The 288,358-nt window shown below is 49.0% G+C and overlaps 1 protein-coding gene across 1 annotated transcript; it reads right to left on the reverse strand.

The window, feature by feature from the left end:
- Window positions 1-35,046: 35,046 nt before the first annotated feature.
- LOC142255018 (SITS-binding protein-like) lies at window positions 35,047-163,016 on the reverse strand. The gene is made up of 10 exons (XM_075326444.1): window positions 162,416-163,016; window positions 80,642-80,813; window positions 73,221-73,428; window positions 67,763-67,913; window positions 67,446-67,640; window positions 57,695-57,966; window positions 50,425-50,561; window positions 44,413-44,534; window positions 40,820-40,999; window positions 35,047-35,442 (listed from the first exon to the last, which is right to left on the reverse strand). Exons 1-10 carry the CDS (start codon window positions 162,878-162,880, stop codon window positions 35,266-35,268), a joined length of 2,079 nt encoding a protein of 692 aa, XP_075182559.1. The 5' UTR covers window positions 162,881-163,016; the 3' UTR covers window positions 35,047-35,265.
- Between the last annotated feature and the right edge of the window lie 125,342 nt (window positions 163,017-288,358).

The following is a 288,358-nucleotide window of genomic DNA, read 5'->3' on the forward strand; positions in this document are numbered from 1 at the left end:
GTGTTATTGCTACAGTATGCTAATAACTAGACATGGGAGAATAGTAACTATTTGTGTTTGGATTATTCATAATGAATCCCAAACTACTATTCCGGTATTTGTCACAAATGACAGTCTTAATGCAAGTCAGTGAGGAATCAGAGCATTCTTGTTGCCGTGATATATACTGGAATACAATAGACTTCAGTAATTGGTAAGCATTATCTGAACACGAAAAGTTACTATTCGCCCATCACTATAAATAACATTTTAGACTTAACCCATTAAGGTCAGTGAAGGGTAATGTTAATGCTACTCCAATTGTAAGCAATTACACGTTTCCCACTTTGAGGAAGGTCCTTTCCCATTTCTTAGAGCAAAACATGGTTCATAAAGTCATAGTTGGAAAGTTTAGTGTGGAGGATCTTGAGTGAAAAACGCAGAGTATACAAAGGTTGTTTACCTTCTTGTGGTGTAAGGAAGGATTGCCATTTTATAAAATATGATGTTGGTGTATTCCCCATATAAGACTACAAAACACATTTACCCTAGGTGACAAAGTGGTGTCACACTAACGGAGGGTGTAGGGAATACAAAAGTACATAGATATCAGTTCAATGGAGGAATAACAACAAACTTAAATGCGTTGTCTAGTCTAGAACGACAAGTGTGCAGTCACTCTATGTGACTACAGACTTGTGAATCGTCAAATCACACCCGCTGGAAATATTTGGACAGTACCTGAAGCTTGGTGATTTGGGTTGTGTGCCACTATTTTTTTTTTTTTCTTTGAAATGAAACAACTGAGATGCAATTAAATGCGGACTTTCAGACTAAAGCCCGCTTTACACTCTACAATATATCTTACGATGTGTCGGCGGGGTCACGTCGTAAGTGACGCACATCCGGCATCGTAAGGTACATTGTAGTGTGTGACAGGTACGTGCGATTGCGATTCAATCGCGATTCAATTTAAAACATTCATCGCATACACGTCGTTGAATCCTGACGAATTGCACGTCGGGCTGTTCAATGTTCCCGAGGTAGCACACATCGCAGTGTGTGACATCCCGGGAACATTGAACAGATCTGTCTCCCGCGGCTCCAGCCGGCAATGTGGAAGGAAAGAGGTGGACGGTATGTTTACGTACCGCTCATCTCCGCCCCTCCGTTTCTATTGGCCGGCTGCCGCGTGACATCGATGTGACACCGAACGTCCCTCCCACTCCAGGAAGTGGACGTTCGCCGCCCACATCGAGGTCGTATGGACGGGTAAGTATGTGTGACGGGGGTTAATCGTTTGTGCGGCACGTTCAACAAATTGAATATGCCACACATACGATGGGGGCGTTGCAAATCGTATGCGAAATTGCAACGTTGAAAGCAGGCTTTAATCAAAGGAATTGAACAAAAATATCCTCTGAAACATTTAGGAGTTGCAGCCATTTTTCCTACAACTTATCCTAATTTTTTGGGACTCAAAATTAATAGGACAAATTTACTCTACCATAAATAAAATGTTCATATTTAATACTTTGTAGAGAATCCTTTGCATACAATGACTGGCTGAAGTCTGGAAGCCATGGACATTACCAAACGTTGGGTTTCCTCCTTTGTAATGCTTTGCCGGACTTTACTGCAGCTGACTTCAGTTGTTTGTGGGGTTTTTTGCCTTACGTTTTGTCTTAATCATGCGAAATGTAGCTAGATTGGATTGAGATCTGGTGATGACTCGGCTCTTGTAGACTAGTTCACTTCCTTGCCTTAAAAATCTCCTGATTTACTTTAGTACCATGTTTTGGGTCACTGTCCGTCTGTATTATGAAACGCCATCCAATCAACCTTGCTGCATTTGGTTGAATCTGAGCAGAAAGTATCACCTTGTACACTTCAGAATTCATCCAGCTGCTTCTGTCTTCAGTTACATCATCAATAACCACTAGTGACCCAGAGTCATTGGGGGCCATCCATGCCCGGCCGTCACACTGCCTGCACCATGTTTTACAGAGGATGTGCTTTGCTTTGAATTATGAGCAGTTCCATACATGAACCATCTCCATACTTTCTGCTTCCCATCATTCTGGTACAAGTTGATCTTAGTTTCATCTGTTCATACAATTTTTTTCCAGAACTGGGTGGCTTCTTTGGCTTTTCTTTGTTAAAGTCTAATTTGACTTTTCTATTTTTAAGGCTGATTAATGGTTTGTACCTTTTGATGAATGCAGTGTATTTGCTCTCATTAAGTCGTTCTCTTTATGGTAGACTTAGATACTGAAACACCTACTTCTTGCAGTGTGTTCTTCCCTTGGGGAGATGTTATGAAGAGGTTTTTCTTCACCTTGGAAAGGATTCTGCAATCAACCACCACTCCTGTCTTCCATGGATGTCCAGGACTTTTTCAGTCTCTAAGCTTGCCAGTGCGCTCTTGTTTTATGCAGAATGTACAAAACTGTTAATTTGACCACTTCTAACATTTATGCTCTTTCTTCTTTGGATTTCTTCTTTTTTTCAGCCTAATGATGATCTGTTTCTCTTCCATTGACAGTTCCTCTGACATCATGGTGTCGGTTCACTGGAGAAGCTTCTAAATGCAATAGCCTCACCTGGTATCAGCTCCAGACCTTTTACTTTGCTAATTATGGATTAATAAGGGTATAACCCATGCAGCCAATTCAAGAACTTTTGAGGTAATTGTCTAATTCATTTTCATCCCTTGAAATAATGGCAGCTACTGTATATATTAAAGAGCTGTAATTCCTAAACCTTTACTCCAATTAGGATGTAAATACCCTTAAATTAAACCCGAGAGTCTGCACTTTAAGCACATATTTATGTTTTGGTAAACAGCTAAATGCCAAAACTTGCGTCACTGGCCAAATATTTCTGAATTTAACTGTATAACATATGACACATACTATGGCATGTAAAGGCACAATATGATATTTGCATAAGAACCAGGCCACTTGCTTAAACAGGTAGAATTTCCATCACAACAGTGTCAATGGTAACAAAACGTAGCCAGCAAAAAATATCACTGTCCAAGGCATATAAACTTATTAGTAGGATTTAGGTGTGAACCGTCCATAATTTATCTATGAATATGGCTAACTACTTTTTATCCATTTTTTTTTTTGAACCATAAATTTTATTGATTTTTAACAATAAAAATTGAACATACATGTAATGAGTTATTGTGTCCAGTCAGTTATCCTTAATAGTAAAGATTATCCATTCCCAGTCATTCGTTGCTAACAATTGAACTGTCAACATATAATATCAAACCCCAATGATTATACCGCCACTTCAGCACCAGATGGACGTGAGCACCAGCATTCCCCTTCTCCTATTCTCACCTGGAATCGGAGTAATCTAGCCACTTCCCCCATGTTACTTCGAACTTGAACCCTCTATTATTTTTAATTGCAATCATCCGCTCCATGTTACAATTGTGTTGCATCTTGGCCCTTATTTCTTGAGCAGTCGGAACCTGCGGTGTTTTCCATTTACTCGCAATGCACACTCTTACCACTGTCAAAAATTGTACGGTTATTATTACATCATTGTAATCCATGTCTTCCAGGCCTATAGACAACAGAGCTTTTTCGGGGCCCAGCTCCATATTTTATCCCAGTATTGAACTTAAGCACTGTTGTGTTTCTGTCCAAACTGGTTGTATCATCCCACACTCCCACCAGATGTGAAGCAATGAACCCGGCTGGTTGTTACACCTCCAACATTTATCTGAGTTCCGAGGATATATTTTCTTTATCCTTACTGGCGTGTAATACCACCTATATAGGAGTTTCCTTGATATCTCTAAATGGTTGATACAATGGGACATTTTTTTGTGAATTTGAAACGAATACCCCCATTGTTCTTCCAGGAATTGAGTTTGCAAATCTTTTTCCTATTTCTTCACATATGGTAAGGAGTGCGGGTTTTGTGTGTCATTCAGGGCTTCATACGCCCTTGAAATCCCCCCCTTTGTGTCTTTGTTAACCTCAAAGAAATTTTCATATGATGATACCAACTCCTGTTGTTTTGTTTTCATATTTGACAATAAGTGTCTAATTTGGGGGTATTTGTAAAAGTCCCTCTTATTTACCCCAAATGTGCTAACAAGGTCACCAAACGGTCTAAGCTCCAAGTTACTCATGATGTCTCCTACCTTGGTTATCCCTTTTGAAATCCACTCCCCCAGATTCATATTTTGGATCATTTTACCAATAATGGTTATCGAGAGCTTATGTGTTCTTGTGGGGAGTAGTCTCTGCCCCACCTTCTGTGATAACCAAATGTTTGCTCCCGCTCGTATTGTGGGGTAACCTGGTGATTGCTCTTTTTTGGCTAAACGGAGATACCACATATATGAGGCCATAGAGGAATGTCCCACCAGTTGTGCTTCCAATTTTACCCAGACTTTTGGGGAGTTCCCATCCCACCAGTATCTCAGTTGATCTAGCATAGTAACTCGGTAGTATGCTCGTACACACGGGCATCCTAGCCCCCCTGAACTCATTGGCATGAACAGGAATTTTGCCGATACTCTCGCTTTTTGTCGGTTCCATATGAAACTCATTAGAGCTGACTGGAGCTTATTGAGGGTGTGCAGTGGTATTTGAATAGGTAGGTTGTGAAAGTAATATAGGATTTGGGGTAATAACATCATTTTTACTACTGATATCCAGCCTAACCAGGATATCATTGCCTTGGGATATGCTTGTATTTCCTTATTTATATTTTGCAATAGATTTGCATAGTTTATTTTTCCCAGGTTTTTGATCGGATAAGTTAATTGAATTCCTAGGCATGGGATTTTGTCTGCCTTCCAAGTCAGTGGATACTGTTCCATTAGTTTCTGTTTTGTGGCCTGTGGGATACCCATATCAAGGATTAAGCATTTACTCAGATTAACTTGCCCAAATTGGGTAATTATGCTAAATATGTGAGGTAGGGAGACCTCAGGGTTCGTGACACATAGAACGAAGGAAGGAGGGATCCAGCACAAATGATTAAGGACTCTGTTGTTTTTACCCCCCCAGTCCGAAACGCGTAAAGTTTGCCTATGCGCCCACTGTAAATATGTTCCCTATTTCGGGTCTCTGATGATCTCTTAAATTTTTGAAATAAAGGATGTTTTTTTACTTTTAACCACGAGGATTTGTGCTGGATCCCTCCTTCCTTCGTTCTATTTTCCCATTACCTTGGCTGGCCTGGACCTTCCAGCGGATCAGTGCACCCAGGAGATCACAGCAGTGGAGTCGGCAGGTGAGCTGAAATACCTTTATTTCGTGACACATAGTATGACGTCATCTGAAAATAGGCCTATCTTGCTCTCCAAGGCTCCCACATTGATTCCGGAGATTTCTCTCTCCTTCCTTATGGCCTGAGCAAATCGTTTCATCAATAGAACGAATATCAGGGGGGAGAGAGGGCACCCCTGCCTCGTTCCATTTGTTATATTAAATAATGAGGACAAATACCCATTTGAATACACCTGGGCCGAGGGCTTAGAGTATAGTGCCATGATGGATGATAGGATCGATCCCTCAAAACCAAAGCCTCGAAGAGTCCTTTCCATGAATCCCCAGTGGATTCTGTCAAACACCTTCGCCGCATCCAAAGATAGGAGCAGAGAAGGCGTTCGACTCACCTCCACCTCAGCGATCAGGTCAATAAGGCATCGGGTTCCGTCACTGGTCTGTTTATTTTTGACAAATCCAACTTGGTCCCAGTGAATTAGCTCAGGGAGGATGTGCAGGAGCCTTAGAGACAATGCTTTAGCATAAAATTTGACGTTCGTATTTAATAACGAGATTGGCCGAAAATTTGCTGAAATGTCTGGGTCCTTTCCAGGTTTGGGCAGGGTAATAATAGGAGCATTCCGCATTTCTACAGGAAAGGAACTGTTCTTGGTGGCCTCATTGACCACTCACCAAGTATGGTGAGACTGAGTTTTTATACTTTTTATAGTAATCATTTGGAATGCCATCTGGTCCCGGGGCCTTGTGTAATTTCAGGGTATCTATAGCTCTAGGAATTTCCAATGTTGTAAGTGTTTGGGAGAGCAATTCCTTCTGTGTAATTGATAGTTTTGGTAGATTTACTGATTCTAAGAATGTCATTATTTCTGCGTCATTTGGTTGGTGGGTCCGTTTGTTTTAAGTTGTATAGGGTTTCGTATTATTTAGCGAATTCGTTTGCAATTTGTTGAGGGTCCATTATTTTTTCCTTGTTGGGGCCGATTAAATATGGGATACGGGATTTTGCTGCGCGTATTTTCACCTGTTTAGTCAACAATTCCCCCGATTTATTTCCTTGCCAATAATACTTCATTTTGAGTTTTTTGAGGGCATGCTCGTATGTGTGTAGATTAAGCTCATGTAGCTGTTTATGAAGATCTGAGATCTCCGCCGCTCTAGTAGGTGAGTAGGATTGTTTATGCAATCTATGTAAATTCCCCAGCTTGGTTTGGATATTAGTTACTGCCATTTGCGTAGTTTTTGTTTTGTAATGTGAGGCCTGTTTTATAAAATGGCCTTGTGTGCACACCATAGGGTTGTGTCCGATACTTCTCTATTGTCATTTTGTGCAAAATAATCTTGGATGGTTTGCTGCGTTTGTGGTGCGTAAGTAGGGTGGTTCAAGATATAAGTATTGAGCCTCCATATTGGAGATTTATCTATTTCATGCTTCTCCTCTATTTCCAGTGTGATGAGAGTGTGGTCACTACAAGTGATATTTCCTATTTTTGTGGCTAACACTCATGAAATTACTGTTTTATCAACTAGAAAGAAATCAATTCTTGTGTAGGTATTGTGCGGGTGTGAAAGAAACGTGTAATTGTAAGGGGTAGTCGGACTCCTGGTAGTGAAGGAGCGGTTTTTCCCCCCCTGAAGACGCCACAGTAGTATGGTGGCAAATTGTAAATGTTGATGGTAAAATGTTACCTGTCATAAACTGCTTCCCCACTAGGTGCCAGTGTAGAGCAGTGGTTCCCCTGGTAACAGTGGCAGGGAAGGAGGGGAGGGCAGCCTAGGTGGGGAAGGAAGGAAGGGAGGTCTCTGAATGCAGAGCAGTGTGTGCAGGACAGTGTAGTAGTCGGATGTGACTGAAGAGAGGAGTCTGAGGTGCCGGGGCAGAGTGTGGAAGTGGTGCAGTGGCAGAAGAAGTGGAAGAGTCAAGACTAGTCCCAAAGCCGGTGGTGTGTACTAGAGTGGAGTGCAGCTATCAGGGGGATAACAAGTGGCCCCTGCAGGCGAAGGTTAGTGCCCTGACAAAGAAGTGGAGAGGTGAGAACTTATCCAGAGCCGGTAGTCTGTGCTAGATCTGCCCTATAGATCCGGGTTCAGTGTGCAGCTACTAGAGGGTTAACGCATGTCCCCTGCAGGCGAGGGAAAGTTACCGGGGAAAGAGGAAACCGTCAGCAAGAAGTGTAACCTGTAAACCGATGTGACTTGATGCTGAAAGGTGTAAAGAGGAGTGGGAACTCATCCGGAACCGGTAGTGTGTGCTAGATCTGCCCTGCAGTAATTCAGGGTTCAGAGTACAGCTACTAGGGGGTTAACAAGTGTCCCCTGCAGGTGAAGGAGAGTGACCGTCAGCAAAAAGGGGAAACCGTCAGGAAGGAACGTAATCTGTAACGTTAAAGTGAAGTACTGAAGTAACTTGCTGCTGAGAAGTGTAACAGAAAATGGAAGCCTCGTTCAATAAAATGTTTCTTAGTTTACCAGCTGCCTGTCAGTGGCTCTTTTCTGTAACTGATGAAGGGGCTGGCGAGCCGAGGGAAAACGGCGTAACGGAGAACTCAGGTACCGGCACGAACGCCTCCCTGCCACCCACACTCTGCCCCACAAACAACACCCCTGTTTTAACAGTGACGGCCGGGCCGGGGGTCAGCCTGCCGCCCCCTGGGCGGGAGACCGCGACTACAACCCCTGAGGCGCCCCCTGCCCCCGTTACAAACTGGCGTAGTCGGCAGGATCAAGCCTGCATGCAAGAAACCCCGACCAGAGACTGTGAGGAAGATCAAGTGGTGCCTGACGTGCTGAACAGGCCACAAGATGGCGGCAAGATGGCGGCCGTCCTCATGGACTCAGCAGAGGCGCGAAAAGTTGGCGCCAAACGAAAAACGCTGGGCTGGCCTGGGAGGAAGAAGCCCAGAGTGCACCGCCCAAAGAGGGGAGGTACCTGCCCCAAGAAGCTGCAGAGGTCTAGAGACGTGGGCGGCGCCGCAAGAAAGAAAAGGCGTCATCAACGCTATGCAGACCTGGTGGGTGAAGCCGGGGGCGGAGTGTGTGCTAAAGCGGGAAAAGAAGAACCGCCTCCACCTTCCCCGGCGCCATTGCAATCCCAGCAGCAGAAGCAACAGTTCCAGTTACCTGCGCTAAACAGAATGGAGGCCAGGACAGACAAGCAAGCTGTAGCGGGCGCGCTGGTGCCCGTAGGACGCAGAAGAGAACGTCCGATGGAGAGCTCGGTGGGAGAGTTACCCACCATCACGTTGCCGGCAAGCATGATACCGGCCGTGACTGGAGTCTCGGAGAAACCAGCAAAGGTCACGTTTTTTACCTCATGGGATGCCGTTACCGTGGAAACGACGACGGAAGTCTGGGCCACCTACAAGTCCCGGCTGACTCTGGGGAGCGGGCCACCAGGAGCATCCGTACAGATTCCGGAGGCGCCCGCGTCTGTTAAGGTAGGCCCTCTGCCCCCCTCAGGAGTTAAGGCCCCGTACTGGCAAGATATCCCAGAACCAGAGGTAATCGTCCGGAAGAGAGTGATTTGTTTGCCGTTGAAAACCAGTACTGTTGAAAGCCGGTGAATGTTTCCAGTTACAGTAACGTTAAAAGTACTGAACCCGGGAGGAGCTTAATGCAGAGCTGTGCGTGGACTCCTTCCGTGACTGTTAAGAAGGAATCTTGTTGTCTTGTTATTTTCTGCCCACCCAAAGACCGGGAGCGCTTGGAAATAGCCTCCGGGCAGAAGGTCAGCTAAGACCGGGAGCGCCTGAGGAGGGCCTCCGGGCAGATGTGCGACTAAGACCAGGAGCTTCCCTGGAGGGACTCCGGGCACCAAACTTGTGTGCCAGTCTGTGTGTTTTAAGTATTGTGTTTTCCTACATGTATTGTTTTGCAGGTACGAACCTCGCCAGGAGGCTGAGGTTAAAGAGGGGAGGAATGTAAGGGGTAGTCGGACTCCTGGTAGTGAAGGAGCGGTTTTTCCCCCCCTGAAGACGCCACAGTAGTATGGTGGCAAATTGTAAATGTTGATGGTAAAATGTTACCTGTCATAAACTGCTTCCCCACTAGGTGCCAGTGTAGAGCAGTGGTTCCCCTGGTAACAGTGGCAGGGAAGGAGGGGAGGGCAGCCTAGGTGGGGAAGGAAGGAAGGGAGGTCTCTGAATGCAGAGCAGTGTGTGCAGGACAGTGTAGTAGTCGGATGTGACTGAAGAGAGGAGTCTGAGGTGCCGGGGCAGAGTGTGGAAGTGGTGCAGTGGCAGAAGAAGTGGAAGAGTCAAGACTAGTCCCAAAGCCGGTGGTGTGTACTAGAGTGGAGTGCAGCTATCAGGGGGATAACAAGTGGCCCCTGCAGGCGAAGGTTAGTGCCCTGACAAAGAAGTGGAGAGGTGAGAACTTATCCAGAGCCGGTAGTCTGTGCTAGATCTGCCCTATAGATCCGGGTTCAGTGTGCAGCTACTAGAGGGTTAACGCATGTCCCCTGCAGGCGAGGGAAAGTTACCGGGGAAAGAGGAAACCGTCAGCAAGAAGTGTAACCTGTAAACCGATGTGACTTGATGCTGAAAGGTGTAAAGAGGAGTGGGAACTCATCCGGAACCGGTAGTGTGTGCTAGATCTGCCCTGCAGTAATTCAGGGTTCAGAGTACAGCTACTAGGGGGTTAACAAGTGTCCCCTGCAGGTGAAGGAGAGTGACCGTCAGCAAAAAGGGGAAACCGTCAGGAAGGAACGTAATCTGTAACGTTAAAGTGAAGTACTGAAGTAACTTGCTGCTGAGAAGTGTAACAGAAAATGGAAGCCTCGTTCAATAAAATGTTTCTTAGTTTACCAGCTGCCTGTCAGTGGCTCTTTTCTGTAACTGATGAAGGGGCTGGCGAGCCGAGGGAAAACGGCGTAACGGAGAACTCAGGTACCGGCACGAACGCGTCCCTGCCACCCACACTCTGCCCCACAAACAACACCCCTGTTTTAACAGTGACGGCCGGGCCAGGGGTCAGCCTGCCGCCCCCTGGGCGGGAGACCGCGACTACAACCCCTGAGGCGCCCCCTGCCCCCGTTACATAATCTCTTGTGGATGGATTCTTTAATCTCCAAACGTCATATAATTCATGTGTGTGAAACAGTTTTGTAAGTGGGCTAGGGTTAAGTTTTTTTTATCTAGATGTGGATTCCATGTTTGGCCACAGTGCTACATTGAAATCCCCTACTAGTATTAGAGGGCCCTTTTTAACTTTGTTGGCTTTTATTATTGTTTTCCTAATGTGTGTATATTGTCCTTTATTAGGGGCATATACAGTTACTAGTGTGTATGGGATATTGTTAATTAAACATTGTAATATAATATATTGTCCATGAGGATCTATAATTTGGTATGTTTGAGAAAAAGCAACCGAATCCCTTATTGCAATTGCCACCCCTCCTTTCTTCCGATCAGCTGGCGCCAGGATCACATTCGGGAATCTTTTATGTTTTAATCTACTCGTATCTCCACTGTTTAAGTGAGTCTCCTGTACACACAATATGTCTGCATTGTTCTTCAATGCTTCTTTCCATAATGTTGACCTCTTGTATGGGGAATTTAGACCTTTGACGTTAATAGATATGAATTTAACTCCCATCTAAATGTTTTGTCTTGTTTGCTAAATGTCTCTTCTGTGTATATTTTGTCCCTTTTCTCTTATGTGAACTGATGGGGCACACTGTTACACTCTCAATTTCCTACTCATCTACATTACTGATGCCCACGTCCATCGTATGACCACGTCGCTTCATACCCCCCTCTTTCTTTCCCGCAATTCCGACTGGAAGTTTCTTCAGCTGTAAATTAAAAAAAAAACACAAACACAAGTAACTGTTGCACAAGTAACCTTGCTCTCAAGAGCGAAAACATAGGGTGCCCTTATGGGCTTCCCATATCGGGTATCAGGAGCCAAACTTAGGCCTATCAAATAAAATTTGGCCTCGGTTCTCACATATTCCCTAGGAGTAGACCAGGAAAAAAAAAATATCTGTTCAAAAGAGAAAAAGAAAAATAAAACAAAGAGAATAAAAAAGGAAAAAATTTAGGAAAAAATTCAGGTAAATTCTCAGTGTAGAGAAAAGAAAAAAAAAGGAGAAAAAACAGAAAACCAAGATCTCCAAGAAATCCAGGAAAAGGGTCCATGTTCAAGTCCCGATATCGTATGGGGTCCATGCCATAAGTGACCCCCGGTTTCTTCAGACCCAAATTTTCTTCCCAAAGAGGGGCCTTACTGATCTCAGTCTGTTTATCCAAATGGCGAATCCCAAAGAACTCTTCTGTAAAGGATCAATTAGCAGAGTTCAATTCCGTTTTTTCAATCTCTATTCCTGGCGGTTTAAACACTTTCACTACATGCAGAATTCATGCTTTGGACCATTCCTCCGCGATTTGTCATGGTAATGGGTTTCTTTCCAGGCCTTCCCTGGCTGTAGAGGGTAGATTCCACTCCTTGCAGAGTCATAAGGCTTGTTCCGTGCTGCTTGCCACATGCTTGTGCCCATCTTTAGTTATTATGAGCTTTACTGGGAAACCCCATTTGTATGGGATGTTGTGTTCCCTTAGTATCCCTGTGCATGATGAGAATGCCTTTCTGCGTGTTAAAGTGAATGCCGATAAGTCTGCATATATGGATATATCTTTAAAACGATCAGGCAGAGATGGCGGGTTTCGAGCTGCCTCCATCACTTTTTCTTTAATGTGGAAGAAATGTATTCTAACTATTACATCTCTTGGTTTTGAGGCCGGGAGATGCTTAGGCTTAGGAAGCCTGTGGGCTCTGTCCAGAACCAGAGCCATCTGCGTAGAGTCCGGCATCAGGCATGAGAAATAATCAGTGAGAAATTCTTTGAGAGTATCTATTTTAACAGTCTCTGAAATACCTCTCAGTCTCACGTTATTGCGGCGTGATCTGTCCTCCATATCCGCTATTTTAAGCTTTAGTGCGTCTACCTCTTCATCTATAGACACAACTGAATCCACCACCTCATTGTGCGTCGTTGTTAGCTCCGCCATCTTATCTTCTATAGAAAAATAGAGGCCTGTGGAGAGAAAGCGCAATAGGGTCTTACCCCGGTAGACTAGGGGCGATTTCAGGGCAATGCTACTCACCAAGTAGGGTTGTGGCAGTCACAACACCTGTAACAGCATGTAATAGGATCACGGCAGCAGTACCCCAGGCGGTAGCGGGACCCGACCATACCTGAACTTTTGTTTACCAGTGACTCTGAGTGTGAATTAATAGTGAGTACACCAGTGCCATCTGGGCACGACATCGCACCGCAGCACGGCACCTTGCACCCCGACATCACCGTCGCCCGTCCCGCCGGGCCCCAGGACACACCGCCCCTACCCACGGAGGGGCTAACCTCCAGGCTGTGCCCTCAACACCAATCTCGGGAGCCCCCTTCACTCCAGCCGCAGCGGTGGTGCATCCCTTCACCACGACCCGTGGGTGGTGTCATGACCCGTACAACGACAACGCGGCCCCCGGCTGCGAACCTCATCTCACACCACCACCCCATTGCCTCCCCTTAACACAGCGACGTGGCCCCCAGTCCGGAGGCGCTCAAGCCACCGACAACCCGAGCCCGGACCTCGAGCGGCTCGGCCCGGCAAAGGGAGGGGCCGGGCCCCTCTCAGGGCAGTACAATAGCAAAAGAAGATACACTCACCTTTCATTCCGATATTGCCTGAATCCCCCTACTTACTTGTCTAGTGACATCCCAACCTGGACATTTGACCACTGCAGCCAATATCTAGTTGTCGAAGGTCACTGCTGCAGCCAGTGAATGAGATTACTGTATAAAGTCTTCATTCAGAAGTACCATAAAACATGGAAATATTTGATTTAATCTCCTAGTCAGGTTTTGCCAGAAGCAGAAACCTGACCTCAGACATATCGATGGGTGGCTGCTCTGTTTTTGGACATGGTGATATTTAAGAGCACATATGTGTTGGCATAATAAATATTTTAGCGCATTTCCTGGTGCAGATGGTATTACAGTAACATTTTACTAGCTCTTAGGAACCTTACTTATGTGATAGTAAAAGTTGGCACAGATTTATACATCTAATCCTTACTCAGTAGTGCTAAGGATAAATCTACTAAACAGAGGGCAGAGTGGAGAAGATTTAGGACCTTAAATGAACTGCATCCACATTCTACAAAGAAAAAAAAAGCCGTCATATCCCCAATATGTTAGTTTATTGTTAGTAGAACTGAGGAACATGTGAACAGAGTAGTTATATAAGAGTCGTTTTATAAGACTCATCGGATTATAAGACACAACCCAAATTTAGAGGAGGAAAATAGGAAAAAATAGTTTTTAATGTTAAAATGAGGGTCCATCTTACAATCTGAATGCGTCTAATAATATCTCACCAGGGGGGAGTAGCGGTGGTGGTGCAGCTCAGGAGGGTCACAGGAGGTAGGGTCGGCGATGCTGCAGGCTCAGGAGGGTCAGTGGACAGAGGGTTGGCGATACTGTGGGCTTGGGGTGTTGCGGCAATAGGCACCATTGATCTGACAGCGGACTGCGGGCTCCATTGAATTGCCTGTGGTTGACAAGATTGACTTCAAGCAAATGGCTGTGGAGACGGCGCATGCGCAGATAGGACTCCACAGCCATTTTCTTGAAGTCCATCTTGTCAATCTGCATACATGCCGCGTATGTGGCAACTTTCCTGAAGTCTATCGCGTCAACCGCGGGCGATTCAATGGAGCCTGTAGCCCGCTTTTGTGATGCTCTGGCCTATCAGGTCGTCACAGGGTATTGTGCAACCTGCCCTTTAGCACAGTATCCAATCCTCCTTGGTTACTTATCCCTGTTCTTTGATGTTGCTAAAATCTGAGCCAGTCAAAACCCTAGGAACACTTTACACCACACCCACCAGACATATCATTGGGGGGCCTGAAGGGAATAGGGCCACCCACTTGGGGGTTTGTAGGGGAAAGTGAAAAAGTGCAAGGAGAAGTGAGAGAGAAGTGAAAAGGAGTGGAAGGAGTAGGAGGTAGAGCGTGACTCTCTGAGAGGGAGAGGTCACTGGTGAGAAGCAGGACTCCTGAAGTCTCCTAGGTGGCAGACGTTGGTCTGGGCCTGGTAGGAGCTGGAACCCCGGTCGCAGGGGATCGTGTAAAGGGGCACGTATTGTTGAGGAGGGCAGCCGACGGCCTTGAGACATCTCCGGGCAGGGTCCAGGGCATGACGGGGTGCGCAGACCCTAGGCCGGGAAGTAGCTTCAAGTGTCCTGGTAATTTAGCCAACGGGGGTGAAGTCTTCAACGCTCATCCCTCACCCGCTCCAAAATCGGGGAACTAGCACACCAATGGGATAGGCCTTTTCCCAAAGACACAGTCCATCAAATCCCAAGCGTGAACCCTGAGAGCAAGCTCACTCTGTTAGCCATATAGATGAGCGGGACCCGATTAGTTCCACACCATAGGGTACAAACAGTGAACAAGGTGCCACGGAAGAGGTCACAGGCTAACAAGCAACACCAAGGGCACGGATCCAAGTGTGCTCCCTCCTTGCTGCAGCGGTGCTAAGAATTACGGTTTACAAGCTGTCGGTGTCAGTATTCTTGGATTGAGTGAGTACGCAGAGACCCTTTACGTTGCCCTTCCCAACGGCACCCCTCACTGCCATCACCGGGCCCCGAGGCACAACCCCCTACCCACAGAGGGGTTAAACACCTTGCTGCCATACCACCGCCACCAGGCTCCCCAACAGCAGCGGTGGTACTCCACCTTACCACGCATGGTGGGTGGCATCACAAACTTTCTAATCCCCTGTGTATAGCCCCCCTTTTTAAATTCGAGTGTCCGCACAAACCCCCAGATCCGGAGACTCCTCGAGCCACTGTGGTTCCGGATCCGAGCGTCTCGGCCGCTGACATGGGGGCTGTACACTTTCAGATCATTGGGGCCCGCTGCATCTCCAGCTCTCCGTTCTGTCACCCTCCTGAGCTGCTTCACTGCAGTTACACCCCCTTTTCCAAGCTCTCAGTATCACCTACCCTGCCTCCTGTGACCCCGCTCCACCACTGCCGCCCTGGTAAGCCATATCCGGATTAAAAAAATGCACCCCATTTTACCCCCAGTTTTAGGGGGGGAAAGTACGTCTTATAAAAACATACCAAGAATCATTTAAGAACTTTTCTACCTTTAGCTATCTCAGAATCTGTACAAATCCATTCAGAAAAAAAAAATCATTTTCAGGTGGGAAATAAAAATAGCAAAGCTAAAATAATGTGGTTGCATAACTGAACACCCTCTTGGAATTGGCAGTGTGGTTGTGGTCAGAATTAGCCAGCACATTTACACTCATGTTAGATAGTAGTCAGTACACAACTGCCATCATTTACAGTGATTTTGCTTAACCCCATATAAAGTTATCTATTCTAGATGCAGTTTCCTGATGATATTTTCTTAGCTGCATTTTACAGCAAAAGTCATGGTCTGTAAACAGCTTGCAACACAGCAAAGGTATCTCATTTTTGAACATTATCAGTTAGGAGAAGGGTACAAATAAATGTCTAAGGCAATAAATATACCATGGAACATTGAAAAGACGATCATCAACAAGTGACTTACATTTGCCACATTAGTGACATTACCTGGACTTGGAAGACCCGCTAAGATTGATGAAAACACAAGAAGAAAATTGGTCCAGGAACTTGCAAAGAGACCTACAGCAACAGTAAAGGAGCTGCAGTAATTCATTTGGAGTGATTTTAGAATGCATTTAGTTTTAAAACTTCGCTTTTAATTAAAAATGTATGTTAAAATACCACCTTATAGATTGGGATGTGAAGACTAACAAACAACAGTTAATAAACATGAACTATTTGTTCTTACTAGAGGCCTTGTACCTGCAGGTAATTTTACTGCAAATCTACCACTGGTTTTTAGTATCTTTCCTGATTTACCTAATTCTACTTTTTGATGTTAAGTTATACCTTTTAATATATACCTACATGCGTTTCACTAAGGAGTGCGAGTTTAGCAATATCTTTTTTAGAGAATTTTTAAGCTACATCCTATTATATGCTGATATGCTGGACGGACTGACTGGGTACCTGGAAGAAATAAGCTGACTCGACTGTACTATCAGATTGAAACGAGCTTTGGAAATTGTTAAAGCAGGTTGTTTTTTTTGTTGCAGAAGGGTCAAAATTTGGTCTCTTACAAACCATGCAGCATCAGCGGATGCTGACTATTAAAGCAATGTTGCATTTATTTGATGACTAGCTGTAGTACCCGGTGTTGCGATAGTAACTAAGTCTCTCTCTCTGTCTCTCTCCCACTCTCCCTGTCTCCCTCTCTCTCTCTCCCACTCCCCTCCCTACAACTCTCTCTCTCCCACTATCCCTCTCTCCCACTCTCTCTCTCTCCCACTTTCCCACTCTCCCTGTGTCCCTCTGTCTCTCTCCCACTATCCCTCTCTCCCACTCTCTCTCTCTCCCACTTTCCCACTCTCCCTGTGTCCCTCTGTCTCTCTCCCACTATCCCTCTCTCCCACTCTCTCTCTCTCCCACTTTCCCACTCTCCCTGTGTCCCTCTGTCTCTCTCCCACTATCCCTCTCTCCCACTCTCTCTCTCTCCCACTTTCCCACTCTCCCTGTGTCCCTCTGTCTCTCTCCCACTATCCCTCTCTCCCACTCTCTCTCTCTCCCACTTTCCCACTCTCCCTGTGTCCCTCTGTCTCTCTCCCACTATCCCTCTCTCCCACTCTCTCTCTCTCCCACTTTCCCACTCTCCCTGTGTCCCTCTGTCTCTCTCCCACTATCCCTCTCTCCCACTCTCTCTCTCTCCCACTTTCCCACTCTCCCTGTGTCCCTCTGTCTCTCTCCCACTATCCCTCTCTCCCACTCTCTCTCTCTCCCACTTTCCCACTCTCCCTCTCTCTCTCTCTCCCACTATCCCTCTCTCCCACTCTCTCTCTCTCCCACTTTCCCACTCTCCCTGTGTCCCTCTGTCTCTCTCCCACTATCCCTCTCTCCCACTCTCTCTCTCTCCCACTTTCCCACTCTCCCTGTGTCCCTCTGTCTCTCTCCCACTATCCCTCTCTCCCACTCTCTCTCTCTCCCACTTTCCCACTCTCCCTGTGTCCCTCTGTCTCTCTCCCACTATCCCTCTCTCCCACTCTCTCTCTCTCTCCCACTTTCCCACTCTCCCTCTCTCTGTCTCTCCCACTTTCCCAAATTCAATTTAGATTTCTGCATTGATTAAATGTAATCTAAAACTTCACTTTTGTCTAAAACATAAATATACAGTATACAATTAAATGAAAGTTAATTGGTGGAAGAATAAATAATATAATAAAATTTGTCTAAAATCACAAAGCCAACACTTCACTTTCTGATTTAGGCACATGAAAGCTTTCACACAACACAATGGAAACTTGTTTTCCTCAAATTATTCTGCTTTGCTGTCCCATCTGTTTCAACTTATTATCCACACTTTACCAAATTCCAGGATCATATTCTTTTCATTTTGCTGTGCTGTTATAAAGAGAAGTCATGAAAAGTGGACTGCTTTCAATTTTTCACTATAATGTTGTATATCTTATTCTCAGAACACTTAAAGGTTCACAAACACAACACTAATAAAACATTTTTATGTATGACTGAGGGTACTATAGATCATGAATGGGATTGCATAAGATCAGAAGAAAACATGGCTGCTTTTTTTCAGAAATAGCGCCACTTTTGGCCAAAAGGTTTATCTGGTATTGCAGCTTAGTTCCATTCAAGCTTATAGATACAGTTGTCAATAATGCTGCTCCAACCCACATAGAAGAGGAAAGGAGATGTTTTGGAGACATGTTAGAAATTTTTCCATAAGGGATTATATAGGTATGTACAATTAGTAGGACAGGCTTAGGGGCAGGTTAAAGGGGCAGTCAAACATTCTTTAATGGGCAAAATTGCAACGTAAAATGGGTCAAGTTGCAAACAATTCTAGCTGGCCATATTCACTTCCGGACAGTGAAAGTAACTCTTTAGATTGGTTCATCACATGTTGAGGACATCTCTTTATTTACTTTTGTCACTTTCTGATGCATCGGTGCTTTTGAAATTTACAAGACCACCACTATACGCTTCGTTCATTGACTGGTCGTCTTACCAGACCGCCAAGTGGGGATCATCTTGTTTTAATAACGGCTTCAAATTCCACCTAGCCACCTTTTCAGATACTCTGCTCTGCATCCACTGCTTCTAATATTCCCACCCTCTATCAGGACTTTGCAGTTACTTTCTCCATGCACGGGGCCAAAGAGAATAGTAGGAAAGGCCTTGCTTGCTGTGCTCATCTATCAGCTCCTGGTGTTCATCTACCTTAAGACCCTACATGCCTGTTGCCTTCATTGTGACTTTCCTGTTTTCTCTCAGCATTTGTTCTCCTGGGGTCTCCAGTGATCCTGCCTCGGATTCGGTACTTGTCCCAGTAACCTTGTGCTGCATGGTCAGTTTCATTCCCTGCTAAGCCACAGCCTGGTCACTCCTTGTCCAAATGCTGATGCTCTTTTACCTTTCTTTTGGTTTGCGGTTATCGGGTGTTCTCATTTTCTTATTTTTTTTGTCCTAGCACATCCCGGATGGAGCTGTTTATATTCTCCTGATACTAGTCTTCTCTGGTGGTTATGTTCATATGTGGATTACTGCTAAGGAGTTCCAGCCTTGCAGCTAAGTGATTAGGGGAGAGACCAGTGCTGTTTTCTCTGTGTTTTCTCATTTGCCTTTCCTACACCAATCTTTTATTTTCTGTTAGTTTGTTAGCAATTTACCCTTGCTTGCATTTATTTCTCCTTTGACCACTTGTGCACATGTTTTATGGTTTCACACCTTGGGTCCTTGTCTATTTCTGCATGTTTACTCTATTTTGATTTATAGTGTAAGCAACCTTCCCTCTGGTTCCTCAGAGGATACAATAAACAACTCAAGAGCCTTTCAGGCAGACATGTTCAAATTGAGGATTTCTAGTTGTGTGGCTAGGTATATTCCAGTCTATGCAAGTACCATTACGGTATTGTGCAGCTAGAGATTCTAGTCTGTTCAGGAAGCAGTAGGGTGCAGATATTACTGCAGTAAGATAAGCTATATTACCACTTTACTCATGTTGGAATACTTATGTGAATAACAGATCCAAGTGTTCACTTCACATGTGCCTTCCTGCCTGCTACACCAACACCCAGGGTCTGTGTGCCCACCCGGATTTGTGTCTTAGAAGATCCACCATACCTGGTGAACCTAACAGCAGTAGTGGAGAATACACAGTTCTCGTATCTTCATATGGTGTATAATTGCCCCTCGACAAGTAGGAAGCAGGGGAGCAGTGCACCAGTGAAATAAGAACATGGGAAAAACCCTTTAATAAAGGGAGAAGAGGGAACATATGTGGATAAAAAACAGATTTGAGAGCTCTGTCTAGGTTGGGTGTAAAATACACTGTGTGCAGAATTATTAGGCAAATGAGTATTTTGATCACATGATACTTTTTATACATGTTGTCCTACTCCAAGCTGTATAGGCTGAGAGCCAAATACCAATTAAGTAAATCAGGTGATGTGCATCTCTGTAATGAGGAGGGGTGTGGTGTAATGACATCAACGCCCTATATAAGGTGTGCATAATTATTAGGCAACTTTCTTTCCTTTGGCAAAATGGGTCAGAAGAGAGATTTGACAGGCTCTGAAAGTCCAAAATTGTGATATGTCTTGCAGAAGGATGCAGCAGTCTTGAAATTGCCAAAGTTTTGAAGCGTGATCACCGAACAATCACGCGTTTCATGGCAAATAGCCAACAGGGTCGCAAGAAGCGTGTTGGGCAAAAAAGGCGCAAAATAACTACCCATAAATTGAGGAAAATCAAGGGTGAAGCTGCCAAGATGCCATTTGCCACCAGTTTGGCCATATTTCAGAGCTGCAACGTTACTGGAGTATCAAAAAGCACAAGGTGTGCCATACTCAGGGACATGGCCATGGTAAGGAAGGCTGAAAAACCACCACCTTTGAACAAGCAACATAAGATAAAATGTCAAGACTGGGCCAAGAAATATCTTAAGACTGATTTTTCAAAGGTTTTATGGACTGATGAAATGAGAGTGACTCTTGATGGGCCAGATGGATGGGCCAGAGGCTGGATCAGTAAAGGGCAGAGAGCTCCACTCCAACTCAGATGCCAGCAAGGTGGAGGTGGGGTACTGGTATGGGCTGGTATCATCAAAGATGAACTTGTGGGACCTTTTCGGGTTGAGGATGGAGTGAAGCTCAACTCCCAGGCCTACTGCCAGTTTCTGGAAGACAACTTCTTCAAGTAGTGGTACAGGAAGAAGTCAGTATCGTTCAAGAAAAACATGATTTTCATGCAGGACAATGCTCCATCACATGCATCCAACTACTACACAGCGAGGCTGGTCAGTAAAGGTCTAAAAGATGAAAAAATAATGGCATGGCCCCCTTGTTCACCTGATCTGAACCCCATAGAGAACCTGTGATCCCTCATAAAATGTAAGATCTACAGGGAGGGAAAACAGTACACCTCTCGGAACAGTGTCTGGAGGCTGTGGTGGCTGCTGCACGCAATATTGACCGTAAACAGATCAAGCAACTGACAGAATCTATGGATGGTAGGCTGTTGAGTGTCATCATAAAGAAAGGTGGCTATATTGGTCACTAATTTTTGGGGGTTTTGTTTTTGCATGTCAGAAATATTTCTAAATTTTGTGCAGTTATATTGGTTTACCTGGTGAAAATAAACAAGTGAGATGGGAATATATTTGGTTTTTATTAAGTTGCCTAATAATTCTGCACAGTTATAGTTACCTGCACAAACAGATATCCTCCTAAGATAGCCAAATCTAAAAAAACGCACTCAAACTGACAAACATATTAAGCTTTGATATTTATATTACCCCACAGTGAACAAACAGTATATATTATATTAAATTCAGCTCTACCACCCAGTATATAATGCATAATTCACTTTATTATCAGACTGGAGCACTTGTCCATATTAATAGTGACAAAAGAGGAGCTATTGATTGTCACCTAATGGGATTAATATAGCTTTAGTAATAACGTAAAAGCATTGCTAAAGTATGTACTTAGTAAATATGGAAAATATTTCCTCCGATGGCCCAAAAATCTTGCACAATCAACAGTCTGATACTGACAGCAATATCTGTTAAGTACAGGGTGCGCCAAGACATGCCGATAACAGATGTTGAATGATAGCAAAATCTGCACATGAGAAATAGAAGTGTAAAAATATTATAAAGGAAATAGACTTGAAGTTGAGTTACATTTATTAAGGGCCATTTGGGGTAAACATTTCTGTAAGTCAGTGCATGGAGGAATTTGCTGGATATAAAATAGAAAAAATAGAGGCATCTTAATTCCTGTGGTTTAAAGAGTTATCCGTAATAAAGACAAGATGGCCAGAAGGCAAATATGTCAGGTCAGGTCAGGTCCCCTATGACCTGTCAGGTCCCCTATGCCCTCCAACCTAGCAGCATTGTAACCTGTTCGCCCAAATTCCCTCCCTAACCAGCTTCCACATTAGGTACGGAGAAGTACCAAAGGCACTACGAAAGGGAAGGGAAACCCTGTGTCTAGAGAAAGAGAAGATGGTGACCCCTGACTGATCCTACAGCTAGTCCCTGGGCTACCTCACCATCCTAGATAGGTTCTGCGTTCTGCACCTATGCGCCAAGCAGGATACCTGAACCTAGGTATCCCTAAATATGAAACGGATGGAATGAGCTCTTTGTCAACCCCACTAAACAACTATAGAAGACACAAGGGGGACACACAGGGGGAAAATGCATAAACTACTTATCTACAGATGACATAGGTAGAAGTTCAGCAGAGTTTTCAGCAACGACACCACAGAGGAGTACAAGCCACCTGCTTGCAACCTAGGCTTGCATGAACTGAAATATATCACCAGCACCAATCTAAAGGAAGGAAGTAGTTTTTAAACACCAAGGGAATAATGATGATCAACAGCCGGGTAGAAGTCACGCTTCTGCTGGATTCAAAAGGGAGAGAGATGAATCCTGCAGGAAAGCATTAGTTTCCCTGACTAGTCAACACTCTTTCCATGATCGCACGTTTTCCATGAGCTGGCATCACCACTACCTCCTGGAAAGCTTGCGCATGCGCGCGGCTCATTTCGGTTGCGTCAGTGTGCCTCTGAAGCAGGGTGGACACTTCCCAGCTTTATTAGGCACACTGTGCATGACCGGGAGTTCAGAAGATGTCTCATGTACACATCTTCTGAACTTCCTGTCTTGTGCAGTGTGCCTAATGAAGCCGAGAAACATTCACCCTGTTTCAAAGACACATTGATGTGATGGAAATGAGTTCTCACCTGTTTCTGCAATGGATTCATTGTTAAACTATTTTTCAGTTATCTTAGTTATTGTTGAATCTTATTATTTCTACTATACCAATTCATTATTATATTATTACATTATTTTTTATTTTATTAAAATGTATTTATTTATTAATCATGTTATTTATATGTTTTGTATTTTCTTTGTGTTTATGCTACAAGGTGAATTTATTTTTTGATCTGTTTCATTTATTCTAAATTTGTTAATTTCATGTTCACTGGAGTACCATGTCATTCTTAATTATCTCATGGGTTACGTAGGTGTGCTTCATCTCCACACCCTGTTTTTTTAGTTTCCTTCTGGGGTTTAATTTCCTGCTATGCTACATGCTATTCAACTAACATATTGTCAGCATTAAGAGCGTCTGCTCGAAATGCGTAGGCCGGTTAATCATTTTTCTTATCCATCATGATGAACTTTTAAACTTCCCTTGTTTCTGCATTTTTTTAAATACATGTGATGTTTTCATATGGATATTTTTTCTTTGGTTGCTTTGCATGATTCCATGTAGTTTGGTACCCCTAAATAAAATCCTGAGTGACCAGTTGCATTTAGAAGTCACCTAATTACTAAATTGAGTCCATCTGTGTAATTTAGTCTATAATTTACTTCTAACTACAGCTGCTTTATGAAGACCTCAGAGGTTTGGTTGAGAACATTAGCGACCAAACAGCATCATGGAAATCAAGGAACACACCAGACAGGTCTGGGATAAAGACATGTCCGTCCACCGAAACTGACATCCCAAGCAAGGAAAGCACTAAATAGCGAAGCAGCCAAGAGGCCCATGGTCACTCTGGAGGACCTGCAGAGATCTACAGCTCAGGTGGGAGAATCTGTCCACGGGACAACTTTTAGGACGCTTTCACACTTGCGTTGTGCAGCATCCGTTACAATGCGTTGTGTGACGCATGTGATGGATGCCTTGTAAGTAGTGTGATAATAAAGGCAATGGATTCCTGTGAAATAACACGTTGCGTTAAATTTTCTAGCTGTGAGAGAGAGAGAGAGCCCCCATCATCACCGCACACGCAGGCACTACCGCCTCCATCATCACCGCACACCCCGGCACTACCGCCCCCATCATCACCGCACACGCAGGCACTACCACCCCCATCATCACCGCACACCCCGACACTACCGCCCCCATCATCACCGCACACGCAGGCACAACTGCACTCATCATCATCACACACATCCCGGCACTACTGCACCCATCATCACCGCACACACCCTGGCACTACAGACCCCATCATCACCGCACACATGCAGACACTACAGCCCCCATCATCACCGCACACGCAGGCACTACCGCACTCATCAACATCGCACACCCCCCGGCACAACTGCACCTATCATTACCGCACACGCAGGCACTACCTGAGTGACGTCACCGCTGATCGCGCGACTCCCTTCAGTTTCTGCATGGAGCTCACAGGAGTGGCAGTGTTCTACTGCCGATCCTGTCAGCTTCATGTAGCAGAGCTGGATGCATCGCGAGATCTCGTGTGGATTACGCCGGACCGGGAGGGCGATTTGGGGATTTTAATAAAGTGGTGAAAGAGGGTGTTTTATTGTCTTTTATTTCAAATAAAGTTTTTTTTCGGGTGTATGTGTTTATTTACTTTCACTTACAGGTTAATCGTGGAATGTGTCTCATAGACACCTGCCATAATTAACCTAGGACTTAGTGGCAGCTATGGGCTGCTGCCATTAACTCCTTATTACCTCGATTGGCACCGCACCAGGACAATTCGGGATGAGCCAGGTAGAGTCCCGGGACTGTTGCATCTATTGCATGCGGCAATTCGGGGCGGCTGCTGACTAATATTTTTAGGCTGGTAGGCTCCCCATAACGTGGGGCTCCCCATCCTGAGAATACCAGCCTTCAGCCATGTGGCTTTACCTTGGCTGGTATCAAAAATGGGGGGGACCGCACGTCGTTTTTTTAAATTATTTATTTATTGTACTGCACGATATAGACCCACCCACCGGCGGCTGTAATTGGTTGCCGTGAGACAGCTGCCACTCAGCGTGGGGGCGTGTCTGACTGCAACCAATCATAGGCGCCGGTGGGCAGGGAAAGCAGTGAATACTAGATGGAATAATGAGCGGCCGGTATTTTCAAAAGCAGGAGAAGCCGCCAGAGGAGTGTGACAGCCGTGCAGCGCCACGCCGGTGAACGGTGAGTATGGGAGAGGGGGTGAGAGGGGGAAGAGAGACCAGGAGTGATTTTAAATGATTTAGATCGTTCTGTTGGACATGCTGAGCATGCGTAGTAGAACATGATGAAATCCGTCAGCGGATTCACCCGCTTAGTGCATTGTGGCGGAATCCGCCCCCATAGACAATCATTAGACATCTTGGCAGATTCTAACGGAATCCGTCAAAGTGCGTTATTTTAACGACCCAAGAAACGCTACATGTAGCGTTCCCTCCACCCGACGCTGCGTCAAAATAACGATGCAGCGTCGTCCAGCGGATGCAACGCCGACACTTGCATTACAGTGCGTTGTCAATACAAGTCTATGGAGAATAGCGCTGTGCGTTAATGGACTGCGCTATTCTCCATAGCTGTGGATTGCGTTGAACACAAGTGTGAAAGCAGCCTTAATCATATACTCCACAAAGCTCGCCTTTATGGAAGAGTCACAGGAACAAAGCCTTTTCTGAAAGTAATAATAAGAAGTCCAGATTGCCGTTTGCAGAAAGCCATGTAGGGGACACAGTGAGCATGTGGAAGAAGGTGCTCTAATTAGATGAGACCAAACTAGAAGTCTATGCATTAAATGGAAAACTCAGAATGTGGCAGAAAATTAACACTGTATATCACTATGAAAACACCATTCCACAGTCACACATGATGGTGGCAGCATCATGCTGCGGGGATGCATTTCTTCAGCATTGACAGAAGGACAACCTCAAAAGTACTGCTAGAGCTACAATGGAATGGGTTATGTCAAGGATGACAGCCTGGGAGATCGCGCACATGTCCCACCACTGCCACCAATCATCACAAATCGAGAGATGATTGATGGACGAAGCAACGGCTGCTTTTACTACTAAGCTGATTTCACAGTAAAGGTATAGTATATATACACCCGATAATAATGCATAGAATATATATGCTTCGATATGGTCACTGCCGTACCCCACAATAACCCAAGAAACCAATCGCTTATACAGGCCAATTAGACACTCGTTATTAGTAAATTTGGCATCACAATACTTCAGGGATATGGTTCATGGTGGACAAGGAACTAAGCTATTATATTTTATATATTTTTAATACAAAAAGTAGGCAGTAGGGATGATTGTACGCAAACTGTAGAGCATTAGCATGTGCACAGATGTAAAAAAAAGTGCACGCGCTGCCAACATAATCATGGGCGGCATGATATTCACATAAAGAAAAGGGGGCAAGCCAGGAGGACGCCGGGGAAGGAATAAACGCCGAGGACCCGACTCACAAAGACCCGTCCATGTTGCACCAATCAAAGTGCAGGGCTTTTTTTGTAACTTTGATTAGATATTTAATCAACCAAGCATTGCATCTTTCTATAACAGGTATGCCTGGATTCAGCATCTTACTGCCATTATAGCACTGCCTTTACCTCATATAGCCAAATCCTGCTAGTTAGCCCTCATTAAAGAGGCATTCCCATCTCTAAAATCCTATCCCAATATGTAGTAGGTGTAATAATAATAATAATAATAATAATAATAATAATAATAATAATATTAGCAAATACCTCCAATTAAAAAAAATGTAGTATAGTTCTCCTGATTCACAATGTCTCTTATCTCATGTTAAGGACATTGCAGGACCTTAGGTATCCATGGTTACAAACACACATATAGTCACAATTAGTTAGTTGCTAGTGGTCATAACCATGGATACCTAAGGTCCTGCAAGATCTAGTGTCAAATCCTAAATGTCCTACGAGCTTAGAGCTGGACTGAATATTGTTTGATGCTGGCCAGTAAAAGTCTAAAAGATGAAAAAATAATGATATGGCCCCCTTGTTCACCTGATCTGAACCCCATAGAGAACCTGTGGTCCCTCATAAAATGTAAGATCTACAGGGAGGGAAAACAGTACACCTCTCAGAACAGTGTCTGGGAGGCTGTGGTGGCTGCTGCACGCAATGTCGATCATAAACAGATCAAGCAACTGACAGAATCTATGAATGATAGACTGCTGAGTGTCATCATAAAGAAAGGTGGCTATATTGGTCACTAGTTTTTTGGGGCTTTGTTTTTGCATGTCAGAAATGTTTATTTCTAAATTTTGTGCAGTTATATTGGTTTAACTGGTGAAAATAAACAAGTGAGATGGGAATATATTTGGTTTTTATTAAGTTGCCTAATAATTCTCCACAGTAATAATTATCTGCACAAACAGATATCCTCCTAAGATAGCCTTTTGGGTTGATTGAGAACATAGTTGTTGTTGATCAATAATAAAAAAAATCCTCTAAAATACAACTTGCCTAATTCTGCACACAGTGTACTGAATCAGAAGAACTATAATACATTTCTAATTGGAGGCATTTGCTATTTATGATGTTATAATTTAATTATTATTATTATTATTATTTTTACATGTACTACATATTGGGATAGGCTCTTGGAGATGGGAATACCCTAATGTCACTACTGTAGACCAGCCAAGACAATCAAAGCTGAAAGGGGACATTGCCCTATATTGGGGGAACCATGCCCCGGTATTGCCTAATTCCTTAAGTCATGTCAAACCCCTTTAAGAAGAACAGAAAAGGAAAAGTGAAGTAATTGAAAAGAAAAAAAACAACAAAGGTAAGAAAATAAGATAAATTTATTTCAACTTTAACCAAGCAGCCGTGATTTAGAGTAGATTGGATTCAGCAGGAGCAGCATTAGGTAATTTTGTTAATACTTAGAGGTAGATATTGAAGTTTATTTGCGAAGACTGACAATAAATATTCTATGGTTTACATAATTTCAAAATGACAACACACAAGAATTTCAATGGAAGAATGCGTGCCACGGGCTAATCACAGACTAACAAAGATTTTGTTAGATGAGGACTGTTGGTTTTTATTAAAGGGAATCTGTCTGCAGGTTTTTGCTATGTAATCTGAAGCCAGCATGCAGCAAGGGTGAACACAGAGAATTCAGGGATGCCTGTCCTGTCACAGTCCGATCTGTTGTTTTTTTGCTATGTTTGTTTAGACATTAGACCTTTATTGCAAGGACTACAATGTCGCATGCATGGCAGTCAGGCACGCCCCCTCCTCTCATTGACACCTCACTATAGATGTACAATATTTATAGTGAGCCTGGTGTGGGCGGGGGCAGCTCTCTCGGCTCTGCTACATGACTAAATCTAAATCTGATTGTGATGAGCTGCAGCCAGTAATCTAAGTAACACATTGGAGGATTCAGAATCTCCTTGCCAATGTGGCGCCCCTGACCTGGTCAGGCACCACTGAGTACTGCACCCATGCTGGGTCAGTAGAAACAGGTAATCCCAAACGCTGAGTAGGGTGTGTACACACAGGCACCCTTTGACCAGGACACACACACACACATTAGAGGGAACCCCTGGGCAGACCCAGGAGGGGGAGGAGCCTCCACATCTCAGTTAGTGTGGTACTGTAGTGAATCTGGGAGGGGAGTTGTGCAGTGGCAGTCAGAGGAGGAGTGGAGTAGCCATGTCTGAAGTGTAGGGCTGAAGAGCAGAACACTGTCAGACCCTGCACGTGCAGTGGCTGCTGGTGGGGAGAACATTACTAGCAAGTCAGACTGAAAGACACCTGAAGAAAGAGAGCAGTAAGGAGTTTAGTATGAGGACTCCTGGTAATGAATGCACACACGGGGGACAGGCCCCTAGAGCCAGACATCCATTTAGTGGTCTGCTGAATCCTGCAGGCGGTGGGACTACAGATTCCACGCCAACCAACACAGAACCCGCAGCATCAACAGCAACGAGGGGGCCCATAAGGAGGATCGAGCATGGAGCCATCTTATCCTTGGCCCACGCTGTCAGCAAACGGGTCAGAAAGGGGAGAAAGGTAGCAGCGACTTCCCTGGATGCATCCCACAGTACCTTATGTCCGGGGTGGTCCGAAACAAAGGTGCTAGGAAGGCGAGTCAGCAGTCACCCCTATATCAGCCTGAAGGATACCTGGTTCCACTTGGTTCATTATAGCATCGCCCGGGTTGCCTCACTCTACCAGCAAAAAAGTGAGTAAAAACCCTGAAAGACATTTCTGGACTGTGTGTGAGTTCTTCTGTGGCCTGTGGTACTATACACATACACCAGAGCCCCTGGGGCCAGCCTCACTCTCGGGAGGCCACACCATCTAACTGTAATTACCATCAGCCTCAGATGCTCGCTAAACTGCAGTGGCGGTCACCCATCACCCTGACGGCAATACCGAGAGTGGAGTCACGACTCCTATAGAAGTGAACCTACAGAGAAGTCCCCGCAGTGTCACGCAGACGAACGCTGCAGCACTATGGTGGGAGACTCACCTACATCATTCTGCTCTCAGATAGGGTAGCAAAAACCTGCTGACAGATTCCTTTTAAAGCATTTCTGTGTTCTGATTCCAACTCTGCAACCAGAAATTTGCTATCGAGCACCAATTTTCCATAATTTTCTTTTTTTACAAAAAATTATATTGCCCCTTCATAAATTATTTTATATTTTTAGATGCTGAGATTGTTATAACTTTCCACTGTTCCTATGAAGTAAAGCTTTGTTTTCATACTAATACTAACTAATACTAATTACTAACGTAATAAACAGAGCTCTGGATTTTTTCCAAGGTTGACTAATCTTAAGGATTTGCACGCTTTGGGGTTTCACGGGTTAGATACCGAAATTTTCATTACATCACTGTCCATTTTGAATATCAATTGGTTTTTAATGCTGTTTTCTTTTACTTTAAACTCTTATAAAAAAAAAATATTTTAATGCTTAGACACCAAGTCTAAAAGAAACGTATGAAAATATGTCAACATCCTATACAAAAACTATGAGTAGATTTTTTTGGGTTGAGCTGAAGGTATTAGCCTTGGTGTTTGGGTTGTGCATCTCTGCTATACAAAGTTTTGTTGTTTTCTCGGTCAATGGGAGACAGCAAAAACCATTTCAGAAAAAGCGATGGACACAAAGAAACAGTTTGACTCCTGGAAGAAATAATGTCCTGCATAAGCCTCTGGTAGCTCCAGAAAAACGTTTCCTTCCAACACTCCACATAAAACCTGGCCTGATGAAGAACTTTGTGAAGTTGATGGATCATGATGGTGAGGGTTTTGCATACCTTACACATAAGTAGGCACAAATTAGCGATGCCAATATCAAGGAAGCAATTTTTGTGGCGTCACAAATAAGGGAAATTATGAAAAACAGGGATTTTGACACAAAATTAAGCGAGACTGATTCACGACAGTCCTTAGAAAATGTAGTGGTGAACTTCCTTGGCCACCACAAAGCACCAAACTATAGAGATCTGGTGACTGAGTTATTACAAGGCTACAAAAAATTGGGATTTAATATGTCTCTCAAGATAAATTTCCTGCACTCCTATTTAGATGTTTTCCCCAATAACATTGGAAATGTCAGTGACGAGCACGAGGTGCGGTTTCATCAGGACATTGCGCTACTTGAAGGCCGTTACAGTTAGGTCCAGAAATATTTGGACAGTGACACAATTTTCGCGAGTTGGGCTCTGCATGCCACCACATTGGATTTGAAATGAAACCTCTACAACAGAATTCAAGTGCAGATTGTAACGTTTAATTTGAAGGTTTGAACAAAAATATCTGATAGAAATTGTAGGAATTGTACACATTTCTTTACAAACACTCCACATTTTAGGAGGTCAAAAGTAATTGGACAAATAAACCAAACCCAAACAAAATATTTTTATTTTCAATATTTTGTTGCGAATCCTTTGGAGGCAATCACTGCCTTAAGTCTGGAACCCATGGACATTACCAAACGCTGGGTTTCCTCCTTCTTAATGCTTTGCCAGGCCTTTACAGCCGCAGCCTTCAGGTCTTGCTTGTTTGTGGGTCTTTCCGTCTTAAGTCTGGATTTGAGCAAGTGAAATGCATGCTCAATTGGGTTAAGATCTGGTGATTGACTTGGCCATTGCAGAATGTTCCACTTTTTTGCACTCATGAACTCCTGGGTAGCTTTGGCTGTATGCTTGGGGTCATTGTCCATCTGTACTATGAAGCGCCGTCCGATCAACTTTGCGGCATTTGGCTGAATCTGGGCTGAAAGTATATCCCTGTACACTTCAGAATTCATCCAGCTACTCTTGTCTGCTGTTATGTCATCAATAAACACAAGTGACCCAGTGCCATTGAAAGCCATGCATGCCCTTGCCATCACGTTGCCTCCACCATGTTTTACAGAGGATGTGGTGTGCCTTGGATCATGTGCCGTTCCCTTTCTTCTCCAAACTTTTTTCTTCCCATCATTCTGGTACAGGTTGATCTTTGTCTCATCTGTCCATAGAATACTTTTCCAGAACTGAGCTGGCTTCATGAGGTGTTTTTCAGCAAATTTAACTCTGGCCTGTCTATTTTTGGAATTGATGAATGGTTTGCATCTAGATGTGAACCCTTTGTATTTACTTTCATGGAGTCTTCTCTTTACTGTTGACTTAGAGACAGATACACCTACTTCACTGAGAGTGTTCTGGACTTCAGTTGATGTTGTGAATGGGTTCTTCTTCACCAAAGAAAGTATGCGGCGATCATCCACCACTGTTGTCATCCGTGGACGCCCAGGCCTTTTTGAGTTCCCAAGCTCACCAGTCAATTCCTTTTTTCTCAGAATGTACCCGACTGTTGATTTTGCTACTCCAAGCATGTCTGCTATCTCTCTGATGGATTTTTTCTTTTTTTTCAGCCTCAGGATGTTCTGCTTCACCTCAATTGAGAGTTCCTTAGACCGCATGTTGTCTGGTCACAGCAACAGCTTCCAAATGCAAAACCACACACCTGTAATCAACCCTAGACCTTTTAACTACTTCATTGATTACAGGTTAACGAGGGAGACGCCTTCAGAGTTAATTGCAGCCCTTAGAGTCCCTTGTCCAATTACTTTTGGTCCCTTTAAAAAGAGGAGGCTATGCATTACAGAGCTATGATTCCTAAACCCTTTCTCCGATTTCGATGTGAAAACTCTCATATTGCAGCTGGGAGTGTGCACTTTCAGCCCATATTATATATATAATTGTATTTCTGAACATGTTTTTGTAAACAGCTAAAATAACAAAACTTGTGTCACTGTCCAAATATTTCTGGACCTAACTGTATATGCGAAAATGGAGCTCCAAAATGCCCACAGACTATTATTTGGCACTAAAAAGGAACGCACCTACAATATTCAAGAAAATATAACAATTACTTTTCAATAATTAGAAAAAAATTAAATTTGTGACAAGTAATTTCTGTTAAAAGCAAAAATGTTAAAAAATTTAAACACGTTACTCAAAATCCCTGCCCGATAGAAAAAATGTAAAAGCAGATTTGGAATCAGGGGACAAATTACCATAACAAACAGTCTATTTCATCCATTTAATACAAAAAAGTAACATTTTGTAGGCCAGTAGATTATTTTGGGAAAAAATTGACACAAATGATTCCTAGTGGGAGAGTGACCCTACATAGTCTGAAACAGTCCAACCAGCGATACAGCGGATATGGTCACACGTCATACCCATGTGACTAGGAAAATAGTAATGCTCCATTATCAGTTTATTCATATATTTCCAGGCGGAATAACCACAGAATTGTTATTTAATGAAGAATTTAAACCATGTAGGAATTTTAGAAGTCAACAAGGAGGTCACAAAACTACGATGGGACTTATAATTAGAAGTTTGGTTCGGTGGATTCATCCGGATTTAGTTCGGTTTGGTATCCGTATTTGACCTGACCTCCGATAGAAGTCACTAATTGGGCAGTTTGGGTCTCTGTCCACATATCACCAGCCATAAATAGAACACTTGCGTGGAAAGGTAGGCGCAGTTTTTCGTTTTTTTTTTTGTTTGGTGCACGCTACATCTGATCATGCTGTTGTTACCCGCAGTGTGAGCCGATCAAACACTGCTAGTGGCTCACACTGGGCTGAGCACCGAGCGTACCTGAGCACAGCGATGCTCGTGGGATTGTTTTGCATACGTAAAGCTCCCGAACTCCGAACTTGAACACAGACTTTATAAAAAATCAGAGTTCAGTTTTGCAGATCGGGTGCTTTATGTATGCTGAACACTTGTGCAAGCATCACTGTGCTCGGATATGCTCGGTCCTCAGCCCAGCTTGCAGTGTTTGATCGGCTCACACTGGGGTTAACAACAACATGATCAGATGTAGTGTGCAGCAAAAATAAATTAAAAAATGGAAAAAACTCCATCCACCCTCCCCCGGAAGTGATCTTTTTATGGCTGTGGGCGGAGACCCAAACTGCCCAATTAGTGACTTCCATTGGGATTAGGTCATCCGTGTCCCAAATCGAACTTTATCTAAAGTCCAGCTGAACGTGCCAAACCGAACTTCCACGGGTCCGCACATCTTCACTCATGAATGATTAAGAATAATATACCTACCCCGTCCTGAAAATAATCAAGGTTATTAGATGTCACACCACAGTTTCTTGATTCCTTGTAATATTCTTAGAATATAAAGTAGGGGCTACATCATGTTGAAGAGCCATCACTGCTCGCTTGGATTCTTCATTGAGTATCAAGAACTTCCATCCACCATTTATATGAATTTCCTTCATCCTCTTCAAAGAAAAAAAGGTCTTCAGCAGCTGAGGTGTGTTATGCTGTATGAACTGCAGCTGGTGTATACCCTTTTTTTAAAAGGGAATCTGTCAGCAGGATTTTGCTACTTAATCTAAGAGCAGCATAATATAGGGAACGAGAACCTGGTTCCAGTGATGTGTCACTTATTAGGCTATGTGTTGTAATTTCAATGCAATCAATGTTTTTTCAAGAGGATGTTATCACTGTAGGACTATATCTCACATGCAGACCAGTCCAGCTAATCTCAGCAACCCCACCCCCACTACTGATTGGGAGCTTGCTCACTATGTACACAGGAAACTGTCAATCAGGGGGTGTGGGCAGGGTTATACAGAGATCTGCAGTCTGAGTACTGCTATATCTACAATAGGGAAAATAAGGAATCTAACAAAATTGCAAGAAGCAATCCAATAAGTGACATCAGTGGCGTAGCTACTGCTTTTGCCCCCCCGGGGCGGTCGTCAAATTTGCCGCCCCCCTCCGTTGGCCATCGATAATCCAGAATATATATAACTTGGGTATTTTGGGTATTGGTTGATGAATGGAGGGGAGCAGCGGCTGATGGGGAGAGCGGTGGCATATGAAGGGGGGCAGCGGCTGATGGGGAGAGCAGTGGCGTATGAAGGGTGCAGCGGCTGATGGGGAGGGCGGTGGTGGATGCAGGGGGGCAGCGGCTGATGGGGAGAGCGGTGGCGGATGCAGGGGGAGCAGCAAATGGAGGAGGGCGGTGGCAGATCGGAGGCAGTAGCGGCGGTGGATTGGGGGCGGTGACTACTGCTGCTGTGGTGGCGCGGCTGAAAGGGTGCAGTGTCGGGGGCTGATTGGGGCAGCGGTGGATCGGGGGCACTTACCAAATGGCACTTGCAGGGATCACTCTCCTCAGCTTTCACGGATGATGTGAAGCTGAGGGGAGTGGTCACCTGCAGGTCACCGGCCCCAGATCCAAGGTGATTGGAGAGATCGGTCACAAGGCCGATCTCTCCAATCAGAGCTGGGGGCGGGTGAAACAAAGTTCACCTAGCTCCAGCCAGTGATCAGTGTTATAGCTGCACTGATCATGGCTGGATTTCAATGTTTCAGCTATTTTCAATGGCTGAAATATCACAGTGGCTGTGATTGGCTGAGAGGCATTCGTCAGCCAATCAAAGCCTCCGTAGGTCCGGGGGGAGACACCACCCCTCCTGAGGTCAGGCATTGGTCCCCTCCTCCCCGAATCTAAGGTTTTTTCACACCGATCGTAGCCACCGAGGCTCCGGGGCTGTGATTTCGCTATGACGTACTGGGTATGTCATGGGTCGTTAAGTACCAGGTCACCATGACGTACCCAGTATGTCATGGGTCGTTAAGAGGTTAATCAACAATTATTATTTCTTCTGTTTTTCTATTTTTTATTATTTACCCCCAAAATGCCGCCCCCCTGACACGTGCCGCCTGGGGCAGACCGCCCCTCCGCCCCCCCCTTTGCTACGCCACTGAGTGACATATTGCTGGAATCAGGTTCTTTGTCCCTACTTATGCTGCTCTCAAAATTACATAGCAAAAATCTGCTGACAGATTCCCTTTAAATGGAGGGAACACCCATGACTTTTCCAGGAAAAGATGAGCAGTGGTGCCACTCATATTGTGCATCTCATCTATGTATAACAAGAATGTGCTTAGACAATTATTATTTACAGAACTATTAGTAGAATGTGTCCATTACAAATATTTAATTCTTGGAGTGCCTTAAAAATGCACTTATCTTCTAATAAGAGTCACGTCTACTTAGTCTTCTTAGAAGGGATACACAGATTTGTAATAACTACATTATTCTATGGTGTTTTCTTCATAAAAACAGGAATTTCGCGCAGAGTGCAGTTATAGTTGTGTAGTACTGTGCCTCCATCAAACACCTGGGATGTGCTCATGTCCATCCATTTATAATCTTTTCCAGGCAGGAAAATGTCTCTCTGAATCTTGCCTTTCTCAGTAATAGGAGCGATTAACATCTGTGAATAGAGAATGATACAAAGACACATTAAGTCCCTTTGGTGCTTATTAGGGCTCATTCAGATGTCCATTGAAATGATTAGTTAAAATGTTCTTTAGGATTGTTTTTTTAGTTTTAATCCCTTTATGACCAATGAAGGACATATCACGTCATAAGCAGGTGTCAGTTCACGCATAATAACATGGATTGAAAACGCACAGTGACAGCTCCATGCCGACAGCAGTTACTGACAGCTGACCGGCACAGACAGAGATGTGGGGACCACTTTTTGGGTATTTTCTGTCACCTAGGCCTCTCAAAGTCACTTCAAATGTGATGTGGTCCTCCAAAAAATTGTTTTTGTAAAGTTTGTTGGAAAAAATGAGAAATTGCTGATAAACGTTGAAACCTTCTAAGTTCCTGACAAAAAAAAATATGTTTCGAAAATGATGCTTATGTAAAGTAGACATGAGAAATGTTATTTATTAACTATTTAGTGTGACAACTCTCTCTGGTTTTAAGGCATAACAATTCAAAGATTGAAGATTGGGCATTTTTCAGATTTGTTGCCACATTTTTAATATTTTCATAATCATTCCCCTCTAAGGTGGGCTTTGCACACTACGACATCACAGGTGCGATGTCGGTGGGGTCAAATTGAAAATGACGTACTTCCGGCATCGCAGGCGACATCGTAGTGTGTAAAGGCTCGATGATACGATTAACGAGCGCAAAAGCGTCGTAATCGTATCATCGGTGCAGCGTCGGCGTAATCCATGATTACGCTGACACGACGGTCCGATGTTGTTCCTCGTTCCTGCGGCAGCACACATCGCTGTGTATGAAGCCGCAGGAGCGAGGAACATCTCCTACCGGCGTCACTGCGGCTTCCGTAGGATATGCGGAAGGAAGGAGGTGGGTGGGATGTTTACATCCCACTCATCTCCGCCCCTCCGCTCCTATTGGCCGCCTGCCGTGTGACGTCGCAGTGACGCCATACGGCCCGCCCCCTTAATAAGGAGGCGGGTTGCCGGCCAGAGCGACGGTCGCAGGACAGGTGAGTCCATGTGAATCTGCCGTAGCGATAATGTTCGCTACGGCAGTTATCACAAGGATATCGCCGCTGCGACGGGGGCGGGGACTATCTCGCTCGGCATCGCAGCATCGGCCTGCGATGTCGCAGCGTGCAAAGCCCGCCTAAGTCCTGACTAAGCTGCTACTCTTCCCTGCCATTGACCTTTGCAATTGTGACTCATGCAGGGAAAAGAGACTTCCTTTTTCTACATAGAGCTTAGAAGGATTCCGCAAGTCTGTTTTTAATCATGTGATTTCATATACTTACTGGAAAAGAGTAGAATTTACTGGGTAGAAAGGCAAAATTAACAATTGTATGTACACAGTGTTATATTACATGACAACTGCAATATATTAAGAGAATACAAACTTTGATGTGTTTGTTTATTACAATGAATGGGCAACAACTCTGATATTTCTGCAGTCAGCATGACTCCAAATTACAACATCTGTGGCACTGTGCTGTATTATAAAACTGCACATATTAGAGTGGCCTTTTATTGTGTCCAGCCTAAAGCCCCCATCACATTTAACGACTTACCAGCGATCCCGAAAACAATGCGACCTGATAAGGATCGCAGGTAAGGGTACCTTCACACTTTAGCGATGCAGCAGCGATCCGACCAGCGATCTGACCAGGTCAGGATCGCTGCTGCATCGCTACATGGTCACTGGTGAGCTGTCAAACAGGCAGATCTCACCAGCGACCAGTGACCAGCCCCCAGCCAGCAGCGACGTGCAAGCGACGCTGCGCTTGCACGGAGCCGGCGTCTGGAAGCTGCGGACACTGGTAACTAAGGTAAACATCGGGTATGGTTACCCGATGTTTACCTTAGTTACCAGCTCACACCGCTTAGCTTAGCGTGTGCAGGGAGCAGGAGCCGGCACTGGCAGCGTGAGAGCTGCGGAGGCTGGTAACGAAGGTAAATATCGGGTAACCACCTTGGTTACCCGATGTTTACCTTGGTTACAGCTTACCGCAGGCTGTCAGATGCCGGCTACTGCTCCCTTCACATTCAGGATTGTTGCTCTCTCGCTGTCACACACAGCGATGTGTGCTTATCAGCGGGAGAGCAACAATAAAAAAACGAACCAGGGCTGTGTGTAACGAGCAGCGATCTCACAGCAGGGGCCAGATCGCTGCTCAGTGTCACACACAGCGAGATCGCTAATGAGGTCACAAAAAACGTGACTCAGCAGCGATCTCAGTAGCGATCTCGCTGTGTGTGAAGTACCCCTAAGTCGTTGGGAGGTCACTGGTGAGATGTCACACAGTCAGACCTTACCAATGATGCAGTAACGATGAGCGACCTGTATAACGATGAGCGACCTGTATAGGAGGTCATTGTTAGGTGTCAAACACAGCGATGTGTCCTGCCCAGCAGGACATCCCCTTTGAAGAAAATGGTCTGGACCCTTCGGCAACGACTAGCGATCTCACAGCAGGGGCTTGATCACACAGGTGATGATCAAATAGGTATCACACATAACAAGTCACTGGCAAAATCGTTACTGCGTCACAGAAACGGTGACGCAGCAACAATCTCGTTAGCGATCTCGTTGTGTGTGATGGGACCTTAAGGTACCGTCACACTAAGCAACATCGCTAGCAACATCGCTGCTGAGGCACAACATGCTAGCGATGTTGCTTAGTGTGACATCCAGCAACAACCTGGTCCCTGCTGTGAGGTCATTGGTTGTTGCTGAATGTCCTGGGCCATTTTTTAGTTGTTGCTCTCCCGCTGTGAAGCACAGATCGCTGTGTGTGACAGCGACAGAGCAACAACTAAATGTGCAGGCAGCAGGGAGCCGTCTTCTGCGGACGCTGGTAACCACGGTAAACAGCGGGTAACCAAGAAGCCCTTACCTTAGTTACCCGATATTTACCTTTGTTACCAGCGTCCGCCGCTCTCAGCTGTCAGTGCCGGCTTCCTGCTCTCTGCACACGTAGCCGGAGTACACATCGGGTAATTAACCCGATGTGTACTGTGGCTATGTGTGCAGGGAACAGGGAGCCGGCACTGGCAGTGTGAGAGTGGCAGACGCTGGTAACGAAGGTAAATATCGGGTAACCAAGGTAAGGGCTTCTTGGTTACCTGCTGTTTACCATGGTTACCAGCGTCCACAGAAGCTGGCTCCCTGCTGCCTGTACACGTAGCAGAGTACACATCGGGTAATTAACCCAATGTGTACTGTGGCTAGGTGTGCAGGGAGCCAGCGCTAAGTGGTGTGCGCTGGTAACCAAGGTAAATATCGGGTTGGTTACCCGATATTTACCTTAGTTACCAAGCGCAGCATGCTTCCACGTGTTCGACGCTCCAGTGATCCCTGCCAGGTCAGGTTGCTGGTGGGATCGCTGGAGCGTCGCTTAGTGTGACATCTCACCAGCGACCTCCTAGCAACTTACCAGCGATCCCTATCAGGTTGTATCGTTGTTGGGATCGCTGGTAAGTTGTTTAGTGTGACTGGGCCTTTAAGGCACATCTGTCTAATCAGCATCTTGATATGCCACATCTGTGAGCTCTAAGTAGGGAATGAATGGGATGTGCACTTAGGGTACCTTCACACTTTAGCGATGCAGCAACGATCCGACCAGCGATCTGACCTGGTCAGGATCGCTGCTGCATCGCTACATGGTCGCTGGTGAGCTGTCAAACAGGCAGATCTCACCAGTGACCAGTGACCAGCCCCCAGCCAGCAGCGACGTGCAAGCGACGCTGCGCTTGCACGGAGCCGGCGTCTGGAAGCTGCGGACACTGGTAACTAAGGTAAACATCGGGTCTGGTTACCCGATGTTTACCTTAGTTACCAGCTCACACCGCTTAACTTAGGGTACTTCACACACAGCGAGATCGCTACTGAGATCGCTGCTGAGTCACGTTTTTTGTGACCTCACTAGCGATCTTGCTGTGTGTGACACTGAGCAGCGATCTGGCCCCTGCTGTGAGATCGCTGCTCGTTACACACAGCCCTGGTTCGTTTTTTTATTGTTGCTCTCCCACTGATAAGCACACATCGCTGTGTGAGACAGCGAGAGAGCAACAATCCTGAATGTGCAGGGAGCAGGAGCCGGCGTCTGACAGCCTGCGGTAAGCTGTAACCAAGGTAAACATCGGGTAACCAAGGTGGTTACCCGATATTTACCTTCGTTACCAGCCTCCTCAGCTCTCACGCTGCCAGTGCCGGCTCCTGCTCCCTGCACACGCTAAGTTAAGCGGTGTGCGCTGGTAACTAAGGTAAACATCGGGTAACCATACCCGATGTTTACCTTAGTTACCAGTGTCCGCAGCTTCCAGACGCCGGCTCCGTGCAAGCGCAGCGTCGCTTGCACGTCGCTGCTGGCTGGGGGCTGGTCACTGGTCGCTGGTGAGATCTGCCTGTTTGACAGCTCACCAGCGACCATGTAGCAATGCAGCAGCGATCCTGACCTGTTCAGATCGCTGGTGGGATCGCTGCTGCATCGCTAAAGTGTGAAGGTACCCTTAGTCAACCTTACCAAGCTCTAAAGAAGACACAGGTAATGACACTCAGGAGAAAGTAAACAAATGACTTATCTCCAGGATGACTCAGGTACTTAGGTAGAGGAACTGCAACAACAAAGTTTCTCCAGAAGAATACAAGCAGACTGCTTGCACTGATGACTTGTTGAGGGTATTAGATCTACCACCAGCACAGGGTAAGGGGAAATTAAGGTATTTAAAGACACAAATGAAAGTGCTGAAGATTAACAGCTGAAAAGGTCAGGAAATCTGCAGGGTCCTAAAGACAAAAGGATGAAAACCAAGCAGGGAAAATGGGAAAATCAGAGAGCAGCTTGTGTAGCCAAACGCTGCAACTTTCTACATCTGAAAACTACAGGACTGTCTGTCAAGCGTGACACACCAATGACATCACATCCATTTTCTTCTAGGCCATGCCTCTTGTTGGATAAGTTGTATAGACATAACACAGCACCCATATTTTATGGGCACGATCTGCATGTCCATATGTTTCTGATTTGTATACATAGACAAAGGAACATGCCATCCTCAGTTGGCAGATCTCTGAAGCACCATGTGGTGGCACACTTTGTCTCTACAGCTCCTTGTGACAGAGGAACAGACTCTTTTTGCCTATATACAGCCATCGGACAATACTCGTGTGAATATGGACTTCATAGAAAACATTTTAGTACACTCTTTTTGGGACCACTTAGGATTCGAGCTGTCTGACATACAGCAATAAATAAGTTGTCCTCTCTCCTGTGGATAAAGAATAACTTTCAATCTTCAGAAAACCCCTTTAAAACCAGCCAATATTTATACTAATTTATTAACCATCACCTCATCTCCAATCAGAAACTCATTATCTACTGTGAAGGCTACTGGGTCATCTGGACTCAGCCACCAGACAGGTCTAAAGATGGGGATCCCTGTGTTCAGCCAGTCTTCTGCATATTTTAGTAAGAGTGGGGAAACCAAATCTTGATGCTTTTGTACGTATCGCCTTGTTAGGTTCAGTACCTGAAAATAACCATATGATTGATCAATAGTTTTAGTAGTTAAACCACAATATAAAACATTCAAAATCTAACAGTCTAGCTACATGATATGTTATTTTGTATATAGGGTAAAAACTTTTTAAGGGAATGTGTGCACACACAACTTTATTTCCAGAAGGGCAAAGTCAACAATTTTTTCAAGCGGAAGACACTTTACAAAGTGTAAGACCTGTTAATATTTACATATATAGGTTAGAAGACTGTTTGTGGACTTTTCCTTGTGCTATGCTGCCACCTGCTGTCAAAACAGAGAACAGCGGGCACAAAGCCCCTGCTGCTCCGACTGACTTGGTACAGTCCTGGAGCAGGATGTGACGAAAGGAGGAGGAGGAGCGTGTCTACGTGGTGGCTGTTTGCAGAAAGGAGGATGCTCGGCTGTGCTATAAAATAGATGGCCGCAGTCTGCCCTGCTTAACGAGGTCCAAGTACCTCGTTAAGTGTTGCGTGGCGTCTCCCCAAGACACAGATCCAAAGAGGCTGGATGTGGAGCGAGGAGCCAGACAGCACGGGCATGTTACAGATCCAAAGAGGCTGGATGTGGAGCGAGGAGCCAGACAGCACGGGCATGTTACAGATCCAAAGAGGCTGGATGTGGAGCGAGGAGCCAGGCAGCATGGGCAAGTTACAGATCCGGGGCAAAGACTGAACTTTAGAGGTGTCTGCCGGCGGAATACGGGCCCCAACGGTGACGAGGTATCCCAGGCTAAAACCGGCAGTTAAGTGTGCACACTACTTTTAGTTAGGGACAGATAGGGAAAGATTCTGCACTGTGTTATAAGAGTAAAGTAACAAGGACTCTGCTTTTTTTGCTTAATAAGGATTTTTGTGTTTTGCTTTTGGAGGACAATCTGTGGCTTCGCACCCTTGACAAACTAGTCAAAGTAGTTGTATGTATATTACATTATATTTACTGCTGTGCACCTTCCCGCTTCTCTCCCCCTCCTTTCCCGCGCTTTTCCCCCACTTGCGTTGAGCAATACGTTATTAAATTTGCATTGGTTAATCCCCGTGGTTCCGTGCAGTCCTTGCGTATCCCGTCACCTGCTGGTTATTACACAAAGCACAGGGATTTTCTTTCTTGTAGCATCGTTTTAGCATTTATTGGTTATTTAATGAGCACTGTTTTTGAACATGGTGACTTCCAGTAGTTTTTTAAAGTGTTTTTTCAATGTTTTCATAGCGTCTTTTATACTAAGCTTTTCTGGATGTTTTTTTAAACCCCATTCAACAATGAAGAAACTGACAGTAATTTTTGAAGCAAAAACACTGACTGACACCCGGGCATCATCCAAGCATCCCTTACGATTGACTTGTATCAGGTTTACCCAAAAATAAGGCAGTGTTTTATATTATTTTTGGCACCAGAAGATGCCCTAGGCCCTAGGGCTTATTTTTGGGGGATGCCTTAACACACGTTCTAATCACTGACTCTGGCAGAGGTATAGGCTGGATTATGGGCGGGAAGAGGAGTGAATATTCATTCCATTAATTAGCTGGCAAGTGACTATAAACTACCGGGGCTTACAGCAACGTACACCAATAAAAGACACCTATACTGAAAGGACTGCTCAAGGCCTACCTTAGGATACTATTAGTATGATGATCTGCAACAAGGGCTTATTTTTGGAGTAGATCTACTATTTTACGCATACTCCAAAAAGGCCAAAGAATCCTGCTAGGGCTTATTTTTTGGTGGGTCTTATTTCAGGGAAACATGTTATTGTAAGTATGGAGCGTCTTCCAAGCAGAAAGAGCCTGAGGATTGATCAGGTTACGTCATTTAACTGTTTGGCATTTTTGTAAACCTGAACCAGTTAAAAGACACTGAAAAGCCTGAACATATAAACAGCAAGGTTTTTTTTTTACATACAAAGTAATATGCTTATTATTTTGAACCTTTTCTGGACACATTTTCATATGGTTTCAAAGTGGACTCACTCCATATCTGAATAAAAAAATGTCAGGTGAATAAACACTAAAGCTTACATTTTAGTATTAGGAGACAGAATATCTATTTATGTATAACTTTAGGTAAGAAGCTTATAGAAGAGGATTAATATTACCCAACCTGAGGTAGTCTCTGGCTGCTGCTGTCACTTGCTTCTGGGGCCTCTCATTATGCTCATGAATATTCACTGCACCGCAGACCCGGAAGCAGCAGTGCCATAGACAGCCCCAGGGTCAGGTTAGTAAAAAGGTCCTGTTCTCTATGGATAGCACACGGAGAACACAAGTGTGCCAAAATCACGGCACACGGAGAGCCATACGCACCTTCAACACGGTCTTTGCAAAACGTCTGTGTTTTGCACGGACGTGTAAAAGAGGCCTTTTTTGAAGTATTTGGATGTCTTAAGGCTGCTTTACACGCAGTGACATCCCGATGTCGCTCGTGAAAGCACCTGCCCCGTCGTTTGTGCGTCACAGGCAAATCGCTGCCCGTGGCGCACAATATCGCTAACGAGATGTCATTGGGGTCACGGAATTCGTGACGCACATCCGGCCTCGTTAGCGACGTCGTTGCGTGTGACATATACGAGCGACCGCTAATGATCAAAAATGCTCACCTAATCGTTGATTGTTGACACATCGTTCAAATCCCAAATATCGTTGCTGTTGCAGGACGCAGGTTGTTCGTTGTTCCTGAGGCAGCACACATCACTACGTGTGACACCCCAGGAATGACGAACAACACCGTACCTGCATCCTCCGGCAATGAGGTGGGCGTGACTTTCCTGTGGCTGCTCTCCGCCCCTCCGCTTCTATTGGACGCCTGCCGTGTGACGTCGCTGTGACGCCGCACGAACCGCCCCCTTAGAAAAGAGGCAGTTCGCCGGCCACAGTGACGTCTTTAGGCAGGTAAGTATGTGTCACGGGTACTAGCGATATTGTACGCCACGGGCTGCGATTCTCCCGTGACGCACAAACGCTGCGTGTAAAGCCCCCTTTTGTGTGCTGCTACACAAGAGTCCTGCAAGAACCACAACCTAAGTGTTTAATCACAAGGTTTCACAACTCTGAGAGTAAATTATCTTTATAAGGTTGGAGCTTAACTTTCAATTACAAAGACACAAATAGCTGCTCTTTCACATAAAGATAATATAGAAATATTTTAAGAGTTTTATAAATGTGTATGCAATGAGCCTCTGAATAGGTTTATGACCAACAAAGGTCTAAAATGAGCCCCTTCCAATGATCTTTTGAGAAACATGCGGTCCGTAGGGTTTTGATTTTTGCACATGACATCTCCTAGGCTGCCCTTGCTAACCGAAGCTGCCCTCACACCATATAATTCAAGTGCTATTTATGACACCAGTATGCTGTAAATGCAGAAATCAGAGGACAGAATATAATCCCGATAATCCCTGGATACATTACCCAGTTATCACAGCAAACCCATGGAGGAGTATTAAATGACATAACAGGTAGAAAGGTAACAATTTGCAGCCATCGGATAAAAAGTTCCACATCTGTTATGAACTCATCAGATAGTGTCCCACCTGGAATACAAGGGAAGAAATTACGGGTATTGTACTTGGAATACATACTATGCAGAAAACACATATTGCTAATGGGTGCATTACATTTTTGAGCATTAACCAGAAGCTGAGATGCTAGTGTTTCCAAAATTATTCCTACCGTGTTTTTCCAAAAATAAGACCTCCCCAAAATAAGCCCTTGCAGGAATTTTCAGCATTTTCGGAGCAAGACTTAAATACTGTATAAGCCCTACCTCGAAAGTAAGCCTGAGTCGCGGTTCAATAATGAAGTGTCCGTGCAGCTAAAAATGTTATTAAAGATACTGCAGGACACTTCATTATATACAGCGGGCATCCCACAATCATTATCACCAGACGCCGAGCTGGAGGACCTGCAGCGATCGCACACCCACACACATCCGATCTCACACATGCAAACATCGGATCACACACACAAACATCGGATCGCACACACATCAGATCGCACACACTCACTATATCCAGCGACACTGATTTCTTCTCGCTAGCAGAATCCTGAGAGGCTGTGCAGTGGAGCGCAAGGACCCACTGCAATGCTTGCTTACAGGACCTGCAGACACGTGACTTCCATCATTCCCTGCGGTCGAAAGAATTCTGTAACGCTGGATGTAATGAGTGAGTCTATGAGTCTGTGTGTGATCTGCTATTTGTGAGTGTGTCTTTTTGTGTGTCTATTTGTGAGTGTGTGATTTGTGAGAAGCAGTTGAGGACGGCGAGCAGCATACCCACCGGAGATCACAGGGAGGACCTGGGAGCCACGCAGACGTCCTCCGGGTTTGGTAAGTATGAGTCTCTTTTTTTGGGGGGGGGGGGGTAAACTTACCCCCAATCATGTTTCTCCAAGAATAAAACCTCCTCCAAAAATGAGCCCTAGTGCTTTTTTTGGGGGGGCGTTTAAGTGGTTTCAAACGCTAAAAATGATCTCACGTGCCTCTGCCCACCCATAACAGGTGTGAAGAATGGGAGGGTATTACCGAGAGTAAAAGGCAGTCAGTTGACCAGGAGCACGTATTGGCTTCCATTCACATTTAGAGGTTGCCAAGAAGCTCGAAAACAACACCAACATCTCAAAGAAAACTGCAGCAGCAAACTTGCGTTGTTGGATATTTTTCAGCAGACTAATATTAGTGCCACTGTGTGATTTTCCACGATCTGACAATGCATTGCAATGAACGTCATCATCATAGAGCTCTGAGCTAAAAATATGGCATATTGTTAACCAGAAGCAACTTCTGTGATTACCTGTTCTTTTCCACTTGGTTAGATAATAAAATATAACTACATAGAGCTCATGTCACGATTCTCTGTTCAGAGGATCTCACAGACCTGGAGATGCTCGGCGGCACTTACAGATCGGGCAGTGTGTCTAGTCCTTTGTGCAGAGCATCTTGCCCTTGAAGATGCTCTGAGGCGCCGTCCTTGTTAATGAACTAGCAACTTGGACACTATACTGGAGTCCCGGTTGGCTTTGGGAGGTGCCGTTTCATCTTCCGGGTAATTGCTCAGGCTTCTTTACTGAGCATGCTCCTCCAGTACTCTTCCAGTTGTATTCTCTGGCTCTGCTGTGTTGCCATAGTTTGCGTGTCTGCTAGCATTCTGACCTTGGTACTCTGACCCCGGACTGTTGTTGGTCTTCCCTCTGCCTGCACCCTATTTCTGTTGTGCTTCCTGTCTTGGACCCTGGACCATTATCTGATTACGTCTTTGCTTGCTAGTACTACTACATGCTCTCCTGGTATTGTGACCCTCAAATTGTGCCCTGACTACATCTCTGTTTACCCCTTATGATTATATGTGACCTCCTGTTACCAGACCCCGGCTCTCCTGATTACCCTTCCGTTCATGCGACCCCGTAAGGAAGTGACAAGCGTTACAGCTCGACTTGTCATCTATAAAAGTGTTTAAATATAATTTCTACTTTACTTTTTATTGAACCGGGAGAGACAATGAACTTGTCAAGTTTCTTTTAACCGCTAGGGTCCTATATAAACACTGGATAACATATAGCTGGGATGATGTAGGAAAACCTGCACTCACAGGGAGTTGGATCCGATGAACCTTGAGGTCCCTTCCAACTCTACCATTCTATGATTCTATATGTTTACCTAGGACCTTGAGTCCTGACTAAAACTAGCTATATAATGAGGGAAAAGGCGTGCACTCTGAAAGATACGAGGTGCAAGTAGTTGGGTAAACACCCTAGTAATATATTTAGTAACACTGCACACTCTAAATTGCGTATGAGTGAACAAAAATGTTTTTTATTTTTTAAAAAAACAAAAGCCAAGCAAAGGAAGTGAACTTATTATGACAGATAATTTTCTCTGACGTTTCGGCCTACGGCCTTGTTCACAGAATTTTACCCGCACCTTGACTCAGTGTGAGTCTTCACATGGAGCCAAGGTGCGGGTGCGCCGGCAATTACATGACTCAGCTCGCACATCCTATACATCTGGGACAGACTACCCCTGCTCTAATCACTTTACTACTACTATGACATTTAGCCTTCTCTAAGGACATTGAACCACCTTGACAGTAAAATTCTGTGAACCGTAGGCCGAAACGTCACAGAAAATTATCTGTCATAATAAGTTCACGTCCTTTGCTTGGCTTTTGTTTTTTAAAAAAATAAAAAATATTTTCGTTCAATTAAACGCAATTTAGAGTGTGCAGTGTTACTAAATATTAAACTGGCCATATACATTACATGAATGTTGATGAACCCAATGGGCAGTCCGGTGACTCAGTGGTCGTCACTGTTGCTTTGCAGTGCTGAGGTCCTGGGTTCAAATCCCACCAAGGACAAGATCTGTAAGGAATTTGTATGTTCTCCTCATGTTTGCATGGATTTTCTCTGGGCTGTTTAGTTTCCCCGCACACTCCAAAAACCATACTGATAGGGGATATACAGTTAGGTCCAGAAATATTTGGACAGTGACACAATTTTCGCGAGTTGGGCTCTGCATGCCACCACATTGGATTTGAAATGAAACCTCTACAACAGAATTCAAGTGCAGATTGTAACGTTTAATTTGAAGGTTTGAATAAAAATATCTGATAGAAATTGTAGGAATTGTACACATTTCTTTACAAACACTCCACATTTTAGGAGGTCAAAAGTAATTGGACAAATAAACCAAACCCAAAGAAAAATTTTTATTTTCAATATTTTGTTGCGAATCCTTTGGAGGCAATCACTGCCTTAAGTCTGGAACCCATGGACATCACCAAACGCTGGGTTTCCTCCTTCTTAATGCTTTGCCAGGCCTTTACAGCCGCAGCCTTCAGGTCTTGCTTGTTTGTGGGTCTTTCCGTCTTAAGTCTGGATTTGAGTAAGTGAAATGCATGCTCAATTGGGTTAAGATCTGGTGATTGACTTGGCCATTGCAGAATGTTCCACTTTTTTGCACTCATGAACTCCTGGGTAGCTTTGGCTGTATGCTTGGGGTCATTGTCCATCTGTACTATGAAGCGCTGTCTGATCAACTTTGCGGCATTTGGCTGAATCTGGGCTGAAAGTATATCCCGGTACACTTCAGAATTCATCCGTCTACTCTTGTCTGCTGTTATGTCATCAATAAACACAAGTGACCCAGTGCCATTGAAAGCCATGCATGCCCATGCCATCACGTTGCCTCCACCATGTTTTACAGAGGATGTGGTGTGCCTTGGATCATGTGCCGTTCCCTTTCTTCTCCAAACTTTTTTCTTCCCATCATTCTGGTACAGGTTGATCTTGGTCTCATCTGTCCATAGAATACTTTTCCAGAACTGAGCTGGCTTCATGAGGTGTTTTTCAGCAAATTTAACTCTGACCTGTCTACTTTTGGAATTGATGAATGGTTTGCATCTAGATGTAAACCCTTTGTATTTACTTTCATGGAGTCTTCTCTTTACTGTTGACTTAGAGACAGATACACCTACTTCACTGAGAGTGTCCTGGACTTCAGTTGATGTTGTGAACGGGTTCTTCTTCACCAAAGAAAGTATGCGGCGATCATCCACCACTGTTGTCATCCGTGGACGCCCAGGCCTTTTTGAGTTCCCAAGCTCACCAGTCAATTCCTTTTTTCTCAGAATGTACCCGACTGTTGATTTTGCTACTCCAAGCATGCCTGCTATCTCTCTGATGGATTTTTTCTTTTTTTTCAGCCTCAGGATGTTCTGCTTCACCTCAATTGAGAGTTCCTTAGACCGCATGTTGTCTGGTCACAGCAACAGCTTCCAAATGCAAAACCACACACCTGTAATCAACCCCAGACCTTTTAACTACTTCATTGATTACAGGTTAACGAGGGAGACGCCTTCAGAGTTAATTGCAGCCCTTAAAGTCCCTTGTCCAATTACTTTTGGTCCCTTGAAAAAGAGGAGGCTATGCATTACAGAGCTATGATTCCTAAACCCTTTCTCCGATTTGGATGTGAAAACTCTCATATTGAAGCTGGGAGTGTGCACTTTCAGCCCATATTATATATATAATTGTATTTCTGAACATGTTTTTGTAAACAGCTAAAATAACAAAACTTGTGTCACTATCCAAATATTTCTGGACCTAACTGTAGATTGTAAGCCCCAATTGGGACAGTGATGGTAATGTATGTAAAGTGCTGCCTAATACGATGTCGCTATATAAGCAATGCATAATAAATATTAAAGCTGTTAATTTCAGAAGGATTGACCCACCATTTAATAGGCATGAGACCTTCCCTACTTTCCACTGATGGCAGATGGCAGGATAGAAAATGTTTGAGGGGTTGTATTTCATTTAACCTTTCATTTCTGCATGAGATAAGCCACCACCAGAGATTTTTGGCAGGGGTTACTCCCTTTCCCCATACAGAACTTATACACATCCAATATTCATGCAGACAATCAGGAGATTGGAAAAGAGTGGTGTTGGCCAAACAAACATTCGATCATTGTGTTTTTGATGTCTCTTCTACAGTCTTCTACTGTGTTAGGCCTCTTTCACACGTACATGCCTCCGGTTGGCAGTTTTCTCACGTACCGGATACACGTACACACGTACACCAATGTTACCCTATGGTAACAGGCATATTAACGTAAATCCACACGGAACATGTGTCCGTGTGCATTGTACGTTTGTGCGTGTTAAAAAATGGCCGACATGTCCACGTTTCCTCTGGCATCACGGGTGTCACACGGCCCGCACCCGTACCACACGGATGTAGTATGGATGTGGTCCCGTGTGACACGCACCGGAGAAACACGTGTCATTATTTTAAAATAAAAAAAAACACATACTCACCTCCACCAGCCCTGCAAAATCTTCCGCTGCAAACAGTTGCTGCCAACCGCTGCACATTATGAGCGTGTTAAGGAGGTGGGCGTGATGTCACGGGCGCTGATCTCCGCCCCTCCACTCGGCCGGAAGCAGCATCAGCGGGGAGTGGGCGGGGCTGGAGCCGAAGATCAGCACCCTGGACAGCAGCATCTACCACGTGAGTATTCAAATTACCCGTTCTCCGTGTGTTATCGCGGGTAGCACATGTAGAACAGACATGGCCCGCACGTACCGGAGACACGTACTTACCAAACGCAACACGCAAGGAAAATAGTATCTCGCGGCACGTGCATGATTTTCACGTGAGTGTGAGAGAGGCCTAAGAATGTTTTCAGTTCTAGGTATCATCTTGTATAGACTGTGATCAAATAAAGGTTCCTGAAATCAAAAATTTTGGGGGGCAGATTTGAGTCATACACATTACAATTTTAGTAGAATCAGTGGACTATGGTGGACATGTTAGTAAAAGCAGGAACAGATTGTCGAGCAAGGTTTGAGGAATAAAAAAAGTGGAAACAAACAATCATTTGTAAATAAACTCAACTTAAGGAAAAAAGCAGCCTTTACCTATTGCATCTGGAATGAAAAAATTGTATCCTAACAAACTGTAGTGTAGGACAGACGGGATGATTCCTTTCAGTCCATGGTAACTCCAATCTGAACGAAGTGGATGCATCTGAACAAAGAGTGGCAAATGATTTGATCTGATGGTGAAGAACAGATTGTTGGTATGACATTTTCCAAAACCTGAACATGCAGTGAATGACCTCTATATTACAGACACCTGTCCTTTCACTACTGGAGCTTCCCTATGGAAATTAATAAGAATTATAAGCTGGATACTAATAAATTGTAGACCCACACTCGATAATTAATAAGTAGCAAAAGGGTCAAGGAGATATACACAATCCAACCATCAGTTGGAACAGAAGGACTCCTAAAACTTAACTTTTAATAGCGTGAAATATTGTGAATACTGCGATTCCCAGGGATTGTTTGTTTGTCTTCTGTGCTGTACATGTATGCTGGGCCTTGTTGTCCTTTTATGTAACCCAACATACATGTTCATTTTTATGTTCACCTTTTATGTGACACTGTCACTTTTAACTTTCACGCTATTAAAAGTTAAGTTTTAGGAGTCCTTCTGTTCCAACTGATGGTTGGATTATGTATATCTCCTTGACCCTTTTGCTACCTATTTGGAAATTAGCATCAAATTCACTGAATACGCATGTGTCAATCAGTTTCTGTGGAGTTCCACTTTACAGTGAAGAAATTGGCAAAACTAAACAACGGAACAGAACAACTTTTAGGGGAATCCAGGTGGGGTTTTTTTGAGCAACGGTGTCAAAAGTACACCGAAAATAAAGAAAAAACCTCCATGAATGAGGACTCTGTGACTACTAATGTCTAGAGATGAAAGGACCAGTGGAATTTTGGGTTCGCTGAGTTCAGCCGGACTTTGGTAAAAATTCAGTTCAAGAACCAGACTTGATTAAGACCCCAATGGAAATCAATGACTGAGCAGTTCGACTCTGCGACCACATACATCCAGCCATAAACTGAGCACTTTCAGGGGAGAGAGGGTGTAGCTTTTTGGGGGAGAACACTACATCCGAAAAAGTTGTTTTTAACCCCAGTGAAAACTATTCAGAGACTGTATATGACTCGCAATGGGCTGAGCATCAAGCGTACCTGAGCATCTGTCACGCTCCCCGGGTCCCCTGCTCCGTTCCCCGGGTCCTCTGCTCCACTCCCCGGCTCACCTGCCACGCTCCCCGCTCTCCAGCCTCCGGTGCCCGTACTTCCCAGGCCCCCTGGTCGCCGCTCCTGGCGCCCGACGGCTTCCCAGTCCCTGGCCGGCTCCCCTGCGTCCTCCTCTCAGCTTCCTGCCCTGGCTTCTGGCACCCGGGCCGTGCGCATGCGCATTAGGGCGCGCGCGCGGTCACTGACCCTTTCTTAAAGGGCCAGTGTCAACTAACAGGAAATGATGCACACAGGTACAGGGTATATAGGGGGTTAATGTCCAAGGGAGCGGGGCCTGTTCTTCGTGTTTTCCCAAGCTAGGAGTCAGGTCTCCTTGTGTTTTGTGAGATACTTACCTCTCTGTCTTTTAGAGCCGATCCTGCATCGCCATCCGGTCCTGCTGTACCTCGAACCCCGAACGCTGCCCATCTGCCATCCTGACAGTCCGTACCATCTCGGATCCCTGCGGTGACCCGTCATCTCGCTCCAACGGTTCCGGACCCCGCCTGACACCATCACGGCTTCCGAACCTGAGCTCCGTCACCCGGACCACCATCAGTGACCTCGTGGTCCCAGGGACTTCTCCATTTTCTCCCAGTGCACGGACTGTCCTGCTACCTAAAGTGCTCCGGCTACCGGACTCCTTTCCCTCATCCGGGAGTTCGGCCCAGTGGATCCACCTCCAGGGTCTACCCGTCCATCTGGCCCTAACAGTAAGAACAGGCCATGGATCCCGCCGAAGCACTAGCGGCCTTGCATGAGGAACTCCAACGCCAGCGTGAAGTCCAGACCCGCATGCTGAATTTTATGACCTCCGTGGACGCCCGCTTGAACATGCTACAAGCCTCGGTCACATCTGCAGCGCCCCGGGCCTCCACTAGTCAAGCCACGACCCCCGCTCCCGTGGCTGCCTCTTCGGATGCTTCCAGACTGCGTTTGGCCTCACCACCCCGGTACGCCGGAGATCCCAAGACCTGCAGGGGGTTTATAAACCAATGCTCCCTCCATTTCACGCAGCTGCCACATCTGTTTGCCTCCGACCAAGCCAAGGTTGCCTTCATCATGTCTCACCTAGAGGGCGAGGCACTGGCGTGGATGAACCCCTTGTGGGAGAAGGAGGAACCTATGACCAAGAACCTCCAGGAGTTCCTGCAGGCCTTTCGCAGCACCTTTGACGAACCCGGACGCGCCTCCGCGTCTGCGTCATCACTTCTCCGGTTACGTCAGGGAACACTGACGGTGGGTCAATACGCCATCCGTTTCCGCACCTTGGCTTCAGAACTCGGGTGGAATAACGAGGCCCTAACCGCCGCCTTCTGGGAAGGATTATCGGGTCGAATCAAAGATGAGCTGGCTGGACGTGACGTACCGTCCACCCTGGACGCCCTGATTACCCTAGCGACTCGAGTGGACATACGCTTTCAGGAGCGGTCCAAAGAGGTATCCCGTGAGAGACGTCCGGTACGGCATTCCTCTCCTCCACAGAAGCCCGCCGTACTCCAGTCCACGGCCTCTGGTGTCTCCGTCCATGAGCCCATGCAGATCGACCGTGTGCGACAGTCTGAACAACGTCGAGCAGAGCGCCTCGCCAAGGGTCTCTGCTTTTACTGCGGAGAGGGCACACACCTGCTACGCGCCTGTCCAGAGAGGCCGGGAAACTCCAAAGCCTAGGGTTGGTAGGAGAGGCCACCCTAGGTGCTGGGACTCTCTCAGACCCAGTTACATGGACTGTGCAAGTGACAACGGGAGAGACGCGGTTTACGGCTGAGGCATACCTCGATTCTGGGGCAGCAGGCAATTTCATCCAGCAGGCCACGGTGGACAAGTACCAGGTGCCTGTTACTCCACTCGCCAAACCTCTTGTGATTGCCTCTGTGGATGGGAGGCCTCTCTCTGACACCATCTCCTGGATCACCAAGCCGCTTGAACTGCGTATCGGTGCTCTGCACACCGAGAACATCGCTCTCTACGTCCTCCCACATATGTCACATCACATCCTGCTGGGCCTTCCCTGGTTGCGGACACACGAGCCTTCAGTCAGCTGGGGCACTGGCGATATCACTCGATGGGGGTCTTCTTGCCATGAGAGGTGTCTGAAGTCCATACAACCTATCCGGCGACCTCCGGTTCCCGAGTCCCTACCGGGACTGCCCTCAGCCTATTGGTCCTTCGTGGACGTCTTTGATAAGAAGGAGTCCGAAGTACTTCCGCCACATCGTCCTTACGATTGTGCCATTGACCTGCTTCCGGGAACTACACCACCTCGAGGACGGATATATCCACTGTCTCCAGCCGAAACAAGGGCCATGTCTACGAACATCACAGAGAGCCTGGCTAAGGGATTCATCCGGAGATCCTCCTCTCCTGCTGGAGCAGGCTTCTTCTTCGTAAAGAAGAAAGAGGGTGACCTACGCCCATGTATAGACTACCGGGGATTGAACCTAATCACCGTGAAAAACAAGTACCCCCTGCCGCTCATCCCCGAATTGTTTGATCGGCTCAGAGGAGCTCGTGTGTTCACCAAGTTGGATCTTCGGGGTGCCTACAACCTGGTCCGTATCCGCTCAGGGGATGAATGGAAGACCGCGTTCAACACTCGCGATGGGCACTATGAATACTGCGTGATGCCCTTCGGCCTGTGTAACGCACCAGCAGTCTTCCAAGAATTAGTGAACGATGTCTTTCGGGACCTTCTCTACGTCTGTGTGGTGGTATATCTGGATGACATCCTTGTCTTCTCTCCGGACCTCCAGACCCACCGAGAGAACGTGCAACTGGTTCTACAAAGACTGAGAGAGAATCGTCTGTACGCCAAGTACGAGAAGTGCGTCTTCGAACAGTCTTCTCTCCCCTTCCTGGGGTACCTCATCACCGATACCGGACTGCAGATGGATCCAAAGAAGGTCTCCTCCATTCTCAACTGGCCTCCTCCTTCTGGACTGAAGGCAATCCAACGCTTTCTGGGATTCGCCAACTATTACCGCCAGTTCATTCCTCACTTCTCGGCTCTGACTGCTCCTCTCTCCGCCTTGACCAAGAAGGGGGCTAATCCAAAGGACTGGTCACCTGCGGCCGACGCCGCGTTTGGCTCTCTAAAGCGAGCCTTTGCCTCCTCTCCTGTACTCCACCGTCCAGAGTTAAACCGCCAGTTCACCTTGGAGGTGGATGCCTCCTCCTCGGGAGCCGGAGCAGTGCTCATGCAGAAGTCCTCCTCCGGGAAGATGGTGACGTGCGGTTTCTTCTCCAAGAGCTTCTCCGCGCCTGAACGCAATTACACCATCGGTGACCGAGAGCTATTGGCGGTCAAACTGGCTCTGGAGGAATGGCGCTATCTTCTGGAAGGAGCAGTGTACCCTGTCATTGTTTACACGGACCACAAAAACCTGGAATACCTGCGGACTGCTCAGCGACTGAACCCACGGCAAGCCAGGTGGTCCTTGTTCTTTGCCCGGTTGGACTTCCAGCTTCATTTCCGACCCGCGAACAAGAATGTACACGCTGATGCCTTGTCTAGGTCTTTCGTGCCCGTGGAACAGGAGGAAGAGACATCTCAACCCATCATCTGTCCAAGTAAGATTATTCCGGTGGCTCCTGTCACCCTGGCCCAGATACCGCCCGGGAAGACCTATGTCTCTGAGACTGACAGGCAAAAAGTGTTACACTGGGGCCATGCCTCGAAAACAGCCGGTCATGCAGGTCAGAAGAAAACATGGAGTGCTATTATACGTCATTACTGGTGGCCATCCCTTCGCACGGACGTCGCCTCTTTTGTCTCTGCCTGCTCCTCCTGTGCCAGGAACAAGACTCCCAAACACCTGCCATATGGCCGTCTTCTGCCTCTGCCCATACCCTCAGTTCCCTGGCAACACATAGTGATGGACTTTATTACGGACTTGCCATTGTCCTCCGGACACACAGTCATATGGGTCGTGGTGGATCGGTTCTCTAAAATGGCCCATTTCGTTCCTATGGCTGGACTGCCCTCTGCCCAGGAACTCGCGGACGCCTATATACATCACATCTTCCGCTTGCATGGCTTTCCATCATACATAGTGTCCGACAGAGGAACTCAGTTCACCTCCCGCTTCTGGAGGGCTCTCTGTAAACAACTGGGAGTGACTCTGGACTTTTCTTCGGCCTACCATCCTCAGTCGAACGGCCAAGTGGAACGGGTCAATCAGATCTTGACCTCCTTCTTACGTCACTACGTCAACGCCCATCATGACGACTGGTCCACGCTTCTTCCTTGGGCTGAATTCTCCCATAACCACCACGTCAGTGAGTCCTCCTCCAGCTCTCCCTTCCATGTCGTTTACGGACTTCAGCCTACCGTCCCATTGCCTGTATCCTCTTCCTCGGATGTCCCTGCTGCTGATGCTGTAGCCCGTGACTTTACAACCATTTGGGACTCAGTTAAGGCCTCCCTTGCACGTGCATCCCTGCGGATGAAGAGACACGCGGACAAGAGACGTCTGGATCCTCCGTGTTTCTCTCCGGGAGATCTCGTCTGGCTTGCTTCCAAATACATCCGACTGAAGATACCATCCTACAAGCTGGGACCTCGCTACATCGGACCGTTTAAAGTCCTCGGCAAGATCAATGAGGTCTCCTACAAACTACAGCTCCCGGCCACGATGAGGATACCCAACTCCTTCCACGTGTCTCTGCTCAAGCCGGTTGTCCTTGGTCCCTTCTCCGCTGCCGCCAGTCCGGCTCCTCCTCCTATTGCTGAGGACGACATCTATGCGGTAAGGGATATCGTGGCCATGAAGACCGTACGAGGTCGACAGTTCTTCCTGGTGGACTGGGAAGGGTATGGTCCTGAGGATAGGTCCTGGGAGCCCAGGGAGAACGTGGGCACTCCTCTGATCCGTGCCTTCCTGTCCCGGTTGCGGGGAGGGGGGCGTGGGGGGGGGGTACTGTCACGCTCCCCGGGTCCTCTGCTCCGCTCCCCGGGTCCCCTGCTCCGTTCCCCGGGTCCTCTGCTCCACTCCCCGGCTCACCTGCCACGCTCCCCGCTCTCCAGCCTCCGGTGCCCGTACTTCCCAGGCCCCCTGGTCGCCGCTCCCGGCGCCCGACGGCTTCCCAGTCCCTGGCCGGCTCCCCTGCGTCCTCCTCTCAGCTTCCTGCCCTGGCTTCTGGCACCCGGGCCGTGCGCATGCGCATTAGGGCGCGCGCGCGGTCACTGACCCTTTCTTAAAGGGCCAGTGTCAACTAACAGGAAATGATGCACACAGGTACAGGGTATATAGGGGGTTAATGTCCAAGGGAGCGGGGCCTGTTCTTCGTGTTTTACCAAGCTAGGAGTCAGGTCTCCTTGTGTTTTGTGAGATACTTACCTCTCTGTCTTTTAGAGCCGATCCTGCATCGCCATCCGGTCCTGCTGTACCTCGAACCCCGAACGCTGCCCATCTGCCATCCTGACAGTCCGTACCATCTCGGAACCCTGCGGTGACCCGTCATCTCGCTCCAACGGTTCCGGACCCCGCCTGACACCATCACGGCTTCCGAACCTGAGCTCCGTCACCCGGACCACCATCAGTGACCTCGTGGTCCCAGGGACTTCTCCATTTTCTCCCAGTGCACGGACTGTCCTGCTACCTAAAGTGCTCCGGCTACCGGACTCCTTTCCCTCATCCGGGAGTTCGGCCCAGTGGATCCACCTCCAGGGTCTACCCGTCCATCTGGCCCTAACAGCATCCTGATGCTCGATAGATGGGTTAGCATTCATACAGAACTCGGACACTGATTTTTTTTAAGTGTGTTTGGTGAAGGCGGAGAGAAGGAAGTCGGTGCTAATTGGATGCAGGGCTCTTGTGATATCACAACCCCATGGGAGCCTCTGCACCGCTAGCTGCAGCACCACAGGAACAGCGCCGTTATGGGAGCCCATGAACTTGAGAGCTGCAGCACCACAGGAACAGCGCTGTTATTGGAGGTGAGTATAGTCTTTATTATTTGACCTGGGGCAAACATGTTGAATCAGAAGCGATTGCCCTTGTAGGGAATTAACTTTACTTATCTTTTGCACAAAATGAGATTCAATGGAATTGGCCAATTTCATTGGATAGTTACAAATCAATTGTCTTACCGAGTTCTTGCAGTAATAATTGCAGAATTTCCAAGCTTTGCAGCTGCTGCTACTGCCACATATTCAGTGTAAGAGTCCCCCTCCAATCCTTTGGGAGCTTGTATTGAATGCTCTAGAAATGTATTTCCTTCTGCCCCTTCAAAGATGACATATTCGGCTCCAAGCTTCTTTATTAAGTTATTCACATTTGTAAAGTACCAATGACTCGCAGCTTCATTGGTGATATTTATTCTCACAGCAAACTGGTCCTTCCATTTTGTCAGGATTGGCGTCTGTAGAGAGAGAAACATGAAAAAACCTGGATCTTCTAAGTTGTGTGTATTAGGGTATGAGATGGGCAATGAGCCCCATAGGGGTGAATGAGCCCATGACTATCGGGAGGGTATAGGGTAGGAAGGGGTTAATGTTGAGGGAATAGGGCTGTGTAAGGGATTAAGGGATTGGTGGTTTGGTGAGCGGCGAGGATTGGGCCAGAGGTCATGAGGGGTAGGGAGAAAAGGGGGGGGGTTTATAAGGGGCAGTTAGTTGCAGTACCTCCTCTTTTGCCGTTGGTGCCAGTCGTGTTTGGCCCGCCCACCCGCCCTTAATATAAAAAAAAAAAAAAAACAAAAAAAAAAAAAACAAAAAACAAAACGTAAAATTATAAAAAAAAAAAAATAACAAAGGTTTATATGGTGGTTTTCTTTGTTTGTCGCAGCGGGGGGATAGGTCCGTTCCTAGAGGCTGGGAGCACCGATAGTCGGTGGGGAGTATGAAGTCACTCAGGGGTAGTGGCTTCAGACAGGATTGGGAACTTGTGGGCGTAGGTCCTGCAGGTTCTGGGAAGGGGTATTTTAACGATGGAACGTTAGTACCCCACACCTTGGGTTGGTTGGACACAGCCGAGGTGGTCCTCTGGGCCAGTGGTATGTTACGGCCAGGGGATAAGGATGATTAGTGGCTTCTTGGACGGACCTATCGGTTGTTTGCCAGTTGGGAGGGTATACATGTATCGGTTTATGTTTAAAGAGGGTGGCATGCTGAGCCACAAGTTTTGATACATGTATACTGTTAAATAAAAGCTGTGGCCATTCGCCCAAAAAAGTTGTTATGTCTTTATTTCAAGTAGAGTGGTTAAGAGGTGTTTTGGTACATGGGAGACCCAATTATCCCTTTTAGATACGTCATGCCCAAGATCAGGCTTCCTCACATTCTGCATGCAGCTTGTTTTCTCTTCCGGAGATGCTAGTGATCTGTGCGCAAGAACGCGATGGCCATGCCCACGATCTGGATTCTGGGAGCAGTGTATTTTCACTGTGTTCTCCAACTCAGAACCCTAGTATCTCTGTAAGAATAAATTGACACACTTTACCTTGGAAAGCCGCGCTGCTAGTCAGTTTTTAAAGTGTTAAAACAAAAATCTCAGTGGGCATGGGATTTCTATAATTCCCATCTACTGTGTTTATACTGTACAACGAGGCATTTTGGACACAGCAAAAACACTCTGGGTCCAAAATGCTGCTAACACTATTTGTGGGTACATAGTCTTAAACTACGCTGCCACGACGAATACCGTATTTTACGGTTTATAAAACGCACAGGATTATAAGATGCACTCTAAATTCAGGACAAAAAGGGTGAAAAAAAAATGGGGTCCATCTTATAATCTGGTGGTGTCTTACCGGAGGGGACAGCAGCAGTGGTGGAGCAGAGTCACAGGAGGCAGGGGCGGTGAGTGTCCCAGATACTGTCGGCTGTGCTGGTGCAGCTGTGCTGGGGCAGCTGTGCTGGGGCTGCGGCCCCGGCTGGGGCAGCGGTGCTGGGGCAGCTGTGCTGGGGCTGCGGCCCCGGCTGGGGCAGCGGTGCTGGAGCAGCTGTGTTGGGGCTCAGGCTGCGGCGGCTGGCGCAGATGTGGTGGTGCTGGGGTAGGTGTACTGGGGCTTGGGCTGCGGTGGCTGAGACAGCTGTGCTGGTGTTGGAGCTCAAACTGCGGTGGTGGCAGCTGCAAACGGTGAGGGCTTCAAAGAAATGGTGCCTGGAGTTGAGCTCTAGACTCAATGGCAAGTCAAGATCTTATCTGCACAAGCACCACCACCGGGCACCATTTTCCTTAAGTCCATTGCTGGGAGATAAATGGGTTAGAAGTGGTGCATGTGCAAATGAGATTTTGAGCCAAGAGCTCCATCTACGCACGTGCAGACTCCGGACGCCATTATTTGAAGTCCTCACCACCCACCCCGCAGCTCTTGCCCAGCCACCACAGCACCAGCAGCAGCCATTGCAGCACCCGCACCTCCGCCGCTGCAGCAGTCCAAATACCACAGTCCCTACACAGCCGCAGCAAACCACACACAACTGCCACAACACCAGCTCAGCCACCGCAGCCCCTGCAGAGTGGCTGCAGCATTTCCCCTGCGACCCCTCTCCACAACCGCCGGTAAGCTACATTTAGATTATAAGACGCACCCATCACTTTCCTCCCAATTTTTTCGTAGGAAAAATGTGGTATATGGTGAGTTTTTGATGTTTCACATTTTCTGCATCATTTCTGTATTATGCAAATTAAGTTACTTTGACAACTGCATTTTTTTTTTTTTTAGTATGTCATGGTTTAACTATACTAAAAGAAAGGTATCTAATTAAAGACTTTTCCACCCATGACACTTCCTTTGTGGTATACTCAAATGCCCCTGTAGACTGATTTACGTAGGGGAAACTACGCAACCGATCAAAGATAGAATTTCTAAACACAAATCCACTATTCGATGCAAAAACACACTCTTACCGGTTCCCCATCATTTTGTCATAGAAGGCCACACTGTTGGGCAATTAAGGTGCCATGTTATTGTAGTGCCCCTGAGATCTTCACGGCACTACAAGGAACTGCATCCTCTTGGGGATGCAGGACCTACCCCCTGGGATCTGGTGCACCAGTGCCTTTTCCACCAAAACACAATCTAAATCCTCTCCACACTGGGCATAGAGGGTTAACCATGTAAGGGGATGGTCGCCATGGGAACAAGTCCCTGGGATTAACCAGCCTGGTGGGAGGGATCAGTCAGAGAGTTGTCGAGAGTCGGGAGCACACAGGAGAGGTGTGCGGACGTGCCTGAGCTGGGTCTGTGTAACGGTGACCCCGGGGGCACAGGAGAGAGGTCACCAGGACAGGTACCGAGTTACCGCTGGGACTGGAGCACACACGGGGCACAGGGCCCTAAGTCAAGCGCAAGTTTTAGACTGTTTGGCAAATACCTGCCCGCTGAGGACACCTTCACGGACTTCACCGAACCAAATAATCCGGGGGCATCAGCAGTAAACTAGGATCGGGGTTCGGACACTTACCTCCCCACAGGGTCCGCACTGCCCGCCATACGGAGAAGGAAACTGTACTCCAAAGGGGACAGTTGGGGTCCCCAAATGCTCCACGCTACAGGGACTCAATCTACAGAGAGTGCTGGGGACAGAGCAACCTGGGTCACTACATTGGCACTGGTCCTCCTGGGATCTGAACCAGCAACCTCTGGGTCTACAGTGAGTAGAAACTGTTAAAGACAACCTGGTGTGGTCTCCATTATTGCCCCACTACAACTCCCAGGCACAGCCCTACCTGCAGAGGGCCTACCATCACAGCTGCCACTACCACACGCCCTGGGAGTACGAACATTGAGCAGCGGCGGTTCTCCATCATTAACTGAAACCAGTGGGTGACGTCACATGACTACAACTCTTATCTCCCCTGTAAATACCCCCATTAACAAAAGGGGCCCAGAGCACGGGACCGGGCAATGGCCACCAGAGTGACATTCCCATTTGTTACTGCTCGGGACCGAGTACACCCTTCTCTGGGCACTACATTATAGAGCAGGTACTACAACCCCGCAGAGGTGGGTGTCCAACTATTAAAACGAAGGGAGGCCTATTGGATACACGAATTACATTCTCTGGCCCGCAAAGATCTAAACAGAGAATATGACTCCAAGGATCTTTTATGGATATGTTACCGTTTCAGGTTTTCTACGTTATCTTTTTTGTAGCATTTCCGTTCTTCTTAATCCATTTTTATTTCAGGCATATCGGGATGGCTTATACACATACAGTATATATCTAGGTACTATCGATATCCATGGTTGATAAACAATGTATTAACCTCCAAACGGGCGGGTTTGTTATACTGCTTCAGGTTCTCATACTCGTTCTTTATTACAGCCACTTCATTTTGTCTTTTATTACCTGGTGTTTGTTAGATCATACTCTTGTCTGCTTATATACTTACTGCCAGTTACTAATTGTGTTTTTTCCCTATCACTTCAACCTCTACTTATCTCTTACAGCACACTGACCTATTGTCTTTTGCACTCCGGTGTTCTGACATTCCACCTGTCTGCTATACTCAACGTGGTTATCGGGCTACCTAGACGACCACAGGACGTGTTACTGGCACCTTCTCCGCCAGTCACTGGCCACCTGAACACAACTGGGCATAACAGTCAAGCCTCAATCACTGACGTCACGGACCAGCCTCCTACTATGCCACCTTTCCTCCTGATTGGACACCGTCACTGACAGTCACCACTGGTATTGTTGCTATTTATTTTTCTACCCTATAGAACGCATGTTTTATAACACACTTAGGCTCTTGTTTTTGATCACTTGTCTCCCCTTTGCTACCATGTTTCAACAAAAATAATAAACCCTGGCAGGAGTTTTCAGGAAGGCTTAAATATAAGACCTATCCTGAAAAAAGGACCTAGTTGTGGTTCAATAATGAAGTATCTTGCAGATAAAAAAGTTAAAGATACTGCAGGACACTTCATTATAGAAAGCAGACACCCCCAAAAGAAAGAATAGAGAAGGCCCCGCGATCATATTCACCAGATGCCAACCGGGAGCAGTGGAACGCATCAAGGATCTGCGGCAGAACACACTCCCACACACACCTGATAGCCCACACACATGAGATCGCACACACACACAGAATCACACATCAGATTGCTTACACACTCACCACAGCCAGCGATATCAATTGCTTCTGGGTAGCATACGGTAAGGACCTGGGACGCTGTGCAGTGGAGCACCAGGACCTGCGGGTGAAATGCATGGAGGGGACCCAGCGGTGAAACGCATCATAGAGAAAAAAAAGCAGAGAGGCCCCTACTGGCTGGAAGCAAGTGGTATCAAGGGATGTGGTGAGTGTGTGCATGCGCGGTTGTATGTGCAATCTCATGTGTGTGTGTGTGTGTGTGTGTGTGTGTGTGTGTATGTATATGAGTGTGTGCGATCTGATGAGTGAGTGTTGGCCAGATGGAGGGGAGGACAGTGTGCAGCATACCTGCTGGGAGCGCTCACCGGAGATCACAGGAGAACCTGGGAGCAGTCTGATAAGTAGGACAATCCTGGGAAGGGGGATCTGCATTTTTGGGAGGGGTAAACTTTCCCCCAACTATGTTTCCCTGAGAATAAACCCTCCCCCGAAAATAAGCCCTAGCGCTTTTTTCGTGTCAAAAAAAATATAAGACAGTGTCTTATTTTTGAGGAAACACGGTATTATCACTTCTCCTAGGACTCTTAAGAGTGTTCTTGTTTCCTATGTCTTTTTTACCCTAGCAGGGACCCTTATTACTTACTAGAAGGTGGCCCGATTCTACGCATGGGGTATTCTAGAATTTACGTATTGTGTAGTTAATGTATGATTTTTGTTTTATATATATATATATATATATATATATATATATATAGATGTTGTTGTGTGTAGTTGCCAAGTGTTTGTGTAGGGGCTGTACATGTTCTGGGTGTTGTCTGGGTGTGGCGGGGGGTGAGAGCGGTGTTGTTTGTGTGTTGCGTGTGTTGCGTTATTTGTGGAGCGCTGTGTGTCTGTAGCGTTGTGTGTGTGTGTTGCGCGGTTTGTGTGGGTGTGGCGTGTGTGTGTTTTGGGGTGAGGTATGTTTTGTGCAATGTGTGTGTTGTGCGGTATGTATGTATATTTGTGTGTGCCGCGGTGTTTGTGTGTTGGGTGTTGTGTGTGTGCGGCGTTGTCTGTGTGTGTGGGTGTCTGTGTAGGGCAGTGTTTGTGGTTCCCAGTGTGTGTGTGGTGTGTTGTGCAGTGCGTGTGTGGCAGTGTGTGTGTGTGTTTTGGGGTGAGGTGTGCACCCCCGATCGTGCTCCATCCCCCATGCTGCGCACCCCCCATCATGCTCCATCCCCACTCCCCATCGTGCTCCATCCCCCATGCTGCGCACTCCCCATCGTGCTCCATCCCCCATGCTGCGCACCCCCCATCGTGCTCCATCCGCCATGCTGCGCACCCCCCATCGTGCTCCATCCACCATGCTGCGCACCCACCATCGTGCTCCATCCGCCATGCTGCGCACCCCCCATCGTGCTCCATCCCCCATGTTGCGCACCCCCATCGTGCTCCATCCCCCATGCTGCGCACTCCCCATCGTGCTCCGTCCCCCATGCTGCGCACTCCCCATCGTGCTCCATCCCCCATGCTGCGCACTCCCCATCGTGCTCCATCCCCCATGCTGCGCGCACTCCCCATCGTGCTCCATCCCCCATGCTGCGCGCACTCCCCATCATGCTCCATACCCCATGCTGCGCGCACTCCCCATCGTGCTCCATCCCCCATGCTGCGCAGTCCCCATTGTGCTCCATCCCCCATGCTACGCACTCCCCATCGTGCTCCATCCCCCATGCTACGCACTCCCCATCGTGCTCCATCCCCCATGCTGCGCACTCCCCATCGTGCTCCATCCCCCATGCTGCGCACTCCCCATCGTGCCCCGTCCCCCATACTGCGCACTCCCCATCGTGCTCCGTCCCCCATGCTGCGCACTCCCCATGGTGCTCCGTCCCCCATGCTGCACACTCCCCATCGTGCTCCGTCCCCCATGCTGCGCACTCCCCATCGTGCTCCATCTCCCATGCTGCACACTCCCCATCGTGCTCAATCCCCCATGCTGCGCATTCCCCATCGTGCTCCGTCCACCATGCTGCGCACTCCCAAACGTGCTCCATCACCCATGCTGCGCACTCCCCATCGTGCTCCATCCCCCATGCTGCGCACTCCCCATCGCACACATCTGATCGCATGCACACTCCCCATCGCACACATCTGATCGCATACACTCACACACCCCACTTCTCCCTGTGCCCACCGGTGGGCGGTCCCACGCCGTGCTCCTCTGCCGACACTCACAGATCCGATCGCATACACACACATACACACACACACACACTCACACATCAGAACACACTCACACACATCCGATTGCATACACTCACACACACACTTACACACTGAAGATATCGCACATACGCGCTAACACAATCACAACATCTGGAGATACCACAGGCTTCCAGCCATGTGATCCTCCGGCAGGTCCTGGAAGGTCACTGCACAGTATCGCCGCCGAGAAGCAAGCGATATCACGGGATGTTGTGAGTATGTGGATGCGATCTGATGTGTGTGTGAGGTGTGTGTGTGAGGTGTGTGTGTGAGGTGTGTGTGTGAGAGTGAGTGTGATCTGATGTGTGTGTGTGTGTGTCTGTTCTCACCTGGGAGTCGGGTCTCTGTCTGTATCGGTTCGGGGAATGCGTGCGGGGGGCGGGGCCAGAGTGAGCGTGCAATGCGTGAGGGAGGCGGGGCGTGGCCAAGTTGCCAATCCGTGGGGGGGGCGGAGCCTGGGCGAGCGGCCAATCTGTGCGGGGGGCGGAGCCGAGGTGAGGCGAACGGCCAATCCGTGCGGGGGGCGGAGCTGAGGCGAGCGGCCAATCCGCTGTTTGTCACCGTAAGGACACAATTTTGGAGCAAGACAGACACACAGACAGACAGAATAAGGCAATTATATATATAGATTGGTGTTACTACTAACCCTGTTTCCATTTTTCACATCACATTCCTTTGTGCACGTTCTGGGCCAATTTCTTCACTATACTTTGTTCTTTTATTATTTTTTGAGTTTTCTGTATGTTCAGTTGTATTTACACATGCATGTTCTTGTCACTGTATATACTTCAGCACACTAAGGAAGGTCAGGTTAGGACCGAAATGTTTATGCTGGTTCTACTTTGAAACTCAGAATAATAAATTCACAATTATCTCCTTACCTATTTGAGTGCCAAGTTTTCTTCTACATGGTTAAGCTAAACTGACTTTGCTTTTAAAACTTATTATTTGGCCTTGACAAAATTATATTGATACAGTCATGTGTAGGTTACATGTGTTTTTAGTATATTTAGTGCTGTACCGCAGCAGAAAAACAGTAAAGATACTATACATGTGCGTTTTTATCTATCATTTTTCTGCATTTAATGCAAATCTATTGGAAAATCTGAACATAAAACTCGCCGTGCCCGCAAGTTAAATTGACGTTGCGAATTTGAAACACTGCATGTCAGTTTACGCAGCATCATGAGATTTCGATAAATCCCATCCACATTGCTGGAACTGTAAGAAGCTGCATTTTGAATGCATTTAAAATACATAGCATCCAAAACTCATCAAAAACTCATTCTGGGATGACAAATAGAGATGAGTGCAACCATGGAAGTTCGGTTCGGTGGGTTCAGCCAGACTTTAGATAAAGTTTGGTTTGGAACCCAAACTTGACCTGAACACACTAATTGGTCACTAATTGGGCAGTTTGAGTCTCCACCCACATGCAGCCAGTCATATGCAGCCATAAACAGCCATAAACAGATCACTTCCTTGTCTAGGAGTCTACTGGATATTTACAGAGTACAACACTAGACTATCTCAAGCAGTTCTATGGACAATAAAGGTCCAGTCACACATAACGAGATTGTTAATGAGATCGTTACTACGTCAGTTTCCGGATCGTTGTTAAATTGTTGGTGAGATCGTTGGTGAGATGTCACACAGTCATTTTCCCAACGACTTTAGTAACAATGCAGCGACCTGTATAACAATCTCGTTGGTCGTTGGGACCCTGTCACACAGCAGCTATGTAACGATGCCGACCTCGAATAGGGGCGTAGTGTTTGACGCTGTAAGCCACGTAGGCGTGCATATGCATAGTCTTTCCCAAACCCCTCCGCTCCGATTGATGGCCAATACTGCGTTCTGATTAGGCGGCCGGCCTAGAAGGCAACTTTGTATCACTTCATCCTTTGTCCCTTTTTGAGCCTTGTTTTGAGGATAGAACCTGCGACTCCACCCGGATTCATTCGTACTTTGTTCCCGGTTGCTTGCTTGCTTTTTGGATCGAAGCTGCATCTGCACCCGGGTTCATCCCTCCTTCGTTCTCGAGTGTTTGCTTACTGTTCTCAGCGCCAACCAATCGGTGCAGAGGGGGCGCGGAAAAGGTGACGCAACTACACGCCTATGTGTCACACTTTAAGTTCTCATCTAGGTCGTTAACGAGATCGTTGGTAGGTGTCAAACATACAGATCCATCCTGCCCAGCAGGACTTCAACGAGCCAAAAATGGCTCAGGACATTCAGCAACGACCAATAATCTCACAGCAGGGGGCGGATCGTTGGTACAAATCAAACATAACGAGATTGCTGGTGGAGTCGTTGTTTCGTCACAGAAACTGTGACATAGCAACAGTGTCGTTAGCGATCTCGTTATGTGTGAAGTGGCCTTAAATGAAGGTGCGAATGCATGTCCATCACTTTATTAAAACAAGGCACTTCAGAGCCTTATTCTCAGGATCATTGCGGGTCCAGTCTTTACATACGTTATAATTTACTGAGATGGAATAACACTTTATGTACAGAACCAAATAATAAACGAATGATATATACCAGTGAGCCATCTAGATGGGAGCGTAGGCTGAGCCAGTAGTTGTCTTGTCCTTCATTCAAATAGTTTTGCAGTTGTTCTGAGTCAACACTTTGGTACAGAGATAAAGTTATTGAAATATTGAGGTTCTTAATAGTATATGGATCCCTGCGATGTCTTTGAGTCCCTCGACCTTGGTCTGTGATTGATATGTGGTCCTTTTAAAAGAAATAAAATTATTTTACCGTAATGAAAACACCTTTTTATAACACTGACTTGTAGTATATTAGTAGGATTTTAATTTTACAGATTGCAAAGTGCACATGACAAGCAGGCTTACCTTCATAGAAAGTAACATCGTGGAATGTTCATTGAGGGATATCAGGCATTCCCCCAGACCGTGCCTCCTCAATTTATTATGGAACGATCTTACTTCTCTTTCAAGTTTTGCTGCAGAATCAGATAACCCATAGTGTCTCCAGATTGGCATCCTGTATTTGTCATTAAATAATATTATTACCTGTACTGCAAAATGGCAAGGTGCTTTATACTCTGACATAAATAAGGCAGAATTGTTAATAAAGCCTGCAAAACCATCGATTTATAAGAGAGAACCAGTCACTTGCTAAAAAAAAAAAATCAGTTATACTGTAGAGGGCAAGTGTTGGATATATATGCAATATATATATTTTATATATATATATATATATATATATATATATATATATATATATATATATATATATATATATATATAAAGCTGAGTGTATGTATGTATGTATGTATAAATGACTATCACTGGTTCACCGGTTTCTTGGTTGTTCTCTCTAGTCATTGGATAATGCTAATAACGTGCCCCTCCCCACCCCTCCCACATGCTGTTTTGGTGTTGGTCTAACGCTGACCCATCATCATCTAATATAGAAAGCTGAGTGTACACTCCCTGAAAGAAGTTCTGTCGCTTATCCATGTTATGTAAATAAAAGCTTATAACCTGACTTTAAATGCATCCATTGGTTTTATAAATTACTCTTTTGAAAGCTGAAACCCTCCCAAATTTGGTTTAGGTTATGAAAATAAAGCTACTGCAAAGCTGAAATATTGATCATTTAATGAACACAGAAAGGTCAGATTTTGTCAAGACACATGTTTTATCGCCTTGACATATAATGCACCCAATCCTAGTTTACATCCTTACCTGTGCTCACTAAATGATTGGTTAATTAGTGGGTGTGTATAAAAAGAAACCCAGCACCCCAGACCTTCACTTGAACTGCAATTTGACCTCTGACAACATGCCAAAAATCCACCCTGAGACCAAAGCCTTGATTATCAAAAGGCTAAAGACCAGATCTACTGCAGAGGTGGCTGGCACCTTTAATGTGTCTCAGCGTCAACTGCAAATAATTAAAAAAAGATTTGAAGAGACTGGAGATGTTTTTGACAAGCCCTGGTCCGGCAGACCCCGCAAAACAACTGCTCAGGAGGAACGTTTGTTGGTTAGAAAATCCAAAGCCAGCCCCTCTTCCACTGCAGCAGAGCTCCAACAGGCCTGGTTACCTCAAGTCCCTGTGTCAACTAGAACAGTTTGTAGGATTCTGTCTCGAAATGGCCTCCATGGTCGAATCAGTGCCCAGAAGCCAGCACTAAACAAATGGCAATTAAAAGTCCCACAGCCTGCTAAACAGATGGATGCTGGAAAAGTGTCAGAAGCTGGATTTCTCTGATGAATCTTCAGTTGAATTACACCACAGCCACTGCAAATACTACAGGAGACCTACTGGAGCCCATATTTATCCAAAACATACCCAGAAAACAGTTTAGTTTGGTGGTGGAAAGATCATGGTCTGGGGTTACATTCAGTATGGGGGTGTGCAAAACATTTGCAAGGTGGAAGGCAATATCAGTTGCCTAAAATATCAAGAAGTATTAGCTACCTCTTACATTCCCAATCATAAAAGGGGTCAAATTCTGCAGCAGGATGGTGCTCCATCTCATACATCCATCTCTACAACAAAGTTCCTCCTGGCAAAGAAGATCAAGATACTCAAGAACTGGCCAGCCCAGTCACTAGACATGAACATCATTGAGCATGTTTGGGGTAGGATGAAAGAGGGAGCTTGGAAGACAAAACCAAAGAATCTAGATGAACTCTGGGAGGCATGTAAGACTGAATTCTTTGCTGTTCCTGATGACTTCATCAATAATTTGTATGAATCATTGTTGAACAGCATGGATGCAGTCCTTTAAGCTTATGGAAGTCACACAAAATATTAAAATGGCTCTAATAGCACCACAACTTCATTCACCAATGTTATGCAACATATCTTTGTATTAGAAGTTAATTATTTGTTTGAATTTAACATTACTTTCTTTGGGCGACAAAACTTTTGTCTTGCCAAAATCTGACTTTTCTGTGTTCATTAAATGATCAATATTTCACCTTTGCAGCAACTTTATTTTCATAACCTAAACCACATTTGGGAGGGTTTCAGCTTTCAAAAGATTAATTTATAAAACCAATGGATGAATTTAAAGTCAGGTTATAAGCTTTTATTTATATAACATGGATAAGCGACAGAACTTCTTTCAGGGACTGTGTGTGTGTGTGTGTGTGTATATGTATGTATATATGTATGTATGTATGTATGTCCACTATAAGAATCCGCACTGTCGCATTTACAATCACAAAATTTTGCACATACAGCTCATGTGACTCAGGGAACGTCATAGATTATGTTTTGAGGGAAATTTTTTAACCCACGCTTTACAGTTACTCTCCAAAAACCTGCTTACATTAAACTGAATGGAACTGAGAGCTACAGGTCATTGATAGGAGCTGTGATTGGTTACTATAGGCAATGAAGGACATTCCTAGTATAAGAAGCTTATGTGTGAGGTAATGTAATTTCTGTGTAAAGACAGACACAGACAGAGACAGACTGAGAGACAGACAGACATAGGCACAGACAGATAAAGAAACAGGCAGACAGGGAAAGAGACAGACAGACAGAGGCAGACAGGGAAAGCGACAAAGAAAGACAGGGAAAAACACACAGGGAATGTGACAGACAGACAGGGAAAGAGACAGACAGAGGCAGACAGGGAAAGAGACAAACGGGGAAAGAGAGACAGAGAAAGGGAAAGAGACAGACAGGGAAAGAGACAGACAGGGAAAGAGACAGACAGTGAAAGAGACAGGGAAAGAGACAGACAGGAAAAGAGACAGACAAAGGCAGACAAACAGAGGCAGAAATGGAAAGACTCAGACAGACAGACAGAGATAGGGAAAGAGACAGATAGGGAAAGAAACAGACAGGGAGAGATACAGATAGAGATAGACAGACAGAGCCAGACAGGCAAAGAGACAGACAGACAAGGAAAAAAACAAACAGAGAAAGAGATAGACAAATAAATGGACATACAGGGAAAGAGACAGACAGGGAAAGAGATAGACAGAGGCAGACAAACAGAGGCAGACAGGGAAAGAGACAGACAGGAAAAGAGACAGACAGACAGGGAAAGAGACAGACAGACAAAGAGACAGACAGGGAAGAGAGACAGATAGACAGATAGAGAGACAAACAGAGAGACAGAGAGATAGAGAAATAGACAGGGAAAAAGACAGACACACAGAGACAGACACACAGAAACAGACACAGAGACAGACAAAGAGATAGATAGAGACTGATACAGAGACAGACAGACATACACAGATAGACACAGACAGAAAGAGACAGACAGACACATAGAGAGAGACAGAGGTAGACACACAGATAGACACACAGACAGAGACAGACAGGGAAAGATACAGACAGACAGAGAGAGGCAGACAGACAAAGAGATACAGAGACAGACAGAGAAAGAGAGACAGACAGAGAGAGACAGACAGATAGATAGAGACAAACAGAGATATAGAGAGAGGCAGACAGACAGAGACCGGGAGAGAAGGAAAGAGACAGAGATACAGTATATTTATATATATATATATATATATATATATATATATATATATATATATATATCTCATATCTCTCTCCGTTTATTTATCAGAAGCTCCCATATGCCATCCACCACAGGCAGCACATGTTCATGTCTGCTGGGAAGGAAGGTAACAAAGGAAAGGTAGACATATCGGACTGCTGTTAATATACCAGTTTTTCACTATTATCCCATACAACTTAGTGCTCTGAAAGGATGTTGGGAGGAGTTTTGGTCACTGAGTGGGGAAAAATACAATCATCCACCCTCACCTGAGACGTGACACTCCCCTGTTTAAGTGGGCTTAAATTCAAGAGAGTGCGCATGTTCTCTGTGTTTCTGACCAGCGGTCCACCAGGCAGCATGATGAGCATATGGGATAAATAACCATTCTTTATCCCCTGCATTAATCCCTTCCTAGCCTACACCTCTCTTATCTTATCTTCGGATAACCCCTGTATTAACCCCGTCTATTCCAAACCATAACTCCTGAACCCCTTGAGTCTTGAGGGCAAAGAAAAGAAATGAAATACTAATATAAAAAGACTGACCAGCAGTGGACCCGGATAGAAGCATAGAGGCATATTAGGATAGAGTCCCGTCAACGAGAGGTAAGCCTTGTCGTTGGGTGTTGGGCTTACACGAATTGGCCAATTGGTAAACCAAGTATCTCATTTTTTTCAATAGCAGTAATGCAGAGCCAAAATTTCTATATTCAATGTTTACATATTGTAGCTTTTCAGAGTGCTGCTGTATATTTGTGTAACTTTGCTGAATTTTGAGCTTGCACCTGTTCACACCTAGTAGATGTGCTGGTCAGTCTTTTTATATTAGTATTACATTCCTTTCTGACTGAGCACTCCACCCTTCAGCCAGAGCATGTTCATTTACCTGAATCCTACCTTCCCATTACTTGTAGTATTTTTTTACAAGGGTAGGGGCGTATTAGGATAGGGTCTCGGCAAAGAGAGGTACGCCTTGTCCTTGGATGTCAGGCTTACATGAATTGGCCAATTTGTAAACCAAGTATCTAATATTTTCCATTAGCAGTAATGCAGAGCCAAAATTCCTATATTCAATGTTTACATATTTTAGCTTTTCAGAGTGCTGCTGTACATATTTTTGTAACTTTGTTGAATTTTCACTATGCACCTCTTCACACCTACTAGATCTGCTGGTCAGTCTTTTTATATTTGTGTTGATCAGTGACACACCAGAGAAACCATTGACTGGAGTGTCAGAACCTGCTATGTAAACAGAGTTTGACGCCGCCATGACTGTTGGTGAGTTTTTTGCAAAAAAAAAAAGCAAGCCACTGATAGTGAAGAGTGGACAATATCAATTCATATTTCACCTCTGGACAAAGCCATGTGATGCTTTGTCTTGGAACGTTTCCCTGTATATCGGATCATCAGGAGGCTCCCCGATATCAGTGGTTTCTGTATCTTAATGGAAGAGCGTCATAGAGGATGATGCACAAATAGGGTGATGCTTTTAGCCCCAATGTACTATGCTATAGTGCCCGTCCATGTGTGATAAAACACCGATGATGGTGGTAGGCTGTAACAGTGGTGTACATCCAGAGGGATGATGCCCTAGTAATAATGATGGGGAAACGCGTTCAGGCAAAGAGTCATGCGGCCTTGTCCAGAGGTGAAATATAAATTGGTATTTCTCCATTCTTCACTATCTCTGAAGTCCAAGACCGACGCATTGGATTTGGTCACTGACTGCTAAGCAAATAAGAAGACATAAGAAAAAAATGAAGTGACAACGCCAAGGATGCTGCAGACCTTTGTCTATGGTTTTTGTGTTACCTGACAATGCTGAGGTTCGGAAGCATCCGCTGGCTCTTATACAGTTGGTTTCCTATTTCTTGATGAACAGTCTGAATATTCTGCCCAGTACATATAGTATATTGCAACGGAAACCTCTCAGTGCTCGCTGGTGTCTCCACACAAAAATATTTATTCCTCTCAATTGTCATGGAAATTGGAGTATCTGAATTAATTAGCACCGAAACACCTAGTAAAAAAATAATATTAAGAAATCATACACCAAATGCAGAGAATATCGGACAAATAGAATCCTTCATATTTTTCTTAACGTAATCTTGTGCTGGGAAGATGAGATTGCAATCTCTGAAATGATTCCTATTCTCTAAAAATAAGAATTAGAGGCTCCCAAGTGTAGTCATTCAGTAGGTATTACATAGGCAGTCATTAGAGGTAAAGTAAGGAAAATACCATCTGCCATGTCATTTTACTATGTTGGTAATTAATAATCTCAGAAAACTAACTGTAATCAATAATGTATCTCATATATTTTAAAATCTGATCATTTCCCTTTATTTGGATTTTAAAAAAAAATGTCTGTCTTCCTTCCCCGGTGTGTTGTTCTAGTGCAGCAGTGGGGCTAGTGTCCGTCACCTGCCCACACCCTAGTCATGGACTGTTCTAGGGTCATCTCAGGGCTTCAGGTTCCGGCTCGGCGACAGGTGAGCAACCTGTATAGGGACTGGCTAGGAGTACAGGGTGCAGCAGCAGGTAAGTGGAGGAGGTGTCCAACTTCTGCTATGACAACTAGCGTGCCACCTATCTTGCATAGTTTTTGAGGGTGCCCACCTCTGTGGTCAGGCAGGGTTGTTTTAAGGGATTCATAAGGCAAGTGTGGTTATTTACTTCTATCTTTGTTCATCCTCCTTACCTCGGTACATGATATCTATCCCTTTATATTCTTTTAAAAGTACTATTAATTGCATTTTGCGTCAACTACATTTTGTATCAATTGAACTTATTTGGTTATGTTTTATGAGGATTATTAATAAAGTGTGCATTAATAAAGTGTGCAAAGTGTGGGAGGTTCTTTGTATCCTGTACGGAACCAAGTTTACAAAATCTTAATTTTCTAACAAAGTTTAAGAAATAATATTCTTTAAACCAGATTTCTAATTTGTTTATTTAAAGTGGTTGCCCACTATTTAAACATTGATGTTCTATTCTGAGGTCATTGATAGCCTAGGGACCCCTAGCATGAGTAACAGCATAGGAGCCCCTACTTAAACATTGATGATCTATTCTTAGTCATCAATGTCTGATCGGCCGGGGTCTGACACGCTGCACCACTACCTATCAGCTGTTCCCACTGCAGGCAGCCGAAAATGCTCAGTTCCAAAGGCTCTGTCTTCTGATAATGGCCGCAGTCGGGTACTGCACATTTGCCTCCTATTGTCACATGGAGGATCTTACTAACTTCGCCTTCTGTCTTGGCAGCTTCAGGATCTGTTCAGACTACTGATTCTGACACTCCACCTGATAACTTCTCTGAAGTCTGTGATCAGCACAGGCAGACTCAGGCATCAACCAACAGATTGGTAGTTCATAGGCAGGCTAGCAAGAGTTAATCTCTGCTAGTCTGCTTATGAGTCATCTTTGATCAAATGTTGTGGGGGAGCCAATCACATCTGTTCCCCTCCTATATATGCTGGCTGGACACTTCCATTAGTGCCAGCTATAGTTTATCTTAGCTGGTCTGGTGAGGTGTTGTGAACCAGATTAACTGGTGTGTAATGCTTACCGTTGCTCTTGAGGCAGCAAGAAAGAATGAACCCACTGGACCACAGGGGAAACTAGGGATTACCCTTTAGCAGGAATCGCTTAACTAAGTGCCTGCTGCGAGGCAAATGCCAGGTACCACTCCCAAGGCAGTGACCGGGACTGTGGCAGCTGATTCCCAGGACTGGAATTGTATTTAGGTACGGACACAGGTGCAAGTACAGGTAGGATAGCTGAGTCAGACAGGAAGGTCGATATGGACACGTATGGTGGACATGGCAAGGGACAGATAGGAATGGGAAGGAGGACTCAGAAATAGGTAATGGGATAGAAGCATGAGACCTGACAACTAGGTAGCAGATAGATGACTGACTAAATAAGGATGTTGTGCAGGCACGTCCCCTAGTGGGAGGATGCCTTAAGTACTTAGTGTCTCTCAGCCATAGGCTAAAAGGCACTTCCAGGGAATAGCACAGCCCTTTAACAGGAGGGTAGGCATGCGCGTGTTCCCTAAGCATACTCCTGGAGGACCTGTGCTTTGTGCACAGGCCCCGGGTGGAGGGCAAAGCTGGTGCACATGTGTACAGCCGTGAGAGTGCGGGGGAGGATGCAGTCTGGCCGCAAGGGTAAGTATGTTGGCGTCTCTGATGCAGGGATGCTGGCATTATATGGTGGTTGTAGTACTTGTAGTTGTGGAGTTAATCCTTGTTGTCTGTTTGTCACTACCTTCCTACTCTTGCTTTTCTCCTGAGTCTCTCATTGCAGGTTCTTGTGTTTTTGTAGTGTGTTAGAGTTTGGATTTTCCCCTGTCTGTCTTTATCTGTGTTTTCATCTCTGTGTGGGAGAGGGGAATATCATCATTTCTGGTCAGGAGCTTAGCCAAGAATGGGACTCAGGCATCTCCACCATTAGAGATAACTCTGAAGTTTGAGATAGCCTAGGGACCCATAGCATGAGGGACAGCATAGGAGCCCCCTATCCCTTGCTTTCCTACAATCACATTGTGACACCTATTCAAATCATTAGGAGAGTCGGGCGCACGCTGATCAGACTTTGATGACCTATCCAAAGAATAAGTCATCAATGTTTAAGTAGTGGTGACCTCACTAATGATTCACTAGATGGCTAAAGATTTAATCAACTATTGTTTGTATTAAGATTATGTAACTTTTGAAATAGTAATTGGACATCCTTTTGTTGTATATACAGCTCCTATGCAGAGCTATGCTGCTTCTCCATGGTAACAGACTACAAACAAACCCTGTGTAGTCTAATTCTGCGGTGACAATTCTTTCTACATGAGGGCAAAGACAGATGTTGGAGAAATGTAGTGTGCAATGTAATACAGGGCTATAATAAATACTATAAAGTGTCTCCTGTTCACTCTGGCTAATAAAGGGGATTCCTAAGCCAGGGACAACTCCTATGATTTTTAAATACTCTAACTGGATATATAGACCTTTTTATAAGACCTCTGTGCAGCTTTAATTTGAAAAGTAGTAATAAAAAAACTCAAACAATCGTACACAAATATCTATTGTCATTTTGCTGCAAATATTACAGAGTTCAACTTTACAATAATCAATATTACAATTACACTAAGTTCCCCAATGACCTGATTATCACAGCTCTTCACAACCACTATTGTTAGTGTAAATGGTATAGCAATCATATAAGACTGTACAAGTCATGACAATCCCGAGGAGACTACGACCAGCATTTACTTGTGATTGCTGTTTTATTTCACATCTGCAATGCTCCAGAAGAGATCCATCAATAATTTAGGAAAGTGTCAATTATTTACAGGTTTTTGTTCTTCTGATCGCGATTTGGCCCATGAGACTTCTCAGAGTTTAAAATATCCTCTAGGAAAGTACTGATAGTAGTAACTGATGCTTTAAAATAATCTAAATGATTAAATAGATGTTCCTACATTTCATGAGGTTTAATGGCGCAAATAAAATGTAACAGGACTCATCAATGCGACTGACAGATGGAAAACACAGTAAATATTTCATCACTAATTTTCTTGGTGACTTAATTTCTTCAGGGTTCCTCACATGAATCTAGTAAAAGTATCAGAGGTTCAAAACTGGACTCAATACTTGGTAGAAGAATTATTCTATTGAGGACCATTAGAGATTAGCGTATCGATCTGTGGAATTGTTTGGTCAAATTTCCTGAAATGTATAGCATATTTTCATGAGAATTCGAACATTTTGAGATTCAATTCGAGGCTCTCAAAAATCCAAAAACATACCTGTCGCGGGCGGGGAGGACGCCACTGCGCTGCGCTCGCTAACGCTCGGGTCCGGCGCTGCTGCGATGGCTGCTCGGTGGCTCGAGCAGTGGGCCAGATCCGGGGGCTCGAGCGGCGCTCCTCGCCCGTGAGTGAAAGGGGTGGTTGGTTTGGGGAATTTAGTCCGTGACTCCATCCACGGGTCATGGTGAAGATAGGCACCACCGCTGCTGATGACGGGGATCCCGGGAGCGATGGTAAGGAGCAGCTAGGATGTTGTTTTCCCCCTCCGTGGGTAGGGGTTGGTGGTCCCGGGGCCCGATGATGTAACGGGGAGGCAGGGTTGGGGAGGTGCAGGGTTGCAGGAACAGCGCGGCGCGGTGCCGGATGGCACGGGTGTACTCACTCAGCAAGAAAGGTACAAAGTCCTCGGTAAACCAAACGGCTGGATGGACAGGTCCCGCAGCCGGCTGCAGTGTCTCTCCCCGGACAGGTGATGGCGGCTGTCTTTCCCTGCACCTTGATGTTCACCTTCTGACTACTATGGATTCCCAACGGTAGTCCGCTCCCCGGTGTATGGGTACCGGAGGAGCCCGTTTGCCCGCAGGCGCTGGCCCTTGGGTCTCTAGCCTTAGGCGGTAGCTGTATACCCTCACGGTGTGGGCGGTTGCCTTCAATCGGGACTTTTGCTGTTAGGAAACCCCTGGGGTTCCAGTCACATTCGGATCTGACTATTGACGGCAGCTCCAAGCCTGGTCGGGGTCCGATGGCCCTGCCTGGGTGTGCTGGCTTCACTTCGCTCCCCGGTCGGTACCGGCGGGCCGTCGCCCGACCCCGGTCCTACGGTTCCACGTTGCTTCACCACTCCTGCAGATGGCCACCACCATCTGCCAACCTTGCTGTCAGTGCCTGGGCCACAAACCCAGACACCCAAGTGCTCGCTCCTCTCACTTCAAACTCCAAACTCTGTCACTTTTCCCGCCTCCAGGCCTGTGAACTCCTCGGTGGGTGGGGCCAACCGCTTGGCTCCGCCCCACCTGGTGTGGACATCAGACTCTGGAGGGAGGCAACAAGGGTTTTTGTTTGGCTTGTGTCCCTGTCTAATGGGGGTGGGGGTGTTTGTGTGTTATCTGTGACGACCTGGCTAGTCCAGGGCGCCACATACCCATTACTATTTCCCACACTGCTGAAAATTCTAACTTCATTTTGCATTGCCGTGAAGACGTCTACATAATGCCCTGCAGCTCTAACATCTTACGGATTATCATACCTTGTACAGTGGGGGTTAGCATCTCGACCATCACAGATCAGCGGTTCCCAGAGGAGCACAGTTTGTACAGTAGAGTAATTTTCCATTTACAGAGTCACTGGGTAAGTGTCTCTCTTCTGTAGAGTGCAAGCTCTTAAAGTCAGTGGTGTCCTTTATCTTTCTCTTTTGTTCTCTCTCTTTCCTGTAGAGTGTAAATGCTTTTGATCAACAGAGTAGTCTCTCTTCTGTAGAGTATAAGCTCCTATGTTCAGCATGGAACTTTGTCTCTCTCTTGTAAAGTGTAAACTTTTATGATCAGCGTGGTCCTCTCTCTCTCCTATTGGGTGTATGCTTCTATTGTCAGCAGGGTCCTTTCTCTCTCTCCTATAGAGTGTAAGTTCTTATGGTCAGCAGGGTCCTGTTTCTCTTTCTCTTTCCTGTAGAGTGTAAGCTCTCATGGTCAGCGTGGCCCTCTCTCTTTCTCTCTTCCTCTCTCCTGTAGGGTATAAGCTCTTATGGTCAGCGTGGCCTTCTCTCTTTCTCTCTCCTGTAGAGTATAAGCTCTTATGGTCAGCGTGGCCCTCTCTCTTTCTCTCTTCCTCTCTCCTGTAGGGTATAAGCTCTTATGGTCAGCGTCACCCTCTCTCTTTCTCTCTTCCTCTCTCCTGTAGGGTATAAGCTCTTATGGTCAGCGTGGCCCTCTCTCTTTCTCTCTTCCTCTCTCCTCTTATGGTCAGCGTGGCCCTCTATCTCTCTCTTTGTCTTTCTCCATGTGTATTTTTCAAGCGATTCAAAGCTTTTCAGCATTGCGATTCATGCTGATTTATTCACTGTGACTCAAATTTTGAATTTGGTGAAGTTGGCAATTTGGAATTTCAAAAGATCCGCTGAGCTCTAGTGACCATGAGCTGCTAGTGGTGAAACCTACTTGTAGAAATGACAACATCTTTGAAGGGTGCAAAATTTCCTTTTATAATCTTCACTGACCACAAGAAATTGAAATATCTCAGTTATCCCAAAGATGCAATTAATGTCAAGCACACCGACCATACTTGTTATCTTGAATTTATTTCATTCTTAAAAATTGACAGGTGGAAAAAATTGGAAGGACAGACATTATCCCAATGTCTTTTGACCTATATAACTTGTTTCCTGGGGACTTGGCACGTATCAAAGCAACTGTAAGAGCTAATTTTTTTCTTGAAGCTTCTCTCATACAACAATCCTTTGTATCTCCTGATCTACAACATAAGATTCTGTCTTGGGTTCTTTTTTATAAGCAAGCTCAATTTTGATCTTGTCTCCAAATGTTATTGGTGACCAGAGTACATATGATGGTGGACAATTCTTTAAAAGCAACAGGTTTGGACCCTTTGCTGGAAAAATTACTTTTAAAGCTGGTATTTATATACACAAGGTACACCGGGGACACTATACAATGGTGGACCTTGGTGCTAGGGAGAGGGGAGCAGGATCAATTCCTTTATTCACTTTAGGCTGTTCCCTGACTCCTCAACATCCCTAAACAAGTCCTTCCCCTTGTACCCGATCACGTGCCTAGGCCCTGGCTTGCCCTGAAATCACCCTGGCTAGTGAGAAGGCTGGCAAGAGCACTTGTCTCAAGACTATAATAATACAACACAAGGATAGGGAGACAGACAGGGGAAAAATAGACACAATAAGGAAAACACTTCAAACTCCTCCAATGCAGCTAAGCATGACATCTGCAATTGTCACAACACTTAAGCTTTTTCCAGAGACTGGCTCCTTCCAAAGTGGATTGCTTAGAAATTATTCTATCACCAGCATCAGATGATAAGACATAAACTTTTATAGCAAAAGGGAGTGATCACAAGGAGCTGCACCTGAGATCAAGGCTACAAAGGATAGCCAGACAAGAAGGACTCCTTATCCCCTACATCACCAAAAGAAAGCAATTATATTTAAACAAAAGCAGCAGACCTGCGCATGATAAGGCATTGTGACCTTCTGGTCCCATAATTCACCTGTGGGCTCCCCCAAGTGGGGCACACCAATGACAATTACTGTGTCAAAAAGTAGAACAGTTACATCCAGCATAGCTATCATCAGACTATATACAATAGAGAAGTTGAACATTACAGTCAAAGTCTACTCACTAGCCTCAGCATGTGGCCTCATAAACGATAATAAAATAATGAAAGAATTTAAACTTACCAGTTGATCCTAAAAAATATTTTTCTAAAACAGATCCATAGGCACCATGACTAGATTTTAGGTTGCTGATCACAAATGGTTGTAAAGCCACATTAATATTGTTCATGGGCCAGTGTTGCGCGCTGAGACTTGCTCCACCATACCATGATACATTTGTCATGGAAAAGCAATCCTAAAATAAAAAATAATAATTGCATTAAATAAATGGCATCATTGGTAACCATGTACAGACTGAGCACAGGTATGAGTACAATTCTTCAGATTTTTTTTCAAGCTTACATCTTCATTAAAAGACAGACATTTGTCACTGGATGCTACCTTATATTATGTACCATATCTTCATTTTGTGTCCTATTCATAGGGCTTAAGAGGGGCAGCAGGTACAGAAGAAAGAGAAGACATCCTGGAAATCTTAGGCACCTAAGAGAGCATTCTCTTAGGTGCCTATTCTTCAACTTATTCTAAATGTTTCTGCATTAGGCTGGAGTCGCACTTGCGTGTGACTCGCACGAAGATCGCATCGCATCACCTGGACTGGCCGCCCGCTCTCCTGAAAGGAGCATGCAGCTGCATAGAAATACATGAAGCTGCATGCTCCTGTTAGAAGAGCGAGTGGACGATAATGAAGCGAGTCACACACAAGTGTGACTTTAGCTTTATTTGCAAAATTTATTGTGTGCCCTGATCACTGTTTGGCAGGAGAATTAAAGGGAATTTTTCAGTAGGTTTTTGCTATTTAATCTAAGGGCAGCATGAGGTCATGCTTGAGACACTGATTTCATGGATGTGTCCCTTATTAGGCTGTGTGCTGTTATTTCAATACAAAAAGTGTTTTATGAGCAGGAGATTATTATTGCCTAGACTACATCCCACGTGAGACCTGGTCCAACCAGGCCCACAGCACAAGTTACACTTTTATTGCAATTATCCTCAAGTTGCATTTCTACTGAAGACATCATTACTTGGCACATCCTGATAATGAGTTCTGGTCTTAGGGAAGAGTGGACCTGTGGCTAGAGATGAGCAAACCAGAACTGTAAAGTTTGGGGTTCGTACCAAACACATATGCTAACCACTCAATCAAGCATTTGTGTGCTTGGGTGCACTCGGTGCTTGGCCCTATGTGAGACTCTTGCAGTCTCTGAATGGCTATCATGGGGGTAAAAACAAAGTTTTCGGATGTAGTGTGTACAAAAAAAACCCCTTACTCCATCCCCAGAAATGCTTGGTTATCACAGGCTATATGTGGGTAGAGAGCTAAACTGCCCAATCAGTGACTTCCAATGGAGTGCCGGCTCTGGAATCAAGTTCAGGTCAAGTCCGGGTCCTGAACTGAAAGTGTGACTGAACCAGGCGAATCTGAACTTCTACGGGTCCGCTCATCTCTACCTGTGGATGTTTGGGTTTGCTGGGTTCGGCCGGTCTTTACTCCAACATTTGGGATGGCTACCTGGATTTTACCTGAACTTGAACCCAATTGTGAGGCAAATCCCGGGATATGAAGATGAATTATGACTCCAGTCATGATCTCTCATCACTCCCTGGCAGTGCCCCCTCCCTTCTTGTTCTCAGTGTTCCACTTACACCTCCATGGCCATGTCCTGTGATATGGAGATGAGGTGGTGTGGGAACAATGGACACAGGATGACTCCCTGCCGTCACCCTGTAGTAGGAGCTGCTATCTCATTAGCAAGGCTATGGAACTAGCTAGACAGAACGACTCCAGTAAAAAATGGTTCATATCTCGCAAGCCATATTTCCGATAAATATGGCAACCATAAAAATGGTGTCTCCGCATGTGGACGATGCCGGCACCCCCTTTTTATGGGAGCAGGACATTGGGAAATGCCCCAGGCGTGATATCAGCCAATGGGGAACTGGCAGACAGGTCATGAGTCCCCTCGTTCTGTGGCTAAATTCATAACTGTCACAATGAGAGCATTGGCGTCTGCCTACGACGCTCCCAGGCAAAGTTATGGCCAATATCCCCTTTGCTGGATAATTCTGATCCATGCAGGGGGAGTGGCAGTGCTTCCCTGTGAGGTCACTAAGGTAGGAGGGGACCTGGATCTGCCCAGGTTGATAACCCTACTTCGGCCATTTTCCAGGGTTCTTCTCGCTGGGGGCACGTGTAGGAAACATCTGTGGGAAGGATCCTAGAAACCTGGGTACAGCGCCCCCCTGTGGCCAGACGCAACAAGGTAACTGCTGGAACTGTGTATGCCTGTTTGTAACCCATGCTTTGACTGTAACTGTACTCTGACATATGTATATTCTGTAGATTCCCTATTGTATATATTGTAGTTTCTAGTGTGCTTTAGGCTGATTAAATTATATAATTAATCTTGGGCTGTTCTGTTATCTCGATCTTGAATCCCACGTCTGTGTGTTCGGCTAATAGTTACCGTAAATCGGTTGGTGGCAGCGAATTGTGCCAAGGATTATTGTGGGGAGGCCAGTGAGATTCGGGGAGATTTTATATATTCCGCCCGCGGAGGTCGGGGGAATATATACCCTACTCTCACCGGGGACCCTTCAATAATCGGCATAAGTAGTATAGCGGCCTCCTTGCTTATTGTCGGGCAATTCCATAATTGGCCTGACTATAAGAGGGGCGCTAGAGAGCGCGTCACGTGCTCTGTCTGTCGGTCGGGAGGTATAAAGGAGGGGTGACCCCCACTTGTTACCCCCCGATTGTGACGTACTGGTAGCCAGCGCGGGGGATTTCTGAGTGACCCCCCCGGTGGTTTGTGACACCAATATATGTCAATGTGGACTAGAGATGAGCGAACTGGTCCCGGTTCGGCTCGAGGCCGGTTCGCCGAACGGGGGTCCCGTTCGAGTTCGGTTCGTCGAACGTTCGACGAACCGAACTCAAACGTATAGGCTAGAATGGGAGGCAATCACAAACACATAAAAATGCATTATAAATGTACACAAAGAGTTAATAAACATTGCCATAACACTTACCGGTCCTCGCGATCCCTTCTGCACTCTGTCTCCTGCCGCTATTCCATCCGATGATCGCTGAATCCTCCCGGTGACCTGCACTGCCAGCAGAGATGCAGGACCTATCGTGACGTCAAAATAGCCATGTGACCAGTCACGTGGCTATTATCTCATTAACTACAGACTGGTCACATGACTATGACACGTCATGTAGGACCTGCGAGTGCATCTCTCCGGTACACGGTGCACATATGTGTATCGCCGTGTACCGGCGACATGCTCTAGCACACGGTCGACTCCCCGTTCCGTTAGGGACCGGCTGACACAGCCGGTCATTAACGGAGATCGCCGTTGCCATAGCAACGCAGTTAGCGGTGACGTCACCGCTAACCGCGGCTCCGAGAGCACCGTTGCTATGGTAACGCGTCTGTCAGCGTTACCGCTAGCAGCCAGCACTGATCACTCACGGAGTGAAGGCTGCACGCTGCTTCCCGATTGTAGTGATGATTGTAGTGAGGATGGAGGTTCCCCAGCCCCAAGTGATGAGCTGGTGAACCTCATCCTTCCTCACTACAATCGTCACTACTACTACACTAGTGATGATTGTAGTGAGGATGGAGGTTCCCCAGCCCCAAGTGATGAGCTGGTGAATCTCATCCTCACTACAATCGTCACTACTACTACACTAGTGATGATTGTAGTGAGGATGGAGGTTCCCCAGCCCCAAGTGATGAGCTGGTGAACCTCATCCTCACTACAATCGTCACTACTACTACACTAGTGATGATTGTAGTGAGGATGGAGGTTCCCCAGCCCCAAGTGATGAGCTGGTGAATCTCATCCTTCCTCACTACAATCGTCACTACTACTACACTAGTGATGATTGTAGTGAGGATGGAGGTTCCCCAGCCCCAAGTGATGAGCTGGTGAATCTCATCCTCACTACAATCGTCACTACTACTACACTAGAAAGAAAGAAGACAGAAGAGCAGGATCGTGGAGGGCTGACAGGGGGTAATAAAGATGGAGTCTCTAATGTGTCTGTGTATTTATTTCTATTAAAGTATTTTTTCTCTGTGTGGTGTCTTTTTTTTAACCCTTTATTGGAGATTCTTAATGGCCGGGTCAAACGTACCTGACATTAAGAATCTCTGGCTTAATACTGGCTGGTAAAACAAAGCCAGTATTAACTCATGATTACTCAACAAGCCACCCGGCTCCAGGGCTGTTGGAAGAGTTGGATACAGCGCCAGATGATGGCGCTTCTATGAGAGCGCCATTTTCTGGGACGGCTGCGGACTGAAATCCGCAGCAGAGGCGCCCACAAACCTCGGGCTAACCTATGCTGCGGATTCCAATCCCCAGCTGCCTAGTTGTACCCGGCTGGACACAAAAATAGGGCGAAGCCCACGTCTTTTGTTTTTTAATTATTTCATGAAATAAGTGAAATAATTAAAAAAAAACGGGCTTCCCTATATTTTTGGTTCCCAGCCGGGTACAAATAGGCAACTGGGGGTTGGAGGCAGCCCGTGGCTGCCAGCTGTACCTGGCTAGCATACAAAAATATGGCGAAGCCCACGTCATTTTTTTGGTGGGCAAAAAAATTCTGCATACAGTCCTGGATGGAGTATGCTGAGCCTTGTAGTTCTGCAGCTGCTGTCTGCTCTTCTCCATACAGACAGACTGCAGCTGCAGAACTACAAGGCTCAGCATACTCCATCCAGGACTGTATGCAGAAGTTTTTTGCCCCCTGAAAAAATTATGTGGGCTTCGCCATATTTTTGTATGCTAGCCAGGTACAGCAGGCAGGTACGGCTGCCCCCAACCCCCAGTTGCCTATTTGTACCCGGCTGGGAACCAAAAATAAAGGGAAGCCCTTTTTTTATTATTTCATGAATTTCATGAAATAATTAGAAAACAAATGACGTAGGCTTCGCCCCATTTTTGTGTCCAGCCAGGTACAACTAGGCAGCTGGGGATTGGAATCCGCAGCACAGGTTGGCCTGAGCTTTCTGGGCCCCACTGCTGCGAATTGCAGTCTGCAGCCGCCTCAGAAAATGGCATTTTCATAGAAGCGCCATATTCTGGCGCTGTATCCAACTCTTCCAGCACCTGCCTGCTATACCTGGCTAGCATACAAAAATATGGCGAAGCTCACGTCCTTTTTTTGTAGTTTTTTGGCAAAAAAAATAAAAAATGCTTCCCTGGATTTTCCATTGCCAGTGAAGGTAACACCAAGCAGTGGGGGTTAGCAGCCAGTAGCTGCTTGGATTACCCTTAGCTAGCAATACAAAAAATACAGCGGGAGCCCATATTTATTTTTTTTAATTATTTATATAAATAACTAAAAATAAAATGGGCTTCCCTGTATTTTGATTGCTGGACATCACAGTGCTGTAAAAATAAATCTTTAAAAAAATGACGTAGCGCTCCGCGGTATTTTTGATTCTCAGCGCAGATAAAGCAGACAGCTATGGGTTGCCACCCCCATCTGCCTGCCGTTACCTTGGTTGGCAATCAAAATACAGGGAAGCCCATTAATTTTTTCTATTTAAAAAATAGTTAAAAAAAAAAATGACGTTGGGTCCCCCCATTTTTGATAGCCAGCTAGGGTAAAGCAGACGGCTGTAGCCTGAAAACCACAGCTGGCAGCTTTACCGTGGTTGGGGATCCAATGTGGAGGTCCCCTCAGGCTCTTTTTTATAATTATTTTATAAATATTAATAATTACACAAAAAAAGTAGGGTCCCCTCCAAATTGGATCACCAGCCAAGGTAAAGCGGACAGCTGTGGTCTGGTATTCTCAGGGTGGGAAGGTCCATAGTTATTGGGCCTTCACAGCCTAAAAATAGCAGGCCGCAGGCACCCCAGACGTGGCGCATCCACTAGATGCGCCAATCCTGGCGCTTCACCCCAGCTCATCCCGTGCCCTGGTGCAGTGGAAAACGGGGTAATAAATCGGGTTGATACTAGCTGTAAAGTCACCTGAGATCAAGCCCAGCAGTTTGTGATGTCATGGCGTCTATTAGATACCCAACATCATAAACTGTCAGTACTAACAAAAAAAAAAAAATCGACAAAAGAAATTTATTTGAAAAAACAGTCCCCAAAACATTTCCTCTTTCACCAATTTATTGTAAGAAAAAAAATAAAGGGGTCCCACGACGACTCTGGACCGTCTAGAATATGGGGGGGAGACACTCAGGGAACGTATCCCCCATTTTCTAGGAGTGCGGACCCTTCATGTGAGGAGTGTGGGTGCAATGAATCTGCACTCACTCTCCCCGGGTCCACAGCAGCAGAGTCCATGTCGTAATGGTTGCTACCAAAGCTGCAATGCCCTGCTCATGATGTAAGGGCATGCCTAATTAGGAGAACTACTGTAGAGGAAGCTCTGCTCACTGGTATATAGGTGCTCAGAGGTAATAATAGATAAAATTAGTGAGTAACCTCGGCACTCTAAATTTCCCAGACTAAGTCAGTAAGTCCCAATGGATAGTAATGCAAAATCACTCTTTATTGGTCCGTATTAAGAACATTTTTTTTTTCATAAGCATATATGTTTTTGTCCAAAACAAGTTACAATTGACGTTTCGGCCTGAGCCTTCGTCAGATTGGACTTATCTGCATGTAATCATGAAAAATGACAATAATCAGTATCACATAAGAGTGAGAGAACAATAACAAACTCGAACAATGTAGAGGTACAATTGGCATGCAGCAAAAAAATTGCAACACAGCAAGAAATGAAACACATGATACAAATGTCATAATACAGTACAAGGACAATATAGTAATGACAAATATGGGGTCAGAGTAGACTTAGACAGCTCTGGTACGAAAGAGATGTCAATCATAAAGTAACATGTGCAGTAGGTGTAGAGCTACAGTATGCATGGCAGAGCTAATGGGTAGACCGACCATAGAAAAAGTGGAGAAAAAGTGGAGAATAAATGGAGAATAAGTGGAGAAAAAGTGGAGAAAAAGTTTAGAATAAGTGGAGAAAAAGTGGAGAAAAAGTGGAGAATAAGTGGAGAAAAAGTGGAGAAAAAAATGGAGAAAAAGTGGAGAATAAATGGAGAAAAAGTGGAGAAAAAGTGGAGAAAAAAATGGAGAAAAAGTGGAGAATAAATGGAGAATAAGTGGAGAAAAAGTGGAGAAAAAGTGGAGAATAAGTGGAGAAAAAGTGGAGAAAAAGTGGAGAAAAAAATGGAGAAAAAAATGGAGAAAAAGTGGAGAAAAAGTGGAGAATAAGTGGAGAAAAAGTGGAGAAAAAGTGGAGAAAAAGTGGAGAAAAAGTGGAGAAAAAGTGGAGAAAAAAATGGAGAAAAAAATGGAGAAAAAGTGGAGAAAAAGTGGAGAATAAGTGGAGAATAAGTGGAGAAAAAGTGGAGAAAAAGTGGAGAAAAAAATGGAGAAAAAGTGGAGAATAAATGGAGAAAAAGTGGAGAAAAAAATGGAGAAAAAGTGGAGAATAAATGGACAAAAAGTGGAGAAAAATTGGAGAAAAAAATGGAGAAAAAGTGGAGAATAAATGGAGAATAAGTGGAGAAAAAATGGAGAAAAAGTGGAGAATAAATGGAGAAAAAGTGGAGAAAAAGTGGAGAAAAAAATGGAGAAAAAAATGGAGAAAAAGTGGAGAAAAAGTGGAGAATAAGTGGAGAATAAGTGGAGAAAAAGTGGAGAAAAAGTGGAGAAAATGTGGAGAAAAAGTGGAGAAAAAGTGGAGAAAAAAATGGAGAAAAAGTGGAGAATAAATGGAGAAAAAGTGGAGAAAAAGTGGAGAAAAAAATGGAGAAAAAGTGGAGAATAAGTGGAGAATAAGTGGAGAAAAAGTGGAGAAAAAGTGGAGAAAAAGTGGAGAAAAAGTGGAGAAAAAGTGGAGAATAAGTGGAGAATAAGTGGAGAATAAGTGGAGAAAATGTGGAGAAAATGTGGAGAAAAAGTGGAGAAAAAGTGGAGAAAAAGTGGAGAAAAAGTGGAGAAAAAGTGGAGAAAAAGTGGAGAAAAAGTGGAGAAAATGTGGAGAAAATGTGGAGAAAAAGTGGAGAAAAAGTGGAGAAAAAGTGGAGAAAAAGTGGAGAATAAGTGGAGAAAAAGTGGAGAAAAAAATGGAGAAAAAGTGGAGAAAAAGTGGAGAAAAAAATGGAGAAAAAGTGGAGAAAAAGTGGAGAATAAATGGAGAAAAAGTGGAGCACCCTTTGGTGCCTTTCATGTGGCACTAAGGGGTGCTTAGCTTTGTATTTAGCCAAAAAAATGAAAAAAAAAAATGACGTAGGGTTCCCCCTAGTTTTGTAGCCAGCTAGGGTAAAGCAGACGGCTGCAGCCTGCAGACCACAGCTGGCAACCTCACCTTGGCTGGTAATCCAAAACTGAGTGCACCCCACGCTGTTTTTTTAAATTAAATAAATAATTTAAAAAAAAAAAACACGTAGGGGTCCCCCAAAATTGGATCACCAGCCAAGGTAAAGCAGACAGCTGGGGCCTGATATTCTCAGACTAGGGAGGTCCATGGTTATTGGACTCTCCCAAGCCTAAAAATAGCAGGCTGCAGCCGCCCCAGAAGTGGCGCATCCATTAGATGCGCCAATCCTGGTGCTTCGCCCCAGCTCATCCCGCGCCCTGGTGCGGTGGCAAACGGGGTAATATATGGGGTTAATACCAGATGTGTAATGTCACCTGGCATCAAGCCCTGGGGTTGGTGAGGTCAGGCGTCTATCAGATACCCGACATCACCAACCCAGTCAGTAATAAAAAAAAATAGACGACAAACACATTTTTATTTGAAAAAACACTCCCCAAAACATTCCCTCTTTAACCAATTTATTAGAAAGAAAAACAAATCCAGGTCTGGTGTAATCCAAAGGGTTGCCATGACGATCCACACTGTCCCAGTCAATGAAGAGCAGGATGTTCCCCATTGGCTGGGAGAGCAATGCAGTGACCTGAGCTAACATCAATGGGTCAGCCCAGGTCACTGCAGGGCATGACAAGTGCTGCTGTCAGCGAGGTACATTACCTGCGCTGATCTCCAGCACACTGACAGCCCCTGTCACTGAGGTCAATGACCGGCGCCTTCACATCAAGTATCGCGAGAGGTCCGTGACGTCACCGCCAGTGTCAGTCTCGGGTCGGAAGCGATAGGTGATGTGACAAGCGGCGGCCATGGAGGACAGTGACAGCGCTGAGGTCGGGATGGCGGGACTTCATCACCGCAGGTAAGCCGAGCGGGGGGGGGGTGGGGGGGGGTTGCATGTGTGAGAGTGTGTGTGTGTGTGCGTGTGTGTATATGTATGTATACATGCCGCGGGCAGGAGGGGGCGGAGCGAGCTGAGCGGGAAAGTGTGGGCTTCCTGCACGTAACTAAGATAAACATCGGGTTACTAACCAAAGCGCTTTGCTTGGATACCCGATGTTTATCTTGGTTACCAGCTTGTGGCAGGCTGCCAGCTGGCTCCTGCACACTGTAGCTGTAAAGAGCCCTGCTTTTTGCTGCTAGAACCGTTCTCGAACGTATCTAGAACTATCGAGCTTTTGCAAAAAGCTCGAGTTCTAGTTCGATCTCGAACAGCCCCAAAAATCACTCGAGCCCCGAACTGGAGAACCTCGAACCGCGAACCGCGCTCAACTCTAATGTGGACCCAAACTTAAGTACTGTAAAATGATCCTAGCAAGAGCTAGGGGGCTGCAAAAGGAAGTTAATGGGGGTAAGAGCAGAACAATTAACCATACCATGTTTCCCTGAAGACAAGACAGCAGTTAGATTGTTGTACTCGCCCGCTGTTTAAACAAAGTGCATATTCACTTGTCCCTGCCCATCCTCTGTGCCAGCGTTTGTCATTGGTTGCAGTCAGTCTGCTATACAACCCCCCCTCTGTTTACACAACATTAATATTCACTGCTTCCCCCACCCTCTGTGCTGGCGTGTGTGATTGGTTGCAGTCAGTCTGCTATATTCTTGCAATCCTCTCACTGACTGTTTGCTCTCCTAACCCAAGCATGATAGTTGCAAGTGTAGTGTAAAAATAAATAACTTAAAAATATTAAGTCCCCCCTATTTTGCTAACCAGCCACGTTAAGCAGCAGCTATGGGCTGGTATCAGGCTGGGAAAGGGCCAATATCCATGCGCCTTCCCTTTCTGATAATACCAGCCCCCAGCTGTACTAAATGAATAAATCATTGAAAAAAACGACGTGGGGTCCCTCGTATATTTGATAACTAACCAAGGTTAAGCAGACAGCTGGGGGCTGGTATTATCAGGCTGCGAAGGCCTATAGTTATTTGGCCTTTCCTAGCCTAAATATAGTAACCAACAGTCAACCTACAAGTGATGCAGCCATTAGATGCGCCTATTCTGGCACTTTGCCCGGCTAATTCCGATTGCCCTGTCAATCAGGGTAATACTTTTAGAGTTGATGTCAGCTGTGAATTGATAGCTGGAACCAAACCTAGGGGTTAGTAATGGAAAGGCATCTATCAGACAGCCCTATTACTAACCCGGCAAGTTTAGAGTTCAAAAAGACACAGGCACAGGAAAAAATATTTTATTTTTAAAAATTCCCTCCAACTCTTTTGTTCTCCAATTTATTTAAAAAAACAAAAAACGAACAAAAAACTTGTAGATCAGATGTATCCATCCAGTCCATGGAATTAAATGTAGTCCAGTAATGGGAAACTTCCCCTTCTTTGTTCTTTCAATAATATTTTTAAGAATGCATTTTAAATACTTCAATTACCCCCTCCCCTGTTATTGTAAACCCCTTAAAATTTAATAAAGTATACAATAATGGGAAACTGAAAGAAATAAAAAGAGGAGACGTTAAATAAATAAAAACAAGACAAAGTCCATAGTTCAACACTTTATTAGCTCCCTAAAAAAACCTTCAGGTCTGACATAATCCATTTCAAATAGTGATCCCATGACGTCCGGCGTTTCTCTTATAAAAGATATGGAGCCTGTTCTCAGAACAAGGCTCCATAGGTTACTCCTGGTTATTTTGCATGAGCAGTGACATCAGTAACTTAATGGTTAAATTGGTGAACAAGGGAGTGTGGGGAGTGATTTTTAAAATAATAATTTTTCCTGTGTCTGTTTTTTTACTTTACATTTGTGAATTAATGGCAGTGTCTGATAGATGACTATCCATTACTTACCCCTGGCCTTGATGCCAGCTGTGAATTCCCAGCTGACATCAACCCCAAAAGTATTTCCCAGATTACCACTGCACCAGGGCAATCGGGAAGAGCTGAGCAAAGCGCCAGAATTGGCGCATCTAATGGATGCACCACTCCTGTGGCAGCTTTGAGCTGGTATATTTAGGCTGGGAAGAGCCAAATAATGATAGACCTCCCCAGCTTGATAATACCAGCCCCCAGCTGTCTGCTTTACCTTGGCTGGTTATAAAAAATAAGGGGGACCCCATGCTGTTATTTTTCAATTATTTTTTTCTATTATTTATTTATTTAGGACTTGGAGTACCCTCTATTTTTGTAAATCATGCACAGTAAAGCACACAGCTGGTGGCTGGTATTATCAGGCATTGAAGGGCCATGAAATTTGGCCCCTTTCAAGCCTGATGTCAGCCTTTAGCTGCTGCTTTACCTTAGCTTGTTACAAAAATAGGAGGGGACCCCACATAATTTTTTTTTTATTTAAATTTAGGGATGGGGAGGGCAGTCCTGAATCAGATCAAAATGCCTTATTGTTTGCAGATCCCCTACTGGTATTTAACACTAGAAATCCCAGAGAGGGGTCATTTAACATTTCTACCTGTTTAATCCATAGAGCACGAAATTCCTGGGACTTCTAGTGTTAAATAACATTTTGATTGTAGTGCTGTAAGGGTTAAGCACTCTTTCCTGTCTGGCTGCTGTCTGTAACTTTAATCCCATGTGCAGATTTTTGCTCTACCTCTCCCCTTCACTATATAAAGTCACGTGTTCTATCTGCTTATACCGGTGATAAAATATGAATCCTTATTACTTCTTTGCGGTCTACTTTGGAAGGCTCTGGAAGAAGCTTTTTGTTTTGTGTCATTTGCAGCTGTGGTGGTAGCTGAATTGTAGCTGCTTTTAGTGTTTTTACTTTTTGTGTCTATTTCCCCTGTCTGTTATCCTACCCTTGTGTTTCTTTATTGTAGAGGTGAGACTAGTGCTCTCATCAGCCTGCTCACTAGCCAGGGTGAGTTTATGACAAGCAATGGCTTAGGCACGAGATCAGCATTGGGATTAAAGAAACCATATAGGGATGTCAGGGAGTGCAGGGTACAGCCTCAGCTGAGTACAGTGGGTGACCCTGCTCCCTACTCCCTAGCACCAGGGCCCACCATTGTATTGTAACCCCTTGGTACCCTATGTGTTGCAGCACCTGCTGGGGTGTTTCCCTAGTTCCTAGTAAAATCCCGTTTGTCACTAAGTCACAGAAATAGTGCTTAAATGAATGGGAACAGTAAAGAACAAACTATTCACATTTGATGGGTATTGACTACAGTAACTAACATCAGAGCCAAGGCATCTCGGTGTGTGCAGCGTTGAGCTGCGCTCTGATGAGCATAGCTGTTCTGTACTGTTCTCATGCATTTGAGAGCTGTTTGGTCTCCGAATGCTGAACTTCAACATGGTCTTTACTGAGAAGTCCCTGTTCAAATTTGAGACACGGACACTGGGTGTCCCGTACGAAAGCCAAATTTTACCGTTCCAGTTCACTCATCCCTAATCGTGGAGCATTAACAATAACAAACCGGCTACTTTTGTATATTTCGAGTTGTTGCAATCATTATTAGTTGTGATTAATATTCTGAAGTCAATCAGCTAATCCTGAAATGCAGCTATATGAGACTGAAAGCCAAATCTATTTTCTCATTGCAATTAATTTAACACCAGCTAATATGGATGACTGGACAATTAGGAGTGCTGTACCCTCCATGATTAGGTTAGGCACGCTTATGAGTTATCTCAGCAATTTGCTTTTTCAGTAGTGGTAGACATTTGTCTAAATGGAAAAATATATTCAGTCGTCTTCTCCTTTCACCACAGCTACATTTCTTCTCTACCATGTGTTCTGCTCTTTCATTGCTGTAACTTACATGCATCATCTCCTGTAACTCTGCAAAATAATTTGTTTACACTGTCTCTTAATTCCTAGGTTAGGGTGGTGACCTCTTGCATTTAATTTACTTGAGTCATGTTCTGTCACCTGAGAATCCAGATAGAGGAGCTATATATACAGTAAATGTATAGGAGGATATTAGCATCTATAGTTCTTACCATTTGTTTAAAATCAAGATCACGTAGAAAAATATTGTTCAATACTCTTAAGGCCCCGTCACACGGTACGATATATCGTGCGATCGCACCCGCCCCCGTCATTTGTGCGTCACGGGCAATTAGTTGCCTGTGGCGCACAATGTCGTTAACCTCCGTCACACATACTTACCTTCCTAACGACGTCGCTGTGGGTGGCGAACATCCTCTTCCTGAAGGGGGAGGGACGTTCGGCGTCACAGCGACGTCACACAGCGGCCACCCAATAGAAGTGGAGGGGCGGAGATAAGCGGGACGTAACATCCCGCCCACCTCCTTCCTTCCGCATTGCCGGAGGACGCAGGTAAGCTGCAGGTCGTCGTTCCCGAGGTGTCACACGTAGCGATGAGTGCTGCCTCAGGAACGACGAACAACCTGCGTCTTCTACAATCAATGATGTTTTGAAAAGGAATGATGTGTCAACGATGGACGATAAGGTGAGTATTTTCCATCATTAACGGTCGTTTCTTGCTGTCACACGCAACGACATTGCTAACGATGCCGGATGTGCGTCACGGAATCCGTGACCCCGGCGATATATCGTTAGATCCGTCGTTGCGTGTGATGCAGCCTTTAGACCTATTTAGATCCAAGAAGGAGGCGGAATACTGCACAGAAGCGCAGCTTGTGCAGTACTCTGTGACGACCTGATAGTCCAGGGGTGTCACATATATATATATATATATATATATATATATATATATATAATATGTGACACCCCTGGACTATCAGGTCGTCACAGAGTACTGCACAAGCTGCGCTTCTGTGCAGTATTCCGCCTCCTTCTTGGATCTGGGTCCCTAACTAAATGGTGTTGCCTCCAACAGCAAATCAAATCCTAGATACACCCTGCTCCACACCTACCAGACACACCAGTGGATGGCTTGAGTGGAATAGAGTCGCCCACTTGGGGGGGGGTCATGGAGGGGAGGTGATGAGTGTAGGGAGTAGAGTCTGAGAGTTGAAGGAGAGTGGTTGGGAAGTAGCCCTCGAGCTGTGAGGAAGTCAGGAGCAGTGACTCCTGAAGGAACTGTCTAGGTTGCAGACGGTGGTCTGGGCTTAGAGGAGTCGGACCACCGGTCGCAGGGGATTGTGGCGAGGTGCTTGGACCTGTCGAGGAGGACAGCCGGCAACCTAGCACTATCACCGGTCCAGGACCGAAAGCACGACGAGGTACACGGACCCTAAGTCGGGAAGTAGCTTCAGGCAACCTGACAATTCGCCTGAGGAGAACGGAGCCTTTATGATCTGTTCCCACCCGCTCCAGAATCGGGGCACTAACGCAATGAGGGGGATAGAACTTTCCAATCCAAAATGGTCCATAAAATCCCAAGCGTGAGCCCTGAGAGCAAGCTCCCATACTTAGTCATAGTAGGGAGCGGGGCCCGGCTAGTTCCATACTACCAGGCTACCAAGTTGAAGTCAAACTAAGTGCCAAGAGGCAGGTCACGGATCCCCAGGCAACACTATTGGGGACGGTATCGGACGAGCTTCCCTCAGCCGCAGCGGTACCCAGAGACTTGGTTTACCCGGTTGTCAGGATTTGTTTATGAACTGAGAGTATGAGAATGACCCCTACACCCCATGGCACCCCTTACCGAGTCCCGAGGTATTCCCCCTACCTGAGGAGGGCTACGATACCTGGCTGCCCCACTCCATCACCCTGGGTACTCACAGCGCTGGTACTCCCCAACTTACAATAGATCTTTTATATATATATATATATATATATATATATTATATATTTATATATACTGCTAAAAAAAATAAAGGGAACACTTAAACAGCGATTTTTTTTTGAGCAGTGTGTATATATATATATATATATATATATATATATATACACAGTTAGGTCCAGAAATATTTGGACAGTGACACAATTTTCGCGAGTTGGGCTCTGCATGCCACCACATTGGATTTGAAATGAAACCTCTATAACAGAATTGAAGTGCAGATTGTAACGTTTAATTTGAAGGTTTGAACAAAAATATCTGATAGAAATTGTAGGAATTGTACACATTTCTTTACAAACACTCCACATTTTAGGAGGTCAAAAGTAATTGGACAAATAAACCAAACCCAAACAAAATATTTTTAATTTCAATATTTTGTTGCGAATCTTTTGGAGGCAATCACTGCCTTAAGTCTGGAACCCATGGACATCACCAAACGCTGGGTTTCCTCCTTCTTAATGCTTTGCCAGGCCTTTACAGCCGCAGCCTTCAGGTCTTGCTTGTTTGTGGGTCTTTCCGTCTTAAGTCTGGATTTGAGCAAGTGAAATGCATGCTCAATTGGGTTAAGATCTGGTGATTGACTTGGCCATTGCAGAATGTTCCACTTTTTAGCACTCATGAACTCCTGGGTAGCTTTGGTTGTATGCTTGGGGTCATTGTCCATCTGTACTATGAAGCTCCGTCCGATCAACTTTGCGGCATTTGGCTGAATCTGGGCTGAAAATATATCCCGGTACACTTCAGAATTCATCCGGCAACTCTTGTCTGCTGTTATGTCATCAATAAACACAAGTGACCCAGTGCCATTGAAAGCCATGCATGCCCATGCCATCACGTTGCCTCCACCATGTTTTACAGAGGATGAGGTGTGCCTTGGATCATGTGCCGTTCCCTTTCTTCTCCAAACTTTTTTCTTCCCATCATTCTGGTACAAGTTGATCTTTGTCTCATCTGTCCATAGAATACTTTTCCAGAACTGAGCTGGCTTCATGAGGTGTTTTTCAGCAAATTTAACTCTGGTCTATCTATTTTTGGAATTGATGAATGGTTTGCATCTAGATGTGAACCCTTTGTATTTACTTTCATGGAGTCTTCTCTTTACTGTTGACTTAGACACAGATACACCTACTTCACTGAGAGTGTTCTGGACTTCAGTTGATGTTGTGAACGGGTTCTTCTTCACCAAAAAAAGTATGCGGCGATCATCCACCACTGTTGTCATCCGTGGACGCCCAGGCCTTTTTGAGTTCCCAAGCTCACCAGTCAATTCCTTTTTTCTCAGAATGTACCAGACTGTTGATTTTGCTACTCCAAGCATGTCTGCTATCTCTCTGATGGATTTTTTCTTTTTTTTCAGCCTCAGGATGTTCTGCTTCACCTCAATTGAGAGTTCCTTAGACCGCATGTTGTCTGGTCACAGCAACAGCTTCCAAATGCAAAACCACACATCTGTAATCAACCCCAGACCTTTTAACTACTTCATTGATTACAGGTTAACGAGGGAGACGCCTTCAGAGTTAATTGCAGCCCTTAGAGTCCCTTGTCCAATTACTTTTGGTCCCTTGAAAAAGAGGAGGCTATGCATTACAGAGCTATGATTCCTAAACCCTTTCTCCGATTTGGATGGGAAAACTCTCATATTGCAGCTGGGAGTGTGCACTTTCAGCCCATATTATATATATATAATTGTATTTCTGAACATGTTTTTGTAAACAGCTAAAACAACAAAACTTGTGTCACTGTCCAAATATTTCTGGCCCTGACTGTACTCGTGTCATTGTTAAAATCTATTTGGTTATTTGTGAATCAGGCCAGCCAGCAGCATTATATAGTGGAAAATACCCTGATTTTAGGGATGTATCATTTACTGGGCTGCTTCTTCTTGTTTCAACAAAATCACTGTTTTATCAACAGGAGATTATCATTACAGGACTAGTTGTCTCATGCCATGTAGTCCTCCTGCTCTGTGTAACCCCATCCTCACTACTGATTAGCAGCTTTCTGTCAATGTACAGTGTAAGCACAAAGCTGCCAATTACTGGTGTGGGTGAGCTTATACAGGGCCCAGCATTTTGAGCACAGCTATATTTGCAGCAGAGAAAACTGTAATTTTATCAAAATCATAGAGAGAAGCACAGTAAGTGACACATCTCTGGAATCAGAATCTCTGTCCCTATATCATGTTGCTCTCAGATAACATAGCACAAAACTGGTGACAGATTACTTTAAAGCACCTGGCATTTTTTTCTATATTTTTCTATATTTTTCTATATTTTTCTATATTATTTTTTTCTATATTTCACCACTGGAGTGATGCTTTAAATTTAAAGGGAACTTTACACCAGATTTGGCAACCATAAGCTGTGGCCACCACTACTGAGCTCTTATATACAGCATTCTAGAAAACTGGATATAAGAGACCAGGCTGCTGTGTAAATCCTAAAAACCATAATACTCACCTAAACGGCCGTCTGGTCCGATGGGTGTCGATGCTCTCCAGTCCTGCGCCTCCTCCCTCCGGTCCGGTGCCTACTCTCTTCAGTTCGGCACCGTCCTCCTTCTGAGGCCCATATGCATGACGTGTCCTGTGTCATGCACACTAGCCGGCATTGAGGTCCTGCGCAGGCGCACTTTGATCTGCCCTGCTCAGGGCAGATCACAGTTTTGTAGTGTGCATGAGCGTACAGTCTTTAACCTTTCCTTGTGCCTGTGCATTACACTACTTTGATCTGCCCTCAGCCTCATTCTGGCCTTGTTCTGGCTCTTATAGACTTGTATTGAGAGCCTGTGACTAGGGATGATCAAACCCAAATGGTAAGGTTGGTACTGACCATGTGTGCCGCCCCCGTGCCAGTGTGACGCCCTGGACACCCCAGGGGTCACAGGTCACTACACCACCCCCACCCCCCCCCCCACATTAGGCAGGTAACACCCATCAACCACAAAGACCTGATTGCCTCCCTCAGTGTTAGACAGGTACACCAGGTGGGCGGAGTCAGGCAGAAAGACACGCCCACCGAGGAGTCTGCTGGCCTGAGGCAGGAAAACATAGAGAGTTGAGTTCTGCCCGGGGCAGAGAGGAGTTGAGTCTGTAGAGTGCAGTTCAGGAGTAGTGGAGAGAAGTGCAGTTCTGCACGGGGCCTGGGTTGGAGCCTAGGACCCCCAAACAGTCAGGCAGGCAGACGGCAGGGGCCGCCTGCAGGAGACCGGGAACACGACCGGTGGAACCGTAGGGACCGGGACAGGGTTGGAGCCCGCCGGAACCGAACCGGGGAGCCAACAGTAGACCGGAGCACCAGGACGGGTACTCAGACCCTGACTAGGCCGTAGGCCACCACCATAGTCAAATTCACTGATTGAGGATCTGGACCTCCTGGGGTTCTTTCCCACCAAAGTCCCGATTGAAGGCAACAGCCCAACCCGACCGGATAGTAGCCACCGCCAGAGGCCAGAGATCCAAGGGCCAGCGTCTGCGGGCAAAGGAGTTCCTTCGACACACCCGCCGGGGAGCGGACCACCCGTGCTTAGGCACCGTGGTCCATTTACACTTAGGTGCAGGAGAAAGGTGGACTCTGCCAACCCATCTAGTGGACTGCAGCCAGCTGCGGGCCTCCCGTCTGTCACCACGTTTCGTTTACCAGTGACTCTGTGTGACTTAATCGTGAGTACAACAGTGCCATCCGGCACCGCACCGCAGCACTGCGCCCTGCACCAGCTTCCCGCAACCGGGCCCCGGGACACACCGCCCCTACCCACGGAGGGGTTAACGCCAAAGCTGCGCCCTGACACCGTTCCCGGGAGTCCCTCACCTCTACCGCAGCGGTGGTGTCCATCATCACCACGACCCGTGGGTGGCATCACGAGCAATCACCCCGACACCTGAAATCCCCGCATCCCTCACGTGTAGTGCCAGCTTCCCTTACAGAGCAAAGTGACGCCCGGGTCCGTGAGAGGCTCGAGCCACCGACCGCAGAATGAGCACGGATCCGAGCGGCTCAGCGGTCGTAGCCGAGGCCACGGGGCGGTACACCAGCAGCCTGCTGCTGCTTCTCATCCGGACCTTCCGGTGGGTGGCTTGAGGGTCTCCGGACCCGGAGTCCTGCGGACACTCCGAATAGAAAGGGTGGGGGGATGGTGGATGTAAGACGTATATGTAGGGGCTGTGCTGTATAAAGTTCGTGACGCCACCCACGGTGTGTGGTGAGGTTGGACACCACCGCTGCAGTTACGGGGCACCCGGGGGAGATGTTGTGCAGCAAGTTGTTAACCCCTCCATGGGCAGGGATGGTGGCCCCGGGACCTGTTGGGCTTTTGGTGCAGGGGGGATGGGCGTCCGCAGGGTGCTGGTGTACTCACTATTGAAGGAAACACACGAGTCTCTGGTAAACTAAGGTGATGGTGGTCGGTGCCCGCAGCCGGCTGCGTTCTGGTCCCCCACCCGGCTGGTGGTCTCTGTCTTTCTCCTGCACTTTTGTAGAATGGTGAACTGCCTGTGCTTGCAACTTCAGAAGTCCGCTCCCAGCTGGATGTGGCCTAAGGAGCCCTTGCCTGCAGACGCTGGCCCGTGGGATCTCTGAGCCTTGGCGATGGCCTTTTATCCCCCTCGGTGGGCTGTTGTCTTCTAATAGGGACTTTGGGTGGGACAGGACCTCTAGTTCTGGCCTCAATTGGTTAATTAACCAGTTACAGTAGCTTCTGGACTTGGCTTCAGGGTCCAAGTACCCCCCTGTGCGCTCCGGTTTCTGAGTCGGTTCCCCGGGTTGGTACCGGCGGGCTACAACCCTGTCCCGGTCCACCTCGGTTCCACCAAGCCATCTTCCCGGCTCCTGCAGACGGAGACTGCCGTCTGCCTCCTAGCCAGTGGCACCAGGGCTCCTACCCTGGTACCTGTCAGTCAGTTTCAGGCCTGACACTCAGGCCTGACTTCCACTCCACTCCTCTGACCTTGAACTCTAACAGAAAACTGTTTGTTTTCCCGCCCCGGGCTGTCTAGACTCCTTGGTGGGCGTCTTCCAACCACCTGGTTCCGCCCCTTGGTGTGTCTGTCTAGCCCTGAGGGGGGTGACTAGGGTTTAAAAGGTTGGCTGATGTTGCCTGTGAGGGAACGGTGTAGTGTAGGGGCCTATTTGTGACTACCTGGCCCGGCCAGGGCGTCACACTGCCCCTTGGTTAAACACAGACCGTCTGCGGGCTGTCCGACCACCACCGGTTTATTTTGCATCTGAAAAAAGAGGATAAAATGGGTAAAACATTACAAGCATAATAACATATTTACATTTTACGTATGTTTACTGTTCTTCCTTTAACGAGAGGCATTTTGCTTACACGTTGCATAACATTTTTATTAACCGGGACGGGACAGGACCGGACCATGTCCTTTTCACTTCAGCCCGCCCAAACAAACCTAGCCCTGATGCTGCCTCTAAAACTAGGTCAGCACCCCTTTTCCCCAGTAAAGGAAATGGGTTTGGGTCCGGGTGATGCCCACACGGGCCGGGTAATAAGTTCCTTACCCGGCAGTCTCTCTCAGAGGCCCCACGTCCAGGGGACACTTGACCCGGAGGGTAGTCACCGGTTTCCATGGTGGCGGGACCTCGGCCATTTCCACCGCAGGCCCTTCCTCCAACCAGCCTCTCCGGAGACTGCGGCATGGTGAAAAGGTGCTCAGGGGCTATTTACAAGACCCAATAGTTTATGGGTTGGCCTGCAAGTTCTCAGCCGTGTCTCTTTTTGTGTAATTAATGGGAAACATCAAAGGGTCCCAATGGGGAACTGAACCTGTGGGTAGCCGGGACCGCTACCTCTTTAATACACTAATCAGGTGAGAATCTCAGTTAATTAGCATTTATTCATACACCTATTTGCACGACCAACATGCAACACCCCTAGATTGTGGTCTTCCTGTATCTGAGCGGGGGCTGACCGAAATTAGGGCGTGTGGACCTCTTGGGCCCAATACTCTTGTGTAGGGCTAGAGGAGGAGAGGGGACAACAGGTCCCTCTTCTCGAGTGTCAGGTATGGCGGGCAGAGACCTGTGGGGGCGTGGTGTAGGTGCATCCCTGGTCGCTCATTCTGGTGTTTTGCCGATGGACCTCTCTGGCTCCATGTCTTCCACGGGTTATGGGAACATTATAACAGGAACAATCACCGTGCCATTCTGCATAGGCCAATCAGCCGGAAAATCACCCATCACTGTGTGGCTCACCTCTTTCTTCTTTTCCACGCTCGGCGTAGGAGTGGGAACTTCTACCAACTTCAGGGGCTCTGGGCACTTCTTCAGGTGGTCCCTGGAAACAGTGGCCGTGGTCTTCCCCTGGTCACGTCTTCCTGTCCTCCCATCGGGTAGTTTGGATGACGTAGGGGGTCCTCTCCCACTGGTCATTGAGCTTGTGCGTTCTCCTTTTCCTTTTCAGCACCACATCTCCGGGTCTGAAAGGGGCAGCCTGAGCCAGTTTGTTGAAGCGTTGCTCTTGCCTCTCCCGGCTCTGGCGCAGGTTCCTTTCCACATACTCTTAGATCTGCCGATACTGTTTCTGTCACTTGATGTCCCAATTGGCAGTGGAGGGAAGAGTTTCAGGTACCTCGACGTCCAATTCTAGATCCACCGGCAACCTTCCAGGCCGGGCTCTCATCAGGTACGCAGGCGTGCACTTCGTGGAGCAGCAGGGGATGTTATTGTACATGTCCACCAAGTCGGCCAGCTTCTCGGGCCACAAGTTTCATTCTTCCAGGGGCAGGGTTTTGAGGAGGTTAAGGACCAGGTGATTCATCTTCTCACACAATCCCGTTAGTCTGGGCATGGTAGGCCGTGGTCCGGATCTTCTTGCACCCGTACAGGTTGCAGAACTCTTGAAACACCTCTGCCTCGAAGGCCGGGCCCTGGTCCGTGAGTACCTTCTCCAGGTAGCCATGCGGCCGGCAGAAGTACGCCTGAAAGACTCTAGCTGCAGTACGGCCCGTTAAATCCTTTACGGGGACCACCACCATGAATCTTGAGTAGTGGTCTGCGATGGTCAGGGCGTATGTATATCCACTTCAGCTAGGCGTGAGCTTGACATGGTCCAGAGCGACCAACTCCAACAGCTGGCGGGTGACAATCGGCTGCACGGGGCCTTCTGACTGGCTTCATCCCGTCTTCTCAGCACACAGGGGCCACACTCTCTGCACCAGGTCTCTATGGACTCTCGCATCCCACTCCAGTAGAAGCGCTCTCTCAGCAGCATCTCTATTTTCTTCCAGCTGAAGTGTCCGGCTCCGTCATGGTAAGCCTGCAGGACCTTGGGCACGTATGCCTGTGGCACAACCAGCTGGCGGACCTTCTCATGCGTTTTCAGGTTGATCAATCCCCGGCACAGCTTTCCTTGTTGCAGGTAAAGGCGGTCCCTCTCTTTTCACAACTGCTGAGCTTTGGGGGGAGCTGTAGATTCTAGTCTAGAAGCACCTTGGCCAATCATCATTTTGACAAGCTGGACCACGGGTTCCTGATCTTGAGCTTCCTGCCACCCCTGGCAGGGTAATGGGTCAAAGTTCGCTTGCTGCTGGCCAACATAGGGCTTTTCGTCCCTCAGCTGATGAAACGCGGGCAGCTCGATCTCCTCCAAACCATCTTTCTCCACCCCTTCATCGGGTAGGTCCAGCATTCGGGACAACGCATACGCGTTGGTGTTCTTGCGGCCGGCCCTGTACTTACTGGTGAAGTCATAGTTGGCTAGCCAGGCCACCCATCGCTGCTCCAGGGCCCCCAATTTCACCGTCAAAGGTTGTTGTCCGTGTAAGCGATGAACTTCGCCAATGCCAGGTAATGTTTGAACCTTTCCGTTATCGCCCAAATGAGTGCCAAGAACTCCAACTTGAAAGAGAGCTGTAATTCTCGGGATTTCTTTCTGTCGGCCGAAGCTTCCGGCTTGCATAGACGATCACCTTCTCCATGCCATCTTGCATTTTTGACAGGACAGCACCTAAGCCCACATTGCTGGCGTCCATGTAAAAAATGAATGGGAGGCCACAGTCGGGATAAGCCAGGATTTCCTCCCCTGTCAGGGCCGACTTCAGTTGCTGGAAGGACTCCTCGTGCTTCTCACCCCAGACAAACGGGGGTCCGGGAGTTCTGCCATTCCTGGTCTGTCCCTCGAGGAGGTCTTGCATGGGTGCGGCCATCTTGGTGTACCCCTTGATGAAGCGACGGTAGCCCACCAGACCCAGGAATTGCCTCACCTCTTTTACCGTGGTAGGTTGTGGCCAACTCTGGATGGCGGTGATTTTCTCGGGGTCCGGGGCCACTCCTTCAGCACTCACCACATGCTCGAGGTACTGTACTTTGGGCTTCAACAGGTTGCACTTAGAGGGCTTTAATTTCATCAATACTTGGAGAGGGCTGCAAACACTTCGGCCAGGTGCTCCAGATGGGCTTCATATGTCTTGGAATAAACGATCACATCATCCAGGTACAGTAGAACAGTCTCGAAGTTGAGATGCCCCAAGCAACACTCCATGAGCCTCTGGAAGGTTCCCGGGGCATTGCACAGCCCAAAAGGCATACTGTTGAACTCGCAGAGTCCCATTGGCGTAGCGAACGCAGTCTTCTCGCGGTCTTCCTCCGCAACCACCACCTGCCACTAGTGAGGTCAAGGGTAGAGAAATAATTAGCAGTCTTCAGTGCAGTTAACGACTCTTCAATACGAGTAAGAGGATATGCATCCTTATGCGTTAACCGATTAATCTTCCGGTAATCCGCACACATTCTCATGGTACCATCTTTCTTCTTTACCAGGACCAACGGAGCTGCCCAGGGACTACAACTATCACGGATGACCCCTGCCTCCTTCATGTTCCTCAACATACTGTATCTTTGGCGAACTGGTAATGTGCAGGTGGGATCGGCCTGTACCTCTCTTTAATAGGTGGATTTGGGCCTGTGGGGATATGGTGCTGAACCCCCTTAATCCTTCCGAAATCTAACGGGTGTTTACTGAATACCTGCCCATACTCCTGCACTACCCGATACACCCCCTCTTTGTGATGTGGGGGTGTAGATTCGGTGCTGACATGCAGCTCCCGGCACCGCTCCTCTACCTGTTTGGGCGGGGTGTCACTATCTGACTGTGATGCGGTGATGGCGTCTGCGTCTATAGTGAACAACTTAGCAATGGTGGCATAGCGGGGCAGCCTAACCTCTTCCTCTCCACAGTTCATCACTCTCACGGGCACTCTCCCCTTCTTGACATCAATCACCCCTCTGGCTGCCATTACTGTGGGCCAATGTTCTGAAGGCAAACGCTCCACCACTGCCAGGTAACCCTGTCCCTGGGGACCTACTACTGCCCTGCACCAAATCATCATTTCGCTCCGCGGAGGCACCACTAGAGGCGCGGCATCCATCAGTCGCACACCACCGATCTCTCCACCTGTCATGTTCACCTGTTGCCGCTGCTGGAGAGCCCGGATTTCACGTTGCAGAGCCCTCTGCCAGCCCCCTCCCGCAGTGGCAGACAACTGTTGCAACAGATGCAGCACCTCCCCCATGCAGTTCTCAATCAAGTTGGTCCCGAGGACCACCTTTGGGTTATGGTCACTGGGGTCATTCTGTACCACAATCATCCCCTGACGTTTTAGCTCCACTCGCCCCACTGTCAGAGTCACTTCCTTGAACCTCACTTGGGTCATAGGGAGTCCATTGGCTGCAATGATGGTCAAACTGTCATCCGGAGGGGCAAGTTCACTATCAGACTAATAACGTTGATACAATACATAAGGTATAGTCGTTACTTGTGATCCGGTGTCGAGAAGGGCTAAGATCGGGATACCGTCCACAGCCAGGGATATGATGGGGCAACCTCCAACATACCGATCCTGCCAATCAGCTGGGCCTTGAGGGTCTATTCCTGAGGATTGGCCCTTGGCCTCAGGGGTTGCTCGTTTAAAGGACACCGATGGGAGTAGTGACTGGTCTTGTTGCACTTGTAACAGACAGGTGGTCCATACCGGTTGTCATTGTTTCTCCTTCGCTGCATCCACGGGACATCTTCCAGACTGTCGGCGAGCTGTATCTTCTCCGCTGGCTTGACTTTCGTCGGTAGCTGCAGGGCAGCGAAGATCCTGGCGACGTCATCATTCAGGCGTTGGACTTGCGACGACAGATCTTCCGGAGCCTCGGGGGTTGCCGTAGGGGCTGGCAGGGCCAACAGGGGGGCTGCTACCGAGACGGGAGCGGTGTCAGCCGGCCAAGATGGCGGGTCGGGAGCACCAGCATCCGCCATCTGCAGTGCTTTAATGGCCCGGTCTTTTAGGACTGTAAAGTTCAAGTCCGCGTGTTCCAGAGACCACAGCCGTAGTTGCTTACGATCTTCAGCGGACCCCAGCCCCTGCAGGAACTGTTCTACCAGCATTTTGTTACTGTCAGCCTCATTGGTGGGTTCCACCTGCCTCAGCATACGCAAGGCCGTCTGTAGCCGCAAGGCGTAGTCTCGGATACTATCCCGCGGCCACTGCCGGCAGTTATAGAACTGCATACTTAACTCTGCTTCCGTGCGGGTCTCAAAAGCAATCTGGTTTATCAAAAATGGCGGTTACCGAGACCCGGTCAGCGTCTACCCAAGTCTCCACCTCCTGCTCAGCGGCGCCGGTCAGCTGCCCAAGCACTACTGTGGCGCCCTGGACAAGCCAGGACGTCACAGGTACTACACCAACACACCCCACACCCCGGTCAGGCACACCTAAGTCAAACAAAAATCCTTGTTGCCTTCCTCCAGGGGCTGATGTCCACACCAGGAGGTGGGCCAGGCGGTTGGTCCCGCCCACCGAGGAGTTCACAGTCCTGGAGGCAGGAAAAAGGAGTGAGTTTTAGTAGAGTTCAGTTTGGGAGTGGAAGTGAAAGGAAGTGGTAAAAGAGCAGTCTGAAGTTGGTCCGGGTGTGTGGCCCGGACGGAACAGCAAGGTTGGCAGACGGTGGTGACCGTCTGCAGGAGAGGCCTATTGGAGCTAGCCGTAAGGACCGTGGACAGGCGGTGGCCCGGCGGTACCGGACCGGTACGCAAAGAGAAGCCAGCACCAACCGGCAGGGCTTACGGACCCCGACAAGGCTAGCAGTCGCCGCTGAAATTGTCAAATCCGTTAGCGAAGGGAACCTCCGGGGTTTCCCAGCAGCCAAGTCCCGATAGAAGGCAACAGTCCAACCGTTAGAGGGAAACACAGTCACCGCCAAGGCTACAGTTCCCAGGGCCAGAGCCTGCAGGCAAAAGGGGCTCCTTTGGCACATATCCAAGCCGGGGAGCGGGTTACCGGTGGGAACCCATTGGAACCATCTACACTACACAGGTGCAGGGAAAGGCAGTCACCATCAACCTGCCGGGAGGAGAAACACCGCAGCCATCTGTGGGACCCGTCCATCCAGCCGTTTGTTTTACCGGATACTTTGTGTTCATGATTGGCTGAGTGAGTACCACCGTGCCGTGCGGCACAGCGCTGCCCTCGCGACCCTGCACCTCACCAGGCCCCGTAACCCACCTGCCAACCATCCCTACCCCATCACCGGGCCCCGGGACAACCAACCCCCTACCCACGGAGGGGAGAACCAACATCTAAGCTGCTCCCTGTCATCGCTCTCGGGATCCCTGTCCAGGAGCAGCGGTGATGTCACCAACCTCACCACAACCGTGGGTGGCGTCACGGACAATAAATCCCCAAAACCAAACCCCTTTTCACTCATGGGCGAGGAACGCCACTCGAGTCCCCGGGATCCGGCCCACCACTCGAGCCACCACCGAGCAGCAGCAGCAGCAGCCAGACCCGAGCAGTGGGTGAACGCAGCGTCCCCTCCTCCGCCCACGACACTACCGCTGCACACTGCTTGCCAGTAATGGCAATCAAATCGAGAATTGTGCATATTTTCTTCCAGAACACCTGCAAGGCATCAGGCTTCCCATCATACTGAGGTAGCCAGGCAGCACAGGGCACATAAGGCAAGGAGATTGACATTACCTGGGTGACCGTCGGGGCCACAGCTTCCCCCGCTCCTGCGACCGGAGCGAGAGCCGCCACATTCCCGTCATCAGGCGCATCTGCAGGCGCCACTCCTCCAGCGGCCGGCGCCACTCTGCCGTCAGGGTTAGGTGCGAACATCTTCCCGCTTCTCCCCCTTGGTTTTTTGCAGGCACTCTTCTTTCAGGCCAGTAAGTTTTGTTTTACGACTTCCGACCTTGCTTTCTGGCCGTGTTCCAAGGGGGTGGGGCTTCGGCATTCACGCCCTTTTCTTGGGGAAGGAGACCCTGGGCGGGAATCATCGCACCCAAAAATGGCGGAAAGATGGCGGTTTCTGGAAATTTTGCAACGGATCACCGCTGACTTCACTACAAGGGTGCACTTCCACAAGGTAAGTGGATGGGTATCTATCCTGTTCGTGATGCCAGGTTTCGGGGTGTGCTGCCCCCATGCCAGCAGCCTGCCGCTGTTCAGATCCGGACCTTCCGGTGGGTGGCTCGAGGGTCTCCGGACCCGGGGGTCCTGCGGACACTCCGAATGAAAAGAGTGGGGGGATGGTGGATGTAGGACGTATATGTACAAGCTGAGCCGTATAAAGTTTGTGACGCCACCCACGGTGTGTGGTGAGGTTGGACACCACCGCTGCAATTACAGTGCACCTGGGGGAGATGTTGTGCAGCAAGTTGTTGACCCCTCCGTGGGCAGGGATGGTGGCCCCGGGACCTGTTGGGCTTTTGGTGCAGGGGAAAATGGGCGACCGCGGGGTGCTGGTGTACTCACTATTGAAGGAAACACACGAGTCTCTGGTAAACCAAGGTGATGGTGGTCGGTGCCCGCAGACGGCTGCATTCTGGTCCCCCACCCGGCTGGTGGTCTCTGTCTTTCTCCTGCACCTTTGTAGAATGGTGGACTGCCTGTGCTTGCAACTTCAGGAGTCCACTCCCGGCTGGATGTGGCCTAAGGAGCCCTTGCCCGTGTTGCGGGCGGGGAGGACGCCGCCGCGCTCTAGCTAACGCTCGGGTCTGGCGCTGCTGCGGCTGCTGCTCGGTGGCTCGAGCGGTGGGCCGGATCCGTGGACTCGAACGGCGCTCCTCGCCCGTGAGTGAAAGGGGTGGTTGGTTTGGGGGATTTAGTCCGTGACGCCACCCACGGGTCATGGTGAAGATGGGCATCACCGCTGCTGATGACGGGGATCCCGGGAGCGATGGTAGGGAGCAGCTGGGATGTTGTTTTCCCCCTTCGTGGGTAGGGGTTGGTGGTCCCGGGGCCCAAGGATGTGACGGGGAGGCAGGGTTGGTGAGGTGCAGGGTTGCAGGGACAGCGCGGATGGCACGGGTGTACTCACTCAGCAAGAAAGGTACAAAGTCCTCGGTAAACCAAACGGCTGGATGGACGGGTCCCGCAGCCGGCTGCAGTGTCTCTCCCCGGACAGGTGATGGTGGCTGTCTTTCCCTGCACCTTGATGTTCTCGTTTGACTACTATGGATCCCCAACGGTAGTCCGCTCCCCGGTGTATGGGTACCAGAGGAGCCCATTTGACCGCTGGTGCTGGCCCATGGGTCTCTAGCCTTAGGCGGTAGCTATATACCCTCACGGTGTGGGCGATTGCCTTCAATCGGGACTTTTGCTGTTAGGAAACCCCTGGGGTTCCAGTCACATTCGGATCTGACTATTGTCGGCGGCTCCAAGCCTGGTCGGGGTCCGATGGCCCTGCCTGTGTGTGCTGGCTTCACTTCGCTCCCCGGTCGGTACCGGCGGGCCGTCGCCCGACACCGGTCCTACGGTTCTGCGTTTCTCCACCACTCCTGCAGACGGTTACGACCAACCTTGCTGTCTGTGCCAGGGCCACAAACCCAGACACCCAAGTGTTTACTCCTCTCACTTCCACCTCCTGGACTAAACTGTCACTTTTCCCACCTCCAGGCCTGTGAACTCCTCGGTGGGTGGGGACAACCGCTTGGCTCCGCCCCACCTGGTGTGGACATCAGACCCTGGAGGGAGGCAACAAGGGTTTTGTGTTTGGCTGGTGTCCCTGTCTAATGGGGGGTGGGGTGTTTGTGTGTTATCTGTGACGACCTGGCTAGGCCAGGGCACCACACCCGCAGACGCTGGCCCATGGGATCTCTGAACCTTGGTGGTGGCCTTTTATCCCCCTCGGTGGGCTATTGTCTTCTAATAGGGACTTTGGGTGGGACAGGACCTCTAGTCCTGGCCTCAAACAGTTAATTAACCAGTTCCAGTAGCTTCTGGACTTGGCTTTAGGGTCCGAGTACCCCCTGTGTGCTCCGGTTTCCAAGTCGGTTCCCCGGGTCGGTACCGGTGGGCTACAACCCTGTCCTGGTCCACCTCTGTTCCACCGAGCCATCTTCCCGGCTCCTGCAGACGGAGACCGCCGTCTGCCTCCTAGCCAGTGGCATCAGGGCTCCTACCCTGGTACCTGTCAGTCAGTTTCAGACCTGACACACAGTCCTGACTTCCACTCCACTCCTCTGACTTTGAACTCTAACAGAAAACTGTTTGTTTTCCCGCCCCGGGCTGTCTAGACTCCTTGGTGGACGTCTTCCAACCGCCTGGTTCCGCCCCCTGGTGTGTCTGTCTAGCCCTGAGGGGGGTGACTAGGGTTTAAAAGGTTGGCTGATGTTGCCTGTGAGGGAACGGTGTAGTGTAGGGGCCTATTTGTGACTACCTGGCCCGGCCAGGGCATCACACATGGACTTTTCAAAAATTCTGTGCCTGAGTTTGGAGCTCGTATGCTAATAAAGTTTGTTGAAAGACTATAGTGCAGACCATCAACAAGCTTTATTGCATGGGGAAGATGCGTGTACGCTGCTGTGAACAAAATGAATCAATAATTATAAAAAAATATGTTGAGTCCCAGCTTCTAGCTGTCTGCTTTACCTTGGCTGATTATGAAAAATAAAGGTGACCCAAAACCATTTTTTTTAAATTATTTATTAAAATAATTTTTTGAAAACCAATATGAGGTCCTCCCTATTTTTGATAAGCAGACAGCTGGGGGGCTGGTATTATCAGAGTTGGAAGGCCCATGGGTATTTGGCTCTTCCCAGCTTAAAAATAGCAGTGGCTCCAGAAGTGGTGCATTCATTAGATGTGCCAATTTTGGCACTTTATCCAACTCTTCACGATTGCCCTGGTGCGATGGCAATCAGGGTAATACCTTTAGGGTTGATGTTAGCTGTGAATTGACAGCTGGCATCAAACCCATGGGTTAGTAATGGATAGGCATTTATCAGACGCCCTGATTACTAACTCGGCAAGTATAGAGAGAAAAAGAAAAACACAGGCAGGAAATAAAAATGTACTTGAATAAACACTGCCCCACATTCCCTCATTCACCAATTTATTAATTCAAAATAAATCCTGTAAGTTCCGACGTAATCAAAAAAGTAATGTCCCATGAAGTCCATCAATTCCTATGGAGAACGATGCTCCATAGGTCACTGCTAGTTAGCAGTAGCCCAAAATCTCAAGCGGCAACATCACTGAGTTATTGACGTTACCGCTCGTGAGAAATTCAGTGCCGCCACTGACTGGCTGTAACCTATGGAACCTCCATAGGGGTCTATGGATGTCATGGGACACTACTCTTTGAATTACGTCTGAATTTCCAGGATTTATTTTTAGTTAGTAAATTGGTGTATGAGGGAGTGTGGGGAAGAGTTTAATCCCCAATTGGATCACATTGGAACATCAAGGATATATTTTTATTAATAAATTGGTGAACGAGGGTGTGTGGGGGCATGTTCATTCAAATTAACTTTCTTTTCTTGTATGTGTATTTGTGTATGTGTTTTTAACTCTATGCTTGTCTTGTCACGCTCGTCTCCCTGCATGCAGAGATCAGTGACAGCCTTTGGACTGGAGCTTCTCATCTGGCTCTCTTCATTGAAATGGGTTTTGTTTCGTTTCTCTTGATTAAGTGTCAGTTTTTCTTTTGCAGCTTTTCCAAGCTGTTCCTTACTGAGTGATCAGCTGCATTTACTAAGTAGTCATGCCCTTCAGCTTTAAATAGTGGTGTATCCCAGAAATCCCTGCTGAAGTTACAAAGTCATTTGTTCTCTGCCTGCCTTTGAGGAAGATTCTGCAGTTCAGGTTTCTGTGCTCAGGCTATATCCTTTTGTTTGTTTTTTCCCCATTTGTCTTCACTTCCCTGGTGTATTCTTAGTGCATTTGTAAGGTCTAGTGAACCCCACCTGATCCTCACTAGTCAGGGTTATGATAGGGCCTTCCGAAGATTCCAGGTTCCTGTTGGGTGACAGTTGCGGAGACTGTATAGGGACTGGTGAGGAGAGGAGGGACAGCTGCAGGTGAGGTTAGGAGGCGCCCACCAACCCCTCTCACTAGTTCCAGGGCCTCCCGTTGTTTTTGTGTCCTGGGTTACCCCCTTTTCTTGTGTTTTTTTGTTTGTTCATCAGACGCACGTAGGTCTGAACGCACCTCGCTACGCTTGCTACACCCAGCAAGCGTGACAATGCCAGCTTGTTTATGGGGGTGAAAACCTAACAGCTGAAGGTTGCAGCCCACAATTGTCTGCTTAACTCTTGTTGGGAATTCAAAATAGGCGGGACATCATGTTACATAGTTACATAGGTTGAAAAAAGAGCTAAGTCCATCTAGTTCAATCTTCCTCCACCAATTCTACATTTTGTCACTAAGTCGCTTATAACCAACAATGTTGTGTGTACTGAGGAAATCATCCAGCCCTTTTTTAAAAGCTGTTATAGTGTCTGCCATTAATACCTCTTGTAGTAGGGCATTCCACAGTCTGACTGCTCTAACTGTAAAGAACCCTTTCCTATTTAGCTGCAAGAATCATTTTTCTTCCATTCGTAGTGTATGCCCCCTGGTCCTTAGTACTGTCTTTGGAAGAAATAAGTCATGTGCCAGTCCTTTATATTGACCACACATGTATTTATACATATAATTGAGATCTCCTCTGAGATGTCTTTTTTCTAAGCTAAACATATCTAACTTTTTCAACCTCTCATCATATGGGAGGCCTTCCATTCCTTGTAGTAGTCTAGCCGCCTTTGAACTGATTCTAACTTCTGTATGTCCTTCTTAAAATGCGGAGCCCAAAACTGGATCCCATATTCCAGATGTGGCCTTACAAGTGATTTATAGAGGGGTAACAATACGTTGGGATCACGGGATCTAATCTCTCTTTTTATACACCCTAAAATCTTGTTTGCTTTAGCAGCTGCTGCTTGACATTGAGTGCTGCTGCTCAGCTTATTTGTAATGAGAATACCCAAGTCCTTCTCCTGTTTTGTAGTCCTGACTTTACTTCCATTTAATGTATACGCAGTTATAGGATTACTCCGTCCTAGGTGCATTACATACATTTATCAACATTAAACCTCATTTGCCAAGTATCTGCCCATTCTGACATCTTATCCAGATCTTTTTGTAATATTGTATTATCAGGTCAGTTTTTAATATACTACATAGTTTGGTGCCATCAGTAAAGAGTAACACTTTACTATCAATCCCATCCACAAGGTCATTAATAAAGAGATTAAAAAGAATCGGTCCTAGCATAAGATCCCTGCGGCACCCCACTGCTGACTATAGCCAATTTAGAGAATGTACCATTTATGACTACTCTTTGTTTCCTATCTTTCAGCCATTTCCTTACCCAGTTGCATATAGTTTCCCCTAGTCCTTGCTTCTGGAGTTTTAGTATAAGGCTATTATGTGGTACAGTATCAAATGCCTTTGCAAAGTCCAAATAAATCACATCAGCTGCATTACCAATATCCAAATTTGCACTTACCCCTCATAGAACCCCAATAGATTGGTTGGACACGACTTATCTTTCATGAATCCATGCTGTTTGTCAGTTATTATCTTATTCTTTGCGATATATTTTTGCATGTCATTCTTTAAAATGCCGTCAAAAACTTTGCATACTACTGATGTTAGGCTTACTGGACGGTAGTTGCCTGGATCCACCCTCTTACTTTTCTTAAATATTGATAGCACATCAGCAATCCTCCAATCCTGAGGCACCAACCCTGTTGCAAATGAGTCTAAAAAGATGAGATACAGCGGTCTGTCGATTACGGAGCTCAATTCCCACAATATTCGTGGATGAATGCCATCTGGCTTGGGGGATTTGTCAATATTTAATTTACTCAGACACAGGTGTACTCCTTCTTGTGTTAAATTAATTATATCGGGTGGTGAACTTTGATTTTTCACTTGTTGAATGATCCCTGGAACAGTCTACTCCTTGGTGAACCCAGATGAGAAGTGCCTGTTTAATATCTCAGTCTTTTGTTTGTCCTCTATAACTAACTTGTTATTATATTTTAAGGGGCCGATACTATCCTTTGTTTTCCTTTTTGCATTAATGTATTTATAAAAGATTTTGGGATTTATTTTAATGTCCTTGGCGATTTTTGTTTTAGTAGCTAATTTTGCTTGCTTGATTTCTTTTTTACTTTTCCTATTGATATCTTTATACTTCTGATGCTATTTCTGTATTCTCAGCCTTTAAGATTTTGAACGCCCTTTGTTATTGTTTTATTATACTTTGTACAGTCTTATTAATCCATAGCGGTTTCTTTTTATTCCTGGACATTTTATTACCAGAGGGTATACGTTTTTTATAGGACTCTACTAGTATATCCTTAATCTTACCCCATTTATGTTCAGTATCCCCAGTTACCATGACATTTTCCCAATCTACACATTTAAGCTCTTCCCTTAATTTGTTGAAATCAGCTTTCCTAAAATTCCAGGTTTTAGCATTTCACCTTTTAAATGTTGTATTGAATATTACTTTGAAGCTTACCATATTATGATTGCTTGTGCCCAAGTGCTCCCGGACCTGTAGATCTGAAATTGTATCCGGTCTATTTGACAGGACCAGATCTAGCAAATTATCTCCCCTCGGTTCATCTACCATCTGAGAGAGGAAATTGTCTTGAATAGTAGATAAGAACTTCCAGCTTTTAGCACAACCAGGAGATTCTATGTCCCACTGAATGTCTGGATAGTTGAAATCCCCCATAATAAGGACCCAATTATTATTATTATTTGCTGCCTTTTCAATTTGTTCCAGCATTTCACCCTCTATTTGTTCAGGTATGTTAAAAGGCTTATAGCAAACTCCAATTAGCATTTTTCCATTATTTCCCTCCCCGTGTACATTTACCCATACTGACTCTACATTGTCTTTTTATTTATTTATTTATTTATTTATTTCCTATGCACATTTGTTTGTAGGGAAATTGCCCCCATTTTGCTCCCTTTTGCTCTGCTCTTACTTGGAGCTGCTTGTTACTGTCAGCAGACAAGTACTGGTATGGTAGTTGAATAGTCAGTGCTTTATTTGCGGTGGTACGCGCCGGTACGGCGTACCGGAAAATCTGAAGAGCGCCTGTGGCTCTGTCCACATGCCTAATTTGTAAACTATACAAATTAGCCATGTGGAGCGAAGGCACAAGCCAGAGGCGTCTCCAGGGGGAGCTGTCGGGCTGCCTGATGCGGCAGTGTGGAAGTCTGCCGGGTGGGAGCCGCTATTCTCTGACCTCAGCTGTCACGCTGACAGCCGCACTCATAGAAGAGCAGAGCCGCACGCTGCACTAATTGTCCTTGCATCTGTCAGACGCGAGGACAATTGAAGCGGTGACGCCGGCGCTGACTTCCGGGTCAGCGCGACGGCTGTTATGTGATCAGGTCAGCTGATCAGACTGCTGACCCGGAAGCCAGCGCCGCAGCGCAGAGGCGGCAGAGAAACGCTGATAAGTGCTCCATTGTGGAGCTGAAGAAGACACGGACGGAGGAACATTATGGGGTAAGAGGGGAGAATTTATGAAACAGTATGGGGGAGAGAGGGGGGGAGAGGGAACTATTTGTGGACACACTATGGGGGGGACAGAGGGTGGGGAATGGTAACCATCTGTGCACACACTATGGGGGGGACAGAAGGTTGGGAGGGGGCAATATGTATATAGACAGTATGGATGGGGGAGGGAACTATCTGTGGACAGAGTATGGGGAGAGAAGGGATGAGGTTTAATGCATGGGGAGAGAAATGATGAGGGGTGATGTATGCGGAGAGAGAGGATGAGGTTTTCATGCATGGGGAGAGAGGATGAGGGGTGATGTATGTGGGAGAGAGGATGAGGGGTGATGTATGGGGAGAGAGAGGATGAGGTTTCATGCATGGGGACAGAGGATGAGGGGTGATGTATGGGGAGAGAGAGGATGAGGTTTCATTCATGGGGAGAGAGGATGAGGGGTGATGTATGGGGAGAGAGGATGAGGTTTAATTCATGGGGAGAGAGGATGAGAGTGATGTATGGAGAGAGAGAGGATGAGGTTTCATGCATGGGGAGAGAGGATGAGGGGTGATGTATGGGGGAAAGAGGATGAGGGGTGATGTATGGGGAGAGAGAGGATGAGGTTTCATGCATGGGGACAGAGGATGAGGGGTGATGTATGGGGAGAGAGAGGATGAGGTTTCATGCATGGGGACAGAGTATAAGGGGTGATGCATGGGGACAGAGAGGATGAGGTTTCATGCATGGGGACAGAGAGGATGTGGAGCGAACTGTAAAGAAATTTTGAGGACACAGAATAAAGAGTGACATGGTATGAGGAGCAAGTGGCCAGGATGGGGAGTGAGGTGGAAAAGTATATGGACACACAGGAGGTATTGAGGAGACAGGAAGGGATGAGAAGAATGTGAGGGGCACAGAATAAAGACTGGGTAGTGGAGGGGGTGGTATGGAGAGGGGGCAGAATGGAAGGACAGTGTGAGGTTATAGCAAGGAGGTGGAGTGTGATGAGGGCACAGTATAAAGATGGTGCAGTATAAGGGGACACAGTGTAAAGAACACTGTAAACAGTAGGCTCAGTTTGGAAAGAGGGGATATGGAGGGCATGTGTGTCGCCCTGGGCAAGCCAGGGGACACAGGTCACACACCACTACACCCCACACTCCAGGTAGGCACATCACAGCTAACCTACAAATCCTTGTTGCCTTCCTCCAGGAGTTTGATGATGCACACCAGGGGGTGGGCCAGGCGGTTGTCTCCGCCCACCGAGGAGCTCACAACTCTGGAGGCAGGAAGTAACCAGGCAGATTAGCCCAGGCAGGGCTTGAGTGCAGATAGCTCAGGGACGAGCTTGAGTAAACAACAGAGTTCAGCTCAGGGAGGAGCAGGAGTGAGGAGTTAAGTAGAGGAGTAAAGAAAGTGAAAGTAGTAAAGGAGGAAAGCAAGTGAAGTGACAGAAGAGAAAGAAAGCCTGAAGGGTCCAGCTTTGTGGAGGGCCAGATCAGCAAGGTCAGCAACGGCGGTGACTGTCTGGAGGGGGACCGTTTGGAAGTTCCTGGAAGGACCCCGTTGGCTGTGTGCCCGGTGGTCTGGAGCAGTGTTCCGAAGGACAGTCAGCACCAGGGCAGGGGCCTCTCGGACCCCGGCAAGGCTAGGAGTCGCCAAATTTGCCGAATCCGTCAGTGACGGGGACGCAGATCCCCCAACAACCAAGTCCCGATTGAAGGCAACAGCCCAACCCGTATTGGAGAGACACCGCCACCGCCACGGCACCAGTTTCTCAGGGCCAGCGCCTGCGGTCAAAGTGTAGAGCTTCTCCGGCCCAGATTGCAGCCGGGGAGCGGGTAACCGGAGGGAATCCACCGCTACCACAAGTCAAACAAAGGTGCAAGGAAGAGGGACATCACCGTCACCTACCGGGAGTGCAGGTGCAGCCGTCTGTGGGACCGTCCTACCAGCCGTTTGGTTTACCGTACAAACTGTGTCCACGTCTCAGGCTGAGTGAGTACCACAGTGCCGCAAGGCACAGCGCTGCCCCCGCGTCCCTGCGCCCATCAGGCCCCGCACCCACTTCTCTATCACCGGGCCCCGGGATCACCACCCCTACCCACGGAGGGGCAACACAACACCTGGCTGCTCCGCATCACCATCCCCGGGAGCCCCGTACAGAGCAGCGGTGGTGAAATCACCACAACCGTGGGTGGCATCACGAACTATAACAATCCCCACACCCAACCACAAACACCCCCTTTCACTCACGGGCGAGGAGTGTCGCTCGAGAAACCCCGGGATCCGGCCCACAGCTCGAGCCACCAGGAGCAGCTGCCGGACCCGAGCAGAAGGGGTGAGCGCGGTGTGCTGACACCCTCCTCCCCGCCCGCGACAACTTGGCGTCACGAACAGGATCTTACCGCTCTGCCGTCTGGTAGAGGTGTGCCTTGTTACCGCCGGAGGTATCCGGCAGAAAAATTTCAGAAGCCGCCATCTTTGGCGCGAAAAGTTCCCGCTCGAGCGTCTTCTCGAGCAGTAGAGGCGCGAAGGCCAAAACCCCGCCCCGAGAGAGGAGGGGCCGGAAAGAGCTAAGGGGGACGCGATGGCGGCTGGCGGCATGTAGTCGCGAATATAAAAGCAGGGACGCCAGGACCTTGCAAGCATACTGTTCCTGGAAGCAAACAGAAAAACCATCATGTGGATGCCGTCCCGCGACACCGTAGCCCCCGCGCCTGGAACCGCGGCGTGGGTGGAGATCCGAACCGCGCAGCTCTATCAACGGCTGCAGGTCAGGATGCAGCTCCTCATGGAGGAGTGGGAGGCCGACATGGCGGACGTTGTAGCCACCGTGCGGAGACGCGAGGAGGAAGCGGAGAAAGGGAGGGTGAGTGACCCACGTCCCGATGCCCTTGCAGGGCCGGTCATCGCGGCTGTGGGGCCCGGTCCAAGCCCTCTCCCCCCGTTGCCTCCCTCGCCACCCGTCCCGGAGGCCGTGACCCCGCGACTAGGCATGCTACCACCGCAACCGGTAGCAGTACCCAGCGTCCCCGCCCAGGCGGGCCGACCTGTAACCGGAGCCCGCGGCACACCGGAGGTGTTATCGTGGAAGACGCCGAAAGTAGAACCGGAGGCATCCCTTGAGAAACACCCCGAGCCGGAGCCGATGACCCGTTCCGAGCCGAAGGCCCGGCAGCGGAAAGCCCCTATGCCCATCCCCCACACCTCGGCTGAGGTGGCGCCGGGTTGTTGCTGCAAGGCAGCGCCCAAGGCCATGACACCGCGGGATACGCCGCCCACCTTCCTGACAGTGGGTAACGTGTTGGATGTCCCGCGGGGCCCAACCCGTGCGCCGGCGCTGGTAGCAGCGCCGTACTGGGATAAGGAGCCGGTACCGCTGGGCCTGGAGATCGAGGAGAGGGAGCGGAAGAAGGCCGAACTGGTGGCCAGAGCGATCCGGGAGAAGGAGCACTTCCGGCGGGCGACCTCCCGTGCCCGAGGACCGTTGTACGTGGGGCAGGTGAGGCGGTTTGATGTCCGCCGGGGCTACGGGTTCATCTACGAGCCGGGCTTGGAGGCCGAAGTTTTTGTAGCCCGGCGGGATGTGAACGCCCACCTGCCCGAGGAGCATCCCGGCCGCAATCTGATGCCGGGAGACATAGTACAATACGCCCGGTTCTTTGGGGAGCGGGGGTGGTTCGCGCTGGACGCTACACTGAAGGGCAGCCCGGAGGCCCGAGCGAGCGCCGCGCCCCCTCCCTTGGAAGGAGCAATGGAGCCGGGAGGACCGGAGTAGGGCCGTGGGTGCCCGTAGCAGCAGTCCCCGTTGGGACCACCAGTGAGTTCAAGTTGTTTAAAAGTTTTAAAAATGATGAAAATGAAAATGCCTGAAGTTTAACCTGATTTGCTTTTGTGATTGAACCGGCAGGAGCTGGCACCGTTGTCCCCGTGGGGACCGTTTAAAGTTTATTTGCATGGGAACTATCCATGGACAAGCCCGTGAACTTGCAGGGCACCACAAACGTTAAGTGGCTTGTAAATATGTTGGTTACCGTTACCGTTTCCGCTATACCGCCTCCGGAGAGGCAGGTTGGAGGGAGGGCCCTGAGCAGAGCAGGCCAGGGCCCAGCCACCAAAGGAACCGGTGGCCACTCTCTGGAGGGGAAGGAAAGATCCCGCTCGGGTAACTTGTGCTGGACTGTGGGTCAAGGGGTGCTGCCTGGGTTTTAGGGGCAGCATCAGGGCCAGGTTGCTTGGGTGGGAGAGAGCGGAAGCCGTGACCGTATACCGTTGCAACGTTTAAGTAAATGTGCCTCCCGTCTTGGGAAGAGTTTTGATTAAAAATGTATTTATGTTTTTCTTAACCCTGTTACCCCTTTTACAGAAAAATAAAACCGGTGTAGGACGGCAGCCCGCGGACGGTCTGCATTTTGCTAAGGGGGAATGTGTCGCCCTGGGCAAGCCAGGGGACACAGGTCACACACCACTACACCCCACACTCCAGGTAGGCACATCACAGCTAACCTACAAATCCTTGTTGCCTTCCTCCAGGAGTTTGATGATGCACACCAGGGGGTGGGCCAGGCGGTTGTCTCCGCCCACCGAGGAGCTCACAACTCTGGAGGCAGGAAGTAACCAGGCAGATTAGCCCAGGCAGGGCTTGAGTGCAGATAGCTCAGGGACGAGCTTGAGTAAACAACAGAGTTCAGCTCAGGGAGGAGCAGGAGTGAGGAGTTAAGTAGAGGAGTAAAGAAAGTGAAAGTAGTAAAGGAGGAAAGCAAGTGAAGTGACAGAAGAGAAAGAAAGCCTGAAGGGTCCAGCTTTGTGGAGGGCCCGATCAGCAAGGTCAGCAACGGCGGTGACTGTCTGGAGGGGGACCGTTTGGAAGTTCCTGGAAGGACCCCGTTGGCTGTGTGCCCGGTGGTCTGGAGCAGTGTTCCGAAGGACAGTCAGCACCAGGGCAGGGGCCTCTCGGACCCCGGCAAGGCTAGGAGTCGCCAAATTTGCCGAATCTGTCAGTGACGGGGACGCAGATCCCCCAACAACCAAGTCCCGATTGAAGGCAACAGCCCAACCCGTATTGGAGAAACACCGCCACCGCCACGGCACCAGTTTCTCAGGGCCAGCGCCTGCGGGTTAAAGTGTAGAGCTCCTCCGGCCCAGATTGCAGCCGGGGAGCGGGTAACCGGAGGGAATCCACCGCTACCACAAGTCAAACAAAGGTGCAAGGAAGAGGGACATCACCGTCACCTACCGGGAGTGCAGGTGCAGCCGTCTGTGGGACCGTCCTACCAGCCGTTTGGTTTACCGTACAAACTGTGTCCACGTCTCAGGCTGAGTGAGTACCACAGTGCCGCAAGGCACAGCGCTGCCCCCGCGTCCCTGCGCCCATCAGGCCCCGCACCCACTTCTCCATCACCGGGCCCCGGGATCACCACCCCTACCCACGGAGGGGCAACACAACACCTGGCTGCTCCGCATCACCATCCCCGGGAGCCCCGTACAGAGCAGCGGTGGTGAAATCACCACAACCGTGGGTGGCGTCACGAACTATAACAATCCCCACACCCAACCACAAACACCCCCTTTCACTCACGGGCGAGGAGTGTCGCTCGAGAAACCCCGGGATCCGGCCCACAGCTCGAGCCACCAGGAGCAGCTGCCGGACCCGAGCAGAAGGGGTGAGCGCGGTGTGCTGACACCCTCCTCCCCGCCCGCGACACATGTACCATAAGAGGGACAGTGTGGGTCATACTTTGTGCAGAGAACACAGTGAGGGGCCATTATTTATTCTGGGGCACAGTGTAGAGCAGATATTTTTAAGTAGAAGTATTATAATCATTCTGCTATTTTAGGGGCATCGTGTCGGGATGTGTTACAGAAGACCGGAGAAGATGGGTATCTGCAGAGACGAGATGTGAATGTGAAAAGTCATCATGGCGTCAGGACAAGATGAAGATTAGAAAGAAATGACTAGAGACAACATAATCTATAAGGTACCTGAATGTAAATGTGTATTTGTGATACTGACTATGTCTTATCATTAGGCCTTGGTCCCACTTGTGCATTGCTTCTGATGTGAGCGCAATGGGACCACCACTGATCAGCTGATTATGGTGCAGGTGTCTGGAAATGCATATTTCTGGATCTGCTCCGTCGTCTGATGGTGTCCGCAGCCGGGTACTGCACATCCGCCTCATTGTTTTTAATAGGAGACTACTGCCGCTATCAGAAGACGGAGCAGATCCAGAACTGAGCACTTCTGGCCACCTGCCATCACCGGCACCTAGTGTAGGGAATTGGCGGGGGTGCCAGGTGACGGACCCTGACCAGTTAGACATTGGTGACCTATCCTAAGGAAAGGTCATTAATGTTAAAGTAGTGGACAATCTCTTTAATAAAGTCTTGTGCCATCTGACAAAGTTAAGGGTTACTATGTTTTTATTTATTTTGTTAGGAGCATTAAAGGGGTTGTCCAAATTTGTGATGAGTCTGCAGTCACTCTGTGTGTCACTCTGTGACTGCAGACTTCTGAATTCTCACAGTGTGCACTCTGCACGCTGTCAGGATTCTCTGGTGCCGACAGTGGGAGGTTATGAAGCTGCAAGTATGCGATTTACATAGATGTGGTCACGTGCTGAACAGACAAGCTCAATGAAAATGAATTGACTGAGGCCGGACACATCAAACCAGAATGTGGCCAGCCAGAAGTATACAACTCTCATACTTGTGCTCACATGATCGTCCACTCTCTCCACTGGCACCGGCACACCCCGCCGCAGCCCCGCTACTCAATGTTGGCAGTTAGCGCGCCTGACAGCACCGCCCACCGCGCTCCTCGCCTCAGAGATGCGAACCAGCAAATATTTTTTTTTACAAAAAAAGCACTGTGAATAGTTGATGCATGGGAATGCTGTGTTTGGTGTTATCTGATGAATAATACCAAATTAAATAACAATTGGATGAAATTACTACAGCATCTACTAAGAATTTGTACAATATCATGTCCTTCACCCACCTCAACTATAAATTCGGGGGCTATGTATGACATGCGCAATCAAATTGATGTCTTGGGACCTGTCTCGTAGGCCTTCAACGTGTTCTTCAACAACATTCTTAGGGGCAATGCATGTGATAAACTGGAAGGATTTTACTACAATGTTATAAAGAGAAATGATTCGCAATAATTAGACTATGATTCGTCAACCTCAACCCTTGATTGGAGCTTCAGATACCCCTATTCTACAAACATTAATCTTTGGCTAAACATAATCTGAAAATGCGAAGAGAAGTATTTTAACAATGCTGAAAAAATATTTAGTGCTCCCGTTAAGCAGCTGCATGTGCTGTTCATCTCAGTGATGGACGCGCTACTTATTTATTTGCTGTGTGTGCACTATTTGGTAAGTGTATTCACTATTTTTTGGCAGCTGATTGCACCAGTTGGTTGCAATGTGCCTTTATTATTTGGTTGGTGTTTGCATTACATATTTGATCTTTAAAAAGGGGATAACATTTTCCAAAGAGCCCAGAGCCTGGTGTCCCCCCTAATTCATCCCAGCTTTGGTGGATTCACATCAAATACTTATAGCTTGCCCTTTAGGCTCGGTTCGTTCCTGATTGCCGCTCATTGTCACTCATCACACGGCTGTCAGCTGTTCACTAAACTGCTCCATGATGTCAAGAGATCACTTGCTGGATTTTAGCACTTTAATAAAATTTACTGATAGATCTAAAGTGAAATAAAAATGACAACTATTTTGGAATCCAGATTTTGGTAAATGGATTGTCTGTATGTGTGAACTTTGGTAAAGTAACCTATTGGCCTCATTACTAATCTTATATAGCCATTAACGTTTTATTTTTAATTCCCAAGAGAAGATTAGTGAGGTTTAGCAATTCACATGACTTCTTAATGGTGAAAATCATTACTAATCCCAAGCACTGTTGTTCCCATAGATGATCCTGGAAACACAATGTGGACTGTGGAGAAATGGAGAACTGTAGGAAAATTGCATTAATAGAATTACAACATGTGCAGTATAAATAATATTTCTTTACTATTGGTGTGAGGTAAATCCTGGGATATGAAGAGGAATTATGACTAGAAGTCATAATTGCTCTCATCACTCCCTGGCAGTGCCCCCCTCCCTCCTTGTTCCCAAATGTCCAGCATCTGTGAAGGTGTCACATCCCACTTACACCTCCAACAGCCATCTCCTCTGATATGGAGATGAGATGTTGTGCGGACAATGGACACAGGATGGCTCCCTGCCGTCACCCTGTAACAAGAGTTGTATCTCATTAGCAAGGCTTGGAAGTAGCCAGACAGAACGACTCCAGTAAAAAATGGTTCATATCTCGCAAGCCATATCTCCGATAAATATGGCAACCATAAAAATGGTGTTTGCGCAGGCGGACGATGCTGGCACACCTTTTTTATGGAAGGGGGAGCTTGGGAAATGCCCCAGGCGTGATATCAGCCATATGGGAACTCGTAGACAGGTCATGAGTCCCCTCGTTCTGTAGCTAAATTCATAACTGTCACAATGAGAGCATTGGCGTCCGCCTACGACGCTCCCAGGCAAAGTTATGGCCAATATCCCCTTTGCTGGATAATTCTGATCCATGCAGGGGGAGTGGCAGTGCTTCCCTGTGAGGTCACTAAGGTAGGAGGGGACCTGGATCTGCCCAGGTTGATAACCCTACTTCGGCCATTTTCCAGTGTTCTTCTGCTCGGGGGCCTGGTTGGGAAAGACCTGTGAGGGGGTTCCTGGAAACCTGGTCTACAGCGCCCCCCTGTGGCCAGACGCAACAAGGTAACTGCTGGAACTGTGTATGCCTGTTTGTAACCCATGCTTTGATTGTAACTGTACTCTGACATAACTGTATATTCTGTAGATTCCCTATTGTATATATTGTAGTTTCTAGTGTGCTTTAGGCGATTAAATTATATAATTAATCTTGGGCTGTTCTGTTATCTCGATCTTGAATCCCACGTCTGTGTGTTCGGCTAATAGTTACCGTAAATCGGTTGGTGGCAGCGAGTTGTGCCAAGGATTATTGTGGGGAGGCCAGTGAGATTCGGGGAGAGTTTATATATTCCGCCCGCGGAGGTCGGGGGAATATATACCCTTCTCTCGCCGGGGGCCCTTCAATAATCGGCATAAGTAGTATAGCGGCCTCCTTGCTTATTGTCGGGCAATTCCATAATTGGCCTGACTATAAGAGGGGCGCTAGAGAGCGCGTCACGTGCTCTGTCTGTCGGTCGGGAGGTATAAAGTAGGGGTGACCCCCACTTGTTACCCCCCGATTGTGACGTACTGGTAGCCAGCGCGGGGGATTTCTGAGTGACCCCCCCGGTGGTTTGTGACATATTGGTGGCATAGCGGTGGGATCGAGATAATAGTGTGTGTGAGTGTGAGACCCATACTCCCAGACACTAAAGACTGCCTGCAGCAGCTGTGGCTGCTGGGGTCTTCAGACTAGCTCAACACTAGAGTGTCAGAGTGCAGATACTGTAAGGTGTGTGGAGGCATCAGGTGTCAGTTCTGTGTCAGTGACCAAAAGTCTGCAAGAATGGCTGATGGCACCAGGAGCAGAGCTATGCAACTGGCCAATGCTAAGGCAGGAGCCGAAGAGAGGGAGGACGGTGCTGTGGACAGCAATGAGGAGGTTGCCCACGAGTCCTCCAGGAGCTCGACGCCAGAAAACCGTTCTGCCGAGGACATTGCGCAACCTGGCACTGCTGGACAAGATGAGGAGGAGCTCACCCAAGGTTCCTCAACGAGCCAGATGCCAGCCCTCCGCTCTGAAAGGGACAGTGAATCACCAGGCTCCGCAGCGTGCCGCAGATCACCACGTGCCATTCCACCGAGCCTGGGAGGCTCGGATAGCCTTCTTCAAATGGCTATGGCCCTTCTCCAGGCTGGAGACCAGAAGGGCTACAAGGAACTCCTGGCAGAGCGCAGGGCAGAGCGGCACGCAGAGCGTGAGGCTGCGGAGCGAGAGCGGCAGGCAGCGCGTGAAGAGCGAGAGCGAGAGCGACAGGCAGACCGTGACTACCAGCTGCAGCTAGCTCAGCTCCGGCCCTCATCAGCCACATGTGACCTTCAAAACACCAAACTTCCAAAGGTCCGTGTTGAGGACTTCCCAGTGCTGGAGAAGGATGGAGACTTGGACTCTTTCCTGACTGCTTTTGAACGGACTTGCTTGCAGCACCATCTGAACAAGGACCAGTGGGCCAAATACCTGACCCCCCGTTTAAGGGGTAAGGCCCTGGATGTCCTTGGGGACTTGCCTGCTGAGGCAGATCAGGGCTACGACACCATCAAGCGGGCCCTGATCCAACAGTACAACCTCACTCCAGAGTCCTACCGCAAGAAGTTCCGGAGCCTACAGAAGGGACCAAAGGACTCCTGGGCTGACCACCGGCGGGCACTTGCCCGAGCTGCCGACCACTGGACCCAAGGCCTGCAGCTTTCCACCGGACCGGAGATCCTGGACTTGTTCATCACGGAGCAACTCTTGTGGAACTGCCCTGAGGATCTCCGCCAGTTCATCCGAGACCAGAAGCCAAAGGGGTCCACGGCTACAGCTGCCCTTGCCGATGACTACACCAACAACCGGGCCCCTGAGGCCAGAAGAGCGGCCACCAGCAGCACCTGGAGAGGGGGTAAGATGAACTCTGCGACTGCCCCACCTGCCCCTAGACTGCAGGGGGTGTCCCCCTCAACTCCCCTCTCCAGGCCCGTGGCAGAGCCAAGACGGTGCCACCAGTGCAACCTACCTGGACACTTCAAGGCCATGTGCCCTCAGCGTCCCAAGGCCCCGGCTCCGTCCCCGTCCCAAGGGCCGCCCAAGGTGTATTGTGTGGGTGGGGGTGGTGGTAGGTCCCTGGACAGCTTCCAACCTGTCACCGTCGGCCGGTCTGTGACCATAGGACTGCGAGACAGCGCCTCGGAGGTGACTCTGGTGCGGCCTGAGATGGTGTCCCCCCAAGACTTGATCCCTGGAAAAACCCTCGCTGTCTCCGGGATTGGAGGCATTGACCCGGCGCTGCCTGTTGCTGACATTTATGTGGACTGGGGCGCAGGGCGAGGGGTGAGGGAGGTGGGGGTAACTGATCGGATCCCTGCAAACGTGCTACTTGGGACAGATTTGGGGCAGATAACCTCCCAGTTTGGGCCCCGACCAAGGGCTGAACCTTCAGCCCGTACTGACATGACTCCTAACAATGTTAATGTGTTATCTATGAATGATGTAAGGGAGGAGGGAGTGAACTCTGATATTTCTGCTTGCATAGACACCATAGACACACACTCAGCTGCAGCTGTGACAGGGGAGGGGGTCAGAGAAAGGTGTGACAATGCCTCTACAAGTAACCAGCCTGTGAGCTGGGATCTGTTGCCCTCTGCAGGGATAAGCAGAGAGCAGGGTGCTGCAGGGGGAGGACCAGTGTGTGGGGTGGGGGCTACCACAGCAAATGTGGGGTCCCCAGAGATTTCACAGCGGGGTTCTGTTGCTGCAGGAGGGGAACAGGCAGGTGAGATTGGGGCCGGTCCAGGAGCGGAAGTGCTCCCAGGTAAGATCTCGGTGCATGGTTCCCCCACAACCGGGGTGTCAGGAAGCCAGGTAGGTCTGCCTGAACCGGCGACTTGGTCAGGAACGGAGGAGGAGCAGGCACGACCCACGGTCGCAGCGGCTGTGGCCGCTGTCACCCGCAGTGGGAGTGCTGGGAGCCAAGGGGCCTCCCGGAGGTCCGATAGCTCTTCCCCTTCTGACCAAGTGGCAGCCGAGTCAGGTGGAGGCCAGGACACAGGTCCCGGGGTACTGACTGAAGATGTGACAGTCTCGTCGATTCTGGCCACATCTAGTCAGGGGTTTCAGGCAGCGTTAGAAGCTGACGACAGCCTGAAAGCTCTTAAGGAGCAGGCGGCACAGCCTCCCTCGGACTCGGACCCGGAGCGAGTGGTCTGGGACCAAGGACGGCTGTACCGGGCCACGGTCCAGCAGGGTTCACCGGAGGCGTGGCCCAGGGACCGACAGTTGGTGGTACCCTATCCGTTCCGGACGGAGTTGTTGCGGATCGCACATGAGATTCCGATGGCCGGACACCTAGGGATCGCTAAGACCAAGGCCAGGTTAAACCAGCATTTCTACTGGCCAAAAATGGGGGCCGATGTGGCTGCCTACTGCCGTTCGTGTGAAACCTGTCAGAGAGTGGGGAAGGCGGGGCCACGCCCCAAAGCCCCACTGGTATCTCTGCCCATCATCGATGAGCCTTTCAGGAGGGTGGCTGTGGATCTGGTCGGCCCGCTGGCCATCCCCAGCAGCTCCGGGAAACGCTTCATACTGACGGTAGTGGACTATGCCACCCGGTACCCAGAAGCAGTGGCCTTGTCGTCCATTCGGGCTGACAAGGTGGCCACCGCATTGCTGGAGATTTTCTCCCGAGTGGGTTTTCCCCAGGAAATGCTCACTGACCGGGGGACCCAATTCATGTCCCAGCTGATGGAGGCCCTCTGTAAGCAAGTCCAGGTGCGACATCTGGTGGCCAGCCCGTACCATCCACAGACTAATGGCCTGTGCGAGCGGTTCAATGGCACCTTAAAGCAGATGCTTAAGATGTTGGTCGACTCCCATGGGCGTGACTGGGAGCGGTATCTCCCACACCTGTTATTTGCTTCCCGGGAGGTTCCACAGGCCTCAACAGGATTCTCACCGTTTGAGCTCCTGTACGGGCGACGTGTGCGGGGCCCCCTGGCTCTGGTGAAAGAGGCTTGGGAAGGGGATTTGGCCACCCCTGGAGTGTCGGTTATCGAGTATGTCATGCGCTTCCGGGACAAAATGCAGGCCTTGACGCAACTGGTACACGACAATATGGCTCAAGCCCAGGCCGATCAGAAGCGTTGGTACGACCAGAACGCTTGTGAGAGGACCTACCAAGTGGGTCAAGAGGTGTGGGTACTGGTCCCCGTACCACAGGACAAGCTTCAGGCAGCCTGGGAAGGCCCATACCTCGTGTACCAGCAGCTCAACCCTGTAACGTACCTGGTCACCCTGGACCCTGCCCGTGGAAGGCGGAAGCCCTTCCATGTGAACATGATGAAGGCACATCATGAGCGGGAGGCATGTGCGCTCCCCGTGTGCAACCTGCCCGAGGAGGGAGAAGCGGAAACCCTCTTGGATATGCTAGCCCAGGTTAGGGCAGGCGGATCCATTGAGGATGTGGAGGTTGGCCACCAGCTCTTGGAAGACCAACGGTCCCAGCTGTGGGCCACCCTCCTCCCCTTCCGGGGGTTGTTTACCAACCAGCCCGGAAGGACTGACTTGGCTGTCCATCACGTGGACACTGGGGATCATCCCCCGATCCGGCGTTCAGCATATCGGGTCTCCCTGGAGGTGCAGCAACACATGCACCAGGAGATTGACGAGATGCTGAAGCTGGGGGTGATCCAGGCATCCAACAGCGCTTGGGCCTCGCCTGTAGTCCTTGTCCCTAAGAAGGACCGAACCACTCGGTTCTGCGTGGACTACAGGGGGCTCAATGCTGTCACGGTCGCCGATGCGTACCCAATGCCACGCCTCGATGACCTGCTCGATCAGTTGGCCGGGGCTCAGTACCTGACCATCATGGATCTGAGCCGGGGATATTGGCAGATCCCCCTGACTCGCAAGGCCAGGGAACGCTCTGCCTTTATTACCCCATTTGGACTGTACGAGTCCACGGTGATGCCATTCGGGATGAGGAATGCCCCTGCCACTTTCCAGCGGATGGTCAACACCCTGCTCAAGGGACTTGAAGGGTACGCGGCCGCGTACCTGGATGACATTGCCGTCTTCAGTCCCACCTGGGAAGATCACCTAGAGCATCTAGCACAGGTGCTCAGGCGGGTCCACCGGGCAGGTTTGACCATCAAGCCGGGCAAGTGTCAGCTGGCCATGAGCGAGGTCCAGTACCTCGGTCACCGGGTAGGCGGGGGAACACTGAAGCCCGAGCCTGAGAAAGTGGAGGCCATCGCATCCTGGCCCACCCCCAGGACCAAGAAGCAGGTGATGTCCTTCTTGGGGACCGCTGGGTACTATAGGAGGTTTGTTCCATGCTATAGTAGCCTGGCAAAGCCCTTGACGGACCTCACCAAGAAGAAGCTGCCCTCTGCAGTCGATTGGACAATGGACTGCGAGACGGCCTTCCGGGCCCTAAAGGACGCCCTGTCCAGCCCGCCCGTGCTACAGGCAGCCGACTTCACGCGGCCGTTTGTAGTACAGACCGACGCCAGTGACTTCGGCCTCGGTGCGGTGCTCAGCCAGGTGGACTCTGCGAGCCAAGAGCACCCAGTCTTGTACCTGAGCAGGAAGCTGTTACCGAGGGAAGTGGCCTATTCCACAATGGAGAAGGAGTGCCTGGCCATAGTGTGGGCCCTGCAGCGTCTGCAACCCTATCTATACGGGCGCCACTTCATCGTGGAGACGGACCACAATCCCCTCAGCTGGTTGCACACCGTTTCTGGGACGAATGGGCGATTGTTGCGATGGAGCCTTGCGCTCCAGCAATACGACTTCACCATTCGCCACAAAAGGGGCCGTGACCACGGTAACGCAGACGGGCTGTCCCGACAAGGAGAGGTCGCGGGCGGGCGCACGGGGGAACACCGGAGTGTGCTGCCCCCTAGCGCCCTCAAAAGGGGGGAGGTGTGAGGTAAATCCTGGGATATGAAGAGGAATTATGACTAGAAGTCATAATTGCTCTCATCACTCCCTGGCAGTGCCCCCCTCCCTCCTTGTTCCCAAATGTCCAGCATCTGTGAAGGTGTCACATCCCACTTACACCTCCAACAGCCATCTCCTCTGATATGGAGATGAGATGTTGTGCGGACAATGGACACAGGATGGCTCCCTGCCGTCACCCTGTAACAAGAGTTGTATCTCATTAGCAAGGCTTGGAAGTAGCCAGACAGAACGACTCCAGTAAAAAATGGTTCATATCTCGCAAGCCATATCTCCGATAAATATGGCAACCATAAAAATGGTGTTTGCGCAGGCGGACGATGCTGGCACACCTTTTTTATGGAAGGGGGAGCTTGGGAAATGCCCCAGGCGTGATATCAGCCATATGGGAACTCGTAGACAGGTCATGAGTCCCCTCGTTCTGTAGCTAAATTCATAACTGTCACAATGAGAGCATTGGCGTCCGCCTACGACGCTCCCAGGCAAAGTTATGGCCAATATCCCCTTTGCTGGATAATTCTGATCCATGCAGGGGGAGTGGCAGTGCTTCCCTGTGAGGTCACTAAGGTAGGAGGGGACCTGGATCTGCCCAGGTTGATAACCCTACTTCGGCCATTTTCCAGTGTTCTTCTGCTCGGGGGCCTGGTTGGGAAAGACCTGTGAGGGGGTTCCTGGAAACCTGGTCTACAGCGCCCCCCTGTGGCCAGACGCAACAAGGTAACTGCTGGAACTGTGTATGCCTGTTTGTAACCCATGCTTTGATTGTAACTGTACTCTGACATAACTGTATATTCTGTAGATTCCCTATTGTATATATTGTAGTTTCTAGTGTGCTTTAGGCGATTAAATTATATAATTAATCTTGGGCTGTTCTGTTATCTCGATCTTGAATCCCACGTCTGTGTGTTCGGCTAATAGTTACCGTAAATCGGTTGGTGGCAGCGAGTTGTGCCAAGGATTATTGTGGGGAGGCCAGTGAGATTCGGGGAGAGTTTATATATTCCGCCCGCGGAGGTCGGGGGAATATATACCCTTCTCTCGCCGGGGGCCCTTCAATAATCGGCATAAGTAGTATAGCGGCCTCCTTGCTTATTGTCGGGCAATTCCATAATTGGCCTGACTATAAGAGGGGCGCTAGAGAGCGCGTCACGTGCTCTGTCTGTCGGTCGGGAGGTATAAAGTAGGGGTGACCCCCACTTGTTACCCCCCGATTGTGACGTACTGGTAGCCAGCGCGGGGGATTTCTGAGTGACCCCCCCGGTGGTTTGTGACAATTGGATTAACCTCTTTACCAGAGGTAATGATGCAAACATACAGGTGGGAAGCATATGCCTACCAGCTATCTAAAGGCAAACTGCTTTAAAGTAGAGGTGAGAAGATTGCTTCTCGCAAACCCTGTGGACGGTCTAGGACGGTCAATGCTCTCTGACCTGCACAGTAGCTCAGGGAGTTTCCTGATCTTCTTAGTTTGATTAGCCAGCTTCGTGTGACATCCACTGGACAGCTTGTGGCACGTAAGTGTCAACTTGCCAATCTAGCAAGTCATAAGTCTAGTCTGGAATCCCCAAAGTTAATGAAATTTGTGCAGCTCCTGTCCACGACCAGAAAGAACGGACCTCGACCATCAACTTGAGTTGTGAGACATGATCTGCTCATCTCTGCTTCAAAGTAATCAGAATATGTGGCGCCGCTGAGGCGTCAGGTGCCACAGGGTACTGTATCCAGTTACAGGTGCAGTACTTATCCAGGGTTCCTGGGAGACCAGTGCCGGTAAACACCAAACAACACCATTTAAAACATACACATTTCTTTGCCCTTTTTCCAAACTGGGTAACAGGCTAGAGATAGAGCTAGATCTCATGGATGGTCACCTATTGGTCTAGACTTATCCAATCCCACTTGTCAGAAACCCAGGAGGGGCTAGTCTGGACAGTTGACAGGGATATTTGAAAGTCAGAGAGGAGTTAACGTTGAGTCAGGGAGGGTGTGAGGAGACTCAGGTCCAGTGAGAAACATGAGGAGTGACATCGTTGGTCTAAAGGAGTACAGTCGCCGTGGAGAGTACAGAGTCAGTACTCACAGGACCAAGCACAGACAGGGTGCAGAGCCCTAGTTCAGGAGGATGCTTAGGCTCATCTGTTAAATCTGCTAGGTGAGGGGATCATCAAGGTTCCTCACCGACTTTAGAGTCTGGGGCACAGCAGCAAAGAGGGAACCTGGGAACTGGGACAGAGGTCCAACCCATTGAGAGGTTCAAGCTGCCTGCCATACGGGCGAGGACTGTGAGACCAGGAGGGGACCCCAAAACGCTTTAGGCCACGGGGACCCACCCATTACAGAAGGGTGCATGGAGGAAGAGCTCACCAGCTCACAACACTGGCATCGAGATCAAAGCAACACAGGATCATCTGAGACCCACATTGGCAGAGACCAGCACCAGGCGGGTGGCAGGACCACAGAACCAGAAAGAACAAGTTGAACCGTAGTTCCTGTGTCGTCTGAATTTTCCCCTCACCTCTGCATCACCAACTTTCGCTATATTACAACCATCATCATTTTTCTCTGGAGTTTAGCTCTACTTGCGGAGGGCCATAACATCTGAGCTGCTCAATACCAACAGCCCCAGCCGTGAGAGACTACGCAGCGGCGGCTCCCTCTCATAGCCGCACACCGCAAGTGGTGTCACGTACTTTATTTAATATTGACTATAACTCCCATCATCATCTCCCCTTCATTTATCAAAAGACACCGCCAGGGTCACGGAGCCGAGCACTGCCACCGCTGACATCCCCAGACAAGTCCGGCCCGGTTTTGAGTACCGCTGGCCCTGGAGTGGGCGTGTCAAATACAGCAGAGCTGTTTTTACCAATACATGCCTATTGGCACTAGGTGGGATATTTACCAATGGAACTGGGAATTTACAGTGGGGGAAATAATTATTTGATCCCTTGATGATTTTGTAAGTTTGCCCACTGACAAAGACATGAACAGTCTATAATTTTAAGGGTAGGTTAATTTTAACAGTGAGAGATAGAATATCAAAAATAAAATAAAAAAAAAAAAATCACATTGTATAAATTTATATAAATTTATTTGCATTTTGCAGAGAGAAATAAGTATTTGATCCCCTACTAAGGGATCCCCTACCAGGAATCAACCAGTTTTCTAATGAAAAAGAGTGAAAGTTACCTGATTTTCTAAAAATTGCCAAAGTGTGTACCCAGGTACATGGACTCCGTTCAGTTTTTTATATTTTAAGTAAAAATGGACCACGGTCACAGGACTGGCATGACCAACACAAACTTGTGTCTTGTATAATAGTTGCACCTCCTGTGCCAAAATCACAACACCCGGGACCTTAACCCGGTCACGGACACTTTAGGTTTCCAGGGGGAACAGGTTGTTTGGGTGGCTGGATACTGGGATCCGGGAAGTTGGGACTGGACTGTCGCAGGAAGGGGCTGCAACGGAGTGGGTTGAGCCTCTGTTACCAATAAAACTGGTAGCGTCCCACTGTGGGCGACGAACTCTAGTGTGGTATTTTAGTAACGTTAAGTGCATTACCTCCCCTGTGTGGGATGGACCCGTTTAATAAAGAATGTTAACCTGTTATATACTCCCTTTCAGTTCCAGCAAAACAAAATAAACCTCTGACATCCTGTAGCTCATGGACGAGCTGCGTTTAACCAAGGGGGAATGTGATGCCCTGGCCTATCAGGTCGTCACAGGGTATTGTGCAACCTGCCCTTCTGCACAGTATCCACCCTCCTTGGTTAATGGATCCCAGTCCTCAGGTGTTGTTGACTGCTAGTCCAATAAAAATCCTAGGAACACTTCTCACTTGAACATACCAGACACACCATTGGGTGGCCTGAAGGTAAAAGGGCCGCCCACATGGGGGGTTGGTGAGGAGAAAGTGAGGACAGTGACAGTTGGATGTGGAGAGTTGAGTTGAGACAGTGGCAAGGGAAGGAGGTGAAGTGACTCTCTGCAAGGGAGAGGTCACGGAGCAGGGCTCCTGAGTACTAGGTAGCAGACATTAGTCTGGGCCTGGTAGGAGCTGGAACCCCGGTCGCAGAGGACAGTGTCAAGGGGCATGGACTGCTGAGAAGGGCAGCCGGCGGCCTTGAGCTATCACCGGGCAGGGCCCAGGGCACAACGGGGTACGTGGACCCCAGGCCGGAAAGTAGCTTCACGCGTTACAGTAATTTACCCAACGGGGGTGAAGACTTCAAGTGTCATCCCCAACCCGCTCCAAAATCGGGGTACTAGCGCACCGATGGGATAGGACTTTCTCACTACAGTCCAAAGAAATCCTACGCGTGAACCCTGAGAGCAAGCTCACTCCATTAGCCATACGATTGAGTGGGACCCGGAGAGTTTTATACCAACGGGTCCAATTGAGACTAAAAAAAAGGGCCACAGACCAACAACAACACCGAGGGCACGGATCCAGACGTACTCCCCGTGGACTACGGTGGTGCTCGGAACTTTGGTTTACCAGCTATCGGTGTGGTTATTCTAGGACTGAGTGAGTACGTTGGAAACCCCCTCTGCACCTATCCCCCAACGGCACCCAAACTCCACCATCCAACACCAACGGGCCCCGGGACACCAACCCCCTACCCACGGAGGAGTTAAACATCAGGATGCCACACTATCATCACCGGGCTCCCCAACAGCAGTGGTCCCTCACATTACCACGCACCGTGGGTGGCGTCACGAACGTTCCAAAATCCCCCTGTATATATCCCCCCCTCCTTTTAATCAAGTGGCTGCGCGAACCACAGATACGGATTCGAGCGGCGGCAGCGGACAGGCTGCTCGCCCGGTGGCAATACACTGACAACCTGTGCTTCTGCACTGAAATTGATGGGTTGTTCGCAGCTTTGGGTTGTGAGAATAAGGGGTACTTTGCATGCTGCGACATCGCTAGCCGATGATAGCAATGCCGAGCGCGATAGTACCCGCCCCCGTCGCACATGCGATATCTTGTGATAGCTGCCGTAGCGAACATTATCGCTATGGCAGCTTCACACACACTTAGCTGCCCTGCGACGTCGTCCGGCCAGTGACCCGCCTCCTTCCTAAGGGGGCGGGTCATGCGGCATCACAGCGACGTCACACGGCAGGCGGCCAATAGAAGCGGAGGGGCAGAGATGAGCGGGACGTAAACATCCCGCCCACCTCCTTCCTTCCGCATAGCCGGTGGACGCAGGTAGGAGATGTTCCTCGCTCCTGAGGCTTCACACACAGTGATGTGTGCTACAGAAGGAATGAGGAACAACATCGTATCTCCTATTGGTGCGACATTATGATACTGTCCGACACTACACAGATCACCGATTTTCGATGCTTTTGCAATCGTTGCATCTAGGCTTTACCCGTTGCAACGTCGTTACTGGTGCCAGATGTGCGTCACTTTCGATTTGACCCCAACGATATCGCAGTAGCGATGTCGCAACGTGCAAAGTACCCCTAAGTCGAAACATTGGTGCCTCTTTATTGACTCATCAGTGTTAAGCCTCAAGACTGTCCTGTGACACAACAGTAATGTTGATACTTCAATAACTCTTGGTTATGCTGCACATGAAAGAAACATTTGAGAACATGGAACTGTTGTTGAAACTGCAACTACAACTAGGACATCTGTGGAGATTTTAAAGTTGTGGCCTTGCTGCTTGGATTACCGCTCGTATATATCAAGTATATACAAAGTAATGCAAACCATGCTAAACAGTCACAAAACAGAAATGGCCAATCCGTAACCAGTTGACTCCCAGGCAGACAAAAGCACATATGGACCCAGTAAGGATATGTCTGCCTCCACTTCACATAAAACTCAGGCAGATGAAAAATCTAGTGAAAGCAATGAACATATGGAAGCAAAAGGGTTTAATTATTTGACACAAATGTTCCCAAGAATAACCGATGCCAAGATTAAGGAGGGCATTTTTGATGGGCCACAGGACACATTATGAATTACACTTGAAGAATGTTTCCGAGAATTTCCCTAGCAACTATTGAGCACCAAATTACATTGAATTGTTTGACTACCTTCTTGAAGCTTACAAAGCGCTGAAGTGCAACATGGCATTGAAAATGTATTCTCTACATTCACATTTGGAATTCTTCCCTTAAAATCATGGTGCAGTTAGTGACAAACATTGCATATGGTTTCTCCAAGATACTGCCACAATGGAAAAGCATTATCAAGCCTACTGGAATCTATCAATGCTATCTGACTATTGCTTGACACTAATACAAGATGTGCCAGGCATTGAGTATAAATGAAAATCAGCAATAAAATACTTTGGGTTCAGTTGAACTAATGCTGCGGATAAAATTTAAATGCTTCATAATCAGTAAAACTTTATCATGTTTCTCAAAATTTCTACAGACAATCAGAAATTATTTTTCTGCTTAGTTCGAATGGGTTTATCATAATCATTTTAACTTTTCAAGGAAGCAAATGTGACGCCCTGGACTATCAGGTAGTCACAGGGTATTGTGCAATCTGCCCTTCTGCACGATATCCAAATCCTCCTTGGTTATGGATCCCTGGCCTTCAGTGTTGCTAAGAGCAGAGCCGGTCAAAACCCTAGGAACACTCTGCACCACACCCACCAGACACACCATTGGGGGCGCCTGAAGGGAATAGGGCCACCCACTTGGGGGGTTGGTAGGGGAGAGTCAGAGGTGTTAGAAGCAGGTGAGTGAGAGGTGACTCTCGAAAGGAGAGGTCGCAAAGTGGAGTGTTGGAGGGGAAGGAGAGAGGAGGTCAGGAGCAGGGCTCCCTGTAAATACTAGGTGGCAGACGGTCTGGGCCTGGTAGGAGCTGGAACCCAGGTCGCAGGGGATCGTGTCAAGGGGCACGGATCTACTGAGGAGGGCAGCCGGCGGCCTTGAGCCATCTACGGGCAGGGGCCAGGACACGACGGGGTACGTGGACCCTAGGCTGGGAAGTAGCTTCACGCATCCTGGTAATTTACCCGACGAGGGTGAAGTCTTCAAGATTCATCCTCCACCTGCTCCAAAATCGGTGTACTAGCGCAACGAGGGGATAGAACTTTCCCAATACATAGTCCAGAAAATCCCAAGCGTGAACCCTGAGAGCAAGCTCATTAGGTTAGCCATACGGGTGAGTGGGACCCGACTAGTTCCACACTACAGAATCCAAATAGTGAAGAAAGTGCCACAGAAAAGGTCACAGGCTAACAAGCAACACCAAGGGGCACGGATCCACGTGTGCTCCCTCCCTGCTGCAGCGGTGCTCAGAATTCTGGTTTACAAGTTGTCGGTGTCAGTATTCTTGGACTGAGTGAGTACGCAGAAAACCCTTTCCTCCCCAACGGCACCCCTTCACTACCATCACTGGGCCCCGGGGCAAACCCGCTACCCACGGAGGGGTTAAACACCTTGCTGCCACACCACCACCACCGGGCTCTCCCAACAGCAGCGGTGGTACTCCATCTTACCACGCACCGTGGGTGGTGTCACGAACTTCTAACCCCCTGTACATGTCGTGGGCGGGGAGGAGGGTGTCAGCACTGCGCTCACCCCTCTGCTCGGGTCCGGCTGCTGCTGCTCCGTGGTGGCTCGAGCGGTGGGCCGGATCCCGGGGGTCTCGAGCAGCACTCCTCGCCCGTGAGTGAAAGGGGATTGGGTTTTGGGATATAGTCTATTGTCCGTGACGCCACCCACGGTTGTGGTGATTTGTTGACACCACCGCTGCTCTGTATGGGGATCCCGGGAGTGATGGTGGGAAGCAGCAAGTTGTTGTGTTGCCCCTCCGTGGGTAAGGGTTGGTGATCCCGGGGCCCAATGGTTAGGTGGGTGATGCAGGGCTTGGTGGGGTGCAGGGACGCGGGGGCAGCGCTGTGCCTTGTGGCACTGTGGTACTCACTCAGCCTGAGACGTTGACACAGTTCTCGGTAAAACGCAGGGCTGGAAAGACGGTTCCCACGGACGGCTGCACTTGCTTTCCCCAGTAGGTGATGGTGACGGTCCCTCTGTCCTGCACCTAAGTTGATGTTGGTTGCGATGGGTTCCCACCGGTAACCCACTCCCCGGCTTGGATATGGGCCGGAGGAGCCCTACTTTGCCCGCAGGCGCTGGCCCTGAGAAACTGGTGCCCTGGCGGTGGCGGTGTCTCTCCGTTACGGTTGGACTGTTGCCTTCTATCGGGACTTGGTTGTTGGGAGACAGTCGTCCCCTTCACTGACGGATTTGGCAAATTATGGCGACTCCTAGCCTTGCCGGGATCCGAAAGGCCCCTGCCCTGGTGCTGACTGTCCTTTGTATACTGCTCCAGACCGCCGGGCCACTACCCGTCCGCGGTCCTTCCAGCAACCTCCGAGCAGTCACCCCTCCAGACAATCACCGCCGTTTGCTGACCTTGCTGACACTGTCCTGGCACACAGCCGGACCAACTTCAGGCTTTACTTCTGTCACTTTTCACTCTCTTTACACTTCACTGTTTACTCCTTCACTTAGCTCCTCACTCAAGCTCCCCCTGAGCTAATCTGCCTGGTTCCTCCTGCCTCCAGGGCTGTGTACTCCTTGGTGGGCGGAGCCAACCGCCTGGCCCACCCCCTGGTGTGAACATCAGCCCCTGGAGGAATGCAACAAGGATTTTGGTTAGCTGAATGTGCCTAACTGGGGTGTAGGGTGTGGTGGTGTGATGACCTGTGACCCCTGGCTTGCCCAGGGCGTCACATACATATCCCCCCTTTTAAAGTCGAGTGTCTCTGGAGACCCCTCGAGCCACCGCGGTTCCGGATCCGAGCGGCTCAGCCGCTGACACAGGGGCGGTACACAAAACTTTTGAAAAAATTTGTTGTCCAATGAAATCTAATCAAACCAACATATTTTATATTATATTGACAAATTATATATTATATTACATAACATGCTATTATCTGTGCTTGCTATCAAAGTTCCAGTAAATCATATAGGAAGTTGTCACAAATGTTAAACCAATAGACTTATGTCACGGGAATCATGGAGAGCAGGGGACAGAGGCTCCTAGACTGGCCCTCATACTAGGGAGATGCTAGCTATTCATTATTTCAGAGTTACTGTACCTCTGGTCAGGATGTCTGAGCCACCTTCATGACGCTACTCCTGACCATCCCTGATGTTATTCCCCCTCTGCCTTACCCCGGCAGAGGGCGAGACAGGAGTGTGATAAAACCAACAGAGATAGACAAACAGGGGAAAACAAAACTCTATCTAACAGTACACTCACGCAAAGGCATAGGACAGTAAGCAGTAAGGAGGAAAATAAGAGCAGGGCGCAAACTACAAGATGACAAGAGAATTCCTCAACAACCAACTCCACCATGCAATATAATCACCAGCAAGACTGGGACATAATAACATAGCAATAAAATATAGTTGGCGTGGGAAGACAGCATCTTAAAAGGTGAGGCGTAAATAAGATAGGTTTCCAAGAGGTAACCAGGAAGCTAGCAGAGGTTAACTCTTGCTAGCCAGACCATTAATGAGCACACAGCTGTCGACGTCGGAGCCTACCTGTGTAACTCAAACACCACAGAAAGCGCCATGTGCAGTGTCAGAATCTGTAGGGTGAACAGTGTTTGATGTCGTCACGATACTCGGCGAGTTTTGAGCAAAACGTGGTGTGACAACTTATTGAGAAAAAAACGCAACAAGCACCTAATGCTCAGACGTAATATAGTTAGGTGGCTTAGTGATGAAGCTAGGGGGACATGTGTTCCCTGTTTTGGGGGCCTGATTTGGTCCACAAATAAAAGTCTGTGGCTGGGTACGAGTTCAAAGCAGGCTAATATTGGAATATACCAAAGTGCTTAGAGGTTCGGATGAGGTGGTATTATTAATAATGCTATATACTTTATTCCTTGGTGCCAGGTTTTGTAACCTACATGGACCTCAATCCTTTCATGCGCTTTATATTGACTTTAAGGCAGCTCATTCCCATATCATCAACATTATGGGAATTGAAGGCACACTATGAAAATAGTCTTTGAAATTAACAAGACAAAGTCAAGCCTAATACTTTCCTGACATTTCCCATGTCACCGTTAGTTGCCTTCGACACCTTCGAAAAGGGTAATGACATCAATCCAATTATAGAATTCTTTCATGGTCCTGTAATTGGGGCAGGTACACTCTAAAGAGAACATGTCAGCACGATTTTGTAATGGAAAGTAAAGATGTGGCTGTAATGATGCTGTAATATTGATTACATTGATACAATTGGTGAAGAAATTTGTGTTGTGATTCATCTTTAATCCGCATGTAGAGTTTTCTACTAATTAGAATTGGTGCCCAGGGGCTGGACTGTACTCTGAATCTTCTCCTGTCTATGATTTCCCAATCCCTCTGCTCCCACCGATCTGTGAATGACCTGCTTCCTCAGTTTGAAATCTCAGCCATGACCTGTCATTCACAGACCAGAGGCAGGCAAAGGTGTCGGGGAATCATAGACAGGGAGGAGAAGACCTAGTGTACAGTCCAGCCCCACTTCAAATGGTGATTAAAGAAGAAATGACTCGCCCACCCCAGGGCTATGGGACACCCGGTGCCGGGCCGGACTAGTCCGGTGGTAGTCAGTGGTGGCTGGGCCCGGCTCCGTGGCCCTGGTGGGTGTCAGTAGAATAAGTGGCTTAAGTTAAAGTTTGTGTTCGTGACGCCACCTGTGGTATGCGGCTAATAAGCCGCCGCTGCTGTGTGAGGCCTCCGGGATGATATTATGGCAGCAATGGTAGTACTGCTCCCCACAGGTGGAGCAATGCCCGGGGCACAGTTGGTGCTTGTAAATGTCTATGCAGATGAAATAACTGAGGCAACTTCAGAGGTGCAGTTCAAGTTCTTTTACTCACAGTTCTTGTCACAGCTGCAGCAGGACCCTCGGACTGCTGGGACCACTGTCAGGGACCTCCGCCTTCTGGGTGATTCAGAGCGTGAAATCCGGTACCCTCCTTTTAGTGTCTCCTTCTCTGCTGTCTTCACTAGCCTTGCCTTAGTTAAGATGGACCTGGCTTGGCCTCCATTACAGCCTCCAGGCTGGGGGGTCACCTGTCGGCTGATTACCCCTTTTCTGAAGGTCTGCTCTGGGTTCTGGCCCTGGGAGCTTACAACGTCCCTGGGCCTCGGTTTTTACTGTTTGGAGATTGTCTTTTCACTCCTCCAGTCTCTAGGGACCATCCCCTGTCGCAGCTAATCACTCCACCGATGTCACTGTGGACCAGGCCACCGCAGCCTGCAGCTACTCGTAGCGCCTCTGGGCCCTCGGCTTCGGTACCCAACAAGGACAGCTCGTGGTACCTACAGGACTACCCGCGGCCCTGCGACCCTTTCTTTCCTTCTCTTCTTTCTCCTCCTTGCCTGCCTCAGCAGGCCTCCTCCTCCCTCCTTTCTCTCGTTCTTCTCCTCCAACTACATGCTGCTTCTCTCACTCCCTGAGGTAAACTGAAACTAACTTGACCTTCCTTTCTCTATCTGCTCTCTGGTGGCTCCTCCCACCTCCCCAGTTGCTAAGCTACCACCCTATGGGAGCAGGGATGGGTCTTACAGCCCCTCTCAGCATGCAGCATGGGAGGGTTGCCTGCCACTTTCCCTGGTCCTGTGTGTCCCTAGCAATGGGTGTAGTGTGAATTTACCAGGGGACCGGAGTTCACTCTCTTCCTCTCCCAGAATGGGGCATCACACCGCAGATGGGGTGCAATGACCTGTGGCGACGGAAGCCTCAGGGGCGCCACACTCCCCCACAGCAAATCCCAGCACGTCCTCGGGCTGAAAAACAACAAAAACATATGGAGAACTGCAAAACATTTTTGGTATGCAATAACATAAACTGTAAAACATTTCTTCCCTTTATGGGAGGCACATATCATGAACGTTGCGAACTTCTTATAAAGAAAACTCTAAGTGTGCACTTCCAGTCCATTGCACGGTTCAGGCAAATCCCCCATAATTCTGGTAGGGGGCACAACGGGTGCAACTAATTACATTTTTGGCTACTACAAGTCCAGTAGCCCGGCAGTTCGTTTCAATCAAACAAAGTGACATCTTCGACCAGCCATTAAGTCCAATGGCCTGGTTACATAAGACATATAAACTACATACCAGCCACTAAGTCCAATGGCCTGGTAGGACATAACACATACACTTCCACCGGGGCCCACATTCCAGTTCAGTGGCCCGGTAGCACATAAACATGGGGGGTGACGTCTTCAAAAAGCATGAGGGGCAGTACATCAGGAAAGGGTGTCATCTTCGAAAAGAATAAGGGGCAAAACACGAGGGACTTCTTCAAAAAGAATGAGGGGCTATGTACAGTTCAGCAACTCTTCATCTCTTTTACATGTAGGGATTCTTCTCTGGCTCCCCACCTGGCAGCAGGTAGACAGCGGTCAGCACAGTCTGCGTCTCCTGCGTGGCTGTAGCAGGCCTGCTGTAAGATGCTGCGGCCCGGGCCTGCTCTGAGGTAGTGCTGCTGGCTTGCATAGGGTTACTGGCTGGCGCGAGGCTGCTGGCTTGCAGGGGGTTACCAGCCATACGGCGCCACTCTGGCTCTTCTGGGGCTGCCTCCTTGTCTTGGCGGGCCGCGCCTGGCATGGCGGCGGCCTGTCTTGGAGTCGCTGCTGCGGTGTGGATGGGCATCGCTCCGGCGGTGAGATCTTGGCGGGCCGCACCTGGCGTAGCTGCGGCCCGGATCGGCGTCGCCGTGTCGGGCGTCCCTCCAGGGACCGCGGGCATGGCAGCGGGGGTTGGGGCTCTCGCGCCGGCAGGGGCATTAAATGACTCACCCCTCAGTTGCATCTCCGGTGTTCTGGTGGTCGCTGTCCTGCTGCAGGGTGCTGGTATCGGAGCTGCGGTCGTGGCACGCGCGCCTGCAGGAGGACCGGGCAGGAACCCCACTTGGCAATCCGGGCTCCGCCGGCTGGGGGTGTCACTCTCTTTACCCGGCTCTGCAGCGGCTGCTGTATCTTCTCCGCTCTCCAGGACGCAGGACACAACCCGGTTCTGAGGTGCGTGTCCCAGCTCGGCCACTCCTCCTCTGGCCGCTCGTTGCTCGGCGTCCATCCTTTTAGCTTTTTCACGCGCCATCTTTTCTTCCTCCGCCTTCTATGGCGGGTACCGCTTCGCGCGCTTTTCTTGGACAAGGGGGCGGGGCTTCTCTTCACGCCCTTTCTTCTTGCACGCCCCCCTTCTTCCCGCTCTCAGCAGCGCTAATGGCGGCGGTTTCTCAGTAAAGTACACAGTCTGTCACACGGTTCTCCAGGCGCACAGTACCCGGTGTGACCGGGCACGAAATCCTGTTCGTGACGCCAAAAGTTGACTCGCCCACCCCAGGGCTATGGGACACCCGGTGCCGGGCCGGACTAGTCCGGTGGTAGTCAGTGGTGGCTGGGCCCGGCTCCGTGGCCCTGGTGGGTGTCAGTAGAATAAGTGGCTTAAGTTAAAGTTTGTGTTCGTGACGCCACCTGTGGTATGCGGCTAATAAGCCGCCGCTGCTGTGTGAGGCCTCCGGGATGATATTATGGCAGCAATGGTAGTACTGCTCCCCACAGGTGGAGCAATGCCCGGGGCACAGTTGGTGCTTGTAAATGTCTATGCAGATGAAATAACTGAGGCAACTTCAGAGGTGCAGTTCAAGTTCTTTTACTCACAGTTCTTGTCACAGCTGCAGCAGGACCCTCGGACTGCTGGGACCACTGTCAGGGACCTCCGCCTTCTGGGTGATTCAGAGCGTGAAATCCGGTACCCTCCTTTTAGTGTCTCCTTCTCTGCTGTCTTCACTAGCCTTGCCTTAGTTAAGATGGACCTGGCTTGGCCTCCATTACAGCCTCCAGGCTGGGGGGTCACCTGTCGGCTGATTACCCCTTTTCTGAAGGTCTGCTCTGGGTTCTGGCCCTGGGAGCTTACAACGTCCCTGGGCCTCGGTTTTTACTGTTTGGAGATTGTCTTTTCACTCCTCCAGTCTCTAGGGACCGTCCCCTGTCGCAGCTAATCACTCCACCGATGTCACTGTGGACCAGGCCACCGCAGCCTGCAGCTACTCGTAGCGCCTCTGGGCCCTCGGCTTCGGTACCCAACAAGGACAGCTCGTGGTACCTACAGGACTACCCGCGGCCCTGCGACCCTTTCTTTCCTTCTCTTCTTTCTCCTCCTTGCCTGCCTCAGCAGGCCTCCTCCTCCCTCCTTTCTCTCGTTCTTCTCCTCCAACTACATGCTGCTTCTCTCACTCCCTGAGGTAAACTGAAACTAACTTGACCTTCCTTTCTCTATCTGCTCTCTGGTGGCTCCTCCCACCTCCCCAGTTGCTAAGCTACCACCCTATGGGAGCAGGGATGGGTCTTACAGCCCCTCTCAGCATGCAGCATGGGAGGGTTGCCTGCCACTTTCCCTGGTCCTGTGTGTCCCTAGCAATGGGTGTAGTGTGAATTTACCAGGGGACCGGAGTTCACTCTCTTCCTCTCCCAGAATGGGGCATCACACCGCAGATGGGGTGCAATGACCTGTGGCGACGGAAGCCTCAGGGGCGCCACAGAAACACAAAGTGGATTTCTTTACCTGAGGTATCAATTGAATCAGTATTACAGCACCATTACAGCCATGTTTTTACTTTATATAACAAAATCGTGTTGACAAGTTCTTTTTAAGTCCTTAATAAGTATACAAAACAGGGAAGTTTGGTTTTAGTGGGTTCAGAAATTTCATCTTCAATATTGTGACGCCCCTGGACTATCAAGTCGTCGCAGGGTACTGCACAAGCTGCCCTTCTGTGCAATATCCACCTCCTCCTTGGTTGTGGGTCCCTACTTAAGTGGTGTTGCCTCCAACAGTAAATCAAATCCTAGAGACACCCTGCACCACACCCACCTGACACAGCAGTGGACGGCTTGATAGGAATAGAGTCGCCCATCTGGGGGGGTCAGGGAGGGGAGGTGAGGAGTGTAGCTAGTCTGTCTATAAGTGGAGAAGGAGTTGGAAGTAGCCCTCGAACTGAGAGGAGCTCAGAGGAAGTCTGGAGTGATGACTCCTGAAGTAACTGCCTAGGTTGCAGACGGTGGTCTGGACCTAGAGGAGTTAGACCCCCGGTCGCAGGGGATTGTGACGAGGTACTCGGACCTGTCGAGGAGGACAGCCGGCAGCCTAGCCCTATCACCGTTCTGGGACCGCAGGCACGACAGGGTACATGTGTGACGCTCTGGACCCCAGGGGTCACAGGTCACAACACTCACCACATACACCCCCACACTAGAAAGGTACCATCAGTCAACCACAAAGACCTGATTGCCTCCCTTAGTGTTAGATAGGCACACTAGGTGGGTGGAGTCAGGCAGAAAGACACGCCCCCTGAGGAGTCTGCTGGCCTGAGGCAGGAAAAGACAAGGGAGTTGAGGAGAGGTCAGCAATGAGAGCAGTCCAGTTCAGTACAGGGTTCTGTGCAGACAGACGGTTCAAACAGTCAGGCAGGCAGACGGCAGTGGCCGCCTGCAGGAGACCGGGAACACGACCAGTGGAACTGTAAGGGACCGGGACAGGGTAGTGGCCCGCCGAAACCAAACCGGGGAGCTAACTGGATACTGGAGCACCAGGCAGGGTATTCAGACCCCGAACTAGGCTATATGCCACCACCATAGTCGAATTAACTGATTGCGGTCTGGACCTCAGGGGTTCATTCCCACCAAAGTCCCGATTGAAGGCAACAGCCCAACCCATCCGGATAGTAGCCACCGCCAGAAGCCAATGATCCAAGGGCCAGCGCCTGCGGGCAAAAGGGGCTCCTACAACACATACACGCCGGGGAGCGGACTACCAGTCCCCAGGCACAGTGGTCACACTGCAAACACAGGTGCAGGAGAAAGGCAGACATTGCCAACCCGACTAGGAAGCTGCAGCCGGCTGTGGGCCCCATTCATTCCTTCGTTTGGTTTACCAGTGACTCTGTGTGGTTTAATCGTGAGTACACCAGTGCCATCAGGCACCTCACCGCGCTGCACCGCAACACTGTACCCTGCACCCCGGCCCTCGCACAACCGGGCCCCGGGACCAACATCCCCTACCTACGGAGGGGTCAACACCTAGCTGCGCCACTACACCACTCCCGGGAGTCCCCGTACCTTCACCGCAGTGGTGGTGTCCACCATCACCACAACCCGTGGGTGGCGTCATGAACAATCATGACGTGACCCCCGGGTCCGTGAGAGGCTTGAGCCACCACCCATAGAACGCGAGCACGGATCCGAGCGGCTCGGTGGCCGCAGCCGAGGCCACGGGGCGGTACACATCGACTCTTCTGGCGTCACAAACAGGATAAAACCAGTCTACTTACCGGTAGAAGTGTGCCTTGTGATCCCCGTCAGCGGCGTCCCGCTAAAAATCTGAAATCCGCCATCTTGGGCGCAAAGGTTTCCCGCTCGAGTCGTCTTCCCCGAGCAGTGGAGGCGTGAAAGTGAAGCCCCGCCCTCAAAGAGAGAAGTGCTGTAGAAAAACCAAGGGGGAACGGGAAGATGTCCGCACCTACCGGAGATGGCGGAGAGGCGTCAGCTGCAGGAGCTGCGGCACCCAAAGAGGGGAACGTGGCGGCCCTCGCTCCGGTCGCAAGAGCGGGGGAGGCCGCAAGTCCAGCGGCCGCCCAGGTAATGCCGATCTCCCTGACGTATGTGCCCGGTGCTACTTGGCTACCCCAGTACGATGGGAAGCTCGATGCCTTACAGGTGTTCCGGAAAAAGATAAACCCAATTCTTGACCTGTATGCCATGACTGGTGGTACTCGGGCAGCTGACCGGCGCAGCTGAGCTGGAGATGGAGACCTGGACCGACACGGACCGAGCCTCGGTAGTCACTATTTTTGAAAAACTCCAGACCGCCTTTGAGACCCGGACCGAGACTGAGTTGCAGATGCAGTTCTACCAATGTTGGCAGCGGCCCGCGGACAGTATCAGAGACTATGCCCTGCGAGTGGGCCCTCCGGACCTTGAGGCGGGTGGACACCATCAGCGACGCCGACAGCAACAAGATGTTGGTGGAGCAGTTTCTACAGAGGCTGGGGTCTGCTGAAGATTGCAAACAGCTGCGGTTATAGACTCTGGAGCATGCTGACTTAGACTTTACAGTACTAAAGTAGCGGGTCATCAAGGCCTTGCAAACATCAACTGGTGGCACTCCCGACGCGGCCCCTTGGCCTGTTGAATCCGCTCTCATCTTAGTGGCACCCCCTCCCTTGGCTCTACCGGCCCCTGCTAAGCCCGTCGGGACAATAGAAGCGCTGGCCTCGCAGGTCCAACGTATGAATGAAGATCTTACCCAGGTCCTCACCGCACTCCAGCTCCCGACGAGAGTCAAGCCCCAGGAGAAAATTCAGCTCGCTGACAGCCCGGAAGACGTCCCATGGAGGAAGAACACCGACCGACCTGCGGTATGGGCCATCCGTGCGCTACAGATGCAACAAGCCTGGCCATTACTCTAGGCGATGTCCGTTAAACGAGCAACCCCTGAGGCCAAGGGCCAATCCTCAGGAGTAGACCCGCATGGCCCGGCTGACTGGAGAGACCGGTTTGTGGGAGGTCGCCCCATCATCCCCCTGGCGGTGGATGGCGTACCGACTATGGCCCTGCTGGACACTGGATCGCAGGTAACCACTATGCCTTATTCATTGTACCAACGATATTGGGCCGATAATGAACTCATCCCCCCCTGATGGTAGCATGACCGTTATTGCGGCCAATGGGCTCCCTATGACCCAAGTGGGACTCAGGGAAGTGACCCTGACTGTGGGACGGACCCAGCTGAAACACCAAGGGATGATTGTGGTGCTGAATGAGTCCAGTGACCGTAACCCAAAAGTGGTCCTCGGGATCAATGTGATTGAGCACTGTATGGGAGAGGTGTTGAGCTTGCTGCAGCAACTGTCTGCCACTGCAGGAGGGGGTCGACAGAGGGTCCTACAGCGTGAGATCCGGGCCCTCCTGCACCAGCAGAAAGTGAGCCTGACGGGTGGAGAGATTGGTGGGGTGCGAGTGATGGATGCAGCTCCCTTGGTGGTCCCGCCAAGAAGCGAAATGATGATTTGGTGTAGGGCAGCAGTAGGCCCCCAGGGCGGGATTACCCAGCGTTGGTGGAACCTTCGCCTTCCGAGCACTGGCCCACGGTAATGGTAGCCAGAGGGGTGATTGACGTCAAAAAGGGGAGAGCGCCTGTGAATGTGCTGAATTGCGGGGAGGAGGAAGTTAGGCTCCCCCACTGCGCCACCATAGCTAAGCTGTTTACCCTTAGTAAGAGGGGGAGAGCTCCGGCACACAACCTCAATGTAGTCAGACACAAAAGTTTCTTTTTATACTTATTTTTATTTTGAAAAAAGAATTCATGTCTGTATATTTTAGTATTGCATATGGAAGTCCTCTGAGTAATAATCGCTGTCTCATATAAGGGCACAGGCCGCTGTGTATAGCAAGTAAGGATTTCTGTTCAGGTTCCTAAGTGGTAATGGATTCGCCCAAGGGGGACCGGACTGTCTGAACCTGTGCAAAATGGTAATAGGACCTACTCCCTCCGTGTGGCAGGGAGTAGGTCCTATTACCATTTTGCACAGGTTCAGACAGTCCGGTCCCCCTTGGGCGAATCCATTACCACTTAGGAACCTGAACAGAAATCCTTACTTAGAGGACTTCCATATGCAATACTAAAATATACAGACATTGGTCTCAACTAGGATAAGGACACCACTCTGTTGTACCTTATAGGATACTGGAGCAAAATATTGCCTCCCTATCTCCTTACTAAACCCTGTTACAGAGCAAGTATATAGGAAGCAGTGGCAGCACCCTACTATAGAATTTGAATGAGCCAAACTGATTTAGCGGCCTGACATATTACACATGTTTTATAGCTCTAAGATTGTACTGCTAATTATATTCTCGATTTAACGGTCCTTTGGTATTTGCCGCGAAGCATTTCCTAGTAACAACTCACCTGGCCTAAACACCACAGATGGTCCCTTTGATGAAGACCATAATTTGGTCGAAACGTTAAAAGTGTGGACATCATATACATGAATTCTTTTTTCAAAATAAAAATAAGTATAAAAAGAAACTTTTGTGTCTGACTACATTGAGGTTGTGTGCCGGAGCTCTCCCCCTCTTACTTAGTCTACGAATTTTCTCCTGAGCACCTATATGGTGAAGCAAGGTCTTCTCTCTTTTTTGTACCCAAGCTGTTTACCCTTGACCCCCAAGCCATCCATGAGACCACCACCACTACCTCTACACTCGACATGAGTAGTAACTCTCCATCTCCGCCACTACGGGAGTGGTGCCGAGAGCTACATGTTGGCACCGAATCTACCCCGGTACATCCCAAAGACGGGGTATACAGGGTAGTACAGGAGTATGGGCAGGTTTTTAGCAAGCACCCGCTGGATTTTGGGAGGACTAAAGGGGTTCAGCATCATATCCCCACAGGCACGCATGCACCTATCAAAGAGAGGTATAGGCCAATACCACCGGCACACTATCAATGCGCCAAAGATATGCTGAGGGACATGAAGGAGGCAGGGGTCATCCAGGATAGTTGTAGTCCCTGGGCAGCTCCATTGGTGCTGGTAAAGAAGAAAGACGGTACCATGAGGATGTGTGTGGATTACCGGAAGATCAATCAGATAACGCATAAAGATGCCTACCCTCTTCCTCGTATTGAAGAGTCGCTGGCTGCACTAAAAACTGCTAATTATTTCTCTACCCTTGACCTTACCAGCGGATACTGGTAGGTGGCGGTCGCACCAGAAGACCGCGAGAAGACCGCATTTGCTACCCCCATGGGACTCTGCGAGTTCAATAGTATGCCGTTCGGGCTGTGCAATGCCCCGGGGACCTTCCAATGGCTCATGGAGTGCTGCTTGAGGCATCTCAACTTTGAGACTGTCCTATTGTATCTGGATGATGTGATCATGTATTCCAAGACGTATGAGGCCCACCTGGAGCACCTGGCAGAAGTGTTTGCAGCCCTCTCCAAGTACGGGATGAAGTTGAAGCCGTCCAAGTGTCATCTGCTGAAACCCAAAGTGCAATACCTCGGACATGTGGTGAGCGCCGAAGGCGTAGCCCCGGATCCGGAGAAGGTTGCTGACATCCAGAGCTGCCACGACCGACCACGGTGAGAGAAGTCAGGCAGTTCCTGGGCTTGGTGGGCTACTACCGCCGTTTCATCAAGGGGTACACGAAGATGGCCGCGCCCATGCAAGACCTCCTCATGGGACAGACCAAGAATGGGAGAGCCCCTGGCCCCCCGTTTGTCTGGAGTGAGAAACATGAGGAGTCCTTCCACAAGTTGAAGTCAGCCCTGACGTGCGAAGAAATCCTGGCCTACCCGGACTACGGTCTCCCGTTCGTCCTCTATACCGATGCCAGTAATGTGGGCCTGGGCGCGGTCCTGTCCCAGGTGCAGGATGGGAAGGAAAGGGTGATCGCCTACGCTAGCAGAAAGCTTCGGCCGACGGAATGGAACCCCGAAAATTACAGTTGCTTCAAGCTGGAGTTCTTAGCCCTTGTGTGGGCAATAACTGAAAGGTTCAAGCATTACCTCGCAGAGGCGAAGTTTACTGCCTACACGGACAACAATCCGTTGACACATCTAGACACGGCCAAGCTGGGTGCCCTGGAGCAGCGGTGGATGGCTCGACTGTCCAACTACGATTTCACTATCAAGTACAGGGCCGGTCGCAAGAACACCAATGCAGACGTGGTGTCCCAAATGTCGCACCTACCTGATGACGAGGTAAAGAACGACGACCTTGAAGAAATTGAGTTACCCACCTTCCATCAGCCCCGAAATGAGAAGCCCTGCGTTAACCAACAGCAGGTGAACCTTGACCCGCTGCCCGGTCAGGGGTGGCAGGAAGCCCAGGATTAGGAACCTGCGGTCCAGTTGGTTAAAGCCATGATCGCGCAGGGCTCCTCCCGGATGGATCCCGCGGCCCCCTCAGAAGCCCAATGGTTGTGGAAGGAGAGAAACCGGCTGCACCTGCATCAGGGGAAGCTGTGCCGGGACATGATCAATCCAAACACCCATGAGAAGGTTCGCCAAGTGGTGGTCCCTCAAGCCAGTGTACCCAGGGTCCTGAAGGCCTACCACGATGGTGCAGGACACTTCGGTTGGAAGAAGCTGGAGATGTTGTTGAGAGAGCGGTTCTACTGGAGTGGGATGCGGGAGTCTGTGGAGGCCTGGTGCCGAGAATGTGGCCCCTGCACCCTGAGAAGGCGAGATGAGGCCAGCCAGAAGGCCCCCCTTCAGCCGATCATCACTTACCAGCCATTGCAGTTGGTTGCCCTGAACCACGTCAAGCTCACGCCCAGCCGAAGCGGGTACACATATTCCCTGACCATCGTGGACCATTACTCCAGGTTCATGGTGGTTGTCCCAGTTAAAGATCTGACGGGCCGTACCGCAGCTAGAGCCTTCCAGGCCTACTTCTGTGGACCGCACTGCTACCCGGAAAGGGTGCTCACAGACCAGGGCTCGGCCTTTGAAGCAGAGGTGTTCCAGGAGTTCTGTCACTTGTATGGGTGTAAGAAGATCCGGACTACGCCATACCATGCCCAGACTAATGGGATGTGTGAGAAAATGAATCACCTGGTCCTGAATCTCCTCAAGACGCTACCGCTGGAGGAAAGGAACCTGTGACCTGACAAGTTGCCTGACCTGGTGGATATGTACAATAACATTCCCTGCAGTTCCACCAAGTGCACGCCGGCATATCTAATGAGAGCCCGACCGGGGTGGCTGCCCGTAGACCTGGAGATGGATATAGAAGCACCTGAAGCCCTCTCATCCACTAACCGCTGGGACGCCAAACGACAGATGCAGTATCGACAGATCCAGGAATATGTGGAAAGGAATTTGCGCTAGAGCCGAGAAAAACAGGAGTAGCGCTTCAACAGGCGGGCTCCGGCTGCCCCCTTTGCACCCTGGGATGTGGTACTAAAACACAAGAGAAGGACGCACAAGCTCAATGATCAGTGGGAGAGGACCCCATATGTCGTGCAACCCACTGGATGGGAGAATGAGAAGACTTATTTGATCAGTCGCGACCAGGGGAAGACCACGGCTACCATTTCTAGAGACCACCTGAAGAGATGCCCAGATCCCCTAAGGCTGGTAGATGGGACTCCGGCTTCCGTGCCGAGCGGGGAAAAGAAGAAGGAGGTGATTCATATCGTAATGGGCGACTTTCCAGCGGACTGGCCTATGTAGAATGGCGTGGTGATTGTTCCTGTGATAACGTTCCCACAACCCGTGGAAGAAAGAGAGGCGGAGACATCCACCAGCGAGCCAGCCGAACCAGTGCCCAGGGATGCACCTATACTACGCCCCCGTAGGTCTCTACCTGCCATACCTGACACAAGGTAAGAGGGGCCAGTTATCCCCTCTGTCCCACTACCTCCCACTGATGACACTGGGCCCAGAAGGTCCACACGACCTAACCTTGGTAGGCCCCCGCTTAGGTATAGGGAAACTGCTATTTAGGGGTGCGATGTATTGATTGTGTAAATATCTGAATGAATGAATGAATGAATGAGCAATAATCACCCGAGGCTTTCACCTGATTCAACAGTGACATTCAACAGTTTATTTTATGGTAGCCCATTGGCTGCTGAAGTGCCCATCCCCGTTGGGACTGATGTTGTCACCATTCCCCCCAAAGACAAGGCTGAGAACATGCAAGCCACCCCAAAAACTATTGGGTTTGTAAATAGTCCCCAACTGCCCCTTCCTGCAATTGCCAGTCCCTGGAGAGGCTGGTTGGAGGAAGGACCCGCAGCAGAGCAGGCTGGGGTCTGGTCACCATCCTCCGGGTCAGGGGTCCCCTTGGACGTGGGGCCTCTGAAGGACTGTCGGGTGCGTAAAACCGTACCCGTTCCTGCTTGGATGGCCTGCGCCAGTTCCCGTTTTCCGGACTGGGGAAAAGGGGTGCTGCTTGTTTCTTAGGGGCAGCATCAAGTTTCAGGTTGCTTGGGTGGGAAAGCGGAAGGACCCGTCCCCGTTAATGTTATGAAAAATGTTTTCCCGTTTGCAACGGTTCAAGTGATGTGCCTCCCGTAAGGGAAGAAATGAAAATGCTTTTTGAATGTTTACCTGTTATTTATCTTTTTGCAGTTACAACAAAATAAACCGGTATGGACGGGCAGACCGTGGACGGTCTGAATTAAACCAAGGGGGAATGTGACGCCCTAGACCCCAGGGGTCACAGGTCACAACACTCACCACATACACCCCCACACTAGAAAGGTACCATCAGTCAACCACAAAGACCTGATTGCCTCCCTCAGTGTTAGACAGGCACACCAGGTGGGCGAAGTCAGGCAGAAAGACACGCCCCCCCGAGGAGTCTGCTGGCCTGAGGCAGGAAAAGACAAGGGAGTTGAGGAGAGGTCAGCAATGAGAGCAGTCCAGTTCAGTACAGGGTTCTGTGCAGACAGACGGTTCAAACAGTCAGGCAGGCAGACGGCAGTGGCCGCCTGCAGGAGACAAGGAACATGACCAGCGGAACCGTAAGGGACCGGGACAGGGTAGTGGCCTGCCGGAACCGAACCGGGGAGCTAACTGGATACCGGAGCACCAGGCAGGGTACTCAGACCCCGAACTAGGCTATATGCCACCACCATAGTCGAATTAACTGATTGCGGTCTGGACCTCAGGGGTTCAATCCCACCAAAGTCCCAATTGAAGGCAACAGCTCAACCCGTCCGGATAGTAGTCACCGCCAGAGGCTAGAGATCCAAGGGCCAGCACCTGCGGGCAAAAGGGACTCCTACGACACGTACACGCCGGGGGGCGGACTACCAGTGGTCACTTGTCAGTGGTTTGTGGTCACACTACAAACACAGGTGCAGGAGAAAGGTGGACATTGCCAACCCGACTAGGAAGCTGCAGCCGGCTGCGGGCCCCGTTCATTCCTTCGTTTGGTTTACCAGGGCCTCTGTGTGGTTTAATCGTGAGTACACCAGTGCCATCAGGCACCGCACCGCGCTGCACCGCAACACTGCGCCCTGCACCCCGGCCCTTGCACAACCGGGCCCCGGACCAACATCCCCTACCCACGGAGGGGTCAACCCATAGCTGCGCCACTACACTGCTCCCGGGAGTCCCCGTACCTTCACCGCAGCGGTGGTGTCACGAACAATCGTCCCAAAACCAAATACCCGCATCCCCCGTGTGTAACGACAACCCCCCTTGCAGAGCGACGTGACCCCCGGGTCCGTGAGAGGCTTGAGCCACCACCCGTAGAACGCAAGCACGGATCCGAGCAGCTCGGCGGCCGCAGCCGAGGCCGCGGGGCGGTACACATGGACTCTAGGTCAGGGAATAGCTTCAGGCAACCCGACAATTTACCTGAGGAGAACGGAGCCTTTACGATCTGTTCCCACCCGATCCAGAATCGGGGCATTAGCGCAATGAGGGGGATAGGACTTTCCAACCAAAACGGTCCAGAACATCCCATGCGTGAGCCCTGAGAGCAAGCTCCAATACTTAGCCATAGTAGGGAGTGGGGCCCGGCTAGCTCCATGCTTCCGGGCCATCAAGCTGAAGTCAATCTAAGTGCCAGGAGGCAGGTCACGGATCACCAGGCAGCACCACTTGGGGACGGGACCCAGACGAGCTCCCCTCAGCGGCAGTGGTACCCAGAGACTTGGTTTACCCAGTTGTCAGTGTCTGCCTATGAACTGACTGAGTACGAGAGTGACCCCTGCATCCCCACGGCACCCCCTTACTGAGTCTCGGGGCACCCCCTCCCCGTGGAGGGTTACAACACCTTGCTGCCCCGCTCCATCATCCCCGGGTACTCCCAACAGCAGCAGTGGTACTCCCAATTACCACACACCACGAGTGGTAATACCCCTGTGAGGTAGCGTGGTCGGCTGCACGGCAGAAGACACGGGATCCAGGCACCAATGGTCACAGCACACGGTTTATTGCACAAACCAAAAGTCCAAAAACAATACACATGTGTTCCCCTGGCAGAAACTCAGGGAGTTGTGTTCACTCCCTCACACTAGGGCCCCACGCCCATGTTCCTGTTTCCTGTTAACCCTCCTTTCAGCCTGCAGGGAAAACATTAACCGTGGAGTGGAGTTGCTTTCTATACATGGAGTGAGCGCAACCGGGGCGAGACGTACCGGCCGTCATAGATAACCCCGGTCACAGTCTCACACCCCCTTTTCATTCGAGTGGCCAGACGACCCTCGGGTCCAGAGACCCTCGAGCCAGAGACAGCGAACCCGGGTCCGAGCAGCTCGGCTGCTTCCACGGGGGCGGTACAATATCATGTATTGGCATTTCTGTAGGTAATACCTCATAGTAGTGATATACAATTCAAATGAATCCTTTCTAGTAGTGTAACTACTGAGGTACAGAGGAGGCAGTCTTATCCGTCACTTAAAGGCTATAGTGACCCCTAAAAGACCATTATGAATACTCAGAGACCAGTACTAAATGCGAAGTGTGATAGTTAGATAGATCGCTATCATACATTTTTGCATTTTCTCCTGCAATTTAAAGAACTTTTCTTTTGTAATTTCTAAATAATATGTTTTCAAAAGTAAAAAAATAATGGAAATCCTTATGCAATTTTTTTTTTTACTGATAGTAATGAAAAAACTATCAGTATCTACACATTTGTATGGTAGATATTTGAACTAGACTGAGAAAGAGAGCAAAAGAAATCATAAGCAATACATTTGGTGGATGTACCAGGAAAAGTTTCCACAGTGAAGAAAAATAAATACAGCTTAAAAGGGTTATGCGACCCTGAAATATTTTTTTTTAGGCATGGATGGGTTAAAACCAATAAAAAGAGGAATAGTAACCTTCCAGCACCTCCATGAATCAGGCACATGTCCTTGCTCTAGAGGTCCATGTCAGCTCCGTATGGGACGTTTGCTCCATTCGGAATTCAACAATACTGCTGCCGTCTGGGATTGGCTGCAGTGGTCAGTTGATTGAAAGAGTGCTCTTCCAGTAACCTGACCACCGGAGCCAATCACAAGTGGCAGTGGTACTTTTCATTTCTAAACAGAACAGAAATCACTTCTGGTGTAGACCTTCAGAGTGCTGGATCCACAGGGGCGCTGGAAGATGAGTATGCATCCATTTATTATTTGTAAATTATCAAAACCTAAAAAGATATATTTTTTTAGAGTTGGACAACCCCTATAGGACCCATGACTCTGTCGCGGGCGGGGAGGACGCAGTCGCTGCTGCGCTCTCGCTAACGCTCGGGTCCGGCGCTGCTGCGACTGCTGCTCGGTGGCTCGAGCAGTGGGCCGGATCCGGGGACTCGATCGGCGCTCCTCGCCCGTGAGTGAAAGGGGTGGTTGGTTTGCGGGATTTAGCCCGTGACGCCACCCACGGGTCGTGGTGAAGATGGGCACCACCGCTGCTGGTGACGGGGATCCCGGGAGCGATGGTGGGGAGCAGCTGAGATGTTGTTTTCCCCCTCCGTGGGTAGGGGTCGGTGGTCCCGGGGATGTTGTGACGGGGAGGCGGTTTTGGTGAGGTGCAGGGTTGCAGGGACAGCGCGGCGCGGTGCCGGATGGCACGGTTGTACTCACTCAGCAAGAAAGGTGCAAAGTCCTCGGTAAACCAAACGGCTAGATGGACGGGTCCCGCAGCCGGCTGCAGTGCTTCTCCCCAGACAGGTGATGGCGGCTGTCTTTCCCTGCACCTTGATGTTCTTCTTTCTGACTACTATGGATTCCCAACGGTAGTCCGCTCCCCGGTGTATGGGTACCGGAGGAGCCCGTTTGCCCACAGACGCTGGCCCTTGGGTCTCTAGCCTTAGGCGGTAGCTGTATACCCTCACGGTGTGGGCTGTTGCCTTCAATCGAGACTTTTGCTGTTGTGAAACCCCTGGGTTCCAGTCACATTCGGATCTGACTAATGTCGGCGGCTCCAAGCCTGGTCGGGGTCTGATGGCCCTGCCTGTGTGTGCTGGCTTCACTTCGCTCCCAGGTCGGTACCGGCGGGCCGTCGCCCGTCCCCGCTCCTATGGTTCCGCGTTGCTCCACCACTCCTGCAGACGGCCACCACCGTCTGCCAACCTTGCTGTTAGTGCCTGGGCCACAAACCCAGACACCCAAGTGTTTACTCCTCTCACTTCAAACTCCAACACTCAACTGTCACTTTTCCCGCCTCCAGGCCTGTGAACTCCTCGGTGGGTGGAGCCAACCTCTTAGCTCCGCCCCACCTGTGGGGACATCAGACACTGCAGGGAGGCAACAAGGGTTTTTGTTTGGCTGATGTCCCTGTCTAGTGGGGGTGGGGTGTTTGTATGTTATCTGTGACGACCTGGCTAGGCCAGGGCGCCACAACTCAAATATGATGTGATCAGAGCAAATTAACTTATACACACTACATGGCCCATAGGGACAACATGAGTCAGTTTACGATAGTTGTATTTTCTACTTGAAGCATTGCCTACTTTCCATTATGGTGGGTTGTTGTATACCCAGGGTCGTAACGACCGCGGTCGCAGAGATCACCACTGCAACTGGGCCCAGGGGTGCAGGGGGCCCGACGACCCCTGCTTCAGCAAGATGTGTGTCCGATGGCACGCACCCAGCTGAAATATATCAGAGCACAGACACCCGTTGGGTCCCTTCACTATGATGTGCCGGCTGCCGATTAAGGCCATGAAAATTCATTGCTTCTCACAGATACGATCCTGTGCATGGGGAGCAGAGAATATGCTGACAGCTGCTGGTGCTGTAAGTGGCCGCGCATGACATTGACGTGATGCGCTGCGCCGCTTACACTCTGGTCAGTTGCCGGCATGCCAGCATTGCAGCAGGACGCCGGGGGAGCGTACAGAAGATGAGTACAATTGCTTTTGTTTTCTTTTTTTTTACTGTGTGTGGCGTGGTGGAGGGCTGTAGAGCATGATGGGGGCCATAAACCAGGATGAGGAGGCTGTATACCAGGATGAGAGAGTTATATACCATGATGACGGGACTATATATCAGGATGGGGGCTATATATCAGGATGGGGGCTATATATCAGGATGGGGACATGCTTTGGACATATATCAGGATGGAGACATGATGGGAGCATATATACCAGGATGGGGCCATGATGGGAACATATATATCAGAATGGGGCCATGATGGAAACATATATACCAGGATGGGGCCATGATGGGTAATATACAGTAGACTAGGATGGCGCCATGATAAGGACAAATATACCTGGATGGGGCCATGATAGGGTCATATATACCAGGATGGGCAATGATAGGGCCATATATACCAGGATGGGCAATGAAGGTGCCATATATACCAGGATGGGGCCATATATACCATGATGGGGCCATATATACAAGGATGGGGCAATATATACCAGGATGGGCCATGAAATAATTCTTGCCCATTCTTCCTTTGCAAATAGCTCAAACTCAGTGAGGTTGGATGGAGAGAGTTTGTAAACAGCAGTTTTCAGCTCTTTCCACAGATTCTCGATTGGATTCAGGTCTCGACTTTGACTTGGCCATTCTAATACCTGGATATGTTTATTTGTGAACCATTCCATTGTAGATTTTGCTTTATGTTTGGGATCATTGTCTTGTTGGAAGACAAATCTTTGTCCAAGTGTCAGGTCTTTTGCAGACCCCAACAGGTTTTCTTCAAGAATGGTCCTGTATTTGGCTCCATCCATCTTCCCATCAATTGTAACCATCTTCCCTGTCCCTGCTGAAGAAAAGCAGGCCCAAACCATGATGCTGCCACCACCATGTTTGACAGTGGGGATGGTGTGTTCAGGGTGATGAGCTGTGTTGCTTTTACGCCAAACATACCGTTTGGCATTGTGCCCAAAAAGTTCGATTTTGGTTTCATCTGACCAGAGCACCTTATTATGTTTGGTGTGTCTTCCAGGTAGCTTGTGGCAAACTTTAAATGACATTTTTATGGATATCTTTGAGAAATGGCTTTCTTCTTGCCACTCTTCCATAAAGGCCAGATTTGTGCAGTGTACGACTGATTGTTATCCAATGGACAGGCTCTCCCACCTCAGCTGTAGATCTGTGCAGTTCATCTAGAGTGATCATGGGCCTCTTGGCTGTATCTCGGATCAGTCTTCTCCTTGTTTGAGATGAAATTTAGAGGGACGGCTGTGTCTTGGTAGATTTGCAGTGGTATGATACTCCTTCCATTTCAATATGATCACTTGCACAGTGCTCCTTGGGATGTTTAAAGTTTTGGAAATCTTTTTGTATCCAAATCCGGCTTTAAACATCTCCACAACAGTATCATGGACCTGCTTGTTGTGTTCCTTGGTCTTCATGACGCTCTCTGCGCTTTAAACAGAACACTTAGGGGTACTTTGCATGCTGCGACATCGCTAGCCGATGATAGCGATTACAAGCGCGATAGTACCCGCCCCATCGCACATGCAATATCTTGTGATAGCTGCTGTAGCGAACATTATCGCTACGGCAGCTTCACACGCACTTACCTGCCCTGCGACATCGCTCTGGCCGGCGACCCGCCTCCTTCCTAAGGGGGTGGGTCGTGCGGCGTCACAGCGACGTCACACGGCAGGCGGCCAATAGAAGCGGAGGGGCGGAGATGAGCGGGACATAAACATCCCGCCCACCTCCTTCCTTCCACATAGCCGGTGAAGGCAGGTAAAGAGATGTTCCTCGCTCCTGCGGCTTCACACACAGCGATGTGTGCTGCTGCAGGAACAAGGAACAACATCGTATTTCCTATTGGTGCGACATTATGGAAATGTCCAAAGCTGCACTTTTGGGATCGTTTATCGGTGGATCTAGGCTTTACATATTGCGACGTCGTTACTGGCACCGGATGTGCGTCACTTTCGAATTGACCCCAATGATTTCGCAGTAGCGATGTCGAACGTGCAAAGTACCCCTTCGAGTATCACAGAGCTGGTGCATTTATATGGAGACTTGATTACACACAGGTGGCTTATATTTATCATCACCAGTCATTTAGGACAACATTGGATCATTCAGAGATCCTCAATTAAGTCCTGGAGTGATTTTGCTGCACTGAAAGTAAAGGGGACGAATAATATTGCACGCCCCGATTTTCAGTTTTTTATTTTTTATAAAAGTTTAACATAAGCAATAAATTTCGTTCTACTTCACAATTGTGTCCCACTTGTTGTTGATTCTTCAACAAAAAATTAAAATGTTTTATTTTTATGTTTGAAGCCTGAAAGTGGGAAAAGGCTGAAAAGTTCAAGGGGGCCGAATACTTTCGCAAGGCACTGTATACCTGGATGGGGCGATTATAGAGGCATATTTACCAGGAATGGGCCATATATACCAGGATATAGCCATGATGGGGGTCATACACCAGGATGTGAGATGAGATCCAGCGCAGGAAAGAAGGCACTCTTCAATATAAATTTCCATATGGTTTATTCCATGTGCACACGTATGAAGGTAGGTACAGACAGCCCCTGAGCAGGGGAAAAATGACTAGCGACGCGTTTCGACCGTATTACACGGTCTTAGTCATGTCATACACCAGGATGGGACCATGATGTGGACATATACCAAGAAGGGGGACATATTTACCAGGAAGTGGCACAGGATGGGGGACATTAGTACAGGATGTGGGACATTACTACATAGTGAAGGGGGAGAGGGGGCAACTTGTATGTCTTTATAGGATTTAAAATGATACAATGGCCCATACGTCTGACGAACATATGAGGGTGGGCCAGGCTCAAACTCTGCACCGGGGCCCATCAGACTCTAGTTACACCACTATGTATACCAGAGGTATGAAGACATATAGATCCTCAATAGATTTACATTGAAGTTTGCATTCAGTTCAGAAACTTTTTATAATTACATATAAAGCAGGTAAAATCTCAATAGGTCCCAAACTAAAAGAACATGTGTTCTAACTTTCTAATATACTCTAACCAAATGCAGAACCCCCAAGCACTGAAGTCAGGCTGCACAACCAAGATATCTGTATTGTGAAAGCTTTAAAGCAGCAGGCAGTTGTAAATGTTAAGTTCCGGAGCTGCCTCGTTTTCTGATAGCGGCCATGGTCGGGTACTGCACATCTGTCCCCTATTGATATGAATGGGAGGTGGATGTGCAGTACCCGGCCGTGGCCCCGATGAGAAGACGGAGCAGCTCCGAAACTGAGCATTTCCGGCTGCATGCTGCCAGCACCGAGAACAGCTGGGGGTGTTGGGTGTCGGACCTCGGCTAATCAGACAGTGAAGACCTATCCTAAGGATAGGCCATGCATGTAAAAGTAGTGGGCAACCTCTTTAAGTAACAATTGTTGCAATCTTTTCATCATTAATTTCTCACGTTTTTTCAATTGCAGGAAAATATCATGAGAAATTGCAAAGGCCTCAACACATCTGTACCGCCATTTATATTTTTCTGTACCATTCTCTAACACAAAATAAAACAAAATAACAGCCCTACTGGCTTTATTACATGAAAAACAACCAACAGAGCTCGATGGACCTCTGTGATGGTCATAGGGTCCATAGGGTTTCCATCATGGTGCGCCTCATTTATTTGAGGGAAAAAATGGTGCATTAAGATATTTATTCTGCCTTTTTTTGACAGAGTCTGAGCTTGAGGCTCCAACACAGGTGTGAATTTAGCTTACCGACACGCTGTAATATTTTTGCCATGTCATCAATGTACATAGTAGGTAGATCCTGTACATATACGTACATATACTGTGGATCCCTACGGATGTATCCCCTTTCCCATAAATAATACATACAATGTTAAGTATATTTGCCACGATCTATAATTGGCGACCACTTCTAAACATTTCATGTTTGTTTTGCAGACATTGTTACATCTCTATAGAGCGATCATTAATTGACTCCAGTGATCCATGCACACTCACATTATGTATAAAGAAAATCACAGATATTCAATCATAGTAACAAAAAGGAGATAGCTGCACACTGCAGTGATAAGATATGTGGAGCAATGAATATGGGACTATAGACATACATTACTGCTATGAAAAACATGTAAAAATGTAGATACTTAGCACACAAAAATGGCCAGTTTTATGTGAACCCAACAGCTAGAGGCAAGGTGACCTCATGTTTGTTGGATCCCTATCACACTACTGCCTCTGTTTGGGTTTTTTTCTTAGATATTTAATCATAGACTGGCACCATTTCAAAAAGTGGGCTAAAATACAAGGTAAGAATGTTTCCTTTTCTCTGCATTTTTTAAACATAAGCATTTAGTAAATATTCCATAAACGTACCTTTAACTTAACATCACAGTGTATCGGGGTCCAGGTAATATTGTAGCACTCCGTTCCAGCTGAGAATGTTCGGTCCAGTGTGATCTTAAGGTCAGTTATTGAATCCCACGTGTAACAAAAGTCTGTCTTATTGAGCCAACATAAGTTTTTAACAAAATTTTGCTCCATGTCGGGGAAGTTTCCTACGTCTATCTCCACATAGGTCTTGTTTTCACTCAGAGTCTGCAGTATCAGAGTGTGAGTATTTCTTTCCCATATCAGTCCGCTGACTGTTCCTTTCAGGATCCAGTTTTTGTTAGGTTGGTCCATCACCTGCCAATAAATAATGCCGATCGTCATAATGAAGAATATCGCAACCCCAATACAGGCGACGGCTCCTTTCCAAGTTTCGTTCATTTCCTTGAGTCCAACATCCCAGTTAACATCAGGGATAGGGCTGGAGTTCCTTGTACGTGTGTGAGGCATTGCAAAAGATGGTAAACGGATTATAATATCGCTCCTCCAATAAAATCTCTTTCTTCTCTATAAGAAAAGATCATCAAACGTTATGTCGGATAAAGCATTTTCATATGGGAACTTTGCAAAGCCATCTCCAACCTAACACATGTTGTAACAAGTAATGGGAAGTTATTCTAGTCCAGTTGTACTCTGTACTCTCAGCGGAAGAGGAGAGCCTGGAAATAGCTACAACTGGCACTAAAAGGAATCAGCTCAGAGCCGTCCCACTGCCAGATTTGTCTCAGGTGCTTGAGCAATGACGTCTCCGGCATGTGGACTGGACCTAATCAATTACACCACTTGTCACCCTAAAAAGCCTCCTTCACATTCCAAGAAAATTAAACTTAATACCCCACATTAACCATTACAGTCACCTAATTATTTGCATTAATTGTGTTTTAGGATTTTATATTTTTTGGAAACAGAGAGAATCTGCACAACTATCAATTATTTAATTAATTATTGGAGATGAAAGGTTAATAGTGATTTTATTCAAATTGTTTCATCAGGATAATCACAATTACATGTGTGTCGCTCAGGATTATGTGGTACTCGGTCCCGGGCGGTCTATATCTGGGGAATGTCACTTTGATGGCCGTTGCCCAGTTCCGTGTCCTGGGGACGCTTTTTAAAATGGGAATATTTAAAGGGGATTTTTGAATAAAGTTCACACGTGACGCCACTTGCAGTTTGCGACTATGGGGATGAAGCCGCCGCTGCACAGTTTTCACTACTGGGGCTGGTGTTAGTGGCAGCCTGGATGTTAAGCCCTCCGCAAGTAGGGCCGGGCCCCAGAGGATAGGTAATGCAGACATGTTGAAAGATGGTAGGCCACACAAGGGGTTTCAGTGTAACTGGTTCTATTACTCACAGCAAGCTGGTAACTGGTCACCCGAGGCTGGCTGGTCTTAACCGCAGGTCCCCTTAGTCCCAGTGCTGGTTTAGTGACATGGTGGTTTCTTTCCCCTGCATCTGTCTTTGGTTGGTGGGTCCCCGTGGCTTGGAGAGGCTGGGGGTCCCCTCCTGGTTGTCTTCTACAACCGTCCGTATGACGGTAGCATGAACTCTGTGGGGTTGGAGTCTCTTGTCCTGTCCCCGGTTCTCCCGTTGCTACTGTGTCCCGAACTTCAAGGTCAGTGAGGTCCTTGATGGTCCCCACTGTGCAGATTTTATCAGGTCTACCTGGAGCCTTTTCCTGACATGGGATTCTGTACCCTGTTGGTGCGTAGTTCCGGGGTAATCCACCGGACTCCACCAGCAACTAACCACCTGGTCCCTCAGGTCACTGTTACACTCTTGACTGTCCTTCCTTTCTCCTTCACTGTCACCTCTCGACTACTACTGTCTCTCTCCACTGTCTGTTCCTCCCACCTGGTCATCTAGTGGACTGGATTGGCTACACCTCTAGGCGGCCATCCATTGGTCCAACTTTAGCCTGGTACCAGTCTATGGGGAATTTTGGGGAAAACAGGGATTCTCTGGAGTGTTTGGTTGTTACCGGCACTGGTCTTCTGGGTCCCTAGGGATAGGCCCTTCATCCTGGTAGGGATGAAGTACCTTGTAGCTCCCTGATGGCTTCAGGGGTGCTACACATGCACAACATCAGGCTGCTTGATTACCGTACTTTTTGTTTTATAAGATGCATCGGATTATAAGATGCACCACAAATTTAGAGGAAAAAAAACATGGGGTCCATTTTATAATCTGGTGGTGTCTTACTGCAGGTGGGGCTACAGCAGTGGTGGAGCGGGGTCACAGGAGGCAGGAGCGATGCTGGAGTAGGGCGATGTCCCAGATGCTCGCTGTGAGGAAGGAGGAACATCCAGAAACTCAGCGGTCGGGGCTTCAAAGAAATGGCGCCCGGAGTCAACAGGTGTGCAGGTGGAGCTCTCGGCTCAATGACAAGCCGAAATCTTATCTGTGCACACACCACCTCCGGGTGCCATTTTCCTTAAGTCTGCTGCAGGGAGATAAATAGGCCAGAGGCAGCTCATGTGCAGATGAGATCTTGAGCCAAGAGCTTACTCCGGTCTCCATTATTTGAAGCCCGCACAGCCGACGTTTTCAGACGGGCGGCCCCTGCCTCACAGCCACCTCCCACAGCACAGCGCACGCAGCCCGCATCATTTCCTGTGACCCCTCTCCAACTCCCCTGGTAAGCTACATTCGGCTTATAAGACGCACTGGTCATTTTCCTCCCACATTTTTGGGAGGAAAAGTGCGTTTTATAATCCGAAAAATACAGTTTATTATGTTACTTTTAAAAAGACATCTGTCTGGCACTGAAATATGATGGTGATTTATAAAAACCCTTGTTTTATATACCAAGGCTCCTTTATTCCCACAGTGCAGCCTGCCAAACGTGACAATTCCTACTCTGGCATACTGTCAATCACGGCATATGAAATTTGACTGACTAGGTATGTTAAAACAGAACTGTCGAAGTTCACAGTTCAAATAGTATACATCTATAAATAGGTTTCTTAGACCCAATGAGGCTGCTGTACTTACTTTGAAAATCCTTCTCAAAATGGCTGTATAATCCTGAACTAAAAATGAGGATTATTTAAAGGGAACCAACCAGCAGAATTTTGCTATATAAAGTAAAGCCAGCTCCACACTGGCACTAGGAAGCTGAATGCAATGATAACTTTAATTGACAGATTGCATGCGTAACGCCCTGGACTAGCCAGGTAGTCACAGGTAGGCCCTTACACAAACACCTCCCCCCTTTATAAGGTGACAGCAGCCAACCTACAAAACCTTGTCACCTCCCTCAGGGTTTGATGTCCACGCCAGGGGGCGGAGCCAGGCAGTTGGCCCCGCCCACTGAGGAATTCACAGGCCCTGTGTCAGGAAAAACAGTTTTAGATTAGTTTTGACAGTGAAGTGGAGTGGCGTTCAAGTGCAGACCTGTGTCCAGGTCTGCCATAGTCTAACAACAGGTGTTTGGGTTGGAGCCCAGACACCTCTGGCAAGGAGACAGACGGTGGTGGCCGCCTGCAGGAGCTGGGATTACAGGTGGTGGAACCGTAAGGGCCCGGGACCGGGTAGTGGCCCACCGGTACCGAACCGGGGAGCCGATTGGAAACGGGAGCACCAGGAGGGGTACTCAGACCCAGTACGAGGCCCAGAAACAACTGGACCGAGTCAAATTAACTGATTGAGGACTGGACTTTAGGCCCTTTCCTACCTAAGACCCGACTGAAGACAACAGCCCAATGATAGGGGTAGATAACAGAGAGCATGAGAGAGGGGTGTTTAATACTGCGCCAAAAGATCACTGGAACAGATGTTTAGATTAATGTATCTTTGGCAAGAACAAGAAAAAGACATACCTAAAAAATGGGATCACCACTTATAAAGTATTAATAAGAATCATCAATGTTTTATTATCAATAGAACACACATAAAACACATAGTGAAAGTGAAAAAATACCGATAAACGAATACACACAGACAAATACGGACATCTAAAATCACTTAAAAGCACTAATGCACTTGAGAGATACCCACATTGAAAAATATATATACTTGGTCCAATGCCAATAGGCTGTAGTCAATATTGAACAAACCCTGAAATACCCCTATATTTGTGCCACAAGGAGAGGACTTTCCACAAAATAGAATAGCAGCTTATGCCGAGGATCCCACAGGTACTCAAATGAAATTAACTGGCTGGCCCATGGCAAAGTGAGCAGCAGAAAATAAATGAACAAGATCAAAAATTGTACAGTTCACAAATTCACAAAGACCTGAGCAGGACATGACATTTCCAGGAGGGATTTTCCGGTCGTTGATTCCTATATTATTCCCAAATTACCCTTACCCGGTATCAATAATACACGGACACTGCTTGCGACTTGGTAAAATATGGCCACAGCAGCCCTTTATTGCCTATTGTTTACACACTAACACAAGGGGGCGCTGTCCAACGGGCGTCCCCAACATTTAACAATAGGTAATACCATAATAATAATAATAATACAGTGCGTAATACAATACGTAACCCTGGGTAGGCCCGGTCCAGAAACCACCTTCCACCACCAAAACATGATCCCTGGCCGCAACACACACCGGGCCGGAGATGAGGTATGAATCACCTACGGATCAATACCCCCCACCTTGCAGGACCCATGCCTGCAAGATCCTTGTAACTGGAGCCACTATATCCTACAAGTGACTCTCCAATCAAACAACATTATCCGTTAAACCGCCTCTGGACCAGACCTACCCCCACCATAAGTCCGGTCCAGAAGCCATACTCCACCACCAGAACACGATCCCTGGCCGCAACACACCGACCCAGAGATACGAGGCATTAATCACCTACGGATCAATACCCCAACCTTGCAGGACCCCATGCCTGCAAGATCCCTGTAACCAAAGCCACTATATCCTACAAGTGACCTTTCAATCACACAACCGTCAGAAACACGATCCCTGGCCGCAACACACCGACCCAGAGATGGGGGCATTAATCACCTACGGATTAAAACCCCCCCAAGAAGCATCAAGTATCAACCGTGTCTCAAAACCTCACATTCCTCTTTACCTCCAACTCAATATTATCCCCGGCTGCAACCTCCAGCCCAGAGATATGAGGCATCAATCACCTACGGATCAATCCCCCATGTGCATGACAGTAACTGTGACCTCAAAAACCTTAAAGCTCGTTAGCGACTTTAATCCAACAACATCCCCGGCTGCAACTAGCCCAGAGATAAGAGGTATTAATCACCTACGGATCAAAACCCCTATGCCTTGCAGAACCACGTGCTTGCACTGCACTTGGATCCAGAACCATGACCCCAACCTGTGACTCCTCCTGCGATTACCATTTCACCAAAATGGATCACTGACCATAACAATGGTCTCATATTTAAATGAGGTAAAAGTCACCAAAGGAGTAATACCCTTACCCAAACCAAAAACACCCGTACTTTCAATTACCTATCACCTGGGGCACTATAGCCACCTGTGACTCCCTGGCAACCATCAACTCCTTAATATATAATCCTTGGCAACAACCCTGACCCATATATAAGGCATTGATCACCAACGGAGCAATACCTCCTCCCTGCAGACAACCTTGTACCTGCAGGTCACCAGTAACCGGAGCCACTGTACCTTCCCTAGTGGCTCTCCATCCAAACACCAGTAACAATTAGAGCTCCTCTGGACCAGACCTACCCCCGCTGCTGTGACAAAGGACATAATCCCCATTACTTATGCTGACCATACACATATACATCATACACATCATATACATATACATATATTCCCACATTACCCCCATCTTATTCACCCACTTACAAGAATCCCAAATGACAATATACATCACAATCCACAAAGAAATCTCTTTTCTTTCGTTTTTTTTTTGTTTGTTTTATTTTATAAACAACACTTTCTCCAATCCTTTCTTTTCTCATTTTTTTTTTTTGTTGTAATGGCTCTTAAAATTGAATAATTATCCATGCATATAAACACACCAATAATAACAATACACAATAGAAGGGAGGGTGGGTGGGAAGCTGTCATCCAGGAAGTGCAATAGGAGGTAATTGACTCCCACCTCCTATTATATACACCATGAAGCTCCCTCCTTTCCTTCCACCACACTCCACCCCCTAACCAATCACCTTCTTTTCCTCATTCCTAAACGAACCAACACTGTTTAACCCTATCAACTCCCTACCCTCCGGGCTGTCATGTCGCCCCTACACCCTATGGGTTCCATGGCTTTCTCCCAGCAGGCATTTCAAACAGGTTTTAGATAATCAAGCAAGCGGGCTGAAATAATAAAAAAAGCCCAGAGAGCAACTAAGGAAAATCCCTCAGGATGACATACCAAAACCTCAAGGAGGGTGCAGCAAAAAAATGCTAAAAAACCATCCGGGGCAGGGCAAAGGAAGGGTGGTGGACCAGATATGGGTGGCCCCACGCGTATCGCTACCTCTTGGTAGCTTTCTCAAGGGCAGACATTAACACCACTAAGACATATGTGTGTACGATTTAAAGGGTAAAATGCTAAATAGACAATATGAATCACCTGTGTGAGCAGCAAGGAGGTAGGACCCAGCATGCAATCTAGAATCAGCAAGAAGTGAAGGAGCGTTGCTAACAAATACCAACAACGCTGAAACAAACCACTCATGCGTTTAGGCCCACGGTCAAACGCATGCGTGGAAAGTATGGGGAGCGCTCGTCATGGCCGGCCGAAAAAGGGGGGGGGGATGAAGGTTCTCAATCTGTGGGAAAAGAGGGCCAACTTGTATAAAGGGATACGCTAATGTTAGGACTCATGAGCAGACTAAAGAGAAATGCCGAATAAAATTAACTACAACAATAACTACAACAACAGTGATGGGAACACTAATAGATAAGAAGGGATTAAAGTGAAAAAAGGAAAAAGACACTGGGAATTGAAGACAACCGTGAAAATATAAAAGAAACATGTGACTATCTTTTTTCACTTTAATCCCTTCTTATCTATTAGTGTTCCCATCACTCATCAACTACTAGCGCTGTGTTTTCAGCGATTGCAGCTTTACTGCACGGATACAAATATGCAAGACTTGCCACTTGTAAGCTCACTACGAGTCGGGAATCACGCATGCGTGGTTGGTTGATTCCCACGGTCCTGAACTCTTTTGACCCGCGAGCTCTTGATACAGACCTTTCACGCAGGCACAGTCACTCATTTTCCCACGCTCATGAACTTGGGTGAACTGCCCTGAGATTCTTATATTCTGGAGCCTTTCTGAGGGTTTTTCACTTCTAATTCCATGTTATCCTTTGGTTTTCGCTTGATCCTTCATTGTCACTATTTAAGTGAATTTGTTTCTTGCTTTCTGTTTTAACACAGCTCTTAATGTATCACACAGGGGTGGCCGCACTGGTTTATGCCTCCACTTTCCTATCTGTGGTGATCATTTGAACGCCCGACAGGAGTGGGTTCTTGACTCTCTCCTGTTGATTGCAGACTCATATGTAAAAAACACACATATTGACATATGTACACTATGGAATATATATATTCATATATTTTTTACACATATTACTGAACAGACACAGGTTTTTTGGTTTTTCAAATTTTATTTATTTTTTTCTTTTACTTAACCCCTTAACGACCTTGGACGTACTGAGTACGTCATGGTGACATGGTGCTAAAGGACCCATGACGTACTCAGTACGTCCTGGCGAAATCGCGGTCCCGGAGCCCCGGGGAGTGAAATTTATTTACTTAAACGGTAGATTCGGGAAGGAGGGGACCTCTGCCTGACCTCAGGAGGGGTGGTGCCTCCTCCCCGAACCTACAGAGGCTGTGATTGGCTGACGAACGCCGCTCAGCCAATTACAGCCACTGTAATGTTCCAGCCATTGAAAATGGCTGGAACATTGAAATCCAGCCCTGATCAGTGCTGCTGTAGCACTGGCCATTGGCTGGAGCTGGGTGATCGATGCTTCACCCGCCCCCAGCTCTGATTGGAGAGACTGGTCTTGTGACCGCTCTCTCCAATCAATGTGGATCTGCGGCCTGTGACCGTCCCTGGAAGCCGAGGAGAGCGGTAAGTTGTTGTCCCCGCCGCCCGCCCCTGTCCCCGATCGCCCCGCCGCCCGCCCCTGTCCCCGATCGCCCCGCCGCTGCTCCCGCTTCACCGCTGTCCCCGCTGCTGCTCCCGCTTCACCGCCGCTGTCTCCGATCGCCCCGCCGCTGCTCCCGCTTCACCGCCGCTGTCTCCGATCGCCCCGCCGCTGCTCCCGCTTCACCGCCGCTGTCTCCGATCGCCCCGCCGCTGCTCCCGCTTCACCGCTGTCCCCGCCGCTGTCTCCGATCGCCCTGCCGCTGCTGCCGCTGTCTCCGATCGCCCCGCCGCTGCTGCCGCTTCACCGCTGTCCCCGCCGCCATGCTCCCGATGCACCGCTGTCTCCGCCGCCATGCTCCCGCTCCACCGCTGTCCCCGCCGCCATGCTCCCGCTGCACCGCTGTCTCCGCCGCCGCTCCCGATCCACCGCCATCCCCGCCGCCATGCTCCCGCTGCACCGCCGTCCCCGCCGCCATGCTCCCGCTCCACCGCTGTCTCCGCCGCCATGCTCCCGCTGCACCGCTGTCTCCGCCGCCGCTCCCGATCCACCGCCGTCCCCGCCGCCATGCTCCCGCTGCACCGCTGTCTCCGCCGCTGCTCCCGCTTCACCGACGCTGTCTCCGATCGCCCCGCCGCTGCTCCCGCTTCACCGCCGCTGTCTCCGATCGCCCCGCCGCTGCTCCCGCTTCACCGCTGTCCCCGCCGCCATGCTCCCGATGCACCGCTGTCTCCGCCGCCATGCTCCCGCTCCACCGCTGTCCCCGCCGCCATGCTCCCGCTGCACCGCTGTCTCCGCCGCCGCTCCCGATCCACCGCCGTCCCCGCCGCCATGCTCCCGCTGCACCGCCGTCCCCGCCGCCATGCTCCCGCTGCACCGCCGTCCCCGCCGCCATGCTCCCGCTGTACCGCCGTCCCCGCCGCCATGCTCCCGCTGCACCGCCGTCCCCGCCGCCATGCTCCCGCTGCACCGCCGTCCCCCGCCGCCATGCTCCTGCTGTACCGCCGTCCCCGCCGCCATGCTCCCGCTGCACCGCCGTCCCCGCCGCCATGCTCCCGCTCCACCGCTGTCCCCGCCGCCATGCTCCCGCTCCACCGCCGTCTCCGCCGCCATGCTCCCGCTGCACCGCTGTCTCCGCCGCCGCTCCCGATCCACCGCCGTCCCCGCCGTCATGCTCCCGCTGCACCGCTGTCTCCGCTGCCGCTCCCGATCCACCGCCGTCCCCGCCGCCATGCTCCCGCTGCACCGCTGTCTCCGCCGCCATGCTCCCGCTGCACCGCCGTCTCCGCCGCCGCTCCCGATCCGCCGCCGTCCCCGCCGCCATGCTCCCGCTGCACCACTGTCTCCGCCGCCGCTCCCGATCCACCGCCGTCCCCGCCGCCATGCTCCCGCTGCACCGCTGTCTCCGCCGCCGCTCCCGATCCACCGCCGTCCCCGCCGCCATGCTCGCCACTGTCCCCGCCGCCGTCGCACCCACCTTTTTCAGCCGCTGCTGCCCCCGATCAGCGGCTGCCGCCGCCTCCTTCATCGGCTGCCCCTTCTCCATCGCCACACCACCTATCCCTCCATGTGCTGCAAGCCAGCCTCCCCCCACGTGGGGGGAGGGTGGCTGGCTTGCAGCACATGTGGGGGGAGGGTGGCTGGCTTGCAGCACATGTGGGGGGAGGGTGGCTGGCTTGCAGCACATGTGCTGCAAGCCACCCTCCCCCTACATGTGCTGCAAGCCAGCCACCCTCCCCCTACATGTGCTGCAAGCCCCCCTCCCTCCCCCTACATGTGCTGCAAGCCCCCCTCCCTCCCCCTACATGTGCTGCAAGCCCCCCTCCCTCCCCCTACATGTGCTGCAAGCCCCCCTCCCTCCCCCTACATGTGCTGCAAGCCCCCCTCCCTTCCCCTACATGTGCCATCTCTCTCTCCCATCAGACTCTGCCCCCCTCCCCGATCTGCTGCCTGCTCTCTCCCATTTTCCATCTACTGCCCCCTCTCACCCTCCTCGATCTGTTGCCTCCTTCATCTGCTGCCTCTTCTGTCTGCTGTGATCCTGCTGCCTAGATCCATCCTGTACGGTAGGTATCCCCATCTCACCCCCCCCCCATCCTCTGCCGCTCCTCCATCCGCTGCACCATTTCCCATCCATCCGCTGCGCCATTTCCCATCATCCATCCGCTGCGCCCTTTCCCATCCTCTGCCGCTCCTCCATCCGCTGCGCCCTTTCCCATCTTCCATCCGCTGCGCCCTTTCTCATCTGCCGCCCCGCCCTCTCGCATCGCATTATCCAGCGCAGTTGCTCGCTTCCAGACTGCAGTGGATGATGCGATGCGAGACTCGTGCATTGCTCTCACGTTTGGCACTGGTCTTGGCAGGCGCTCATTTTTTTTTTTTTTTCTACTGATGTCTGTATTTTTTATTTCGCCAAACTAATTTTTTTTGTATGGGGGGGAAGGGGGGTCTAGTTTCCAAAATGGGATCACATGTGGGGGAGCTCCATTGTTTAGGCACCTCAGGGGGTCTCCAAATGAAACATGGCGTCTGCTAATAATTCCAATCAATTTTACTGTGAAATGGCGCTCCTTCTCTTCTGAGCCCCGCCGTACGCCCAAACAATTGATTTCCACCACATATGAGGTATCGTCGTACTCAGGAGAAATTGCACAATACATTTTATGGTGCATTTTTTCCTGATACCCTTGTGGAAAAAAAGCTACCTGTTTGAAAAAACAATTTTGTGGTAAAAAAAATAAAATATTTTCACGGCTCAACATTACAAACGTTTGTGAAGCCTCCAGGGGTTCAAAGTGCTCCCTAAACAGCTAGATAAATTCCATGAGGGGTCTAGTTTCCAAAATGGGGTCAATTGTGGGGGAGCTCCATTGTTTAGGCACTTCAGGGGGTCTCCAAACGCAACATAGCGTCCGCTAATAATTCCAACCAATTTTGCTGTGAAATGGCGCTCCTTGCCTTCCGAGTCCTGCCGTGCGCCCAAACATTTGATTTCCACCACATATGGGGTATCTGCGTACTCAGGAGAAAATGCACAATACATTTTATGGTGCATTTTTTCCAGATACCCTTGTGATAAAAAAAGCTACCTGGTTGAAGCAACAGTTTTGTGGTAAAAAAATTTTTTTTCTTTTCACGGCTCAACGTTATAAACTTCTGTGAAGCCCCCAGGGGTTCAAAGTGCACATCAAACATCTAGAAAAAATATTTGAGGGCTCTAGTTTCCAAAATGGGGTCACTTATGGGGGAGCTCCATTGTTTAGGCACCTCGGGGAGTCTTCAAACCCGACATGGCGTCCGCTAATGAGTGCAGCTAATTTTGCACTCAAAAATTCAAATGGCGCTCCTTGCCTTCCGAGTCCTGCTGTGTGCCGAAACATTTGATTTCCACCACATATGGGGTATCTGCGTACTCAGGAGAAAATGCACGATACATTTTATGATGCATTTTTCCTGATACCCTTGTGAAAATACTAATTTTTATGGCTAAAGTAACATTTTTGTGTTAAAAAAGTAAAATTTTCATTTTTTCGTCTACATTGCTTTGGTTGCTGTGAAGCTCCTAAAGGGTTAATAAACTTCTTGGATGTGGTTTTGAGCAGAGTGAGGGGTGCAGATTTTAGAATTGGGTCACTTTTGGGTATTTTCTGTCGCCTAGGTTTCTCAAATCACTCCAAATGTGATGTGGTACCTAAAAAATTTTTTTTTGTAAATTTTGTTGGAAAAATGAGAAATTGGTGATGAACTTTGAACCCTTCTAACTTCCTAACGGAATTTTTTTTTTTTTTCAAAAATTGCGCTGGTGTAAAGTAGACATGTGGGAAATGTTATTTAGTAACTTTTTTGTGTGACATATCTGTTACGAGGGGGACCCGGGGAAGCGTGCCAAGATGGGAAATGGACAGCTTCCGCCGGTCAAGGTCCACTGTGCGGTGTAAGGGACTGCTGCTATGGTCAGGAAAGAGTGAGCGGGTTGCTACTAGTGATCGTCTGGAACGTCACAGACGATCTATGTACACCGGTACGCCCTAACCCGTGAGGGTTGTATGGCTTGGGGCTTCTCGTACTGTGTACCTGTTGCACGGGGACGCACAGAGGTGCCTACGCACGTGTGCCAGCGGGAGTCACAGGATATGGCACGAGGGTAGCACAGAGGTGCCCACGCACGTGTGCTTTCAATAACCAGGTGAGTCCGGTGGAGACTCGAGGAGCTCACCTGGGACAGGAACACGGCCTGTTGAAGGAGATACTGCCGGAGCAGCAAGGCAGGAACACGGCCTGCAAACCAGGTGCTGCCTGAGCAGCAAGGGCAAAGCCCACGAAAGACAATGACATCTGTACAGTGGCGTGGCAGCACGCTGCCAGACATCCAAACATAGAAGGACGGTCGCGCACCGCCATGATGGCAGGAGGGGTTTTTATGGAGATGTAGCTCCAGCCAAGGGCGGGCGCGAGACGGATGTGACCCAATCATGATCTGTGACGTCCTGGCCCGGCCAGTCAGGATTCAGCACATCACCAGCCTCGTTATCTGGCCGTGTGATACCAGTGAGCGAATCAGAAGACGTCACGTGGGGCACATGCTCAACCTCCTGCCTCTGGGTCATAAAGGCGGGATCTTCGGTTTCACAATGTGCAGAGCTAAGGGAAGTCTTGCTGCTTCCCTGAGCATCTATCCTTTGCACACTGTGCAACCACTCCGACCCTCTGCGATGCTGAGCAGGAGGACACTCCATTCCTTACAAGGAGTAAACCACTAGGTGTCACCCTTCTGCTGCATCTAGGAGGAGGAAACTCCTGCAGTCTCCCAGGCCTTTGGCGCTGCTGAGCAAGAGGGCTCGCGGCAGACAAGGAATGGGGGACCACCTCATTCCTTGCAAGAGGAGAGCCACGAGATGTAACACATATCTCTCAGATTTATGGGCATAAAATTTCAAATTTTGAAAATTGCAAAATTTTCAAAATTTTCGCCAAATTTCCGAAATTTTCACAAATAAACGCAAAACATATCGGCCTAAATTTACCACTGACATGAAGTACAATATGTCACGAAAAAACAATCTCAGAATCGCCAGGATCCGTTGAAGTGTTCCAGAGTTATAACCTGTCAAAGTGACACTGGTCAAAATTGCAAAAAATGGCCGGGTCTTTAAGGTGAAAACAGGCTGGGGGCTGAAGGGGTTAATATATGCATTCTGACTGTAATTTTTGATCGTGTTATACCAGTCATGTTTTAACTTTATTTGTTGAAGATGCATTTATTACGTCGTCATGGACATTTTTTGCACTGTTTCTTCCCGCCCTTTTTTTCAAGAAGGGGTGGTGTCATGATGTCATCTTGTCTATTTATATGTATGCTGGTGTCCACCAGGACAGATTTGATGTTTGTCTTTCCTGACGGTCCTGAGGAAGGGGGCAGTGGCTCCTGAAACGCGTAGTCCTGGATGAAATAAAGATACAATCTAAACATCTGTTCCAGTGATCTTTTGGCGTAGTATTAAACACCCCTCTCTCATGCTCTCTGTTATCTGCCTTTTCGGGTGGCTGCAGCCTTTGATCAGATTCTACATGCGACTACAGTTGTTGTGACTTTCACAACGATATCTGGTGAGTAGTTTCACCCTCCTCCCACCCCTTATATACTGGGGTAAGACCCTATATGCGCTTTTTTCCACAGATTTCTTGTCTGCAATGATAGGGGTAGAAAGCCACCGCCCAGGCATCGAGACCCACGGGCCAACGTCTGCGGGCACACGGCTCTACTGGTGTCGCGGTTGGAGGAGGGGACGCTGCGCTCTCCCACTGCTCGGGTCCGGCTGCCGCTGCTGCTGCGGCTGCTGCTGCTCGGTGGTGGCTCGAGCGGTGGGCCGGATCCCGGGGACTCGAGCGGCGCTCCTCGCCCGTGAGTGAAAAGGTTATTGATGGTGGGGATTTATTGTTATTGTCCGTGACGCCACCCACGGTTGTGGTGATTTTGGTGACACCACCGCTGCTCTGAACGGGGATCCCGGGAGCGGTGACTGGGAGCAGCTTTGTTGTTAGTTCTCCCCTCCGTGGGTAGGGGGGTTGGTTGTCCCGGGGCCTGGTGATGGGGTAGGGATGGATGGCAGGCGGGTTACGGGGCCTGGTGAGGTGCAGGGTCGCAGGGGCAGCGCTGTGCCGCACGGCACGGTGGTACTCACTCAGCCCAATGAAGAAGACACAGTTCTCGGTAAAACACTCAGCTGGATGGACGGGTCCCCCAGACGGCTGCGGTGTTGTTTCTCCCGGCAGGTTGATGGTGACTGCCTTTCCCTGCACCTGTGTACGGTTGTTGGTTCCGATGGGTTCCCACCGGTAACCCACTCCCCAGCTTGGATATGGGCTGGAGGAGCCCCTCTTTGCCCGCAGGCTCTGGCCCTGAGAAATGGTTGCCTTGGCGGTGGCAGTGTCTCCCTCTGTAGGTTGGACTGTTGCCTTCTGTCGGGACTTTACTGTTTGGAAACCCAGGAGGTCCCCTTCACTAACGGATTCGGCAAATTCACGGCGACTCCTAGCTTTGCCGGGGTCCGAAAGCCCCTGCCAGATGGTGCTGGCTTCTCTTCGTGTACCGGTTCGGTACCGCTGGGCCACCGCCCATCCACAGTCCTTACGGTAACTCCGATAGGCCAGTCCTGCAGATGGTCACCACCGTCTGCCAACCTAGCTGTCCCGCCCGGGCCACACACCCGGACGCTGTCAGTTTGTTGCTCCTCTACCACACTTTTCCTTCCTCTCACTTTCACTTCCCTAGCTTATCTGACCTCTTTTCCCGCTTCCAGGACTGTGAACTCCTCGGTGGGCGGGACCAACCGCCTGGCCCACCCCCTGGTGTGATCATCAGCCCCTGGAGGAAGGCAACAAGGGTTTTGTGTCTGACTTCGGTGTGCCTGCTGGGAGTGTGGGGTGTGTTGGTATTGGGCTCTGTGGCCCCTGGCTTGTCCAGGGCGCCACATTCCCCCTTAGTTAAATGCAGACCGTCCGCGGGCTGCCCGTCCATCACCGGTTTTATTTTCACCAACTGAAAACTATTAAAACAGTTAAACGGTAAACATATTTACAAGTATAATAACATCTTCCCACATCGGGAGGTACTCTTACTTAAACGGTTGCAAACGGTTACGGCTTCCGCTCTCTCCCACCCAAGCAACCTGGCCGTGATGCTGCCCCTAAGCAAACGGGCAGCACCCCTTGACCCCAGTCCTGCACAAGCTGCCCGAGCGGGTTCTGTCCTTTTCAGGGGACCCACGTCCATGGGGAACCCCCGAAACCCCCAGAGGATTGCCACCGGTTCCGGTGGTGGCTGGGCCCCAGCCTACTCCACTGCGGGCCCTTCCTCCAATCTGCCTCTCCGGTAGCGGCAACGGTGGAAGCCACAACACAACATTATTTACAAGCCACTAAGTTTGTGGTTGCCCTGCAAGTTCTCGGGCTTGTCCATAAAGAGTTCTTTATGCAACTTTTTGAACGGTCCCCACGGGGACAACGGTGCCGGTAACAACCGGTTTCAATCAGGCTTCAATCAGGTGAATCTTCGATTAATCATTCTTATCATTTTTGCAAAACTTTCAAACTTTACACAGTGGTGGTCCCAACGGGGACGGTGACAACGGCATTCCGCTGCCCTTACCCTGAGTCCTCGGCATCACTTGGGGGAGGGAGCGCGGTGCACACAGGGCCTCCTAGCTGCCCCTCAACTTCGCATCAAGCGCAAACCACCCCCTCTCCCCACAGTGCCGGGTGTACTGTACCAGGTCTCCTGGCATCAGGTTACGGCCTGGGTGCTCCTCTGGCAGGTGAGCATTAACATCCCGCCGGGCGATGAATACTTTGGCCTCCAGGCCCGGTTCGTATATGAAGCCATAGCCCCGGCGGACATCAAACCGCCTCACCTGCCCTTCATACAGGGGGCCCCGGACACGGAAGGTCGCTTGGCGGTGTCTCCCTCTGTAGGTTGGACTGTTGCCTTCTGTCGAGACTTGACTGTTTGGAAACCCAGGAGGTCCCCTTCACTAACGGATTCAGCAAATTCACGGCGACTCCTAGCCTTGCCGGGCTCCGAAAGCCCCTGCCAGATGGTGCTGGCTTCTCTTCGTGTACCGGTCCGGTACCGCCGGGCCACCGCCCGTCCACGGTCCTTACCGTAACTCCGATAGGCCACTCCTGCAGACGGTCACCACCGTCTGCCAACCTTGCTGTCCCGCCCGGGCCACACACCCGTACGCTGTCAGTTTGTTGCTCCTCTACCACACTTTTCCTTCCTCTCACTTTCACTTCCCTAGCTTATCAGACCTCTTTGCCCGCCTCCAGGACTGTGAACTCCTCGGTGGGTGGGACCAACTGCCTGGCCCACCCCCTGGTGTGATCATCAGCCCCTGGGGGAAGGCAACAAGGGTTTTGTGTCTGACTTCGGTGTGCCTGCTGGGAGTGTGGGGTGTGTTGGTCTTGTGCTCTGTGGCCCCTGGCTTGTCCAGGGCGCCACACTGGCATATATCAGGCTGGGGAGTGGACTACCGTTGCTCAGGCATAGGAGTCATCATTTTCTAGACAAGTGAGGTGCAGGGGAAAGGCGGAAACCACCAACCTGAAAAGGGGAAAAGCGCAGCCGGCTGCGGGCACCGTCCACCATCTTGTTTGGTTTACCAGAGACTCCAGCGTGTTTGTAATAGTGAGTACAACAGTGCCTTCGGGCCGCACACCGCTCCGCACCGCACCGACACGCCAGCAGCATCATCCATTCCCCCACCTCAGCACCTCCCTCGGGCCCCCAGAACCATCATCCCCCTACCCACGGAGGGGGTCAACACCAAGCTGCGCAACACCGTCCCCGAGAGCCTAGTCAATGGCAGCGGTGGTGTCCATCCATTCACCACAACCCGTGGGTGGCGTCACGAATTTAATCCACAAACAACCGTGACCCCGGCCGTGAACCTCTCCACTGAACACCACCCCTCACGTAGCACCAGCAACTCCCTTGCAGAGCGACGTGACCCCCGGGTCCATGAGGAGCTCGAGCCACCCACAGACGAGCACGGATCCGAGCGGTTCGGCAGCCGGGGGAACCCCGAGCGGTACACATCCGCTTCTTCTGGCGTCACAAAGAGGATCAAACCCATCCACTTACCTGTGGAAGTGTGCCTTGAAGTTATCGTCAGTGGAGTCCCAATTAAAAATTCTAGAATCTGCCATCTTGTCACTATCCTGTGGCGTGAAGTTTCCCACCTAAGCCGTCTTCTCCAAGAAAAAGGGCGCAAAAGTGAAGTCCCGCCCCTTGAGAGCAGAGTTGTGCAGAAAGAAAGCAGAGTGTCCCGAAAAGACCTCTGGGGGAGCAGATGGAAAGATGTCGGCGTTCCCGGACGGGAGCGGAGTGGCGCCCGTTGCTGGATCGGCGGGACCCAGAAGGAGCAGAGGTGGAGTAGCCTTTGAGGTTGGGAACCGCGTCCCGGGCAAGCTCCCTGCCAGAACCGCTGCTTGGTTGGAGCGGGAGCTGGGCCGATTCTGCGTGAAGGTGAGGGCGCAAAGTTTGCAGCAGGTGCTTGACTGGAAGGCGGAGGTCCGAAGGATGGTTGCCGTGGTGTGGGCCCGTGAGCAGAGGGCCGCCGCAGCCGTACAGCGCCGAGATAAAGCCACGCAGACCCCCATGTCGTCCTTTATCAGCTGGGAGCTGAAGCCCGCCAGTACCGTGACCAGTGAGCCCGGGGTAGCGCAGCTCATGGAGGAAGAGGTACAGTGTACGCTGCCCCCGCCGCCGTTCCCGCTGGAAGTTTACAGCCCAGGAAAATACTGCACCTGGAAGGGGAGCTCGATAACCCGTCCGACGATGGCGCAGTGCGGTCCCCTGCAATGGTGAGAACCGTCGCAAATTAACCCCTTCAATTCTGACATTTTAAAGTTTTACAGTTACAAGTTTTAAAAGACCCGCTTCTGCAAAAACCTCCTGCCTTTGTTGAACTTCCCCATGTTCCCGGGAGACGCCATCCAGCACACGGGTGGAAGGAGGAGGACCCTGCCCGACTTGTTGAACGCCGCTGCAGTTGGAGTCCCAGTGGGCGCCATCAGGGGTCGGAGCCCCTGGTGGAGGACGGCAGGGAGTTAAAGGAGTGAGGCCAGTTCCCGTATCAGAGCCCGGTTCACCGTACCCAAACTGCAGGCAGTGGAGGACGGGGTCTTTTTGGACAGTGTCATCGTGAGTGAAGTGGCATTGGGGACCCGTGCTGCTCTGTGTTGGACAGGGGAAAGTGGCTGGAGGAGGCTGCGACAGCAGCAGAGTTCACCCTGTTTTAAATAATCCTTGGACCGACCTACCCCATTTCACAACCTCCGGAGAGGCAGACTGGAGGATGGGCCTGCGGGAAAGTGATGGCCGAGGCCCCATCACCAATGCAACCGGTGGTGATCCTCCGGGTCCGGGGGTCCCCTGGACGTGGGGCCCCTGAGAGACAACCGGGTGTGGAACCCTGTACTCGTCCCGTAAAACAACACCTGGGCCCGTTCCTGGACTGGGGAAAAGGGGTGCTGCCCGTTTCTTAGGGGCAGCATCAAGGCTAGGTTTGTTTGGGTGGGCAAACAGAAGGACCCGGTCCCGTTCCCGTTATTGATAAAAATGTTATATGTTTGCAACGTTCAAGAATATGCCTCCCGTGAGGGAAGATTTCAAAACATGCTGAAAAATTGTACAAAGTTTTTTATGCTTATAAATATGTTTTACTCTTTTCCAGTTACAAAGCAACAAAATAAACCGGTGGTGGACAGGCAGCCCACGGACGGTCTGCATTAAACCAAGGGTGAATGTGATGCCCTGGACTAGCCAGGTAGTCACAGGTAGGCCCTTACACAAACACCTCCCCCTCTTAATAAGGTGACAGCAGCCAACCTACAAAACCTTGTCACCTCCCTCAGGGTTTGATGTCCACACCAGGTGGTTGGAACCGCCCACCGAGGAGTTCACATGCCCTGAGGCAGGAAAAACAGTTTTAGATTAGTTTTGACAGTGAAGTGGAGTGGAGTTCAAGTGCAAACCTGTGTCCAGGTCTGCCATAGTCTAACACCAGGTGTCTGGTTTGGAGCCCAGACACCTCTGGCAAGGAGGCAGACGGTGGTGGCCGCCTGCAGGAGCTGGGATTACAGCCGGTGGAACCGTAAGAGCCCAGGACCGGGTAGTGGCCCGCCGGTACCGAACTGGGGAGCCGATTGGAAACCGGAGCAGCAGGAGGGGTACTCAGACCCAGTAGGAGGCCCAGAAACAACTGGACCGAGTCAAATCAACTGATTGAGGACTGGACTTTAGGCCCTTTCCCACCTAAGACCCGACTGAAGACAACAGCCCAATGAAAGGGGTAGAAAGCCACCGCCCAGGCATCGAGACCCCACGGGCCAGCGTCTGCGGGCACACTGGCTCTACTGGCACACATCAGGCTGGGGAGTGGACTACCGTTGCTCAGGCAAAGGAGTCATCATTTTCTACACAAGTAAGGTGCAGGAGAAAGGCGGAAACTACCAACCTGAAAAGGGGAAAAGCGCAGCCGGCTGCAGGCACCGCACCGACACGCCAGCAGCATCATCCATTCCCCTGCCTCAGCACCTCCCTCGGGCCCCCGGGACCATCATCCCCCTACCCACGGAGGTGGGCAACACCAAGCTGCGCAACACCGTCCCTGGGAGCCTAGTCAACGTCAGCGGTGGTGTCCATCCATTCACCACAACCCGTGGGTGGTGTCACGAACTTAATCCCCAAACAACCGCGGCCCCGGCTGTGGACCTCTCCACCGAACACCACCCCTCACGTAGCGCCAGCTACTCCCTTTCAGAGCGACGTGACCCCCGGGTCCGTGAGGAGCTCGAGCCACCCACCGACGAGCACGGATCCGAGCTGCTCGGCAGCCGGCCGAGCCCCGGGCAGTACACATGCTTGATTGCTGAAAAATCTTTAATCCAAGTTCCAGAAATGGACTGCTCGTTTGATCAGCATGTACATCGAGGCAGGATTATGTGGGTCGGGTCCTGTGTTTTTATTCTGCCCCTTTATGTTTGCCTGGCCTTTATCCCCCTGCTGCTGCCCTTTCCTCCATGACTGGCGCATGCGCAGTAGCATTGTGAAGTAATTCATCAACTCTTCACTAAGATGGCTTCGGAGTAAGCACCTGCGCATAGCGTTATCTCCGGCACGACCTAATAGAAGACAGTCTCCTCCTGCTTCCTATGTGACGCCCTGGCCTACAACATCATACACCGCCTGGCCCCGCCCACCGAGGAGTTCACAGGCCTGGAGGCGGGAAAAACACAGTAGTCAATTAGAGAGTCCAGTTGTGGGCAGCAGTTGTGGGCAGCAGAGTGTGAGTTGTGTTGGAGCCCAGGCACTTCCAGCAAGGTCGGCAGACGGTGGTGGCTGTCTGCAGGAGTTGGTGACGGTCAGCGGAACCGTAGTACCGGGGTCGGGCGGTGGCCCACCGGTACCGAACCGGGGAGCTGATTGGAGACAAGCACCAAGCAGGGTACTCAGACCCCAAATAGGCTTGAAGCCAACCTTTAGTCAAATTTCCTGATTGCAATCTGGACCTCAGGGGTTCATTCCCACCCAAGTCCCGATTAAAGGCAACAGCCCAACTATTCCGGATAAGTGCCACCGCCAAGGGCCAGAGATCCAAAGGGCCAGCGTCTACGGGCAAACGGGCTCCTCCGACACGTATACACCGGGGAGCGGACTACCGGTGCCCAGGCATTGGAGTCAAGATACAAAACACAGGTGCAGGGAGATGACAGCCACCACCAACCCATCCAGGGAAAACACCGTGCCGGCTGCGGGCCCCGTCCATCCAGCTGTTTGGTTTACCAGAGACTCTGTCCATCTGTGTCTGAGTGAGTACATCTGGGCCATCCGGCACAGCGCTGCGCTGCACCGCACCGCAACACTGCACCCTGCGAACCCCATCCTACGGCAACCCTCCCAGCCTACCGGGCCCCGGGACCAACAGCCCCTACCCACGGAGGGGTCGACACCTAGCTGCTCGCAGCTATCGCTCCCGGGAACCCCGTCACCAGCAGCGGTGGTGCCCACCATCACCACAACCCGTGGGTGGCGTCACGAACTCTATACATCCCAAAAGGAAATCCAATCCCATCCCCTTTTCACTTGAGGGCAAGGAGCGCTGCTCGAGCCCTGGGTCCGGCCCCACTCAAGCCACCGAGGAGAAGGCACCGGATCCGAGCGCGATCCCCCCCGAGCAGCCCCCGCGATGGGGAACACCGGCCCCCGCCCCCGACATCTACATGTCCAATACTGTTGCCCAGGGCGACATATGCCCCCTCGCCTCCTTTTCTAGACCGCGGGAGCGCGCGCAGTCACAACAGAAGAGGAGTCCGCCCCTAGCAACAGCAGCTCACCGGACCTTAAGAAGGCAGGACACTTGAAATCAAGACGTCCTCAGCAACAGCATCAGAAACGTAGGAAGCAGGAGAAGACCATCTTCTATACGATACAGGCGGAGATAGCGCTATGCTTAGGCGCTGACTCCGACGCTAAGTAAAGAGTTGATGAAATACTTCCCAATGCTACTGCGTGTGCGCTGGACATAATTAAAAGGCGGTGATGGGGGGGATCAAGGCTAGGGAATCATTAAGGCCTAGCACACACAGCGAGAAAAACGGTGTGAGTGTAATGCGATAAAAATTCGCAATCTACTCGGGCCAATATTACTCTATGGGGATGCTCCCATGAGTGATTATTTTCTCAGCCCTAATCGGACCGAGAAAACAGTCGCAGCATGCTGCGGGTGCAATGCGATGCTGTTCCACTCGCACCCATACAAGTCTAACAAGAAACATCGCAGTGCGATTCTTGCAAAAGCAACGGAGGAGATAGAGATAAATCCCTCCCTCCCCTCCGCAGCGCCGGCCCTCCTCTCCACAGCGCCTAACCCACCCCTCCGCAGCGCTGCCCCCCCCTCCGCAACTGTGGTCTAATTGCATGATCGGACCACAGTCGCATGACCCTCGCATGACTATCAGCTCCTGCTGTGCTGCGAACGTGTGCCGAGTGTCATGCGACCACTCGCACAAATCATCATATAGCCTTGGCCAAAGGGACAGAATAATAACACAAGACCTGACCCACATAGTCCTGCTCTGATGCATGCGCCAATCAAATGAGCAGTGCATTTCTGGAACTTGGATTAAAGATTTTTCAGCAATCAAGCATTCAATCTGTCAACTAAAGCTATCATTACGATCAGCTTCCCAGTGCCAGTGTGGAGCCGACTTTATATAGCAAAATTCTGCTGGTTGGTTCCTTTTAAGTACAACTAGAGCTTTTACCTAAAAAGAAACAAACAAAAACATGTACTGCAGTACCAGGCTGCAGCTGCTAAACAGTGAATGGAAATATGTTCAATGTTTGCATTAGACAGAGCTATTAAACAGCTGATTATTGGTGTCAGACTCCCACTGAACGAATACTGATGATCTATCCTAAGATTAGCTCATCAATATGATATGATTCTTTAAAGGGAATCTTTCAGCAGGTTTTTGCTACCTCATCTAAGAGCAGCACGATGTAGGCAAAGAGATCCTTAATCTAACTATGTATCACTTAGATTACTGGGTGAAGCTGTTCTGACATAATCAGGATTTTTAGATTTAGCCTTGTACCAGAGCTGAGAGAGCTGCCCCCGCCCACACCAGGCTCTCTATATAGATTATATATTGACAGTGAGGTGTCCGATGAGGGGGTATGCTGGACTGCTGTGCTAATGACATTGTAGTCCAGCAATGATAAGGTCCTCTTGCTTAAACAAACATAGCTAATAAACAACAGGCCAGACCTTGTCAAGACAGGCAGCTCTGAATTCTATGTTTAGATCCTGGCAGCATGCTGGCTTCAGATTACATAGCAAAAACCTGCAAACAGATTCCCCTTAAGGCTTTATCCACATGGCCTCAAAATACTGAACTGTATATGACTGAAATTTGGTGCTCATATACGCCGTAGGACCTTACTGGGCTGTTTACCCCTCCAATTTCATACAGAGGTATATGTCGCGGGCGGGGAGGTCGCGCTCGCTGCTGCGCTCGCTAACGCTCGGGTCCGGCGCTGCTGCGACGACTGCTCGGTGGCTCGAGCGGTGGCCCAGATCCCGGGGACTCGAGCGGCGCTCCTCTCCCGTGAGTGAAAGGGGTAGTCTGAGTTTGGGGATGTGGTCCGTGACGCCACCCACGGGTTGTGGTGAGGTTGGGCACCACCGCTGCTGGTAACGGGGATCCCGGGAGCGATGGCGGGGAGCAGCTTGGATGTTGTTTTCCCCTCCGTGGGTAGGGGTTAGTTGTCCCGGGGCCCGGTGAGGTGACAGGGAGGCAGGGTTGGCAAGGATGCGGGGTCGCCTGGGCGGCGCAGCGCGGTGCCAGAGGGCATGGTAGTACTCACTCAGCCAAAAATAGATGCAAAGTCTCTGGTAAACCAAACGGCTGGATGAACGGGTCCCGCAGCCGGCTGCTGTGGTTTCTCCCGGAAGGTTGATGGTGGCTGCCTTTTCCCTGCACCTCTGTGTATGTTCAGTCCCGATGGCTTCCCACCGGTAACCCGCTCCCCAGCGTGTGTATTTGCCGGAGGAGCCCTTTTGCCCGCAGGCTCTGGCCCTTGGAATCCTAGCTTTGGCGGTAGCTGTATTACCTTGCTGATGGTTGGACGGTTTCCTTCAATCGGGTCTTGGCTGTTAGGAAACCCATGGGGTTCCGGTCACTGATGGATTTGACCTATTTAACGGCGAATCCAAGCTTGGTCGGGGTCCGCAGGCCCTGCCAGTTTGTGCTGGCTTCACTTCGCTCCCCGGTTTGGCACCGGCGGCCCACCACCCGTCCCCGGTCCTACGGTTTTGCATTGATCTGCCTCTCCTGCAGACGGCCACCACCGTCTGCCAACCTTGCTCTTGGTGCCCGGGCCACGTACCCGGACACAGTCAGTTACTTCTCTCTCCTCCACTACCACTTCCTCTCTCTTTCCGCACTCTCCACTGCACTGACTTCCTTTTCCCGCCTCCAGGACTGTGAACTCCTCAGTGGGTGGGGCCAACCACCTGGCTCCACCCCACCTGGTGTGGACTTCAGCCCCTGGAGGGAGGCAACAAGGATTTGGTGTCTGGCTGATGTGCCTATCTCTGGGTGGGGTGTTGTGTTGTAGTACCTGTGACGACCTGGCTAGTCCAGGGCGCCACATTCCCCCTTGGTTAAATGCAGACCGTCCGTGGGCTGCCCGTCCATCACCGGTTTTATTTTTCAACTGTAAAAAGAATAAATAACATGTAAAAACATTTAACAAAGCATATTTTTCAGGTCACTTGAATGTTGCAAAACATATAAATCCATTTTTAATAACAGGAAACGGCTTCCGCTCTCCCACCCAAACAACCTGGTCCTGATGCTGCCCCTAAGAAGTGGGCAGCACCCCTTGACCCCAGTCCAGATCCAGGCTGCCCGAGCGGGAATGGGTACGGTGTCTCGCACCCAACGGTCACTTCAGGGGACCCCACGTCCCTGGGGGACCCCTGACCCCCGGAGGATCGCCACCGGTTGCGGTAGTGGCGGGCCTGGGCCATCACTTTTCTCCAGGCCTATCCTCCAAATCAGCCTCTCCGGAGGCGGTAACGGAAACATGCCAGATTTATTTACAATCCCACCAGTTTATGGGTGCCCTGCAAGTTCTCAGGCATGTCCATAAGCAGTTCCTTATGCACGGTACAAAGGGTCCCTACGGGGATTACTTGCCGGCAACGGCCGGATCAATCACGGTGTCAATCAGGGGACAACAACTCCAGTCCCAACGGGGACGGTTCTCTTTCAGACGGACAATCAGGTGATAACTTCGGTTGATTCAATTGTATCATTCGCTTAACAGGTAACGGTACTGGTGGTCCCAACGGGGACTACGGTGCAACGGAGGGACCGCTGCCTTACGTCAGGTCTACACCGCAGGCTGGAGAAGGGGACTGGGCCGGTTCCTGGGCCTCCTGGCCTCCTCTCAGCTTGGCATCTAGGGCAAACCAGCCCCTCTCTCCACAGTGCCGCGTGTATGTGACCAGGTTGCCTGGGAGCAGGTTACGGCCCGGGTGGTCCTCCGGCAGATGGGCATTAACGTCCCGATGGGCCACAAAGACTTCGGCCTCCAGGCCTGGCTCAAAAATAAATCCATACCCTCGGCGTGGGTCAAACCTCCTTACTTGCCCCTCGTATCTTGGGCCCCATACCCGGAAGGTGGCTCTGCGGAGGCTCTGTTTCTCTTGTATGGTGCGGGCTATCAGTTCAGCCTTCCTTTTCTCCCACTCCGCAATTTCTCGGCCCAGCGGGGTCGGCTCCCTGTCCCAGAAAGGGGCTGCTGCTTGCCCCTGCGTGCGGGTCGGGCCCCGCGGGACTTCCACTACACTGCCCACCACTGGCGTCCTAGGTGGAAGTTCCCGCGGTGACATGGCCTGGGGCGCTGCCTCGCAGCAACGACCCGGCGCAGCCTCGGCTGAGGCGTGGGGGATGGGTACAGGGGTCCTCTCCCGCTTGACCTCCGCCTCCTCCTGCACGGGACGGATCACCGAAGACGGGACGGGACTGAGCACGGTCACCTCCGGCGCCACCGGTAAGTCTTCACAGACTGTTGATGCCTTCCGGAGCTTCCAGGGAAGCGGCTCGGGGCGTCTGCGGGCTTCGGCTGCAGGCTGGTCCGCTTGGGCGGACGGGCAGGGTTCCGCTACCGGATGTGCGGGTAGCGGGCCTAGTGGCAGGGCGGCAGCAGCCAACACGGGTAGCGAGAGAGGCAGCAGGGTGAGCGGGCGCAGACCGGGCCCCTCAGCCGCGACGACCGATCCAGTAGGAACACAGGGGCGTGGGTCGCTTACCCGCTCTTCCAAAACTTCCTCCGCCTCGCGTCTCCAGATAGCCGCCACCACATCCGCCATGTCGGCCTCCCACTCCTCCAGGAGGAGCTGCATTCGGACCTGCAGGCGGATACTCAGTTGGACGGTCCGGATCTCCACCCACGCCGCGGTGCCGGGCGCGGGGACTACGGTGTTACCAGACGGACTGTGCATACTGGCAGCGGTATCTTCCAGGAACCAAATGGCGGCAGAGTCCTGGCGTCCCTGCTTTTATGGCCTCGGTTTACATGCATCCGTCCCCCCTTGGTCTTCTCTCGGCACCTCTTCTTCAGGGGTGGGGCTTCGGCTTTCGCGCCTCCACTGCTCGAGAAGACGCTCGAGCGGGTAAATCTTCGCGCCCAAGATGGCGGACTCTGAAATTTTTCGGTCGGACACCACCGGCGGGACACAAGGCGCACTTCCACCAGCCTACAGAACGGTAAGATCCTATTCGTGATGCCAAGTTGTCACGGGCGGGGAGGTCGCGCTCGCTGCTGCGCTCGCTAACGCTCGGGTCCGGCGTTGCTGCGACGGCTGCTTGGTGGCTCGAGCGGTGGGCCGGATCCCGGGTACTCGAGCGGCGCTCCTCGCCCGTGAGTGAAAGGGGTAGTTTGAGTTTGGGGATGTGGTCCGTGACACCACCCACGGGTTGTGGTGAGGTTGGGCACCACCGCTGCTGGTAACGGGGATCCCGGGAGCGATGGCGGGGAGCAGCTTGGATGTTGTTTTCCCCTCCGTAGGTAGGGGTTAGTTGTCCCGGGGCCTGGTGAGGTGACGGGGAGGCAGGGTTGGCAACGATGCGGGGTCGCCTAGGCGGCGCAGCGCGGTGCCAGAGGGTAGTACTCACTCAGCCACAAATGGATGCAAAGTCTCTAGTAAACCAAACGGCTGGATGGACGGGTCCCGCAGCCGGCTGCTGTGGTTTCTCCCGGAAGCTTGATGGTGGCTGCCTTTTCCCTGCACTTTTGTGTATGTTCGGTCCCGATGGCTTCCCACCGGTAACCCGCTCCCCAGCGTGTGTATTTGCCGGAGGAGCCCTTTTGTACGCAGGCTCTGGCCCTGGGAACCCTAGCTGTGGCGGTAGCTGTACTTCCCTTTTGCTGTTTGGATGGTTGCCTTCAATCGGGTCTTGGCTGCTAGGAAATCCCTGGGGTTCCGGTCACTAACGGATTTGACCTATTTAACGGCGACTCCAAGCCTGGTCGGGGTCCGCAGGCCCTGCCGGTTTGTGCTGGCTTCACTTCGCTCCCCGGTTCGGTACCGGCGGGCCACCGCCCGTCCCCGGTCCTACGGTTCCGCGTTGATCTGCCTCTCCTGCAGACGGCCACCATCGTCTGCCAACCTTGCTCTTGGTGCCCAGGCCATGTACCCGGACACAGTCAGTTACTTCTCTCTCCTCCACTACCACTTCCTCTCTCTTTCCGCACTCTCCACTGCACTAACTTCCTTTTCCCGCCTCCAGGACTGTGAACTCCTCAGTGGGTGGGGCCAACCGCTTGGCTCCACCCCACCTGGTGTGCACATCAGCCCCTGGAGGGAGGCAACAAGGATTTGGAGTCTGGCTGATGTGCCATCTCGGGGTGGGGTGTTGTGTTGTAGTACCTGTGACGACCTGGCTAGTCCAGGGCGCCACATATACAGGGTGTTTATTTATTAGATCCTGTATAAGTCCAAACAAAATAGAATATAGTGGTGTGCTCCACTGGATGCTATATACATGGTGCTTTTGTGACGCCCTGGCCGGGCCTGGTAGTCACAGGTAGGCCCCTGCACAACACCTTCCCTCACAGGTAACAGCAGCCGACCTTTAAACCCTAGTCACCCCCCCCTCAAGGCTAGATGGACACACCAGGGGGAGGAACCAGACTGTTGGAAGATGCCCACCAAGGAGTCTAGACAGGCCGGGGCAGGAAAGTAAAGAGAAGGAAGGAGAGGCATGTTCAAGTTGGAGAGGAGTGTGGGCTGGAGCTGGGTCCAGCTCCAGCAGAGGTGAATACCCCAAATAGAATGGCGCCAGGGTAGGAACCCTGGTGCCTTTGGCTAGGAGGCAGACGGCGGTCTCCGTCTGCAGGAGGCGGGAAGACAGCTCGCTGGAACCGAGGTGGACCGGGACAGGGTTGTAGCCCGCCAGTACCGACCTGGGGAACCGACTCGGAAACCGGAGCACACAGGGGGGTACTCGGACCCTGAAGCTGGGACCAGAAGTGACTGGAGCCGGTTAATTAACCGATTGAGGCCAGGACTATAGGCCCTGTCCCACCCAAAGTCCCTATTAGAAGACAACAGCCCACCGAGGGGGATAAAAGACCACCGCCAAGGTTCAGAGATCCCACGGGCCAGCGTCTGCGGGCAAGGGCTCCTTAGGCCACATCCAGCTGGGAGCGGACTCCTGAAGTTGCAAGCAAAGGCAGTCCACCATTCTTAGGCCCGTTTCACACGTCAGTGAAAAACACAGATGTTTTTCACTGGCGTGTAAAACACGCACATGTCCCTGCGTGTGTCGAAAATCACGGCACACGTGGGTTGTCTAAGTGCAATCCGGGCTCCGTTCTCCGTGGCCCGTGATTGCACTTAGAAATCAACTCACCTGTGCCCGCTCCCGCTCTCCATGGTGCTGAATCCTCCCGCGGTGCAGCATCCGGCCAGCGGTGACCCCCGCAGCAGCTGCTTCCGGGTCGGCTGTGTCGCGCATAATGAATATACGCGACAGTAATCAGCCGGCTTAGAAGCAGCAAGCTGCACGGGCTGCAGAGGACATCGCTGGACGCCGGGTGAGTAAAAATGTTTATTATTTTAAATGCACGTTTTTTTCTGGCACGTGTTTCACGGACCACACCACTGCGTGGTCCGTGGGACATCAGTGATGCCAGAAAAAAATGGACATGTCTCCGTGCGGCAATCACGCACACGCGGGTACGCCGCACGGAGACACGTGCAGTGAAAAATCACTGACGTGTGAGCAGACCCATTCATTATAATGGGTCTGCGTATGTCCGTGATTCTGGTACGTTTAAAAAAAAGCACAAACGTACCAGAATCACTGACGTGTGAAAGGGGCCTAAAAAGGATGAAAAAAACATGATTAAGACTAAAGGGGGCTTTACACTCTACGATATCGTTAATGTTTGGTCGCCGGGGTCAAGTTGTTAGTGACGCACATCCGGCGTCATTAACGATATCACAGCGTGTAATACTTACCAGCGACCTTAGGCGACCTCAAAAATGGTGAAAATCGTTCACCATGGAGAGGTCGTCCCAAAGTCAAAAATCGGTAAGGGTTGTTTAGCGTTGTGGTTCATCGCTCATGCGGCAGCACACATCGCTATGTATGACACCGCATGAGCGAGGAACGTCTCCTTACCTGCCGCCGGCCCCAATGAGGAAGGAAGGAGGTGGGCGGGATGTTACGTCCTGCTCATCTCCGCCCCTCTGCTTTGATTGGCCGGCTGCTTAGTGATGTTGCGGTGACGTCGCTGTGATGCCGAACGTCCCTCCCCCTTGAAGGAGGGATTGTTCGGCAGTCACAGCGACGACGACGACCAGGTAAGTATGTGTGACGCTGCCGTAGCGATAATGTTCGCTACGGCAGCGATCACAAACAATCGCATGTGCGACGGGGGTGGGTACTTACACGGTCGCTATCGCTAGAAATTGCTAGCGATATCGCTACCGTGTAAAGCCCCCTTATGTGTCGCAACGAGTAGTTCTGTGGGGTTCCTCTCTATGTCCCCTATACTCTTCTAGCTGACCGCTTTGTACACCACTTATTTTTAACGGATTTATCAAATAAAAGAAAAAAAATTTTTTTAATTGCAACTTGAGGACTGCACTGGACTTTTTTTTCATCCTGAATATGAGACTGGCAGCCTAGCCTTCCGTGCGCGGATCCACATATACAGCGGATTACAGCAACTCAGTGAGCTGATTTTCTCATTTATTTTCCTGGACCATTCTAAAAAGGTGCAGGAAAAAGACAGAGACCACCAGCCGGGTGGGGGGAACCAGAACGCAGCTGGCTGCGGGCACCGACCACCATCACCTTGGTTTACCAGAGACTCATATGTTTCATTAATAGTGAGTACACCAGCACCCTTCGGTCGCCCATCTCCCTGCACCAAACCCCAACGGGTCCCGGGGCCACCATCCCTGCCTACGGAGGCGTTAACAACTTGCTGCATAACATCTCCCCCGGTTGCCCCGTAACTGCAGCGGTGGTGTCCAACCTCACCACACACCGTGGGTGGCGTCACGAACTTAATACGGCTCAGCCCGTACATATACGTCCTACATCCACCACCCCCGTCCCCAGTTTTATTCGGCGTGTCCGCGAGACCTCCGGGTCCGGAGACCCTCGAGCCATCCACCGGAAGGTCCGGATCCGAGCAGCGGCAGGCTGCTGGCACGGGGGCAGCACACTTTATTGACCAAAAAGCTTTGCTAAACTCCTGCTCATTGCTATAACTTCTCATTGCTCAAAAATGAAAAAGCAATTGTAGTCAAAATATGATACGATATATAATAAATGTGTGATCATGATCACATCCTAGGACCCCTATCAGGAGAGGATGGTCTACTTATCCCACTTCCGCCATACAGGGTAGTTGGTTGCCACATTCAACCAAAGTAGAGATGGTAGAGATTTGTGTAGATCTTTTGTTTAGATCTCTCCATTGATGTCTATGGGATTTACAGAGAAGCTGGGTTTACACACTGCAACATCTCAAACGACATCGCTGTAACGTCACCGGTTTTGTGACGCAATAGCGATGTCGTTTGCGATGTTGCAGTGTGTGAAACACATCAGCGACCTGGCCCCTGCTGTGAAGTTGTTGATCGCTACAAATCGTTCAGGACCATTCCTAGGTCCTTTGTTTCCCGCTGTGCAGCATGCATCGCTACAAAGTTTCAGTGTGTGAAAGACTTTACAGCGACTTTGTTAGCAACTTCCCTTTCAAAAAGCTGCTTATCAACGTCCCCAACAACCAGCTAGGTCGCTCTGCAGGTCCGGATCGCTGTTGAGTTGTTGGCCAGGTTTGCCTGTTTGACAGCTCACCAGCGACTTAGCAGAGACTTAGGGAGGTCGCTGTTACGTCACAAAACCGGTGACGTTACAGCGATGTCCTTTGCGATGTTGCAGTGTGTAAACCCAGCTTTACAGTTAAAAAAACTTGCTCAGATGTTTTGGCAGCTCACAGTGACTTGAGTGTCAAGCGTTGAGCATACTGCAATGCTGGAGAGGAGAGACGGGGTTAATGCCGCGCTGGTGCCGAAGTGAAAGACTGTTGATTTTAATCAATTCTTCTTTATTTTACAGTTCTACATATTTCAGAGGTCCAGCAGTGGATCAGAAACATGGCATAGGGTGACCATTATAGCAAAAACCATGTTCAGAGGTCCTCATAACTGTCATTTTAGAGAGTCTGAACTGTTCCTTAGTATGGTGCCATACAGCTTCTATGCACCGCTGTAATAGCCAGAGGTTACTGCACCTCAGCCGAGGTGCAGTATTCATGCACTGGTTCACCACCAACACATTCATCAAACACATAAACACGGGAGCTCTTCCACTGGGACTGGGCTAGGGTAGATGCTGGGCTGCAATCATAAGGTATGGGACCTTTTGCCCATTAGTATAGTAACCCGGGAGGTGGGGCACCAACAGGGGGAATGAGAAGCCATTTCACACAGCATTCAGTTAGCTCCGGACGCAGCAAGCACCAGGTTGCACTCAGGAAGAGAGACAAGCAATGACAAGCACAGTTTGGGGCCCGTGGTCTGGAGCTGAAGGCTCGACCCAGGTTCTTAGGAAGAAGAATATCCCAGGGTTCGCGGGGAGTGCAGAAGGCACCCGTGACCCGTTCCACAGCCCAGAAGCTGGGGTGGAGGGAAACTGTGGTGCCCCAGGACCTGGTCGCCACAACAGTATTGCCCCTCCAACGGGTTAATGCTGAGCCTGGAGGTAATTAGGAGGGCTATTGGCCAGTAAGTTCAACATCCAATGCAGTTTCTCCCTCAGGCCAGCAGGGGGAGCTCTGAACCTGGAGTTCCAGGGAGCATTCCTCAAGTCTGACCTGAGGAAGGAGTTAGTGTTCAGTCTGTGAGGAGAGAGCAGAGAGAGCAGACGCAGAGTGTGCAGTCTGGTGAACTGGGGCTGGAGCTGGTTAGCTCAGTCCAGGGAGGCCAGAGCTGCAGAGAGGCAAAGAAGTAGACTTGGACATCGGAGTCTGTGGCCACCAGGGCCTAAAATATTCTCTGGTAGCTGAATCCGAAGGGCAGGAGAGCTGCAAGCACCTGGCCCATAAACAACCTGAAGGTACAGCTGCATCACCAGGGCCCGGTGTGGACTCCAGCAGAGAAGCACCAGAGAGGACCTGCGCAGCCTACCACACAGGGAGAGGGACATACCATCGGTTCCAGCAGTAAGAGGGCCGTTGCTAATCCAGAGTGCAGGGTCCTATAACAGCAAAGAAAGAACAGGAGTAGGCCTCATACTCATCTGGCCAAAAAGATACCTCAGTTACTTCCAGGCCGGCCGGAGCCCTCGACCACCTGTAACGGTCTCCCAGGACTGGACTGTTCTCAAAGTAAAAGAAGAGAAGGTAAAGAGACTACTGTTTGTGACTGTTTCTTTCACTGCCTGTCGGCCCTGCTCCGTATCATTCATGTGGCGCCCTGGACAAGCCAGGTCGTCACAGAACTACACCAACACACCCCACACCCCGGTTAGGCACACCGAAGCCAAACACAAAATCCTTGTTGCCTTCCTCCAGGGGCTGATGTCCACACCAGGGGGTGGGCCAGGCGGTTGGTCCCGCCCACCGAGGAGTTCACAGTCCTGGAGGCGGGAAAAGGAGTCAGTTAGTTGCAGAGGAGTTTTGGAGAGTGAAGTGGTAGGAGAGCAGTCTGACAGCGTCCGGGTGTGTGGCCCGGACGGTACAGCAAGGTTGGCAGACGGTGGTGACCGTCTGCAGGAGAGGCCGATTGGAGCGAACCGTAAGGACCGTGGACGGGAGGTGGCCCGGCGGTACCGGACCGGTGAACAAAGAGAAGCCAGCACCATCCGGCAGGGCTTACGGACCCCGACAAGGCTTGGAGTCGCCGTTAAATTTGTCAAATCCGTTAGCGAAGGGAACCTCCGGGGTTTCCCAGCAGTCAAGACCCGATTGAAGGCAACCGCTCGAACCGTAGAGGGAAACACAGTCACCGCCAAGGCTACAGTTCCCAGGGCCAGAGACTGCGGGCAAAAAGGGGCTCCTTCAGCACCCATCCAAGCTGGGGAGCGGGTTACCGGTGGGAAGCCATTGGAACTGTACACAACACAGGTGCAGGGAAAGGCAGTCACCATCAACCTGCAACCGTAGCCGTCTGTGGGACCCGTCCATCCAGCCGTTTGTTTGACCAGAGACTCTGTGTGAATTACTGGCTGAGTGAGTACCACCGTGCCATGCGGCACAGCGCTGCCCCCGCGATCCTGCACCTCACCAGGTCCCGTAACCCACCTGCCCTACATCCCTACCCCTCACCGGGCCTCGGGACAACCAAACCCCCTACCCACGGAGGGGAGAACCAACATTCAAGGTGCTTCCTGTCATCGCTCCCGGGATCCCCGTCCAGAGCAGCGGTGGTGTCACCAATCTCACCACAACCGTGGGTGGCGTGACGGACAATAACCCTAAACCCAACGCCGCTTGAGTCCCCGGGATCCGGCCCACCGCTCGAGCCACCACCGAGCAGCAGCAGCAGCCGAACCCGAGCAGTGGGTGAGCGCAGCGTCCCCTCCTCCGCCCGCGACAACTTGGCGTCACGAACAGGATCTTACCGCTCTGCCGTCTGGTAGAGGTGCGCCTTGTGACCGCCGGAGGTGTCCGGCCGAAAATTTGGAGAAGCCGCCATTTTGGGCGCGAAAAGTCCCCGCTCGAGCGTCTCCTCGAGTAGTTGAGGCGCGAAAACCGAAACCCTGCCCCTGTAGAGGAGGAGCCGGCAAAAGACTAAGGGGGACGGAAACAAGATGTCTGCGCTCGACGAAGCCGCCGGAGGAGCGGCGGTTGCAGCCGCAGTGGCACCCGTGGATGGGAATGGGCCCGCCCAGGTCCCGGCCGCACTGGCGGGAGGTGCCGTGGCCCCAGCTCTCGCTCAGGTGATGCCGTTCTCCTTGCCCTATGTGCCCGGAGCTACCTGGCTGCCGCAGTATGATGGGAAACCTGATGCGTTGCAGGTCTTCCAGAAGAAGCTTAGCCCGCTACTGGAATTGTACCCCCTAACTGATAAGCAACGTGCAGCGGTAGTGCTGGGGCAGCTAACCGGCGCGGCTGAGCAGGAGGCGGAGACCTGGGCCGAGGGGGACCGGTCCTCTGTAGCCACCATCTTTGAGAAGCTACAGACAGCCTTTGAGACCCGTTCCGTGGCCGAGCTGCGGATGCAGTTTTACCAATGCCGGCAACGGCCCGCGGATAGCATTCGGGACTACGCCTTGCGTCTACAACTGCCCTCCGCACACTGAAGCGGGTAGACCCCATCAACGATGCGAACAGCAACAAAATGCTGGTGGAACAGTTTGTACAAGGGATGAGGTCCTCGGAGGACCGCAAGCAACTTCGGCTCTGGGCCCTGGAACACCCCGATGTGGGCTTTGCCGTGTTAAAGGAACGGGCCATTAAAGCTCTGCAGCCTCCAGCGTCGAAAGTCCCTGAGGCAGCCCCATGGCCGGCTGAGATGGCTCCCGTCGTGGTGGCCCCTGTCCTCCCAACACCTCCAATACCTGCAACCCCAAGCGGCATGATGGAGGAGCTGGCTGCCCAAGTCCGCCACATGGATGGGGACCTCGCCAAAATCCTTGCCGCACTCCAGCCTCCGACCAGGTCCCAGCCCCTGGCGAAGTTGCAGCTCGCCGACAGCCCCGAGGACGTCCCCTGGATGCAGCGGAGAAGGGCCAATGACCCACGGTATGGACCCCCTATTTGTTACAGGTGCAGCAAGCCCGGCCACTACTCCCGATGGTGTCCGTTAAACGAGCAACCCCTGGGGCCACGGGCCAATCCTCAGGAGTAGAACCCCATGGCCCCCCAGACTGGCGGGACCGGTACATCAGAGCCCGACCCATCATCCCTGTGGCAGTGGACGGTATCCCGCTGATGGCTCTCCTGGACACTGGATCACAGGTAACCACCATACTATACACACTGTATCAACGGTATTGGAGAAAAGACGAACTGGCCCCCCCAGATTCCAGTATGACACTGATTGCCGCTGATGGACTCCCATTGACCCAAGTGGGGTACAAACAAGTGGCCATGACCGTGGGACGAGCTGAACTGCAGCACCAGGGAATGATTGTGATAATGAACGAACCCAGTGATCATAACCCGAAGGTAGTGCTAGGGACTAATGTGATGGAGCACTGTATGAGTGACGTGCTGACCCTACTGCAACAGCTGGCCGCCACAGCGGCGGGGAGCCGACAGAGAGCTGTGCAGCGTGAGATCCGGGCCCTGATGTATCGCCAGCATGTGAACTCGACAGGAGGGGAGATTGGAGGCGTGAGAGTGATGGATGCGGCCCCGTTGATTGTGCCTCCCAGGAGCGAGATGATGATTTGGTGTAGGGCAGCGGTAGGGCCCCAGGGGCGTGACTACCGCGCCATGATAGAGCCCATGCCATCCGAGCACTGGCCCACAGTAATGGCCGCCCGAGGGGTGGTAGACGTAAAGAAGGGGAGAGTGCCCGTGAGGGTGCTGAACTGCGGGAGGAGGAAGTCAGGCTCCCCCGGTACGCTACCCTTGCCAAGTTGCTCACTCTGGATCCCCACACCATCCACGAGGCCGTTCCCCCAATCTCATCACCTACTGCCAGCACTCAGCCATCCCAAGGGGAGTTAGACGAGTGGTGCCGAGAGCTACACGTAGGCACTGACGATACCCCTACACATCACAAAGAAGGGGTATACCGGGTGGTACGGGAGTACGAGCGAGTTTTTAGCAAACACCCTCTAGATTTTGGGCAGATTAAAGGGGTCCAACACCACATCCCCACCGGTGAGCACCCCCCTATTAAAGAGAGGTACAGGCCTATTCCCCCTGCACACTATCAATGTGCCAAGGACATGTTGAGGAACATGAAGGAGGAAGGGGTTATTAGGGACAGCTGTAGTCCCTGGGCCGCCCCGTTGGTACTGGTTAAGAAGAAGGATGGCACCATGCGGATGTGTGTGGATTACCGGAAGATTAACCAGATAACGCATAAGGACGCTTACCCTCTGCCCCGCATTGAAGAGTCCCTGGCTGCGCTGAGAACCGCTAACTACTTTTCCACCCTTGACCTCACCAGCGGGTTCTGGCAGGTGGCTGTGGCGCCAGAAGACCGAGAGAAGACTGCATTCGCTACTCCTATGGGACTCTGCGAGTTCAATAGCATGCCGTTCTGGCTGTGCAATGCCCCTGGAACCTTCCAACGGCTGATGGAATGCTGTCTGAGGCATCTAAATTTCGAGACCGTCTTGCTGTACTTGGATGATGTGATTGTGTACTCCCAGACGTATGAAGCCCACCTGGAGCACCTAGCCGAGGTGTTCGCGTCCCTTGCTAAGTATGGGATGAAGTTGAAGCCCTCAAAGTGTCATCTGCTGAAACCCAGAGTGCAGTACCTAGGGCATAAGGTTGGTGCGGAAGGTGTCGCCCCCGACCCCGAGAAGATCACCGCCATCCAAGACTGGCCGAGACCGACCACGGTGAGGGAGGTGAGGCAGTTTCTGGGCCTGGTGGGATATTACCGTCGCTTCATTAAAGGGTACACGAAGATGGCCGCCCCCATGCAAGACCTCCTCGTGGGACAGACCAAGGGTGGTAGACCCCTAGGAGCCCCATTGGTGTGGGAAGAGAAGCGGGAGGAATCCTTCCGCCAGCTGAGAGCGGCCCTGACCGGGGAGGAAATCCTAGCGTACCCTGACTACAGCCACCCATTCGTCCTCTACATTGATGCCAGCAATGTGGGCTTGGGGGCTGTTCTATCCCAGGTCCAAGACGGAAGGGAAAAGGTAATAGCTTATGCTAGCCAAAAACTCCGACCGACTGAGAGGAACCCTGAGAACTACAGCTCCTTCAAGCTTGAGCTCTTGGCCCTGGTGTGGGCTATCACCGAGCGGTTCCGCCATTACCTGGCAGCAGCCAAGTTCACCGCGTATACAGACAATAACCCACTGACCCATCTAGATACGACCAAGCTGGGCGCGTTGGAGCAGCGGTGAGTGGCCAGGTTAGCCAACTATGATTTCACCATCAAGGACCGGGCCGGCCGTACCAACGTCAATGCCGATGCACTCTCCCGGATGCCCCACCTGTCGGAAGAGGGGCCAGAGGATGATGACCTTGAAGAGATCGAGTTGCCTGCATTTCACCGGCCGTCGACTGGAAAGATGTATGTCCATCAACAACGGTTGAACCTGGACCCGCTGCCCAGTCAGGAGTGGCAGGAAGCTCAGGACCAGGCACCTGCTGTCCACCTGGTCAAGACCCTGGTGGAACAGGGTTCTGCTGGGATAGACCCTGCCACCCCTGCTGAAGCCCAACGCCTGTGGCGAGAACGGACCCGGCTGTACCTACACCAGGGGAAGTTGTATCGTGAGCTGATTAACCCAAAGACCCACGAGAAGATCCGCCAGCTGGTGATTCCCCAGGCTAAGGTGCCCACCGTCCTGCAAGCATACCATGATGGTGCTGGGCACTTCGGGTGGAAGAAGCTGGAGATGTTGTTGAGAGAGCGGTTCTATTGGAGTGGAATGCGGGAATCTGTAGAGGCCTGGTGCCGAGAATGTGGCCCCTGCGCGTTGAGAAGGAAAGACGAGGCCAGTCAGAAGGCACCCCTACACCCAATCATTACGCATCAACCGCTGGAGCTGGTTGCCCTTGACCATGTAAAGCTCACCCCCAGCCGAAGTGGGTACACCTACGCTCTAACCATTGTAGACCACTATTCAAGGTTCATGGTGGTTGTCCCAGTTAAAGACCTAACCGGCCGTACCGCCGCCAGAGCGTTCCAGGCTTATTTCTGCAGGCCACATGGGTACCCTGAGAAGGTGCTTACTGACCAAGGTTCGGCCTTTGAAGCAGAGGTGTTCCAAGAATTCTGCCAGTTGTACGGCTGCAAGAAAATCCGGACCACGCCTTACCATGCCCAAACCAATGGCATGTGTGAAAAGATGAACCACCTGGTCCTGGACCTCCTCAAAATGTTGCCGCAAGAAGAGCGGAACCTGTGGCCGTAAAAGCTACATGACTTGGTCGATATGTATAACAACATCCCTTCCAGCTCGACGAAATGCACTCCAGCATACCTGATGAGGGCTCGCCCCGGCTGGCTACCAGTGGATTTAGAAATGGGGTTGGAAGCCCCGGAAGCGCTCCCTTCGACAGCTGAATGGGACACTCAGCGGAGGGTGCAGTACCGACAAGTCCAGGAATATGTTGAGAAGAACTTGTGTCGGAGTCGGGGACAACAGGAGCAGTGCTTCAACAAAAAGGCATCTGCTGGTCCCTTCCAGCCTGGAGATGTAGTGCTGAAGTGAAAAAGGAGGACCCACAAGTTGGATGATCAATGGGAACAAACCCCGTATGTAGTACAACCTACAGGATGGGAAAATGGGAAGGCTTACCAGATCAGCCGTGACCAAGGAGGAACTTTGGCCATGGTTTCCCGAGACCATCTAAAGAAGTGCCCACCAACGTTGAGAGTAGTGGCTGAAATTTTCAGTTCCCAGACCGGTGGAGAAAGAGAAGGAGACAATCCATACCATGATGGGTGATTTTCCGGCAGACTGGCCTACGCAGAACGGCGCGGTGATTCTTCCAGTAATACTGTTCCCACAACCCGTGGATGAGGAAGTAATGGAAGTGATCAACCATGAGCCAGTGCCCAGGGATGAACCTGTACCCAGCTCCCCTACACCTCCGCCTGCCCCACATGATAACAGGGAGGAGGAACTGGTTGTTCCCCCTGCCCCATTGCCTGTCACCACTGATACCGGGCCCTGAAGGTCCACTCGTCCCAACCTAGGTAGACCCCCACTTAGGTACAGGGAAACTACTCTTTAGAGGGGGTTTTGTGTGTTGAAAGTACCGTTTGAAAGTTTTGAAAATGATAAGAAAGAATGATCCACTGAAAATGTCACCTGATTAACAACCCTGATTAGAACCGGTCGTTGCCGGCAACTGTTGTCCCCGTGGGGACTGTTTGCAAGTTATGCGTAGAAACTGCTACAGACAAGCCCGAGAACTGGCAGGGCAACCATGAACTTGTGGTTTGTAAATAAAAATGTTTTTATGGCTTATACCGTGACCGCCTCCGGAGAGGCTGATTTGGAGGATGGACCTGGAGGAAAGAGATGGCCCAGGCCCGCCACTACCCAAACCGGTGGCAATCCTCCGGGGGTTCAGGAGTTCCCCATGGACGTGGGTCCCCTGAAAGAGACAGAACCCGCTCGGGCAACTTGGTGCTGGACTGGGGTCAAGGGGTGCTGCCCATTTGCTTAGGGGCAGCATCAGGGCCAGGTTGCTTGGGTGGGAGAGAGCAGAAGCCGTTACCATTTAGCAACGTTTAAGAATGTACCTCCCGATGTGGGAAGATTGAATATACTTGTTTTATATGTTACCGTTTTATCTTTTTCAGTTGTGAAAATAAAACCGCTGATGGACGGGCAGCCCGCGGACGGTCTGCATTTTACTAAGGGGGAATGTGGCGCCCTGGACAAGCCAGGTCGTCACAGGTACTACACCAACACACCCAACACCCCAGCTAGGCACACCGAAGTCAAACAAAACCCTTGTTGCCTTCCTCCAGGGGCTGATGTCCACACCAAGGGGTGGGCCAGGCGGTTGGTCCCGCCCACCGAGGAGTTCACAGTCCTGGAGGCGGGAAAAGGAGTCAGTTAGAGATTAGTTTGGAAATGAAATGGTAAAGGAGCAGACTGACAGCGTCCCGGTGTGTGGCCCGGACGGTACAGCAAGGTTGGCAGACGGTGGTGACCGTCTGCAGGAGAGGCCTATTGGAGCAAGCCGTAAGGACCGTGGACGGGCGGTAGCCCGGCGGTACCGGACCGGTGCGCAAAGAGAAGCCAGCACCATCCGGCAGGGTTTACGGACCCCGACAAGGCTAGGAGTCGCCGTTGAAATTGTCAAATCCATTAGCGAAGGGAACCTCCGGGGTTTCCCAGCAGCCAAGTCCCGATTGAAGGCAACAGCTCAAACTGTGAAGGGAAACACAGTCACCGCCAAGGCTACAGTTCCCAGGGCCAGAGCCTGCGGGCAAAAGGGGCTCCTTCTGCACCTATCCAAGCTGGGGAGCGGGTTACCGGTGGGAACCCATTGGAACCGTACACACTACACAGGTGCAGGGAAAGGCAGTCACCATCAACCTGCCGGGAGGAAAAACACCGCAGCCGTCTGTGGGACCCGTCCATCCAGCCGTTTGTTTTACCGGAGACTTTGTATTCATCATTGGCTGAGTGCGTACCACCGTGCCGTGCGGCACAGCGCTGCCCCCGCGAGCCTGCACCTCGCCAGGCCCGTAACCCGCCTGCCATCCAACCCTACCCCTCACCGGGCCCCGGGACAACCAACCCCCCTACCCACGGAGGGGAGAGCCAACACCCAAGCTGCTCCCTGTCATCGCTCCCGGGATCCCCGTACAGAGCAGCAGTGGTGTCACAACCTCACCACAACCGTGGGTGGCGTCACAAACAATATCCCTAAACCACACCACCCCCTTTCACTCATGGGCGAGGAACGCCGCTCGAGTCCCCGGGATCCGGCCCACCGCTCGAGCCACCACCGAGCAGCAGCAGCAGCCGGACCCGAGCAGTGGGTGAACGCAGCGTCCCCTCCTCCGCCCGCGACAATAGCCTAAAGCGTGCTTTACACACAACGACATCGCTAAAGAGATGTCGTTGGGGTCACGGAATTCGTGACGCACATCCGGCCTCGTTAGCGACGTTGTTGCGTGTGACACGTACGAGTGACCACTAACAATCAAAATTCACACCTTATCGTTGATCGGTGACACGCTGTCCATTTCCCAAATATCGTTGCTGTTGCAGGACGCAGGCTGTTCATTGTTCCTGCGGCAGTACACATCGCTATGTGTGACACCGCAGGAATGAGGAACCTCTCCTTACCTGCGGCCGCCCGCAATAAGGAAGGAAGGAGGTGGGCGGTATGTTTGTCCCGCTCATCTCAGCCCCTTCGCTTCTATTGGGCGGCCGCTTAGCGACGTCGCAGTTATGCCGAACGAACCACCCCTTTAGAAAGGAGGCGGTTCGCCGGGAACAGCGACGTCGCTAGGCAGGTAAGTAGTGTGACGTGTCCGAGCGATGTTATGCGCCACTGGCAGCGATTTGCCCGTGACGCACAGCCGACGGGGGCGGGTACGCTCGCTAGCGAGATCGCAGCGTGTAAAGCGGCCTTTAGTGTCTTTGAAAATCTGAAGCTGTTAACAATAAGCTAAATAAAACTGAACACAGCAAGTGCAGATCTTCATTCTTATAGCGTTAGCACTTTTTCAAGTGTGTTACAGAGTAGATCCACCTTAAATAGATGTCGTGTGGCCAAAATCATAGTTTTACGTTGTCTGTAAGGGGCGCTACCACTTAAAGTGCCTAGGGCAGCACGAAGGCCAAATACAGCCCTGCCGAGCCTACCTGTTTCTCTCTCCTGACTGGTTGCTCTGCCAGTCAATCTGGGATATATACTCCCCCTCCTCGTCTCTTATCTCTAATACACTAGAATTCTCCAGCAACAGTGGAGGCTGCACTTGCACAACTTATCTCTAAGGTAATTATGAGCACTTTGTTCTATAATTTCTTATCTCTTAGTTAGTGATGAGCGAGCATGCTTGTTACTACTCGGTACTCGCACGAGTATCACTGCACTCGGTCTACTTGGCGGGGACCGAGTAATCTCGCGATACTCGTGCTGTACTCGTGGTCTTCATCCCTGCATGTTGGCGCTCTTTTGAGAGCCAGCCCTCATGCAGGGATTGGCTGGCAGACCACTGCAATGCCACAGCCCTGTTAGTTGTGGAATTGCAGTGATTGGCCGGCCTGCACAGCGTGACCGAGCCTTTATACCGGCGGGCGCGCTGTGCTCTGCTCACAGCTATCCAGACAGTCAGTGCAGGGATAGGGTCGCTGCTTCAGGGAAAGGTTTGCGGTCCTTTATAGCTATTTCCGTAGCAGGGCTGCAAACAGTGTGACCAAAAGTCCTTCTCAGGACTATTCTAGTTGTATACAGGCAGGCAGGGTATAGCCAGGTCGGAGTACAGTAGCAGAGTCCTTCTCAGGACTATTGTTGCTGTATACAGGCAGGGTATAGCCAGGTTGGAATACAGGCTAGTGACCAAAAGAGTCCTTGTCAGGACTATTGTAGCAGTATACAGGCAGGCAGGCAGGCAGGGTATATAGCCATTCCTTTTTTTTAAATCAGATCTTTTTTTATTAAATCATTAGGGATCAATACAGAGAGTATTTCACTTTTCATATAACTGATAACAATAAACAGATAAACACATATGATTTATAAATCAGGTTCTTTCTCTGCATATATGTAAATATAATAATAGAGTTCTCAAATCATAATTATATTATATAACTTGAGCCTACAAACCTCGTGGCTCTACAAATAAACAAAACTTAAATTATGCAATAATGCCTCAGACTAACAGGAACACCTCCTCCATCAGCCGTGTCGCTCCACATCATATTGCTATACTCTCCTGCCCCTCCCTCCCCGTGCAGTCACACATGAAACCATTCCAGTCCTCCCTCACCTCTTCATTCAAAGTCCACTTCGTCACAGAAAAGACTAGTTTTAATTCCCTTCCTCACACATGCCATCACTGCAGGCACAACAGTAACCGGTCCAGCATTGCATCCCGAACCAGTGCACTAGAAGGTAGGCCCGGCAACTCCATCCATGGCCGCCAAATGTTGTAAAACTTTTTCAATGTTTTTCTTTTTAAATAAACTCCCCTTTCCAATCTTATGACGTTATTTAATTTGTTTTTGAGCTCTGGTAATGTTGGTGGTAGAGGGTCTAACCAGTGATATGCAAGTAGCTTTCTTGCTTGGTATAAGATACGTGCTATTCCCAGGGCTGTTGGAGAATCCGGATCCACTTCTCCTTCCCATAGACTCAACAGGCACAGGCGGGGCGACGGTGGTATTGTGATATGATATATTTGACCTATAAGTCCCAGGGTTTGGTTCCAGAAATCACCAATGTGTCCACACTCCCACATAACATGCATCAAATGGGCATCATCCTGTCCACACCTAACACACTGTGTGTTTGGTCTGAGTCCCATCTTAAATAGTAGACTGGGAGTTTTATATACCCTGTGGATGAGATATATTTGAGACAGCTTTTGGCACTCCGATACCGCCAGTTTAGGAACTTGTTCCAATATATCAGACCACTGGCCTTCCGTCAGGGGACCGACGTCTCGTTCCCATTTGCTTTTAACAAGCAATGGATGTGTTTCCAGATGGGCAGGTAGTAATTTTTTATATAGTTCCGAAATAAGACCCTTAGAGGACTCAGATGTAAGCAGCCTATGTAATGTTTGATTATGTGTCACTGTTACCGGGTTTGTCCTCCCCTGTCTTTCCAGTGCGTGCCTCAGCTGCAAATACTGATAAAAGAAGACATGTGGAAGGTGAAACTCCGTTCTCAGTTGTTCAAAGCTTGGATCCCTTTATCCTCCCATCCTCTGAACCCTACTAATTTTTTAATTTCTGGCAAGTCGGGGTTCTGCCACAGTGGCCAGAGCTCTTTAGGTCCGCTTATCCCCAAAAGAGACTTACCCCTGTCCCACACCCGGAATATCATAGCCAGTGTGGGATATCGTGCCCCATTTATCTGTCTTTGTCCCACATCCAACCGGCAACCTGGGTACTTCCATACTGATCCCTCTCTCACTATATTACCACTGGTATCATACCCTCCTTCTTTGCCCCAACCCCTCAGATGTTGCATCTGGGAGGCTATATAGTATATATATGGGTTTGGTACCGCCAGTCCTCCCTCCTCCTTTCCCCGCTGTAGCACTTCCAGTCGAATCCTAGCTTGCTTTTTCTTCCAAATAAGTTCCCGGAATATTGTATTAATTTTTACAAAAAATTCCCTACATATCCACACTGGAGAATTATGTATAAGGTATAGTAGTTGTGGCATCATTACCATTTTAATTAAATTGGATCTGCCGACATTTGATAGCGGCAAACGGCACCAGGTATGCACTTTTGCTCTGAATCGCTGTAACAGGGGTTCCAGATTTAGGGCCTGGAAATCCTTCGGGATTGGGCTGACAATTACTTCCAGATATTTAAACTCCCGGACCACAGGAACTGGAATCTGTAAGTCCGAAAAGTCCCCCGGAAGGGGGTCCAACGGCATTAAAGCCGACTTGGACCAGTTGATTAGTAGACCAGACCTCTGTCCAAATTCCCGAATGATATTCATTGCCGGCAAAATCGAGGAACGTACCCTGTCTAAATATAAGAGTAGATCGTCTGCGTATAATGATATCTTTTGTTCCACGGCTCCACACCGAAATCCCTCTACCTCCCTGGATTTCCGTATTGCCACTGCCAACGGCTCCACTGCAGTCGCGAATAGCAAGGGTGAAAGCGGGCACCCCTGTCTAGTACCTCTTCCAAGAGGAAAAGACTCGGAGACCCTGCCATTAACCCTAACCTTTGCCACCGGTGAGTCATATAGCAGTTTTACCCAATTTATGAATCTATGTCCAAAGCCCATTTTCCGAAGTACAGCCCACATATATTCCCATTCAAGGCTATCGAACGCCTTAGCGGCGTCTAATGACAAAATTGCCCTTTCCCCCGGTACCTCAGAACTATGTTGAATTCCCAAATATAATTTCCTGAGATTCATAGATGTGGCTCTGCATGGAATGAAGCCTGTCTGATCACTCTGCACTATAGATGAGATGACTCGGGACATCCCATTGGCGAGCACCTTGGCCAGCAATTTAATGTCTGTTTGTAGGAGAGAGATTGGGCGATACGAATCCGGGATCTCTGGATCTTTTCCAGGTTTTAATATTAAGACTATTAAGGCTTCCCTCATAGAGGGCGGGAGGACCCTCTGCCTTTCAGCCTCTTCAAATACCTTAAGTAGTTTGGGTAGCAGTAAGGGTGCATACGCTTTATAAAACTCTCCAGGCAGGCCATCCGTTCCCGGAGCTTTTTCATTTTGTGTCTGGCCAAGCGCTTCCTCCAGTTCTTCCAATGAGATGTCCCGGTCCAGCAATTCCCTGTTTACATCACTCCGTGAAGGAAGAGAGAGAGCATCCAAATACTGCTCAATCTCAGTCTCCGTGAGGTCACAGTCTGATGTGTATAGCCGCATATAATACCTCTTTATTTCTCTTATTATATCCTCGCTTGCTGTTACAAAGTCACCTGATTCCGTCTTTAACCTATTTATATAAGAAGATCCTTCCTGTGCTCTAATGACTGTGGCCAGTAGGTGCCCCACGCCCTCACTCGCCATAAAATAATTTTGTTTAAGGAAATAGCGTTTATTTTCTGCCACCGACATGAGATTTTCTTTGAGTGACATCTGTGCCTTCTCTAGAGTGTTTTTAGTTTCTACTGTTGGGTTGAGCACCACCGCAGCCTCCGCATCAGATACCTCCTGAATCAGACTCTGGGTGTAACATTTGGTTTGATTTTTGCGTATGCATATTTCTCTAATATATATGCCCCTTACCACAGCTTTCATAGAGTCCCAAACTATGTGTGGCGGTGCAGAGCACTCATTAATATGGAAGTATTCTAGAATGTTATCATGTAAAGATCCCCCAATAAGCTGGATCCAGAAGGGATTAAGTTTCCAGATAGGCCTGGGCAGAGTGACGGGGTTTCCCCATGCAAGCGTAACATGTAATGGTGAGTGATCAGATACGCTTCTAGGTAGGTAGGCCACCTTTTGTGTATATGAGGCCATAAGTGCGTTTCCAATAGCCAGGTCTATCCGTGACATGGTGTGGTGGGAGCTAGAGTAACAGGAGAATTGTTTGGTTGTGGGGTGTTGGGCACGCCAAAGATCTACAAAACCCAGCTCCGTTAGCATTCTAGCAAATGAAGTCGGGGCGGCGTTCTCCGATATGTTTCCCGAGTGTAACTTATCTAGATAGGGATGTAAGTAATTATTAAAATCCCCTATCAAAAGCGTCGGCACAGATGGAAGGGAATCTAAAATAGACAATATCCTTTTTACCGGTTCGACTGAATATGGTGGAGGGATATATATTGCAACCAGAATAAATTGTATACCATACAGCGTGCAAAGCAAACAGACAAATCTGCCCCCCGGGTCAATCACTGATTTGGTACATGAGAACGGGATGGATTTGTGCACCAACACACTCACACCCCGTGCATGGGTCGAGTATGTGGAATGATATTCATGCGCGATCCATCCCTTCCTCAGCCAATGAACATTATCCCTGACCATGTGGGTCTCGGAGAGACATAAAATAGCCGGTAAAAGTTTCTGTAGGTGAGTAAATATAGCACATCTTTTGTTCGCATCTCCGAGCCCTCTAACATTCCACGCTACAATATTTAAAGATGTCGCCATAAGCGTAGACTAAGATATGATCCGGACGGATACTTCATACCTGGAGGAGAGAGGCGTTCTCCACCGATTCTCAAAAACATTAGGTTGAGCGACACGACTGAGGCACACCACACTTCCCAAACAGATTGCATCATACAACAATAAACAAGAAAAACAAGGAGAGAGATAGGGCTCCGCACACCAGTTCGCAGTGCCCCTGCCCTCAAAATCAAGTGTATCTTACACATTTCTCCCAAATAGAGAGAATCAGGGCTAAAAACACGCCCCAAGTCCATGCAGGGAGGGGGTCCACAACTCGCTAGTGCAGCGGGTGTCCACAATGAACCGGCCGTCTCCCAACCTGGATCCTAGATGAATTTAACTGTAATGAGCTCACCAGCATAGCGTCCCAAACAAAAACAACGCCTGGCGGCAGAAAGGGAAATCTCAGGTATTCTTCCTCCTCAGGGATCTCTCATTGATATCCAGCCAAGACAATGCCGCCCCAGCCGTATCAAAAAAATGAGTCTCTCCGTTCGCAGCAATCCGCAGCTTAGCAGGGTACATCATGGAGTATGGCACTTGCAGGTTGCGCAGTCGTTTTTTGATCTCAATAAATTGCGCTCTTTTACGTTGCACTTCCATGGAGAAATCAGGAAATATTGATATCTTCCTCCCATCAATTGCAAGTTCTTTGATATCTCTGGCTCTGCGCAGGATAGTGTCCCTATCTTTATAGTGCAGTAGTTTAATCAGAATAGGACGTGGGGGTGCTCCCGGCTGTGGGGCACGCGCAGGGACCCTGTGCGCCCTTTCAATGGTGAAGAAAGAGGATAGTATGTCTTTTCCCATGGTGTCTTTAAGCCATTTTTCAAAGAAATTCAGTGGGTCATTGCCCTCCATCCTCTCTGGGACCCCCACCAGTCGCAAATTACTTCTGCGGGAGCGATTTTCCAAATCATCCACCTTGTTTAGCAGTGTGGAGATATTTTGCGTGGCCTTTCCCAGCTCTCGTGACATTGGTGGTAATTTATCCTCTGTTGTACTCACTCTTTCCTCCAACTCCCCCATTCTGACAGTCACCCCTTGCAGCTCACGTTCAATACAGGCCATATCTGAGGTGACAGTTCCCATCTGGCTGCTTAGGGTGGCCAATGTGGTATTGCAAGAGTTAATTGCTGCCAGAATGTCTCTCAGTATGGCCTCAGTGAAAACAGGTGTTGTTTGCTCCACATCTCCCCCTCCTCCCTCTGCCAGCACAGGCCTGTGTGTCTGCATACCTTGTGCTGCTGAACATGCAAGGCCCAGGGTACTCACAGTCTCACTGTCGGGTATGTTTTCTCCCTGCTCCAGGGCCCGTTCAGCGCTGCCATCGGGTGCCTCGTTGCAGGTAGGCTCTGTGCCAGGGGCCACTCTGGCAAACCGCTCCAACCTGCTTGCTACTCCCACTGCTCCAGCTCGGGATGGTGTGGATGCCGGCGGCGCCATATTGGATTCTTCAGAGGCACGCTCCTGCACGTCTCTGTCCCTTTTATTGCTGCTGCGGGTCGGCATATCCTGGCTGTGCTCGCTTCCCTGGGTGTTATATGTTGTGTTGCAGCCCTCCAGGGTCGGTAGTGCCTGTCAGCAAGGCTGGTGTGCAGGATAATTCAGGATCCAGGCAGGAGCTCACCCACGCTGCTTCCTCTCTACATGAGGTCCAGGCCACGCCCCGTATATAGCCATTCCTAGTGGTGACCGTATACCAGCCTTCATCATATCTGGGGCTGGTGTACACAGTCTAAAACAGTCCTGATAGTGTCAGACTTCTCAGCAATTGTCGCTCCTAAAACCTGTGTTAGGTTCTTAGTGCGTCCATGCTTGCATTTAAAAACCGCACGTGTGTGCCTGTCGGTGGCAGCGTACAGGTGCACTTGTGTGCGTTTTTACCAAACTATTATATAACGCACAAGTGTAGTGTATAATACACGTCAGTCAGCAGTGGCTGATAGTGTCAGAGTTCTTAATTTTTGCTCCTAAAACCTGTGTTAGGTTCTTAGTGCGTCCGTGCTTGCATTTAAAAACCGCACGTGTGTGCCTGTCGGTGGCAGCGTACAGGTGCACTTGTGTGCGTTTTTACCAAACTATTATATAACGCACAAGTGTAGTGTATAATACACGTCAGTCAGCAGTGGCTGATAGTGTCAGAGTTCTTAATTTTTGCTCCTAAAACCTGTGTTAGGTTCTTAGTGCGTCCGTGCTTGCATTTAAAAACCGCACGTGTGTGCCTGTCGGTGGCAGTGTACAGGTGCACTTGTGTGCATTTTTACCAAACTATTATATAACGCACAAGTGTAGTGTATAATACACGTCAGTCAGCAGTGGCTGATAGTGTCAGAGTTCTTAATTTTTGCTCCTAAAACCTGTGTTAGGTTCTTAGTGCGTCCGTGCTTGCATTTAAAAACCGCACGTGTGTGCCTGTCGGTGGCAGCGTACAGGTGCACTTGTGTGCATTTTTACCAAACTATTATATAACGCACAAGTGTAGTGTATAATACACGTCAGTCAGCAGTGGCTGATAGTGTCAGAGTTCTTAATTTTTGCTCCTAAAACCTGTGTTAGGTTCTTAGTGCGTCCGTGCTTGCATTTAAAAACCGCACGTGTGTGCCTGTCGGTGGCAGCGTACAGGTGCACGATTTGCACAAACTTTGATATAACGCCCAAGTCTAGTGAATACACGTCAACACAGCATTGCAAAATGCGCAAGGGCGTTGGCAAGGAACAAGGAAGTGGACGTGATGGTGGTGCAGGCAGAGGCCGAGGTCGTGGGCAAGCTCTAATTTTGCCACAACAAAGGGCCACATCTAGTCGCTCGCACGTCCTGTCCCAAATTCTTGGGGACCGCAGCAGTACACCGCTCTTGAACCAAGACCAGTGTCAACAGGTTGTTAGTTGGATAGCGGATAATGCTTCCAGTCAGATTGGCACCACCACAAACACTCTGTCTTCCACACGGTCAAGTGTCAGTAGCCGTGATACTGCACCGTACATTTCAGAACCTGATCCTCCTTCCTACCACAAGGCTGAGTACACGTCCTCGGACATTAATGATCCCACACTTGGACACTCGGAAGAGCTGTTCACGTTTCCATTCGCACATTCTGGCCTCTCGCCAGCTCATGTTGAAGTGGGTCATGAGGAGATCGTATGTACAGATGGCCAAATATTTGAGCAGCCACGTTCTCACGAAGTTGGCAACATGTCTCAACAAGGGGTGGACGATGATGAGACACAATTGTCAGGAAGTCAGGAGGAGGAGCAGGGTGCGGAAGAGGAAGACGACGTGGTGGATGATCCAGTAACTGACCCAACCTGGCAGGAGGATATGCAGAGCGAGGACAGCAGTGCACAGGGGGAGGGAGGCGTAGCATCCCAACAGGCAGTAAGAAGCAGGGTGGTGGCTCCAGGCAGAAGTCAGGCAACCGTTCCCCGGAACAACAACACGACACAAGGTGCCTGTACAAATGTTAGGTCTTCCCGAGTCTGGCAGTTTTTTAAGTTGGATCCAGATGATTCTAAAAAGGCCATTTGCAACACCTGCCGTGCCAGCATCAGCAGGGGTACCAAAACTAGCAGCCTGACCACCACCAGCATGATCAGGCACATGTCAGCCAAGCACCCGACTTTGTGGGAAGTACAACAGAGTCGAGGAGCAGTGCTTGCTAATGTCACTGCTACGTCTTCGCTGGTTGTGCATGCGAGCCAATCCCCTGTCCATGCTGCCTGCGAACAAGCCTCCTCCGGTCCTGCACCTGCAGTTGCCTACGCAGAAATAACACCATCATCAAGCACGTCCTTGTCCCAGCGCAGCGTTCAGTTATCCATTCAGCAAACCTTTGAACGCAGGTGCAAATACACTGCCAATGTGACGCCCTGGCACAGCCAGGTTTTCACAGAAAGAGTTAATCCTCCTTGGTAACCTGATCTCACACGGTGCAGCATGACAAAGCACAGCCCCCAGTGTAAGGGAAAAGCAGAGGAGAGGGGAGGGGCTGGAGCGGAGAGTGTGTGGAGGGCAGACAGGACAGAGGTCTGGAGTTTTTAGCTCCCAGGCTGGGAGTGAAGCGTGCTCTGAAAGGGCCGGGACAGGCTGTAGTGAGGAAGGGGCCAGAACAGGTAGCCGGAGCCGGGCGGTGGCCCCTCGGTACCTGGGTACCCGGATCACTACAGGGGAGTAAATTCCCCGTTCCCGGCTGAGGAGAAAGAGGAAGAGAGAGGAGAAAAAGGCACTTTGCTGCAGGGAAGGAAACAACAAGGGCTGCTGCACCGTGTGTGGGACACTAACACCCCTGTACCGAAGGCTGCGGACACCGGCAATTCTTAGTTCACCAGTGACTCCGTGTGACTTTCTTGTGAGTACACCCGTGCCCTCGGGCACCGCACTGCAGCACTGCGCCCTGCTCCCTGCTTTCCCCATCACCGGGCCCCGGGACAACCAACCCCCTACCCACGGAGGGGAGAATTAACATCTAGCTGCTCCATACCATCGCTCCCGGGATCCCCATCCAAAGCAGCGGTGGTGTCCACAATCACCACAACCGTGGGTGGCGTCACGGACAATTCCCCTTACCCAAATCCCCTTTTACTGTGGAGCCTGGGATCACAGACCGGGTCACGCCATCGTGATACCCACAGAAGTGATTCTGTGGCCCGGATCTGAGTACCCCTGGTCCCCGGGCGAAACACCAACACCCCACATGCCACAGTTCTAAATGCTAACATTTCACGACTGCTTGTGCTGGAAATGTTGCCTTTTAGGCTGGTGGAGACAGAAGCATTCCGCGACCTGATGGCGGCAGCTGTCCCACGTTACTCGGCCCCCAGCCGCCACTATTTCTCCCGGTGTGCCGTCCCCGCGTTGCATAACCACGTGTCACAAAACATCACACGTGCCCTGAACAACGCTGTTTCACCCAAAGTCCACCTAACCACAGACACGTGGACAAGTGCTTGTGGGCAAGGCCGCTACATCTCGTTGACGGCCCACTGGGTTAATATTGTGGAAGCTGGGACCCAGTCTGAGCGAGGGACGGAACACGTCCTTCCCACACCAAGGTTTGCAGGCCCTACCTCAGTCAGTGTTTCACCCACACTCTACAGCTCCGGAATGTCATGCTCTTCAGCCTCCTCCTCCTCCTGCGCATCCTCATCCACTGTACCCTCCACACCAGTCCCAAGCTGGAAGCACTGCAGCACTGCCTCGGCGAAGCGGCAACAGGCTGTGCTGAAGCTAATCTGCATAGGTGACAAACCCCACAATGCAGAAGAGCTGTGGACAGCTCTGAAACAGCAGGCAGATCACTGGCTCACACCTCTGAACCTAAAGCCAGGAAAGGTCGTGTGTGACAATGGCCGGAACCTGGTGGCGGCTTTGAGGCGAGGCCAGCTGACACATGTTCCATGCGTGGCCCATGTGCTCAACCTCGTGGTTCAGCGGTTTCTAAAGTCATACCCAGAGCTGTCTGATCTGCTGGTAAAAGTTCGCCGCCTGTCTGCACATTTTCGAAAGTCACCTACTGCTTCAGCCGGCCTTGCCGGCTTTCAGCGCAGTTTGCATCTTCCGGCTCACAGACTGGTGTGTGATGTCCCCACGCGTTGGAATTCAACTCTGCACATGTTGGTCAGGATATGTGAGCAGAAGAGGGCAGTTGTTGAGTACCTGCATCACCTAAGCTGTCGGGAAATGGGTCAAACTCCACACATAACACCTGAGGAGTGGAGATGGATGTCCGACCTATGTTCCATCCTCCAAAACTTTGAGGACTCCACCAAGATGGTGAGTGGTGATGACGCCATTATTAGCGTCACCATACCGCTACTCTGCCTTCTAAAACGGTCTCTGCTCAAAACCAAACATGATGCATTGCAGGCGGAGCGCGATGAGTTGCAGCAAGAAACAGTAGTGGGTGTGGGTGATAACACACAGCCCAGCCTCGTCTCATCACAACGTGGAGTGGAGGACTATGACGAGGAGGAGGATGAAGACATGGAGCAAATCTCCGGCCAAATTGAGGATATGACATGCACACCAGTCATATCCTCGGTTCAGCGTGGCTGGCCAGAGGACAGGGTAGATGAGGAGGAGGAGGAGGAGGAGGAGGAGGACAGCATGTTCAGTCAACGTGTTGGTCAGGATACTGAAGTCCTGGCTGTTAAGAGTCTGGCGCACATGGCTGACTTTATGGTAAGCTGCCTGTCTCGTGACCCTCGCGTTAAGAACATCTTGGCCGACAATCATTACTGGTTGGTAACACTGTTAGACCCACGCTACAAGGAGAACTTTATGTCTCTTATTCCCGAGGCGGAGAGGTCAACCAAAATGCAGCAGTTCCGGAAGGCCATAGTCACGGAAGTAGGCAAAGCATTCCCCTCACAAAACGCTAGCGGCATAGGTCAGGAATCAGTGGACAACCAAGGCGTACAGCCGAGAGAGGCACAAGTCCAATCCGCCAGAGGTAGGGGAACAGTCTTTAAGATGTGGGACAGTTTTCTCAGCCCCTCACGTACCACAGCCCCTGAGGTGCGGGGTAGTGCCACAAGAAATCCTAAGTTTGCCCAGATGCTCAAGGAGTACCTTGCAGATCGAACTGTACTCCGACTAGAGATGAGCGAACCGGTCCCGGTTCGGCTCGAGGTCGGTTCGCCGAACGGAGGTCCCGTTCGAGTTCGGTTCGTCGAACGTTCGACGAACCGAACTCGAGCCAATAGGAAACAATGGCAGGCAATCACAAACACAGAAAAACACCTAGAAAACACCCTCAAAGGTGTCCAAAAGGTGACAAACAACTCACAACACAACACAAACACATGGGAAAGTGACAAGGACATATACTCATGCGAAAACAAAACAGCTGGACAAGGAAAAAGAGGAGGACACACAGATATATGAGTATATGCAAGGAAACATCGATTCCATTATTGTGCAACTTGAGCCCTGCTCATTTTAGGCTTCCAATCTGGATAAATTGCCTGAGCTCGCCACGTACGCCTTGGGGATCTTGTCATGTCCTGCAGCCAGCGTTCTCTCGGAACCTGTCTTCAGTGCTGCTGGTGGTCTGCTGGCAGATAAGCACACGCGTCTGTCCACTGACAATGTGGACATGGCTCTCAGAGGACTTTTCTTCCCCTGGGTCAGCCAGGGGACGGGAAAGGCACGCGTATTTTTGAGAGTGCTTCATGCAAAGCATCTTTTTCTTTTTCAAAAGGGGGGGTCAACCGATGCCAGTCAAGTGGGGTGTGTGTGGCCCAGTTAGTGGCAACGAGGGAGACTGTGGTTGGAGTCCCCTCGCTGTGTTTCTAAAAGAACCAAGATGAACAAGTCATGGCTCTCAGAGGACTTTTCTTCCGATGGGTCAGCCAGGGGACGGGAAAGGCACGCGTATTTTTGAGAGTGCTTCATGCAAAGCATCTTTTTCATCTTGAAAATTGGGTCAACTGATGCCAGTCAAGTGGGGTGTGTGGCCCAGTTAGTGGCAACGAGGGAGACTGTGGTTGGAGTCCCCTCGCTGTGTTTCTAAAAGAACCAAGATGAACAAGTCATGGCTCTCAGAGGACTTTTCTTCCCCTGGGTCAGCCAGGAGACGGGAAAGGCATGCGTATTTTTGAGAGTGCTTCATGCAAAGCATCTTTTTCTTTTTCAAAAGGGGGGGTCAACCGATGCCAGTCAAGTGGGGTGTGTGTGGCCCAGTTAGTGGCAACGAGGGAGACTGTGGTTGGAGTCCCCTCGCTGTGTTTTACATGCTTTTAGAAGGTCATGACATGGCTTGGAGGTTGACTTTCAGCATCTGCAAACTGTTGGCTACCAAAATGCTGCCTTTCCAACACCTGTGGTTATAGACAATGAGGAACATACTGATGAAGATGAGACGCAGATACCCGATTGGGATGACAACTGAAATATTCGGTCAGGGCAAGAAGAGGCTCGGTCTGAGGGGGAGGGGAGTGCAAACACAACAATTGATGATGAAGTTCTAGATCCCACCTACTGTCAACCCACAGTCAGACACTCGAGGAGGTCAACAGAGGCGGTGGAGGAGGATGCAACCGACGACGAAGTTACCTTGCGCCTTCCTGGACAGAGTCGGAGCACTGGTAGCACGTCTACAACTGCATCCTCAGCCACCACTCTGCCTCTGAGCATTATTCGGGGTGGATCAACAGGTCGCATGGCCTCTAAGCCTTGCCTAGCCTGGTCCTTTTTTGACATAGAAAAAGATCGCCCAAATTATGTGATCTGTAAAATTTGTCATGGTTCTCTTAGTAGAGGTCAAAACCTCAGCAGTTTGACAACTTCTTCCATGAATCGTCACATGAATAAATATCATATGGCCCGGTGGGAAGCTCACCGTGCTGCAATGCGGCCTAGCGGAGCGAACCATCCACCGCCTGCCCCTTCCAGTGCATCCGCGCGCTCGTCATCTTCTAGGACTGTGGGGACAGCTGTCACACCTGTTTTTCCACCCACAACTTCCACCACTGTAACCGCAACAGGCAGTTTGCTTGGTAGGTCGTCAGTTGGTTTGGAAGGGGAAACAAGTACGTGTGTACAGCTCTCTCAGACATTGATAGCACCAACGTTGGATGAAGGCAACATCATGTCTCCGCCTGCACTTTCCTCACAAACCTGCATTTTTCCAGGGACACCCTACTCAACTCCGTCTACACACAGCAGCCAGATCTCTGTCCCTCAGATGTGGTCAAATAAAAGGCCACTTCCTGCGACCCATGACAAAGCTAAGAGGTTGACTCTATCCCTCTGTAAGCTGTTGGCTACCGAAATGCTGCCTTCCCGCCTAGTGGACACACAGGATTTTAGAGACCTTATGTCTGTCGCTGTGATCCAGTACAAGATGCCCAATCACCACTGCTTCTCCAAAAACAGCATGCCCGCGCTACACCAGCATGTCGCACACAACATCACCACTTCCTTGAGCAACTCTGTGTGCGACAGGGTGCATTTCAACACAGATACTTGGACCAGTAAGCATAGACAGGGTCATTACATGTCACTGACTTGGCACTGGCAAACTATGGTGAGAGATGGAGAAGGGTCTGCTGTCCAAGTCTTGCCGTCCCCACGAGTTGTTTCAATCCTTCTTCTGTATGTAGAAGTTAATACACTGCTTCTGCCTCTTCAACCTCGTGTGGGTCCTCCACCTTGGCGCAAACCCTGTGTGGTCAGGCCACCCTTCCTTGTAACTGCGCACAAGGAATACCACACATCTCCTTACTATGCTGGCAGCAGAGCTCAATGCCATCAGGCGGTCAAAGGTTTACTTTGAAATGTATGGGAAATGTGAGTCACACCGCTGAGAAGTTGTGGACGGTTAGCTCTGGAGACCGAGTTTCATCAATGGTTGTCTCCACTGAACCAGCAGCCAGGGAAGGCCGGGTACGACAATGATGCAAACATGGGTGCGGCCCTTCGCTGTGACAATGTGACACACATGGCTTGTGTGGTTCACGTGTTGAACCTGGTTGTCCAGCAATTTTTAAAGCACTATCCTGGCCCACATGGCCTTCTGCAGAGAGCACGGTGTAACGCCTTCCTTGATCCACACACTAAGATGGGCTGTTAATGATAGGCTAGAGGGAAGCCACTCACCAAGTAGGACCCCTAGAACCCTGAAACCCTTTAACCCCTATACAGGGATTAGGAATTACACAGGGCCCAAGGTGATTAATACCTGTGGAAGGCTGCAGTTCCAGAGAATAGTAGTCAGGCAGGGTCAAAACATTAATTGAGGAACAGGAACAGAATGGGACGGGCAGGACTTAATCAGAAAACAAGCAGAGGTGAAATGCGGATCGGCCAACAAGGTACATAAACAGCAAGCAGGAAAAGTAGTCAGGTAACAAGCACACAAAATCATAAAACAGAACTGGGGGTAAAATTAACCAGAGGTTCATAGCTATGTCTGGCAGTGGTCAAAAGACAGGATGGGCATAAAAAAGGGTGTGGTGTCTTCCCATTGGTTGTAGCTGTATGATGGTATTTCATCTGTGAGATACCCACCAGCTACATTCAGCCAGAGATTCTGCATCTGTCAAGGTAATGCAGCCCAGTGTGTGAGCATAACCTGCGTCCACCTGCGCCGCTGGCATCGACTCCTCTCCCATCATCAGCACTATTCATGAAAGGAACACGTTGTCACCTGGCGACCGGAGTACAAATTGACGGAGCGGACTCTGTTGGTGACTTAACAGCCGTGTGCGGCAATGATGCAAACCTGGCTGCGGGCCATCAGCATGGCAATGTGACACACGTGCCTTGTATGGCTCACGTGTTGAACCTAATTCTCCATCAATTTTTAAAACACCATCACGGCCTACATGGCCTTGTGCAGCGTGCACGCTCGCTATGTGCTCACTTCCATCGTGCGCACACAGCAGCTCAACAACTTTCGTCGCAACAGAAGTCTTTAGGTCTGCTGGTTAAACGCCTGAAATGCGATGTGCCCACACGCAGGAATTTGAATCTGCACATGTTGCAGCGTTTGTGGCAGCACCGCCGAACCCTGCTGCAATACGTTATGACATATAGCCTGGCCTAACTTGATCCAGAGGTGGTGCAGATCACGCTGCTGGAGTGGTGTCAGATCAAGGACCTATGCACCCTGCTACACAGTTTACAAATGTCGACGAAGATGTTTAGCACTGGCAATGTCATTCTCAGCGTGACAATTCTGGTCATCTACATGATGGAGCACACTGTAATTATTATTCGGAGTCAGGTGTTGGGACAAGAGGAAGGGGAGGAAGTACAGGAGGAGTCATATGCGGAAGGGATAACAAGATCTACGAGGTCCAGATGGTCAGCGGCACCTAGGCGGCAGTCATGGTGAGGGAGAGTGATTAACAAGGGTGCATAGTATCAGCAAAAAGTGTTGAGGAAGGTGCAGGAGCCAATGAAGAAATGGAGGACGAACTTGCGATGGGCATGGAAGACTCAGCAGATGAGTGAGAGCTTGCTCACATTTCGGTTGTGCGAGGTTGTGGTGAGAGGGCAGAGGAAGGAGGCACGATTCTCACCTCTCTGCCACCAACACACCAAGGACTTGGTCCTCCTGGATGCACAAGACACATCAGCGGCTTCTTGCTGCACTACCTACAACATGACCCTCGGATTGTACGAATTCAAAGTAATCCAGAATACTGGGTTGCCACACTGTTACATCCCCGGTACAAGACAAAATTTGGCAAAATAATTCGTGCCATAGAAATGGACGCACGTATACAGGAGTATCTGCAGAATGTGGTACGCAATCTTAGATCTACTTTCCCACTAAACACCAGTGCTGCACAGAGTGAATCTCAACGCTTTGTCATGGATAGGAGGAAATGGTCTTTTACTTGTCCACATCTGAGGGACCGAGGGCTGGCTGCTGTGCTGAGATGGCGTTGAGTACGGTGTCCCTGCAGAGTTGCACTTTTGTTCATATACCAAAATGAGTTGAAAAAGGACAGATGCTGGTGGAAAGGGGAACAGGTGTGTTGGAAAGGGGAAATAAGTTTTGGTCCGTGGATTTGGTGGTTAAGCAACAGTAACATTTGCTGAAGAAACACCATCTGTTACAGTGTGACTGGCAGATTTGGATAAAGTGGTATATACTATGTTACCGCTATATAACGTAAATTAATAAGAAAAGAAAGAGAAAGGTATATATCACCTTCAGCAGTCAGTGTCCACCGTGCTCCCAGTTGGAAAAGGAGAGTTTGGCAACTGGAAGGTTTGGTGGAGGATACAGAGCTGTGTGGCTATGAAACTAATAGTATCCTGAACCGAGTTAGACGCCATTCGGATCTGGAGACTGGGAGCCCTGTTAGCGTCACAGGGTCCACATGCCCACCCAGCCCAGGAACTCCCTGTTAACCACACAGGGGCCATTGAGTACGCTGACCGTGTGCGTAGGGGCCACACCTGTGGACAGCAGGCGCATCAGCAGCAGCAGGCCTGTTAATGCCACTGGGCTGCACAAGCAGTACTGGTAGGACAGGAGCTGGTCTTAACCGTTCTGCGTTACCAACTGTGGTGGTGGCCTGCATCCACCACCCTATCCCTGCCTACCTCTGGCCTAAAGCCGCAATGGGTTCAACACATGGAGTTGTGCTCTTTCGTAGCATAATAGAAGACTGCGCACCTCCTTGTTGGCTCCAGCCCCTTTTATAACCTGGGTCCGCCCCAAACCAGGGTGAACCACAATGCACCTCCTGGAGACAAAAGTAAAGTGACACGTCATGAGTGGCATAAGTAGCGTCCTATTTGGAACCGCAACGTCAATGATGACCTCATGGCTGCCATGACCCAAACACCTCACCAGTCATCGTCTGACCATCAATTATGCGGTGACAAGTCATAGGGGTGGGCCTCTGCAAGGGCCCAAGAGTTCATTACCGTACCTAGTCTCTGATGCAGTAAGTTCCTGAGCATGCTCAGTAGCATGAAATACAGTCTCTGAAAAAAGACTATCAGCTTTAGCATGGTGTCTAGGCACAAAACAGGACTTAGACCCGGCACGGAATGCAAGCACCTGTGCAAAGAGGCTTTTCACACTTAGTGTGGGAGCATGCGCTGTATCCCGAAATGAAGACTTAGCGTCAGGAATAACACAGTCAGGCTGAGCATACTCACTAGGCAAAACACTGTAATTAGGCTGCAGCTGGGGTAAATCGGCACACGCATGCGCACTAGCTGCCTCTCCACACTTAGACGTGGAGGGGAAATTGCTCTTGGAGATGCTGTCTATGAACAGAAGGAAAAGCTAAAGGAAGCCTGACTTTCTATCCCTCCGAATTATCAAATGTAGCAATGAATTCCATGAGTTTGCTATAACATTAGCGTAGCAAAATGTGCATGAGGGTGTCATGTAGAGGTGCTATAAATAGCTTGTCACCAGTGGGGCACTAATGGAATACAACAGCCAGTTCTATGATGCCACTAAATGGCAGTATTTTTTGCTATCATTATAGCTTATTAAAAACAGAGCAGGAGGGTGTCATGCAGAGGTGCTGCACATAGATTTGCAGTAGTGTGACTAGACAAAAGTCCAATAGCCACGTTTAGGATGCCACTAGGTACACTGACTGTTTGCTAGTATAATGGCTTAGTTAAAAAAAGGTGGAGTGTGCAATGCAGGCAGACGTGCTGCAAATATCTTTACAATAGTGTGAATAGACAAAAGTCCAATAGCCACGTTTAGGATGCCACTAGGTACACTGACTGTTTGCTAGTATAATGGCTGAGTTAAAAAAAGGTGGAGTGTGCAATGCAGGCAGACGTGCTGCAAATATCTTTACAATAGTGTGAATAGACAAAAGTCCAATAGCCACGTTTAGGATGCCACTAGGTACACTGAGTGTTTGCTAGTATAATGGCTTAGTTATAATGAGTTGGAGTGTGCAATGCAGGCAGACGTGCTGCAAATGTCTTTGCACTAGTGTGACTAGACAAAAGTCCAATAGCCACGTTTAGGATGCCACTAGGTACACTGACTGTTTGCTAGTATAATGGCTGAGTTAAAAAAAGGTGGAGTGTGCAATGCAGGCAGACGTGCTGCAAATATCTTTACAATAGTGTGAATAGACAAAAGTCCAATAGCCACGTTTAGGATGCCACTAGGTACACTGACTGTTTGCTAGTATAATGGCTGAGTTAAAAAAAGGTGGAGTGTGCAATGCAGGCAGACGTGCTGCAAATATCTTTACAATAGTGTGAATAGACAAAAGTCCAATAGCCACGTTTAGGATGCCACTAGGTACACTGACTGTTTGCTAGTATAATGGCTTAGTTATAATGAGTTGGAGTGTGCAATGCAGGCAGACGTGCTGCAAATATCTTTACAATAGTGTGAATAGACAAAAGTCCAATAGCCACGTTTAGGATGCCACAAGGTACACTGACTGTTTGCTAGTATAATGGCTGAGTTAAAAAAAGGTGGAGTGTGCAATGCAGGCAGACGTGCTCTGCAAATGTCTTTACAATAGTGTGAATAGACAAAAGTCCAATAGCCACGTTTAGGATGCCACTAGGTACACTGACTGTTTGCTAGTATAATGGCTTAGTTATAATGAGTTGGAGTGTGCAATGCAGGCAGACGTGCTGCAAATATCTTTACAATAGTGTGAATAGACAAAAGTCCAATAGCCACGTTTAGGATGCCACTAGGTACACTGACTGTTTGCTAGTATAATGGCTTAGTTTAAAAAAGTTGGAGTGTGCAATGCAGGCAGACGTGCTCTGCAAATGTCTTTGCACTAGTGGGACTATAGCAAAGTCCAATAGCCACGTTTAGGATGCCACTAGGTACACTGACTGTTTGCTAGTATAATGGCTTAGTTATAATGAGTTGGAGTGTGCAATGCAGGCAGACGTGCTGCAAATATCTTTACAATAGTGTGAATAGACAAAAGTCCAATAGCCACGTTTAGGATGCCACTAGGTACACTGACTGTTTGCTAGTATAATGGCTGAGTTAAAAAAAGGTGGAGTGTGCAATGCAGGCAGACGTGCTGCAAATATCTTTACAATAGTGTGAATAGACAAAAGTCCAATAGCCACGTTTAGGATGCCACTAGGTACACTGACTGTTTGCTAGTATAATGGCTGAGTTAAAAAAAGGTGGAGTGTGCAATGCAGGCAGACGTGCTCTGCAAATGTCTTTACAATAGTGTGAATAGACAAAAGTCCAATAGCCACGTTTAGGATGCCACTAGGTACACTGACTGTTTGCTAGTATAATGGCTTAGTTATAATGAGTTGGAGTGTGCAATGCAGGCAGACGTGCTGCAAATATCTTTACAATAGTGTGAATAGACAAAAGTCCAATAGCCACGTTTAGGATGCCACTAGGTACACTGACTGTTTGCTAGTATAATGGCTTAGTTTAAAAAAGTTGGAGTGTGCAATGCAGGCAGACGTGCTCTGCAAATGTCTTTGCACTAGTGGGACTATAGCAAAGTCCAATAGCCACGTTTAGGATGCCACTAGGTACACTGACTGTTTGCTAGTATAATGGCTTAGTTATAATGAGTTGGAGTGTGCAATGCAGGCAGACGTGCTGCAAATATCTTTACAATAGTGTGAATAGACAAAAGTCCAATAGCCACGTTTAGGATGCCACTAGGTACACTGACTGTTTGCTAGTATAATGGCTGAGTTAAAAAAAGGTGGAGTGTGCAATGCAGGCAGACGTGCTGCAAATATCTTTACAATAGTGTGAATAGACAAAAGTCCAATAGCCACGTTTAGGATGCCACTAGGTACACTGACTGTTTGCTAGTATAATGGCTGAGTTAAAAAAAGGTGGAGTGTGCAATGCAGGCAGACGTGCTGCAAATATCTTTACAATAGTGTGAATAGACAAAAGTCCAATAGCCACGTTTAGGATGCCACTAGGTACACTGACTGTTTGCTAGTATAATGGCTGAGTTAAAAAAAGGTGGAGTGTGCAATGCAGGCAGACGTGCTGCAAATATCTTTACAATAGTGTGAATAGACAAAAGTCCAATAGCCACGTTTAGGATGCCACTAGGTACACTGAGTGTTTGCTAGTATAATGGCTTAGTTATAATGAGTTGGAGTGTGCAGAGGACAAGAGGGTACAGTGGCAGGATTGTGGGGCTCTGGGTAGAGGAATGGAAGCCTGCCTTTCTATTCCCTCCTAATGGTGAAATGCAGGGAGGAAATCCCTGACCTTGGCTACACAGACGCTGTTGCTGTTTTCAGGACCTGTCACCTATGGCTCTGACCCTGCCGGTTTGAGCCCTTAAAAGGACTGCTAGAAAGTGCTCTCCCTAAGCTGTCTAACGCTGTGAATGCAGCGCATACAGCTGTATCGGCGATAGGACTCAGGAGGACGGAGCTGCGACAGTGATGTCTGACACCAAAGACGCAGAAGAGATAATGGCGTCCTGGAGGAAAATGTCAGTTTTTATAATGCAGGGACATGTGACATGGACATCCTATCACACATGCCGTTGCTTCTCTGGCTAAAAGTCCACTTAGCTGTGTGTGTGTCTGGGATTGGCTGACATGCTGGCCCGCCCCACAAGACGCGCGCACTTAGGGAAGGAAGACAAGAAAAAAAAAAAAAAATGGCGATCGCCATTATAGAAACAGCAGTGATCTGAAGGCGCTGTTCCCGCACACTATACACTGAAATGTCATAATAGTGTGATTCACAGAGTGACTTACACTATTACAGCAGAAACCAAGCTAGGATTTAGCTGTTTTTTTGCTGCTAGAACCGTTCTCGAACGTTTCTAGAACTATCGAGCTTTTGCAAAAAGCTCGAGTTCTAGTTCGATCTAGAACATGCCCCAAAATCACTCGAGCCTAGAACTGGAGAACCACGAACCACGAACCGCGCTCAACTCTAACTCCGACATTCCTCTGTGCCTTACAATTATTGGGTATCCAAGGTGGACACGTGGCATGAATTGGCTCTCTACGCCTTGGAAGTCCTGGCCTGCCCTGCCGATAGCGTTTTGTCAGAGCGTGTTTTTAGTGCCGCAGGTGGAATCATTACAGATAAACGCACCCGCCTGTCAACTGAAAATGCTGACAGGCTGACTCTGATCAAGATGAACAAGGGTTGGATTGGGCCAGACTTCACCACACCACCAGCAAATGAGAGCGGAATTTAAAGTTTGTAACGGGAATTTGCCATGTACCTCCAGTCACCCATGGGTACACACTTCTGGACTTTGGATAATCGCTGGACTGCTCCTCCTTCTCCTCATGCGCCACCATGATGACCGTTACAAGAGTTAGGCCTTTGTTTCAGGTATACCCCCAGTGGTAAATTTTTTCGCCCATTCTTTGCAGAATGGACATTACAACGACAGGAGACCCGCTCCTTTGCAATGGGAACAATGTTTTGAGGCCCTCATGCACGTCTCTATGCAGGGACAACGTGGAGCCTCCCAATTTTTGGCTGCCCTGCCAAAGGGCTATACTACAAAAGACCCACTTCCTTCCAATGGGCACTTCAGGTTTACAGGCCCTCATGCACGTCTCTATCCAGGGACAACGTGGAGCCTCCCAATTTTTGGCTGCCCTGCCTAAGGGCTATACTACAATAGACCCACTTCCTTCCAATGGGCACTTCAGGTTTACAGGCCCTCATGCACGTCTCTATCCAGGGACAACGTGGAGCCTCCCAATTTTTGGCTGCCCTGCCTAAGGGCTATACTACAATAGACCCACTTCCTTCCAATGGGCACTTCAGGTTTACAGGCCCTCATGCACGTCTCTATCCAGGGACAACGTGGAGCCTCCCAATTTTTGGCTGCCCTGCCAAAGGGCTATACTACAAAAGACCCACTTCCTTCCAATGGGCACTTCAGGTTACCAGGCCCTCATGCACGTCTCTATCCAGGGACAACGTGGAGCCTCCCAATTTTTGGCTGCCCTGCCAAAGGGCTATACTACAAAAGACCCACTTCCTTCCAAAGGGCACTTCAGGTTAACAGGCCCTCATGCACGTCTCTATCCAGGGACAACGTGGAGCCTCCCAATTTTTGGCTGCCCTGCCAAAGGGCTATACTACAATAGACCCACTTCCTTCCAATGGGCACTTCAGGTTTACAGGCCCTCATGCACGTCTCTATCCAGGGACAACGTGGAGCCTCCCAATTTTTGGCTGCCCTGCCAAAGGGCTATACTACAAAAGACCCACTTCCTTCCAATGGGCACTTCAGGTTAACAGGCCCTCATGCACGTCTCTATCCAGGGACAACGTGGAGCCTCCCAATTTTTGGCTGCCCTGCCTAAGGGCTATACTACAATAGACCCACTTCCTTCCAATGGGCACTTCAGGTTTACAGGCCCTCATGCACGTCTCTATCCAGGGACAACATGGAGCCTCCCAATTTTTGGCTGCCCTGCCTAAGGGCTTTACTACAATAGACCCACTTCCTTCCAATGGGCACTTCAGGTTTACAGGCCCTCATGCACGTCTCTATCCAGGGACAACGTGGAGCCTCCCAATTTTTGGCTGCCCTGCCTAAGGGCTATACTACAATAGACCCACTTCCTTCCAATGGGCACTTCAGGTTTACAGGCCCTCATGCACGTCTCTATCCAGGGACAACGTGGAGCCTCCCAATTTTTGGCTGCCCTGCCTAAGGGCTATACTACAATAGACCCACTTCCTTCCAATGGGCACTTCAGGTTTACAGGCCCTCATGCACGTCTGTATGCAGGGTCATTGGTGAACCTCAAAATTTTGGACTGCCCTGGCAAAGGAAAATACTACAAAGACTCAGTTCCTCAAAATGGGCACATTAGACTCAGAGGCCTTTATGTACGTCTCTTCTCAGGGACATCGGAGTGCCACACAATGTTTTACGTAAAATCTTTCATGTATTGATCTCAAAAAGTAACATACATTAGCTCTATCTCACTATTGGGTATGTGCCCTTAACATTTCCGCCATGAAAATTCATTTTGGTGTCATTTTGGAAGGTTTTCTGGTGAGTCCGTAAAAATGGCGTAAAACGCGGACAAAATTGTTCACAGCTGTGACTTTTGAGTGATAAATGCTTCAAGGGGTCTTCCCCATGCTGTTGCCATGTCATTTGAGCACTCTTCGGAGACTTTTGTGCCATTTTTAGGGTTTCTACATGCTGCCGGTGGTCATTTCACAAAAATACTCGGGTCTCCCATAGGATAACATTGGGCTAGGTGCTTGGGCCGAGTACACGAGTATCTTGGGAGGCTCAGCCCGAGCTTCGAGCACCCAAGCTTTTTAGTACTCGCTCATCACTACTCTTAGTGCTACATCCACTGATTTTGTTCTATTTCACCAGGCACCTTTTTCAATTGTCTTAGTGCTTCAGTGCACTATATTCCTCACCTTATACAGTCACCCATCAGACAGGTAAATCCTTGCCGGTGTACTTACTATTGTGTGCATTTCTTCTGTTTATCCATTATGCCTCAATGATGCTATTCAAACTCCAGCATTTAATGATTTTACATCTAATTTCTTGTGTCTATAAGCAGTTAACATATAAATATGATACTTGTAATTTGAACGGTATATAAAATTCTACTTGTTACTATGTTGCCATAGCAACTGTTCCCATATCTACATACCACCATATCCTGGACTTGATATTTTGATCTGTTTTATCTGCATATATTTTGTATACGTTTATATTGTATATTAGGAATTACTGTATATACTTTCTTTAATTTTGATTATATGTTTGTATTTTCACTCTAGCGACTTGATAAAGACCCGGTGGGTCGAAACGTCGTTGGATATTTTTTCTTTTCCACGTTTCATTAAAAATTATTTCACGTTCAATAACGAGTGCAGTGAATTTATTCATACATCAAATTTTGATCTAGACATCCACACTGATGCAGCGGGGTCAACTGGTTTTGGTGCATATTGTTCTGGACAGTGGTGTCAAGATAGGTGGCCAGAGAGTTGGAGAAACAAGGGGTTAACACGAAACGTAGTCCTCCTTGAATTGTTCTCCATAGTGGTTTCTTGTGAAATTTGGTGCAATATTTTCCAAAACAGAAAAGTGAGATTTCATTGTGATAACTTGGGAGTTGTAGAAGCCATCAACAAACAATCAGCGTCTTCCCTGACTGTTGTTACTTTCCTACGTCATCTAGTGCTGCGCTGTTTAAAGTCAAATTGTCAGAATTGTCAGATTACAGCTGTACATGTCCCCGGTGTGTGGAATTCTGTGGCTGATGCCCTGTCTCGTTTTCAGTGGGACAGATTCCGTTCGTTTGCCCCGATGGCAGAGGTACAAGGCAAGAAGTGTCCGGATTTTCTATGGTCTCTGCCAGTGACACCGCATACGGTCTCATAGAACGGTCTGTAGGTGTAAGCACATGGCAGAGGTACAAGTCAGCATGGAGGGAATGGGAAGATTTGTGTGCTCTAGTGGGACATGATGCCAGGTTACATGACAATGTTTCCTTGTTGTTATTTTACATTAGCAGGGCCTTTGTAGACGGTATTTCATTGTCCAGTATAAATAGTAAAATGTCAGGATTAGCCTTTTGGTTTAAATTACATGACTTCACGGATTACACAAAGCATTTTTTAGTTAAGCAGGCCCTAAAGGGTTACAGGAAAAGTTGTAAGAAGACCAGAGATAAACGGCATCCAGTTTCTTTCCAGTTATTACAGCAGATACTGAGTGTACTAGGCTGAGTCTGTAGCAGTCCGTTTGAAGTGTTAAGGCTACTTTACACACTGCGATATCGGTCCCGATATCGCTAGTGTGGGTACCCGCCCCCATCTGTTGCTCGACACGGGCATATCGCTGCCCGTGCCGCACAACATCGCCCAGAGCCGTCACAAATACTTACCTGTCCGGCGACGTCGCTGTGACTGGCGAACCGCCTCCTTTCTAAGGGGGCGGTCCGTGCGGCGTCACAGCGACGTCACTGAAGCATCACTGAACCACCGCCCAATAGCAGCGGAGGGGCGGAGATGAGCGGGACGTAACATCCCGCCCACCTCCTTCCTTCTGCATAGCAGCCGGGAGGCAGGTAAGGGGAGCTTCCTCGTTCCTGCGGCGTCACACGTAGCGATGTATGCTGCCGCAGGAACGAGGAACAACTTTGTTACTGCTGCAGTAACGATTTTTAAGAATGGACCCCCATGTCGCCGATTAGCGATTTTGCACGTGTTTGCAACGATGCAAAATCGCTTATCGGTGTCACACGCAACGGCATCGCTAATGCGGCCGGATGTGCGTCACAAATTCCGTGACCCCAACGACTACGCATTAGCGATGCCGCAGCGTGTAAAGCCCCCTTCACTCTTTAGTTGTGCATTCACACTGGCCTTTTTTGGAGCTTTTAGAATCAGCGAGTTAGTGTCGAGTAGCTCCACCAGAAGTGGGGGTCTACAAGCCGAGGACGTGCATCAGTACACAGACAGATTGGAATGTTTTCTGGCAAAGTCAAAAACTGATCAACAGGGTAGAGGAAAATGGATCACATTGTTTCCTTTAAGCGGTTCCAAGGCCTGCCCGGTCATCTGTTTTAGAAACTATGTCTCAAGAAGGCCAAATATCCAAGGTTCATTACTAATTCATGAGGATTGTAAGTCATTGTCACAATTTCAGTTCACAGCAGTTCTTAAAAAATGCCTGGTAATTTTGGGGGAGTCTCCAAATTTATTCACTTCACACTCATTTAGGATAGGAGCAGCAACAGAAGCTGCTAGATGGGGTTTAGGGCCTGACATAGTTAAGAAAATCGGGAGATGGGAATAGAGCAGATTTAAGAGCTACATTAGAATGTATTTATTATAAATGGCGTACATGTACAGTTTGGTAATCTTATAGTAGTTGTGTCTTCATTTAGATAATTGTGTGGTAATTGTGTTTTTGTTTTAGCTGAACAGCATTGCCTGGTTTGGATCATGGGACATTCATTTCTTTTTTCGGGGGCCTTGCGCGCAGCAGTCAGGCCTAATGGCAGACAGTTGGGGTTCCCCAGTTCCTAGGCACGGGTGAGATGGATAGGAAAAAGGGGAATGCAGTGGCATCAGCTGCTAAAAGAAATCCAGTATCATGTGGAGTTCTACCGCCCCCCGGACGTCTTACTTATCCATTTAGGTGGTAATGATTTAGCAATAAGAACATCAAGACATTTGGTTAGGGACATAAAGCTCCATATGTTGAATTTATGGAGGCTTTACCCAGAAACAGTGGTGGTCTGGTCAGATATAGTAGCTAGACAAATGTGGAGAACAGCGCGATCAGTGGCTCGTATCAATAATACAAGGATAAAGGTTAATTTAATAAATAACAAAATTTCTGTTGGAAAACGGAGGGGTGGCCATACATTACCAAATGCTTAAAGATACAAAGGAACATTTTTGGAGAGATGATAAGGTACATCTTAATGACATTGGCATTGATATATGGATGTTGGGAATACAAGAAGGAGTAGAAGGAGCCATTAAGTTGTGGAGGAACTCACTCTTGTAAGGTGTCACAAGAGCGAGTCTTGGCGGGATGTGGTTGTTTAAACCCCCTCTTTGTTGGTTGGAGAATTATGTGTTTAATGGGGTCCCTGGGCCAGAGCTCAGTGGACAGTGGAATATGGGTCCCTGGGAAGGAGCTCAGCGGACACAAGGAAAAATGATCAAGGGGTATACCCAGATTCCCCCCTTTGAGGTAGGTGTACACGGCGGAGGGGGATATCGGGCTGGGACTTATCACAACCACATCTCTGGGCCGATAATCTTGTTTTTCTTGTTGATGTTTTTTCTTATAAAATCAAGGGCTGCTGTGGCCAAAATGTTAATCCATGTCACGCAGTGTGGTGTCTTATTTTATTAGGTTACCAGGAGCGCAATTCACAAATCCATTAGTCAAGCAGAGTGAAGGCAAATAGCTGTAACGTACATGACTGAGGTAGTGAGAGATCTAGGAAAGGGTTAATGAGTAAGGGGTGGGCTTTTACCTAAGAAATGTGGTGGTGGGGTCAGCGAGCAGGAGGATGGGGGCAGGGGTCATATAAGGAAAAGGTCCCATATGAAGGAGTCATTCCTTTGTTCTGGACTCCAAGACTGAAATAGCAGTTGTCCCGCCCACCCACCCTATAATAAAGGGAAATGTATCAGTATCAGGATTTAGCAACATTGTCAATATTCTAACAATGTTATTGGCATTCAACATCATCAGTATTTTATCAACATTATTAGTATTGTATCAACATTAATAGTATTGTATCAATGTTATCAGTACTTATCAACATTATCAGTAATGTATCCAAATTGTCAATGTTATATCAACATATTAATATTATATCAACATTTTAATATTGTATGCTACAGCAGCAGTTGGCGGCGGGATGTGGTTGTTTAAACCCCCTCTTTGTTGGTTGGAGAATTATGTGTTTAATGGGGTCCCTGGGCCGGAGCTCAGTGGACAGTGGAATATGGGTCCCTGGGAAGGAGCTCAGTGGACAGTTGAATAGATGGGTCCCTAGGGAGGAGCTCAGCAGACACAAGGAAAAATGATCAAGGGGTATACCCAGATTCTCCCCTTTGAGCTAGGTGTACACGGCGGAGGGGGATATGGAGCTGGGACTTATAACAACCACATCTCTGGGCCGATAATCTTGTTTTTCTTGTTGATGTTTTTTCTTATAAAATAAAGGGCTGCTGTGGCCAAAATGTTAATCCATGTCACGCAGTGTGTGGTGTCTTATTAATTAGGTTACCAGGAGCGCAATTCACTAATCCATCAGTCAAGATCTTAGCAGAGGGTGAGATGGGTGGAAAGAATGGAGTGGGAGATGAATAGTTCATCACAGGGTTTAGGGATCAGAGGGGTAAGTAGAAAGTGAAGTATTATACGGGTGAGAGTGAGGAGAAACACAAACATTGTTTAAAGTGACTATGCGTCCGATTACCTTCCGGTCAATTCCGGCCCTATTCTGGCCTAATGCATTTTCTGCACACTTGTAGATCCATATGCCAACAATGTCTAAGCCGACATTGTGGTACAGATATACAGTTAGGTCTAGAAATATTTGGACAGTGACACAAGTTTTGTTATTTTAGCTGTTTTCAAAAACATGTTCAGAAATACAATTATATATATAATATGGGCTGAAAGTGCACACTCCCAGCTGCAATATGAGAGTTTTCCCATCCAAATCGGAGAAAGGGTTTAGGAATCATAGCTCTGTAATGCATAGCCTCCTCTTTTTCAAGGGACCAAAAGTAATTGGACAAGGGACTCTAAGGGCTGCAATTAACTCTGAAGGCGTCTCCCTTGTTAACCTGTAATCAATGAAGTAGTTAAAAGGTCTGGGGTTGATTACAGGTGTGTGGTTTTGCATTTGGAAGCTGTTGCTGTGACCAGACAACATGCGGTCTAAGGAACTCTCAATTGAGGTGAAGCAGAACATCCTGAGGCTGAAAAAAAAGAAAAAATCCATCAGAGAGATAGCAGACATGCTTGGAGTAGCAAAATCAACAGTCGGGTACATTCTGAGAAAAAAGGAATTGACTGGTGAGCTTGGGAACTCAAAAAGGCCTGGGCGTCCACGGATGACAACAGTGGTGGATGATCGCCGCATACTTTCTTTGGTGAAGAAGAACCCGTTTACAACATCAACTGAACTCCAGAACACTCTCAGTGAAGTAGGTGTATCTGTCTCTAAGTCAACAGTAAAGAGAAGACTCCATGAAAGTAAATACAAAGGGTTCACATCTAGATGCAAACCATTCATCAATTGCAAAAATAGACAGGCCAGAGTTAAATTTGCTGAAAAACACCTCATGAAGCCAGCTCAGTTCTGGAAAAGTATTCTATGGACAGATGAGACCAAGATCAACCTGTACCAGAATGATGGGAAGAAAAAAGTTTGGAGAAGAAAGGGAACGGCACATGATCCAAGGCACACCATATCCTCTGTAAAACATGGTGGAGGCAACGTGATGGCATGGGCATGCATGGCTTTCAATGGCACTGGGTCACTTGTGTTTATTGATGACATAACAGCAGACAAGAGTAGCCGGATGAATTCTGAAGTGTACCGGGATATACTTTCAGCCCAGATTCAGCCAAATGCCGCAAAGTTGATCGGACGGCGCTTCATAGTACAGATGGACAATGACCCCAAGCATACAGCCAAAGCTACCCAGGAGTTCATGAGTGCAAAAAAGTGGAACATTCTGCAATGGCCAAGTCAATCACCAGATCTTAACCCAATTGAGCATGCATTTCACTTGCTCAAATCCAGACTTAAGACGGAAAGACCCACAAACAAGCAAGACCTGAAGGCTGCGGCTGTAAAGGCCTGGCAAAGCATTAAGAAGTAGGAAACCCAGCATTCGGTGATGTCCATGGGTTCCAGACTTAAGGCAGTGATTGCCTCCAAAGTATTCGCAACAAAATATTGAAAATAAAATATATTTTTTTTTGGGTTTGGTTTATTTGTCCAATTACTTTTGACCTCCTAAAATGTGGAGTGTTTGTAAAGAAATGTGTACAATTCCTACAATTTCTATCAGATATTTTTGTTCAAACCTTCAAATTAAACGTTACAATCTGCACTTGAATTCTGTTGTAGAGGTTTCATTTCAAATCCAATGTGGGGGCATGCAGAGCCCAACTCGCGAAAATTGTGTCACTGTCCAAATATTTCTGGACCTAACTGTATAGTGTTAGGAAGGTACTCAGGTGGATCACAGAAGGAAGGGGCTGGTGCTCTTCTTAATTACTTAAATCAAAAATGACCCAGCTGTTGGATAGCATAGGCAGAGATAACAGGGGGTCATAAAGAAAAATGAGAATGGGGGTTCATGGAGTGGTCAGTTACAGACATACCAAAAGCACAGAAAGCAGGGTACACAAAGAAAGGCAATTCATGGGAAAGATGAGTAGTTGGCAGACATACCTGTGAATAGAGCAGACATGATGATTAGATGATGAAGAGTAGAGATGATGAATGAATAAGTGCATAATCTAGATTTCTGGCCTAATTCATTTTCTGCACACTTATAGATCCACACGCGATAAACAAGGGTGTATACGGCTGTACGCAGGGGTCTGTGTATGTGTATATGGCTGTATGCAGGTGTCTGTAAATGTACACAGGTGTCTGTGTATGCGGCTGTACGCAGGTGTCTGTGTATGTGTATGTATGCAGGTGTATGTGTATGTGGCTGTACGCAGGTGTCTGTGTATGTGTATACGGCTGTACGCAGGTTTCTAGGTGTATACGGCTGTACGCTGTGTGTTTGTGTATAGGCTGTACACAGTGTGTATATGTATATGGCTGTTCGCTGGGTGTACGTATCTCTATGCTGTGTATATGTATGTGTATACGGCTGTACCCTGTGTGTGCACGTCCATGCCGTGTGGGAGTACAATGCTGCATATGTGTTTACATCTCTGTACTGTATGTTTACATGTCCGTGTTTCTGAGGTTGTGTATGTGTGTAAGATGCCTGTATGTAAGGCTGTGTGCCCACCATCAGGGTTCACAGCATTTTGGATTCAGAGTGTTTTTGCTACATTGTACAGTACAAGCACAGTGGATGGGATTTCTAGAAATCCTATGCCCACTGTGCGTGTACAGCCCACAGCGAAAACTGACGTGTGGTGCGGCTTCCCGAGCCCTGGCATGTCAATTTTTTGCTGTGTAGCCACAACTGTCTCCATAGAGAGAGCAGAAGAGAGAGACCAAGCGGCCCAAATCCTGACTGTAGGCACAGGTCGCTGTGGTACCTACGGAGAGCACTAGTGGCCCCGCAGGAGAGGACATGCTGTTTCCAGGACACACCATGTCTAGACCGTGGTCACGTAGCCTTATAGTGTATTGTGTATGTGTAAGACGTATCTTTAGGGCACAACACTAAATCTAAACAGGTGAGTGCCCACCATCAGGGGTCCTCACGGTCTGGACGTGGCATACTTTCTCTGGTGGAGACGCTAGTCTCCTGGGCGGGAGATCGCGCTGTCCGTGCCCACCATCAGGCGTCCTCGCAATCTGGATGCAGCATACTTTCTTTGGTGGAGACGCTAGGCTCTTGGCAGGAGATCGCGCTGTCGGTGCACACCATCAGAGTGACTGTCAGTTAATTTTCATTGTATTCTCCCGCTCAGAGCACTAGAATCACTATTAGAATAAATTGACATGCTGAGTGTAGGAAAGGAGTGCCACAGGTCAGTTTATGGAGCGTCTAAAAGAAGCCCAGGGAGCCGGAAATTTCTATAATCCCACCCACCGTGCCTGTACTGTACAACACAGCATTTTGGACTCAGTGAAAACACTCGAGTCCAAGACGCTGCTGACACTAATCGTCGGTACGCAGTCCTAAGAGCTCACATACAGTTAGGTCCAGAAATATTTGGACAGTGACACAATTTTCGCGAATTGGGCTCTGCATGCCACCACATTGGATTTGAAATGAAACCTCTACAACAGAATTCAAGTGCAGATTGTAACGTTTAATTTGAAGGTTTGAACAAAAATATCTGATAGAAATTGTAGGAATTATACACATTTCTTTACAAACACTCCACATTTTAGGAGGTCAAAAGTAATTGGACAAATAAACCAAACCCAAACAAAAAAATTTTATTTTCAATATTTTGTTGCGAATCCTTTGGAGGCAATCACTGCCTTAAGTCTGGAACCCATGGACATCACCAAACGCTGGGTTTCCTCCTCCTTAATGCTTTGCCAGGCCTTTACAGCCGCAGCCTTCAGGTCTTGCTTGTTTGTGGGTCTTTCCGTCTTAAGTCTGGATTTGAGTAAGTGAAATGCATGCTCAATTGGGTTAAGATCTGGTGATTGACTTGGCCATTGCAGAATGTTCCACTTTTTTGCACTCATGAACTCCTGGGTAGCTTTGGCTGTATGCTTGGGGTTATTGTCCATCTGTACTATGAAGCGCCGTCCGATCAACTTTGCAGCATTTGGCTGAATCTGGGCTGAAAGTATATCCCGGTACACTTCAGAATTCATTCGGCTACTCTTGTCTGCTGTTATGTCATCAATAAACACAAGTGACCCAGTGCCATTGAAAGCCATGCATGCCCATGCCATCACGTTGCCTCCACCATGTTTTACAGAGGATGTGGTGTGCCTTGGATCATGTGCCGTTCCCTTTCTTCTCCAAACTTTTTTCTTCCCATCATTCTGGTACAGGTTGATCTTAGTCTCATCTGTCCATAGAATACTTTTCCAGAACTGAGCTGGCTTCATGAGGTGTTTTTCAGAAAATTTAACTCTAGCCTGTCTATTTTTGGAATTGATGAATGGTTTGCATCTAGATGTGAACCCTTTGTATTTACTTTCATGGAGTCTTCTCTTTACTGTTGACTTAGAGACAGATACACCTACTTCACTGAGAGTGTTCTGGACTTCAGTTGATGTTGTGAACGGGTTCTTCTTCACCAAAGAAAGTATGCGGCGATCATCCACCACTGTTGTCATCCGTGGACGCCCAGGCCTTTTTGAGTTCCCAAGCTCACCAGTCAATTCCTTTTTTCTCAGAATGTACCCGACTGTTGATTTTGCTACTCCAAGCATGTCTGCTATCTCTCTGATGGATTTTTTCTTTTTTTTCAGCCTCAGGATGTTCTGCTTCACCTCAATTGAGAGTTCCTTAGACCGCATGTTGTCTGGTCACAGCAACAGCTTCCAAATGCAAAACCACACACCTGTAATCAACCCCAGACCTTTTAACTACTTCATTGATTACAGGTTAACGATGGAGACGCCTTCAGAGTTAATTGCAGCCCTTAGAGTCCCTTGTCCAATTACTTTTGGTCCCTTGAAAAAGAGGAGGCTATGCATTACAGAGCTATGATTCCTAAACCCTTTCTCCGATTTGGATGTGAAAACTCTCATATTGCAGCTGGGAGTGTGCACTTTCAGCCCATATTATATATATAATTGTATTTCTGAACATGTTTTTGTAAACAGCTAAAATAAAACTTGTGTCACTGTCCAAATATTTCTGCACCTAACTATATGTGATAGGGAATTTCATTTGTCTTTCCATGTTTATGAACAGAAAAGTGAAATGAACCCCTGCACTGTGACGTAGCTATATCACCACCTTATGGCCTCCTTCACATGTCTGTGTATCTGGTACATGTTGTATCTGTTTTTTCATGGTTACTACATGTACCCATTACAACCTGTGGTGCTGCTCGCATGTCCGTCTGTTTACACAGACCATATGTGATCCCTACGGAGACATCTGTTTTTTTTCCCAGGAGCGCACATGACAAGAGCCAATAGAAGTCTATGGGCCCGTGAAAAACACGTACACCACACAGATGGCATAAGAGTATAGTCCGTGTGCCATCCGTGTTCCGTACGAGTTTAACATTGAAAATATAGGATAAGCTTTGTAATTGCTGTATATGTAGTTAGCTGGGTTATAGTACTGTATTTATATTGCAAGTGTGGTTTTGCTCCTATATCAATATAGTAAACTCAGTTATGGTACCATATTTAACTCCTTCATGACCGGACGATTTTTCGCTTTCCGTTTTTTTTTTCGCCATTCTTTTTCCGAGACACTTTTTTATTTTTCAGTCAATATGGTCACATGAGGGCTCATTTTTTGCGGAACGAGCTCTACTTTTAAATGTAACCATAAGTGTTACCATATAGTGTACTGGAAAACGGCAAACAAATTCCAAATGCAAAACAAAATGGCAAAAAAAGTGCGATAGCACTATTGTTTTTGAGATATTTTGTTCACTGTGTTCACTATATGATAAACCTGATGTCTGGGTGTGATGCCTCACGTCAGTGCGAGTTCGTAGACACCAAACATGTATAGGTTTACTTTTATATAAGGGGTTAAAAAAATCGGACGTTTGTCCGAAAAAAGTGGCGCACGTTTTACGCCATATTCCATGATCTGTAGCGTTCTCATTTTTCGGAATCTATGGCTCAGTGATGGCTTATTTTTTGCATCTTGAGCTGACATTTTTAACTGTACCATTTTTGCACAAATGCTACGTTTTGATCGCCTGTTATTGCATTTTGCGCAAAATTTGTGGCGACCAAAAAACGTAATTTTGGCATTTGGAATTTTTTTGCCGCTACGCCGTTTACTGATCAGATTAATTGATTTTATATTTTGATAGATCGGGCATTTCTGAAAGCGGCGATACAATATGTGTGTATATTTTTTATTTTTTTTAACCCTTTCATTTTCAATGGGGCGAAAGGGAGGTGATTTGAACTTTTAGGGGTTTTTTTTATTTAATTTTTTAAAACTTTTTTTTTTACTTTTTTTTATTTTACTACATGGATCAGCAATCCGATCACTCTGCCATATCTGCTGATCACAGCTATAAAGCTGTAAACAGCAGATACGCTCATTTTCTGCTTCACTTGGCTCCGGGCCGAGAGAAACCGAAAGTAATTCATGTGAGCTACAGGAGTAATCACATGACCCTGTGGTACCATGACAAACACCGGACGTCACGTGAGCACGTCACATGACTTCCGGTATCGGCCGGGAAGTAAATGTTTACCGCTGATGCCGTTATAATGGTGCTGTCACATATTGACGGTGCCATTTAAGAGGTTAAATGGCACAAGCAGATAACGATTCTGCTCAAGCCTAGCAGGCACACATTGCAGCTGTGAAAATCAGTTGAGATGTGCGCCGATCGCTGCATGCTGCCGGCGGCAGACCGCGGGCAGTAACACTATGACTGCTAGGACGTAATATTATTGCCCACGGTTGTTAAGGGGTTAAGCAGTAAGCTTAGTTCTGCTACTATGTCTATGCATTAAACTTGTTCTGTTCCCGTAGCTATTTAGGAGGCTTGGTGTCCTGTTGCGGTTTCTATGTAGTAGACTGAGTAAGTACGATTTTGTTCCTGTATGGGTACAGCAAGCTCAGTTCTGCTCATATATCTCTGTAGTAAACTTGGTTCTGGTCCTGTATCTCTGCAGTAAGCTAGGTTCTGCTCCGATATCTCTGTAGTAAGCTTGGTTCTGCTCCCATATCTCTGCAGTAAGCTCGGTTCTGCTCTCATATCTCTGTAGTAAGCTCAGTTCTGCTCCTTTATCTCTGTAGTAAGCTCAGTTCTGCTCCCATATCTCTGTAGTAAGCTTGGTTCTGCTCCCTTATGTCTATAGTAAGCTCGGTTCTGCACCCTTATCTCTGTAGTAAGCTTGGTTCTACACTCTTATCTCTGTAGTGAGCTCAGTTCTGCTCCCATATCTCTGTAGTAAGCTCAGTTCTGCTCCCTTATCTCTGTAGTAAGCTCAGTTCTGCTCCCTTATCTCTGTAGTAAGCTCATTTCTGCTCCCTTATCCCTGTAGTAAGCTCAGTTCTGCTCCCTTATCTCTGTAGTAAGCTTGGTTCTGCACCCTTATCTCTGTAGTAAGCTCAGTTCTTCTCCCTTATCTCTGTAGTAAGCTCAGTTCTGCTCCCTTATCTCTGTAGTAAGTGCGGTTCTGCTCCCATATCTCTGTAGTAAGCTCAGTTCTGCTCCCATATCTCTGTAGTAAGTTCGGTTCTGCACCCTTTTCTCTATAGTAAGCTCGGTTCTGCTCCCTTATCTCTGTAGTAAGCTCAGTTCTGTTCCCATATCTCTGCAATAAGCTCAGTTCTGCTCCCATATCTCTGTAGTAAGTGCGGCTCTGCTCCCATATCTCTGCAGTAAGCTCAGTTCTGCTCCCTTATCTCTGTAGTAAGCTCGGTTCTGCTCCCATATCTCTGTAGTAAGCTTGGTTCTGCTCCCATATCTCTGTAGTAAGCTTGGTTTTGCTCCCATATCTCTGTAGTAAGCTTGGTTCTGCTCCCATATCTCTGCAGTAAGCTCAGTTCTTCTCTCATATCTCTGTAGTAAGCTCAGTTCTGCTCCTTTATCTCTGTAGTAAGCTCAGTTCTGCTCCCATATCTCTGTAGTAAGCTTGGTTCTGCTCCCTTATCTCTATAGTAAGCTCGGTTCTGCACCCTTATCTCTGTAGTAAGTAGAGATGAGCCACCCCCCTAGAGTTCGAGTTCGGTTCGGTTCGCCAAACTCTCGAACCCCATAGGAAACAATGGGAGGCAATCACAAACACATAAAAACACATTATAAATGTACACATACAGTTAATAAACATTGCCATAACACTTACCTGTCCCCGCGATCCGTCCTGCACTCTGTCTCCCGCAGCTTTCCCATCGGATAATCGCTGCGTCCTCCCGGTAACCAGCAGTGATGACAGGACCTATCATGACATCAAAATAGCATGTGACCAGTCGTGGACCAGGCGTGGACGTCATGCTAGGTCCTGTCATTGCATCTCTCCGGTACATGGTGCATGTTTGGGTATCGCCGTGTACCGGCGACATGCTCTGGCACATGATCGACTCCCCGTTCTGCTTCCCCCTTCCGTTATTGCCTGGCTGACACAGCCGGTATATAACGGAGATCACTGTTGCCATAGCAATGCACCTGTTAGCGGTAACGTCACCGCTATCAGCCGCAGTGGCACAGGAATCACGTGATCGGAGCACCGTTGCTATGGCAACCCATCTGTCAACGGTGACGTTACCGCTAACAGCCAGCAGCACTGAACATTCACGGAGTGAAAAGCCTGCACGGGGAGAAGCGTCTTTCTCCCATGCAGTGCTGCTGATGGAGCAGAGCTGCATGTGTTGAAGGAGAAAGAAGACAGAGGACCAGGGATCGTGGAGGGATAAGAGGGAGTAATAAACATGGAGTCTCTAAGTGTGTCTGTGAATTTATTTCTATTAAAGTATTTTTTCTCTGTGTGGTGTCTTTTTTTTAACCCTTTATAGGAGATTCTTAATGGCCGGGTCAAACTTGCCTGACATTAAGAATCTCTGGCTTAATACTAGCTAGTAAAACAAAGCTAGTATTAACTCATTATTACACAGCAAGCCACTCGGCTTCAGGGCTGCTGGAAGAGTTGGATACAGCGCCAGATGATGGTGCTTCTATGAGAGTGCCATTTTCTGGGGCCGCTGCGGACTACAAATTCACAGCAGAGGGGCCCAGAAACCTCGGGCTAACCTGTGCTGCGGATTCCAATCCCCAGCTGCCTAGTTATACCCGGCTGGACACAAAAATGGGGCGAAGCCCACGTGGTGTTTTTTTTTAATTATTTCATGAAATTCATGAAATAATTAAAAAAAGGGCTTCCCTATAGTTTTAGTTCCCAGCCGGGTACAAATAGGCAGCTGGGGGTTGGGGGCAGCCCATACCTGCCTGCTGTACCTGGCTAGCATACAAAAATATGGCGAAGCACACGTCATTTTTTTTGTAGTTTTTTTGGCAAAAAAAAATAAAAAATGCTTCCCTGGATTTTCCATTGCCAGTGAAGGTAACACCAGGCAGTGGGGGTTGGCAGCCAGTAGCTGCTTGGATTACCCTTAGCTAGCAAAACAAAAAATGCAGCGGGAGCCCATATATATTTTTTTAAATTATTTATTTAAATAACTAAAAAAAAAAGGGCTTCCCTGTATTTTGATTGCTGGACATCACAGTGCTGTAAAAATAAATCTTTAAAAAAAAGATGTAGCGCTCCGCGGTATTTTTGATTCTCAGCGCAGATAAAGCAGACAGCTACGGGTTGCCACCCCCATCTGCCTGGCGTTACCTTGGCTGGCAATCAAAATACAGGGAACCCCATTAATTTTTTTTATTAAAAAAAAGTTTAAAAAAAAATGACGTTGGGTCCTCCCATTTTTGATAGCCAGCTAGGCTAAAGCAGACAGCTGTAGCCTGAAAACCACAGCTGGCAGCTTTACCGTGGTTGGGGATCCAATGTGGTGGTCACCCCAGTCTCTTTTTTTATAATTAGTAAATAATAATTACAAAAGAAAAGTAGGGTCCCCCCCAAATTGGATCACCAGCCAAGGTAAAGCGGACAGCTGTGGTCTGGTATTCTCAGGGTGGGAAAGTCCATAGTTATTGGCCCTTCACAGCCTAAAAATAGCAGGCTGCAGGCACCCCAGAAGTGGTGCATCCACTAGATGTGCCAATCCTGGTGCTTCACCCCAGCTCATCCCATGTCCTGGTGCAGTGGCAAACGGGGTAATAAATGGGGTTGATACTAGCTGTAAGGTCACCTGACATCAAGCCCAGCAGTTTGTGATGTCATGGCGTCTATCACATACCCGACATCACAAACTGTCAGTACTAACAAAACAAATAGACAAAAAAAATGTATTTGAAAAAACACTCCCCAAAACATTCCCTCTTTCACCATTTTATTTTAAGGAAAAAAAAATAAGGGTGTCCCACGATGACTCTGGACCGTCTAGAATATGGGTGGACACGCTCAGGGAACGTATCCCCCATTTTCTAGGAATGCACACCCTCCATGTGAGGAGTGTGGGTGCAATGAATCTGCACCCACTCTCCCTGGGTCCACAGCAGCAGAGTCCATGTCGTAAGTGTTGCTACCAAAGCTGCAATGCCCTGCTCATGAGGTAAGGGCATGCCTAATCAGGAGAACTATTCTACATTTCCAAATATTGGTATTTGCTGATATTATTGCTATTCCACCTACTATATATTGGGGATAGGATCTTGGAGATGGAATACCCCTTTAAGTCCAGTTATCCAGCTGAATGAATACTAAACAACAGAGCTCACTATTTAGACATGTTTTCTTGTGGCGTATAACGGACTCTCATGTTTGGTAGTCGTTCAGCAGGGCAACTATAAAATCCAATACCTCCATTTGGAAATGTAGTATAGCTCTCCTGATCAACTATGTTCCTTACCTCATGAGCAGGGCATTGCAGTAGCTTACAGATGCATGGTTACCACCACTCACTGTGTCTGAACACAGGAAGCTGAGCTGATAGCCGCTCTGTGCATGCGGCAGCGTCTAATGTGAAGGAGGCGGCCGCAGGGGATCAACGCTGCACAGGTACCATGGGACACCGGGGAACACCGGTGGGGTTATAGGGGGTGACCTGGCAGGGCCTGGGGAGGAGTTTTCTGTGGTATGTGTCATGGCACAGGAGTAGGGTGAATGCGGCTGGCTCGCTGCTGTGTGCGCGCCATCTTTGATTTCCGGGAGGCTGTCGGTGGGGGGAAACTGTGGCGACACCGGGGGACCGCAGGGGACCGGGGAGGAGATTTATTTCCCATCTGACATGTTTGTTCATGCCAGATGGGAGATAAATAATTTTTTACCGGCACTGTCATTTACTGTAACGTGTTCATCGGTATACGGTGTATACCGGTGATCACGTGAGCGGGGACCGGAAAAACCGGCCTGAATCATGATCTCCAGGGTCTCAGCTACCCCCTGAAACCTCAGATATTTTCTGACGGTGGGGGGCACTATTCACTTATTTCTGCCTGCTGTTTATAAACGGCAGATCAAAATAAGGCCCTGTGCGCACTAGACGATGTTGCTGCGTTTTTAGCGGCGTTTTTTACCGCGTTTTTGAGCAGAAAACGCTGTGACATTGCTTCCCCAGCAATGTCTATGGGTTTTCATTTTTGCTGTCCGTACACTGCGTTTTTTTGTAGCTGCATTTTTGTGGTGACCACAAAAACGCAGCATGTCAATAATTTCTGCGTTTTTCACTGCGTTTTTCACCCATTGAGTTCAATGAGATGTTCAAAAACGCCATGAAAAACGCATATAGCTGCGCTTCTATGACTAAAAACGCAAGGGGTGGATACTAAAGTGACGTGTACAGGAAGAGGATTCCTTCTGTTGGTAAACACAGAAGCGTGAATCCTCCCGGTACCGCCACCGCAGCTTCCACAACTCGCCCGGTGCCATGTCAGCTCCCGTGCGGCGTCATGTCTGGGCGGGAGGTGGAGGCAGCGGCGAAAACAAAAGTGAACAGTAGAAAAAATGTCATACTCACCTGTCTGCAGACTCCCGGTGCCATGTCCGCTCCCAGCTCCTCTGCTGGTACCGCCACTTCGGCTGTGTGCAGTCTCCCCGGGCAGAGCGTCCGATGGATCTGGACCTGGCGCTGATCACCTGATGCGGCACCTGACGCGTCAGCTGATCGTAATTCTCGCGGTGTCGCCGGCTTTTTAGCGCCCGGCCGGCTTAACTTATCAGATGATCCTGCCGTCAGGAGACTTCATCAGCTAATTACCGGCAGCTCCTGCAGCGATGGGACAGGATCAGACTCTCATCTGATCGCTCCAGGAGCTGCCGGTAATCAGCACGGACGTGACTCAGTATTTTTTTTTTTTCTACTGATGCATCAGCTGATTGTATAATTGGCTTTTATACAATCAGCTGCTGTGTGATGTGATTCAGGCCTTGAACCTGACACATCATCTGATCGCTTTGCCTTCCAGCAAACCAATCAGATGATATTGGATCCGGATTGGACGGCGCAGGACCCTTGACCCAGGATACTACGGAGGGGGTTTCTTTATTTCATTAAAGATGGAGTCACTAATTGTGTTGTGTTTTATTTATAATAAAAATATTTTTCTGTGTGTTGTGTTTTGTTTTTTTTTATCTTTGCTAGAAATTCATGGTGGCCATGTCTAATATTGGCGTGACACCATGAATTTCGGGCTTAGGGCCAGCTGACAATATACAGCTAGCCCTAACCCAATTATTACCCAGCGAGCCACCCGTCACCAGGGCAGCTGGAAGAGTTGGATACAGCGCCAGAAGATGGCGCTTCAATGAAAGCGCCATTTTCTGGGGTGGCTGCGGACTGCAATTCGCAGCGGGGGTGCTCAGAAAGCTTGGGCACTCTGCACTGTGGATTCCAATCCCCAGCTGCCTAGTTGTACCTGGCTGAACTCAAAAATTTGGCGAAGCCTATGTCATTTTTTTTTAATTATTTCTTGAAATTCATGAAATAAAAAAAAAGGGGGCTTCCCTATATTTTTGATTGCCAGACGGGTACAAATAGGCAGCTGGGGGTTGGGGACAGCCCATACCTGCCTGCTGTACCTGGCTAGCATACAAAAATATAGCGAAGCCCATGTCATTTTTTTTTTTTTGGAGCAAAAATCTCCTGCATACAGTCCTGGATGGAGGATGCTGAGCCTTGTAGTTCTGCAGCTGCTGTCTGCTGTCCTGCATACACTAGTTCTGCAGCTGTCTGCTCTCCTGCATACAATGAAGACCATATTGAAGAAGGAAATGACATCAGACTTTTTTTTTTTTCTTCATCAACAATCTTTAATGCCATTGTTCAGTGATTAAAAACGCAGTGAGCAAAAACGCAGCAAAAACGCACCAAACCGCGGTAAAAACGCATGCGTTTTTGTCACGTTTTTTTGCCGCAGGTGCGGTTTTTTAGACAAAAACGCACATAAAAACGCAGCGGGAAAAAAACGCCTAGTGCGCACATACCCTTAGGCTTCATTCACACGACCGATCCGTTTTTGCGGTCCGCAAAAAACGGTCCATTTTTTCCACAGGTGCATCCGTGTTGCATCCGTTTCCGTTCCATAGACTGTCCGTATGTCATCCGTTTGTCATCCGTGTGCCTTCCGTTTTTTTTTTACGTACTGCAAAAAAACTGAAGGAGGGAAAATACATAAATTTACCCAGGATCCTTAGCTTCAACCTACATGAGGCGGTCACATGTTCACTCCAGTGCCATTTTCCACTGCTTTTCACAGCGTAGAGCACTCTGGTCATTTTCTTGTGCTTGTACACTTCATATCAGTCTTTTCTGTCATTATAATGGCAGAAAGAGACATAATGTCCCACTCTCCTGCATTTTGTAATTTTGCACCCTTTGGTGCCTTTCATGTGTCCCTAAGGGGTGCTTAGCCTTGTATTTACCAAAAAAAAAAGAATAAAATAAAAAAAAGAAAAAATGACGTGGGGTTCCCCCTATTTTTGATAGCCAGCTAGGGTAAAGCAGATGGCTGCAGCCTGCAGACCACAGCTGGCAGCTTCACCTTGGCTGGTAATCCAAAACTGAGGGCATACCCTGCTGTTATATTAAATTAAATAAATAACTAAAAAAAAAACACGTGGGGGTCCCCCCAAAATTGGATCACCAGCCAAGGTAAAGCGGACAGCTGGGGTCTGATATTTTCAGACTAGGGAGGTCCATGGTTATTGGACTCTTCCCAGCCTAAAAATAGCAGACCGCAGCCGCCCCAGAAGTAGCACATCCATTAGATGTGCCAATCCTGGTGCTTCGCCCCAGCTCATCCCGTTGCCCTGGAGCGGTGGCAAACAGGGTAATATATGGGATAATACCAGATGTGTAATGTCACCTGGCATCAAGCCCTGGGGTTCGTAAGGTCAGGCGTCTATCAGATACCCGACATCACCAACCCAGTCAGTAATAAAAAAAATAGACGACAAACACATTTTTATTTGAAAAAACACTCCCCATCACATTCCCTCTTTCATCAATTTATTAGAAAGAAAAACAAATCCAGGTCTGCTGTAATCCAAGGGGTTCCCATGACGATCCATACCATAGTCACTGTCCCAGTCAATGAAGAACAGAATGTTCCCCATTGGCTGGGAAAGCAATGCAGTGACCTGAGCTAACATCAATAGGTCAGTCCAGATCACTGCAGGGCATGACGAGTGCTGCTGTCAGGAGCGAGGTACATTACCTGCAGTGACGATCTCCTGCACTGCTGACAGCAGAGCTGTCACTGACTTCAATGACCGCCGCCTTCACAGCCAAGTATCGTGGAAGCCTGTGACGTCACCGCTAGTCACAGTCTCGGGTCGGCAGCGAGAGGAGATATGACAAGCGGCAGCCATGGAGGACAGTAACAGCGCTCAGGTCGGGAGGGCAGGACTTCATCACCACAGGTAAGCCGAGCGGGGTAATGTGTGCGGACTGCGAGGTGGGTGGAGCCTAGCGGGGTAATGTGTGCGGAGTGCCTTATCTCTGTAGTAAGCTCAGTTCTGCTCCCTTATCTCTGTAGTAAGCTCAGTTCTGCTCCCTTATATAGTTACATAGTTACATAGTTACATAGTTACTTAGGTTGAAAAAAGACCTAGGTCCATCTAGTTCAACCTTCCTCCACCAGTTCTACATTTAGTCACTAAGTCATTTATAACCAACAATGTTTTGTGTAGTGAGGAAATCATCCAGCCCTTTTTTAAAAGCTGTTATAGTATCTGCCATTACTACCTCTTGTGGTAGGGCATTCCACAGTCTGACTGCTCTAACTGTAAAGAACCCTTTCCTATTTAGGTGTCGGAATTGCTTTTCTTCCACTCGCAGTGAGTGCCCCCTGGTCCTTAGTATTGTTTTCGGAAGAAATAAGTCATGTGCCAGTCCTTTATATTGACCACACATGTATTTATACATATAAATGAGATCTCCTCTGAGACGTCTTTTTTCTAAGCTAAACATATCTAACTTTTTCAACCTGCCATCATATGGGAGGCCTTCCATTCCTTGTAATAGTCTAGTTGCCCGCCTTTGAACTGACTCTAACTTCTGAATGTCCTTTTTAAAATGTGGAGCCCAAAACTGGATCCCGTATTCCAGATGTGGCCTTACAAGTGATTTATAGAGGGGTAACAATACGTTGGGATCACGGGATCTAATCTCTCTTTTTATACACCCTAAAATCTTGTTTGCTTTAGCAGCTGCTGCTTGACATTGAGTGCTGCTGCTCAGCTTATTTGTAATGAGAATACCCAAGTCCTTCTCCTGTTCTGTAGTCCCGAGTTTACTTCCATTTAATGTATACGCAGCTATAGGATTACTCCGTCCTAGGTGCATTACTTTACATTTATCAACATTAAATCTCATTTGCCAAGTATCTGCCCATTCTGACATCTTATCCAGATCTTTTTGTAATATTGTACTATCCAGGTCAGTTTTTAATATCCTACATAGTTTGGTGTCATCGGCAAAGACTGACACTGTACTATCAATCCCATCCACAAGGTCATTAATAAAGAGAGTAAAAAGAATCGGTCCAAGCACAGATCCCTGCGGCACCCCACTGCTGACTATAGCCCATTTAGAGAATGTACCATTTATGACTACTCTTTGTTTCCTATCTTTTAGCCAATTCCTTACCCAGTTGCATATTGTGTCCCCTAGTCCTTGCTTCTGGAGCTTTAGTATAAGGCTATTATGTGGTACAGTATCAAATGCCTTTGCAAAGTCCAAATAAATCACATCAGCTGCATTACCAATATCCAGGTTTGAACTTACCCCCTCATAGAACCCCAACAGGTTGGTTAGACACGACTTATCTTTCATGAATCCATGCTGTTTGTCAGTTATCATATTATTTTCTGCAATATATTTTTGCATGTCATCCCTTAAAATGCCCTCAAAAACTTTGCATACTACTGATGTCAGGCTTACTGGACAGTAGTTGCCTGGATCTACCCTCTTACCTTTCTTAAATATCGGTACCACATCAGCAATCCTCCAATCCTGAGGCACCAACCCTGTTACAAGTGAGTCTAAAAAGATGAGATACAGCGGTCTGTCGATTACAGAGCTCAATTCCCTCAATATTCGTGCCATCTGGCCCTGGGGATTTGTCAATGTTTAATTTACTCAGACGTAGGCGTACTTCATCTTGTGTTAAATTAATTATATCGGGTGGTGGACTTTGATTTTTCACTTGTTGAATGATCCCTGGTACAGTCAGTTCCTTGGTGAATACAGATGAGAAATGCCTATTTAATATCTCAGTCTTTTGTTTGTCCTCTATAACTAACTTGTTATTATATTTTAAGGGTCCGATACTATCCTTTGTTTTCCTTTTGGCATTAATGTATTTATAAAAGATTTTGGGATTTATTTTATGTCATTGGCGATTTTTGTTTCAGTAGCTAGTTTTGCTTGTTTGATTTCTTTTTTGCATTGCCTATTGATATCTTTATACTCCTGCAATGCTATTTCTGTATTCTCAGCCTTTAAGATTTTAAACGCCCTTTGTTTTTGTTTTATTATACTTTGTACAGTCTTATTTATCCATAGGGGTTTCTTTTTATTCCTGGACATTTTATTACCAGAGGGTATACATTTTTTACAGGACTCTAGTAGTATATCCTTAAACTTACCCCATTTATGTTCGGTATCCCCAGTTACCATGACTCTGTCCCAATCTACACATTTAAGCTCTTCCCTTAATTTGTTGAAATCAGCTTTCCTAAAATTCCAGGTTTTAGCATTCCCCCTTTGAAATGTTCTATTGAATATTATGTCGAAGCTTACCATATTATGATCGCTGGTGCCCAAGTGCTCCCGGACCTGTAGATCTGAAATTGTATCCGGTCTATTTGACAGGACCAGATCTAGCAAATTATCTCCCCTGGTCGGTTCACCTACCATCTGAGAGAGGAAATGGTCTTGAATGGTAGATAAGAACTTACAGCTTTTAGCAGAACCAGAAGATTCTATGTCCCACTGTATGTCTGGATAGTTGAAATCCCCCATAATAAGAACCCGATTATTATTATTAGCTGCCTTTTCAATTTGTTCCAGCATTTCACCCTCTATTTGTTCAGGTATGTTAGGAGGCTTATAGCAAACTCCAATTAGCATTTTTCCATTATTCCCCTCCCCATGTACATTTACCCATACTGACTCTACATTGTTGCTGTTCCCCTCAATGTCATCATACAACACAGGTTTTAGGTTAGATTTGATAAATATACACACCCCACCACCTTTTTGGCCTTTCCTGTCCTTCCTAAATGTACTATAACCCTGTATGTTTGTCACCCAGTCATGGCTTTCATCCAGCCAGGTTTCCGTAATGCCCACCACATCATAATCCATGGTTGACATAAGAGTCTCCAATTCATTCATTTTGTTTGCAAGACTTCTTGCATTTGCCAGTAGACATTTAATTCTATTAACACCTTTATTACTCCTAGCCTCCCTACGTTCCTTGTATGTCCCATCCCCCCCTAATCCTTCATTGACCCCTACCGTCTCCCTGTCTCTATCTGCTCTATCTATCCCCTTATTTGCTCCACTACCCTCCCTCCCCCCCGATCCTAGTTTAAAAGCTCCTCCATCCGTCTGACCATTTTCTCCCCCAGCACAGCTGCACCTTCCCCATTGAGGTGCAGCCAGTCCCTACCGTAGAGCCTGTAGCCGACTGAGAAGTCAGCCCAGTTCTCCATGAACCCGAACCCTTCCTTCCTGCACCAATTTCTAAGCCACATATTTATCTCCCTAAGCTCCCGCTGTCTTTCTAGTGACGCTCGTGGCACCGGTAGTATTTCTGAAAACACCACCTTGGAGGTCCTGGACTTCAGCTTCTCTCCTAGTTCCCTGTAATCATTTTTAAGGACCTTCCACCTGCCTCTAACTTTGTCATTAGTACCAATGTGCACCATGACCGCTGGGTTTTCCCCAGCCCCACCCAGCAATCTGTCTATCCGATCCACAATATGCCGAACCCGAGCACCCGGCAGACAACACACTGTTCGGCATTCACGGTCTCGGCGACAGATGACCCTGTCTGTCCGCCTAATTATAGAGTCCCCTACCACCAACATCTGTCTGGGCTTTGCTGCACTCCTATTTCCCTCCTTCCTACAGCAGTTGTTTTCCTGGTTGCTAGGAGCAACATCCTGCTGTAGTGACCCTAGTCCAGGCCCTTCATTCCTAATATCAGCCAAACAGGCATATTTACTAGGTTGGGCCAGGTCAGGACTAGGCTCCCTGACACTTTTCCCCCTACCTCTTCTTCTAACTGTTACCCAGCTACCTACCTCTGGGTCCTGATCTTCCCCACTTCCACCCTCCTCCATATCACTGGCCCCAGCCAGAGAAAGCTCAGTGAGCTCTAAACTCCTCTCCAGGTTTGCAATGCCCCTTAGTGTTGCAAGCTGCTTATTTAGATCAGTTACCTTGGTTTCCAAATACGCAACATGCTTGCATCGAGTGCAGACATATTCACCCTCGAACGGCTGCTCAAGGCATGCATACATCTGACAAGATACACACCTGGTAGCATTGTCCATGGAGCACCTATCAAATGGGGATCAACAGTAAAGTAGAAAAACAAAGAGAGAAAAAAAAAAAAACGAAAGAAACCCAATGGGAAACGTATAAGGATAAATTCAAACTATGTTCTTGTGTCAAACTATGTAATTGTGTTGAAACTATGCACTTATCTTAAATTCAGCACTTTACTTCAGGTCAGCACCTCGCTCGCTCAGCACCTCGCTAGTACTGGCTGGTTTATATAGATGTACAGAAGCTGCTAGAAGCTTCTAGAAACAGGTGTGACTAATCCTACTAATTAAATCACAAGACTAACTTTTTTTTTTTTTTCCCTTTTCACAGAATCACAAACAGACACACAATTCCCTAATGAAATTCAACAATTACAGGTATCACCACTATGTAATTGTGTTGAAACTATGCACTTATCTTAAATTCAGCACTTTACTTCAGGTCAGCACCTCGCTCGCTCAGCACCTCGCTAGTACTGGCTGGTTTATATAGATGTACAGAAGCTGCTAGAAGCTTCTAGAAACAGGTGTGACTAATCCTACTAATTAAATCACAAGACTAACTTTTTTTTTTTTTTCCCTTTTCACAGAATCACAAACAGACACACAATTCCCTAATGAAATTCAACAATTACAGGTATCACCACTATGTAATTGTGTTGAAACTATGCACTTATCTTAAATTCAGCACTTTACTTCAGGTATCATCTCTGTAGTAAGCTCGGTTCTGCTCCCATATCTCTGTAGTAAGCTCGGTTCTGCTCCCATATCTCTGTAGTAAGTGCAGCTCTGCTCCCTTATCTCCACAGCAATCTCGGTTCTGTTCCCATATCTCTGTAGTAAGCTCACTTCTGCTCCCTTATCTCCACAGTAATCTCGGTTCTGTTCCCATATCTCTGTAGTAAGCTCCTTGCAGTTCCCATATCTATGTAGTCATCTTGGTTCTGTTGCAGTATCTATGTAAACAGTAATGCAGGCTTTACACACAGTGACATCGCTAGCAATGTCGCTGGTGAAAGCACCCGCCCCCGTCAGATGTGCCCGTGGCGCTGCCCGTGGCGCACAACATCGCTTACACCTGTCACACGCACTTACCTGCCTTGCGACGTCGCTGTGGCCGGCGAACCACCTCCTTTCTAAGAGGTCGGTTCGTTCGGCGTCACAGCGGCGTCACTAAGCGGCCGTCCAATAGAAGCGGAGGGGCGGAGATGAGCGGGCCTAACATCCCGCCCACCTTCTTCCTTCCTTATTGCCGGCGGCCGCAGGTACGGTGATGTTCCTCGTTCCTGCAGTGTCACACATAGCGATGTGTGCTTCCGCAGGAACGACGAACAGCATCATACCTGCAGCAGCAACGATAATCGGGATAGGAACGACTGGTCAACAATCAACGATTTGGTGAGTATTTTTGATCGTTAACGGTCGTTCCAACGTTTCACACGCAAAGACGTTGCTATCGAGGGCGGATGTGCGTCACGAATTCCGTGACCTCAACGACATCTCGTTAGCGTGTAAACCCCACTTTAGCGCGGTTCTGTTCCAATATACAGTATATGTACCAGTCTATTCATAAAGTCTGTTACCACTGCTGCTTTAATGCAGTGGCCAGAGATAAACAGACCAAAGGTGGGCCGACGCAACTTGAGGGCCACCTCATTATGATTGCCCCCCAGGCTAAAATGTGCCAGCCAGCCCCTTTATGTAATTGAGTCTCTTTTCCATTTAAAGGGGAACAAGGACTGGAGCTGAGTTCTTAGAGAAGAAGAGAGAGAAACATCCAACATCTCTGATTTGTGGTTATTTATTTTACTTAATGACCCAAATGTTTTCATTTCTGCCAGAATGTTAAGTATCGAGATTAATGGTCAAGTAATATAAAGGAGATCATCTGTGAAGAGTGCTAATTTGTGCTCCCTCGATGCCGTTCTAATACCCTTAATTGATGGATTATCTCTTAGGGCCACCACCAAATATTCCATAGTGATGATGTACCGCCCCCGTAGCAGCGGCCGAGCCGCTCGGATCCGGAACTGCGGTAGCTCGAGGGGTCTCTGGACCCGGGGATTCGCGCAGACACTCGAATAAAAGGGGGGGAAATGTACAAGGGATTTGGAAAGTTTGTGACGCCACCCACGGTGCATGGTAAGATATAGGGTACTACCGCTGCTGTTGGGGAAGCCCGGTAGTGGTGTAATGGCAGCAAGGTATGTTTAACCCCTCCGTGGGTAGGGGGTTTGTGCCCCGGGGCCCAATGATGACAGTTATGGAGTGCCATTGGGGAGGAAAGGGTGTTCTGCGTACTCACTCAGTCCAGGAATAATGACACCGACAGCTTGTAAACCAGAATTCTGAGTACCTCTGCAGCCAGGAGGGAGCACGTTGGGATCCGTGTCCTTGGTGTTGCTTGTTGGCCCATTGCCTCTTCCTTGGCACCATTTTGTTACTGTTGGACCCTCTAGCATAGAACTAGTCGGGTCCCGCTCACCCGTATGGCTAACGGAGGGAGCTTGCTCTCAGGGTTCACGCTCGGGATTTTCTGGACTGTATGTGGGAAAGTCCTAATCCCATCGGTGCGCTAGTACCCCGATTTTGGAGCGGGTGAGGGATGAATCTTGAAGGCTTCACCCCGTCGGGTAAATTACCGGGCTGCGTGAAGCTACTTTCCAGCCTAGGGTCCATGTACCCCGTCGTGCCCTGACCCTGCCCGGAGATGGTTCAAGGCCGCCTGCTGCCCTCCTCGGCAGATCCGTGCCCTTTGACACGATCTCCTGCGACTGGGGTTCCAGCTCCTACTAGGCCCAGACCAACGTCTGCCACTTAGGATCCAGGAGCCCAACTCCCACCCATGACCTCTCCTCTCAAGAGTCACTACACGCTGTCCTACTTTTGACACATCTCACCTCCCCTTACCAACCCCCCAAGTGGGTGGCCCTATTCCCTTCAGGCCCCACAATGGTGTGTCTGGTGGGTATGGTGTGAAGTGTTTCCCAGGGTTTTGATTGGCTAGGTTGTTAGCAACACCAAAGGACCAGGATCCGTAACCAAGAAGGGCGGATACTGTGCAGAATGGCCGAGTGCACAATACCCTGTGACGACCTGATAGGCCAGGGCGTCACATTGATGTATGTAGAGACGAAAGGGGACACCCCTGTCTCGTGCCATTTCGGATTTCCAGCGGCTCCGAAAGGGTCCCATTAATCTTTACTCTGGCAGTTGGTACCATATATAAAGCTTTTACTCTCGTCAACATATGTTCACCCAGACCCATCCTTTCCAGGGCCAAGAACATAAATCCCCACTGCACCCTGTCAAATGCCTTTTCGGCATCTACCGACATCTTCAGGTCAAGGGGTCACAAAGAACATTCTAAACACGGTGCACGGAGGAAGATCCGGGCCACTTAGCAACACCAGAGGGGACAGATCCCGGACGAGCTCCCCTCAGCGGCAGCGGACCCAGAGACTTGCTTCACCCAAGTGTCAGCGTCTGCTTACTGACTACACCCAAGTTAACATCCATATGAGTGTGTACGCTGCCCTCCCCTGCGTCCGGCCTGCACAACCATCCTTAATCCTCCACCATCAAAAGTCCTAGGGCCTCCCCTACCCGTAGAGGGAACGTTATCTGGCTGCCCCGCTCCATCTTCACCGGGTACTCCCATCGGCAGCAGCGGTACTCCCCTTACCGCGAACCACGGGTGGCATCACAAACTCTTATCCCCTGTAAATACACTCCTTTTACATTTCAGCAGCCGCAAGACCCCGGGTCCGGAGACCCTCTAGCCACAGCAAACTCCCGGACCTGAGCAGTTCGACTGCTTGCAGGGGCAGCACACCTCAAATTTCTGGCATTACGAACAGGATACGGACTGGGCCCATTAACCTGGGTGACGTGCGCCTTAGAATTCAAGCTGCGTTGTCAAAATCCCATTCCCGCCATTTTCCGTCATCTTTGGGCAAGATGGCGGCAGCAAGGGACTGGTCACCAGAGCGCGTTGCTCCTGGGACCGCGACCTGGATAGAGCAAGAAACAGAGCAACTCTGCAGGAGCATGTGTGACGCCCTGGCAAAACCAGGTAGTCACAAAAGTGTCCATCCTCCTTGTCACCACCAAAAATCCACATAAAAGCCTAGCCACCCCCTCATGATAATAAGGGCACACCAGTGGGCGGGATCAGGCGGATGAGAACGCCCACCTAGGGGTCATGAGGTGTCAGAGGCGGGAACACAACAGTCGAGTTTACGCAGGACAAGTGAGGAGTTCAAGTGGAAGTGTGGAAGAGGAGAGAGTGGAAGTCAAGTAGAGACTGTGCAGTGTAGTCAGGGGTAGGGGCCCTTGGACTTCCCGGCTAGGTGGCAGACAGTGAGCAGGGCCACAGACGACGGAGATCCGGTCGCAGGAGACCTAAAGTGGACTGGGGCAGGGTTGTAGCCCGCCGGTTCCGACAGCGGGAATCCGGTCTGGAGGCCATGCACAGTCGGGGTGCCTGGACCCTAAGACAAGGAGGGTTGCATGCCCCTTGTTAATTCACCAGCAGAGGACGAGGTTTCAGGTCTTGTTCTCCCGAAGCCCAGAGAGCGAAACGGAAGCCCAACATGGGGGATAGGGTGTCTGTCAGAACCCACAGAAATCCCAAGGGTCAGATTTCGCGGGCCACAGCTCCCAAATACATACAGAACCGGGAGTGGACTTCTCCGTTTCATGCAAAGTCGTCCAACAGGAGAGACAAACATAACGTGTAGGAGAGTTCACTAACCAGGTTGTGGAACCCGAATACAGCCTCCAACGGTAGCTGGTCATTGGCAACTTGGTTTACTACTGGACTTGTGTGAAATTTCTGAACTGTGAGTACAATTGTCCCCCGGTTCAACCTGGCGCGCCACCTCCAGCAGCCATCACTCGCGTGTACCGACACAGGGCCCCGGGACTACACCTCCCCTACCCGTGGAGGGGATCCCATCTAGCTGCCCCGTTCCACCAGCCCTGGGCGCCCCATCACCAGGCAGCAGCGGTGTCACCATCCCTCACCACAACCCACGGGTGGCGTCACAGACAAAATCCCCTGTGAATACCCCCTTTACGATGGTTGTGAGGACGGATGGCCGTGCGAGCCCGGGTCCGGTCACCACTCGAGCCACAGCAGTAACTCGGATCCGAGCAGCCCCAAAAGTGGCAGCGGCCACCACCTGCAACAGATGCAGACGCAGTTCCTCTATATCCTGGATCACTAGAGGGAAGAGATGAGGAGCCTGGCAGTGGCAGTGCGAGCCCGTCAGATAGAAGTCCCATGCGAGGAGTGGGTAAGCAGCTATCCAAACCCTGGTTGACCCAGACTTACCCAGCCGTGGGATCCGGTCAGGCTGCAGGCTGCAGGCCTTTCCTCCTGACCAGGTCACGACTAGAGATGAGCCACCCCCTAGAGTTCGAGTTCGGTTCGTCGAACGGTGCCCCATTCAACGAACCATTTGACGAACCGTTCGACAAACCTCTCGAACTCCATTGAAAACAATGGGAGGCAATCACAAACACCTAAAAATACCTAAAAACACCTAAAAACAAGGACAAATACCCATGCGAAAACTATATAGCTGGAAGAGGAAAAAGAGGAGGAGACACAGATATAGGCATGGCATGCCCTTCTAAAGTCATGTAAAACACAGCAAGGAGACTCCAAGCAGAGTCTCCCTTTTTTCCAAAAATTGGGCCACACACACCACTTCAGTGGCATCACTTGTGCCCCAGTTGCAAACTGGATGTGTTGATTTGCATCAAGCACATTCAAAAATACGCCAGCCTTAACTGTCCGGGACTTAACAGCGGATCCCAGGCACCCTGGAGACTTGGCGGTTCAGGTGACAGGTGAGCTGAACTTTTTTCTACACATTCAAAAATACGCCAGCCTTAACTGTCCCCAGGATGACACTGGGCAAGGTCTAGCAAAGTCTTTATGATCCCAGATCTGTTCATCTTGGATAATTTTTAAAAACACAGCAAGGGTTACTCCAAGCAATGTCTCCCTTTTTTCCAAAAATTGGGCCACACAGACACCCCTTCAGTGGCAGCACTTGTGCCCCTGTTGTACACTTCACAGGTAGATTTGCATCAAGCACATTCAAAAATACGCCAGCCTTAGCTGTCCCCAGGATGACACAGGGATAGGTAGCAAAGTCTTTGGTGAACCATGACTTGTTCATCTTGGCTCGTTTTTAAAAACACAGCAGGGGAACTCCAAGCAGAGTATCCCTTTTTATTCCAAAAATTGGGCCACACAGACACCCCTTCAGTGGCAGCACTTGTGCCCCAGTTGCAAACTTGACAGGTACATTTGCATCAAGCATATTCCAAATCCACAAGCCTTTACTCTCCCCAGGATGACACAGGGGTAGTAAAGTCCTTGTGGATCCATGACTTGTTCATCTTGATGAACGTTAGTCTGTCCACATTGTCACTGGACAGACGCGTGCGCTTATCTGTCAGCACACACCCAGCAGCACCGAAGACACGTTCTGAGACAATACTGGCAGCTGGACACGACAAGATCTCCAAGGTGTAAGTGGAGAGCTCAGGCCATTTTTCAAGAAGCCCAAATGAGCAAGGCTCCAGTTGCAAAGTCATGGCATTGATGTTCATTTGGAGATACACCTGTATCATCCTCTGCAGCCGTTGACTATGTGTCAAACCTCTTGTCTCTGTTAGCCTTGCAAAGGATGGTCTAAAAAAATTATGAAACGATTCAATAAAATTGCTGTTACCAGCAACAGATACGGTGCTGCTAGTACTGTTAGACTGTTGATGACGAGACCGTCCCATGTTTGTCAAGTTACAACTGGGAGATTCACTCCGTGCACCACTGGTGTTTGGTGGAAAAGCCGAGCTAAGATTGAGTAACAGCTTCTGCTGATACTCCTGCATACATGCGTCCCTTTCTATGGCTGGAATTATTTCACAAAATTTGGACTTGTACCGGGGATCTAATAGTGTGGTAACCCAGTAGTCAAATGTGACGACATGGACTCTCATGGGTTAAAGTTTCTTAACATTCAGCCAGACTATTGTTCTTATGTGTGCTAAGTCATGTTTGCTTAGCTATTGCTCTCCAGACTTTTCCAGTAATCATTGTATTGTAGTTGTGTATTGCTAATGTGATTACCTTAGTAGCCATTGTCTAGTCGGTGACTTGCCGACTCCATGTAGATATACTGAGTCTTTCTATGCACATCATTTAAATGAACATTATCCATGCAGCTTGAAATTCATCCAATGGGAGAAGCAATCTTGTCCAACCAATCGATGAGGACGCAGTGTATCCTAAGGGAAGGTTATGGCTATAAAAGGGACTTCTTTAAGCCACCAGGGTTGATGAAGGTTGATGGATGCTGATGGATCCAGTCTAAGCTCTTTGGAGCTGACTAGAGGTTCAGGATATCTTATGGCTTCAATCTAGGGACTCCGGTTCCGGTTGGAGACCATATCCACAGCCTAGGGATTTCGATTCCGGCTGCCAGGATTGTAACATCATACCAGGACTATCTAAGGAGGACACTCAGGTTGGGACAGTTCAGTCACCTGTTACAAACTTTTCAGACCTCAGCCAGCTTCCTAAATCTGGCGCTATTCCTTTCTCGGTGGGTGCCCGCCGAAAGCGGGGTGCTGCTGGACTGGAGTAAGTGGCCCTGGAACCTCTGAGGCATGGACATTCTAAATCCCTGGTGAGCCAGCGGAAGGGTGAGACTCTGTTGCCTGTTACATTTGTGTTTTGCTGGTTATGTGTTATGTGCCGTTAATTGTTTGGGGATCCAATAAAGTCTAATTATTGTGGTTCCCTCACCCTGTGTTGTCTGAGTACTGTAATGCCCACGGTTATGGAGGCCGGCGTTCAGTTGGGATGAGCCCTGAGCCACGCTGTCTTTCTAAAGGCGGCAGGTTTTAGTGGACGAGAGCACCCACTGAGCCCCGTGTCTCCACAATCATCACTTCTAATTTTGACAATCCGAAGGTCATGTTGTAGGTAGTGCAGCAAGAAGGCGCTCATGTGTCTTGTACATCCATGCGGACAAAGTCTTGCTGTGTTTGTGGCATAGAGGTGCAAACCGTTCTTTTTTCCTCTGACATCTGCCCCCAACCTCTTTCAACTGAAATTTGACCAAGGTCTCCCTCATCTGCTGAGTCTTCCATGTCCATGGACAGTTCGTCCTCCATTTCTTCATGTTCTCCTGCACCTTCCTCAACATTTTGCCTACTACCATGCGCCCTTGTTAATCCCTTTCCCCCATCGTCCCATGCCTGCCACCTTGGTGATGATGAACGTCTGGACCTTGGTGATGTTCCTGTCCCTTGCACATATGAATCCTCCTGTAGTTCCTCCCCTTCCTGTTGAACCACCCCCTGACTCCGAATAGTGTTTAGCGTGTGCTCCAGCATGAAAATGACTGGAATTGTCATGCTGATAATGGCATTATCAGCGCTAGACATATTCGTCGCCATGTCGAAACTGTGCAGAAGGGTGCATAGGTCCCTGATCTGAGACCACTCCATCAGGGTGATCTGCCCAACCTCTGCATCTCGTTGGCCCAGGCTATACGTCATGATGTATTGCACCAGTGCTCGGTGGTGCTGCCACAGTCGCTGTAACATGTGGAGAGTCGAATTCCAGCATGTTGGCACATCGCATTTCAGGCGATGAACAGGCAGGCCGAAAGACTTCTGGACTGATGCAAGTCGGTCAGCTGCGGCGGTTGAACGGCGGAAGTGAGCAGACAGTTTTTGTGCCCTGTGCGGAAGGCCATCTAGGCCGGGATAGTGTGTTAAAAAAAGCTGGACAACAAGGTTCAACACGTGAGCCATACAAGGCATGTGTGTCACCTTGCCCAGGTGAAAGGCCGCACCCAGGTTTGCAGCATTGTCGCACACAGCCTTACCTGGCTGTAGGTTGAGTGGAGACAACCATTTATGAAACTTGGACCGCAGAGCTGCCACAACTCAGCCGCTGTGTGACTCTTATTTCCAAGACATTTCAAACTAAAGACCGCCTGATGCTGTTGCGCTCTGCTGCCAGCATAGTAAGGAGGTGTGCGTGATACCTTGTGCGCAGTTACAACGCTGGTGGCCTGACCAGGCAGACTTGGGGCGGAGGTGGAGGACCCAGACGAGGTTGAGGAGGCAGAAGCATTGGAGGAACATATACATACAGAGGATTGACGCACAAGTCGTGGGACGGCAAGACTTGCTCAGCAGACCCTTCTCCATCTATCACCATAGTTACCCAGTGCCCAGTCAGCGACATGTAACGCCCCTTTCCATGCTTACTGGTCCAAGTATCGGTGGTGAAATACACCCGTTCACACACAAAGTTTGTGAAGGAAGTGGAGATATTGTGTGCGACATGCTGGTGTAGCGCAGGCACACCTTTCTTAGAGAACTAGTGGCGACTGGGCATCTGGTACTGGGGCACAGCAACGGACATAAGGTCTCGAAAATCCTGTGTGTCCACCAGGTGGAAAGGCAGCATTTCGGTAGCCAAGAGCTTACAGAGGGATAAAGTCAACCTCTTAGCTTTGTCATGGGTCGGAGGAAATGGCCTTTTATTTGTCCACATTTGAGGGACAGAGATCTGGCTGCTGTGTGTAGACGGTGGTGAGTAGTGTGTCCCTGGAAAAATGCAGGTTTGTGAGGAAAGTGCAGGCGTAGACATGATGTTGCCTTCACCCAACATTGGTGCTATCGATGTCTGAGAGAGCTGTACACCCACACTTGTTTCCCCTTCCAAACCAACTGACGACCTACCAAGCAAACTGCCTGTTGCGGTTACAGTGGTGGAAGGTGTGCGTGGAAAACCAGGTGTGACAGTTGTCACCACAGTCATAGAAGATGAAGAGAGCGCGGATGCACTGGAAGAGGCAGGCGGTGGTTGGCCCGCTACGCTAGGCCGCATTGCAGCACAGTGAGCTTCCCACTGGGAATTATGCTTGGTATTCATGTGATGATTCATGGAAGAAGTTTTCAAACTGGTGAGCTTTTTGCCTCTACTTATAGATTCCAACAAATTTTACAGATCACATGAGTTGGGAGATTGTTTGCAAGGTCAAAAAAGGACCAGGCTAGGCAAGGCTTAGAGGACATGCGACCTGCAGAGCCACCCCAACTTGTGCTCAGAGGCAGAGTGGTGGCTGAGGATGCAGTTGTAGACGTGCTACCAGTACTCCGACTCTGTCCAGGAAGGCGCAAGGTAACTTTGTCGTCAGTTGCATCCTCCTCCACCGCCTCTATTGACCTCCTCAAGTGCCTGACTGTGGGTTGACAGTAAGTGGGATCTAGAACTTCATCATCAAGCGTTATGTTTGCACTCCCCTTGCCCTCAGACCTAGGCTCTTCCTGGCCTGACCGAAGTTATCATCCCAATCTGGTATCTGCGTCTCATTGTCATCAGTGTGTTACTCATTGTCTACACCAACAGGTGTTACAGTTTGTGAATGAGGGTCTACATTATGCTCATAAACTTGGTCATCAGTGCCTGAGAGTCACAAAGCTTCTGGGCATCACTGCAGACCATTTCATGGTCTGTACTCACTGTAGCTTGGGAGCAGACCTCTGATTCCCAGGCTATAGTGTGACTGAACAGCTCTGCAGACTCAGCCATCTCTGTTACACCATACTGTGCAGGGCGGGTGGAGACTTGAGAGCTGGGAGAAAGCAAGTGTGATTGGGATGACAACTCAGAGGACTGTTTTTTTTATGTGGTAGTTGAGGTGGAGGTGAGGGCATTTGTTGGAGCACTTGAGATCCATTCAAGCATGTTCTTTTTTTGTACATCATCTACCTTTTATTACAGTTGTTCGGGTCCGTAAAAAAGGGAGCACATCGGATTGTCAACGGAAAGTAGTAAACATCTTTCTTTTGCTGGAAGATGGCTTATCTTCAGCAGATGTTAATGTAGCTTTGCCACCTTCCCCACGGACACAAACTTTTTTTCCTTTTCCAACATGTCTGTTCCCCTTTCCACTAGCATCTGTCCTTTTGCCACTCATTTTGTTATCGACAAGATTAGCCACTTAAAATGTGGTAGCAAAAATTGAGAGGTGGTGTAGATTGCAGAGGTGGTCTAGCTTTATTGACAGCTGAAGAACCAACACTGACTATCCCTGACAACACAACTATGGCCCTAAAACTGGCAGCACTGTTTGCTATAAAAATAACGTAGCAAAAAGGTGCATGAGGGTAGAATGCAGAGGTGCTGGGACACTAAATTAGTGGGACACTAAATTAGTATAGCAGACACTTTGTGGATGCCACTAAGTTTCAGAACTTTTTGCTATAAGAATAGCGTAGCAAAATGTGCTTGAGGGTAGAATGCAGAGGTGCTGGGACTTGCTTGGCACAAGTGGGACACTAAATTAGTATAGCAGACACTTTGTGGATGCCACTAATTTTCAGCAATGTTTGCTATAAAAATAGCGTAGCAAAATGTGCATTAGGGTTGAATGCAGAGGTGGTGGAACTTGCTTGGCACAAGTGGGACACAAAATTAGTATAGCAGACACTTTTTAGATGCCACTTATGTTCAGCACTGTTTGCTATAAGAATAGCGTAGCAAAATGTGCATGAGGGTAGAATGCAGAGATGCTGGAAATTGCTTGGCACAAGTGGGACACTAAATTAGTATAGCAGACACTTTGTGGATGCCACTAAGTTTCAGCACTTTTTGCTATAAGAATAGCATAGCAAAATGTGCATGAGGGTAGAATGCAGAGGTGCTGGGACTTGCTTGGCACCAGTGGGACGCTAAATTAGTATAGCAGACACTTTGTGGATGCCACTAATTTTCAGCACTGTTTGCTATAAGAATAGCATAGCAAAATGTGCATGAGGGTAGAATGCAGAGGTGGTGGGACTTGCTTGGCACCAGTGGGACACTAAATTAGTATAGCAGACACTTTGTGGATGCCACTAATTTTCAGCACTGTTTGCTATAAGAATAGCGTAGCAAAATGTGCATGAGGGTTGAATGCAGAGGTGCTGGGACTTGCTTGGCACCAGTGGGACACTAAATTAGTATAGCAGACACTTTGTGGATGTCACTAAGTTTCAGCACTTTTTGCTATAAGAATAGCATAGCAAAATGTGCATGAGGGTAGAATACAGAGGTGCTGGGACTTGCTTGGCACCAGTGGGACGCTAAATTAGTATAGCAGACACTTTGTGGATGCCACTAATTTTCAGCACTGTTTGCTATAAAAAATAGTATACCAAAATATGCATGAGGGTTTAGAATGCAGAGGTGCTGGGACTTGCTTGGCACCAGTGGGACACTAAATTAGTATAGCAGACACTTTGTGGATTCCCCTAATTTTCAGCACTGTTTGCTATAAAAAAAAGCGTAGAAAATGTGCATGAGGGTTGAATGCAGAGGTGATGAGACTTGCTTGGCACAAGTGGGACACAAAATTAGTATAGCAGACACTTTTTAGATGCCACTTATGTTCAGCACTGTTTGCTATAAGAATAGCGTAGCAAAATGTGCATGAGGGTACAATGCAGAGGTGCTGGAAATTGCTTGGCACAAATGGGACACTAAATTAGTATAGCAGACACTTTGTGGATGCCACTAAGTTTCAGCACTTTTTGCTATAAGAATAGCATAGCAAAATGTGCATGAGGGTAGAATGCAGAGGTGGTGGGACTTGCTTGGCACAAGTGGGACACTAAATTAGTATAGCAGACACTTTGTGGATGCCACTAATTTTCAGCACTGTTTGCTATAAGAATAGCGTAGCAAAATGTGCATGAGGGTTGAATGCAGAGGTACTGGGACTTGCTTGGCACCAGTGGGACACTAAATTAGTATAGCAGACACTTTGTGGATGCCAGTAATTTTCAGCACTGTTTGCTATACACCCAAGCTACATAAGAACAGCGACTGCCCGCCTGGACGCCCGATAGTGTCGGATATGGATGGGGTGTGTGAGGGGGTATGCCAGATTCTGGATTATTATCTTAAGCCCTTGGCTGCCTCCCTCCCATCCTACATCAAAGACACTACTGAGGCGTTAAAGAGATTAGATAATATCATGCTCGAGCCTGGGGCCATCATGGTGACTGCTGACATAGAAAGCCTATGTACGTCTATCGGTCACCATGATGGACTCAAAGCAGTCTCATATTTTTTGAATGCCAGTAACTTGGATAGGAAACTAATTGGGCTTCTACTTACCTTATTAGAATTTATTCTAACTCATAATGTTTTTACATTTAAGGGGGCCACGTACATTCAAAAGCAGGGTACAGCTATGGGGGCAGCCTGTGCCCCGGCTTATGCCAATCTTTTTTTAGGGGCATGGGAGAGGGAAATTTTCCTCACAGAACCAGACGTCAATATCCATAAAGTCAACAATTGGATGAGATATATAGATGATGTCTGGTTCCTGTGGGAGGGCACCCCGAACTAATTATCTGAATTTATTGGCAGGCTTAACAACAACTCTGTCAACATATTCCTTATATATCGGTCAGGCAGGGAGATTGAGTTCCTGGACCTCTTTATCAAAACATCTAACGAAGGTAGGCTTACAACTGAGATATACAGGAAGCCCACAGCGACTAACGCATTTTTGCATGCACAGTCATCACATCTTCCAGCGACGATTAATAGCATACCCTTTGAACAATTCCTCAGAGCCCGGAGGATCTGTTCCTCTGAGGAGACATTCTCGGTGCAGGCAGAGGACCTGACAGAGGTTTCTGCACCAAGGATATAGTAAACAAGTTACAGAATGCAGAGGTGCTCGGACTTGCTTGGCACCAGTGGGACACTAAATTAGTATCGCAGACACTTTGTGGATGCCACTAATTTTCAGCACTGTTTGCTATAAGAATAGCGTAGCAAAATGTGCATGAGGGTTGACTGCAGAGGTGCTGGGACTTGCTTGGCACCAGTGGGACACTAAATTAGTATAGCAGACACTTTGTGGATGTCACTAATTTTCAGCACTGTTTGCTATAAAAATAGCGTAGCAATAATTTGCATGAAGGTTGAATGCAGAGGTTGTGGGACTTGCTTGGCACAAGTGGGACCCAAAATTAGTATAGCAGACACTTTGTGGATGCCACTTATGTTCAGCACTGTTTGCTATAAGAATAGCGTAGCAAAATGTGCATGAGGGTTGAATGCAGAGGTGCTGGGACTTGCTTGGCACAAGTGGGACACAAAATTAGTATAGCAGACACTTTGTGGATGCCTTTAATTTTCAGCACTGTTTGCTATAAAAATAGCGTAGCAAAATGTGCATGAGGGTTCAATGCAGAGGTGGTGGGACTTGCTTGGCACAAGTGGGACACTAAATTAGTATAGCAGACACTTTGTGGATGCCACTAATTTTCAGCACTGTGTGCTATAAAAATAGCATAGCAAACATGGGCAGGAGGGTAGAATGCAGAGGTGCTGGAAATTGCTTGGCACCAGTGGGACAACAATGGAGTATAGCAGCCACTTTTTGGATACCATAAGTTTCAGCACTGTTTGCTATAAAAATAGCATGGCAAAAGTGGGCAGGTGGGTAAAGGGGCCGGGTTCTCTGGTTCAGTGGACAAGAAAGGAAGCCTCACTTTCTATCCCCCCTAATTGTGAAATGCAGCAAGGAATTCCCTGAGCTTAGGTACACAGACGCTGTTATCTGAAGCTGTATACAGCATTTCCATGGACCTACCTGTCACCTATGGCTCTGAGCCCCAGGAACTCAGCCCTGAAAAGGGCTGAAATAAACTTCTGTCCCTAATCTGTAGAGCGCTGTGTGTATAGTGTACACAGCAGGAGCGGCGACAGGAGCTGCGTGAGCGGTGACTATCACCTACACGCAGAAGGCAGATAATAGCGCCGTGAGGGAAAATGGACGTATTTATAATGCAAGGACATGTGACATTCACAGCCTATGACACATGCCCTTGCTTGTCTGGCAAAAAAGACCACTTAGCTGTGTGTGTGTCTGTGATTGACTGACATGCTGGCCCGCCCCACTGCACGCGCGCTTAGGGGAAAAAAAAAAATGGCGATCGCCATTATCCCAGCAGAACTGATCTAAACGCGCCCCCCCCGCACACTATACGCTGAAATTTGATAATAGTGTGAATCACAGAGTGACTCACACTATTACAGTGAAAAGCCAGCTAGTAACTAGCTAGGCTTTTTGCTGATCGAACCGTTCTCAAATGTAACTCGAGCTGTCGAGCTTTTAGCAAAAAGCTTGCGTTCGAGTTCTATCTCGAGTACCCCCAAAATCACTCGAACAGGAAATTGGCGAACCTTAAACTTCGAACATCGGTCAACTCTAGTCACGACAGCGGTTGTCCCAGCATCGGCCCGACCAGACCCGGCTGCATCAACGGGCTCGTACCCTGATACAGAGCACTCGGACTCTGCAAGCCCGGCTGCGGAACAGCCGGTTTCTCTACCCACCATAGCGGAGTTGGAGCCTGTAGAGATGCCAGCTCTGCCGCCGCTCGGCATCCTGGTGGCTGCCGGGGCCGCAGGAGTTCACTTACAACCGATGCCAGTGAGGCAGGCAAAGCCGGACACGCCCCTTACTGGGAAAGATATCAGCAAAAGCTGCACCTGGAGATTGCTACTCGAGAACAGCGGCAGCGGGAAATTGCTGACCGCACACACAGAGAAAAGGAGCACCTGAGGAATGCCACCTTCCGGGTCAGAGGGCCGCGGTACCGGGGCTTAGTGCAACGCTTTGACCCCGTTCAGGGCTGGGGGTTCATTAGCAAAGCACGCCTCCAGGCAGGGGTGTTCATCTCCCGGAGAGATGTGGAGGAGAACCTCCCATGGAACAACCCGGGCCGCAACCTGGAGTAGGGAGATGTGGTGTTGTACTGTCAGCACTGTGGAGAGCGGGGCTGGTACGCCCTGAGGGTAAAGAGGCTGGTGATGATCGATGAGGTTATGCCGGCCTCTGCAGTGAATTATGAGCACTAAAGGTAGCGGAACTCGGCTATCTAGTTTAGCTGGGTTTTTCTTGTGTTATTTTTCTAAGTTTGTTATTTTTTTGAAAATGATAAGTAATGTTTATATGCTGCAGTAATAATATGAAAAATGCTGATTTACATGTTTTCTAATGAACCGAATAATTCACCTGATTCACAGTGTTTGCACACGGTGCATGGACTTATATTTTCCCCTTTTAGCATAAAAACATGGACCTTGGCTGCGCGACTCGCAGCAGCCAGCACGAACTTGTGCCTTTTGTATACAGTTGCACCTCTTGTGCCTACCAGAGTCTTCCTTTTAAACATTCCGGGACTTTAACCCTGTCACGGACCCAAGTAGGAATGCGGCGGGTCAGGTCTGTTTGGGTGGCGGGTTGAAGGGATCCGGGATATTGGAACTGGACTGTCGCAGGTAGAGGCTGCAACGGAGTAGGTTGAGCCTCCCACTACCACCACAACTGGTAGCGTTCCATGGGTTTTAAAGATGAACTCTAAGAGTTTCAAGTTTGTAACGTTAAAGTGATGTGCCTCCCCTGTGAGGGATGGAAACTGTGATTTAAAAATTGTTACCTTTTTTTTTCTATTTCAGAAGCAGTTAATAAACCTCTGTGTGTACTGTAGGTTGAGGACAAGCTACGTTTAACCAAGGGGGAAGGTGATGCCCCTGGCCTATTCAGGGCGTCACAGGGTACTGCACTCCTTTTCTCTCCTGTGCAGGACTCAACCCCCCATGGTTCTGGGATCCTAACCTCGGGTGTTTTTCCCATCAGCATTCAAATCCTAGCCGCACCTCACACCATACCCTGTCAGGCACACCAGTGGATTGCTAAGCTGGAATAGGGCCGCCCACCTAGGGGTCAGGCAGGCTGGTGGGAGGGACATAGTCCGATCTGTAGTAGCCCTCAGAGAGTGAGGAGCTGAGGGAGTTGGAGCTCCCTATGTGTGACCGAGTCTAGGTCGCAGACGGTTGTCTGGGACCGGAGGAGTCGGAGACCCGGTCGCAGGGTATTGAGGCTGGGTGCCTAGATCTAGTCTTGGAGGATGGTCAGCAGCTTGAGTCTAATAACCGGTCCGGGACCGAAAGCACAGCAGGGTACTGGACCCTATATCAGGAAGTAGCTTAACGCAACCTGATAATTAACCTGGGAGGATAGTATCTTCAGTAACTGTCCCCCACGAGCTCAGAGATCGAAGGCATAAACACAATGAGGGGGATAGGGCTTTCCAACTTATGCGGCCCACTGAAATACCAAGTGTCAGCCATCGAGAGCACAGCTCCACTGCTTAACCACAGGGAGCGGGACCCCGATAGCTTCAGGCCAAGGGGTCACAAAGAACGTTCTAAACACGGTGCACGGAGGAAGGTCCGGGCCACTTAACAACACCAGAGGGGATGGATCCCGGACGAGCTCCCCTCAACGGCAGTGGTACACCGAGACTTGGTTCATCTCTGTGTCAGAGTCTGCTTACTGACTGCACCCATGCTAACACCAATCTGAGTGAGTACGCTGCCCTCCCCTGCGTCCGGCCTGCACGACCATCCTTAATCCTCCACCATCCAGAGTACGGGGGCTTCCCCTACCCGTGGAGGGAACGTCATCTGGCTGCCCCGCTCCATCTCCCCCAGGTACTCCCATCGGCAGCGGCGGTACTCCCCTTACCGCGAACCACGGGTGGCCTTACAACCTCTTATCCCCTGTAAATACACCCCTTTTACATTTGAGCAGCTGCAGGACTCCGGGTCCGGAGACCCTCGAGCCACAGCGAACTCCCGGACCTGAGCAGTTCGACTGGTTGCAGGTTCGGCACAGAGAGGAGGGAAAGATATTAGAAGCAAGAAAAGGAAAGAGAAAACAAAGAACAAATAGATAGGCTACAGTACCCTAGTTAAAGGGTGTGCGTTGGACAAATGGCATTGAACCGCCATTAGCACAAGAGGGATTCAGGGAAACCGAAGACCTCCCCCCCCGCCACCATATTAATAGCTAATCTAATATATAAAGCTGAATGTGTGCATGTATGTGTGTATGTATGTGTGTGTGTGTGTCCGGGATTGGCATCTGCACCGTCGCAGCTACAGCCACAAACGTTTGCACACTCACACTTCTGGACCCCGAGAGCGTCATAGGCTATGTTTCGAGGGGAAATTTTAACCTTTAACCTTTACAGTTATTCACCAAAAAAACTGCCTCCATTAAAGCGAATGGAGCTGGGAGCCACAGTGCAGCAAGAAATTCAGAAGAATGCGCAGCCACTCCCTTATATGGAATGTTGGCGTGTCACAATGCAGCCAGGGAAAGAGGCAGACACAGACAGGGAAATAGGCAGACACAGACAGGGTAAGAAACAGACATAGACAGGGTAAGAGACAGACACAAAGAGACAGACACAGACAAAGAGACAGACTGACAGGGAAAGAGACAGACAGGGAAAGAGAGGAAAAGAGAGAGACAGGTTAAGAGACAGACACAGACAGGTAAAGAGACAGACACAGACAAAGAGACAGACACAGGGAAAGAGACAGACAGGGAAAGAGAGGGAAAGAGAAAGACAGGTTAAGAGACAGACACAGACAGGTAAAGAGACAGACACAGACAAAGAGACAGAGACAGACACAGGGAAACAGACAGACAGGGAAAGAAAGGGAAAGAGACAGCAAGGGTAAGAGACAGACAAAGACAGGTAAAGAGACAGACAAAGAGACAGACACAGGGAAAGAGACAGAGGGAAAGAGGGAAAGAGACAGACAGGGAAAGAGAGGGAAAGAGAGGGACAGAGACAGACAGGGAAAGAAACAGACAGCAAAAGTGACAGAGATAGATAGACAGACAGGGAAAGAGATAGATAGACAGATAGGGAAAGAGATTGAGACAGACGGAGAAAGACACAGAGACAGTCAGAGACAGACAGGGAAAGAGACAGACAGACAAAGAGATAGAGAGAGAGACAGATATATACAGAGGGGGAGACAGACAGAGAATGGGAGAGAAACAGAGAGACAGTTACTATCCCAGGCAGTGGATATTGTGTGCACAATACATTTTTGTTAATACATTCTATTTTGTTAACAACAGTTATTAACCCGGGTGAAGCAGGGTGTTACAGCTATCTAATATATAAAGCTGAATGTGTGTGTGTGTGTGTGTGTGTGTGTGTGTGTGTGTGTGTGTATGTCCGGGATTGGCATCTGCACCGTCAAAGCTACAGGCACAAAATTTTGCAAACTCACACTTCTGGACCACGAGAGCATCATAGGCTATGTTTTGAGGGGAAATTTAACCTTTAACCTTTACAGTTGTTCACCAAAAAACCTGCCTCCATTAAAGCGAATGAAGCTGGGAGCCACAGTGCAGCCAGAACTTCAGAAGAATGCGCAGCCACGCCCTTAAATGGAATGTTGGCGTGTCACAATGCAGCCAGGAAAGAAAAGAAGAGGACAACGGGGCGCCTAATCTAAGTGTAGATGATTGTAAACACAGATTGCAATGATCGTACGAATTTTACACTCACCGTGCAGATTTCTTCTGTTTTCGCTAGTATGATCCATGTGGTGGATCAACTCTCTTATTAATCCTCCAGTATGCAGCACGAATCCTCGGGAAAAACAATGAGAGTCCTGAACAGGTGCTCCCACGTGGGTAATGGAGTAAAGAAAAGATCCCTTTCGGCGCTTCCAGAGGATAAATGGGATATCAGTGCAAGTTTGCAAAAAGTTCAAGAACAAGGGTTTATTAATAGGTTCAATAAAAAACGGACAATTATTTGATTGTCCGTTTTTTATTGAACTTATTAATAAACCCTTATTCTTGAAGTTTTTGCAAACTTGCACTGATATCCCATTTATCCTCCGGAAGCGCCGAAAGGGATCTTTTCTTTACTCCACAATGCAGCCAGGGAAAGAGACAGACACAGAGAGGGAAAGAGGCAGACACAGACAGGGTAAGAGACTGACACAGACAGGGTAAGAGACAGACACAAAGAGACAGACAAAGAGACAGACTGACAGGGAAACAGACAGACAGGGAAAGAGAGGGAAAGATACAGACAGGGTAAGAGAAAGACAAAGACAGGTAAAGAGACAGACACAGGGGAAGAGACAGAGGGAAAGAGACAGACAGGGAAAGAGATGGAAAGAGACAGACAGGGAAAGAGACAGACAGGGAAAGTGACAGACAGGGAAAGTGACAGAGATAGATAGACAGGGAAAGAGATAGATAGACAGATAGGGAAAGAGATTGAGACAGACGGAGAAAGAGACAGAGACAGTCAGAGACAGACAGACAAAGAGATAGATAGAGAGACAGAGAGATATATACAGAGGGGGAGACAGACAGAGAATGGGAGAGAAACAGAGAGACAGTTACTATCCCGGGCAGCGCAGGGTGCTATAGCTATCTAATATATAAAGCTGAATGTGTGTGTGTGTGTGTGTTTGGGTGTGTGTGTATGTCCGTGATTGGCATCTGCACCGTCGCAGCTACAGCCACAAAATTTTGTACACTCACACTTCTGGACCACGAGAGCGTCATAGGCTATGTTTTGAGGGGAAATTTTAACCCCGCGCTTTACAGTTATTCACCAAAAAACCTGCCTCCATTAAATCGAATGGAGCTGGGAGCCACAGTGCAGCCAGAACTTCAAAAGAATGCGCAGCCACGCCCTTAAATGGAATGGTGGCATGTCACAATGCAGCCAGGGAAAGAGACAGACACAGACAGGGAAAGAGACAGACACAGACAGGGTAGGAAACAATCATAGACAGGGTAAGAGACATACACAAAGAGACAGACACAGACAAAGAGACAGACTGACAGGGAAAGAGACAGACAGGGAAAGAGAGGGAAAGAGAGAGACAGGTTAAGAGACAGACACAGACAGGTAAAGAGACAGACAAAGAGACAGAGACAGACAGGGAAACAGACAGATAGGGAAAGAGAGGGAAAGAGGGTAAGAGACAGACAAAGACAGGTAAAGAGACAGACAAAGAGATAGACACAGGCAAAGAGACAGAGGGAAAGAGGGAAAGAGACAGTCAGGGAAAGAGATGGAAGGAGACAGACAGGGAAAGAGACAGACAGGGAAAGGGACAGAGATAGACAGGGAAAAAGATAGATAGACAGGGAAAGAGATTGAGACAGACGGAGACAGAGACAGTCAGAGACAGACAGGGACAAGAGACAGACAGGGAAAGAGACAGACAGACAAAGAGATAGAGAGAGACAGAGAGATATATACAGAGGGGGAGACAGACATTATAATTACATTTATATCTATTTGTTTTGTGTTTTTTGTGTGCAGAATACATTTTTGTTAATACATTCTGTTTTGTTAGCAGCAGTTATTAACCCGGGCGAAGCCGGGTAGTACAGCTAGTTTTTAATATGTTTAAATCATTCTACATAAAACAAAAATAGGAAACCTAGATATATTATAATATAATACATAAACTTTTAGGGATTAGAATGTTATTTTCATTATAAGCCCCTCTAACTTTGCAGATAAATTTGACTCGCCCACCCCAAGGCTATGGGACACCCAGTGCCGGGCCGGACTAGTCTGGGGGTTGTCAGTGGTGGCGGGGCCCGACTCCGTGGCCCTGGTGGGTGTCAGTTAAATATGGCTGGTGACTTGGGGTTTGTGTTCGTGACGCCACCTGTGGTATGCGGCTATTAAGCCGCCGCTGCTGTGTAAGGCCTCCGGGGTGATGATATGGCAGCAATGGTGGTACTGCTCCCCACAGGTGGAGCGGTGCACCGGGGACACTGTTGGTGCTCGTGAGAATCTATGGTGTTGTGTGGAAAACACGGTGCAGGGCCGACAGGCAATCAAAGAAACAGGCACAAACAACAGTCTCTTTACCTTCTCCTCTTTTACTGGGCAACAGGGTAGTCCAGGGAGACCGTCACAGGTGGTAAACATGATCCGGCCGGCCTGGAAGTAACTGAGCTGTCGTTTTGGCCAGATGACTATGAGGCCTACTCCTGTTCTTTTCCTTGCTGTGATAGGACCCTGCTCTCTGGATTTAGCAATGGCCCTCTTGCTGCTGGAACCGGTGGTACGTCCCTTTCCCTCTGTGGTAGGCTGCACAGGCCCTCTCTGGTGCTTCTCTGCTGGAGTCCACACCGGGCCCTGATGATGCAGCTGTACCATCGGGCTGTTTATGGGCCAGGTGCTTGCAGCTCTCCTGCCCTTCGGATTCGGCTACCAGGGAGTATTTTAGGCCCTGGTGGCCACAGACTCCGATGTCCAAGTCTCTTCTTTGCCTCTCTGCTCCTCCTGCCTCACTGGGCCAAGCTGCTCCAGCTCTAGGCCCCAGTTCCACAGGACAGCACTACTCTGCGTCTGCTTGCTATCACTTCTCTCTACAGACTGACTACTAACTCCTCCCTCAGGCAAGACTTAAGGAATGCTCCCTGGAACTCCAGGTTCAGAGCTCCCCCTGCTGGTCTGAGGGAGAACTGCGTTGGATGTTACACTTACTGGCCAATAGACCTCCCAATTACCTCCAGGCTCAGCATTAACCCTTTGAAGGGGCAATGCTGTTGTGGCGACCAGGTCCTGGGGTGCCACAAATTTATCTTAATTCCCAATATAAATTGTTAGGTAGCCTATCTCTCCTGGAGAGGACCACAGAGGCTACAGACTGCCCAGGCCCTAGGCAGGGAGAAATCGCCACAGAAAGGGACATTTCCTTGGAGCACCCTGCTCCCCAGGACACTTGACCAGCCCCCACTCCCACCCTCATCCAGGGTCGGGCCATGGAACCTTCTAGATTATGAATGAGATACCCTAGAAGAAATCATTATAACCTCAGTAAAACAGAAGTAAGTTCTCTAGGGCTATATTAATATTGACCATCAACTATAACTGTAAGGGACCGATGAATAGTCCCTGTATCAATATATAAAGGTACACTATGTATAAGAATTAAAACCTATAATGGATTGGATCCAAAGTCAGGACCCATACCCGGAGTCCATCCAGAAATTTTAGAGGTTTTGCCCATTGTGGGCCCCTGAACCTTAAAAGGATAGACACATAAAACCAAACGTCCTGTTTCAGGTTTCAGGTTCCACCTCCCTGGGTATTAACAGATTTCTGTTTCCCAGACGTGAGTCCAGGAAGGAGAGTCCATGGCTAGATGAAGGCTCACTTGCCACTCTGGCAAAGATATCATGGGGAGTTCAAATACGCTCAGTAACCTCGCCAGGTCCCCCAGATTCCGAAAGATAGACGATTTTCCTTCTTTATAAGCTGTCAGCTGAAAGGGGAAATGCCAGCAGTACGGGATATTCCTCTCCTTCAACTGGGTCAGGAGGGGGCGCAGGGCTCTTCTTAGCTGTAGCATGCTGTCTGGCAGGATCTGTATCTGTGAACCCATAAAGGTAATAAGGCCTGATTGTATCTGTGGTGCCCTAGCATCTGGTCGCCACAACAGTGTTGCCCTCCTCCAAAGGGTTAATGCTGAGCCTGGAGATAATTGGGGAAATCTATTGGCCAGTAAGTACCAGCATCCAACACCGTTCCTCTCCCAGGCCAGCAGGGGGAGCTCTAAACCTGGAGTTCCAGGGAGGATCCCTTAAGCTCTGACCTGGGGGAGGAGTTAAGTAGTCTGTGAGGAGAGTTCAAGGAGAGAGGAGGTTGAGTAGTGCAGGCTTGCGAGCTGGGGCCTGGAGCTAAGATAGCTCAGCCGAGAAAAGCAGGGCTTGCAGAGAGGCACAGAGAAAAGATTCTAGGGGAGAACAGGTCAGAACTGGTTCGCTTCAGAAGAACCCACTGAAAATTAGAAATTGGAGTCTGTGGTTGTTAGGGTGTTAGATCCGCCAGTAACCAAATCCGAAGGGCAGGAGGACTGTAGGTCTCCTGGCCCCCAAAACAACCCAAAGGTACAGCTGCATTACCGGCGCCCGGTGTGGACTCCAGCAGAGAAGCATCAGAGAGGGCCTGCGCAGCCTACCATACGGGAACGGGACGTACCACAAGTCCCAGCAGAGAGAGGGCTCCCACTAAACCAATATTGCAGGGTCCTGTAAAAGAGAAGAAAGAGTAAGCAGAAGGCCTCAATACTCACCTGGCCAAGGAGATAACCCCAACTGCTTCCAGGCCGACCGAATCGCCATTACCACTGTAATGGTCTCCCAGGACTGCACCATTTGTCGCAGAGTAAAAGAAGGTAAAGAGACTGCTGTTTGTGTCTGTTCCTTTCACTGCCCTGTCGGCCCTGCACCGCATCATTCACAAAACCACCATAGACTCTTATAAGCATCAACGGTTGCCCCGGGGTACCGCTCCACCTGTGGGGAGCAGAACCACCATAGCTGCCATTACATCAGCCCTGGAGACCCCATCCAGCAGCGGCGGCTCCATAGCCGCCATCCACAGGTGGCGTCACGAATATATATTTCCACACACTTTATTATTGATCATCACCCCCACAGCCGCCATATTAATTGACCCCTGCCAGGGTCACGGAGTCGGGCCCCGCCACCGCTGACTACCCGGGAATAGTCCGGCCTGACACTGGGTCACCCAAAGCCCTGGGGTGGGCGAGTCATATCCTGCAAATCACGTCCCATACTCTGGTACTTTGGGCTGGTCTGGGGCCCAGAGCCCTGTGTATACGATCTAATTCCACTGGACCTTGGCTTTTATCCCCCAAAATCTGGGCAAAGAGCTGCTGTGCTGTAGCATCTAGATCTGGAGTACTCACTGTTTCGGGCAGGCCACGGATCCGTACATTGTTTCGCGTATTCCGATGCTCCATATCCTATAGGCTTGAGGAGAGCTACTCTAATCTATCAGCCTGTCTGTCCATGTGGCGCCCCTGAGGCTTCCGTCGCCACAGGTCATTGCACCCCATCCAGCGGTGTGATGCCCCATTCTGGGAGAGGAAGGGAGTGAACACCAGTCCCCTGGTAAATCCACACTACACCCATTGCTAGGAACACACTGGGACCAGGGAAAGTGGCAGTTACCCTCCCATGCTGCATGCTGGGAGGGGCCGTAAGACCCATCCCTGCTCCTATAGGGTAGAACAGAGCAACTGGGGAGGTGGGAGGAGCCATCTGAGAGCAGTCAAAGAAAGGAAGGTCTAGTTTAGTCAGTTGAAGAGAGAGTGGGGAAGGAGGAGGAGGCCTGCTGGAGGCAGGCAAGGAGGAGAAGAGAAAGGAAACAGAGCTCCAAGTCAGTCAGGAGCTAAGGAAAGAAAGAGACGCTTCCTGGTAAAGATCCTGGGACTCAGGGGTCCAGGTGACACCAAGCAGAGAACAGAAGGGGTCCCAGGGCCACGGGTAGCTGTAGAGCTGCGGTGGCCTGTTCCACAGTAACATCGGTGGAGGGATCAAGCTGCAGCAGGGGACGGTCCCTAGAAACCGGAGGAGTGCAAAATCATCTCCAGACAGTAAAAATCGAGGCCCAGGGAATGTTGTAAACTCCCCGGGCCAAAGCCCACAGCAGTACCTCTAGAAAAGGGATAATCAGCCGACAGGTGACCCCCCAGCCTGGAGGCTGTTGTGGAGGCCAAGCCAGGTGCAACCTACAAAGGCAAGGCTAAGGAGGACAGCTGAAGACAGAGACATTTAAGAGAAGGGTACGGGCTTTTACTCTCAGAATCACCCAGAAATGGCGGAGGTCCCTGACAGTGGTCCCAGCAGTCCAAGGGCTCCTGCAGGACTGTGACAAGAATTGTGAGTAAAGAACTTGAAACTGCACCCTTGGAGTTGCCTCTGTTATTTCAGCTGCATAGACACTCACAAGCACTAACAGTGTTCCCGGGGTTCTGCTCCACCTGTGGAGAGCAGTACCACCATTGCTGCCATAACATCACCCCGGAGGCCTCACACAGCAGCGGCGGCTTAGTGGCCGCATACCACAGGTGGCGTCACGAACACAAACTTTATTCACCAAGCCACATATTTTACTGACACCCACCAGGGCCACGGAGCCGGGCCCAGCCACCACTGACTACCTCCGGACTAGTCCGGCCCGGCACCGGGTGTCCCACAGCCCTGGGGTGGGCGAGTCATTCACAGTTTCACACTGGAGAGCCATATTTGCAGCCATGCCCTCCTGTTTTTTTTCCACTTCCTACACTCTGGCAGTGAACTCTGTCTTCAGCATTTGCAGCTCTTTTTTGTAGGTGCTTTCCAGCCTGTCAGCAAATTGGTCCCTTTTTGCCGGCAGTGCTTTGATGGACCTGCTGCTTATTGCCTGGAGACTGAGCTGATCTCCTTGACCCTCATCTGCACTGGATAAGTCCTGCTGTTAGCCATGGCTTATCAGCGGTGACTGCGAGATCTGCAGCATGGAGCTCTCTCCCTGAGAGGATGCTGCCATATTAGCTCTGGTGTTGTGCAGCATCGCTGGAGTGCTCTGGCTGAGGAAGTGATCCATGTCTCTGGTCGGTCCTCCTGACGTCTCCTGAGCTCCGGTACGTTTCCTGGTCTTGCCCATGTGTCAGTGAGTCTGCCGCAAGAAGATAGTGGCTATTTGGGGGAAGAGTTGGAGCAGAGCTCTCTGTATGTGTGTCCTGGTCTGCCATCAGTTAGCCACGCCCCCCTCTCAGTGTTACTTTGGTATCAGACACATCTACCTCTCTACGCCACTCCTCATCCCCACCTTCAACCTCATTATTTTAGGCCTCCTTCACATGTCCATGTTTCCGGTATCTGTCACATCCCTTTTTTGCACAAATGCCACCTACTTCCATTATAACCTATGGTGATCTTCACGTGTCTGTGTGAACCACACAGATACATATCCGTTTTTTTCTGACAGCATGAATGACAAGGGCCAGCACAATTCTACACGTACAGCACAAATATGTCATCCATGTGCCGTATGTGTTTAACATGGAAGGTATAGGAGAAGCTGTGTAATATTTTCTTTAGCCATATCAGAAAAACACAGAAGCCACATGGATGACACATTGATGGCACACTGATTGAAAACACTGAGTATGTTGGGGGGTGCTACTGCTATGGACAATAAGAAACACGCTGCCACTTTAAGAGACAGAAACCTCCCCGTGTTGAGGGGTAATGGAATGTTCTGCTCCCCCTGCAGAAAGTGTGCTAATGGACAGCCCGAGTGTAAGAAGAGAAGTGAGTTTCTGTTTTGATTTGAGAAGCGTGTGAAGGAACACACAGCCGGTGTGTCTCGGAGGATTGGAGTTTTTCTTCTGAATCGAGAGAGACTCACATATCCCAGGGAACCAGCGAGTAATCGGACACAAGAAGAAGATTTTGATCTCCCAGGAGAAGTGCGCACCTTCAGATGAGACTGTTGTTGGGGGGCCCCCGGGACTGGATCCACGTCCCCAGCATCACTGTGAGTTGAATATTGTGCACATACTAGGGGCTAAAGTAGGCTTCAGTAGGTAGAACACGGCATCCGTGTGGCCCGTTTAGCAGAGGCCAGAGAGGTTACGTGTAGAGTAGCATTGTACCCGGCCATCGCTTCAAGTGGCGCTGCAAGCAGGGTATGGTCACCAAGATGGAGGCAGCAAACAGCAACGGCGGGAACACTAATATTAATGGGGGTGCTGTGGTCAATGGTGGAACCCCTGCAAGGACACTTCCAATGGGCACCATATTTAGTGTGTTACCAAAATTCGATGGCAATAACATGGCACTGTGCGACTGGGTGTCCCGGCTGCAGAGCACCCTGAAAGTGTATAACATCGGCCCAGAGCTTGAGGTGGACATCGCTTTGACTGCCTTAGAGGGAGAAGCACGTAGAAATGTCTGTCTACAACCAGAATCCACCCGTAGTACCCTGAAAGAGTTAGTTGGATTCTTGGAAGAGATCTATGGTGAGACTGCTAGCGTGGGACATCTTCGCGCCAAATTTTTTTCGAGGCTGCAGCGGGAAGAAGAAGGGATCTCTCAGTATGCAACAGCACTACAAGATGTGTTAGCGGAGGTCCAGAGAAAGGAGTCAGATGCATTCGGCGGCATAGGCTCTACCGACCGGATACTCCGGGAACAGTTTATTCTGGGATTGCATAGCGTATCCTTGCGGCGAGCCCTGGCAGAACGGGTCCGAGCGAATCCGGCTCTTACTTTTCGTCAAATCCTAGCAGAAGCTGTAGCCCGAAGTAAAGAAGAAAGTTACGCATCTGGGGTGGTGCGCGTCCAAACCGCCATCTCCAGAGTGGACCCAAACTGCCAGGTGGGACTGGTCCAGGTGGTGCAAGATTTACAGAAATCCGTTCTCAACGTACAGGAGAAGCTGACCCAGATGGAGCAAAGAATGAGGGACTTGTCTGGTGAACATCCCTACCCAGCTGCATCCTCCTCCTTCCAACCTGGCCCATCATACTCACACAATAATTCCTCAGCTCTACCAATGGGGGACTGGAGGCTGCAGGCTTCCTGTCGTCAGCCACCAGAGGCACGAGGTATTCCCCAGCGAGGAGAAGACATCCACTGCTGGGGATGTGGAGGTCAGGGGCATATTGCCAGGGGGTGCCGGAATAACACTCAAAGCCAATGGAAGCCATCGTTAAACTACCAACCCCCGCAGTAGTGTGGCACTCTGCGGGGGAGGCGAGAAGGGAGGCCGCTCCGTATCATAACGAACATTTGATCGCTGGTTGTCCCATCCTACGTGCTGAATTCGAGAGTGTCCCAGTGAATTGCTAGATAGATACTGGGTCACAAGTGACGACGATGCCAGAAGCATATTTCAATCAACATTTCCAGACACTGGCCAGGCCAGAGAAAGAGACCCTGATCCGGGTGATTGCTGCTAATCAACAACCGATTCCGGTCACAGGAGTTGTGTGGATGAATGTTCGAATCTGTGGGCAAGAAGTGGGGAAAAAAGGGATCCTACTAGTCCCCGAGCCCATCAACGAAGATGTACCTGTAATATTGGGGATGAATGTCCTACGTGAATTAGATCAGATTATGTTCACCAAATGGGGACCCGGTTACTGGAAGCAAGCTACTACACATAAGCCTACACAGAAAGCACTTCAACGGCTGATCCGCGTCTGTGGGACGCAGAAGACTGTGCCATCTCATCAGACGGTAGGGGTCATCAGGGCTCCTGGGAAGGAACCTATAATCCTGCCTCCCGGACGAGAAAGTATATTACACCTCCCAGTGGGAACCTATCGCAATCTCGATGGGATAGAAGTGATTGTTCAGCCTGTAGCAACCGGAAGAGTGGACCAAGAAGTTATCATAGCTCGTACGGTAGATGTGGTCCAACAAGGACGCGTCCCTATCAGAGCCTTGAATGTGGGCCCCGGTGAGGCCACCTTGCCTCGAGGGACGGATCTGGCTCTGGTGTACGTACATTAAGGCGAGGTAATGAGTCATAAAGAGATATCCTTATTGCCGATAGAAGGTGTGGGGTGGACCCTAGCAGTCTTTGCGAGGGCCAAAGATATGCCATCCCCAGAGTGGAGTGGAAAGGCCATCCTCGATCAGATGGAAGTGGATGTGAATTCGCTGGGCCCTGAGCGTGTGCAAGCAGTAGAAGCTATGCTGTGGGAGAATCAGGCCGCATTCGCTCGCCATGCTGAAGATTTCGGCTGCACTGAAGCCATCATGCATGAGATACCGACCGGGGAAGCTCGTCCGATTTGAGAACGGTACCGACAGATCCCTCCCAAGATGTACCAAGAGGTAAAGACGTTACTGAAGCAGATGCTGGATTCAGGAATAGTGCAGGGCAGCCAGAGCCCTTGGGCGGCCCCGGTGGTACTCGTCAAGAAAAAGGATGGAACCATCCGGTTCTGTGTAGACTACAGAAAACTCAACGCTTGTACCGTTCGCGACTCATACCCATTACCACGAATCGAAGAATCCTTGACGGCCTTGGGGAAGGCCAAGTACTTCTCCACCTTGGATCTAGCAAGCGGGTACTGGCAAGTACCTGTGGCGGAAAAAGACAAAGCCAAGACCGCGTTCATTCTCCCGATGGGATTGTTTGAGTTTAACCAGATGCCCTTCGGACTCTCCAATGCTCCGGGCACGTTTCAGCGGCTGATGGAAAAGTGCTTGGGAGACCTAAATTTTGAAGCAACCCTGATCTATCTGGATGACATCATCATGTTCTCGGCCACGTTCAAAGAACACCTTGACCAGCTTGGACAGCTACTCGGGAGACTGCAGAATCATAACCTGAAGGTGAAGCCCAAAAAATGCCACCTCTTCAAGAGAGAGATCGAGTACCTGGGCCACACAGTGTCACAAGATGGAGTCCTACCCTCCGCAGAAAAGGTGGCGACCATTCAGAAGTGTCCAGTCCCTCGAACGGTGAGGGAACTCAAGGCATTTCTTGGACTCGCCGGGTATTACCGCCGGTTCGTCAAAGACTTCGCAAAGGTGGCGGGTCCTTTGAACGAGCTGCTGAGGGAGACCGCCGGAGTGTCGAAGAACCAGGGCATCTCTTGGGCTCAGAGACAAGATGAGGCTTTTCAGGCTATGAAGAATGCCCTTACTTCAGCCCCGATCCTGGCCTATGCGGACTTCGACCGACCATTCCTGCTGTACACAGATGGTAGACTTCATGGACTCGGTGCCGTATTGTCTCAGATGCAAAATGGACATGAGAGAGTCATTGGCTACGCCAGTAGGTCCCTGCGGGACAACAAAAGAAACCCCCACAATTACAGCTCCTTTCGACTAGAGCTCCTGGCCCTAGTGTGGGCCATGACAGAGAAATTTGCTGGCTTCCTGACAGGAACCAAGATCCAGGTCCGGACAGACAATAATCCTCTGGCCCACCTTGAGAATACCAAATTGGAAGCCTTGGAACAACGGTGGGTGGCTCGCCTTGCAAAGTTTGACTTTACCATCTGTTATCGCCCTGCTACCGAAAACGCAAATGCGGATGGGCTGTCAAGAGTGACGGTGGAGACCCCAGTGGGGGATCTCGATGAACGATTAGAGGAGGAAGAAACGCCAGACTTTAGCAAGTTTGGGCCCTCGGTGGTTGCGTCCCAGTTGAGTAGGCAGGCTTGCACACTGCCCCGGTCCCTGGGGAGAACCAATGAAGAATGGGGACGTGCTCAAGATGCAGACGAAGGGCTGCAACAGATGAAACACTGGGTAACTGAGAAGCAGAAGCCAGACAAACAAGAAAGGGCTAACCTGGACGCCGAGATGAAGAGTGTCTTACACCAGTGGGATAGACTGGAAGTTCAAGGATCAGTGTTATATCGTAAGAGACAACAGCCAAAAGATATAGAAGCAAGATGGCAGGTGGTCATCCCCGGAAAAATGGCTCAAGAGGTAGCTAAAGAAGCTCACGAGTTTGGCGCTCACTTTGGACCTGCAAAGACCTACCAATGGTTACAGCAGTACGTGTACTGCCCCAGGTTGGAGTCTGTGGTGGAAGAGGTTTGCCGGCAATGTCGAGTATGCGACCTCATTAAAAGCACCGAACAAAGGGCACCCGTTCAGACCATACAGACCAAAGAACTGCTAGAACTGTTGATGATTGATTATCTCCTCATGGGACACTCCACTCGGGGACTACAATACTGTTTGGTTATGACCGACCATTTCTCCAAGTTTGCTGTAGTCACCCCGACTAGAGATCAGACTGCTGAGTCGGCGGCACGGGCCATCTGCCAAGACGTCATCCGGGTGTATGGATGCCCAAAGCGTATCCACTCCGATCAAGGTGCATGTTTTAAAGGCAAGATGATGGAGGAATTATGTCGTATGTATGACATCAAGCGATCTCGGACTACACCTTACCATCCCCAAGGCAATGGAGCATGTGAACGCTTCAACCGAACTCTACTTCAAATGCTGAGAACATTAGAGGAAGATAAGAAGGCATGTTGGCCGGATTACCTGGCAGAACTGGTCTGGGCCTACAATAACCGAGTTCACTCCACTACAGCTTACACCCCATATCTACTGCTGTTTGGAAGAGTTGGGTGAGAAATCATCGAGCTGAATTTGGAGCAGCCAGAGGATTTCATGGAACGAACTGTCACTTCGTGGGTGAAAGAACATCGACAACGATTACAGACGATACGTCGGTTGGCTTGTCAACAGCTACAGAAGAAAGAACATATGAGCCCTAAACCAATTCAAGAGATACCGCTTCAACCTGGAGATCGAGTGTTAGTCAGAGAGAAACGCCCCAAGGGTAAACTGAGTGAAAGATGGGAAGTTCAACCCTACAGAGTAATCGAACGGGTGTATGCTGACGGCCCGGTCTACAAGGTGCAAATTGAGAATGGAGCGTCCGGCCCTAGAGTACTACACAGAAATATGTTGCGACCATGCCGGTCTAAAGCTCTTTCTACGCCAAGATCTCCTGCAGTCTCTGCCCCACTCCCTGAACTTATGTCATCTGTGTGTGAAGTTGATGATGACTGGTGGACAGTCCCCGATGCAGGGGGGGACCCTCAGCCTTCCGGAAATGGAGATCCCATGGATGAGCCACTACCACCACGGGAAGAAGAGACCAGCCAAGATTCCACTGCAGCTCCCACAACAAGTGTTCCGCCGGAAGCTAGTCAAGCCGGGCCTGATAGTCAAGATCTTAGAAGATCTCAGAGGTCTACTGCAGGGGTTCCACCAATCCGATATGTTGAACAAGGTACTAGGTCTGCTGTACTGCCATTGTTGTCTCCTCTACAGGTTTGAACCTTCCTTCAAAACACAGTGGGCTCGAAGCTGTGATGGCCGAGGACGACCATCATTAAGTGGGGAGGCATGTTGAGGGGTGCTACTGCTATGGACAATAAGAAACACGCTGCCACTTTAAGAGACAGAAACCTCCCTGTGTTGAGGGGTAATGGAATGTTCTGCTCCCCCTGCAGAAAGTGTGCCAATGGACAGCCCGAGTGTAAGAAAAGAAGTGAGTTTCTGTTTTGATTGTAGAAGCGTGTGAAGGAACACACAGCCGGTGTGTCTCGGAGGATTGGAGTTTTTCTTCTGAATCGAGAGAGAGACTCACATATTCCAGGGAACCAGCGAGTAATCGGACACAAGAAGAAGATTTTGATCTCCATAACCCGGCCCAGGAGAAGTGCGCACCTTCAGATGAGACTGTTGTTGGGGGGCCCCCGGGACTGGATCCACGTCCCCAGCATCACTGTGAGTTGAATATTGTGCACATACTAGGGGCTAAAGTAGGCTTCAGTAGGTAGAACACGGCATCCGTGTGGCCCGTTTAGCAGAGGCCAGAGAGGTTACGTGTAGAGTAGCATTGTACCTGACTGTTTTTTGTGTTTCTTGAACCTGTAGTAGTTGGAGCACCGTGCTATTGAGCGGACCAGCTAGAGAATACAAAAGTGTTGTTAAATCACGTTTTGCCACTGTATACCCCGTGCCTGAACCTGCCTTCTCCACATCTTTCCCCGCCTGTTAATAAATACACCCTTTTTGTTCGCACCTCGTCTTGTGTACTGTAACCTACTCTGCACTGCGGTGATCCTCTCGGCCATCGCTTCAAGTACACCGGTACTGGTATTTCAGGTATGTGTTTTTAAGCATGTGTGAAGGGGACCTTACACATAGGGAGCAGTAGTCCAAAAATGCAAAGCTTTTACAATATCTCCCAGAGTAAATATATTTCCCAGAACTCAAGCACTAAAGTTCTCTAACTAGTTTGACTCCGGCAAAGCATCTGAATGTGATAGATTCTGGTTGTCCTGGAGCAGACAATGCTGCATGGTTCCCACTTGTATGGCGTTCATTTTTTAATCAGTGGTGGTCTGACTGCCAGCATCCCAAATTATTCTCAGAAGAAATGAGGTACAGGACTAGTTAAGTGAAGTAGCACCTTAAGAGATTATGACAGCAGGTAGACCGCTTCACCACTGTGCATGGATCTGTAACTGTTTTATCCATATAAACAGTCACATTTGCAAATAAACCCCATTGCCTTTATTTTCTGTATCAGTGGGACCCCCACATTCCATTCTATAAAAATCTAAAGGGTGCTTTACACGTTGCGATATCGCTAGCGATTGCTAGCAATGTCGCGAGCGATAGCACCCGCCCCCGTCGTTCGTGTGACATGTGTTGATCGTTGCCGTAGCAAACAATATTGCTATGGCAGCGTCACATGCACATACCTGCTTAGCGACGTTGCTTGAGACACCGAACAATCTCTCCTTTAAGGGGGCGGTTCGTTCGGCGTCACAGCAACGTCACTAAGCGGCCGCCCAATGGCAGAGGAGGGGCGGAGATGAGCGGCCGGAACATGCCGCCTACCTTCTTCCTTCCTCATTGCCGGTGGACGCAGGTAAGGAGATGTTCGTCGTTCCTGCGGTGTCACACATAGCGATGTGTGATGCCGCAGGAACGACGAACAACCAGCGGCATGAACCACCAACCATATTATGAAAAGGAGTGACGTGTCAACGATCAACAATTTTTTACGTTTTTGCGATCGTTGATCATCGCTCCTTTTAGTCACACACGATATCGCTAACGGCACCGGATGTGCGTCACAAACACCATGACCCCCACAATATATCGTTAGGGATATCGTTGTGTGTAAAGTACCCTTTACAGTGGGAATATCATTGTCTGATGGGACTGCAGCATGTAGATAAAAAGTTATGCTTTCTGTAGATGTAGCTACACTATGTGTTGGGTGGGATATGACATGGGTTAAATATTTTGAGAGCTATGACAGTACTGTGGGGTCTCAGGAGTGTGACATGGCTGGTTTCCATTCTCAAGAAAGGAGATATTTTAATTTTATTGTTTACTGATCATTACCTTGGTTAGTGTTCACCTCCAAAACATCAGCTGTGGTTGGTCTCCTAGAAAAGATTAGCAGTGCTTACAATCAGGCTCAGGTGTACCAAGACTTTGGCTCGTTGTGATTCGGCTAATGATATATTGCCTATAGGTACAGGCATCACTGACATTGCATAATAGGAAAAAAATGTGTTTTCAGCTTACCTGCCAAAGGAGGCGGTTTGCCGGCCAGAGCGACGTTGCAGGGCAGGTAAGTGCATGTGAAGCTGCCATAGCGATAATGTTCGCTATGGCAGCTATCACAAGATATCGTATGGGCGACGGGGGCGGGGACTATTGCGCTCGGCATTGCTACAATCGGCTTCCGATGTCGTAGTGTGCAAAGTACCCCTAAGTCTCTGTCCAGTTTCTCCAACATAGAGACCCCCAATAGGACTCCTCTCAGGAGGATTTATGACTCATTACAAAATCTGAGAGGTTAGCTCCAGAGACTGCTAGGGCACCATGCCTCTGATCCTAGATGGATACTGGGACAATAAAACTCACACCACTAATCAAAGCTAATTAAGGATTCAAATTCAAATATGCTTTATTGGCAGGACGAAAATACAATTAGTGTTGCCAAAGCAAGAGAAATACAGTAAGTGTGGTGGGAGGGGATCAGGGTTATAGGGAGTTAGGGGCACAATTTGGGCTCTGAAAGTCCTTTTAGGGGCCTTATGTTCCCCTCAGCTTATGACATGTGGTGACATATTGGGCGGCAATCTCCACCATTGATTCCTCTTCCACCAGTAGGAAGTGGAATTTCATCTCCTCGTCCATGGATGGAAAGTCCGGGGTATGAGTGGTAAGTATGTGGAAGTGGGAGGCCCTCACCTCTGAGTATTTGTCACAGTGCAGTAGGAAATGCACCTCATCCTCCAGAGCACCCTGCTGGTAGTGCTGGCACAGTTGTTCTCCCACGGCTTGTATGTCTGTCGGTGCCGCCCTTTTTCCACCTCTAGGCTGTGGGCACTCAGTCTGTACAGGCTCAGGGTTTTCCTGTCTTTGGGGTGGCGTAACCTTTCCAGATATGGGGCCAGAGTGTAGTCCCTCTGCAGTGACCGGTAGATGGTGAGTTTCTGGGAGTTCTCTAATTCACTCTTCCAATCCTATATGTATTGCATCTTGCAGCTCTCTGAGATCTCTTTTATTTGGGCTTTTGTGAGGGTGTGTTGCTGACTATGGCGGTACTGGCTGCCGGGTTGCCTGGCTTGCTCTGAACTCTGGCTCAGCAGGGCTTTATGATGGTAGGAGCTGGGGTTGCTGTTCTGTATGTGTGCCTGGTGTGATAGCGCCCTCTTGTGTATACTGAGCCATAAGGGGAATCGGCCCAGTTCTGCCCGACAGGCTATGTTTGAGGTGCTGCAATGGACTTGGGGGAGATATTTACAGAACTCCATGTGGAAGACTTCGGTTGGGCTGGAATCCCACTTTGTGTGGTTTGGGTAGGTCACTGGGCCCCATACCTCACTGCCATACAGCAGTATAGGGGTAATGACGCTGTCAAATATCTTGAACCAGACTCTCACATGTGGTTTGAGGTGGTACAGTTGTCTTCTAATTGCATAGAAAGTTCTGCATGCTTTTCCTTTCAGGGCTTCTGCTGCTTGCTTGAGGCTCCCGTTATTGCTTAGCTCCAGACCGAGGTAGGTATAGTTGCTGGTCTTTTCAAGCGTGGAGCCATTTAATGTGAAGGAGGGAGTGGGTATTTTATTCTGGTTCCTCTTCTGAAACACCACGACTTTGGTCTTCTTTTGGTTGATGGGAAGCGCCCATGTGGTGCTGAATTTTTCCAGTACTGCCAGGCTATCTTGGAGGTCTCTTTCGGTTGGGGAGAGTAGCAGGAGGTCGTCTGCTTACACCAGGAACTTCACCTCTCTGTCATGCAGACTGAGGCCTGGAGTGGGGGAGGACTCTAGAGCTGCTGCTAGTCCATTTATATAGATGTTGAATAGAGTTGGGCTCAGGCTGCAGCCCTGTCTGACCCCACGGCCCTGTCGGAAGAGATTCACTTTCTAAGCTCAGTGTTTATTTATTTAAATGTCCTTTTACTATGCATACCTCTGCTCTGTTTTGTGTATATATTTGTGTTTCTTCAGATATTTTGTCATACCATGCCTGAGGAAGAGACCTGAGATGTCTCGAAAGCTTGCTTTATAACATCATCATATATTTTATTTTAG

Source organism: Anomaloglossus baeobatrachus, chromosome 10 (assembly GCF_048569485.1).
Source record: "Anomaloglossus baeobatrachus isolate aAnoBae1 chromosome 10, aAnoBae1.hap1, whole genome shotgun sequence".
NCBI lineage: Eukaryota > Metazoa > Chordata > Amphibia > Anura > Aromobatidae > Anomaloglossus > Anomaloglossus baeobatrachus.

What these genes read in the sequence shown, in the direction of transcription:
- LOC142255018 (XM_075326444.1), bottom strand. Translation starts at nt 162,880, where the DNA reads ATGCCTCACACACGTACAAGGAACTCCAGCCCTATCCCTGATGTTAAC. An exon ending in ATTATTACTGCAAGAACTCG is followed by an intron (nt 50,562 to 57,694) that starts GTAAGACAATTG and finishes CTTCACCATCAG; the next exon opens with ATCAAATCATTTGCCACTCT. An exon ending in TTTCATTCCAGATGCAATAG is followed by an intron (nt 44,535 to 50,424) that starts GTAAAGGCTGCT and finishes CTTGTATTCCAG; the next exon opens with GTGGGACACTATCTGATGAG.